The sequence below is a fragment of the Homo sapiens genome, chromosome 11 (genome assembly GCF_000001405.40).
Source record: "Homo sapiens chromosome 11, GRCh38.p14 Primary Assembly".
In the NCBI taxonomy this organism is placed as follows: domain Eukaryota; kingdom Metazoa; phylum Chordata; class Mammalia; order Primates; family Hominidae; genus Homo; species Homo sapiens.
Genome location: NC_000011.10, coordinates 95,035,228 through 95,323,585, shown reverse-complemented (window position 1 = coordinate 95,323,585; position 288,358 = coordinate 95,035,228). Strand labels below are relative to the sequence as shown.

At 40.5% G+C, this 288,358-nt stretch overlaps 4 protein-coding genes, 3 long non-coding RNA genes and 3 pseudogenes across 13 annotated transcripts, besides 28 other annotated features; 1 reads left to right on the top strand and 9 right to left on the bottom strand.

Moving 5' to 3' along the window:
* Positions 42,767-43,061: a silencer, noted in NCBI's record as "tiled region #282; K562 Repressive non-DNase unmatched - State 24:Quies". NCBI's record gives its function as "represses a minimal TATA promoter and a strong SV40 promoter by Sharpr-MPRA in K562 cells {active_cell/tissue: K562}" and the evidence as "EXISTENCE:reporter gene assay evidence [ECO:0000049][PMID:27701403]".
* Positions 69,098-69,487: an enhancer, noted in NCBI's record as "active region_5416". NCBI's record gives its function as "activates an Ori minimal core promoter by ATAC-STARR-seq in GM12878 lymphoblastoid cells {active_cell/tissue: GM12878}" and the evidence as "EXISTENCE:reporter gene assay evidence [ECO:0000049][PMID:35858748]".
* Positions 74,456-74,956: an enhancer, noted in NCBI's record as "H3K27ac hESC enhancer chr11:94981794-94982294 (GRCh37/hg19 assembly coordinates)". NCBI's record gives its function as "activates a minimal SCP1, AML or CMV promoter by ChIP-STARR-seq in primed H9 embryonic stem cells {active_cell/tissue: H9 hESC(primed)}" and the evidence as "EXISTENCE:reporter gene assay evidence [ECO:0000049][PMID:30033119]".
* Positions 89,182-93,400, bottom strand: LOC100129203 (uncharacterized). Its single transcript, NR_110295.2, has 6 exons — positions 93,091-93,400; positions 92,013-92,461; positions 91,410-91,534; positions 90,912-90,996; positions 90,667-90,706; positions 89,182-90,132 (listed from the first exon to the last, which is right to left on the bottom strand). It is a non-coding gene; the product is annotated as an uncharacterized LOC100129203 (long non-coding RNA).
* Positions 90,726-91,365: an enhancer, noted in NCBI's record as "H3K27ac-H3K4me1 hESC enhancer chr11:94965385-94966024 (GRCh37/hg19 assembly coordinates)". NCBI's record gives its function as "activates a minimal SCP1, AML or CMV promoter by ChIP-STARR-seq in naive H9 embryonic stem cells {active_cell/tissue: H9 hESC(naive)}" and the evidence as "EXISTENCE:reporter gene assay evidence [ECO:0000049][PMID:30033119]".
* SESN3 (sestrin 3) lies at positions 91,111-158,073 on the top strand. Of its 5 annotated transcripts, XM_011542614.2 has the most exons (11): positions 91,111-91,429; positions 99,102-99,134; positions 130,064-130,129; positions 131,985-132,182; positions 133,625-133,807; positions 138,094-138,330; positions 138,992-139,166; positions 144,758-144,876; positions 145,677-145,867; positions 147,944-148,088; positions 150,245-158,073. In XM_011542614.2, the coding sequence occupies exons 2-11, from the start codon at positions 99,126-99,128 to the stop codon at positions 150,329-150,331; spliced, it is 1,410 nt and encodes a 469-aa protein (XP_011540916.1). In that variant the 5' UTR covers positions 91,111-91,429; positions 99,102-99,125; the 3' UTR covers positions 150,332-158,073. The 5 variants fall into 5 exon arrangements, with proteins under 5 accessions (XP_011540916.1, NP_001258523.1, XP_024304123.1 ...); XM_024448355.2 differs by lacking the exon at positions 99,102-99,134 and having other exon boundaries at positions 91,249-91,429; NM_144665.4 differs by lacking the exons at positions 91,111-91,429; positions 99,102-99,134 and adding an exon at positions 92,384-92,803.
* Positions 91,366-92,005: an enhancer, noted in NCBI's record as "NANOG-H3K27ac-H3K4me1 hESC enhancer chr11:94964745-94965384 (GRCh37/hg19 assembly coordinates)". NCBI's record gives its function as "activates a minimal SCP1, AML or CMV promoter by ChIP-STARR-seq in naive H9 embryonic stem cells {active_cell/tissue: H9 hESC(naive)}" and the evidence as "EXISTENCE:reporter gene assay evidence [ECO:0000049][PMID:30033119]".
* Positions 92,361-92,510: a silencer, noted in NCBI's record as "silent region_3849". NCBI's record gives its function as "represses an Ori minimal core promoter by ATAC-STARR-seq in GM12878 lymphoblastoid cells {active_cell/tissue: GM12878}" and the evidence as "EXISTENCE:reporter gene assay evidence [ECO:0000049][PMID:35858748]".
* Positions 92,521-92,830: a silencer, noted in NCBI's record as "silent region_3848". NCBI's record gives its function as "represses an Ori minimal core promoter by ATAC-STARR-seq in GM12878 lymphoblastoid cells {active_cell/tissue: GM12878}" and the evidence as "EXISTENCE:reporter gene assay evidence [ECO:0000049][PMID:35858748]".
* Positions 158,074-164,437: 6,364 nt separating the features above from the next.
* LNCRNA-IUR (lncRNA imatinib upregulated) lies at positions 164,438-173,047 on the bottom strand. The gene is made up of 3 exons (NR_110303.1): positions 171,838-173,047; positions 165,783-165,958; positions 164,438-164,977 (listed from the first exon to the last, which is right to left on the bottom strand). It is a non-coding gene; the product is annotated as a lncRNA imatinib upregulated (long non-coding RNA).
* Positions 171,818-171,927: a silencer, noted in NCBI's record as "silent region_3847". NCBI's record gives its function as "represses an Ori minimal core promoter by ATAC-STARR-seq in GM12878 lymphoblastoid cells {active_cell/tissue: GM12878}" and the evidence as "EXISTENCE:reporter gene assay evidence [ECO:0000049][PMID:35858748]".
* Positions 172,178-172,719: an enhancer, noted in NCBI's record as "H3K4me1 hESC enhancer chr11:94884031-94884572 (GRCh37/hg19 assembly coordinates)". NCBI's record gives its function as "activates a minimal SCP1, AML or CMV promoter by ChIP-STARR-seq in naive H9 embryonic stem cells {active_cell/tissue: H9 hESC(naive)}" and the evidence as "EXISTENCE:reporter gene assay evidence [ECO:0000049][PMID:30033119]".
* Positions 172,448-172,577: an enhancer, noted in NCBI's record as "active region_5415". NCBI's record gives its function as "activates an Ori minimal core promoter by ATAC-STARR-seq in GM12878 lymphoblastoid cells {active_cell/tissue: GM12878}" and the evidence as "EXISTENCE:reporter gene assay evidence [ECO:0000049][PMID:35858748]".
* Positions 172,720-173,261: an enhancer, noted in NCBI's record as "H3K4me1 hESC enhancer chr11:94883489-94884030 (GRCh37/hg19 assembly coordinates)". NCBI's record gives its function as "activates a minimal SCP1, AML or CMV promoter by ChIP-STARR-seq in naive H9 embryonic stem cells {active_cell/tissue: H9 hESC(naive)}" and the evidence as "EXISTENCE:reporter gene assay evidence [ECO:0000049][PMID:30033119]".
* Positions 175,647-176,277: a transcriptional cis regulatory region, noted in NCBI's record as "candidate enhancer chr11.4868 targeted for multiplex CRISPR interference". NCBI's record gives its function as "positively regulates ENDOD1 gene expression in K562 cells {active_cell/tissue: K562}" and the evidence as "EXISTENCE:mutant phenotype evidence [ECO:0000015][PMID:30612741]".
* Positions 178,489-179,600, bottom strand: BUD13P1 (BUD13 homolog pseudogene 1; annotated as a pseudogene).
* ENDOD1 (endonuclease domain containing 1) lies at positions 190,941-233,740 on the bottom strand. The gene is made up of 2 exons (NM_015036.3): positions 233,359-233,740; positions 190,941-195,209 (listed from the first exon to the last, which is right to left on the bottom strand). Exons 1-2 carry the CDS (start codon positions 233,656-233,658, stop codon positions 194,007-194,009), a joined length of 1,503 nt encoding a protein of 500 aa, NP_055851.1. The 5' UTR covers positions 233,659-233,740; the 3' UTR covers positions 190,941-194,006.
* Positions 214,271-215,470: an enhancer, noted in NCBI's record as "CDK7 strongly-dependent group 2 enhancer chr11:94841280-94842479 (GRCh37/hg19 assembly coordinates)". NCBI's record gives its function as "activates an origin of replication core promoter dependent on BRD2, BRD4, P300/CBP, MED14 and CDK7 cofactors, with strong dependence on CDK7, by STARR-seq in HCT116 cells {active_cell/tissue: HCT116}" and the evidence as "EXISTENCE:reporter gene assay evidence [ECO:0000049][PMID:35650434]".
* Positions 227,033-227,082: an enhancer, noted in NCBI's record as "active region_5414". NCBI's record gives its function as "activates an Ori minimal core promoter by ATAC-STARR-seq in GM12878 lymphoblastoid cells {active_cell/tissue: GM12878}" and the evidence as "EXISTENCE:reporter gene assay evidence [ECO:0000049][PMID:35858748]".
* Positions 230,367-230,661: an enhancer, noted in NCBI's record as "tiled region #7470; HepG2 Activating DNase unmatched - State 8:EnhW". NCBI's record gives its function as "activates a minimal TATA promoter and a strong SV40 promoter by Sharpr-MPRA in HepG2 cells {active_cell/tissue: HepG2}" and the evidence as "EXISTENCE:reporter gene assay evidence [ECO:0000049][PMID:27701403]".
* Positions 230,367-230,661: a silencer, noted in NCBI's record as "tiled region #7470; K562 Repressive DNase unmatched - State 8:EnhW". NCBI's record gives its function as "represses a minimal TATA promoter and a strong SV40 promoter by Sharpr-MPRA in K562 cells {active_cell/tissue: K562}" and the evidence as "EXISTENCE:reporter gene assay evidence [ECO:0000049][PMID:27701403]".
* Positions 233,489-233,918: a silencer, noted in NCBI's record as "silent region_3846". NCBI's record gives its function as "represses an Ori minimal core promoter by ATAC-STARR-seq in GM12878 lymphoblastoid cells {active_cell/tissue: GM12878}" and the evidence as "EXISTENCE:reporter gene assay evidence [ECO:0000049][PMID:35858748]".
* Positions 233,929-233,988: an enhancer, noted in NCBI's record as "active region_5413". NCBI's record gives its function as "activates an Ori minimal core promoter by ATAC-STARR-seq in GM12878 lymphoblastoid cells {active_cell/tissue: GM12878}" and the evidence as "EXISTENCE:reporter gene assay evidence [ECO:0000049][PMID:35858748]".
* Positions 234,059-234,338: an enhancer, noted in NCBI's record as "active region_5412". NCBI's record gives its function as "activates an Ori minimal core promoter by ATAC-STARR-seq in GM12878 lymphoblastoid cells {active_cell/tissue: GM12878}" and the evidence as "EXISTENCE:reporter gene assay evidence [ECO:0000049][PMID:35858748]".
* Positions 242,255-242,455: a silencer, noted in NCBI's record as "peak1405 fragment used in MPRA reporter construct". NCBI's record gives its function as "represses an SCP1 promoter by STARR-seq MPRAs in K562 erythroleukemia cells {active_cell/tissue: K562}" and the evidence as "EXISTENCE:reporter gene assay evidence [ECO:0000049][PMID:32103011]".
* SRSF8 (serine and arginine rich splicing factor 8) lies at positions 252,361-256,709 on the bottom strand. 3 transcript variants are annotated; one of them, NR_169861.1, is made up of 2 exons: positions 255,028-256,667; positions 252,361-254,931 (listed from the first exon to the last, which is right to left on the bottom strand). NR_169861.1 is itself a non-coding variant. In NM_032102.4 (1 exon), exon 1 carries the CDS (start codon positions 256,357-256,359, stop codon positions 255,511-255,513), a length of 849 nt encoding a protein of 282 aa, NP_115285.1. In that variant the 5' UTR covers positions 256,360-256,667; the 3' UTR covers positions 252,361-255,510.
* Positions 253,693-253,752: a silencer, noted in NCBI's record as "silent region_3845". NCBI's record gives its function as "represses an Ori minimal core promoter by ATAC-STARR-seq in GM12878 lymphoblastoid cells {active_cell/tissue: GM12878}" and the evidence as "EXISTENCE:reporter gene assay evidence [ECO:0000049][PMID:35858748]".
* Positions 254,925-254,984: an enhancer, noted in NCBI's record as "active region_5411". NCBI's record gives its function as "activates an Ori minimal core promoter by ATAC-STARR-seq in GM12878 lymphoblastoid cells {active_cell/tissue: GM12878}" and the evidence as "EXISTENCE:reporter gene assay evidence [ECO:0000049][PMID:35858748]".
* Positions 254,995-255,174: an enhancer, noted in NCBI's record as "active region_5410". NCBI's record gives its function as "activates an Ori minimal core promoter by ATAC-STARR-seq in GM12878 lymphoblastoid cells {active_cell/tissue: GM12878}" and the evidence as "EXISTENCE:reporter gene assay evidence [ECO:0000049][PMID:35858748]".
* Positions 255,482-255,591: an enhancer, noted in NCBI's record as "active region_5409". NCBI's record gives its function as "activates an Ori minimal core promoter by ATAC-STARR-seq in GM12878 lymphoblastoid cells {active_cell/tissue: GM12878}" and the evidence as "EXISTENCE:reporter gene assay evidence [ECO:0000049][PMID:35858748]".
* Positions 256,086-256,843: an enhancer, noted in NCBI's record as "NANOG-H3K27ac-H3K4me1 hESC enhancer chr11:94799907-94800664 (GRCh37/hg19 assembly coordinates)". NCBI's record gives its function as "activates a minimal SCP1, AML or CMV promoter by ChIP-STARR-seq in primed H9 embryonic stem cells {active_cell/tissue: H9 hESC(primed)}" and the evidence as "EXISTENCE:reporter gene assay evidence [ECO:0000049][PMID:30033119]".
* Positions 256,172-256,361: an enhancer, noted in NCBI's record as "active region_5408". NCBI's record gives its function as "activates an Ori minimal core promoter by ATAC-STARR-seq in GM12878 lymphoblastoid cells {active_cell/tissue: GM12878}" and the evidence as "EXISTENCE:reporter gene assay evidence [ECO:0000049][PMID:35858748]".
* Positions 256,612-256,691: a silencer, noted in NCBI's record as "silent region_3844". NCBI's record gives its function as "represses an Ori minimal core promoter by ATAC-STARR-seq in GM12878 lymphoblastoid cells {active_cell/tissue: GM12878}" and the evidence as "EXISTENCE:reporter gene assay evidence [ECO:0000049][PMID:35858748]".
* LOC100420803 (lysine demethylase 4D pseudogene) lies at positions 265,600-266,313 on the bottom strand (annotated as a pseudogene).
* KDM4F (lysine demethylase 4F) lies at positions 272,248-274,164 on the bottom strand. Its single transcript, NM_001413755.1, has one exon. It carries the CDS (start codon positions 274,162-274,164, stop codon positions 272,248-272,250), a length of 1,917 nt encoding a protein of 638 aa, NP_001400684.1.
* Positions 272,712-272,876: a silencer, noted in NCBI's record as "fragment chr11:94783874-94784038 (GRCh37/hg19 assembly coordinates)". NCBI's record gives its function as "represses an EF-1alpha promoter that drives an FKBP-Casp9 reporter gene in an ReSE screen in HepG2 liver carcinoma cells {active_cell/tissue: HepG2}" and the evidence as "EXISTENCE:reporter gene assay evidence [ECO:0000049][PMID:32094911]".
* Positions 274,165-283,622: 9,458 nt separating the features above from the next.
* LOC107984375 (uncharacterized) lies at positions 283,623-284,620 on the bottom strand. The gene is made up of 2 exons (XR_001748334.1): positions 284,579-284,620; positions 283,623-284,241 (listed from the first exon to the last, which is right to left on the bottom strand). It is a non-coding gene; the product is annotated as an uncharacterized LOC107984375 (long non-coding RNA).
* SRSF8BP (serine and arginine rich splicing factor 8B, pseudogene) lies at positions 285,580-286,157 on the bottom strand (annotated as a pseudogene).

The window sequence follows — 288,358 nt, the reverse complement described above, 5'->3', positions numbered from 1 at the left end:
TTAATTCAGTGCATAATGAACAAGCTTTGAAGATCTTTGATGGATTGGAGGAGAAAATAACCAGAAGCAGGAAAATCAGTAAGGAATCTTTAATTGTCTCAGTAAGAACCAGTGAGCCTGAGGTGATGGGAAGAATGGAAAGAAGTGACAAACTTAAGAGCGTTTTTTTTCCTCAAGAACAATATGGAAAATAGACTCCATTGGACATGATAGATAATGGGATATAATGGAGAGGTTGGAATGAGGTAAGCAAAATGCCAAAGATAATATGGGAGTTTTCAGTGTGAATACTGAGAAAAGAGCATTCTTATTATTAAGGGAAATAGAAATGCAATGAAGAGGGTATGTCTGGGCTTGGGGGTGTTATACCTAAAGCGCTTTCATTTGAAGCCCCACTTACATTAACTTAAGTAGAACGGAATAATTTATTATAAAAATATAGGATTATTTCCCAAAACTTAAGTGCAGAAAGTATAGCTGAACCTCACAAGGGACCAGAATCAGGAATTGGCAGAACCAGGAAGGAACCACATCCCTCCTTGGTGATGCTGTTATCCCAAGTTTCACAGTCTCACATCCTGACCTCTATTTGCTGCATTCATGCTTCTTTTCATGAACAAGCTTTCTCTGCATCGCCATGCCCATGATTGAAGATGGCCATCCCACAGTGGCAGCTTCACCTCTGAGTTTGTATCACTTCCCAGTTAAACCACAATGAACTAGTGCTTGCTACTATTCCATACCCTTAGGAGATCATATCTAGCCAGCTACAGCCAAGGGTGCAGGATTATGTAGTTCACACCCACTCTGGGGTGGAGAAAGTTCTCAGAGGAGGTCCATGTGCTGAGGGGAAATGCCTAAGAGGTGAGGAAAAGATGAGCTCAGTTTTGGACATTGTGAGTGGGAGGTGCATGTGAAATATCTTAGTTGGATATCTATCAAGCTACAATTTCAATCCAAAATGAGAGAGCAAATTGGCAGGAGGGGAATCAAGGCTAGAGAAACAGAGGTGACAATTAAAGGCAAATCTTGAAAGAGGGGGTGTACAATGAAAGAAAGGGGCCAAGGACTGAACCTTGGTGAATGCTTCTATTTCCAGGACAAAATAAGGGGTATTAGTAAAGGATGCCAGTAAAGAATACAGAAAAAGATTTGTCTAAGGATATTAGAAAAGAAAGAGGAGAATACAGAGTCAGGGCATCAGGAAGAGAGGGGAAGAGCTGATCCACATGACCACCTGATTATTTTATCCTCCAATCCATGGAAGACCTTCAAATCCTGTTCTTTGACTACAGAGACTGTGATCTCCTGGAGGACAGGGATTGAGTCTGTCTTTCTGTGGGCTTGGTGCCCAGAGGGGAGCAAGGAGCTCAATATATGTCTGTTGAATTGAATAAAGATGGTGAAGAAAGAGAAGGTTGTAAGATTTAGCTAGAATGAGATCCTTAGTAACTTTAAAGAAAGCAATTACAGCCCTCTCCCTCTCCCTCTCCCTCTCCCTCTCCCTCTCCCTCTCCCTCTCCCTCTCCCCACGGTCTCCCTCTCATGCGGAGCCGAAGCTGGACTGTACTGCTGCCATCTCGGCTCACTGCAACCTCCCTGCCTGATTCTCCTGCCTCAGTCTGCCGAATGCCTGCGATTGCAGGCACGCGCCGCCACGCCTGACTGGTTTTGGTGGAGACGGGGTTTCGCTGTGTTGGCCGGGCCGGTCTCCAGCCCCTAACCGCGAGTGATCCGCCAACCTCGGCCTCCCGAGGTGCCGGGATTGCAGACGGAGTCTCGTTCACTCAGTGCTCAATGGTGCCCAGGCTGGAGTGCAGTGGCGTGATCTCAGCTCACTACAACCTACACCTCCCAGCCGCCTGCCTTGGCCTCCCAAAGTGCCGAGATTACAGCCTCTGCCCGGCCGCCACCCCGTCTGGGAAGTGAGGAGTTTCTCTGCCTGGCCGCCCATCGTTTGGGATGTGAGGAGCCCCTCTGCCTGGCTGCCCAGTCTGGAAAGTGAGGAGCGTCTCCGCCCGGCCGCCATCCCATCTAGGAAGTGAGGAGCGCCTCTTCCCAGCCGCCATCACATCTAGGAAGTGAGGAGCGTCTCTGCCCGGCCAGCCCATCGTCTGAGATGTGGGGAGCGCCTCTGCCCCGCCAGCCCCATCTGGGATGTGAGGAGCGCCTCTGCCCGGCCGAGACCCCGTCTGGGAGGTGAGGAGCGTCTCTGCCCGGCCGCCCCGTCTGAGAAGTGAGGAGACCCTCTGCTGGCAACCACCCCGTCTGAGAAGTGAGGAGCCCCTCCGCCCGGCAGCCACCCCATCTGGGAAGTGAGGAGCGTCTCCGCCCAGCAGCCACCCCGTCCGGGAGGGAGGTGGGGGGGGGTCAGCCCCCCGCCCGGCCAGCCGCCCCATCCGGGAGGGAGGTGGGGGGTCAGACCCCCGCCCGGCCAGCCGTGCCGTCCGGGAGGTGAGGGGCGCCTCTGCCCGGCCGCCCCTACTGGGAAGTGAGGAGCCCCTCAGCCCGGCCAGCCGCCCCGTCCGGGAGGGAGGTGGGGGTGTCAGCCCCCTGCCCGGCCAGCCGCCCCGTCCGGGAGGGAGGTGGGGGGGGTCAGCCCCCCCGTCCGGCCAGCCGCCCCGTCCGGGAGGTGAGGGGTGCCTCTGCCCGGCCGCCCCTACTGGGAAGTGAGGAGCCCCTCTGCCCGGCCAGCCGCCCCGTCCGGGAGGGAGGTGGGGGGGTCAGCCCCCCGCCCGGCCAGCCGCCCCGTCCGGGAGGTGAGGGGCGCCTCTGCCTGGCCGCCCCTACTGGGAAGTGAGGAGCCCCTCTGCCCGGCCACCACCCCGTCTGGGAGGTGTGCCCAACAGCTTATTGAGAACGGGCCAGGATGACAATGGCGGCTTTGTGGAATAGAAAGGCGGGAAAGGTGGGGAAAAGATTGAGAAATCGGATGGTTGCCGTGTCTGTGTAGAAAGAAGTAGACATGGGAGACTTTTCATTTTGTTCTGCACTAAGAAAAATTCCTCTGCCTTGGGATCCTGTTGATCTGTGACCTTACCCCCAACCCTGTGCTCTCTGAAACATGTGCTGTGTCCACTCAGGGTTAAATGGATTAAGGGCGGTGCAAGATGTGCTTTGTTAAACAGATGCTTGAAGGCAGCATGCTCGTTAAGAGTCATCACCAATCCCTAATCTCAAGTAATCAGGGACACAAACACTGCGGAAGGCCGCAGGGTCCTCTGCCTAGGAAAACCAGAGACCTTTGTTCACTTGTTTATCTGCTGACCTTCCCTCCACTATTGTCCCATGACCCTGCCAAATCCCCCTCTGTGAGAAACACCCAAGAATTATCAATAAAAAAATAAATTAAAAAAAAAAAAAAAAAAGAAAGCAATTACATTGGCGTGTAAAGGAAAAAGCCAGGATAAAAGGAAGGCATGGGCGTGACCTAGTCATTCAGCCATTATGGCGATAGAAGGAAGAGAGAAATGACTTGAGGAGTAAGCAGAGTTACATGAATAGTTTGTTATATTATTATTATTGCTTCTGTATTTTGTTTTTAGAATGAGAGAGACTTGAACACATGGGAAAAAATAGTCAAGATATATGCATTAAACATATACTCAAGAGATGAGCAATTAATAGGACAACTTTAATGGAGAAGGTAAGAGATGAGAGGAACTTTAGAAATCAGATAGAACTCTTCTCAGAGAATAAAGGAAGGCTCAAGATACAAAGAAAATTTGAGATAGAAAAAAGCAAAGATAAGGAAGCAGCCCCACCTGCCTTCACTTCCCAGAGAAGGAAGAATCCTCTTGTTGGCCTGCCCGGGGCAGGCTGAAGATAATGAAGCAGTTTTGGAACTGTGGCCTGAGCAAAATGCTACATGCAGTTATCAAGACATAGGCTATGGTATTACCCAACGGTAAGAGCCCAGCTACAGTTAGTGTGAATGTGTTAGCAGCCTCAGTTCACACAACTGCAAGACTTGCTTCAGTAAAGCTTAGCAATTTGGGAGCTGAAGCAGAGTCCAGTGGAGATCTCCAGGAGTAGAGGGATAAAAGATCCCAACGTGGTGGCAAGTACAGTGTTGAAAGAGCTTAGTCAAGGGTCAGACTGTGTAGGCAGCAAACGAGCAAGAGGCTGATCATTAGAGAATCTGGGGCATTGATGATGAGAGTGAGATAAAAGCACAAACGGAGGAAAAATGGAAAGCTGTCTCAGAGGAGGAAGTGTCTGCTCTCAAACTCTAAGAGGACAAAGTCATGGTGAAGGTCAAGATACCAATGTGCCAAAGGGTGGCTCCCGCTCTGAAAAAGCAGTTCAAGGTCACTCACAAATGAAGAAGCATTTAGCAAGCTCCTACTCACCATGCAGGCAAGGCCCACGGCTCCCAAAGGGCCATTGCCACCTAGGCTTCTAATTGCTAGGGCAGTTTGTTCCCACAAAACCCAGTAGTAGGAAAGTAGACATTAAAGTTCATCCTAGCATGAGACGAAAAGTGGAAAGGAAATTCTTAAACAAGTTATATATACAGTGTGATCACAACTATCAGGAAAATACTTCATAGAAAGAAAGAATGAAATGGGGGAATGGGAAAAATCACTACATAACTAATGATTTTGGTTTTCAGGGGAATGCAACAATGGATGAATGGATGATTTGATGGTTTTTCTTCCTTTCTTTTCTTTTTCTTTTTTTCTTTTTACATTTCTGCAGCAAGGGTATTGTCATTTCAAGGAGAGCTCAAAGCTTTTGGAGTCAGGCAGACCATTTATAATCACTACCAGTTATGGACCACCCACCAAGAGCCAGGCATTGAGCTCAGTGCTTTACATATATTACTTCTAATCTTTACAACAATCCTTGTAGTAACTATTATTCTCATTTTGGATGTGAAAGTGAAACTCAAAAATAATAAGGAACTTTGCCAAGTCCAAAACCCATCTGTATTCTGTCCACTTTAGCTGACAGCTACTTTGATTGTATCTCTGACTCTTACTTATTAAATGTTGGGCCTTGAGTGAAATAACCTCCCTGAGGCTCAGTTTCTCCAACTGTAAACTGGAGATTTTAAAAACAAAAATAAATAAATAAACCATAGGAAAATGAATTTGCCATCATCTCCAAATTTGTATCAGAATCACCAAGGTAAGAGGGAATTAAATCAGCTCCTAGGAGTGAACTGCAGAGAAAGGGGCTTTTCAGAGCCCTAGAAAATGAGGCTTGTTCTATAGCCTTGGTTATGCTGTTCGGCTCACAAACCAAGTGAGTCCAATGTTTGTAAACATTCTCTTTCCTAGAAATACAAGGTTAGTTTAGGCCGGGTGCGGTGGCTCACACCTATAATCCCAGCACTTTGGGAGGTGGGCAGATCACGAGGTCAGGAGATGGAGACCACGGTGAAACCCCGTCTCTACTAAAAATACAAAAAATTAGCTGGGCGCGGTGTGGACGCCCGTAGTCCCAGCTACTCGGGAGGCTGAGGCAGGAGAATGGCGTGAACCCAGAAGACGGAGCTTGCAGTGAGCCAAGATCGCGCCACTGCACTCCAGCCTGGGCAACAGAGCGAGACTCCATCTCAAAAAAAAAAAGAAAAAAAAGATTTGTTTAGGTTTTCTACGATGGTGTTGTAATCATAAGCCCAGTTATAAAAGGGCAATGGTGAGGCAAGAATTGAGATGTTTTCCCAACTCTAACAGGATAGGACACCTGACCCATGCGAGGAGCATCACTGGCAGCTGAGCGGCCCACAAGGAAATTTGGGACAAAGGAAAAGCCCACCAAAGTGGGCTGCATCTTTCAAGCGTGTCCGTGTGAAGGGACCACCAAACAGGCTTTGTGTGAGCAACATGGCTGTTTATTTCACCTGGGTGCAGGCGGGCTGAGTCCGAAAAGAGAGTCAGCGAAGGGAGATGGGGTGGGGCCGTTTTATAGGATTTGGGAAGGTAATGGAAAATTACAGTCAAAGGGGGTTGTTCTCTGGTGGGCAGGGGTGGATCTCACAAAGTACATTCTCAAGGGTGGGGAGAATTACAAAGAACCTTCTTAAGGGTGGGGGAGACTACAAAGTACCTTCTTAAGGGTGGGGGAGATTACAAAGTACATTGACCAGTTAGGGTGGGGCAGGAACAAATCACAATGGTGGAATGTCATCAGTTAAGGCTGTTTTTACTTCTTTTGTGGATCTTCAGTTACTTCAGGCCATCTGGATATATACGTGGAAGTCACAGGGGATGTGATGGCCTGGCCTGGGCTCAGAGGCCTGACATTCCTGCCTTCTTATATTAATAAGACAAATAAAACAAAATAAGTGTTGAAGTGTTGGAGTGGCGAAAATTTTTGGGGGGTGGTATGGAGAGAGAATGGGCGATGTTTCTCAGGGCTGCTTCAAGCAGGATTAGGGGCAGCGTGGGAATCTAGAGTGGGAGAGATTAAGCTGAAGGGAGGTCTTGTGGTAAGGGGTGATATTGTGGGGATGTTAGAAGAAACATTTGTCGTATAGAATGATTGGTGATGGCCTGGATACAGTTTTGGATGAATTGAGAAGCTAAACGGAAGATACAAGGTCCGAATAAAAGGAGGAGAAAAATGGGTATTAAAGGACTAAGAATTGGGAGGACCCAGGACATCCAATTAGAGTGCCCAAGGGGGTTCAGTGTAATTACTTGCTTGGTTGTCAAGTTTTTGGGCTCTATCCTTGAGTTTTTTATGTTGTCATACACCAGGCCAGATTGATTTAGGTAAAAACAACACTCTTCATTTAAGAATATGCAGAGTCCTCCTTTTTCAGCAGTAAGTAAGTCAAGGCCTCGGCGGTTTTGGAGGACAACTGCAGCTAAAGAGTCAACTTGGGCCTGGCGGACTGATAAAGTTTGTGATATGTCTGTGATGCTAGCAGAGAAGTCATTAGAGAGGCTACAGAAGGTCGTGACAGAGGTTGAAATGCCTGCTATTCCAGTACCGAGAGCAATAGTGGAGGCAGAAAGTCCTAAACCGACCAGCAAGGGAATTAGTGGAATAACTCTTTTTTGTCATGTCGGTGTCATGAGGGGAACAGGGAGCTCTTCGGTCCCATTTGCAAATTGAATTTTGGGGGTAAGGAAGACTAGTGTGCATGTGCCTGTCCAATTAGCAGGTAGACACATGTAGGTAGAGGATCCACAGAGGAAGAACAGACCTTGTGCAAGGCAAAACTGGAGATGTAAAGTAAAAAGATGAGAAGGAGTGCTGAAAGGGGTGTCTTTTACCCAGACTCCTAGGGATCCAGCTAAGGCAGCAGCTGTCAGAGATTGTAATGGGGAATGATGGGGTAACTGCGTAGAGGGTGAGGTTCGATTTTCATGGTGTATGAGAAAACGTTGAGTATCTACAAGCAACCTTTCACTGTTATTTTCGGGGCTGAGTATAAGTAAACAAGAAGAGGGCCTGGGAGGAGAGTCTGATGAGCAAGGGGAAGGTAGCCAAGGATGGAGCGAAATACAGGGCAAGTGTCTTCCTAAGCAATAATTACTGTTAATGTTTTTAAGTTTGTCAGTATTGATAGAGGGCTTGTCTGTAATATGGAGCTGGAAGGCTCCAATTATTTCAGTGATGTGTGTAGTTGGACTTCAGAGATGAAGAGTAAAGGAACATCCAGAAGGTGAAAGATTACCTAGGGGAATTCCAGTGGGTCTTTGCTGAGAGACACATAAAGGAGTGGCCACAGGAATAGTAGTTTGTGTTGTGAGAGGTCCAAATATGGGGTGAGTAGAGTTAATATAAGGAGAAAGGTTTTTTAAATAAGTGCGAAGAGGGCAGCAGCTTGCTGATGTGAAATGTCTGGGGAAGTCTTGCTGGACCTGTCTAGAAAGTAAGTGAGTTCTTCAGGAGGGTAAAGGTGAGGGCTGTTAAAGGAAGTTCGGAGGTGTAGGGAGATGGGAGATGTTGCCCAGTCTGTCTGTAAGGCGGGGACAGCTGTGTAGGCACTGGAAGAAAGAGAAATGCAAAGCCAGCAGTTGTTCGCTAAGGAGGGATTAGAAGCGGCTAGGAGAGAATGGGTAAGGTTGATAGTGTGGTGGAGATAGCTGGGGAGAGGTAGAGGGTGGCATAAGAATGGGAATGAGAATAAGAGTGAGTATAAAAGTAAAGAATAGAACTTCATCAGGGTGGAAGTATTGGAGGGTGCCTTGCCAGCAAAGATCATCTACCCACTCTAAGAGGGAGTTAAGAGTGGCAGTTTGGGGATAGCACCAAGAGATATCAGCTGTGATGGCTTGAAGAAACAGTGTAAACCGGCGGTGTAAACAGGAGTAGGGCATTTATAAGTAGTTGAGAATGGAGAATAGGAGTATGACCGGACAGAAGACAGTAGGGATGACTAGTTTTTTGGGGCTCGGCCTAAGTGGTGGGGGTGGCTTCGTAAAGCCCTGTTGCAAAAAGTAGGGTAAGGATGAAAAGACCTAATAGAATGAAGTGATGTATTAGGCTCATAAGGGTTATTACTGTTCTTCAGAAATACGAGTGAGTTTAAGGGAAGTAGGGGAGAGTATTTGCGACTTCCAGGAGGAAGAGGAGGGATTAGGCTGGCTGTCCGATGGACACAGCTTTATTCTGGAATGGTGAACCCAGTGGGGAGGATCCTGCAGGCGGACGGCAGTCGGGGTACTATAGATGACTAAGTAGGGTCCTGTCCATCGAGGTTGTAGAGTTTGAGGGGTCAGATTCTTAACAAGAACTGATCATCCAGCTAGGGTGTCTTCATATGGCTGGGGATCTGGAGTAGGCAAGAGAAGATTAGCAGCCTGGCGAATTTCCTGTCTAGCCTGCTGGAGGACTGGAAGATAGTCACCTAGAGGGCTGGTGTCTGGGATGAGGTTGGGGCCAAGCAAGAAAATGCATCCATATAAAAGTTCAAATGGACTGTACCCTGTAGCATCTCGAGGACAGGCTCTGATTCTGAGAAGAGCAAGAGGTAAAAGTACTGTCCAATCCTTTTTAAGTTGGAGGCTGAGCTTGGTGAGGTGTGCCTTTAAAAGACCATTAGTCCGTTCCACCTTTCCTGAAGATTGAGGATGGTAAGGGATATGAAGTTTCCACTGAATACCAAGAGCCTGAGAAACTGCTTGGGTGATTTGGCTAGTAAAGGCTGGTCCGTTATCAGACTGTATAGAGGTGGGAAGGCCAAACCAAGGAATTATATCTGACAGAAGGGAAGAAATGACCAAGGTGGCCTTCTCAGACCCTGTGGGGAAGGCCTCTACCCATCCAGTGAAAGTGTCTACCCAGACTAAGAGATATTTTAGTTTTCTGACTCGAGGCATGTGAGTAAAGTCAATTTGCCAGTCTTGGGCAGGGGCAAATCCTCGAGCTTGATGTGCAGGGAAGGGAGGAGGCCTGAACACTCCCTGAGGAGTAGTAGAATAGCAGATGGAACACTGAGAAGTGATCTCCTTGAGGATAGATTTCCATGATGGAAAGGAAATGAGAGGTTCTAAGAGATGGGCTAGTGGCTTGTAACCTACATGGAAGAGGTTATGAAATGACAACAGAATAGAATGGGCCTGTAAGGCTGGAAGGAGATATTTTCCTTGGTCTAAGAACCATTTGCCTTGTGTGGGAAGAGATTGATAGGTGGAAGTTTCAGTGGGGGAGTAGGTGGGAGTGACTAAAGTGGAGAAAAACTGGCCGTGAGGGACAGAAGTTGGAGAGCTAGCTGCTTGTCTAGCTACTTTATCAGCATAAGCGTTGCCTAGAGCAATGGGATCTGACGCCTTTTGATGCCCCTTGCAGTGAATGACCCCAGCTTCTTTTGGAAGTAAAGCAGCCTTGAGCAGAGTTTTTATTAAAGAGGCATTAATGATGGAGGACCCTTGTGTAGTGAGGAAACCTCTTTCAGCCCATATGACTGCATGGTGGTGCAGAATATGAAAGGCATATTTAGAATCAGTATAGATATTGACACGTAGTCCTTTTGCAAGAGTGAGGGCTTGAGTTAAGGCAACTAGTTCGGCTTGCTGAGAGGTAGTGGAGGGAGGCAGAGAGGTAGCCTCAATGATAGATGTGGAAGATACTATAGCATAGCCTGCCTTTGCTGGTGAATGGCGATTAGGCCTGGTGGAACTACCATCAATAAACCAAGTGTGATCAGGGTGAGAAACAGGGAAGAAGGAAATGTGGGGAAATGGGGTGAACGTCAGGTGGATCAGAGAGATGCAGTCATGAGGGTCAGGTGTGGTATCCGGAATAATGTGGGAGGCCAGATTGAAGTCCGGGCCAGGAACAATGGTAATTGTGGGACTTAAAGAGTTAGTACAGCTGAAGGAGCTGGGGAACAGAAAGTATATGCATCAGGTATGAGGAAGAAAATAGATTTTGGAAGTTATGAGAAATGTAGAGAGTGAGTTGAGCATAGGTTGTGATTTTTAGGGCCTCTAACAGTATTAAAGCAGCGGCAGCCGCTGCACGCAGACATGAGGGCTAGGCTAAAACAGTAAGGTCAAGTTGTTTGGACAGAAAGACTACACGGTGTGGTCCTGGCTCTTGTGTAAGAATTCTGACCACACTAACCATGCCTAGGAAGGAAAGGAGTTGTTCTTTTGTAAGGGATTGAGGTTTGGGAGATTAATTGGACACGATCAGCAGGGAGAGCACGTGTGTTTTTATGAGAATTATGCCGAGATAGGTAACAGATGGGGATGAAATATGGGCTTGACTGAAGTAATGGGGGCTGTCTGTGAAGCCTTGCGGCAGTACAGCCCAGGTAATTTGCTGAGCCTAATGGGTGTCAGGGTCAGTCTAAATGAAGGCAAAGAGAGGCTGGGATGAAGGGTGCAAAGGAATAGTAAAGAAAGCATGTTTGAGATGCAGAACAGAATAATGGGTAGTAGAGGGAGGTATTGAGGATAGGAGAGTATATGGGTTTGGCACCATGGGGTGGATAGGCAAAACAATTTGGTTGATAAGGCACAGATCCTGAACTAACCTGTAAGCCTTGTCTGGTTTTAGGACAGGTAAAATGGGGGAATGGTAAGGAGAGTTTATAGGCTTTAAAAGGCCATGCTGTAGCAGGCGAGTGATAACAGGCTTTAATCCTTTTAAAGTGTGCTGTGGGATGGGATCTTGACATTGAGCAGGGTAAGGGTGATTAGGTTTTAATGAGATGGTAAGGGGTGCATGATCGGTCACCAAGGAGGGAGTAGAGGTATCTTATACTTGTGGGTTAAGGTGGAGGGATATAAGAGGAGGACGCAAAGGAGGCTTTGGATTAGGAAGAAGGGCGGCAATGAGATGTAGCTGTAGTCCAGGAATAGTCAGGGAAGCAGATAATTTAGTTAAAGTGTCTCAGCCTAATAAGGGAACTGGGCAGGTGGGGATAACTAAAAAGGAGTGCTTAAAAGAGTATTGTCTAAGTTGGCACCAGAGTTGGGGAGTTTTAAGAGGTTTAGAAGCTTGGCCGTCAATATCCACAACAGTTATGGAGGCAAGGGAAGCAGGCCCTTGAAAAGAAGGTAATGTGGAGTGGGTAGCCTCCATATTGATTAAGAAGGGGACGGACTTACCTTCCACTGTGAGAGTTACCCAAAGCTCGGCGTCTGTGATGGTCTACCGGGCCTCCGAGGCGATCGAGCAGCATCAGTCTTCAGCCGCTAAGCCGAGAAGGAGTCTGTCAGAGAGCCTTGGGCCAGAGTTCCACAGGCTCTGGGAGTGGCTGCCAGGTGAGTTGAACAGTCCAATTTCCAGTGGGGTCCCGCACAGATGGGACACAGCTTAGGAGGAATCCTGGGCTGCAGGCATTCCTTGGCCTGGTGGTCAGATTTCTGGCACTTGTAGAGAGCTCCTGGGGGAGGAGGTTCTGGAGGAACGCCTGGCCGCTGCAGTTCAGGCGTTTGGAAGTTCTTGTGTGCTGGAGATGTGGCTGGGGACAGTGGAGGCAAGGAATTGCAACTTTTTTCTATTATTATACACCTTGAAGGCGAGGTTAATTAAATCCTGTTGTGGGGTTTGAGGGCCGGAATTTAATTTTTGGAGTTTTATTTAATGTCGGGAGCAGATTGGGTAATAAAATGTATATTGAGAATAGGACGGCCTTTTGACCTTTTAGGGTCCAGGGCTGTAAAGCGTCTCAGGGTTGCTGCCGAACGAGCCATGAACTGGGCTGGGTTTTTATATTTGATGAAAAAGCCTAAACGCTGTCTGATTTGGGATAAAAAAAAAAGGAGCATTAACCTTGACTATGCCTTTAGCTCCAGCCACCTTTTTAAGAATAAATTGCTGGGCAGGTGGGGGAGGGCTAGTCACAGAACCAAACTGTAAGCCAGACCAGGTGTGAGGAGGGGAGGTGATAGAAGGATTATAGGGTGGAGGAGTGGAGGCTGAGGAAGTATTGGGACCTAGCTTGGGCTGGCGAGGAGGGGAGAGGTCAGATGGGTCTGTAGAAAAGGAGGATTAGAAAGACTCAGTGACGCTTGGGGTTGGGACTGAGGGGACAGGCGGGAGGGAAAGAAGGAAGATTTAGGACGAGTTGCACTGGGCACAGAGACTAGGAAGGGACTGATGTGTAAAAGAATGCCTGGACGTCAGGCACCTCAGACCATTTGCCCATTTTACGACAAGAATTATTTAGATCTTGTAGGATGGAAAAATTGAAAGTGCCATTTTCCGGCTATTTGGAACTCCTGTCGAGTTTGTATTGGGGTCAAGCAAAATTGTAGAAGAAAATAAGGCATTTAGTTTTAGGTCCAGGTGTGAGTTGAAGAGGTTTTAAGTTTTTGAGAACACAGGCTAAGGGAGAAGAAGGAGGAATGGAAGGTGGAAGCTTACCCATAGTGAAGCAGGCAAGCCCAGAGAAAAGAGTAGAGACACGGAGAAGGGGTGGGGGGTTCTTGCCCTCCAGAAAAGCAGAGAAGGGTTTGGGGCACGGAAATAAGAGGTCAGGGTGCAGAAATAAGGGATTGGGGCTCAGAGATAAGAGGTTGGGGTGTGGAAATAAGCAACTGGGGGGTTCTTGCCCCCTAGGAAAGTGGGACTTGCCACTAAGGGTGAAGGAGAAGGGGTTGAGGGGTACTTGCCCCTGCCCCAGGAAAGTGGGACTTGCCACTGAGGGTGAAGGAGAAGGGGTTGAGGGGTACTTGCCCCTGCCCCAGGAAAGCAGAGAAGGGGTAGAGACAAGGAGAGAAGGGGTTGGGGTACTTGCCCCTTCCCCAGAAAAGCAGAGAAGGGGTAGAGACAAGGAGAAAAGGGGTTGGGGTACTTGCCCCTTCCCCAGAAAAGTGGGACTTGCCGCTAAGGGTGAAGGACCAAGGCAGGCATCCCTGCGTGGTCTGACACCCTTGAAACGTGGGCGTATAATCAGAGAGGCGTCCCTGCAATGATTAAACACCAAGGGAAGGCTGCCTTCTCAGTCCGTGACCAGCGCCAGAGTTTTGGGTCCACGGATAAAACGTGTCTCTTTCGTCTCTACCAGAAAATGAAAGGAATTGAAATTAAGAGAAGGGAGAGATTCAAGTGTAGCACCAAGATTGAAAGGAGAAGGAGGTTGAGGGATAGTGAGGGAAGTTGGAGAAGAGAGTAAAAAGAGGCCGCTTACCGGATTTGAAATTGGTGAGATGTTTCTTGGGCTGGTCGGTCTGAAGACCTGAGGTTGTAGGTTGATCTTTCTCACGGAGCAAAGAGCAGGAGGACGGGGGATTGATCTCCCAAGGGAGGTCCCCCGATCTGAGTCACGGCACCAAATTTCACGCGCGTCCATGTGAAGAGACCACCAAACAGGCTTTGTGTGAGCAACATGGCTGTTTATTTCACCTGGGTGCAGGCGGGCTGAGTCCGAAAACAGAGTCAGTGAAGGGAGATAGGGGTGGGGCCGTTTTATAGGATTTGGGAAGGTAATGGAAAATTACAGTCAAAGGGGGTTGTTCTCTGGTGGGCAGGGGTGGATCTCACAAAGTACATTCTCAAGGGTGGGGAGAATTACAAAGAACCTTCTTAAGGGTGGGGGAGACTACAAAGTACCTTCTTAAGGGTGGGGGAGATTACAAAGTACATTGATCAGTTAGCGTGGGGCAGGAACAAATCACAATGGTGGAATGTCATCAGTTAAGGCTGTTTTTACTTCTTTTGTGGATCTTCAGTTACTTCAGGCCATCTGGATGTATACGTGCAAGTCACAGGGGATGCGATGGCCTGGCCTGGGCTCAGAGGCCTGACAGCACTTGCTCTGTCCTGCTTCACTGTGGGCGTGCAGTTTCCTATTCATGGAGAATAAATGAGAAGCTATGGTAGAAGTGTGCACAGTGATGGTGTTGGGAAGGAGATGTCCTCTCACCAATCTACAATTTACTTGAAATATTACCAATGCCTCCTTCAAAGAGTCATGTAGATTAAAAAGAGTATCTTTAAAATGCCTAGTAGAGGGCCCTGCACAAAATATGACCTAATTAAAAGGTAGTTTTTATTGCTGTTTTTCAAATTTTTTATACTGAGCTTACGTTACCTTTTATGAGTAAGCCAATGAATTTTCAAATTCTACATTTCAGCTGGAGTCATTATGGCTACAGAGTAGACATGAGATGGAGTAGTTACATTAAAGGAAAAATGTTCACTTTTTACTTTATACATATAGCACATATGAATTGTTTGGTGTCATTTTTTTCTAAATAAATTTTTTCTTGGAAAAGTTCACTAGCAAGATCATCCTTAGGAGGATGAGGTGTCTCTCAGGCATTCTCTTCCAGGATGTTCCCTACAGCAACCTGGTTAAACTGAAACACAGGCAGCAGAATTAGAAACCCAAACATAAACCACAACAGTAGGTAAAAGTGGTGCCAAGACACAATAGCCAAGAGGCAGAAGGATGGATGAATGGACAAACAAAATGTGGTACATACGCACATGGGATATGAGTGAGCCCTAAAAAGAAAGGAAATCCTGTCACATGTTCTACTGAGGATATTATGCTCAGTGAAAGACACCAGTCACAAAAAGGCAAATACTGTATAATTATACTTACATAAGATACCTAAAGCCATTAAATCCATAGAAACAAAAAGCAGATCGTGGTTACCAGGGGCTGGGGTGGGGAGGGGGAAAAGAAGAGTTGTTGTTTAATAGGTATAAACTTTCAATTTTGGAAGATGTATTAGTCAGGGTTCTCCAGAGAAGCAGAACCAACAGAATATACATATATATATATACACACATATTATGCACAACTGGCTCATGCCATTATGGAGGCTGAGGAGTCCCATTATCTGGCATCTACAAGCTGGAGACCCAGGAAAGCCAGGGATGTATTTCTAGTCTAAGTCCAAAGGCTTGAGAAACAGGGGAGCTGATGATGGAAATCCCAGGCTAATGTCAGGAGAAGACTGATGTGCCAGCTCAAGCAAGCAGGCAGGAGGGGGACAAATCCTCTCTTCCTCCACCTTTTGCCCTATTCAGACTCTCAATGGATTGGATGATGGCCATCCACATTGGTGAAGAAAATCCACTTTACTAAATCCACAGATTTAACATCTAATCTCATCTGGAAACACCCTCAAAGACACTCCCAGAATTAGGGTTTAATCTGGGCACCTCATGGCACATCATGGCCTAATCAAGTTGACACATAAAATTAACCATGACATAAGATGAAAATGCTCTGGAGATCTGTTTTGCAACAATGTGAATATACTTAATGCTGCTGAACTATACTCTTGAAAGGGGCTAAGATGGTTTAAGAAAAATTAATGGACACAATTACTAATAAATCATGTCAACAGGCCTGTACATAAAAAAGGGATATTTCATTGAATATGTATAAATATAAATTTGAACCATTAAAAATAAAATGATGTCAAGGGAAAGAAGCCACAAAACACTTAAAGGGACATTTCTGAAGCCGAAGGGAGGGGAAGTGGGGAGAGAGCTGTTGAAGCAGCAAAAGTTCTGGGGGAGGGGGACTGGGTACATGAAAACTTTGTAGGGGAGTTCAGGCCTTTGCCAGAATAGTTGGCCTAACAATCGCTTCTCCTCTTCCTGTGCCCTGCCTGACTCCTGAGTTCCAGCTGCCTGGCTGGTGTCTTCAGCAGGCCCATGTTCAGCCCTTCAAGCACTGCATTAACCAGCCCCACTAGAACATCAGTCCACAGCCATCCTCATTTGCCTAAACCAATGAGTCTTGGAGATGCTTTTGTGCTTCACTAATGTACCACCTGCTGCCTCAGACACTTGAGTCCAGGACAACTTTACCTCCACTCTGAAAATCTAAGTTATGTGCCTTCATCAAGGAAATGACTAAATATGTCAGTGGGATAACCATGTGAGAAGATTAAAATAGGAAATTTTATTAGCCAGGATACTTCTAACTCCAAATAACAGAAAAGTCTGCTTAGAAATAGTTAAAATATAAGGAAATGTATTATTACATAACAAGAAGTCAAAGTTAAGTCAATAGCTAGGACAGCCTCTAGATGTGATTAATCAGAAGCTCAATGTTGTCATCAAAGATCTGGGTAGCTTCAGTCTCTACTCTGCCATCTAGGTATTGGTTTTATCCTCAAGTTTTTGGCCAGATGGCTCTACAGTTCCAGTCATCACATTTAGAGAGAATATCTAGAGGAATAAGAGAAGCTACCTCTTCCTTTTTTTTTTTCTTAGAGCATGAAACTTTCCCCTAAGTCCTTAGCATATTTCCTCTTTCATCCCACTGAAAATGGAGCCTCATGGCCACAGCTAACCCATTCACTGCAAGAAGAATATTTCTCCTACAAATGACTGACTGAGTCTAATTATTACGGGAGACCATGGTGTCCACTACAGAATGTAAATAGGCTCATAAAACAAACACAGCTATTATTTGAAAAGCTAGCCCCTATATTTTTAGAGCAGAACTGTGATGCTTCCTCTGACCTACTATTGCCCCTACCCTCAATCTCAACTCAGTTACAGTGCTGTAAGTTCTCAGCGTTAAAATCACTCATCTGGGAAAGATGGAGGGAAAAAGATTTTGTAGTCAAGTATGATGGGGCAAACATCCACTTCACATCTCTCTCAGAAGTTTATGGTTACCACTAGTACAGTTATCAAAAGCTCTGCAAAATCCTAGACTGCTTACCCCACCATTCCCCAAATTTATCTGACCATCTATGCTTTCTTTTTAAAAAAAAAAAAAAAGATTTAAATTAACATTCTGTAAAATTAATGCTCCTCAAACTTTGAGAAACTGCAGGTAAGACATGCCTTGCTTGGAAATAGACAATATTTCACTCCTCCCTGTCCCTTCAATCTCAGCTTTAACAGCAGGTCTTCCTGGAAGCCCTGCACCCAGCAGAGGGGGATCAAAGCACTTATTCCACTGCATTGTAATTGCCTATTTTTTGAGTTTTCTCCCCAACAATCTGTGAGCTCTTTGAGGTTAGGAACTGTATCTTGTTCCGGACTATATGTCCAATGCCCAGCACGATGGCCAGCATAGGGAAGGGACCGAATATTTCTTGAAAGAATCCCTTTGATTTTCCCCCAAAGGCAAGGGAATGAACTAGAATGAGCCAAGGTAGACAAATACTGATTTCAGCCTTTCTAATCCACTCTGCTTCTATGTAATCACCGAGCACTTCTCCAAGATTGTTGGAGAGCTAACTTTTTCCAGAAACTCCAGTCAGCACAAAGGAAGCCTTTGTTAACAGACCACACCTCTGCACCCAGAGCCATTCTCATGGATGGAGTCTTAGTCCTTCCAGCCTGTCACTCCTTTTAGAAAACCCAGAGCAGGATGTGTTCTCCTTCCAGACTGGGCCTTTGGGGCTGCCTCGTGACCCTCACACCACCTCCATAAATGGAAGATAATAATTCTCAGGGCAGAGGTCATCGAGTCTATAAAAGTGCCTGGAGCTTGTTGGAAGAAAGGCCTTTCCCAAGTACAAAGTAAGATTATAACTATCATTAAAAACAGAACAAAATAAAAAAACACACACACAAGCCTCCAGCTGGCACAATCCAAATGCATCAGATGTGGGGGCCTCAGGGTAGGGCTGAGTGAGGGAAGACACAAAGGTAAGTTGCTTTCCCTCTCTGGAGGCACTGAACCAGTGAGAGCCACATGTCTAGCTGTTGAGGCAAACACTCCTGGTTGCCTATCCAAGATCTGTTGCCCACTTCTCTTCTTTCACCTGGATAGAAATGTGATTTGGTTCAGGTATCCACCTCCTTCACATAGCCATGGGCTTCAGGGGAAGCTGATGTCAATTCCACCTCCAGATTGTGATTCTGGTTTGCCTACAAAGTCAGCCATAGTAGCCCCATTCCTTTTGGCAAGGCTTTGTTTAGGAATGGGCGTGTGGTCTAATTCTGACTGATCCAACGTGAGGGTGAAATCTGCTAGGAGGCTTCTGGGACAGTTTCCTTGTATCTAAAATAGAAAAAGAAAATCTTTCTTCTTCCTCTGGCCATGACTGGCCCAGCAGTGATAGCTGGGAGTACAGCAGCTGTTTTATCAGGCTGAGGATGAAGCCAACATCATGATGGCTGGATGGAAAGTAGGAAGCAACCTAGGTCTTTCAGGATGGTGTTAAGCCTCGGTCATACCAGAACCATAGTCCACTCCAGACTGCTTACTGTATGAGCAAACACTTGTATCATTGTTTCAGTTGTGGTTTTACATGTACTGTGGCCAAAAGCTTCCTAATTTAAATGTACAGAGCTCCAAGGCCAGGCCTCATGCATTCTGTGTACAATCAGTCTGGCTTTTCCTCCCCAGTGTTGGGCAGTGGACACCACTGACTAGTGTGAACTTCCATGGCTCTAGAAGAAGCTAGTTGGACTGTTTCATGTCACAGATGAAACCCTCAGACCACAGACCCCTGAGGCCTGCATAGTGCAAAGCAGTCATTCCTCTTGCCCAGGAGGAAAGCAAGATAAAATGCTTTTGTATCCCTGTTCTTCTTAAGAAAAAACAAAGGTTCCACCCAAATGTGCAAAAAAAGGTCTGTCCTTTCTCATCTGATGTAGGGGAGGGATGTGGTCAGGGGTAGCCATGAGGCCACTGCCCCTGGTGAATGTGAAGCACTGGCAACCCTAAATAGGTAAGCAAGGACAGCCTATAGAGTCCAGACTAGAGTCGAGGATGGGCAAGAAGGATGGCCTTAATTATAGCTGCGGTTATTTTGATTTGCTCTCAAGGCAGCTAACAAATAGTGCAAAATATCTAAACTAAGTAAGGTTAAAGGTGGATCAACATAGCTCTTCATTAACCCCCTTATTTCTTATGGACTCTTAACTGAAATTTGGTGTCTTGGCAATTAATCAGGAAGGAGACACATGACTGATTAGACTTGCATAGAGCTGTGAGCACGCTGCCGATATATCTCTGCTTATAGAAGCACCCAGAAAAACACATGAACTCCAGATAATTCAATAATTCTGTCAATCAGGAAGCCAGACTATCTGTCCTCACTTCTAGCCTCTGGGGTTTTAGAGTTCTTATGTGCCAACACTGGACAACCTTTCCTCTTTTGTGGCTGCCTTGCAAGGGAGTTTCCCATTTGTGTCCACGTGTGAGCTCGAGTGGGCCTGACCACAGCTGACCACAACAGGTACATTGCTGCCCTCATCTTGCCCAGCACACACTAGCTGGGGGTATGTGCAGGTACCACATCTCACTAAGTCCTAGTTTCCTTATTTTAGTTTCCCCACTAAAAGGTAAGCTCCACAATGGCAGGGACTTATTCCCCCTGTTTTATTCACTGATATATCCTGGATGCCCAAAACAGTGCCTGGCACATATAGTAGTCACTTAATAAATATTTGATGAATGAAATCATCTCCAAGGTGGGCACAAAAGTAGTACACCTCATGGGACTGCTTGAATATTGAATGAGATAGTGTGTAAAATATTGGCTCAGTGCCTAACACATAGTAAGTGCTAAAAAGTGGTAGCTATTATTATTACTATTATTATTATGCAAACCTTTGTCTTTGCCCTACTAAACAGGTGACTTGCTCCACCTGAACCAGTAACTGGTAATTCAAGATCCATAAAAAGGATTTGTTGAGTGACTTCTGCATACTCACCTGGAGGTGTGGACAAAATGGGCTTTAAGAAACCATTTTGAATGCCAGATCCGCCCCTCCTCCTCTTCACCTCTCCCTATATAAGTCAAAGACATCATCTTCCCTCTCACTCATCTAATTTCTCTCTTGCCTTCGCCCACCACATATTGGTTGTCACCGAGTCTCAAATCTCCTTGAGTGATGTCTCTCATGCCCACCCTCTCCTCTCCATCCTCACTAAGTTTAGCTCAATTTACCCCTCATCTGGACAGGTAGGGGCAGCCTCCTGTCTTCTGTGCTCACTGTCTTGCTTTTCCATTCAGATCTCCAATACTCCTGCCAGCTTCTTCTGTCACTCTCCTCCCGAACCTCTTGCTCTCTAAATTATCTGCAAAATCAAGACCAATTTATTAGCAAGGTATTCAACACAGCCCTAAACTGCCTTTCCAGACACTTCTCGTCCTATGTCCCTCTACTAACTACATCCTGTGGCCACCATTCTCCAACATACCCAGGCAGAGTCACATCACCGAATCTTTGTTCAAAGGGGTCCCTTTGCCTGAAGCACTTTCCTCTTACCTCCAGCTATGCTGTTGAAAGTCAAAGGGGATATTTGGCATGTCTTGATTTTCACAAGTTGGGTAGAGTGTGCCACTGCATGTAGTGGATAGGGATGCTGCTACACATCCTCCAACGCATAGGACAGTCCCCTACAACAAAGAACTCCCTGACCCCAAATGTCAACAGTGTCAAAGTTGAGAAGCCCTTGTCATGCAAATGCTCCTTACCCTCATGACCTACCTGAATGCCACACCATTTCTCTGCAAAGGTCTAAAGCGGGAACATGGAGGCCTCCCCTCTAACATTGTTCCAGCTTTGGCAACCCCATCAGTCCTCTCTTGGCTTTCCAAAATTAAGGGCCCATTCTCTGGCTTTCAGTTTTTCTCTTCTTGCCTAGCGGAAAGATCCCAAATTTACTCACATCAAATCACAACCAGACAAAACAGTCTTTATTGTAATGGGTCAGAATTCATTATAACCCCAATTTCCCTCTCCAAATCCATTATTTCCATTTATTTGATTCTGCTTCATGCTAGCAGTTAACAAGTTTGTCTCTACACAAGGAAAGGACTGTCGATCCCTCACCCCACGCACCAAGTACAGTGCCTGCCCAAAGAGAGGCGTTTGATCGATGTGTAGTGGATGTTAATTGTCATTGAAAAAATCTTGACTGTGTGGTCTGATTGCAGCTTCTGCAGAAGATGTTCTGATTGAGTAGCTTTTGTTCATATCTTTTCTTTTGTCTAAATCAACCTGTCAGTTATATTTTAACATGGAAAGGATTGAATAATTTTTGGGTGCCCTTTTTTTATTTCAAAGAAAAGAATGTAGGATAATCCAGCTAGTTTCACTCCTATTTCAGGTGAGTCCTACTTCAGAGTTAACACACCCATTTCGCTGACTTCCTACTTTTGCTGGACCAGATGGACAGGATATCAAGTCTTAAAGAGCAGAATGTTTCTAACAGAGCCACTTACCTTTAAACTGATCAAAGTCATAACCTCTAGTTTTCTGTAAAGTCCAGCTAGCAAATATGAAGTTAAAACCTGACATCTCAATAATTTCCCCTAGATGACACTGGACAAGATTACCCTTAACAAGGCAACTTTGGACTCCGGGGACCAAATTGCTGATCAGGCCATGAGCCTCAACTCCCCTTCTGACTGCGGGTACAATCTGCTTCTGTCTTTGGAGGTGCTGTGTTGGGGTTGTAGCTTGGCACCCTCCCCTCCCTGCTCCTCATTCTTCTGTGAATGTGTGGGCAGAATGCACTCAGGAAGCCATTAAGAGAAAATCTACTTGACCTCAACATGCCACGTTTCAGAGTACATGATGTTTACTGATAAGTAAATTATAAATATTTTCCCCAGGTTAGTCACCGATTCCCACCTGGCACAGTTCCACTCAGCAGACTAGCTCCTGGCCCAGCCAGCTTCACCCCCGGCTGGCTGGTTACTTGATGGATGCCATATGCCTTGGCTTAGCTGCTTGGCTTGGCTTTTTGAGCTTCAGGTTCTTTCTGACAGGGTTCCAAATGCAAATCTCCTTTTTAGACCCAAACTACAGAATCCATAACAGTTCCTTGCTTTCCTGGATTCCATTCCACCTTTCCCCTAACAAGTCCCAATTCCGATGCCTCACTGACAGACTGAGCTTAATAAATAATTGCTTAAGTCTCCTTTTGTCTTACCTCTTGGAAAAGGGCACTATTCCACGGCTTCAGGTTAGGAAAACAGTGGTGTGGGCACGCGAAGTTATTTAGATAGATAGGCCTTGATTTCGTTAGATTCTCAAAACCTCTTTCTGCTTTAGATCTCCCCTTCTGGGAGGAGATCTATCCACTCCTGTGCTTTTTACCAAGTAACGTGTCTCCAGTCTTTGCTTTTAGTCAGGCTTCTCACCAAACCTTTTTTTTTTTTTAAACCGAATGAGACTTTTGAGTGCAGCACACCCCTTCCCACCTTGCCTTACCCTGCCTTGTCCTTATCCATTTATTGTCTGATCCTGACAACCCACTTCAAGTTCATTATAAAATCATCACCCCCCAACCACATTTGCATAGCACATCCATAAAGCTACCTTTGTCTTCAGTAGGAAGGGACTTAATTGTGCTGCACATAATTAGGGCAAAAGACTCTTCATTACAATCCTATATTTCTACGGAAAAGTAGATGAAATTTTCATTAGTTTCCTACTACAGACAATGGATCCAGATAATTCAGGATAGCAAAGGGCTGATGTTCTTTATTTCCAGATTGACTTTCCAATATCCAACAAGGTGACTTAGAAAGAATGCTGCATTTAGGATCAGAAGACTTAGGTTCAAATCCAAGCTCTGCCACTTACTAGCTGTGTGACATTGGGAAGGAGGTTTAAATGCTCCAGAGTTCAGTTTACCCATCTGTAAAATGGAGACAATAACATCTACTTCGCTCAGTTACAGTGAGGATTGGATGACCTGCAAGTACCAGCTCCGTGCTTATTCAGTGATGGGTTTAACCTTAGCCTGGTTAGTTTCTGTGAGCAGACTGGAGTATGACAGAAACACTGGCTTTGAAGATTTCCTTTTGCCCCTTAGTATTAATAGCTGTGTAATTGTGGGCAATTAATTACTGCAGTCTCTCAGAGATTTGATTTCCTCATCTACAAAATGAAGATAATGTCTCCTTCTTGGCTTATATTATACAGAACATTTTAATCTGAATTTGCTTTGTAAACTAAAGCACGTTGTATAGTGTTATGATGGTGCAGCTCCTTCCCAGGGAAGACTGAACTAGGAATTTTAACCAAAGTCTCCTCCTTCCCTATCTCCCAGACCCTCAACACTCCCCACTACCTGCACCCCCAGGTCTCCCCTGACTCGCTACCTTTCTGTGGCTAGTGTACTTCCCAGAAGATCAAACAAGGAGATCTTTACTGGCTCCTCTCTGGGAAAGTAGGGCAGATTCTATTAGCCTGGAGGGAGTTGGGCCTGAAATTAAACCCTGAGGCACTCCTAGGACTTGGAGATGCTAAATCGTCAACCTTCCATTGGTTGGCCTGAGTGACAACTAAGCTCCTTAAAGTCCCCTAGAGAAATTCAGCAAGAATAAAGATTATTCATACTAGTATTTTCATCCAGTACTTGTGAAAAACTGATGTGCTTAACAATACGGTTTTTATTCAATGGTGTGTTTAACCCTAGCTTATCCATGCAAATATTTTCCATTAGTGTATGTGTTCCTGGTTTATCACACCCCCTTAGATCCTGGAGCCTCTAAGGAACCATGTTTCACCCGAAAAGCTGAGGATGATCACAATGGATGTCAGCTCTGTTCCCCGGAGACAACCAGCTGGGGTTAAATAACAAGGCATAATAATTGCCTTCAGGAATGCTTTCTTCCGAGGGGAAAAAAAAAAAATCACAAAACCTGTAGCTCTCCAGGACTCCTCCCAGGCCCTAGACTCTGACCCGGCTCTGCAAATGTCCACTCTCAAAAGGTTCTGGAACGGTCTACCGGCATGTTCTTTGAGGCAAACAGCCTGACTTCCGCCCTCCCTTTATGGGGCCCAAATTATCAAAGGCTTAGATGTCACAGAAAAGTGCAGGAAGAGGTGGGAGGAGAAAGGGATCATGTTTTGTTTTCTGATAACCATGAATTTTCGTTGTTTCATCTGGCTTTCAGCTTTCATCAAAACAAGTTGTTTACCGAGATTAATGTTGGGTATAATAAAGGCCCCAGACAGTTCTACCTGTGGGTACTGAGACTCAATAATGCCGTTCTCAAATTACACTCTTCGCTTCCATGGGGCAGCTTCAGTGTGTTATTGTGAGCTGCTTTCTGCTGATTTAAAGTGAGATGACATGGAAACAGATTAGTGAAAACCACAGACATTATAAATTGCAATTTGGCCTCAAAAGATGAATGAAGAAGAAATGCTTTGATGTGTGATTCAGAGCTGAGCTGCAGTATTTACAGAAAAACATGTCTGCAGGGAAAGAGAGAGAGAAAAAGAGAGAAGCACAGAAAGGAGCCTTTGGGTATGGAAAAGGATATTTTCTCAAATTATAGATGACCTAAATAAATCTGAGGGCTCAAGTAGAGAGTGCAGGGGTTTTCTTGCAACTTCATTAAGCCCGTAAGGGTTGATATTGAGGGGATTTACACGATAGGACATCTGGTCTGAGAAAACATTGCAGTATCTAATCTAATTCTTACCTGGCAATCCTGTAAATTCAGGGCTGCAGAGAGACAAATGGCTGCAGGGACCCCCTGCAATATTTCTTTATACTTGCCCTGCTCCCCAGTAGATGTTTCATGGCCACTGCCCGACCAGAACAGAGGCCCGCTGGGACATTCATCCCTCTGCCCTTCTCCCAGTGCAGGATATACAGCCATTCTGAGTACTCTCTGGAACTCTGAGACTGAAGACCGCAACCATGGCAGCTCCCTGACCTTACAAGCAACTAGGATGTCCCCAGCCAGTGCCCACCTCTCCCCCGACTCCCAGCTCAGGCCTTGACTGATTTAGACTTAGTGGCATCATGAAATGTTAGATAAGAAAGTCCATTAGGGAATCAGAAAAACAATCCTCCTAAACTTACAAATGGGTGATCTAAGGCTCAGAGAGGTCACTTCACTTTCCCAGGGATACACAATTGGCTCTTGTGCACCCCACTGGGGAACACAAAACTTCATAACAGAATGAACATAGTGAAGCCCTAATAAAAACAATGCCTAAGAAGTGTGTAATGCTCTTCCCTCCAGCTTCCTATATCTGCTACCTATAGAAATAAGGGGTGCTCAGAGGCCCTTTGGGCTTTCCCCTTTCTTGGGGTAAAGGGCACAGAAAAACATGGAATCTGTGAGTCAGATGTCAAATTAGATTTTACATGTAACTATTACTGCTGATATTTATTGAGCAGTTACTCTGTACCAGGCACTGCTTATATATATTAACTCATTGATTTCTCACAACTACACTAAGAGGTAGATACATTTATTCCCATTATACATATAAGGAGACTGAGATTTAGAGATATGATGCAACTTCCCCAAGGTCACACATAAGGAATGGCAATGCAGACCTCTACCCTAGGCAGTTCTATGTGAGCCCAGAGTCTGAGTTCTTTAACCACTGCCAGCAGATTTCAAACCCTGGCACATCTCTGAACCACTTGGGTGCTTGTGAGCAACACAGTCAGCTGGGTCTCTCCCTTGGACTCCTCCCAGCACCTCCTGGTTCAGTGCCGCCAACTCCCAGTTCTCTCCCCTCTCCTTCTTTCATCCTGAAAACATTCCCTTACCATTTGCATAGCTTATCTGACAGCTGATCACTCTCCCCTGAAACCTAACTGTGCCCTCTTGACTCCTCATTTCTTGTGTGATCTCTATTTTAAGGCTGCTCTGGCTCTCTTTTCATCTTTTTACTATACAGACAGTAATGCTTTGTAAACACCAGTTTACATTGACACCTGTGCTAGCAGTATGCTTACTCTATTTGGAGGCGAGGAGCTGGGATAAGGGGAATTTGTGCCAAAGCCTATCTCCTTTTGATGTCTCCTGTTCACCTAGCAAATATTCATGGAACAATTTCTGTCTGCTGAGCACCTTGCTGCTGCCCATATAGAATTGAGTAAAATATAGCTCCTAGCCTCAAGAGCTTATAGTCTAGCTCTTCTACCTGAAAAATAAGAATACCACCTCCTTCTTCACAGAACTATCCTTCATTCATTTACTCACTTAGCAGATGAGTATTAAGCATCTTCCTTTGTGCCAAGCAACTTTTAGGAACTAGTAAGAGGAGCTTTGGTCCCTAGGACCTTATAGGGGGAGAGGTTCTGTAGAGGATTATACCTCAGTGTAACTGTGGGAACCAGAGGGATACTTATCACCTGCCAAAATGAGCCAGAAATATGCTCCCTGAGGTACCCTGGAGCTAAATCTTGAAGGACTAAATGGCTAAATGAGGAAAGGAGAAGGGAAGGACATGCAGGGAATGACAAGGGCAAAGGCAGAGAGAGACATTAGAAGCAGATTGTGTTAAAAGAATGCATATTGACTTCTGGGGCTCTAGGTGGGGCAGCAGAAGGGGAGAATAGGAAGTGAAAGTGTGAGGGTTGTCTGGGGCCGAAAATAGGAAGACCTTCCCTTTCTGTTCAGCCTGCTTCTTGACCTTCCTTCACTAATCTAGGATGCTAACGTTGCGTCTCATAGGTTTGCGGGAGTGTGAGGATTTCTCTCTACTTACCACTTGCCCTGTGTATCACTTACCCATCGCTTTGACCACCTCTATGGGCATCCCTCAAGGATCCTTCTGTTTAGACAGTGACCTTGGCATCACTCTGCCCAGCACCTCTGTATGAGTCATTAGCTCACCACACAGACCGCCAACCATTTAGAGGTCAAAGCTAGTTTATTACAGCAGAAAGAAGTCTCAGAGCCCAAATGCTATACAAGTATTTAATTATGGGTGCACAGTTTAATTACTTAGTCCAGCTTTATATGACTTAATTTATAAATATAATTTACAGTTCCCTTGTTTCTTTCTCAAGCCATTTAGTTCATTAATAGTGCTGACTATAAGAGCTCTTCAGTCCTTTCCTGCTGGGCTACAGGCCAGTGGTTACCAAGGTAAGGGGAAGGGGGGCAGGGATGTTGGGAGAAGTCTGCTCCTGCAAGAAACACTTTATCACTGGTGTTGCTAGGAATTTCCAGTGCATGGTGATAACAAAAAGCAGACTGACTTTTATTTGGTTTTATTATTGCTTTCAAAGCCTGTAAATGCTAACACCCCCCTCCACCCCATTGCCTGCACCCAGAATAGAACACTTGCCCCTCTGCCAACCCCATGCCTCTTCTCTAGGCACAAGCTTTAGTTCCTCATTGAAGCCATTTCTCAGCAACAACCTTCTAGGGCTTCCTCTTAGGTCTCCCTAAGTAGCATTTGTTCATTCAACCAGTGTTTATTCAGTACCTACTCTGTGCAAGACATTATTAGCAATGGACTGAAAAACCAGGGTAAAATATAATACAACAATTAACAGTTACTGCACACTCACTATGCACCAGGAACTGGGCCAAGCTTTTGCAAACATTGCATTTAATATTTAGAAAAACCCTGGAAACAAAGCTCAGATTGTTTAAAACAGTGGCTGTTGACCCTGACTGCATAGCGGAGTCACCTGGGGAGGTTTGACGCTGGAGCCGACCCTCTAGAGTTTTTTATTTAATTGGTCTGGGGTATTTCCTGGTCATCCAGATATTAAAGAACAAAATAAAACACCTTTTCAGGCAATTCTAATGTGCAGCCATGTTTAAGAGCCACTGATATAAGTAATTTTCCTAAGATTCCACGAATAGAGCAGGAAAGACAGGCGGGCTGGCCAGCTGGCCACCTGAGCCCTACTGCATGCCGGACTCAGCAGCACTAGGTCCTTTTACTACTAAGGATATAACAGAGGACATGTGCCATAAAAAAGATAAGACAGTATTAAAGTTCAAGGGACAATGAACTTGGACAATTCTTCATGAAAGACCTAACTTATTGGTTATCGTTGTAAAGCATTTGCAGGCTATGCAGAAGTAGTCAAATGGTAGGGCAGGACTTCTAGACAGAGACAACCACATAAGCAAAGGTGTGGAGGTTGAAAAACATGGACAACGTATAAGGATCAGTGAGCAGACACCATGTGCGCTGCGACAGCTGAGGGCAATTAGGCAGGAAAGGTAAGTCAGGGACAGGTCGTAAAAAACAGTTCTTCCCAAACTTCAGATTAAGGCACGTGTAGAATAATGATCATATGTGTAGCGTACATCAGGGGAAAAGGACAAGGCTCTGTGGTGGATCAGCCTCTCAGCGTATCTGGCACACCCACTGGGAAGTTTTGGTTTAAAGCCTTGAATAGAATCCAAGAAGTGTGAGCTTCATTCTGTGGGTAACAGGGAGCTGATGAAGATTTTATATTGAAGTAGGAGATTGTGATAGGATCCAAGCTGGATATTTTTAATACAAATCTAGGCATTGTCACAATGGCCTTCAAAAGACAAAGACTTGACTTGTTAAGTTTCTGCCAAGCATGACTGATAGAATGCTTTCATAATATGTTATGATTTGCTATACAGGTAGTGTCTTTCCTGCTAGACTCTGAACTCTTTAACAAGAGAGACTGTTTTATCTCTTCAAAAAAAATTCCAGTGCGTAGCACAGGGCTTGGCACACAGGAGGTATACAATTAGTATACCACTCATTAAATTCCATTCAGCAGGCAGCCATCTATTTCAGAGTCAGGGAGCAAAAGATGATGCAAATGCATGTATATTAAAAAGAGAATAGAGACTAGAAGGCCCTGGGCAGACAGAACTGGTTTTCGGGGGTAGTTTCCTTCCTCAAGCCTCTGCTCTTCTTCTGTAACAGCGACAATAGAAACTACCCAGCAGGAATGTGGTGAAATAACACACAAGGGGTGCATGGCAAAGGCTTGGCACCCAGCTGTCCCCCATAAAGGGGCATTTAATATTTAATTTTCAAATGCTTTAAGTCAAATAATGAGGATCATATTAATAGTTCCGATTTGTATGAGTTACATTTTCCTTTGTAAATGTACGTTTTGTTAGATGTGTGTGTGGCAGGGTTGCTGAGTTTATAAGCCTGAAGTTCTGGTTGTTGCCCTTAGTTAGCGTTCCACACAATCACCAGGTGTGAATAATCACATTGACTGCTTGTTGAGAATTCACTATGTTTTAGGTCCAATGTAATGGACCAATACATAACATATATAGATAAAACATTAGGTCCAATGTTATATATTTTATCTCACTTACTCATCTAATCCTGCACAGGGGACGCCAAGTATGGCCCTGGGACTGCTTTGCATAGCCCTCAAGATAATTGTATATTTTTGAAGGTTTAAGAAACAAAAAGAATTTGATACGAAGACTATCTGTATTGTAAAGCCTAAAATATTTACCCTCTGGCCCTTTTCAGAAAAAAATTTGCCAATCCCTACCCTATAAGATAGGTACTAAAAGTGTGTCCACTTTGCAAATGAGTAAACTGAGTTTTCGAAAGGTAAAGTAATTACCCAAGGCCAGACAGATAAATGGCAAGTCTTGGTTCTAAATCTAATCTCATACCCATGGCCTTAAACACTAGCTTTATTGCCTTAAATTACAGTAAAATGTTTCCTTTCCCTTTAATGTAAGCCCAAACTTGACCCATCCATAGCTTGATCCTAAAGAGTTTGTGACATGACTTCTCTGTTGCCAACATCCCTGAACATGCTGCATCTCACCTCTCCTTATGTTAAAAACAAAGAACAGGCCAGGCATGGTGGCTCACGCCTGTAATCCCAGCACTTTAAGAGGTCAAGGCGGGCAGATCACCTGAGGTCGGGAGTTCGAGACCAACCTGACCAACATGGAGAACCCCATCACTACTAAAATTACAAAATTAGCCAGGCGTGGTGGCGCATACCTGTAATCCAAGGTACCAGGGAGGCTGAGGCGAGAGAATTGCTTGAACCCGGGAGGCGGAGGTTGCCGTGAGTTGAGATGGCACCATTGCACTCCAGCCTAGGCAACAAGAGCAAAACTCTCTCTCAAAAAAAAAAAAAAAAACCAAAAAACTGGCCCCAACTGTCTATCAGTTTCCTCTCCCATACTCCTCACAGAGTTTCCAAAGCGGCAGAGGGTCAAGGGCTTCCAGGAGAGTTACAATCCACAGGAGAGCCTGCTGAGAAGGAAACAAAGTTCATTGTCTTCAGGCAGTCTGGATTCTAGCTGTGGGGGAAGGAAGAGAACTAAGGGTTTCCTTCCAAAGGAAAGCATGGCCAGGGTCTTTCAGTAAGCACAAATCCGAGCCACCTCCTTGTCACTCTGTCTGGGTTTTGGGGGAAAAAGACACCTGAAAACCACACTGGTTCAAGCTCCAGCAGCTCACCAGCTGAGAAAAGCAGCTGCGCCCCTTTCATCTGTTCCATATTCAGCAGGGTGATTAGCTTCATGTTCTGACCCCAAAAGAATGATAGAATGATGCCTACAGTAAGCGCTGTGCTATCCTGTCCAGCTGGGAAGTGAGGTGCCCTGTTTTATCAAATACACTGTTTCATGGGAAGCTGCCACATATACCATCAGTGGGCAACCAGGATGCAAGGACACAGAATTCATAAAATACACTTTGTACCTAAACTATGCAGAAGGTAATTCCTTTTCTTTTTTTTTTTAAGATGTTTCAGCAGTCATGGTGCCTCAGAGCACTGTCTTGGAAGGAAGAAGGTGCATAAAATGGAAATCACATTTATCAAGTTCTATGCTGCTGCTAGTGCTGAACAGGATACCTTAAATAAATATGCCTTTTAACACTGACAATCCCCAGTGCTTGTTATATCTACTTTATAGAAGAAAAAAACTGAGGTTCGAGGTGGGTTCCTTCATTCATATATTTAAGTGCCTCCTAGGGACCTCAGTACTGGGGACACTAAAATGTACAATAAAGACCCTGTCCCTGCCTCACAAAGCTTGCATCCTTGTAGGGGAGTGTCAATTCAACAACCACACAAGTAATTAATTAATTATGGTAGGGAAAGTGAAAATGCTGTGAGAACAAGTAGCAGAGGGAGCCAACCCAATCTGGAGATCCAAGAAGACCTCCCGGAGGAAGCGAGATTGAAGTTGAGACCCGAGGAATTACTCAGGAGGGGGGCAAATGAGCACTCCCCACACCAGCACCACGGAGCCCCAACAGCAGAAGGAAGCATGGCCTTTCAAAGAAGGGAAAACATGCCAGGACAGGTAGAGCAGAGGCCAGAGGTGGAACTATCATAAGGTGAAGCTGGTGAGATTAGTACAGCCTCAGCCACCAGCGCCAGCCTTGCAGACCAAGCAAGGATGTTGGACTTTATTCCAGGAAGTGGCGGAGAAACACAGCAGTCCTTCAGGAGGTCAGACTTTCTAGTAAGAAGCAAGTGATCAAATCGAGGTTGGAGTCTAAAGTCCATGCTTTTTCCACTGTACCCAGCACATTTATGTGATGGAAAAAAAAAAAAAAAAGTCTGCAGGTGTGATTGATTGATAGGATCTTCTAGCTCACAGAAAGAGTCTGGAGTAGAAGGAAAGCCCTGGAGTAAGAGTCAGAAATCTTGAGTTCTAGTTCTGCCTCTGGCCATTCCTAATTGGGCAGCTTGGCTACGTCTTTTTACCTCCACAGACCTCAATTTCCTTACTTCTAACAGAAAGGGTTGGACTAAAGCCATGCATACCCCATAGTAAATACTCAGTAAATCTTAGCGGCTACTTCTATCAGCCTCTTTGCTCTCTAATATTCTCTGTCAGTATAAATTCCGTGACTATGATTGTACTTTTTCAGATTCTCACTTACCAGGCATGGTCATCAACCTTAGTTATCTCTAGAGTAAGGTGGTATAATTATTCTTTTGACATAATCCTGGAATTCTCAAATAACATTTAGGAACTCTCATCTCCAGAAGGAATCCTGGATTTTATGGCTCACTTAAATGTTCACATAATTGATTTTCCCCTCTTACAGTATTTATCCATATAACCCACGGGCAGAAATTGAATTATGGTTCTGAAGGGACTTACTGTTATAATATTGGCAGAGTTTTCATAGGTTAAGTGATAATTAAAGTTTAAATTTCACAGAGGTCACACAGCTTTTAAGTGTGATTCCCCCCACCACTATATTATAACAAAGACAATTTGGTTTTTGAAATGCAAGATAATCTTAAACAAGAAATTATTTTCTACATTATATGTAAAGTTGTGCTTGCTTTTATTCGGTTTCTTGATTTAGCAATAATAAATTTTCATGTGTGTGTGTGTGTATTTGTGTGCTACAACATATTGATGTGATTTGGGAAGAGCTAGGAGGGCTATATTTTATTATTATAGCAAATATTTAGCCCTAGACCCCTTCCTTTATGACTACCCCTATCCCATCACTCACCAAGTTTTTGGACCCTCTCTTTTCTTTCCCCAGCTGGTGTGTGCTTTCTCTGGGAATGCAAACTCATTTTAATATTAGCTTAAGCAAGGCATAATTAGGAACACAAATCTGCTGCTGCAAGAAAACAATGCAATTCATTCAAAAGCCAAGATTCAGTGACTTTTGGATTGTCTGTCGTTAGGCTTTCTTTCCTTTTTTTTTTTTTTTTTTTTACATTCTCATCTCTCTCCATTCCAGTAATTGAAAGCTGTCTGCATATTTAAGTATGGAGCTGTAATTGGCCCATTAATATACTCTTCCCAGGCAAGCTCTGTTATTTTGCAAGAAGAAATAGGATAGCTCATCTCCTTTTTGCAATCTTAGTAGAAGACGAGGATGAGGTCCTATCTAGATTCCTCCTGTGACAGACACAAGAATAGAACTCACTATATGCTGGAGCTGAGTCACACATCAAGGGTAATTTTTATACTGAGTACTATTTCTTATCTTCCATAATAATCTTTTCTTGAGCTTTGTCTTCATACTTAACCATTTTCCCTCTCCTTCAACAGATTCATTTTGTCTTAAGACCTTGTGGCTTTACTCTTTTGTCGACATTACAAAGTAATCATTCACCCCTGAATTGTCAATTTTTGTCATTGGAGGACTTCATAGTCTGCACAAAAGGGATCATGTCAAGCGCTCTTTCATAAAACTTTGCATGTGTATTTGCGTGGATGTCTGTAAATGTGTATGTTAGCAAAACCTAAAATCAAAAATGAATTTATAACAACACGTCAAAGTCATAGAGAGTGTCACACCATGATTGGGCATTATGCAGGCAGAGGACCTCTATTATATAACATCAGCAGGGTAACAAAATCCTACATGATTTCACTTCCGTGTTTCCAGCTTCATCTCCTGACACTCCCATACTGTCTTCTCTATGCTCCTGCCATACTGACAGAATAGAGCCCTTGAAATCCCTGCTCTCTGCCTCCTCTAGGCCTCCACACATGTTCTTGGTCTATCTGGAATCCTCTTGTGCCCCATCACAATCTATTTACTCCTTATTCTTTAGGCCTCAAGTTCATTAACGCTTCCTGTGAAACTTGGCTGTGGACCTGGATCCACATACAGTTGCATAGGCTTTCAACCACAGCAAACATTTTAAAACTCTTTCATTAGGCAAGTATGCATGCTAGGCACTGGAGGTAGAGGGAGCAGGGGAAAAGGGCTTCAGGGGATCATCCAAAGGCCTCTGGTATGCCCATCTATCGTACTTCCAGACAAACTGATCCTAAGACTCTCTGAACTGCTAATGTCCTTGTATTATGAACCATCTGATTTGATGACTCTTTATGCCATTTTGTACAGGACTCTACTAATTTTTACATTCTAAATTCTTTACAGAAAGGATCTACCTACAAAGCTTAGCACTGATATGAACACATAAGAAATACCTGACAAACACCATTGACTAATTATCTATTGACATGCCACTGGGTTGACTTCCACATGAGTCACTTGGCAACCTGGTGAAATGCCCAGGGGATTGTAAACTACATAAAGACAGAGACCTCTTCTACCATATTTAGCATTTTCCTTAGGACTGAAGCAATGTCTGGCACACCATAGGCACTCCCTAAATATATATTCAGTAAATGGATGAATGAACAAATAATACAAAGCCAATGGTGAACACAAGTTCTGCCCTAAGGGAAATTCTGGCAAGAGACATAGTCTCCTCTCTCCTCCGTAACTCTTACCTTCATTGAAGATTATTTACATTTTCTCTCTCATTTATTCTTAAAGATCTTTCAAAATGGAGTCTTTACTCTTTTTATAGCAAGTCCTTGTAAGGAGAAATAATAATCTCCGCAGAAACACAAAAGCAGGAACCTTCTCCTGCACAATTTTAGAAAACACCAGGAATGGTGGTTGGAATGACTGCTCTCCCCTAGAAGGCTTCATAGAGGTAAGGTTAAAGACAAGCCATTCAGTTTATGGCCTTGCTTTGCTTATGTACAGTCAGAGACAACCATTAATAATAATAAGAGAAAAATCTGCAATTCAATATAAGCCAACAAGTATTAATTCTGCATTGGGTATTTGAAATTTAAAAAGTGAAAAGATAAGTAAGAATAGAGTGCAGTGAATGAGAGAGAATGTAAACAACAATCATATAATGTGGTAATTGCTATGCTAGAGGGATGGACAGAGTGCTCAGAGAATAATGAAGATAGTGCAATTAATTCTGTATCACAGCATGGGGAGAAACTTTACAAAGAAATTGATCATTGAGCTAGACCTTCAAAACAGTAGGATTTTGCAAGTAGAAGAGGTTAGATGGGCATTTGAAATGAAGAAGGCATCATGAAGGCATCAAGCATGCATCATATTCCAGGAGTCACCCCCAGATGGTTGACAGTGTAACTAAGAGGTTCCTTGTTGAGAAATTTTAACACCAAAGAGTATTTTTAACCTCTACGTGAAAACAGTTGTAGCTTTAGCGTCCACCAATTGAGAATGCACATAACAGCAAAATTTACTACATGTTTAGTAAGGTTTTTGAACAAATGTGTGTTTTATTAATCACTCTAACACCTACATACAGTAAAAGAAAAATGTGGTATATAATGTAAGACTTAATGTTCACATCTATTTCCATCCTTTAAATGTTTCACTGAAACAAAAATGAATAATGGTTGTCTAAGGAAAGTATTTCTAAGGAAATGGTTGTCTAAGGAAAATATATATAATATATATTATATATATTTATATATATTATATTATATATAATATATAATATTATATAATATATATTATATATAAATATATAAATAGATAATTTATATAAATTTAATAAATTTATGTAAATATAAATTTATATATAAATATAATATATAAATATATATTATAAATAATGTATTTATTTACAAGGTATATTTTACATATAAATATATAATTAGATATAATATATAATATATAAATTTATATGAATATAAATAAATATAAATATAAATAAATATGTCTAAGGAAATGGTTGTCTAAGGAAAATCTTCCTGGAAAATTCACCTTGTGAGAGTATCAGAAAAGAAAACTAGGGCTTTAGGTAGTTCTTGAACCTCCCACACAGACATACAATAGTGTGTTTAGGGGGAAGAGGAGGAGCAAGTTGAGAAATTACAACGAAAGGCAACTCTGCCCTTAAGTGAAATACTGTCTTCCTAAGTTCTCTGCCACCAAAAAAAAAAGCCATCCTCCTTTGCAAGTGTAGGTAGGAACCCCCAAACTGCCTTCTGGAGGAAAACCTACTTATAAAGAGCCTAGAAGTAGCTCTTTAATCCAAGGATCTATACAGTTGCAGAAAAAGTATAGCTGATGGCATAACCCTTGCTCATAAAGATAAACTGAAAATTATCAATAGATATTGGAAGAAAACAAACAGCATATAAAGAAAAGGACTAAAATCACAAAGGAAACAGAGATAATCCAGGGAACAGAAAGAACCTTTTCAAAACATTTTAATTAAAATCCTCAGATATTCAAGATGTTGCATCAATTAAATAAGAACAGAATACTATGTAAAAAGGAGCAACCAGGCCGGGCGCGGTGGCTCACGCCTGTAATCCCAGCACTTTGGGAGGCCGAGGCGGGCGGATCACGAGGTCAGGAGATCGAGACCATCCTGGCTAACACGGTGAAACCCCGTCTCTACTAAAAATACAAAAAAAAAAAATTAGCCGGGCGTGGTGGCGGGCGCCTGTAATCCCAGCTACTCGGGAGGCTGAGGCAGGAGAATGGCATGAACCCAAGAGGCGGAGCTTGCAGTGAGCCGGGATAGCGCCACTGCAGTCCAGCTTGGGCGAAAGAGTGAGACTCCGTCTCAAAAAAAAAAAAAAAAAAAAAAAAAGGAGCAACCAGTCCAAAACAGGAAATTAAAAGTTCTAAGAAGTTTAAAAAGTGGACAGGAATATGCTGAATACAGCGGACCCCAAAAAATACCTCAAAATAATTTAGATACTCAAAAAAATAAAGTCAAAAAAAGCTCCCAAAATGTGGATCAAAAAAGTGTTTTAAAAAGTAAAATATGAAAGAAAAAACAGTAGACAAGCAGGAAGAGAGTGGGCAATGATGTAGTGTTACTTTCTGATCTTTCATAGTCAATAATTCTCTCCAGCTGATGATAACAAGAAACAGAAGGGCGAGTATATTTTCTAAAGTTGAGTGGTTACCAGTAAAATTAAAAACACAGCCTGTCAATAGTGACTGCTTTCAGGACATGAAACTGGGAAGCTGTCTTTGGGATGAAAGAGTTCATTCTATGGACTCACGTTTTCGTTGGGGAAAAAAATACCACATTACATTTATTTTAATGTTTTTCATAAAGTTATCATTAGAAATTATAAACCATTGAAAGAATTGAGACACCATTTCCACATTCTCCAAATCCTCACCACCCATGAGAATTACCTAAGGAAGGCAAAAATCAATCTATTCTCTGCCAAACAAGGGGTCTTTTGTAACAAAAGAAATCCCGGAAAGAAGAGCATATCCTGCTGTGTGTCAGGGGCTTTTCCAGGTGCTCTGGATAAAACAGTTAATAAACAACAAAAATCCTGCCCTCATAGAGCTTACCTTCTTCCCTTAGCATATAAAGCCATAGTTATTACTTTGCAATTAATAGGCTCAGTGTCGTTTTAACTGAGGAGTATTTCTCAGGTGAGAATAGACCATATGATATTCAGAAGAAAAAAATTAACTATTTCACAATTGTGAAATTATAATTTAATATTAGGTAAATTCAGGTGGAACCCATCATCTCCCAACCCCGTTCCCTACAACACTCCATGCCAAGAAGAGACCTTCCCAAGATATTTTCCTTTTCCCAAGGAGAGTTTGGGGTAGACCACCCGTGTGAAGGATTTTAAAGAGGAAGTTTCAGGAAAGAGACGACATAGGGGAGATCAAGGCAGAGAATGAGAGAGCTGCCATGAGGGACTAGAAATAGGGGCACCTTTGTTTGGTGTAGGGGAACAGGTTAGGAAAACACCACCATCACCACCACCACCACCACAACCACCACCACCATCACCACCACAACTCCCAATTATCAGGCTCTGTGCCCTTTAAGGCTGATTAACTGAACCCTTGAGTAAAAGAACTGCCTGCTCCTCCTGAAGAGTTTGCATGGTCCTGGGGCAGGTTGACATGGAGACACTCAAGAGCAGGCAGGCTCTCTTATCACAGGGCATCTTGCAGGTTCACACATCAGGGATAGTTTGAAGGATGCTTGTTTGGAGAAGGTGAGAAATGAGGCCAGAGAGGTATATTGGACAGATTTTGAAAACTACCTCTTGGGTTACACCAGAACTTCAAAAGGAAGTCGAGAAACATACAAAGGCACAAAATATACAAATAAGAAAGGAGTAAGGGAGGAGAAGCTTTTTAAGAAAGAAAGAATATAATCAGATCTGAATTTTAGAAACACAATTCTGGTAGAATATTTACAGTGGGCTTGAAAGAAAAGAGATTCACAGGGAGCTCAGTTAGGAGGTTACTGTAATTATCCAGGCAAGAAATGCCCTAAACTAGGGTAGTGACAGTTGGGAAAAAGTTATATACCTCTTTTGTGCTATTTCAAATTCTTCCTGCCCTACCCTTTACTCTGACCACTGTGGCCATCACCATTTCTGCACAGACTTCAACTAGCTCTGGGCAGGTGCAAACAGAGCATGGAGCCAAGACCATGTACTCCATGCTTGACCTGATGTTACTGCATGGAATGCCCCAGGAACCCGCTCTGCAGTCTCACGTGCACAAGCCAGAAATATGATGGTTCTAATCCCCATGGGGCCATGGTTGAGTTATGGTATGGAGGAGTTCTCTGCATGGACAATGGTGATGCATTTCACAAGACTCTTTAAAAGATCCCACAGGATCAAAGATTTGCAGCGGTGGCCAACTCAGTAATACAAACTTGATTCGGCTGTTTGCTCCGTGTCTGTTGATTCTGCTATACCTTTCACTGCTCCCTGGGTCCACTCTCATATTAAACCACTGTATACAAGACTTGTCTCAGGCTTTGTTTTGGTGTAACCTAGGCTAAGGCAGATAATCACAGAATCTGGTAAATTATACCATGTTGGGGAAAGGAAAGAAGAAACTTCTAAGATGGCTGAATTTCCATTGCAGGTGATGGAACTGGCATGTGCTGAAGCTATCTGATATGACTGTGTCTGTCTCTGACATATGCATACACACACACACACACACACACACACACACGTACACATACCCACAATCCCCTTTTTATTTGTAGATGGCTAGAATCTGGCTTCTGGCTTGTGAGTAGCCAACTTCATTGTAGTTCTGACTTCCTTAAGGCTGTTTGCTTTCTGATTTAAATTATGTTGTTCTTACCCCACTCCTTCTTCTCCTCGTCCTCACTCTGTTCTCTTTTCTCCTTTCAAGTTTTTCTTTTTTACTCATATCAAAACCTAGTTTTGTGATATGAAGCTAGTGGTAAAATCCTAACTAAGCCAAATTTACATAGTGAGAGAGAAAGCAAATAATTACATTTTTATTAAAGACAGGAAGGCAAGAGTAAAGGTAATCCATCACTTTTCAGGGTAATTTGTTATCATCTTCTGGTTATTTGGGATCTACTGGGGACTGACCACCTAGGTTTTTGTGTCATGCAGTCATCATTTCATTTGTTTTACCACTCACCGGATGTGAAGGTGGCCCCTGTACAGGTAGGGTTTGCAAGCAGCCTGAACTCCCTCATCAGAGGCTTTGTCAGTGTGCAATATTGTGTTGAGGTGGGTGGTGCAGCAGTGTATAATTTTGTTTGTCAGTGAGTCATGTTACAATGAGACTCACATTACGCAGCCACAGTGACAAAAATGTGAGGCTGGAAATGTGAGCATTTATCTCAGTCCAATTTGTGTTACAATAACAAAATACCACAGACTAGGTCATTTATAAAGAAAAGAAATGTATTTCTTACAGTTCTGGAGGCTGGGAAGTCCAAGATCAAGGGGCTGCCATCTTGTGAGGGCCTCTGTGTTGTATCATCCTATAGTAGAACATGAGAGGCTAGAAAGCACATGGGAGAGAGGGCAAGAGGGCTGAGCTCATTCTTTTATCAGGAATCCATTCCCAAGATAACTAACCCACTCCTGCTTTAATCCATTCATGACGGCAGAGCCTCATGACCACATCACTGCTTAAAGGTTCCACCTTTCAACACTGTTGCATTCGGGATTAAGTTTCCAACACATGAACTTTGAGGGACTCATTCAAACCATTGCAACATTCAATTCAACAAATTTTTATTGAGCAATACTTTCTTACTCTGCGTAATCAGACTCACTGGTGCAAAATCTTAGGCATTTTTAATTACACAGAGAACCCATTTCTTTATAACTCATACCCCAGAACTTGAAGTAAAGCAAATCAAAGTGGAGGCCAGTATCCTCCATGTGTAAGCCTCCATTCCCTTGCAAATGGTCACAAAATTCCACCACTGCTTCTTTCCAGCCCCTCTGCCACATGCTCTTCCCTTTAGTTTCTCTTGTCCAGGTTACAGAAATCCAGTTCCTTTCTTATCATCTATAGAGTAGAGTAGTTCCCCCTTATCTGTGGTTTCAGTTACCTGCAGTCAACTTCATTCAGAAAATATTAAACAAAAAATTTCAGAAATGAAACGATTTACAAGTTTTAAATTGCATGCCCTTCTGAACAGCACAGTGAAATCTCACACCTTCCCATCCTGGACACGATCATCCTTTTGTCCAGCGTATCCATACTGTGCACACTACTCACCTTCTGGTTACTTAGTAGCTATCTCAGTTATCAGAGTGACTGACACAGTATATATATAGGATTCAGTACCATCTGCAGTTTGAAGCATCCACACATTTATCCCCCACAGATAAGTGGGGGCCCACTGTACACACCAGAGGCAAGTATTATAAGCACCTTACTTAAAACAAAAATTCTGTCTTTGTAGCAAGCTCTCATTTTTCATTTCCTTCGAAGTCAGACCCCATCTCTGAGATCTGCCCCTTTTCATTGATGTCAGCAGGAGCCAACCTCTTGTCCAACTGTCCTGAATCCCTTACTGTCAGTCAACCTTTGACTAGAAATATTTGTATAACCAGAGAGAGAATGAGCACATTTATTCTCTTAAAAAATTCCATGTTCTATATTCAAGGCCAGTTTCCCAAAGATCCACTCCGGGGGTCGGGGGGTTGGTATTGAGGTAGCTTGCCAATGGAGCTGGGTAGAAAGTGGTCTGATGAGATGCCATTTTTTCACATGCAAACAGTGGCAAAGAGATTTGTTTATGCCTTGTCATGACTAGACAACCCAAATACCACCACGCCTGCATCAGCAGTTGAGTCTGGGTTTTGTCATTGTCAGTCCCTCTGGCATTCAGAAGAGATGCTGGCTCAGGAGGACCAGCAGAGTTTAATTTCTGAATGCATCTGAAATACTTTAAGCTCTTTGTTGGAGCCATTGCAAAATCGTAGTGGGTATAAGCCTTCTTTTCCCTTCAGTGGTTGCATCACAGTCACTAAGACAAGCACAACTGGCTGTTTCTCCAGAGAAACGTAGGCATCCGTGGTCCAAAGGTTAAGTATGCTGGGGCCTGGCTTGTTCAATTGCATTTCATTAGAGAGCCCAAGTGAGTGCAGGCTGAGCTCAGCAGCCTTGCTGGGGATGGGGAAGCAATTGCTGGCTGTTCTTTCTCCAGGGAAGGGGAGCAGCATATGGTGCTCCGCCTGTGACACAAACGGTTAATTTCTACTAGCTTTTCTGTAGTTTCAGCAACTCTGGGATTAGAAAGGACAGTTTCTTTACAATTCTCTGCAATATCTCTCAAAGTTACTTTCCAAGTCTCTGCTTTTGTTCTGCTGATTCTCTTTCAGCAGCTTTGTTTTGCTAAGGAGTAAACACTTGGTTTGGGATTGAGGGGGGATTTAGCTGCTTTGATTTTTCACTGCTTTTGCCCAGGGTCTCTGGAACAGTTATTTTGAATCTTGAAATAGCCTTAGATGTTTCTCCCTTATATGCATACACAAACACTTCTCTCTTTCTGTCTCTCTCTCCACCTGCCCTGTATTGTTTATTAATCACTGTGGAACCATACTGGTCCATATGGAATAAAAATCAGCTGAAGCAAAGACAAGGTATTTGATAGATTTAGTGGTAGTGGTGTGTGGATATGAGAGAGAAAGAGAGAGACTACTATTAATAATAACTGTTTATTGAGAACTTTCTATGGACCAGGCACCACGCTGCTAAGTACTATACAGGCATTCTTTAGTTAAATTCTCTCCAAGCTTATAAAGGCAGGTGTTGTTACTATCCCCATTTTACAGAGAAGAAAATTGAGGCCTAACTTGCTAGAGACACAATTTTGAAACAAAATTTGCTCTTAATTATGATGTTATAATGCCTAGCCCACTCCCATCTTTCTCAGAATTTTGTTTTATAAGAAAATTATATCACTGTTTTTTTTTAATGGCACAAAATCCTGAGACCAACAAGGATAATGACAAGAACTATAAATATTGAAACTCTTACCTATTAGACACTGTGCTTGATCTCACACAAACTTGCCTGTACATAAATAATAATACATATTATGCCCACTTTAAAAATGAGAAAACAGAATCTAAGATGTTTTAAGTAACTTGACCCAGCTCTTTCCAACTGACCAGTAAATGGCAAGTTGGAGTTCAAATACAAAGCTGCTGATTTCAATGTCCAAAATCTTCTCAGAGCCTCTTTCATTTTTTTCCTCATTGTTTTCTTAGGGAAAGAGCCCAAGCAGAGAATCATTGTTTGATCATTTTCTAATTTATCCATGTGTGAGCACCAGCACTTCATTCCTAATGTATGTACAGATTCATGTATTTAACATACAGTATAAGTACATTGGGAGAGATACAGTCCTCAGAAAAAAACAGAAGCCAGCATTTATTGAGGTTCTATTACATGCCAGGCACTATGTTAGGTGCTAAGATGTGGTCCCTGCCTTTAAAGAACCCTCAATCTTACAGGGAGATAAATTCTTAAGACATGAACTTTCAACAGAAGGTAGTGAGTCTAGTGAGGGGCTGTCATATACACTCCCAGATCAGGGGCATCTAACGTAATTGCGCCTCTGAGAGACCTTGGTGCCATCTACTCATTGTTTTCAGATGTTCACATTTGCACAGTTAACACAATTCTAGAGGGAACCAATGTTGCTAGCGGTTCATAAAACTGAGAAACAAAGCAAAAATAGCAAAAAGTAATACTACGAATAATAAGTGAACTGGAAACTCCTACTCAGAAAGTTTCCTAGGCTCTCCACTTCCCTGGAGCTACTCAGCCAGGCCATCTGCATGACAAGTCCCCAGTCCTGCCTGCCCTGCCAGAATTCCCCTCCAAAGGCACCAAGCCCAGAATCTGCTGAGTGGGCAGCAAGTTCCCGATGCCTGCCTTCCAGTGCCAGGTGACTTGGCTCAGGTATCTCCCAGAAACTTTGTACCACAAGACCTGGAAATTATTGCCTTTGCTCATCGCCAGACATTAGAAACGAGTATCTGTATCAGAAAAATAAGTAAATACAGGAAACCAGTAAGGGAAAGAGAAGGGTGAAACAGACAAATAAGGAGAAGTGAAGACAAGAACTAGAGACAAAACATCTCACAGGAGACACAGAGAGCTTTTGAAACTTCCTAATTTCCTACAAGGTTCAATGAGCCTAGTTGTACTTTCCCCATCTTGAATTTTGTGCAATCTCTCTATTTTATTTTACTAAATCCTTTTAAATGTGTTAACTCAAGTGGGTTTCTGTTTCTTCCTACCAAAAAAAAAAAAAAAATCTTTGACTAGAACACGTTCAAATTCTTCTCTTTTGAGTCATACATTTATCTTTTTAACCCACTATTTTGCCTCAGGAGTGAGACCCAGCCAGAGCTATTCATTATCTTGCAAATGCATTTAGCCTTTTGTTGCCTCTATTTCTTGGTTATAGGTTCTCTCTGCTCCAAAGGCCTGTTACCTTCATGTCCAAGTATCTATATGTCAGCCAGGCTTTGAGCCCCAGGGGAAATCTCCTCCATATGGCTTCTCTGAACCTTGCTGGCCACAAGTAATCTCTCACTATTCCATAGGGCTTCATATGTAGGTCTCTTGATTCCAGTGTTTTCTTCCTTATAGTAGAGCTATTAGTATACCCAACTTACGTTTCCTAGTATATCATAAGCTCCTAAGGGCAGAGATTTTTGTCTTACCCTTTACAAACTTTATCGGTGTTTTGCATATAGTAGACACTAAATTCTCTTTACAAAATGAGTGAATAAATGAATGAATTCAAAATGCCAGAAAGCATAATGAATTGAAAAGTGTCAAAACTCCAATTTTGGAGGAAATAAAAAGAAATCGAAAAATTAGACCCCATCAAACCTATAGGCAAAAAACAAATTAAAGAATATATTGAGATCAGTGCAAATTCAAGCAAACCTTGAACTTAATCTCTAAGATTTCTTCCACTACAAAATAAAATAAAATAAAAATCCATGCCTATGTTATTCTATACGACAAACATCTACAGCACTCCACAGGGAGACCAGAGTTTAGGAATCAAGTCTTGAGATGGTGCACATTTTTAGTGATGAAAAGACAATCCTTTTATCCATTTACCATAGTACTTATCATTACATAGTATGATATGTAATTATTTATATACCTATTTGCTTATGATTTCTCTCCTACTGAACCTACTGAAATGTGAGTTCCATGTGGAAGTGATCTTTGTTTCATCCAGTGATGTAGCCCGTGTGCCTAAAGAATGACTGGAATAGAGGTGGCACACAATAAATAATTGCTGAATGAATGATTGAATGACGAATGAATAGGAAATATAAAAACACATGAGCTATAGCCTCTGTCCTCATTAAGCATCCAGCTGTCTTTAGTATAGAAGACACTGCCCTGCCCATATCCTTCACCAGACCAATGCCCTCAGCCCCCAGCTGCTATAAGGGTTGTCTGCTAACAGCTCAGAGCTGCCCACTACTCCGGAGAATTGCTCTCAGTGGCTGGAAACATCTTTCCCAGAAAGGCATGGGAGGTTGCACATTATCTCCAGAGGTGGCCAGTAGCCAATGACTGGTTGATAAAGGGCTCCAAAATGTTGCCTCCACACCACTCGCCCACAGTACCTCTCAGTGTGGGAAAGTTTTGCAATGTCATTTGCCATCTAGAGTTCCTCAAGGGATCAAAGGGAGTGCACATCTTTATTTGGTCCCTCCTCATTCTGCTTCTCTCATTCCCTCCCTGACAAGTTTTTCTGAGAGCACTCTCTCAATAAATCACTCACATAAAAATCCCTGTCTCAGGCTCTGTGTCTTAAGAACCCAACCTAAGACATTTGGAGTTATCTATTATCTATTATGTGCCATGCACCATTTTTAAGACTTTATATTCAGTTGGAAATTTAATTACTCTAACTTTCATAACCAATTTGCATGACAATTATCACCCTGGATTTACTCAAGCTCACAGAGGCTAAATCAATTGCTTAATACCTTCTACATGATCAAGGTAGGATCTAAACATCAATCTTCATAAATCCAGAATCTCAATTGCTCACATTATTCTTCATTAGTACAAAACTCCATTTATATATCTCAGAAACATTTTGAATGACAATAAGAGAAGTAAAAGAGGTTTTATGGCTGATCCTCAGTTAACCAGAATATGCAATTAATCCCAACTGCCCCATCCCTAAAATTCAAGGTAATCAAGTAGTCTCACCTTTCCCAAACTGGCTCTCTCCCTTCACATTCTGATGAAAGTCTGACTTAGGAGTTCATGTATTAGGGAGTCTTTCAGTACTTTTCACTGCCATCAGAACTTTAAGTAAATTCTCAGCACTGTGGGGAAGCAGGTATCTGTTGACCTTTTCTGTTGATTGATGAAGACATCCAGACGTTGAGTGATATTCCCCAAGGCCACATAGCACATCTTCATCAGACACAAGCATTTCAAATTCCTTCCCCATGCTTCAGACTTTGGAATTGTTATCTTGTTCAAATCCACAGCTTTCACTCTCACTGAGAGCAATGAGCCACTGATGGAAACCTGTTTTGACTCCTGTCTCTTACTAGCTTTGTCTGAATCCGCTAGTCAAGAATATGGTGGAATCATGTATATGTGAAGAGGGGTCAGCTTTCCCGGGTAGCCTTTGCAGCCTCATAGACAAGATTAAAATGGAATTTGGAATAAATAATATGTTGAATTAAAATCTAAAAGAATTTAATATCAAGCGAAATGGACAATTCGGATACTAATTTTCTACTTGGGATACTTGGACTGCTTTGCTTCCATGGCCTGTGTCTTTTGGAAATATATTGTATTTTCATAAAGGAGATTTTGAACATGTAAATACTTTTAAAATTTCTTGCCTAGCCTGAGTAAGCAAGGATAAATAGTAGGTAGATGTATCAGAGACCAAATGTGGGTTAGAATGATAAAAAAAAACATAATGCTTATAGAATGGGAAATTACAGTGAGATTTTGGCTCATAGATGCCTCTGGTTCTTTCAATGGAATTAATAGAAAGAAACATATGTTAGATTATGAATTTCTATATTTTTTCTATCACTGGTATTATTTGTTTTTATCGAAGCAATGCTCCATATTGTCAGGCCCTATCTAGATTTGATTTGCATTTCGCAACAATAGACTTTGCATCACAAAATAAAATACAAAAAAAGGAGATTTCAGATAGGTCTCTAATATAAAAAGGAGAATTGCAATGTGATCTCCAATATATAAAAGATAAAATTTATAACTACATTCTACAGAGGGATATACTTTTTTCTTTTTTTTTTTTAACATGGCAAAACCATTCATTATTATTTTATGTACTCAATCATTCATTCAATGAATATTTTCTAAGCTTAATATATAAATGACAATAGGGTGAATGCTGTAGAATATTTCAGGTATTGGTGTTGTATACAACTCACTTAAAACATTATTAGTAAGATATACTTTTTTCTCATTTTGAACAACTCCATGCTCTAAAGCTAAATCTCCCAAACCAAAGATTTCCAAACACATATTTGCACTGTAAAAAATGAACACTTGGATATCAACATCTTGAGTAATGATGATAATGTGAAACCCAAAGACAACATCATGAAATGGACACACCAGTGCCCTGGGCCTAGGGGCCTGGATTCTAGCACAATACAAGTTAACTTTGTAATATTGGACATTTGGCTTATTATTTTTTGGCTTCAGTTTCCTCAAAATTGTACATTGAGAGAATAAAGCTAGACAATCCCTAGGGTTTCTTCCAGCTCTGTATTTATGTGAATTCACATTTATGAAATTAAAGTTCTGTGGTGAAGAACCTCAGAACCTCTGTAATAGCTTTTTGAAATTAAGTAAATTATATTTCTCAGAATATTTCGGTCTGGGGTATGGTGATATAATGGAACATAGTGTTCTCTCCAGAAACGTATGTCATGTTGAGACCTGCATATATAAAATATACTGGTATTATTATTGAAAGCATGTTGAGGACACATACGCGCTCAAGGAAAATAGAATGAATGAAGTGAAATGAAATTATATAGAAGAAAAAGTCTGAGTAGTGACTCTGGAGAAGTATTCAAGACTAAAAAGGTTGGACAGACACATAAATCTACAATAGTCAGAAGTCAGGTCCGAATGAATCAGCCAGTGCAGGAAGGGTGGAGCAAGTACTGTAAGTTGAAGCAAATAGATAATAATAGTACTGAAGGACAGAAAACATCACGGAGAGGCCAGATTTTAGGGCATAGCTTATTTTCCTCTCTATGCTGCTAATATTTCCCTCTTGGTATAGGTAGCTGTGTCCATAAGGCTCATTTTAATCCAAATACTATGAGAATATGGATGAAGTAAGATACTGCCTCAATTATCAAGTAAGATACTGACAAAGATTTTGGAGGATTGCTTTCGATCACAAAGCGTTGGAAGATTCAGATAATTTTTTAGTTACTAGAGGCAGGAGATTAGATAAGAAAGAAGAAAGCAATATGTGCTTGTGTTTCTTCATCACTTATTTTGCCCTTGCCCTGTATGGAGGGAAAACAAGCCACTCCTTACTTCCCTTATATTCTCCTACCAAGCTGAACTAGTAGAGCTAGCACAGGGAATGTGGTCTGGGTAATGAAGGCATGGCCACAATCCTCACTCGTACGAAGGACTCCACACAATAGCTGACACACCTTCGCTTCTCTCACAGCAACCCCTCATGTGCTCTCCACAAAAGAACAGTGTAGAAGGCCACCCTCTATAAGGATTCCCTCTTTTCTACTTCCATCTGGTTCTGTGTGAAGATGCTCTGACCCATTCCTCATTCAAAAAGAAAGATTTAAGAAAATAGGCATCATAGGAATACATGGCAACACAGAAGATACTGTGGACACAATAGAAGTTTCCCTCCGCAAAGGAGAATTTTTATGTATCAAGTGACTAGATGGAGAGAGATGTTTTGATTTATATTTTCAATAAATTTTCTAGTTGCCCTATGGAGAATGTACTTCAGGGAGGCCAGAGTAGAAGCAGAAAAACTAGTTAAGATGTTTTAGAAATCCAGGTGAGAGATGGTAGTGAATTGGAAATGTAACATTCACCTAGGTCTGTTTTCCTCACCTTCCAGGCCCATCAAAGGATTCTTTTTTATTCCCTTTACAGTTAAGTGGTGCTCTGTAACTGGTTCTGGCCAATGGTTTGGGGGCAGAAATGATGCGTATCACTTCCAGATTAAAGGACCTGATTGCTAGGTGAGATTTTCCTGTGCTTGCTTACTCCTGCAACTGTCACTGGGGACATTCCAGATCATGGAGCCTTTCCAGTGAGGGGCCTAGAGTGAGAAAGAAGTGGAGAAGAGCTTCCTCTTGATATGCAATGGACATGAGTGATAAGGAAACATTTATCATTTAAACTGCAGAGATATGGGGATTTGTTCCCACAGAATAACCTAGCATATCCTAACAGATATAGAAATTGTGAAAATTAATCAGAGTCGGGAGATAGTTCAGAAATTTAACTGATTGGACTTTGAGACAGATTGGAGATAAATAGCAAAAGGAAGAAGAATCAAGGATGACCACAGAACAGTAATGAGCTCTGTGATTAGCAATGGCTGGCATGGTTAATCAATTATAGCACTTGCTCCCACTGAGCTCAACACAGCCTCACAATCCTTGTTAACGCAATGCTATAGAAATGAGCTAGAGTGAGAAGGAGAGATAAACAATATGACCTGCCATACCTGTGATTGTGTGGTTGTATTTGTCCATTTTCATACTGCTATAAAGAATTGACCGACACTGGGTAATTTATAAAGGAAAAAGGTTTAATTGACTCACACTTCAGCATGGCTGGGGAGGCCTCAGGAAACTTAGAATCATGGCAGGAGAAGAAGGAAGGCACCTTCTTCACAAGGCAGCGGGAAGGAGAAGTGCCAAGCAAAGGAGGAAGAGCCCCTTATAAAACTATCAGAGCTCATGAGAACTCATTCACTATCACTAGAATAGCATGCGGGAAACTGCCACCATCATTCAGTTATCTCCACCTGGTCTCTCCCTTGACACACGAAAATTATAGGGATTACGATTCAAGACGACATTTGGGTGGGGACAGAAATCCTAACCATATCAATGGTCTCTTGCATCTTCTAGCTTTAACAGTCTGATTCCATAACGGGCCCAGTGAGGACCAAATGGATGGAGATTTTTTTTAATCATTAAATTAACGGATTTGGATGAAGTGAACATAACTAAATTCCCAAAAAGTAAAATTAAGAACATTTCTACATCATCACTAACTATGGAGAAAGTCAGGAAATAAGCATTAGAAGAAGTCCACTTCTTTTTTTTTCCTTTTTTTTTTTTTAATTATACTTTAAGTTCTAGGGTACATGTGCACAACATGCAGGTTTGTTACATATGTATACATGTGCCATGTTGGTGTGCTGCACATATTAACGTGTCATTTACATTAGGTATATCTCCTAATACTATCCTTCCCTGCTCCCTCCACCCCACGACAGGCCCTGGTGTGTGATGTTCCCCACCCTGTGTCCAAGTGTTCTCATTGTTCAATTCCCACCTATGAGTGAGAATATGCGGTGTTTGGTTTTCTGTCCTTGTGATAGTTTGCTCAGAATGATGGTTTCCAGCTTCATCCATGTCCCTACAAAGGACACGAAATCATCCTTTTTTATGGCTGCATAGTATTCCACAGTGTATATGTGCCACATTTTCTTAATCCAGTGTACCACTGATGGACATTTGAGTTGCTTCCAAGTCTTTGCTGTTGTGAATAGTGCCGCAATAAACATATGTGTGCATGTGTCTTTATAGCAGCGTGATTTATAATCCTTTGGGTATATACCCAGGAATGGGATGGCTGGGTCAAATGGTATTTCTAGTTCTAGATCCCTGAGGAATTGCCACACTGACTTCCACAATGGTTGAACTAGTTTACAGTCCCACCAACAGGGTAAAAGTGTTCCTATTTCTCCACATCCTCTCCAGCACCTGTTGTTTCCTGACTTTTTAATGATCGCCATTCTAGCTAGTGTGAGATGGTAACTCACTGTGATTTTGATTCGCATTTCTCTGATGGCCAGTGATGATGAGCATTTAAGAAGTCCACTTCAATAAATGTTTTGCAATAACTAGAAATAAGAAAGAAATAATTATTCTTGGATAATAGCTGTTGATAGAATTAGGTGTTCAAAATACATTACCCTAAAGCTAGCATTTCACTGAACTAGATTAAATGGAAATTTTAAAAGCCTTTTGTTGAATAATCCCTGTCTTTCAAACAGTATGTTGGCTCTGACACTAATTGTGTGACTTTGGACAAGCCACTCTATCCTCTCTGAGTCTTTGTTTAGTCATTTGTAAATTGGGAGTGATTATGAGGGTTGTTTTGAGAATTAAATATAGTACAAAACTCTTGGTAACCCACGTAGTGCTAGTCTAATATGTGGAATTATTTATATTTTTAAAGAGTGAAATGGCCAGGTGTGGTGGCTCATGTCTATAATCTCAGCACTTTGGGAGGCCAAGGCAGGCAGATCATGAGGTCAGGAGATTGAGACCATCCTGGCTAACACAGTGAAACCCTGTCTCTACTAAAAATACAAAAAGTTAACCAGGCATGGTGGTGGGTGCCTATAGTCCCAGCTATTCAGGAGGCTGAGGCAGGAGAATGGCATGAACCTGGGAGGTGGAGGTTGCAGTGAGTTGAAGTTGTGCCACTGCACTTCAGCCTGGGTGACAGAGCAAGACTCCGTCAAAAAAAAAAAAAAAGAGTGAACTACAACTATAGGGGCTTCTCTTTTATTTTTGAGCTCATATATAATCCTGATGAGGCTGCAGAGGAAAGATGAGAAGTCTAAATTATTATAAATTCAAATCACGACACAATGGCATTTTCAATATATCACTGGCCGTCTGATCCTACATATCAACTCATGAGGGAGAAAATTAAATCACTATTCACTATGAGCATTATTAGAACTTATGAAATCAGCAGAGCATGCTCTCATTAATTCAAGTATTTGTTAAGCAGTTTATGGTAATAATTACATAGACTAAGCTGAATTCTCCCCACCCCAAACAAACCCAACCTCTAAGAAGCTGATAGAAAAAAATGTCTCTGAACCTAGCTCCTAAGATGAATTTCTTAATTCCCTAGATTTTAACAATGGAATAAGAGCATGACAGCTGAGCATCAAAAATACAAAGATAGTGAAGGAAGTAGGGGAGACCACCAAAAAGAATCTCTGAGTGACCTTTCAGCTTAATGCTACAGCAAATACACAGTAGCATTTTACTTATAAGGTTAGACAGACATACTACAACTCTATTACAGACCTGCCATAGAAAACAAAATAAACTAGTCTTGGCAACAATTTGAGAGTGTAATTAAATCCAGTAATGGGTGTGATACAATTTTAAAGAGTTTCTTTAATGAGGTTTTCAACAAATCTGACCATATCCTGATTATTTTCCTTTGGGATATTCAGTAACTTGGATAAGACGTGTCATGTCTATTCTCTAAGTCATTAGTTTTAGTTAACAGCTAATTGAGTCCTGACTTTTGATATCAAGTTTCCTCTTTGTATCTATATCCAGGTCTACACAGCACAAGGCAATTAAGCAGAACAATTATACAGTAAATCTGGGGATGCTAACCGATAGGGCACATCAGACTATAGTTCCTCCTGGAGTAAGCTAATTCAAAATTATCTGAAGGCCTGTTTGTGGAGTATGAATTCACAGGATGATTTCTGGTTCTCCACTATGACAATGGTTTTAGGAAACACTTATTGAGTACTTATAATATGCTGGACACTTATGTTCAGCACTAGGAGCACAGAAATTGTTTAAATTTCTCAGCCCTTAAGATGCTTACAGTCTAACGAGAAAGACAGGAAAACAAACCGCATTGACACAATATGGTAAATGTTTAAAGAGATTCACAGATAATATGGAACTTTTAGCACATCTTGGCTTCCTTAAAAAGGTGATAGCTGAGATGAATTTTAAAGACACATGAGGGTTAGCCAGGTGAATAAAGGCATAGAAGGGCATTTTAGATGCAGGTAACAGCCTGGTCAAAGAAATATAGGTACTGTGTATTTGGAGACAAGGATGAGCTCAGTTCGAGATGTGTTGTGGGAAAATTAAATAAATCTAGCAGGCATTTTGATATTATGAAAAAAAAAAAACAAAGCTCAAGGAAGAGTTAAGGGATGGGGATATAGATTTAGGAGTCATCAACTGATGAAGAAAAGATGAAGCCAGGGAAACAGATCAAGGGAAAAGATCAGAGGGTAAGACTGAGACCCTGGGGAGAACCCAGGTTTAAGGAACAGCAAAAAGATAAAGAATTCATGAAGGAGCAGCAGAGAAATGATCAGAGTGGTAGAAGAAGAACCAGGAAAGCAATCCAAAATGTTGAAAATTTCAAGCAGATGGCCAACAATGACAAGGAAACACAAAAATACAACTAATATAGGCCTAAAATAATACGGATTCCATTAAGCAATGTGAAGAGCATTTGTAACCTCTTAAGAAGCAATTTTAATGGCATGGAGGTCACAGGAGGAAGGAAGAAAAGCTATTATTTAGATTGCACTTTTTGACTAAGAACAGGAGTTGAAGAAAATCTAAGTTGAGAGAGGACAGTTTTAAGCAGAAAGAAATTAGAGAGCATTATAAGATGAATGAAAAGACTCACTAGAAAGTAATACATCAAATACGTAAAGAAGATAGATGATAATCAAAGAGAATTCTGTTGAAACGTGATAGGTGGGGAGAATGACCTTAAGTAGAATGGTGCTCTTAATAATTTCGGCTGTATCCCACTGTAAGGAAAATATCTCACTAAATACCCAGTATATTCACAAAGATATACACGTCTTCATATACATAAAGACAAGTTTACAAACATAATATTTGCCCTTACTACATATTTTGTACCCTGATATTTCCTTTTCTGTTCTATTTTATTTCATTAAAGCATGCTAGTCACGACCCACTAAGTTGATTTCATGCTCCACTAACCAATTAAGGCTTACAATTTTAAAGAACACTGGAATGAGAGAAAGACTATTCAATCTCTAAAACAGAGCAGAAGAAATAAAGCTGGGTAGAGATGAGGCTAAATATACACTTATAGGGAGAAAATTGAGGCATTTCAGGCCTGATGACCTCACATTTCTTGAAGTAGGACTTGAGGTCATGTGTTAAATATGAGTAGAATGGAGTCAAGGTAGAGGGTCAAATGAAAATGATGATGAATTGGAAAGGTCACTGAGGAAATTGAAGAGGACACTGAGCAAAAACAAGGAAAAGGCTACACTGCACTGAAGCTAGCAGCACTGAGGACCCATTGAAGCCAGAAATCAATTACTTATTATAGCACCAGCCCAGATTGTTCTGCAGATCAGACTCCCAGTTCCATCAGGTTTGTCAGTCTTCTTTGATACTCTTCTACAGAGAATCTAGTAAACTCTCAATACTTAGTTACTGAATGAATGTTGAATCCAAGATATTCCATCCCTGTGAGCTGGTTCACTGCCTGAATTTGAAACTATACCACTGTCATTTCAATTCCTCTCTATCTCTCTCTTGTGTGGGAAAGGCATAGGGCACTCGTTAGACTGTCTTCCCCAACCCCTACACCATTAAGGCTTTCCTTTGGAGAATTTGAACTCAGAGAACTGTTCAACTGTCAAGTTGACAGCACCAAGCATGGCACTTGGCATTCTATAGGTACAAGTCATTGATTGATTGACATCTAGTTTGCAATGTATTGTAGAAGTATGCTATGTAACCAGCCTTTGTGTTTATACAGTTTGTCCAACAGATTAAGCAATTGTCCAACAATATTATGCAATGAAACTGTGACTGTTTGAAACAATCTGGCTCCATTCATTCATTCAACAAATATCGATTGAGCACTGACTACATGCCAGGTACTATTCTAGGTATGGGGACAGAGTGTGAACAAGAACAACATGGTGCCTGCACTCAACATTGCTAACATCCTTTTTTCAGGGAGGAATGGAGATGATTTTGTTTTGTTTTGTTTTGTTTTTTGGTGGGGTGAGGAGAGGAGGACAATAAACATGCAGGAAGAGAGAAAAGCTTGTGCAAACTTGAGGATGGGTACAGCATGAAGCATGATGCTGGCATGTCCCAGAAGCTGAGAGAAAGCCAATGTGGCTTCAGCCCAGTGATGGAGAGGACAGGGTCCAGATTGTGCAGGGCCTTGTGTCGCGTTAAAGATATTCACTTCTCTTCTAAGAGCAAAGGGAAGCCATTTAGACAGGAGTATGATGAACAGATTGCCATTCCTGGATGTACCTCGGAGTCTGAATACTTAGCCAATTGTTTATCCTACTGAGGCATCTCTCAGCTGGCAGATTACTCAAAGATCTGGTTTCCGTTTGGCTTTGCTTTTGCCCCAAACACAAATATTGCTGAGCAGGGTCTGCATTTTGAGCCACTTCCCTTCCACCTTCACAATTCACTTTAATTGTCCAGGGCCATTTCTGCTTCTACCCCACTCCAAACTTCAAGCCAAATGGTAACAGAAATCTAAAATCCATACTATAAGAGCCTGGGGTTGACAGAACTAAAGCCACTAGCACTCAGAACAGTTTAAGAGAGTTTAAATTTCAATATCAACACATAAAACAGTACGAAAACATTTCTCTTTGTTAGAGTAGAGGGTTTTGCCTCTATTCTACTCCACTCTGCTTACTTAATTACAAATTGGAAATCTTACAACTGCTAACTCTATTTTGCCTTCTCAGTTTCCTTCTTGATTGCCTGTTGCCTGGAAGCCTCAAGATCCACATGACCACCTCCCTTCTTTTCCCTGCATTCCAGAGGTGGCTGTAGATCTGGGCTGGTAGACAGAGCTGATTCCAGGAAGTGCACCACACTGGGTGTGACAGGAGAAGCGTAAGCTCCTTATGTCATGCAAGTGTCTGGCAACTTGGTGTGTTAGGCCATTCTTGCATTGCTGTAAAGAAATACTTGAGACTGGGTAATTTATAAAGAAAAGAAGTTTAATTGGCTCACAGTTCTGCAGGCTTTACTGAAAGCATTGTGCTGTCATCTGCTAAGTGTCTGGTGAAGGCTCAGGGAACTTTCAATCACAGTGGAAGGTGAAGTTGGGAGCAAGTGCATCACATGGTGAAAGCAAGAGCAGGAGACAGAGAGAAAGAGAGAAAGAGGGTGGGAGGTGGTGGTGTGCCACATATTTTTAAATGACCAGATCTCACGAGAACTCATCATCACAAAGACAGTACCAAGCCATGAGGGATCCACCCCCATGATTCAAACATCTCCCACCAGGACCCATCTCCAGTATTGGGGATTACAATTCAACATGAGATTTGAGCAGAGACAAATATCCAAACTATATCACTTGGCTTGTGTCTGGGAAGTGTGAATCCCCAGGCTGAATGATTAATTAGAATGACAATAGAGGCCTGCTCAAGGTGGATCCCCAGGATTCAAGTACGGCTGCATCACAGGCATAGGGAGGCCTTGTAGACTTGTCCTTGTGGCATGGGCCATGGAGCCAATGCACCATGTGGATTTTATTGAAAATATCTGCCCTTTACTAGAGAGACTATAAACCCCATCTGAAATATGCCACCCACTCCTATCTGACAATGAGGGTGGGAAGCTATTTTTGCCTTACAAGAAAAAGCAGGAACTTGTTATTTTGTAATTTTCTCTACTTCATTTGCTGCCCTTTGACTTCTACCCTTCATGCATACTGAGCCTCCCTTTTCCACCCCATTAAATCAGCCCCAATTTAAGGAAGTTTTCCATTGTCCCTCAGTTCTTTGTACCTAACACATACAATCTTATTTAATTTTTTCAAATCTCTGTGATTGCAATGCAACGCAATTAACTCATCAAATAAACCTGGTTTTGAGTATAAGCTGTGTTTTACTTCTTAAGCAGTCTAATCTCACAGAACCTTATTTTCTCAATTATACAATAGTGGGAAGTCACCTCATTGGTGTTGGGAAAGTTAAATGAGATAATGCACAGTGTCTGGCACATTGTTTGTGTTCAGTAAAAGTTAGCTGTTATTATTGTTCCCACTAACCCAGGCAGGAGGAAACCATGTGGGGGTTGATCTTGTCACATAGAAATCTTAGACACTTGAAGACGATCCAAAGTTTCTCCACTGCAGCTCAGTTGAGTATTCTTTGCAAGATTTAGACTGTATTTTGTTCTATGCTCTAACTACCAAGATTAAGAGGCTGAATGTCACCTGTTAGACACAGCTCTGCGTTATACAGATGTTCTTTAGAACTGCATGCTCTTATAAACAAATGAATTTTGTAATAGAAGCACCAGTACTTTTTATTTAGAGTCAAAATGCAGAGACAGGCGGGTCTCAAGCCAATAAACCCAGGGTTCCAAAGTCCTAATTTCCTAGAATGTGGTGAAATCCTCCCAGACGCTACTGGTGGGTGGGTTTGGAAGCAACATGATAATCAGTCCCATGCTTCTTCTTTTGTTTGTAGCGATCCCCATGCCGGAGACCTTTCTTTTCTGTGGCTAAGCAATCTTCTCCCTGGGCTTCTGGATGCTCATTTCAAGAGCACTCCATTTCAGTGACTCATAGCTAATTTACTGAACCTTGGATGAGGTTCTGGGCTCTGTACAAAGTGTTCTGGAAACACAGTCCTTGTCCTTAAGTTCCCTTCAGTATTCTATTTATTAGTAAAATTGTACTTCTCCTTGTCTCCAAACATACCTGGCTCCTTCCTGCTTCTGTACTTTTGCTCATAATGTTTACTTCCAGGAATACCATCTCCATTCCCTACCCTCCCTCCCTACTCACATCATCTCTACTTCTCAATATTCTTCTTATCTGTTTTAGCTCAATTCAAATACCTCCTTGCAGCTTTTCTCCTGCTTTCCCATATCCCTCTTTCTCCTCCAAAGTCTCATCTTAGAGTCCTTATCTTATTCAAATTGTCATTTTGGAGTGTCATTTTCTATTTACACATTTGTCTTCCCTAATTCAGGATAATATACCAAAGAGAGAAATCTGTTATTCCCTTTTGGGTCTCCCACAACATTTATAGAACTTCGCAGTGGATATGAAAGTTTGAGTGACTGATTGAATGAATTCATTCATTCAACGTACATATTGACTACCTGCCCATTGTGGACCAAGCACATTTGTAGGAGCAGGAGACATACAGATGATTAGATAAAGTTCCTGTCCCTGGAGAGCTCACATTCTATGTGAGTTAATTACAAAATGGTTCTAATAGTAGACATGCAGGATGTTAAAAAGAAAAAAACTGATGTTACCACGAAACAAGAAAGTATTGCAAATATTTAACATCTTTGTTATTCCTATGCTGATTTTTCCCATCAACTAATACTTATCTTTTTTTGTTTGTTTTTTGAGACAGGGTCTCACTCTGTCACCCAGGCTGGAGTGCAGTGGCACAACCTTGGCTCACTGCCATCTTCACTTCCCAGGCTCCAGTGATCCTGCCACCTCAGCCTTCTGAGTAGCTGGAACTACAGGTGCACGCTGCCACGCTTGGCTAATTTTTTTTGTATTTTTTTTTTAAAGATGAGGTTTCACCGTGTTACCCAGGCTGGTCTCAAACCACTGGGCTTAGGCCATCCACCCTCCTCAGCTTCTGGGGATTACAGTGCTGGGATTACAGGCATGAACCACTGCACCTGGCTCTATATGTTGTTTACTATTTGCTGAGAGCTAGCCACTTTAACAGATATCATTTCATTTGATCCTTACAACCAAGAGAAGAAGTAGGAGCTATTATTACAGTTGAGGAGACAACAGCTCTTGCAGGCTAAATAACATATCCGAGCATGAGAGTGTAAGTGAATGAGAAGGCTGAGATTTGAATCCCACTCCACCTAACTCCAAAGACGCTAGTGATCAACAACTGTGTCATACCACCATAGACTTTGGGACAAGAGCCTCAGTGCCAACAGAGGAAACAGCCTGACCCACAGCATGCATTCGTTTTCCCCTCAGCATAGTTTCCCTGTATCAGCCTTCATTGCCACAACTTTACACACCACTTTTGATGTATGTTATTAGCTGAAAACATTTTCTTCATAAATTTTAACAAATTCAATTTCTACATTTAGAAAACTGTGTTGCCAGCAGTTCCTTCATCCAGAGAGTGTAGGTTAGGAGAGCAGTCATCATTAATTTGGGTTTTGCCATGTCACATGCAGTGACAGCCTGACTTCTTGAAGGGATTGCCACACCCCACACACCTAATAGATCCAACCGCTGACAACGTTTCTGTATTCCACATACCCAACCAATAACTAACTGTAAATCATCTTCTAAAAACTCACAATTTCAACGTATGATGGCTCTGGTGACAGCTGTGATTTCGTTCAAGGTCACCCCTGGGGAAACCAGATTTGAATAGAATCAGTTGAACTTCGAGGCAAAGTCACACCGTCCTTAAAATAGGGAAGGCACTGCAGAGTGAGCTTCGTGAGAGGAAAAACTGTCTTGGAACTCTATCTCTACTATCTCTGGGACACGCTCCTCATTCAATAGGTGTTTGTTAAATGAAATGAATACATAAATGATTTATTTTTTAACATCACTCTGGAAATAATTTGTTATTATTATTATTATCATACCACCACACTCCAGCCTGGGTGACAGAGCAAGACCCTGTCTCGGTTAATAATGTAATTATTAATTATTAATGGCTCACTGCAGCCTGGACCTCTCGTGCTCAAGTGATCCTCCCACCTCAGCCTCCCAGATAGCTGGCACCACAGATGACTTCCATCATCCCAGCTGTTTTTTTGTTTTTTCGTTTTTGTGTTTTTTTTTTTTTTTTTTTGGAGAGACAGGGTTTTGCCGTGTTGCTCAGGCTGGTCTGGAACTCCTGGGCTCTAGTAATCCACCATCTCAGGCTCCCAAAGTACCAGGATTACAGGCATGACCCATCTCACCCGGCTGAAAATAATTTAAAATGAGATGTATAGTGTGGCCAAAAGAATATTGACCTTGCAGTTAAAAAAAAAAAAAAGTTTGATTCCTAGCTTCAGTACTTGATATTTATGCGTGGCATGATGCAAATAAGTAAACTGCGTTAACATTTTTTCATCTGTAAAATGAGCATAATGTTGTTACACCTGACTGTTGTGAAGAAAAAACAGGATAACAATGGAGTGCCCAACAGTGTCAGCACACAGTAGGTCCTCACAAATGTTTCTTTCCTCTGGAAAGCAAATTTGCTCAATTGGTTTGCACTTTTTCATAAAACATAGATCAAAAGAGTCAGATTAGGTCTGGAGTGCACCTTTCTTATCCTCATTTGAAAAGTCTTATTATTTGGACACACCAGTTGTCCATAATTTTAAAAAAACCATTGATAGGCCAGTGGCAGGTCCTGAGTTACTGTCCTTGCCAGGAGTTGGCAGTGGTACAGTAGCACACAAGGGACATTAAAGTGCCACTTGAAGTATCTCCCGCAATATTCACAGGAAGGCTGTAAGTCCATTTAGCCCTTTAGTCTGAGAGCTTCATAATAAAAGGAGTTTCAAGGCACCAGAAGTTCCAATTATCCCAAACAGGTGAATGTTCCTCTAATTTCCCAGAGGTTTTCTGTCCAGTGAGCTGATCTGCTATCTCCAGATATCTTGGTTGTTGAGTTCTGAATGAAAGGGAGTAAAGTGAGCAAGAGCTTCAGAAAGCACTCAAGAATACTGAAGCATGAGAAGGTTATGTCAGCACATTTGATTTTTTTCACCTATTTCCATAGGCTATGCCAACAAGAGTAGCTTCAAAAGCTACAGGTAAAGCTGTTGGCATACAGCAAACCATTAACAAATGCCACTTCCTCTCCTCCTAGAAGAAATCCTCATATCACAGCCACAGTACTTAGGCAAAACCTCAAACCGGATCCCAGACAAACTAAGAAAGTATAGTGCAGTGGCTTTAGCAGCCACCAGGCAATGTGGCCTTGAACAAGGTTTTTCACTAGTGTCATCAAGTGACAACCACTTGAGTCAATTATCTCTTTCTACCCTATTATCAGTTCTGTGAGACAGATATTTTTATCCTCATTCTTAAAAATAAAGACAATGTCAAAAATGTTAGAAAGCTTCCCAAGGTCTCACAGCCTGTGAGTGGTTAAAACCTTAGATCCCTTTGACTGCAAATTACAGTTTTCACTGTACTTCTAGATCTTCACCTCTGAAATGTCATCTAGAAAAATCTTCCCCAGTTCTAAATATCTACATTTTTATTACGCAATTTAATAAAAAATTGAAGTTCTACTACTCAGGTTTTCCTATGCTAGGTGTAGTTAGGAGATATCAGGAAGAATAAAATGTGAAATCTATATTGACACACACACACAATAATCATAATACAAGACTGAAGTGGGAACAGTCATCAAGAAGCACTAGAAAAAGGGCTGAGGGACTTCAGAAAAGTGAGGAATTGGGTCTTGCAATTGAGCGGGCCAAAGGAGACTTCCGGGAGGAGGAGGAAGAATATGCTCTAGACCTCTCAAATGTCCACTCAGTGTTCAAAGAAAGATACTTCTATTTCATAGGCACCAAGACTTCTGTGCTTTTTCTGCTTCTCCATTTAAGTTGAGAGAACCCCTCTGTGAACTGAGAGCATGATATTATTTTGGACAATTTAAAGACAAGAGAATTCCTAGTGCCCATAATAAGGCGTATTTCAAAATGCTTGCTTTAAAAGACTATGCTATTTAAGGTTCAGTTCATCTAAATCCTTTCACTTCATCATTATTGTCATTTCTTCTATAAATCATGCACACATGGACATCTAAATAATTCAGAAGGCTTACTGTCAAGCATCTCCTCTTGGTTCAAGGTGGGTGGGTAGAGGGTTTGGATTTCAAACCTTGGACGGTAAACAGAGCTCTGCTTGTTTAGAAATCATACAAGACAAGGGAAGACACAGGTTGCACTCACCATGTGCCGGGCATGGTTCTAAGTGCTTCACATGTACTATTCTCATTTAATATGCGCAATTATCCTATGAGATAGATACTATTAATATTCCCATTTTACAGATGAAAAAGCTGAGACACCAAGAGGTTAAATAATTTGCCAAGGATCACTCAGAAAGTAATTGTCAGAGCCCAGGTTTAAATTAACAAAACCTTGTTCTTGAAAATGTGTTATTCACCACTGTTCCACATGGCCTCCCCCTATGTGTACACAAATGGACTCATCTGGTTTAAAAATCAATAAAAGGAGAAAAACTATCATGATTCTAACATTTGAGGAAAACCAAAAGTGTGTGTGTGTGTGTGTGTGTGTGTGTGTGTGTGTGTGTGTGTGTTTTACTGTAAACTTCTGGCTCAATGTATGATTCATAGTTTTAATGGTCTGAATTTTATAGGCTTAGATTTTTTAAATTATTGTTAAAATGTATATATTGCTATTTTTGTAATATTGAATGTAAATCAAGATCATTGTAGAAAAATGTTATACACAGCATAGTATAAAGAAGACAACAAAATCACTTAAGTGACTGCTACTTACATTTTTGGAGGATTTCCTTGCAAAAAATTTTTTTATATGTATAGCTATGTATTTGCCTTCTCTATGCACATATTGGGGACCATGATATACCCAGTTTAATATATTGATCTTTGTCCATGTTGTCACGTCTTATTGAAAAATTTTTGGCCGGGCTCAGTGGCTCACACCCATAATCCCAGCACTTTGGGAGGCCGAGGTGGGTGGATCATGAGGTCAGGAGATCGAGACCATCCTGGCTAACACGGTGAAACCCGTCTCTACAAAAAATTAGCTGAACATGGTAGCGGGCACCTGTAGTCCCAGCTACTCGGGAGGCTGAGGCAGGAGAATGGCGTGAAACTGGGAGGTGGAGCTTGCAGTGAGCGGAGATCGCACCACTGCACTCCAGCCTGGGCAACAGAGTGAGACTCCGTCTCAAAAAAAAAAAAAAAAAAAAAAAACACTTTTTTTTAGTCCTCATTTTAAGGGCAGAAAAATATTCCATCAAATGAACATTCTATAATATATTTAATAAAATCTCTATTTTAGGCATTCTGGTTTCCACTTTTCTTGTTAAAATAAATGTTTCAATAAATGACCCTGAACACTTTTATAACTGAATATTACTTTCTTAAGCTTTGTTAGGTTTATATCTGATTTAATTAATTCCATAAATATATACTAAATATCTACAAAGTACCAGCTGCAGTTGAGGGGCTAAGGACACTGTGGTGTCACTGGGTCAAAAGGGATGAATATGGTTAAGAATCTTGACACATATGACTAACTACTTCACTTGAAAGCTTGTTCCAGTAATTTATGCTACTTGAGCTGCCTAAGATTTTGCATCTCACTAAATCCTATATGCATTAAGCATTACAGTCCCCAATTTGAAAGTGAAAAATTGTATCTCATCCTTGCCTTTACATTTCTTTTACTTCTTGTGAGGTTATACCTTTTTTTGTATATTCATTATTCATAAATGTTTAATTTTTAAACTCTTGTTCAGGGCCCAGCCTAACTGAAAAAAATCCCATTCCATATTTCTTTATAGCTTGAGAAAATGCATATCAAAAATACCTTCAGAAAACCTTAATGTTGCCTTTTAATACCCATAAAAGTCAAGGTCAGTCTTTTAATACTTCCAGCTCTCAGAAATCTGGGTTATTGGAGAACATCAAAATGGGCTCACTGTCTGCATTGAGAGCTTAGAATGACCTGGGCAGGGACATTAAACCAAATTGGGTAGAAGACAGAAAATCTGTTGGCCTCAGCTCAAGGAAGTTTAGCAGGCATATCAAGAGTTAGAAAAGTTCTTTCTACAAAATATTTTAAAAGACTCAGGTTTGTCTCGAAGGCAAATTGTTATTTAACGTAACGTAAAATAATGTAATAATGTTACTGAATGTCACATGTGCATCTCACTGAATCCTATATGCAAAAAGCGTTTCAAAATACAAAAATCTCTTTGTAACCTGTTCTTAGAAATAGCATCCTTTCATCTTTGCCATATTCTATTCATTTGAAATCAGTCACTAAGTCCATACACATCAAGTCATTATAAAAGGGCATGAATACAAGAAGGCAAAGATTGTTGGGGACCATTTCAGAAACTGCCAATTACACTTTCTATCCTTTACCATATTTTATGTTCTTCATAGCACTTAGTATTCACTAAAATTATTTGTTTGCTTATATTTTTATCATCTATTTCCCTTCTCTAGAACGTAAGCTCCATGAGAACACGGACTTTATCTGTCTTGTTTGCCACATTATCCCCAGAACCTTAACTGTATCTGGCATATAGCAGGTATTAAATAAATATTGTTTAGTTGATTAATCAATTGATGAATCTGATAGAATACAATGGACTTGGAAAGCATGTTTATTGGTCAAGAAGATCTGTTGAGTCAAACAGACTTGAGTTACGTTCCTGTATTTGCCACTCACCAGCTGCGTGACCTTGGGCACATGACCTAACAATTTTCTATCTCAATTCCCATGTTGCAGTTAGTTGACTTGCAGATTTAACTTGACCTTGACATAAGTCAGAGACAGAGAGAGAGAGAACTTGGCGCATAGCAAGTGTCCAATACATAGTCATTATCCTTATAATTCAAATGATGGTTCTGATCTGTGTGTAAGACTAAGCCCAGCAGGTCAGCCTCGCACTGGCACCAATTTGCATTGAAGATCTGCTGGGGAGAAGTGTGTGCATCATTCCCCAGGAGGCTTCACGTCTTCCCCACCCACCTGGGGCCTTGTTTGGCCAAACTTACCCATGGAGGAAGAGAAAGAGTGGTTACCAAAGCAGAGAGCCAAATTGCGAGGAGCCCATTTCCAGTCACCACCCAGCTCCTGGCCACTGCCCTCAGGCTGAGCTGCTGACCACCCTGCTGAGTTTGTGCTGAACCCTCTGCACTCTTTCACTCCATCCCCATTCAAATGGAAAGGGAGGCCTTGCCCTTCAGAGTTTCCCAGTACCATCTAGTTAGTTCCCAGCTAATTAACCCCAAATAAGAGCAGAACTGAGGAAACCAACCTTCTGCACACACTCTGACCAACTGAACAAAACCACTATGGCCAAAATCTGATTGAACAAGTCAACTTGGTTGAGTAGGGGTTAAACTTTTTCGCTTACCTCAGATGAGTTGAAGATTTTCACAGTAAACAACAGTACACACAAACATTTATAATAGTTAGAACTTGTTTATTATTTATTTGTCCATCCACACCACATTTATTTAGTTTAGTTTAGGGCACATTTATTTAGTTCATGCATTGATCTGGCAAGATTCACAGATGGGAGTACTGATTTAAGAAAATTGTGACAGAGTGCAGTGGGATCTGGGAGGGAACACCTAACTCGGGTATTCATATTTTTTAAAGAATCCTTGAAACGGATCTTGAAGAATAAATGATTCCTTTCTTCAACTCCTACTTACCAAGTTTTTACTATATGCTAAGGAAAGTACTAGGTAATAGAGAAAAAACAGTGAATTGAGGTCAGGTGCAGTAGTAGCTCATGCCTGTAATCCCAGCTCTTTGAGAGGCTGAGGTGGGAGGATCATTTGAGCCCAGGAGTTCAAGACCAACCTGGACACCATGGTGAGACACCATTTCTACAAAAAACAGAAACCAAAAAATTAGCCGGGTGTGGTGGCCCATACCTGTAATCCCAGCTACATGGGAGGCTGAGGCGAGAGGATCACTGGAGCCCAGGAAGTTGAGGCTGCAACGAGCCATGTTGATGCCACTGCACTCCATCCTGGACAACAGGGCAAGACTGTCTCAAAAAACCAAAAACAGGCCAAGCACAGTGGCTCATGCCTGTAATACCAGCACATTGGGAGACCAAGGTGAGTAGATCATTTGAGCCCAGTTCGAGACTAACCTGGGCAACATGGCAAAACCCAGTCTCTACAAAAAATACAAAAATTAGCTGGGCATGGTGGTGTACGTGGTGGTGTATGCTCAAGTCCCAGCTACTTGGGAAGCTGAAGTGGGAGGATCGCCTGAGCCTGGAAAATCGAGGCTGCAGTGAGTTGTGACTGCGTCACTGCATTCCAGCCCGGGCGACAGAAGAGACCCTGTTTCAAAACAAAAACAAAAACAGTGAAAGAAACACAGTTTCTTTCCTCAAATTGCTCCTTGTTTTGTGGAGAATAAAAGGGCAGGTGGGAAGTCCCTAGAGAGCAAGTGGGTGCAGGATTTAAGCAAAGAGAAGTTCATAGGCCAGGTGTGGTGGCTCATGCCTGTAATCCCAGCACTTTGGGAGGCTGAGATGGGAGGATCATGAGGTCAGGAGATCGAGACCATCCTGGCTAACACGGAGAAACCCTGTCTCTACTAAAAATACAAAAAATAAAAAAATTAGCTGGGCGCCGTGGCAGGCGCCTGTAGTCCCAGCTGTAGGCTGAGACAGGAGAATGGAGTGAAACCGGGAGGTGGAGCTTGCAGTGAGCAGAGACTGCGCCACTGCACTCCAGCCTGGGCGACAGAAAGAGACTCCATCTCAAAAAAAAAAAAAAGAAAAGAGAAGATCATGACTTAATATTTTAGTATGGCTAGAACGCATCAGATGTGGACATGAGAGGAACTGGGAGGGAGTTCGCGGGAGACAAACCTGAAGAGACATGTTGGTCCAGATGTGAAGAGCCAGGTGTCAAGCTAAAGAGTTTCAACAGGATTCTGCAAGCAGCATCAGCTGTACAGGGGGTGTGTAGGGGAATTATATTATCAGATCTCTGTCTACAAAGATTCCACAGGCACTTATGTTGTACAGTGAGAGAGTGAAAGCAAGAAAAGTTTTACAGTTTTCCAGGCAATAAATAACTGGGCCCTGAACTAAGATACAGGCAAGTAGAAACAGAGAGATAGATAGGAGTCAAGAGGTGGATCAAAACACTGGGAGATACTACATACTCCCAAAGGAGTTTAGAGTCCTTTTAAGTCACCTACTCCACTCCTATTTCACCAGTAAGAAAACTTTCTTCCAGAGGGGTCAAGTTATTTACTCAAAAATCACACATAGCTGGAAGCTTTTCCCAGTTCGGTCATTTTGATTATTGCCATATATATTAGTTTGCTAGGGCTGCTGTAACAAAGTTCTACAAATTGGGTGGCTTAAAATTATAGAAATTTATTGTCTCCTACTTCTGGAGAACTCCAAAATCAAGGTATCAGCAGGGCCAAGCTCCCTCTGAAACCTCTAGGGAACCCTGCCTTGCCTCTTCCTGGCTTCTGGTGGTTTGCCAACAATCTTCGGTGTTTCTTGGCTTGTAGATGTACCAGTCCAATCCTCTGTGTCACGCAGCTTTCTTCCTATGTGCACCTGCCTTCACACTGTCGTCTTCTTATAAGGACACCTGTCATGTTGGATAAGGAGCCCACCCTACTCCTGTATACCTCATCTTAACTAATTATATCTGCAGTGAACCTATTCCCAAATAATGTGATCCTTCCAAGTAAGAAATGTATTTAATCCATGATACCATATCAAATTGATCTGTCAAAAAAGAAAAAGGACTCTCTTGGAATGAATTGGCTTCCCTTTGCCTAAATATAGGTAAAGATCTCTTAGAGCCCATATCCAGAGATCCAATTACTCAAAACTAGGCAGGTCTTACACTCTTGGTTAAAGGTACTCATTTTAAACTTCTCCATTTGGACTTGAAGTGATTGGAATAATGGAGGTACTGTCTGAAGATCTCAACTTCCGGTTTCATTGTTTCCGCATTCAGTATCTCCATCCTGATGTCCTAACGTGATCTTTCGCAAGTCTCTGAGCTTACCCACAGGCTGTCAGTTTATCTTTCTGCACACCGGGAAGAAAGAGACCTTCTCTGTGTTGCAATAAACTAAGCCGTGAGTGGACAGCGAATCTACGAAGTTATGTCTTAGTCAGCAAATGCATTCCTCAGGAGAAAGGACCAGTAGCAACAGCAGAATGTTGCCATTTCTGTAGTCTTCTTGATTTCTGACTAATGAGGAACCAAAGAATCCAAAATAGCTGATTTGCCCTCACCCAGGAAATACATCCCCTACCCGACTTCCTCCAGAAGTCTCTGGGTTCTACAGCTGCTATAACCTCATACCTTCCCAGGGCTTTCACCTCTGTACAGACTCCTAGTCTGCTCTGCTCTGTCAAAAGCTTTTCTAAACTTCTCTGGGCACCAGAAGCACCCCTTGAGGGATGTTAAGCTAAGGAAAGGGAATGGTGATAACAGCATTGCTTCAGATACTTCATATTTACGTCTTTCTCGTAAAGAGTGCCAGGGCCTTATAGAATCACTCGAAGGCCCATTGCATTAATCTCAAGGATCCCAAACAAGTGAAAGTTAGATCACACTAAAGCCACCTTCATTTAGAGTTTGTGGTCAATCAAACAGAGCCTAAACTGAAATTTAATTTTGCCCTAGCAGTGAGAATTTGCTAAGCAAATTAATGCTAGAGGGCAAACAAGGCTTCTTGAGTCTGCCTAAGAGCCTTTAAAGGACAACATGCTTTCAAGGGCTGGAAGCAGTCTTTTTACATGCTAATTACAAATCCTACAGTATTTGTGAAAGCAGGTCCCTCTGGGATTTCTATCAGCCAACAAGTTGTTTATTTCCAGTTTAAAGGGGGTGGAGGGTCTATGAATTATTGAGTAGCTACTATGTGTTTTGCCTGTGCTTGGTGGTGAGAGATTGTTTATCTTCACAACCGTCCTTGGAGCTAAGCATTACCCCAGTTTGCACCTGTGGAATGGAGAGGTGGCTGGAAGCACAGAGCTGGGATTCAAAAGCTGGGAAGCCTAAACTCTGGAAGCTGTGCTCTCTCCTCCAGCATATTACCAACCTTTGAATGTAATGTCGGCTTTTCTTTAAGGAATATTCTCAAATCCAGCCTTCTTCATATTTCAGAATAGCCCGTCCCTAATTAGCTCAAATTAGCTAGCTTTGTAAACCCTTTTTCATTTCAGTAATGAGGAAAACGAGGCATTCAGCCAAGAAGCAAACTGTAGAAGGATAGGTTGCAGCAGGTCTGGGCTAATAAATTGCAGTACATGGTGCTTCCTGAGACCTACCAAGGACTCTGAAAGAAGACAAGATGAAAAATCACTCCCTCTCTGAGATATATATTTTCTTTTGGAAAGATGTGTTTTCACCACTCACAGGAAAAACTGCTTTCTGGCCTTAGATAGCACAGAAATTGTCCTCAGATAATGCCAGTGAGGAACCTGCCTGGGAGGTCTAATCGACCTGGGATATGTCATAGGTAATGCCGGGTAGGTAGGTTTAACCCTTCGATTGCACCCTTTTCCAATACTGCTGTCACTGCCCACTAAGATCAGAAAAACTGACAAAATTTTGGGAAATAACTTCATGTTTTCAGAAATGCTACAAAGCCCTCTCCACTCCCACCCATGAGACAATGTCTACAAGTCACATCATATCCTTCCAGCTTAGACTTATTTTTAAAGCACACACAAAACACACTTTAGTGTAATTGGAGAATTAGCACTTTTGCCCCAGAAATGAAACAGCTGTTGATTTCCAGGCTGCTTGTCATTAGAGAGAAGACTTGAAACATCAGAGGCAAGTTCAAACTCCCTAAGAGGCAGTATTGAACTTTACTTGTAGCTCATGTGCCAAGAGCTGCCCAGCATCACTATGCATGAAACAAAACAGGTTTCAAGCAATTATAAGACACAACATATAAATCAAGACTTTAGAATCTTTATTAATGCTGAATTTTTTATTCCAAAAAAATACTTTCAGGAAAACAAATATGACTCATGACTTATGAGACTGGCTGCTTGGATGCAAATCATCTTAACTGCTTGCACACTCCTTGGTACCTTTTCAGCTAAAGAGCCATTCAGCCTCAGCTTCAAGTGCAGAGGAAGTGCAAATAACCCCTGCACTTCAGAGCACAGCTTGCTTTGCTAAGAGACAGTTGAGCAAAATCCCAGCACGCTCTGATTCATTCTGCCTGCTGATTGGTCGTTCTCCCTGGCTGCTGACATCATCCTGTTGCTGGGTGGAAAACTTATGCAGCACAGCCCTGATGCTGACTTCTGATTCTTGTGAAGGGGACGTTGTACTCAACAGCGAAATCAGATTGTAGCTCAAATGGAATTGGAAGATATCTTTTTTGTGTGATCACTTCAGTCATCTTATGCCTCTTAAATTATAGCGCCCTCCCAACCCCCATGCCGTAATCTAGCAAATGCTATTGTGTGGCACTTTCTCTTCCAAGCCACCCAACCCCCAACAGCCTCTAGAATACAAGAGAATAAGAAAAAAACCTTATCGTTTGCCTTCGACTGTAGGTGGAAGATGTCTTACACATCTCCTAGATGGGGCTGGCCTTCTGATTAGTTCATTTGCCTTTACCATCAGTATTAAACTATGTCTTCACTTGCTGCAAAGAATTGTGAAGTAATTTTTAGGACTTTCTATAAAAAATGCCTTATTACCTCTCATTTATTTTCCCAGCATTCTGTAAGCCTTAGGTAAACTGGGGAAGTAGTGACAAAGGCCAACTTGTCTGTTGCCCTTTACAGTGCGCAAAGAACTTTTTTATATACAATGTCTCATATGTTCTTTGCAGCTGTCCCATGCATGAGGTACTATTACTTCCCCCACTCTATAGATAAGAAAACAAACCCCTAAATATTAAATCCATTGCCAGCCATATAGCTTGCACATGATGAAGCTGGGCCTCAAACCCATGGTTTTTAATCCTAGTTTCTGAACTCTTTTCACTCAGACATAGACTCTTTCAACCTTGGGAGGCTAAGTGATTTGCAAGAACCAGTGCAAATTAAGTAGCTAAACCAGTGCCAGAACCCAGCAATTCTTGTTCTCCACACAAGGCCTTTTCTTCTAAACCTCTTGGTAGCTCTCAAGACAATGTTAGAGATGCTCTTAGATACACATTTATTTTAGAAATCTTTAGGCTTTCACAAGCTTTTACTGATTAAGTGCAGCTTTGAGGGAAAAAAATAGAAGCCTAATAATTCAGATGCACATTTGCATTTATTACATAAGGCTTCTGTAAGGGATAAGCTTATCCAGTTGCAGGCTTATTTTAAGTTTTAATGGAATGATTTTGACAGATCAGAAATAGCAGGCTTAGTAACCAGCTCGGTAACTTAGATGTCAGAGACATTTCCATGGTGGATAGCGGGGCTCCTTAGCTCTCAGGACACACTAGATTTCTCTTGTTTGTCTCTGACTGGGATGATTAACCACCCTTTGCTTGGCTTTCATCTTTCCTGGCACAGCTTTGTCTTTCATCTCATTCATTGCTCCAAACCCTTCTTCCCTTTAACTTTTAATACACATACAAAATATTTCAGCTTCCCTCAGTTATTTTTACATAAGCAGAGCAGGAAAACATGGATATACTTCACGGAGCCTGCCACATCTGGTTTGCTCAGGTACTCCCTTACCCATCTTTATTTTTAAATGAGACAAAGAATCCTTCAAAAAAGGCTTAGGAGACTAAAATGTTGGAGGAAAGGAATGAAAGAATGGGGGGGGCAAAGATTACTCAGACATGGAGGTGAATATTTGCATTTTCTATCTTGATCTTTGTGACAGCAGCAACACATAGTGTGGTGACTTGTATTTCACAACGTACATAGCTGCTTCTGTATACTTTGCATTCTTCTCTCATTTTCCCAGTAATTGCCTTTTTTCACTGTGGGGCTTTTTGTCCCCTTGACCCCCAGGTCTCCTACTTCCTGTGTATGACTTAGGCACATGTAGCTCACTCTAAATTTCAGCAAAATGTTCTCTCTGAAAGTGACTTCTTTTCACACCACTCAGATCTTCACATTTTCACTGCCTGTGGAAATATAAACTTACTGATTTTTGTCTTTCTGTGTTATTTGAAGGTAACAAACAATTTGTTGTGCTGAAAAACAGAATTGTTGTCTCATAGACTCCCCAGAGTGATGGGCAGTTCCTACATCCAGCTCTCTGGCTCCCTGTTCAGTGGACCTACCACACCTTTGTTCCTGCTGTCTGTTTTGCCTGAAATGTGTGTCTTAAAATATGGCACAGTAGATGCTGAGCAAAAACAACAACAAAATCCTATGGTCACATAGTTAGCGGCAGTTGAAACTGAAATTAGACCCCAACCTCACATGATTATTAAACGAACATTTTAATGATAAAGAAAGACATTAATGCAGGCTAAAAAAAAATGTGTGCACCATCCAATTCCAAAACCCCAGACAGGCACAATGACTCACACCTGGAATCCTAGCACTTTGGGAGGCCAAGGCAGGTGGATCACTTGAGGTCAGGAATTCGAGACCAGCCTGGTCAACATCATGAAACCCTGTCTCTATTAAAAATATAAAGAAATTAGCCAGGCGTGGTGGCAGGAGCCTGTAATCCCAGCTACTCAGGAGACTGAGGCTTGAGAATTGCTTGAACTCGGGAGGCGGAGGTTGCGGTGAGCTGAGACGGCACCACTGCACTGCAGCCTGGGTGACAGAGCAAGACTCTGACTCAAAAACAAACAAACAAACAAACAAAAAGCAAAAAACAAAATTCCAGACATGAAAGTCCCTGCTGGGAGTCTGGGACTTGGAATCAACCCACCCAGCCCTCTCCCACCTCATCCATTTCCCCTACCTATTTTTCACTCTGGGAGATTCATTTTGCCCAGAAAGTAGGAGCAAATCAGGTCCACAGCTAGATATTATGTTCTAAGCTAGATGATCTCTAAGGATGCTTCCAGTATGACATTCTGTGACTTTGAGCCCTTTGCAAAATTGTGTGTGGGATTAAGAGTTCAGGCTCTGGAATCAGGTCCTATTCAAACCTCAGCTCTGCAACACACCAGCAGACTACAGGGAGAGACGGAAACCAAGATAAGAGTGGGGATGATTTAACCTCCCTCTATTTCTTTCTTTTTTTTTTAAATAAATCAAGCACAGTAACATACCTGCCTCTTATAGAAGAGGATTAAATAGGATAATACCTGTGAAATCCCTAACACAGAACTGCATGTGGGATGTTCAAAAATCCCAGTAAATGTTGCCAAGTATTTTTGCCAAACTGATAGAAACTCAGATACATAAAGAAAAAAAAAAAAAAGATGGAGAAGAATTAATGAAAGCAAATTTCAAAAATGAGAATCTGTGGTCCTTATAGTTTAGATAATCAAAGATAAAGGCAAAACACGTGGGGACAGAACAAAAAACTATAAATATCTCAAGATGGTTTACATCAAAAAGAAGAATTTTTATTTCTCTTTCAATGAGCTTTCTCAAATTAAGCTGTAGTTTTTATTATATTTATTATGTTTAGTATACCTGTTCACCAGAGTTCTATTGTCAAATTCCAGGCTCTTTCTACATGTCCTGCCCATGAAATTGGAGATCAGTGATAAAGGGGTTACACGTCTCTTTTCTCCTGATTTCACTGCATCATTTGTAAAATCTCTGAGATAATCTGAAGACACTAAAAACTCCTATGACATATCAGGAAGTGCTCCAGAGACCAAAGTGTATGATTCTGTGGAGCCAACACCAAGGCATGAACGTGGGACCCAGTTCCTAACCACATAGAGCTAAACTGGGAAATGCCAGAAGGGCTAAATTTTATATTTCAACCCTCAAAATTTATCAAATAGCCTGGATGTTTTGAAAGTCCATAAAAAGCTGGGCTTGGTGGCTCACACCTGTAATCCCAGCACTTTGGGAAGCCAAGGCGGGCGGATCATGAGGTCAGGAGATTGAAACCATCCTGGCTAACATGGTGAAACCCCGTCTCTATTAAAAATACAAAAAATTAGCCGGGCGTGGTGGCAGGCACCTGTAATCCCAGCTACTCAGGAGGCTGAGGCAGGAATCGCTTGAACCCAGAAGGTGGAGGTTGCAGTGAGCCAAGATCACGCCACTGCACTCCAGCCTGACAACAGAGTGATACTCTGTCTCAAAAAATAAGTAAATACCTAAATAAATAAATAAAATAAAGTCCATAAAAACTCATGCAGGTTAGGTCACCAAACAATGTTTATTGAGTGTCCATCACATGTAATACAAATACACTGTGCTCAATTTTGAGACTATGGTGATGAATAAAACGACAAACCCATACTGATAGATGCATAACAAAATTAAAATGTAATGTCACAAGTAGTGTGGCATAGGTATTCACAGGTGCTGTGGGTGCCCATAAATAGGGCACTTATTTCTGGCTATAAAATAGGGAGAGGCTTCCCAGGAAAAAACACTGTATGGTACCCTACGTGTACTGACCAATCAATTAAGAACCACCTGGAAAGAAATCTCTACTTGTGCCATGCTAAAGGGCTTAAGGACCCTCTGAGATCTGTCACCAATTTTTTTTTTTTTTTTTGAGACAGTCTCACTTTATGGCCCAGGCTGGAGTGCAGTGGCACAATCTTGGCTCACTGCAACCTCTGCCTTCTGGGTTCAAGCGATTCTCCTGCCTCTGCCTCCCAAGTAGCTGGGATTAAAGGCATGCACCACCACACCTGGCTAATTTTTGTGTTTTTAGTAGAGACAGGGGTTTCACCATGTTGGGCAGGCTGGTCTCGAACTCCTGACCTCAAGTGATCTGCCGGCTTCGGCCTCCCAAAGTGCTGGACCAATTTTTTAAGTAAGATCTTGAGTTAACAAAAAGAAGACATGTTCATCAGATCTGCATGTAGCATAAAGTTGGAAGAGAGAGCTAGTAGCAAGATTCAAAAAGATATAGCAGGCAGGGAGGATGGCCTGAAACCAAGAAAAATGTAAAAATTTGTATTAAAAAAAAATCAAATGTATAAGAACAGGAGGTGAAAAAACTGGTTCAGAAGCACTCCGTGTGAGAAGACACGGAATGATTAGCTGGAAGTTCTTGGTTTGACTATTAGCTTCTTTAATGAAACAAAATGTCATTACTAAACTGACATATCCTTAAGGGCAGGAGTCACATCTTAAATATTTTAATCTCTCTCCCTTGTCTAGTATAGGGCCTAAAACAGAGTATGTGCTCAATATATCTTTCTGAAATGGAGTCAAAACTAAGAATGCCCAAAGGAATAGGCTCCACTAATGAATGGGCTGTGGTCAGAACCACCAAAGAAGCCTGTTTCAGTTCTCCCCTCATGTACAGTCTTTCTGACACTGCTCTAGGCTTTCTCCTCCCATTTTCTTCTTAAGATAAAAGTCAAAATCTTTTGCATGATTTAGAAGGCGGGACCTCTTCCCCATTTGACCTAAAGCCCCACTTCCCACTGCTCTCTTCCTGGCTCACATACTGCTCCCACTCTTTCAGTTCCTTCCAGTCTGAACAAGTGCCAGTCTCTTTTCATGGAACACTCCTCCCCAGCCTCTCACACTCACACACATGCACATGCACACATACTTTCCACCTGTTTAATCTGCTTCACCGCAGCTTGTCTTTTTAACCTCCCCCACTCTCTCTTTCTCTTTCTCTCCCTCTCCCAACTTTCCCTGTGAAGCTTCAGTGTAGGGGCCCAACAGGTCCAGCACATTTCTCCCCTAAAAACACAAAGCAAAGAAAGGACAGCTGGGAGTATGGATGAACAAAGCCTCATGACCGCAGGGAGGGCTGTTCCCTGGAGGAACAGAGAATCACATACCAATGCTAGACCCACTGCATGTTGGGGGAGGAGACTCCTAGAACAAGGACAGGGCTGAATGCAAAGGAGGGGGCAATTTCGCAGACCCAAGCTGGCCAAGAGTTACCCAAAGGATGACAAAAGTAGCAATTACTCACTGCAGCCTGAACACTAATTCCTATCCTGAAACTTACAACAATATTCAATATTACATTTACACATGATACATGATATAAATTCAGTTTACAACCACTGGTTATTAAAAACTCTTGAGTAATGCAATTTATATTTTATTAACCTGATAAGAATTCACTATTCTTGTAACATAGATCAGACGACTTTTCTGCATGGACTTTCTTTATTTATTTTCTTATAAAAGATTATTGTATTGACGATATAATGATGAGAAAAAGCGTCCTCATGAAGCATAAAATCTCGTGGAGAAGGCAGCCAAGCCAAAAAAAAAAAAAATTGCTGTATCAAGATGTAATATGATAAAGTGAAACAGTTTAATCAAGCTCCTTCATGACTAAATATCAGTTTTCTGTGTTAACTTGATGAAGATGGCAGAAAGGTTATTTTTGCTAAAGTAATTTAAGTTTTTCCCTGGCATGTTTGAAGAAAAGGCATCTACTTGCTTGGAGTATCCAGTTTCAAACTCAGCAAAGGCACTACTGTAACACAGCAGAACTGAAACTGGCACCTTTGGAGGCACGGAAAACATAACAGATTAGTTCAGGTCAAACAAGTGGCTTCTATCAGTGGTTGGGTTGTAAAGAATAAAAAGGGGGAAAAGTGAGGAGATTAGCAATGTCTCGAATCCCATAACCCTCAATCCCTTATGTCATCCATAGTTCTGACGTGGGTCTTGAGTTTCACTTATTTTTCTCAGATTGATGCTTTCAGCTTTTCTAACAGGCTGTATGACCTCTCAGGTGTCACCTTTGCTGTGGATGTTCTTTTTTCCATCTGCAGTGACATGGCATATGACTCAACCTTCAGAATTTGAAGTTAATGAAAAGGTTTGGATGATCCCAACTTTTCTCTTGGGCAGATAATAGCAAAGTTTTATCTTACTTGCCTCTCCAGCTTCCATCGTATATTTCAGGTTATTTTGCTTCTGAATAATGGCAGTGGTAGCTGAATTAGAAGTTCACTGGAATTCTGATCTCAGCTTTTCACTTGTTTTTAAAAATGCTTCCTGTTGCTTGTTAAATCTTAGTTGCTATTGTTAAGTAGCACACTGTATTTACAGTGAGTTAAGGAACATCAAGAAAACTGCTCTGGATTACTTTGTCAACCCTTTCACAGAAAGCACAGATATACTACCCTCAGGTGACCTAGGAGACAATGGGTTCCACTGTCATTGCTGGCCCACATTGTGTACCCAGATGGACTGACATTTTAATTTCTGCCTCTTTTGTGCCTTCCATTATCCTGGGGACCAAGGTATAAACGTGTCTGGAATCACAATTTGTGGAAGGTTAGTAAAATTTTGAAACAGGGCCAGGACCATTCAGTGCTTGAGATGGATGTTTTGGAGTCTCTCCAAATGTATGGGTTGTCCATTTGTGCCATGTGTCCAGACTGGAGTCTAGAATAGACAGTTAAGACAAAATTATGCTTACTGCAGGCTAGTTTTACAATGGAAAAAAACTGAAGGGAGCAGTCTGGAGAGGGTTGCCTCTGTGCTTTAGAAGGCTTGTTCCATAGAGGAATGCTGCTTGAATGTAATAAGACTTTAGGATCCTTAGGAGGCCATTACTATATAAAGGATGATTTAAATGGAAAATGATGGCTAAGACTGAAAAGGCTCTGGTTGTTGGCAAATGTTCTGTCTACTCAAAAGGAAGATAATTCTATGTAATAAAAAGGCAGGGCGTTTTTATTCAGCCTGAGTTGGTATCCCAGCACCACCATGTATCAGCTGTATGAATTTGAGAACGTTAACTTGCTTCTCAGAAAAGCAGTGGTATTATGAAGTTAGGGTTAAGTGAGTTAATATGTATAAATGTTTAGCATGATGCCTGACACATTGAAAGTGTTCTGCCAAATCCTATGAAGAGACAACCTAAAATATAATACTCTAGTGGTTTATAAGGTTTTTGGGGTTCACTTTGGGAATTTGATGAAAACTGTAGATTCTTCCTCCTCAGGAAAATATATATATATATACACATTTTTTGCACAGTTTTAGGAAATTCAAAGATCCAAAGCAGTACAGTGATAGGTTTTAGGTTAAGATCCTTTGTTCTAGGCCAAGACCCATTCTCAAAAGAAAGAATAAGGTCCTCAGTTTAATTTATATTTTATATATTTTTGATCATTTGTAATCATAATCTCCTTTTTAAATTTGGAAGGGATCTTATCTAGTCTAAATTCCATATTTTATTTATTTTATTTTATTTAGCGGTAATGGTACTAAGGTCCTGAGAAAATACTTGGTATTTCAATTAAGCTGAGAACTCTTTATCAATTTTGCATTTCTATAATCAAAATTAAGTGCATTTTCTTTATCCACTACCCTTCATATTTGAGATCTTCCTTAAATTTTACTTATTTCTACTTTGTTCCTAATCCTGTTCTCTAAGATACATTTACAGCCCTCAGAAATTCATGTTTATTCCAAGGTCCATGATGGATACAACAATCTTTTCATTTCTGTGTATTTAAATTAGCACATTAAACTCTGCCCTGCCATATCCAGTTGATATTGTGGTATTTAATGGAAAAGAACCTTGTGCTGTGCTAGAGTAATAACTTCATCAGGTAGGAATTTAAATTAACAAAGACTTATTGAACACCTACAATGGGAGAAGCTTCATTCTATGTCACCTGGAATACATAAATGAACAGAATCCAGACACAGTGTGTGCCCTCATGGAGCTTAGAGTCTAGCAATGAAAATGGTCTTTCTTTCAGAAGAACATTCTGAGGTTAGAATTCAGTTCATGGATGGGGCCAGAGATGAGCTGCAAATTTTCAGCCATGTGAATGCCACCAATGTCTCCATTACCACTCCACAAGGACACTTGCTTTCATTTGCTTAAACAATCCCTGATTCATCATGGGCAGCGCAAAACACAGAATGACCAAAGTATGTCTAGGCAAAATCCCATAACTTCCCCCTGGCAGGAGCATGAACTACAGGTAGCAAATAGGACATATTTAGGTAAGTCATCTCTAGGCTTTTCACTGCAAAAAATATTTTTAAGCTCTTCTACTTTGCTACCAGGATAATTTGGGTGACTTTTGAGGAGAATTTTAACAATAGAGGAAAGGTTCTAGGGTTTAGCAGTTTGCTATAGTTAGAAGGTCGCAGGAAGTAGGGCAGATGATGTGAAAAGAAGCAGATTAATAAAAGGGATGGGAGACTGGGACATGAAAAATTGGAAGTATATCAGATATACGTGACAGGGCCAAAAGCAAGAGACATGAAAAGGCCTTGAAATCATGTAACATTGTTGAAACTGGTTATTCCTCAGAGCCCGTGGATCCCAGTGACATGTTAGCTCTTCTGACTTTGCATCACCAGTGGTGATTCATAGGCTCTAAGGAATTCACCTAATCTCACTCCTGAATGGGGTTAAATGATGTTGCTGGAGCCCTGAAGACAAAAGGCAAAAAGAACAAAAAGCTGAGCTGGCTGAGAGCTGGTAGGGTGTGGCTCCAGCCTCTACTCACCCTGAGTTGTTGCCTCATCTAGGGGAACGGACTGCTGGTCTTCATTTCAAAGCTACTATGGGAAGCACCAGGGCTATGGAAACTATGATACCAACACATAAAGGCATCTACCTTCTCTTTACTTTTTCCACGCAGAAAAATATTACCCTATTTGGTTACCCTCCATATCTAGAAACTTATTCTTGTTTGGCTAAATATACCCTCTGGTTCTTTGAAAAAGGGGAGAAATTCTTCCCAATGTTCTTAGGAGGAATGAACTCAGACTTTGCTTCAGCCCTTCTTACCTGTGATGCCACTGCACAATGAGCTAAGCACTATAGGTGAAAGACGGAAATTAGATTTATGATATCTGAGGAAGGTGAAATCAACCTAAATGAGTTGCATCATTAGCTCAAGGGAACAAAATCATTTACTTATGACCTGGTAAAGCAGGGACCTTTTCATGAGCATTCATAATCCATAGGCCGCAATATTTTTTAGCAGAGGAATTGCTTATCTCTTCTCCCGGTGACTGCTTTGATAGACAACATTATAAATATCCTATAGTATGGGTCTTTGGTTTTGTAAACAACCAGAAATAAATAAGGCATTTTGCCTGATGACTAAACCAGAATTACAAAGAAAGAGGCTTCTACAGACAGAAGGCAATCATAAAAGGCAAAGAAGACCTTTTAGAAGAACTGCGGTGCTTGGTACACACTTAAATACTTTTACCCATCTACCACCAAGGGGACCCTCTCAGCCCAGCCCCACATTTATAAAAACCAGACCTATTTATGTTTGGGTTCTTCCTTGAGTCATACAGAATATATTGGACATATTATCTTCTATATTTTGTTCATATCACAACAGGTAGTTGCTTCCTGCAGAGTGAAAGTAGGAATCATTACCTATGGCTAGTAGACAAAGCTCTAGAAGTATTCCAAAGCACTCGATCTCAGAGTTCCAGCTCTTAAATGGGAACAATATTTCCTTTTCATTAACTGGCAAACTGTAATTTTTCAGTTAAAAACTTAAAGAATGATCTTTAGCTTAGAAAAAAGAGAATTTGTTGGGAGCAGGACACATAAGGGTATATATACGTGTGTGTGTTTTTGTGTGTATACACATACACTCATCTTCATACACATGTAAAGCCAAATTTTAGAAATCATCTTTCTTCATCTAGAGAGAGGTTAGAATGAAGAATACATTCGTGTCATTTAATTTCTCCATGACCTTAGCTTCTTCATTATTCAACAGTATCACTGACACTGAGTTCTCTCAGAATCTGACTGGATAGACTAGCTAACAGAAGACAAAAATGTACTTTGCAAACACAAGTGCAATAAAGATGTTTAATGATAAACCCTGAGTGTTATCAAGCACTTGAGGCCCTTTTAAATCAAAACAAACTGTCTTGGTAAATGGTACTAGGGAACCCAAAACATTAAAATTCAAGTAAATTTCGATTGCTGTTTAAAAATACATTTTTGTATGAAATCTTTTAAAAATAACACAAATAGCTAACATTTACTGAGTACTAATGATAGGGGAGACACTGTTCTCAGTGCTTTACATATGTCTTTTAATTTAATCCTCACAAAAAAACCCTATGAAGTAATGAAAAATGAAGTTTGAGGAGTTTTTGAACAGTGACTAGATTATACAATATTGAGGTTAAAAAAAATGGAAAATTTTCAATTTCACCCTTATAGAAGTCTTAGGCAATACATTTTAGGTCACAGCTAAAGTTACACTTGCATAATGAGAATGTTTCCATTTGCTTCCATTCCTGGACACTCTAGTTCCCCATAGACATGTGGAATGTCTAGATGTTCATGTCTTCACTGAGAAATAGAAAATGCAAAGTGACAGGTCTGGTATATACAGAAATAACAGTAGTGCTATCTCATCAAGAGCAAGGCCAGCACAACCACAACCCATCTAGTACTGCCCAGGGAGGCCATTTTATTTTCTTCACCATACCTGAAAAGTGGCAGAGCGAAGTACCTCGTTTATTTTCCAAATGTTTAATGAAACCTAAGAACTATTTCACATGTCAGATAGAAAATGAGTTCAAGGGTTGCTGAGCTCAGCATGAGTCCAGGATAAACTAGGGGAGGAGAGAGCGAGAGAGAGAGAGAGAGAGAGAGAGACAGAGAGAGATTTAGAAAGGAAAGGAAGGAGCAGTGCCTTCCGCAGAGACTGAGGAATACGATGCAAAGGAATGGAAAACCACAACAGTCCAGCTCTACTGTGATTAGCTGAGGCTCTTCTAAAGCCAGCGATTGGCCCTAAAGAAATGTATCAGTTAGTTGTCCAGGGACATTCTACCTCTGGCAAGTTGAGTAAAATTAAAACATTTACACATATTTACATTTCTAAAACTAAATGACTTCCTAGTATACACCTGGTCCCCTTTATAACCACCCCACAGAGGCCACCACAGTGATCTTTAATTTGTATCCTGAGACAAAGTGCCCTCATTCCCTTTGTTTTTGTCCTGACTACTTCCTTCTTGAAAACTTTTGAGGAAATTTAACTTTGATTTTTGTTTTTATTGCTTTGTTTTTCTTTTTCGTTCATAAACTCTGGGAAATCATTAAACCGGACCTGCAGGCATTAAGTCTGAATGAAGGATAATGTGTGGAAAAGGAGAAAGCCTTTGTCTCTCAGTTTTCTGTGTAGGCAGTTGATAGCACACACATATTAGAATCACTCTAACATGAAACCTGGAAAGGAGAAGCACTTTGGGTAATAGATTACTGATTGCCGTTCTCTAACTTGGAACAAAAAAAACGTTCTAAAAAGTTTGAGGGTTTTGCACAGCAGACATTCTTAGTGAAACATAGACTGTAAGAATTTTTCTGTGTAAAAACTGAAATGGGGGTTTTCTGGCCGAGTGAGTTCTAGTTCTTTCTTTTGGAATGTCCTGACTTTCACATCCATTTACTAATGAGAACTAAGGGTAATATTTCATATGTATAAGTGCTTGACGTGGAAATGAAGGAAGATTATTTCCGTCAGTCTCTTTTGGATGAAAGAAACAGAATTAAGTTACTTCACAAAATCAGCAGTGGGAGGAGATTAGATCGGTGAAGGAAATTATTACAGAGATACACAAGGACTGGAAGTGGAAACACACCAGGATTTAAGGAACTCTAAATACCAGTGTCTTAGCTTCTTTGCTTTCTTTCTGTGCCTTGCCCCCTCCTCCTACCCCTCCCAGCTTCCTCACCCTTTACTTCCTATCCGTTCTGTTCCTTCTTCGTTTTAGTTTGCATATGGTTCATGACATCCTCTTACAATCTGACTTTGCTGCCAACTGGCTTAGTATCATAGTTTCCTGATGCCAAATCTCCAAGAAAGGAATCTGATTGGCTCAGATTATCATTTTGAGCTAGTCCATACAGATGGATGGCTAGGTTACGGAATGACTGTCTTTGAGTCAAGCGTCTATTCCTCGGTTGACTCACATAGTACAGAGCATAATTATTTAGAATAAGGCCACCAGCAGAAAGATTTACTTAGAGGAGGCTGTGGATAAGACAGGTTGATATGAACATCTTGAATTTGCTGGCAGGTTATGTGGAAACCAGTTTATTCATCTTATTTCTAGAGAATCTAATCCCAGCTTATTGCAATAGACCTGTACTTGTCTTGATATAGCATGTGAAAGTACCAACAGCACCTCCTTCCTCTACCCTTAATTGTTAATTTTATCAACTTTATCTTCATCATGTCCATCACTTTATCTCCGTGACTAGCCAAGTGCCTAGGAATCTTCAGACTTATATCTCAGAACATTTGGAATTTTGACTTGGGTGCCAACAAAGGTAGTTTTCTTATCCAAAGATCACCCAAATATTTTTCACGTAATATGCCAGTGGGTAATAAAATACTAGAATAGAGAATAATGGGTATGTGTTTGCCTATTCTCATAGCATTTATTTCAATAGGTGTCCAGTGAGCTATATTTGGTAAATGTATGAGAGATTTAATCTAGTGGACCTTATTGTTTGGTAACCTAACACAGATAATTAGTTCAAAGAATATTTATAAAAATGACTAACTGAATAATGCCAAAGCATGATTTTATAACACTGTAAATCCTGGTGGCATCAAGCAGATCTGGGTTCAAATCAGAGCTCTACCTTGTGTGACCTTGACCAAATTTTCAGTCCCTATAAATCACATTTAAATAGAGATAATAATAGCTACTTCATAGACGTTTTATAAGTATTAGGCAAAATAATTTATGTAGGTTATTGAATAATTATTGGCACATACTAAGTACTCAGAAAATGATAGTGGTTGCTTCTATTACCATATCTATGATGATTATCATCACTACCATGAAGGTTACGGGGATTACAGAATATGGATTAGAAATATGATGGTTATCTTCAAGTACTTTACTGTCTTAAGACAGATAATATCGATGTACTTGTTAGAAATTGTGCACACATATCACTTGCACATATACAAATGGAAATCAACAGGGTGGGGGCTAAGTGTGAAATGCTAAATGTTAGATAATAAAGTGATATTATTTAATTCGGAAAAATAGATTAAAATTTTGGTGAATTTTTAATAGGGATAGTGCCCCTCAGAAAAGAAAGGAAGATTTGCACCCCTCATGGAAGTTTGCCTACTGCAATGTAAAAAGCCAGGATACATAGGAGTTTTGCAATTGGAGCATGAACTATATTAAAATGGGGAACTGAAACACTGGGAAAGGACCTACTAAGGGGAGTCTCTGGGAGTTGCTGTTGGAAACCAGGAGGCAGACCACTTCTTGGGTTAACATTTCACTTCCTCGGGGAAGGCCTAGACCAGGGGAGACATAGACCAGGTTTGATCACCCTGCTTTGTGTTCCCTTCCTGTGTTTTTCCCTACTATAACACTCATTACACACTGGGATTATTTGTTTAAAGTCCATCTTCTCTGCTAGGTTATAAATTCTAACTCTTATGTTCATCACTCTATCTCCACGACTAGTCAAGTGGCTGGCACATAGTAAGCACTCCACAAACATGGAGTGCTTGAACGCATGAATGAGTGAATTAATGAACATGGAATTAGGAGGTGATTTCATCATACACTGTTTTGTATTGTTCTCTGGTATTTATAGGGGTTAATCCTGTCTTCCTGTTGACATTGTACATTGCATCGAAACACAGCAAGAGTTCTGTATCATATGTCTTCAACACTACCACTGAGATGTATCCAGTTATAGGCATAAATGCTCAAAAGATCTTTCTGGACTCTGCTGATAACCCTTTTTACATTCTATTCTCCATTTTCTATTCATCTTCTGTAACAATGCAGAGATTATACTTCAGTCTCACTATTAGATTATAAGCCTGTCCTTTGTTACTTTTATCACCAGGACTTACTACTTGGTAAGGGTTCAATAAATAAATGACTAAATAAAGGATTATCTGGACAGCATATATTTCAAAGCATAATTTTCCAATTTTGCAGCCTTCCAGAATCTCAAAAGTTGCTGCTGTGATTCCAAGTTTGCAATTCATGTGAGAATGCATCATCTCAAGACATTTCATCTTTGAAATTGCTGTCTTTGTTGCTATCATTCACATACACTTTGTGAATGTGTCTTCTGGCTCATAAGGCAAATTTTACCTTTGTATAAAAATATATTTACAATTTTAAGACATTGGGAATTTTTTGATTAAAATAATCTGTTCACTTGATTTCTAGCTAACAAACTCTAATATATCTAATCATGTCATCCAATGAGTTTTTTTGAGCACCTCTTAGATTCCAAGTACTAGAAATATTCAGATGAATCAGTCTTGTCCCTAAAGATGCTCAAAGTCTAGATATGCCATAGTCACATCCAGAAGATCTGAAAGTAGAAGTATAAATTATTCTATTCAGAGGTCCCTTTCAATCTCACCTCAGTCCTGTGTTGATTTCCTGTAAACTCCCTACAATAGAATACTACATTATCTAAGACTTCTAAGTCAACAAATTATAACTCCTCTTTACTCCCATTAACTATATCCTACTCCCAACCTGCCTTATGCTTGTGTGACTTTTTCTATTTTATTAATCTATTCTCATTTTTAACACCCAGACAGCCAGTATATTTTACAGTAGTATTATATATATATATATATATAATATTTCAGTCTTAATTTCCTCATTTCTGAAAGAAGGGTTGAATATTTGGGACAGTGGATTTGGAATATCAAGAAGACTGTGACTAACAACAACAAAAAATCCCTTAGAGAACAAACAAAAACCAACACAACTCTAGTGATATTTGAGAATAGAGCTTCTTTTACTTTCTCCCCACCTACTTGAAGAAATTCTCCTACTTCTCCTATACGCTGTTTCCACTAGATTCTCATTGAAATATACTGAGACAAAACAAATCACAAAATTATAGAGTTTAAAGAGGGCTTTGAAATTCTCTACTCAGACGTGGATTAAGCGTGAATTTAATAAAGTTTAAACTTTAGGGTCCATCACTAGCATTGGCCCCTTCTGAGGTCCTGAGAGAGGTCCAAGCAATTTACCCACATGGTCATACTTTTAAATACATTTCAAAAGTAAGCTATTATAACCACCACTGGTAAAGATCACAGTTTCTTTGTATTCCGATTTCCATCCTTCACAATCTCCCTCATGCTGGAGGCATTGGAGAAGCTGTGGGTATCTTTGTTGATCTGGCTAAGGGGAAGTTGAGATGGACATACCTTTAGCTTGGGTTTATGAGTTAAATTTATGGGGATCACAGTCATTTCAGTGTACGGTTATTATTTCCAGTAGTCTCAATAAAAGAATAGGTTCTACGAATATTCCCACTGCCCACTGGGCCAATTCACCAGCCATAATATCACAAAGATGTAAGGTCACAGGCTATTTCATGACACACATGTGTCCTAGGACACTCAGAACTGGGAATGTGTGCTAGGGGAAAGACTGAATTCTCTTTCCATTCCCTCTAAAAAAGATAGTATTACAAAAATCATTAATAGGACAGGCATGGTGGCTCATGCCTGTAATCCAGCACTTTGGGAGGCCAAGGTGGGTGGATCACGTGAGTTCAGGAGTTCAAGACCAGCCTGGCCAACATGGCGAAATCCTGTCTCTACTAGAAAAATACAAAAATTAGCCAGGTGTGGTGGCATGCACCTGTAGTGTTAGCTACTCTGGAGGCTGAGGCAGGAGAATTGCTTGATCCTAGGAGGCAGAGGTTGCAGTGAGCCAAGGTCGCACCACTGCACTCCAGCCTGAGTGACAGAGCAAGACCTTGTCTCAAAAAAAAAAAAAACCAAAAAAGTCATTAACATATGAAGAGGAAAGTGGAATATACAGCCCCAGAAATGTAGGGAAAAAGTAATACAGGGTTGTGTCAGGCAGTTAATAAAAATTTGTTTTTTTTTCTGGCTTCTGTGATTTTATAGTATTTTTCATCTTTTAAAAATTTATTGTGATTTTATTGCTGAGTTTAAATACGTATTCATTTTCATAACTATTAATAATTTTGCATCCACAATTTTACATTCCTTTTTTCAAAGAAGCTTCCTATAGCATACAAGTTTTGGCCCCCACAAAAACTGGATCTGCTTGGACACAATTTAATCACCCTGCCACATTTAATAGAAAAGGAAGTGATTCCAAGTGATAGATAAGCTGTGATTCCAAGCTTGCATATATCATATAGTTCATATATAGTTCACTGAACTAAACCCTAGGTCTCTTGACTTTCTGTCCAGTGCTATTTTTATTACCCTATATTAACTTACTTCTGAGACAAGTATCTCAAAATCAAAGATCTTCACTGGAAAAAAAAAGACAAATAAAAAAAAATCTCCTAACAACAGTATATAATAATAGAACTTACATAGCATTTCTTATAAGCTAGGCATTGTTTTAAAGTGTTTTATGTAGAATTCATTTAATCTTTAAAAAAACTCTATGACAAAACTAATCTTAATATCTTCATTTCTGCAGATGACGAACATTGAGATACAGGAAAGTTAAGTCACTAGACCCAGGTCACACAGTATGTAGAGAGTATAACATCCTTTATATTGTGTCAGTTCACAGTAAGCATTTATTTAGGGCTTACAATGTATCAGTCACTTTGCTGAGCACTATAATGCATTATTTCAGTCCATCTTTACAATTGCCGTTCGAGTTAGGTAGCATTATTACTCCATCTTACAGATGAGGAGATTGAAAGCATAGAGAAATTTAGTAATTTGCCCAAGGTCATACATTTAGTAAGAGGCAAAGTCAATACTCAAATTTATGTCTAACTCCAGAACCAGGGCTTCTAGCCTCTATGTGATAATGCCTATCAAATAAAACACTTTCAATGCATCAGGCCTGGCTTCCTTGCTCTTCCAATATTGCCACATTACCTGTGGCTCCTTTATCCTAAAGCAACAATTAGAATAGGGATTTGAGCAGAATGAGGATAAGAAGCGGAGTTAGCAGCATAAAGGACATAGTAGTCTCTTCTTAGTTAGATAATTGTTCAGCCCATTGTGAGATATATATACATACTATATACAGTGTATATATGTATATATATATAATATATATATTAGGTCATTTTCACACTGCTGATAAAGACATTCCCGAAACTGGGAATAAAAAGGTTTAATTAGACTTACAGTTCCACATGGCTGGGGAGGCCTCAGAATCATGGTGGGAGGCAAAAGGCACTTCTTACATGGTGATGGCAAGAGAAAGATGGGGAAAAAGCAAAAGTGGAAACCCCTGATAAACCCATCAGATCTCATGAGACTTACTCACTATCACGAGAATAGCATGGGGAAAACCAGCCCCCATGATTCAATTACCTCCCCCTGGGTCCCTACCACAACACGTGGGAATTCTGGGAGATAAAATTCAAGTTGAGATTTGGGTGGGGACACAGCCAAACCATATCAATATACATATATTTTTTTTTCAGGGTACCTGACATCATCATACATCATACATCACAATATTGCTTGCATGTGACCCCTTTCCTTTTGTTATAGTAAAGAGGTGACAAATTTATTTTTAATTAGTGTTCTCTGATAAAGTTAACAGTGATAACTAACAGATCAATAATTTAGATGCTGGAGAAGGTTTATGGAGGTTGCAAATTCAAATCCCTACAAAGGGCAAGAAGATAATGTAAATAAAATGGCAAAATTATAACCCCTAGGGAGTGGCAGGGACCTTAGTAAACAGAAGAGTGCATGTCCAAACCAAATAGCCAGTAGTGAGCTTGACAGATGGTTGCCCTGTGGGAATATAAGCCCAGTGTAACCAGATCTGACAATTTTTCTAAAGAAAATGGAAATCTAGATTTTTGGTTTAAAAAAAAAATCCTGAATTGGGAATATTTGAAAGCAATTCAAAAATTTTTTAAAAAGCATCATGCTGGCTGACTTTGTGCAAGCCAAACAAATAAACCACACCCTTCACATCTGTAGGCCTTTTGTAGTCTGCTTTATAGTGGGGTTAAATACAGAAAACTCTGATCTGAAATGTTAGAAGAGCAAGCTGACAGGAATTTGGGTCCTGGTGGAATATTTGTTTTTTGAAAAATGAGCTTCGATAAGAATAATCTTAGTGGAGGTGGGTGATTGAAGAGGTGGAATGGGGTGGGAACTAAAGTAGTGGCCTTTTGAGAACAGATCCTCTTATTTCTCCTTTGGAGTAGTATTGGTCTTGGGCCTTAGAAAAAAATAGCAGGAATCTAATTAACAGCTCTGAGGGAGCAATCAATTTACAATTGTGTGAAGTGTAAATTCCTTTGTGCAAGAAACAAATTACAGTATTTGCAAATGTGTAAATAATGCAGCACTTTCCCAGCAATCCAAATGCTTTGGGTGTCCCCTTGAGAAAGAAAAAGAGGCCTGAAGAGGCAAAATGTTAGAAAGTGACCTATTGTCTCAAGAAATGGAGTTTTAAAAATATCTTTAGTAACTGATTTTTCTCAATTAACTCCTTATTTTGAAACTATAGAGGAACTCAGTTCTTTGGTCAATAGAATGAGAATATTTAAAGAAGTAAACAATTTCAAGTCCAAAGTCACAGCATATTATTAACAGGGTAACTTCAATCAAACATGCTAAACACAAAAATTTTCCTTCAACCCTTCCTACACCTCTGGTTTGTGGTAACAACTTTCATTTGATAAAAGAGAGAATGATGCCCAACCCATAATAGTTAATACATTCAATGTCAGAGAAGGATTGGTGACAGGTAAGAACATGAGCCTAATCTCTCTGCTTCAAAGCAGTGGATTTTTCTGAACAATTCAATTCACATTTATTGGGGTGCTTTTATAAAGAGTGAAACTCATTACTTTCTCCAAAATTTTTTTGAGCACTTCCCTATCAGTTGAGCTAGGAGCCAAGGATACAAAGTAAATGTTACTCTATCCCTGCCTTCAAGGGGTTTGAAGTCTAATGAGAAAACAGGAGTTAAACCTACCATTTCCCTAGTGAGCTTTTTGGTAAAGAAGAGGTATAGAGGGGCACTATGGATGCTTGGACAAGTGCTTGATTCAGGAAGTGTTTCAACAGAAGATATTCACCAGGCAGAAGGAAGAAGGGAAAGGGATTAAGGTAGAGGTAGGTGGAATACTGATGGGCCTTATGCAGAATGATAGCTTTCAAATGATTGCTCTCACCTGTGTTCTTATTCAAATCTTTCCACAAAATATTATAGCAAGTTGCACCATGAGCCTTAAGACATATGTATACCCTTTTACTCAGAAATTCCAGGCCTAGGAATCAGAGATTCTGCCAGAAACTTAAGTATAAGGAAGTTTATTTTGTTATTTACAATCATGAAAAATCTGAAACAACCCACATATTAAACAATAGCATAAGGATTAAGTAAGTTATGGTACATCCAAGCCATGTAATTTTATGGATTCTTTGCTTAAAAAAATTACACTTTAAAAGAATAATTCAAAACAAGCAACATGATTATGAGATAACAGTTTTGAAATGATGTACAATGTTTAATGAAGTATCATCCTAATTTTGTAATAAAAAATTAAAAAGTAGTTCTCAACATTGGTTGTAATTTTCACTCATATCCTACTTTTCTAAAGTTCTTTCTTGTTTTAAACATACCAGACAACAAAAGGGGTGGAGTTTCTCCTTGTTCTATGTGCAATAAAAAGAACTGGCTTTTGTTTCTTTTCCTCTTAAGTGCGATCCTGGGTTTGAAATAAAATTCCCTTTATAATATTCAGGCTGGCCAAGAAAGGAAGGAAGGTCAGGTGAAGAATGGAAGAGAAAGGAGATGTCCAGAAACTGAACATTTCCATGAGAGAGGAGAATAACTATGATGGGAATGAGGGTGTGAGGACAGACCAGAAAGGGTGGTTGCTGTGTTAAGAATAAGGTACTGGCATTGAGTAGTTGAGGGCAGAACATAAACACATACATAATGGTTCACTGTAAGAAATGTCACAATGTAATACATGATTAACTGCCAAATAAATAGCACTACAGACAATACATATTATAATAGTTTGGAGGAATTTGGTGCAGAGAGCCATCATATGGTCAGATACATGTATGTGACCATGTATTATTGAAGATATTCATCTACTAAAATCTTCCTTTAGCGATCTTTGTTAGAGGGTGTTATTGTATAGGACTAGATTCTCTCGGCTTTCCTTTCTGGAGGATTTAGTTACTGAAGAACTTAAAGGAACTCATTTCGAAAGGATTTTAGCTGTCAAGTGAAAAAAGAAAAGAAAAGGTTATAAGAAGAATGTGCTAGAAAACAATATGAATTTAAAATTCTATTTGAGAAAATTCAATCTGCACAAAAATTCACTTCATCCTTCAATTTCTCCTTTCCTTTAAAATGTACTCACATAAAATCTGCTTTAAAAGCCAGAACCAGCCAGGAATATAGCCCAAGAAATTTACCACTAAATGGGGACACATATGTGTTTCTTAGAAAAACTGTGCCTTGCTGACTTTCTCCCTGCATTTCTTGGTTCTCTGCATCGAAGGGCATGTGGTAATTCCCTCCTTTTCTGAATTTACTTGCTTTTACAGTTTCTTCTAACTGAATCTTAAGCACCTTCCCCACACCATTCATTGCTCTTTAGTTATGTATGTCTACACAGCATCAAGCGACCTTTAGCTAACACTGGCTAAATAGATCAACACCTTTACCCAACTACATAACTTAGACCCTTTTGGGGTTTTCTACTCTATTTTGATCTATTTAAACCTGATACTAGCAGATTTCCATTACCTTTGTTTCTTGTGTAGACTTGGTTTATATGTGTTGGTCTCTAAAAAGGGACAGAGAGGAGACAGCTGTTGAGAAATGAGAATGGCAGTTTTAACCGCACAAATTGGTCTAATAGCTTTGATATGCTAAACTTGCTAGCTCCTCCAAGTGTACCTTTCCGATTTTGCATAACACCACCCTGAATCCCTAAGGAAACCAGGGTTGTTGTTTTTTTTTAATTAAAAAGAAAAGAAAGAAATGCAAACCAGTGAAACCGTTCTTTTAAATCATCTCCACATAGATTTCATTCTACGAACTTCAGGCCTTCACAAATCCTGGTACGCTGGAGACCTTTAAAAAGGGAGAAGCCGAGAATACTGATTAGGTTCTAAAAATCGAAAACAGGTGATGTCATAATGCACAGTCCTGTGGCCACGGCCATGGCCGGGTGGGGAGCTGGGCTCCAGTGAGCACAGAGCTCCTTGCCAGTAGGCGATGCAAGTTATCTCTGGGGCCCGGAGGACACGAGTGAGGACCGGGCACCAATCAGGTTCTCGCTCTGCGCCGGCCTTTGTTCTCACTCGGGAGCAGGTTGCGGGCGTCTAGCATCGGGAACCCGCATTCGACTCGGACGCGCATTGCTAGCCCCTTCGGGAGACCTGGCTCCCCTACCCGTCTGTCCCGCCACACTCGGTCAGCCTGCGCTTTCCCCAGTCAAGTCTGCCTTCTCTCCGCAGAACGTGGACGCTAAAACCCTGACTTACCATTTTAAGCTTTAGAAGAGGTAGGTTTGTCCCAATAGTTTTAAACGACAATTTGTTCTCTGAACCTTCCTTTCTGAGCAGGGCGCTGTGCTCTGCATGTATCCGAACAGCTGCCTCAGGAAGGTCTTTTGGGTGAGAAAACAAGCCCCTTTGGCCTTTTAGTGCTGGACAAGTAAATGAACTTACATCTCTAAGATAACTGCTAGAAGGTGCTTCACAAACAAGAGGAAACCGCTAAACCAGAGGTTTTGTGTCTCTCCCCTCAAACTCGATTACTTGCGTAAATATATATATAACTCAGACATTTATCCCCTATCCGCCTCCCAAGCCTCAAGTAACTGAAATCTTTGCAAAACAAGGTTCACAATAAATGATGCGTAAAGTTCTTTGAGATCCCTGGATACAAAGTACTACATAACTGCAGTCTTCTTTACAGCTAAAGTTAGATTTTGGTGGAGAGAAAGCCTAACCACTGCCCTGAAGGAAGGAACATTTAATCCTCCCACTCCCCTCCCCCTTTCTCGAGAGATCAGGAAATATTTAGCTCAATCTTAGACTCTCTAGCGAGCTCTAGCTCCCAACTATTTATCTCATTCTCCTCACCACTTCTGCAGGGACCTAGAGAAGGGGGCGTAGCTTATCTTGGGGGTGGGGCTTGGAGGGCAGTATATTTGCATATGACACACCCTCGTCCTCTTATTGGCAGAGGAGAGCAAACTGTTCCCTGCTACCCTACTACTTAGCTAACCGCCACCTCCCTTCAGTTCCGAGCCTCGGAGATAAACTTAACTTGCCCGGAGATTCAAGGCTTCCTCGGCCCCTGCGATTGGCCGGCGCGACTCCCAGTCGGGCTCTCGTTGCTCATTGGCTGCGGGCTAGCGCCCTGGGGGCGTAGCCGGAGCTGTCCGATTGGCGGGAGGGGCGGTACCGGAGCGTGGAGGTGGTGAAGGTGGTGGGGCGGCGGAGGCGGGGCCGCACTGAGGCGCTGCGGCGGCGGTGGTGGCGGTGGCAGCGGTGGCGGCTGCTCGTCCTAGCCTGGCGGGGGCGGGGGTCTGGAAGATGGGGGCGGGTGGAACAACGGGCCGGTGAGGAGCAGCCGCCGCCGTCTCCGCCGTCGCTGGGGCAGCTGCCGCGGTGGTCGCCTCTGGCAGTGCCGCTAGCTTTCAGGCAGTCGCCTCTCCTCCCGACATCCCGCCTTGAGGAGGCTGAGGCGGAATCGCGGCTGGCGGCGGGGGGACGGACCGGCCCTGCAGTGGCCGCAGTGACAGCCCGGACCCGGCCCTCCGCCCGCTCTCGCCTCGGCGCCCGCAGCCACGATGAACCGGGGCGGCGGCAGCCCGTCGGCCGCCGCCAACTACCTGCTCTGTACCAACTGCCGGAAAGTGCTGCGGAAGGTACGGGTTCGGCCCGGGGTCCTGCCGGCGAGGGTCGCTTCCTGCCGGCCGGGGCTCGGGCGGCTCGTCCCCGGGCGCGCACTGGGGGAGGCTGAGAGGGATCCCCGGGCACCGTCCCTCCGCAGGGACTGAGAAAGGGGGCGTGGGTTGAGGGCAGGAGGGTTTGGACTACTGCGGCTTTTTATTTCCGCCGGGACAGACCCAAGTCTGGAGGGGTTGGGATATTTTTTCTTCCCTTGTTCCTTTTATTTGGTGCCTTTGCTCTCCTTTACGGCTCATTTCCCTACCTTGCTACCCCGGGTCGGCTCCTTGGGCGGAGGGCGGGAGGGATCCGTTCGATCCTCCTCCCTGTGCAGTTTAGCTGTTGATGGAGGTCGGTGTGAAATCAGAGCAGCTGGGTCGGATCCCGAGGAACCTGGCCCCTCTTTGCTGTGGCTAACTCTTGCGAGTGTTGTTTTTGTTTATTCGGTTGCTTCTGCCTTGCGCGCCTTGCTCAACAACCCCCGTTTTCAAATTGTTTGGATGGTAGTCCTGTGTCTGTAGTTCAGTCTCGAAAGGAACCAGTAAAGCATCTTGAACTTTATGCCCATGGGAAATGCAATTCGACCTGGCCAGTTCCTGAGGCTGGGGTTGGGGGAGGAGAAGACTGAGGTGGATGTGGGTTATTCCTCCTTAGCACCCCCCTGCCCCCGTGTTGATCCAGAAAAATGAGGCGCACCATCAGTTTATTGCTGCTTCCTAGAGTGACTGATAGAAAGTTTACTCCAGTATTGTTTAGCTTACTTGGCTTAATCGCCCCGCGGGGAAGGGCGAGAGGGATGGGGAAGGGAATGAAAAAAAGGTCTCTAGACTTTTTGATCAGATTTTAACAGCTGCCCCAAAGTAATATTATAATCAGTTTATTCGTATTCAAACTCTATTTTTACATTTTATTAAGTGGAAACGTTAGGTGAGATGCTTCTGTTTGTTCACTACAAATGAATTAAAATTGCTGAGCTGTGCAAATGCATCGGGACTGAAAGCGGAGATGAATATGGTACCGTTTTTAGTCAACATCTCTAAATACGGTTCACTTTGGGATTGTTCTTTCTACATTTTTTTTTAAAAAAGGAAGAAAGAAAAAAGCACATAAGTAAGCAAGCTCAAATATTTGCGCTCTTTGTCCAAAAACTGTTTTTCTTCCTCTGTGGGTCAGGCCAAGTGCCAATCAAAGTTGTTTTTCAAGCCTCTTTTCCCTGCAGTAGGGCTGCTGCTTTTTTTTTTCTTCCTATTTTATTTGAGAGCGTGAGAGCAAAGGGATTGCAGATTTGAGGTTAATTGAACAGTTAAATATGCCTTAAATTGTGTTTATTGGATATGTTTCTCTTGAAACAGATTTTTATTAAATGTGCATGTTGAGTATGTGCAGTTATTTTTTTCCATAAACTCTAGGATCAAATTACAGTTGATACTTGCTCAGCTCATTGTAGGGTAGCTTGTGAGAAATGTAATGGATCAGAAGTGCAGATCAGCTTAGTTGGATGTTAACTCTTTCACTGCAGGGCCAGATGTCATCTGAACTTAGCTTTCAAAAAAATTTATTTCTTAATTTTTAAATTTATGTTATGTCTTTGACATGAAAAAATGTGTCATTTAAGACATGTTTGATTAAAGTGCAGCCTGGTTAAAATGACAGCAAGTTATGCTTTTTAATTGAATAAGGAAAAAGAGCACTGTATTGACTTTGATAAAAAAATTTTTTAATGGCTCTGGCAATTTGTTAGGCTAATAAAATGTTTGGAGGTAATATTAGGCTTCAAAATGTATTTCATTTTTCTTTTGAGAGAGCTATGGCTATGGATCCATGACACTTTGCTAGCATTTAAGATATTACATCTTTCCTTTAGCTTTTAGGAAACTATTTCTGTTTACCTAGAAAGAACATCCTCATTTCTAGCCATTATTAAAAGAAACGTGGAAAAAGAGTATTCACATTTTCGTATTTTATAATTGCTGAGCACATCTCTGCCAGTATTCCAGTTTTTAGTAACTCCAAGGTATTTAATATTGATTCATGCAGTGGCATGAAATAACTTAATGGAAATAGGATTCTTTGAGCCAGTTATAACATGACTTGGCAACATTTGCAGCTTTTTAAAGAGTGCCACTTTGAAGTGCTCTTAAGAGAATCAGTATGTAGCATTTTAAATGTTTCATCATTCTTAAAATAACAATGAAAAGTTTATTTCTAATAAAGACATGTTTTTCTTGTTGATATAACTCTAAGTTAAAAGTCATCTATAACTCTCAAAATGTGATTCTTAGAGTTTATCTTGTTTTCCATTTAATAAAGTGTTCAGTAATGTAGCCAAGTGAGTCATAGTATTTTGAATGTTTGTTCAGTCTAATTCATAATGGAAGAATGAAACTCATGCTCATCCAGTGTGAATTACTTTTGCTTTTATATTTCTATATAATGATGGAAGAAGGGTCACCTTTATATGGGACAGAAAGTGTTATTCTCTCAGTAGGTGGCTTAATTTGTTGCAGTGTGTTGAATTTTAGGGGAACTTCACAAGGAATGGAATTCACCTTCAAATGAAATAATATGGTTTAACCCAATGCCTGAATATTGAATTATATATTGTATGAGAATTACATTTATTCTTAGAAGTCCGTTTACGGTTTTGATTTAGTATCCTCCAAAATAAAGAGACTTATTAAAATATTGAATGTACCTAATTTGGTAACCTTAGGACAGTAAAAAGAATGGAGAGGTAAACCATATCCATAAATAAATTAACCATCAAAACTATCCTGAAATCCCTAACTCTTAAGTCTAACTTGCTCTATTGTCAATGAGGTAGTTCAGTAAAGTTTTTAATAAAAGAGGAAATGCTTCTATTTATTTTGTAAAGTTAACGAGTTTTTAAGTTTAATCTTTTACTTGAAGAAATTCTAGTGATAACTAGAAGAACATAATCCTTTAATTTGAAAAGTCATGTGTCAAACTGCATTGAGGAAGGTAGGTAATTATCAGTCCACTCATCTTCCAGTAAATAAAAAAGTGGCATATTCCAATGTACTTTGGGTATTGAGCAGTTAGTGCTACTTAAATGAATAGTTTTGTGCTCTTTAGAGGATCTAACATTTAAACTTTTTTAATGTTAAGATAGTTATAGTGATATATCTTTGTATTGTTATTGCACTTTTCACTTTGTTATATGATCATATATTTTGACATCTTTTTGATGGTTTTATAAACAAAGATACTGTCAAAATGAAAAATACTAGATTGAGGACCGGGCATGGTGGCTTACGCCTGTAATCCCAGCACTTTGGGAGGCCAAGGTGGGCAGATCACGAGGTCAAAAGATCGAGACCATCCTGGCCAACATGGTGAAACCCCATATCTACTAAAAATACAAAAATTAGCTGGGCGTGGAATCGTGTGCCTGTAGTCCCAGTTACTCAGGAGGCTGAGGCAGGAGAATCACTTGAACCTGGGAGGCGGAGGTTGTGGTGAGCCAAGGTTGTGGTGAGCCAAGGTCACGCCACTGCACTGCAGCCTGAGCAACAAGAGCAAAACTCTGTCTCAAAAAAAAAGACAAAAAAAAAAAAGAAAAATACTAGATTGAACTATATGAGCCTCATTTTTATAGTCAAAATTGTTAAGTAATAGCAACTTTATATGGTTTAGCCAATAAAATGTATTTGCTCTATCTGTGGACCACTAGTTACATTATGCCTTGGTTAATCAGTTTTCTTGTGTTACATATTTTTGATTGTCAAAGGCAGTTTTTAACTTGATTATCTTAAATATCCTAAGCAGAGATCAAGTAGTTAATTAGTGATGGCAAACCTTTATGCAATGGTTTTCAAACTGCTTCGTATGGACCCTTAAGATTCTTTGGGGTTTTAAAATGCTTGAGTTGCATTAAATTTTTAAGTATGTTTTAACTTATTTTAAAACTGTAATTTAAAAATATGGGTACCCCCAAATATGTACACATAATTTTAATAACTGGAGTCTAACACCATTATCTTTCATTACAAAATTATTCTTGTGCAGGTCTTGAATTACAATTTGTTCTGCTATCTTTGTACAGATATTTGAATTTTTTTTTGTTACTGTGTCATGTATGAGAAAGATTGTCATTGATTGTGAAGGAACTGGCTTTTTAAAAAGAATTCCTTCCATATTTACTTAAGTTAAATGTTTACTTGTGAGAACACAAATTTATTGTTATCAGTAGTTGTAACTTTATTACTAAAATACTTGAAAGTTGCTTGGTATATTTATATGCTTTATAGTTCAGGTTCAATAGAAGATTTAATTTGTAAAAAGTGTTCTGCTGCTTCCCCCAACTCCCCACCCTAAATAAATAGAAAACATAACTACTAATGTAGTGATACTGGAAGCCACAGATGTGGTTGCAGTTAGGTCTTTAACAGATCTTTTGATTTCAAAGCAGAGTTTTCTCTGTAAAATGTTGATAATTTTTACTTGCCTTACAGATTGCTGTATAGTTGGAGAGAGATAGATGTGTGTTAATGAACTTTATAAACCGTGTAAGAAAGAAAAGGACAAGTCCATATATTTTTCCATTTTCCCAGACTATGTTAGTTCTTTCCGTCTTATGGGAATATATTTCAATACATACTGAGTAATTTGGTTAATACTCACTTTTCTGTCCTGTTTAATTATTGCCTGTAAATGAGAGGTAAAGATTATGCTTTTAGTCAGAATGACTTTTTTTTTTTTTTTTACTTATTTTTGATTTCCATATTTCTGTCTGTATTCCCTGCCCCTTTCCCACCCCTGCACTTAAATAGCAAGGCATTGACTTTTGATTCTCGAATAATTAAATTGCCTCCTTGACACTTCAGCAAATAAGGGGAATTGGTATTTAGTTTGAAAAGACTAAGAGTTAAGGAAAATTGTGCTTAATAAAAGGGGGGGTGGTAAATCTAGGGTAAAGCAAAAATTTTTAATTAGTTTAGGAGAAGAGATGGAAGTAAAAGTCTTTTAACCTTTTCTCCCCATCTCTTCAGCCTTTTCATTTTCTTCCTTTGAAATATTTGGATTATAATAACTTAAGTGTGTATTGACCTTCACAGTTTTTAGGGTGCTTTCACATTATTTCAGTTGATTCTCACAAACTGAGAAGATTTAAGTGGCCTGGTCTCAGTCATACAACTAATAACAAAGAAATCCATTTAATTCTTAATACTGCCTTTGTAATAAGCTGTTTCTAATTGTCCTCTGCAATATTGAGGCTGCTAGGGAATATCCCTACTCCCAGCTTCACCATCTGTGGAATGCCCAAAGATACCGAAGATTCTCCAGGTAATATTGGTTGGAAACATGAAAGTTAGCCATACTTTAAATACTATTGTAGATTAACTGAAGGAGTAGGAGAAGAGTAAGCTGGTCACTTTTATCTCTCTAACAGTTGTTTGGCTAATTCCTTAATAAGATAAAGCAGCAGTTCTCAAAGTATGGTCCTTGGATCCCTGTGGGTCCAAAACCCTTTCAAAAGGCCTGAGAGGTCAAAACTGTGTTCATAATTATACAAAGACTTTATTTGCCTTCTTCACTGAGAGCAAAAGCAGTGGGGGTAAAACTATGCTAGCCCCTTAGTATTAATCAGGTTAGTGGCACCAAACCGTTATCACTGTGTTCTTTACCACTGCACATTGAACAATGGGGAAAAAATTTCAATATCACTGAATGTCCTTGAAGAAGCAGTGAAAATTTAAATTTTGTTAAAGCTTGACCTTTTTGTGTGCATCTTTTTAATACCCCGTATGACAAAATGGAATGCGTATAAAGTGCATCCATTGCATAGCAAACTGGTTGGCTCAAGGAGAAAACTTGTGCAGTTGTTTTAGTTGCAAGCTGAACTAGCCACTTTTTTCATGTAACCCCATTTTTACTTGAAATAACACCTGTCAGACAAACTTTGGTTACTCAGACCTGGGCATTTGATAAACATTATCTTATAAATGAGTAGTATGACCCTGAAAATTCAAGGAAACTAATTGACACTATTTGCTGCCAGTGATAAAATTCAAGCTTTCAGGGAAAAATTAGAATTTTTGAAAATATGTATCTGTCACCAGTAGCCTTAAAGCTTCCTGGTTCTTAAAGGCTGTCCCCTTGAGATCAAGTATGATATTAGTGGATGTAACTTTTTGATAATCTGCAATAAAATTTGTCAGTATTTGAAAGATTTACATAACTCATTGAGCCAATATTTTTCAATTGACCAACAGAGAAAGACATTATTAATTGGGGTCTTTCTTTCCTTTTCAGCCAAGAGCAGCCAATTAGAGCATAATGGACAAGGTAATCTTTGGATCTGACCATTCTTTTTATCACTGACAATGATTGTTGTCAGTTGTTTTCCTCTAGTTTTCAGGATCATTTTGCTTATTTTTGAGGAAATGTTTATCAGAATCATATATGGGTAAAATCCATTTAAACCGCAAAATGTACAAGTGGATTTTAATATGATATAAACTGTTGAGGTCATGGATATGATTTCAGATACATTGCAATTAACCTTTAAGAAGAATACTTGTTGAGTTTTAGTGTGGTATCAAAGAAAAATATTCACACTTATCTTCTTTTTCCAACTATGTAGCTATGTCAGGTTCGATTTTTCACGCATAGTTCAATCAAAACACATCACAACAGATTGGGGAAAATTCAGCTGTCTTGTATTAAATAGACATTAAAGAGATTTGCAAAATGTAAATGTCACTCTTCTCACTTTTTATGTTTTGGAAAATACAATTATTCCAAAAAATATGTGATTTATATTATTTTGTAATAGATTTTATTACTATTTTAAATGAATTAAACATTTCAGAGTTTTCTCGGGTTTAATTTCTAATACAGTAAATATGGGCAGTTATAACCCACACATAAACAAAGGCTCTTTGGGGTCCCCAATAATTTTTAAGAGTGCGAAGGGGTTCCAGGACCAAGACATTTATGAAGGGGTTCCAGGACCAAGACATTTACGAACTACTGAGCCAGAGTTACTACTGATGCCAGTATATGGTGTAATTCTATGGGGAAAATAAAAAGCTTAATACCACTGACAGAAAATATTGATAAAGTCAACTCAGTTACCTCTGTTTGGTGTGTGTATCACTTGCAGATGCTGTCTACCACCTTTTCAGTGACATCCTAGAAGCTTCTCTATTACCACAGTAACTGGCTAACTAGAAATGATCTTTCCCTAATTTTCATGAGCATCTTTTTTCTGATATAAACCAGGGAGGGAAAAAAACAAAGTTCCTTCACTTTGAAGGAATATTCTCCTTTAGTACTGTGCAACAGCTGAAGAAAGGTCAAATCCAAAAATTATGTCCATTATACCAAATTGATTGGTTCTTGGCTACAAGGGAAAGAAGGACCCTGAGTAGCAAGGTTAGTCTGTTTGGCTTGAAAGCTGAGAAGTGTGGGGGAAGCAGCAGCAGAAGGAACAAGAAAAGAGAGAGAAGAGACAGAACTATTAATGCAGGGTACTGATAACAAGCATTGTTTGAATGTGGGAGTTCCTAAATAAATCCTCAAAGGTATAGTGGACTTTCTATTGTGTGTGTGTGGTGGGTTTGCGGGGGTGGGGTTGGGGGGATTGTGGTACACTATACACAAAAGCTATGACAGCCAGCAACTACCTGCATTCAGTGTGGTCTTGAAGGCATAAGCATAAGGGCCTATTTACTCTGTCTGATTAGATCTGCTGAGACCTATAAGTGACTAGCTGTATCTAACTTGTCCCTTAGACATCACTGTGGTAGGAGTACAGATGGCGGGGAGGAAGTGGAATTCACTATATAAAGTAAATACACTACCAAGTCAAAACGTTTAGTCATGTGTCCCCATAACAGTTTCCTTAAACCTGTGTGATTTAAACAATTTAAAATATATATCCTATATAACCTAAACCTGTAGTTACCATATAGAATTCCTATTTGTCTTTCAAAAATCTGAAGAAAGACTGTTCTTCAAAAGTCTGACGACATTTCCAAAAAGCCTTTTCTAATCTTCCAACTCTTCCTTCTCCTTCTATCCTCTGGACTGCCATGATATTCAATTGCACTGCATTTATTGCACTTAGCATACTGAATTATAATTAACAATTACATAAACCTTTCTCCTACTAGGTTGCCTCTTATTTGGGATCTAGTTAATGGAGAGTTTATTGTTAGCAAAATAGGATTTTGATTTAAAGACATTTATTTTAAAAATATCAGTAGTATATTTATATTAGATACAATATAGCCAATAATATGAAAACTTTTCTCATTTTCCAAAATATGTCTGTTCTTCTATGGCTTTATTTTGTTCTCTTTATAAGAAACACTTTCAGAAGTGCAATAGCAAAGATTATTTGAGAAAATAATCTTATAATGCATTTGTGCCTGGACTTCTTTGTTTCTTTGTTTTTGCTTTCGAGCATTTCATTATCCTTGTGGCCATGAAAATATTTCAATTAAATATCATCACTTTTGAAGGAAATTCTAATAGGGAGCAAGAATGTCCCACCAAGAGACAGGGTCAAGACACCAGCCTTAGCTGCTGGCCTTTCTCAGAAATGTAAAGTGGCCATTGCTTTTAAATGGACACATGCTCCACTTCTTGGAATCTGTTAGTGTTTTATAAGGGATGGCTGTTTTTGAGTAGTTAAGGGTATACCTTCAAACTTCCAAGATTCTAGGTGAGCCTAGGGTTCCAGTTTTGACTCTAGAATTCTGGCTTAGCCTTTCAGTCTTCCACTTCCTCACAAGCCCTTTACTTTGAAAGTCTCCCAAACCAGCTATGAACCCCTTGGCCAGCAGGCACTCCCTTGGTAAATTTGAAATAGAATTGTTCATAGGCCCAGACTACCCCATAACTAGCCTTTACTTTTTAGATCCACGCAGAAGTGAGTCATTTATTGGTCTATGGGCCAGTATATTGACTGCCCCTTGAGGGACACATGAATATTATGAGATATTTTATTCCTATTTAGGCTGGTTGAAATATCTTGCATTATGCTGCCCAACACTTCTAATAAGGTATGACAGGCATTTAACCTTATGTTTTACAAAGAATGTATTGAAAATATCATATGTGAATAAATATGACCAAAAATTAAAATGGCTGATTTAAGGCCGTATTATTTCTTGTACCATCAGAGACTTCTTAACAAGTATAAAATATGTATTTTAGTAAGACTTATTTTCTTTTTATTCTCTGCTAATTAATAGCTACTTGTAGTGGAAGGATATGTTCTTCTTTCTAGATACATATTTTATTTTTACATCTTCCTATACTGAGAAGATGGAACTAGTCAGTTGAAGAAATGAAATTTGTCTTTTCAGTTATCAATATATATGCTAAATATTAGAAAGATCACATTTACCTCATGGGTAACTAAAGCTGGGTTTTGTGGAAGATCATTGTAATTATCTGAAACTGTGACTCTTACTTCCTTTTTTTTTTGGAGTCTCACTCTGTCACCCAGGCTGGAGTGCAGTGGCGCCATCTTGGCTCAGTGAAACCACCGCCTCCCGGGTTCAAGCGATTCTCCTGCCTCAGCCTCCTAAGTAGCTGGGATTACAAGCACCCACCACCATACCCAGCTAATTTTTTATATTTTTTGTAGAGACGGGGTTTCACCATGTTGGCCACGCTGGCTTCGAACTCCTGACCTCAAGTGATCTGCCTGCCTTGGCCTCCCAAAGTGCTAGGATTAAAGGCACGAGCCACCCAGCCCGGCTGTGACTCTTACTTTCAAAACACATTTTATAATATCTATAATGACAATAGCTTCTACTGAATACTACTTATGTGCTAAGCATTTAAACTCTACATATGTTATCACATTCAAGCATCACAATTAACCTGCGATGAATTATTACTCACAGTTTATGGATAAAGAAACTAGGGCTCACAGGGCATTCTTCACTTCTTAAAGGTTATATTACCAGTAAGTGACAGACTTAGGATTTGCAACCAGGTTGAACTCCAAAGCCTGGCTCATTATGCAGGTATAAACACTGCCTTGTCTTATATTTCATGTTTTTCTTTGTGTGAAAGGCTGTTATAAAGTGTAAATAAAACTAATGAAACTTAATAGGATGTGATTATTCAAGAGTTTATAGGAGTGATTTCAAATTCATTTGTATTGTATCTTATTTTTACATTAGAAATGCAAAAAATCATTTTATAAGATTAAATCTATTGAGAAACACATTAAAGTTCTTATTGAACAGTTTTATCCTATATAGTTATCTCTTTTATCTGTGTAAATCCTAATTATGTGACCATTCTTTCTTAACCTCAGGATTTTTTTTTCCTAACTTACCAGCATACTTTGCCCTCCCCCTCCTGCCAACCAGTCATTAATTAGTTCAATAACATTGAATCATTTAATACTGCTCTAGTGTCTGTGACAAAAGATATTATCTGGAAACATTTTAAGTATGTGTCTCGCGAATTGGACCTCTAAGAAATATTCTTACTTTTTGGTAAATTTTTTTCAGTAAAACTATTATTTATGAAGATAAATAATAACATGAATGCTCATTTCCACCACTCATTTGGCTTTCATTATATGTTGAGACAAAAATTTTGATTAAAGGAAGCAAAGAAACCCTTGGACTGTTATCATTCCCCTACCTACATCCCCTATAGTCTACAGAATCTACATCTCTGGAAGAGTTTCCAGTCTTAACAAAGGGTTTGTGCTGGGGAGAGGGATTTATGGCGAGATGTGGTTCTGCTATTTATTTTAAGTTAGAACTCTTATTCTGAGAGTTTTCCATAGAAACACAGTAAGATATGTGGTTAAGTTCCAGAGTACTGTTAATATTACAGGTATGTTCAGGCATTTGTTAATTAGCCTAGAAACCTAACCACTGGGTATAACGTTTCCAGAGGAACATATATCCTGAAATTCAAGTAACCGCTTCACTAGAGACTGTCTTTCCTAACTTGTTTACTCAGCATTAAAAAGGTAATGATTTTGGCAAAAAAAAAAATATTTTTCAATATGTTTACTCCAAGGATGTGCTTGTCGGTTGTGCTGTGTCTAATAGGAAAACTGTGTTAATGAAGTTCCATCCAATATTTAGGTAGGAGTTGAATGAAGAAAGAGATAAAGTTGGGTAATAATAAGCAGGGTGTTGGGACAACTGATGGCCAATATCAAACTGGCTTATCCTTGTTCACTTTGTATTGACCAAGGTTTGGGCTCAGCATGGTGAATTTTAAGTGGGGTGGCATATTTGTTATTATTTATTTTTGTCTTTAAGGTAACACAGATGAAAAAGAAATCATGTTTTACCTACCCAGAAAGTTCCTCTTTGATATAAAATTAGACATTTAATATGTATATCTTAATTTTTTGGTGTAAATTAGTAAAGTAAAACAAGTCAGTCCAGCAAATGTGCTCCAGTAAAGAAAAAAAAACTTAAAACTAATAAAAATAAAAGGCATTTAAGCTAAAGTAAGATACCTTAGCACTAAATTCCATGTAATGTTCAAATTATTTTATCAAAACTGTTTTGTACGTTACTTGAAATTAATGAATTCTCAGTTGGGGTGTGGAATACCTATTTGTGTTGTAGTTTTATTGTTTTAATAGAGTATGACCTATATAATTAACCTCCTGAGATTAATTTTTATATTGTGTAGCTATTAAAAATAACTAAAGCTCTAGTTTGTAATATTCTTTAGGCAAAGTGCATTATTGAACACTCAAAATGTGCATAAACTAGTAAGTATTCTTTTGATTATACAAGAAACCTATTTAGTATTTGGTGCTCTTAAAAATAAGGGTAAATATGGCCGGGTGCGGCGGCTCACGCCTGTAATCCCAGCACTTTGGGAGGCCGAGGCGGGCGGATCACGAGGTCAGGAGAACGAGACCATCCTGGCTAACACGGTAAAACCCCATCTCCACTAAACAAAATGCAAAAAATTAGCGGGCTTGGTGGTGGGCGCCTGTAGTCCCAGCTACGCTGGAGGCCGAGTCAGGAGAATGCCGTGAACCCGGGAGGCGGAGCTTGCAGTAAGCTGAGATCGCGCCATTGCACTCCAGCCTGGGCGACAGAGCGAGATGCTGTCTCAAAAAAAAAAAAAAAAAAAAAGAGGGTAAATCTATGTTTAGGTAGATGGGAATGTAGAAACAGTTTTTTTTGTAAAATTATACAGATTGCTATTTTATGCTTATCAGAATTCTATGTCAGATGCTATTACCTTTTCCTGGCCTTCAGATTCTTAGGCAAGAAATGTTAAGGCTATAAACATTTATAAATCACTGAATACTATATGAATATCTTTAATTAGTTTGTGTATTTTGGAAACATTAAGTGCTCTCACCTGTTAGGCACTGAACAGACTTAGAATGAGAACATCAGAGTTTTTACCTACGTAGCGTGATGACTTGCAACTTATGCCTGGGTCTCTTAGAGATCTTCAAGGTTATGCCTCCCAGTTGACACTACAGTCAAGAGTAGGATTTGGTAAACTTTCTGTAAAGGGCTGGGTAATAATATTTTGGGCTTACAGGCCATACACATAAGCACAGTAGTTCTTCTATAGTAAGTAATTGTAAAGCTTTGAACTAATTGTCTTATTGTCTTAAAATCCTAATTCTCTACCTACCTTCCCCAACCAACATTAGCATAGTGGTGCTCAAGAAATGTGTCATGTAATAAATGAACCTACACTTACTCCAGAGGGGACAAAGGTGGTACCTGATGCAGGAATATGTGAGTGTTGGTGTTGGAGAGTGTTGTGAGAGGAAGATTATTCAGCAGAAACAAACCCTTCCTCTGATGAGCAGAAGTGGTGGATGTCAGTAATTTAAAAATGGAAAATCAAGTCATTCAGAATACTTTTTATAGGGATAATCTTTTAAAATTGCACACTGAGCATTTAATCAATGTAAGTAATATGGCACCATTATCTAGGTTGCACATTTGTGAAAGCATCAGTATATGATGCGTTCCATGGTTGGGATCTAATGATACCCAGATCAAGCCATGACATAACTAGTGCAGTGTGCAAGATTCAAGCCCTATTCAGTCAGAATTCTTCCTTTGAAATGAGGATTGACAATTAAGCTTTTTTTTTTTTTTTTTAAACGGAGTCTGGCTCTTGTCGCCCAGGCTGGAGTGCAGCAACACCATCTCAGCTCACTGCAACCTCCACCTCCCGGGTTCAAGCAATTCTCCTGCCTCAGCCTCCCAAGTAGCTGGGATTACAGGTGCCCACCACCGTGCCCGGCTAATTTTTGTATTTTTAGTAGAGACGGGGATTTCACCATGTTGGCGAGGCTGGTCTTGAACTCCTGACCTCAAGTGATCCACCCACCTTGGCCTCCCAAAGTGCTGGGATTACTGGCATGAGCTACAGTGGCTGACAGTTAAGTAGTTTAATAATGTATGCTTCAAATTATATTTGACAGGGAGTCCCCTGACTAACTCTTGTTATAGTTGTGCAGTTTTATGATTACATATGGGAGAATTAAATGCACAAAAAGCATACATTGATATGGGTGACCTTTCTTATCTGTCTTTTATCTTGTGAAGTATCACTAGTCTAAACACATGTGGTTTTAAAAAACAAATTCACATGATGTATAAGCATATAGTAGTGGAAAATATTTTACTTTTTTTTTTTTTTTTGAGACAGAGTCTTGCTCTGTTGTCCAGGCTGGAGTGCAGTGACATGATCGTGGCTCACTGCAACCCCCACCTCCAGGGTTCAAGCGATTCTCCTGCCTCAGCCTCCTGAGAAGCTGGGAGTACAGGCATGCACCACCACACCCAGCTAGTTTTTGTATTTTTAGTAGAGACAGGGTTTCACCATATTAGTCAGGCTGGTCTCGAACTCCTGACCTCATAATCCACCTGCCTCAGCCTCCCAAAGTGCTGGGATTACAGGTGTGAGCCACTATGCCTGGCCAGTATTTTACTCTTAATTGATGTTAAACTTTTAAACTACAAGACATCTGTGTGGTTTTTTTTTTTTATCTTGCCTCCTTTACTAATTATTGCTAATATCTATGTGATTTTATCTTACTTCCTTTACTAATTATTAGATTTTTATTAGAGCTGTTGTGGAAAACATATTTGTCACAGTGGAAAATGGAATGAATTGATAATAAGCACCTCAATGATATAACTCCATTTGTAGTTAGATATAGATTATTTATAGAAACAATTGGATTTTTAAAAACACTGAATAAGAAATTACCTAGAATGTTGCCATCAATGTGCTGAAGCATTTCATTTTTCATTTTAGAGTGCTACTAAAATTTGAACTCATTGTGACAGTGTATATTTAGTAAATTTTGCATTTAATAAACTACTGTGTTATCATTCATAAAAAGTGCCATGATATCACAAAAATGAAGTAATATGTCCTCTAGCAGTCCTAACCTGTCCATTTCCTTTTCAGTGATAGGTATACATTACATGACTGTCAAAGAGGAGTCCATTGTTACTATAAAAGGCCATTTCTTTTTGTTCTACCTTTATAGTCATCTTAACACATTTTATTGTTTATGGATCATCAACTATTTGACAGAAGGTGTAGAGCACTTAGAAACTAAAATGCAGTGTGCTGTCTATTGTATATCAATCAATTTAAGATAAAGGATTTCTTTTTTTTTTTTTTTCTTTTTTTTTTTTGAGATGGAGTCTCTCTCTGTTGCCCAGGCTGGAGTGCAGTGGCGGGATCTCGGCTCACTGCAAGCTCCGCCTCCCGAGTTCACGCCATTCTCCTGCCTCAGCCTCCCAAGTAGCTGGGACTACAGGCGCCCACCACCATGCCCGGCTAATTTTTTGTATTTTTAGTAGAGACGGGGTTTCACCGTTTTAGCCAGGATGGTCTCGATCTCCTGACCTCGTGATCCGCCCGCCTCGGCCTCCCAAAGTGCTGGGACTACAGGCGTGAGCCACCGCGCCCGGCCAAGGATTTCTAAAATGAAGACATAAATCAGTGGAAAAGCTAGATTGGATTCACAGAAACTTGATACATACCTTTTCTAGAGCATGTGTGACACATAATTGGTTTACAGTTATTTCTAGGAAAAATTCACATTCAAATACTAAGTTCCTCTTCATTATTTTATGATAGATATTTGTTTGTCAAGGTCAGTTGAATTCATAGGGGACACAGACCGTTTACTACATGTCAGGTATTTACTTTCCTGAATGTCATTGTAATTCAGCAGTACACCAAACTAGATAACAATTTTTAGGAATCAACTCGGTCTTCATTGAATTAATATCTTTCCCAAATTGCTATGATTGACTGTTCCTACTTCCCCTCCCCCAGACCGTAGCTATCGTTTTATTTAAAATGTTTCATTTTGAGAAAGGTTGAAGTATTAACCAGCAAAGAATAACAATTCCGTAGGCAAATCAGTTTGTTTCATGTCTAGGACGATGGTTCTGCAGTGTGGTTCTAGAACCAGCAGCATCAGTATCAACTGGGAGTTTGTTAGATTATTACCCCACCCCCCACCCCTAGACCTGCTGAATCTTTTGAAATTCTGGGGATGGGACCCAACCATCTGTAGTGTAACAGGCCTTCCAGGTGATTCTAATACTCTAAGAATTTAGTACCACCAGTCTAGTAGTATTAACCAAATGCTTCCACAAATGAAAATTGTTTACATCCACTTCAGTTTCAACATGCATTATCAGTTGTTTGAGATGATATTGGCAGCGCCAGTGCTAGAATCAGGAAGATTCCTTTTGCCTATTTTACAAAATGCAGATTTGAGACCTTCAGATATAATATGCTCTCACTGTAAGAAAAATATGTCTTATTTTATTGTTGCTACATTCTGAACTTTAGCTTGGGGAAAAAGGAATTGGGTTTTGAAAGCTTGTTTACGACAAATCAAGTGAAAATATCTCTTGGACGTGCTTGCTTACATAAAAATAAGCGTTTTGGCACTAACATTGGTAGACTCTGGTAGGTCTTTCCATCTTAGATTATTTTTATTTCAAGGAAGATTGATATTTTAAGCTTTCATAAAGAAAACTTTTTTTAATCAAAGAAGAAATGATAACATTTGTCCTGATGACAGATTTGGGATTGATATGTTGTTTTTTAAAAATTCTTTTGAATCTCTTGGACAATATTAAATACATATATATATATAAATTATGGATGTTCTCTTTCACCTATAGTAGCTTACTCTTCAATTAAAAATGGAGTGTCAGAAAGTCTCCATTTGGAGACAGGAGGCCTACAAATTGAAACAGAAGAAACCCAAGCCATGTGTATTATATATGGACCATAGGTAAATAGAAGATTGCTCTTTGAAAAGCAAAGATTGTTTCAGTTAGTTGCAGTTCTATCTAGGACAGTAACTATAAGTCATTTTATTTTGTTCTTTGGTTGTATCTAATTTTGAGGTAATGGGTGTTTTCCTCATATTACCTCTAAGTTAATACTACAATTTAACCTGTATTGATGTTACTTATGTGAATAACAGGCTGTATTAAATTACCCCACTTTAATTCCAAAGTTCCTTACGCATGGGCTGCCCCAGAAGCATATGTAATTACTTAATTCTAAACCATGGTAGGTGATGCTTTTCTAGTGACCATTTTTCTATCCTTCTGTGAGGAAAGGGCTAATATAGTACCTTAAATAGAACTGTCTCCATGGCAATGGACAGTCAGCTTTTGACTTTGAATCTCATGAAAAAAGAAAATTTAAAAAGCATTTTCATGGTCTAAAATAGCAGTATGGCAAAAGTAAGGTATGAGAATATTTCCTGTCAGTTATTGCATGACTGGTTAAGGTAGCAGAACTTTTATCTTTTTTTCTTTTTTCTTTTTTACATAGGACTTTTTATTTGAGTATTTTGAAATGTTACCGAATTCCTTCTCTGAATTAATGAATGATAATTATTATCTTCAGATTGATAGAGAACTAGAGAAGCTTAGATATAGGATTGGGTCCATGCCTGAGAAAAAAAGAGTTGCCTAGCTCTGGTTGTAATTTTACTCTCATAAAGAATAAAAATACTGACTAAATTATGGGTCATTCATAATTACATTTAAACAGAGCTATCTCATGGAACACTGGAAGCAATAACGATTAAAAATAAAAGCTTAACAAATTATGCCAGTTTTTTTTCAGCCAACTCCTACGATTTGGGGTCTACAGATCACCTATCCTATTTAAAAGACTCCACTGGCAGCCTGCCTCCCTTGTTCTCTTTTGCATCCACACTTACTTAAAGGCAGAGCCCTTTGATTCTAGCTGCTTGTTCACCTAGCTTTCAGTAAAGGTCAATGACAGTGCTGTATATTAGAAGCTAGAGAATAAGACCACATTGTCATCGGTAATCTTACTTTGTCTTTTTCCTTTGTAAAGTTGTTTGCCCCTTGACTAAATCTTATCTCAGTATAGGGGTCATTTTCAATTGAATCAGCTCTCATCTTTAAAATATCATCAGTAAATGCTTAATACTCTGAGGTTACTGTTAATGAGGGAATTGGTTAAACAAATTATGTGACATAAATACAGTGGAATACTGGGCAACTGATCTATGTATAGAAGTGGACAGACATCCACAATATGTTATTGATTGGAAAAGACCAAGGTTTTTTTTTATTTTTTAGGACTATGAAGATTTTTGTTTTCATTTAAAAAAAGATAAATAAGGAATCCAAAATTAACAGTATTAATTTCTGGGTGGTGGGGTTACAGGAGATTATTTTTACCATCTACTTCATTGTCCTTTGTTTTTAGCAATAAACACATATTTTATAAAAGTTTAAAAAGCTATTACTGATTTGAAATAATAGAGAAGAAGAGATAATTTAAGTGATGGATAGTACAGAGAGCAGATTCAAATGAGATGGCAAATTAAAGATGCATTGAGATAAAGACAAATGTTCACAGGTTTAATAGATATCCAAAGTAGCTATGGGTAAATCACCAAGGGAATAATAATGTGTGTGTAGGAGGCTAATGAGGGCTCAGATGCGTAGACATAGATCAATACAATCTGGAAATGAATGAAGGTACTGTGCCTATCTATAGCATATTTTTTTATGTTGTCATATCAATCATTCTCTTTAGGAATCTGATGTGCTTATTAATATTTCATCAGAATATTAGTTTGTTTCCTTAATTATGAATTCAAGAGATAGCTGCAATTGTATTGCTCTACTTTTATACCATATGGTAGATAATAAAACTTACTGTATAAATTTCAGGAATTTAAATATATAATCTGAGCACTGTGTGTTAATCTAGAGATATTATCTATTAGGAACTGAAATAGAAAAAGATGGCTACTTTATAATATAATGTAATTTTAGAATTATTTAATTAATATGTATGCTAGGATTTTTGAAGACTTAAAAAAGGTGTATGGAGTCTGTCCTAGGTTTTAGAGAGCTTACTCTGTGGTTAGAGAGAAAGATGTTTTCTAAATAATTATAAAGATAGCTAAAAATGGAAAACTATACCTTTTGACTTTTTGTAGAGGTTAATAGATTATTATGTATCTTCACTTGTGAAAGCATGGATAATGTTTCAGTTAATTTAATACATTACTGTATGGAAAAGAAGGGTAGTTAAATATTAAATACTTGTTCTTATGTTTAAGGCTTAGGTATGTGGTTTCAGTGGACTATTTTTAATGATTTTTAAAAATATATATTTGAATTCTCAAAAATGCAAAATGTGTTATAGATAACATTATAGAGTATCTATAACCAGTTATTTTATAAATGGGTGTTTTTTACTTAAGTGGCTTTACTTTCCAATTTTATTTTCCATTTCTAATAGGATGGGTCATTTGTTGAACAAAATATCGAATTAATGACCTACTTTGAGCCAATTGATAGTTTTCTAAACCCAGCCTATTCTGTAAATCTTTTCTTTAGCTTGTAAGACAATTTCTAAACATGTTGTCTAGTTGTGTTATACTAAGGAACTCAGTATTGCATAATTCTAATAACAGCAGTTACTTTTTTTTTTTGAGACGGAGTTTTGCTCTGTCACCCAGGCTGGAGTGCAGTGGTGTGATCTCGACTCACTGCAACCTCCGCCTCCCGGGTTCAAGTGATTCTCCTGCCTCAGCCTCCTGAGTAGCTGGGACTACAGGCGTGCGCCACCATGCCCAGCCAATTTTTGTATTTTTTTTTGGTAGAGATGGGGTTTCACCATATTGGCCAGGCTGGTCTCAAACTCCTGACCTCGTGGCCCACTCGCCTTGGCCTCCCAAAGTGCTGGGATTATAGGCATGAGCCTTTTATAGTTGTATAGATGATGTCACACTCTTAAGAGCTTTACAGATATTTATTCATATAATATTCTCACTGCCTATTTTAATAGCCTTCTATTCACCCACTGCTGTGGGAGGGACTGCCACTCTTGGGTCATGGGGGTGGCTGAACGTATAATACCTAACACTGGACAGATGAGATCAACAGTGGTTTATTAGTCACATATACTCACAGTCCAGGGGAAGAGGACACTGCACACCATGCAGTGCACTTGGAAGTTGTATTCTGGAACAGAATGAACAACGAGGGGCAGTGAGAGACAGGCTTTCTAGAATAAAGAGGGTGAGATGCCCCAAGTTTCTACATGAAGCTATGATTGGCTTGTTTACATGATTGCATGAACTGGAATACTTTTCTATGCACCAGGAAGTAATTAATGATTATCTGGGATATTTATTATTCTTTTCCACTATAATTGTGTCAGAGCATCTTATCATTTCTCTTGATAAAACTGGGTATCTTTTTCTCTGAATTTTTCACATAATGCAAGTGTAATTGTAAACTAGCTGCTTTTGTTTTTTCCTTTTTTTTAGTCTGGCCAAACCTTTGATATAAAGAAGAATGTTTATAGAGTATTATTTATACTGAACTCTATGTCCTAATTAAAAGCAGATTTACCAAGTTTGGGTTTTTCTCATTCCCTTTATCTTGCCTGTGAACTTTGTCAAATTAACTTTTTAAAAATACAAACTGTTTATTAAAGAGTCTTGAATCTAGTATATTGGAATAATAAGTTTCTTTAGTCTTCCTTTCTGTTTTAATAAGAGCTATGCTTAAGTGATGTAGTGGTAGAATGCAAAATGCTCACAGTTCTGCTGTAACACTTAATGAAAATTTGTTTTAATTGATGTATTAGGGAATGATTTGAGCATATCAGTGAATTTTGTGTATTAGGATACATACTTCAAACATCTACCCTCCACCTTAGTTCACCAGTGTATTATGAGCTCCATCCATTCATATCTGGTGTTACATTGTTACGTCTTATTTCAGATCATCCTTCTGCTGCTTCATAACTTACAGGCTGTAGGCCTTGCAGTAACCACTTCCATAAGCAATTTTCTTTTTCAAGGTAGAGTGCCATATACATATATATTTTAATTGTACTTTAAGTTCTGGGATACATGTGCAAGAAGAACGTGCAGGTTTGTTACATAGGTATACATGTGCCATGGTGGTTTGCTGCATCCATCAACCTGTCATCTACCTGAGGTATTTCTCCTAATGCTATCCCTCCCCTAACCCCCTACAGGCTCCGGTGTATGATATTCCCCTCCCTGTGTCCATGTGTTCTCATTGTTCACCTCCCACTTATGAGCAAGAACATGCGGTGTTTGGTTTTCTGTTTCTGTGTTAGTTTGCTGAGAATGATGGTTTCCAGCTTCATCCATGTCCCTGCAAAGGGCATGAACTCATCCTTCTTTTTTTTTTTTTTTTTTTTTTTTGAGATGGAGTTTCACTCTTGTTGCCCAGGTTGGAGTGCAATGGCGTGTTCTTGGCTCACTGCAACCTTCGCCTCCTGGAATCAAGCGATTCTTCTGCCTCAGCCTCCAGAGTAGCTGGGACTACAGGTGCACACCACCACACCCGGCTGATTTTTGTATTTTTAGTAGAGACGGGGTTTCGCCATGTTAGCCAGGCTGGTCTCAAACTTCTAACCTCAGGAGATCCACCCGCCTCAGCCTCCCAAAGTGCTGAGATTACAGGTGTGAGCCACCACGCCTGGCCAAACATCCTTTTTTATGGCTGCATAGTATTCCATAGTGTATATGTGCCACATTTTCTTTATCCAGTCTATCATTGATAGGCATTTGGGTTGGTTCCAAGTCTTTGCTATTGTGAATAGTGCTGCAGTAAACATACATGTGCATATGTCTTTAGAGTAGAATGATTTATAATCCTTTGAGTATATACCCACTAATGGGATTGCTGGGTCAAATGGTATTTCTGGTTCTAGATCCTTGAGGAATCGCCACACGGTCTTCCACAATAGATGAACTAATTTACACTCCCACCAACAGTGTAAAAGCATTCCTATTTTCTCCACATCCTTTCCAGCATCTGTTGTTTCCTGACTTTTTAATGATCATGATTTAATCATGTGTTTTTGATTTGCATTTCTATAATGACCAGTGATGATGAGCTTTTTTTTCATATGTTTGTTGACCACATAAATGTCTTCTTTTGAGAAGTGTCTGTTCATATCCTTTGCCCACTTTTTGTTGAGGTTGTTTTTTTCTTGTACATTTGTTTAAGTTCCTTGTAGATTCTGGATATTAGCCCTTTGTCAGATGGATAGATTGCAAAAATTTTCTCCCATTCTGTAGATTGCCTGTTCACTCTGATGATAGTTTCTTTTGCTGTGCAGAAGCTCTTTAGTTTAATTAGATCCCATTTGTCTATTTTGGCTTTTGTTGCCATTGCTTTTGGTGTTTTAGTCATGAAGTCTTTGCCCATGCCTGTGTCCTGAATGGTATTGCCTAGCTTTTCTTCTAGGGTTTTTATGGTTTTAGGTCTTATGTTTAAGTCCTTAATCTACCTTGAATTAATTTTTGTTTAAGGTATCAGGAAGGGGTCCAGTTTCAGTTTTCTGCATATGGCTAGCCAGTTTTCCCAACGCCATTTATTAAATAGGGAATCCTTTCCTCATTGCTTGTTTTTGTCAGGTTTGTCAAAGATCAGATGGTTGTAGATGTGTGGCGTTATTTCTGAGGCCTCTGTTCTGTTCCATTGGTCTATATATCTGTTTTAGTACCAGTGCCATGCTGTTTTTGTTACTGTAGCCTTGTAGTATAGTTTGAAGCCAGGTAGCATGATGCCTCCAGCTTTGCTCTTTTTGCTTAGGATCATCTTGGCTATATGGGCTTTTTTTGGTTCCATATGAAATTTAAAGTAGTTTCTTTCAATTCTGTGAAGAAAGTCAATGGTAGCCATTTAAGTGAGGAATTACTACCTACCAGCCAACCCATATGCTCTGATAGTTATAAACACATTTCGCACACTGATGATCATGCAGCTCTTCTTTTAGAAAAAAATGTATTTTTTGGAGATTACATTCTTGGGAAGGAACAGCTGTATTTGAAGTCCTGTCATGATTATATGAACTCTCTACAAAACAGTTACATAAAGTTAAACCTCACTAATATATACAGGACCAGTAATACTTCGTGCTGGAGCTAAAATTATTTAATATATTTCTAAAATAAAAATATGTGAGGACAAGTCCATACATTATTTTGGAGGACTTTCAAAAGTTATTCATACTACTAGATTATAAAGGTTATTCATATAAAGATTATTTAAAAGACTACTCTCACCATTTACATAAAATACCTTAAAATAATCCCTTGATTCATTTTTTTTAAAAAACTAAGGAAAGAAGAAAATCATTGAATACCATAATCCTGACAATAAATAGATTATTATTATTTCTTTTTTTTAGAGTATGGTATGCTTTGTTCACTGGATCATTTATGAAGAACATAAATTAGCTGGGTGTGGTGGCTCACGCCTATAATCCCAGCACTGTGGGAGGCCCAGGCAGGTGGATCACTTGAACTCTTGAGTTCGAGACCAGCCTGGGCAACATGATGAAACCCAGTCTCTACAAAAAAAACAAAACAAAACAAAACAAAAAAAACATATAGTATAGAACATTGAAGAGAATTTTAGACATATTTAAAATTACAGTTCTTCTGCTATTAAATTATGTAAATTATATGATATTATATGATATATATCTACAATAGACCTTTTTCTAATCTTGGTTTTATAACATTTTACCAAAAATCCAGAACGTATCAGTTTATTAATAGGTTAAGTAAAATTATTTTTAAAATAAAACATTTTTTAAACTAGCAAAATAATGGGAAAGTAATTTTAAAGCATTTAGCTTATTTTCTTTCTGAAAACTTTCTACCAGCATTTAGAATCTTTCACAGCATTCTGTATAACCATAGAATGTTAATGCAAAAAGGCCCCACGGAATGTCTCTCATTTTTTAAATGTGAAAATTAATTCCTTGAAAAATGATCAAAGCTCTGATCCTTTCAGTGCTAAGAAGGGAAAATAACTCAGGTTTTAGTACCTTTTTCATCGTATCACCTTACCTCTAGCATTCAGGTATATATTACTTTGTTTATTACTCTTTGGGTGTCTATATCTAATTTTACCAAGTAGTTTGTAAACCCCTTTAGGCAGTTTTTGTACTTTCTGTTCTTAAAAGAGCTATTACATAAGCTGCTTAACAATGAATTTAATTGGTACATACTGATTGGTTGGTTGATTTCTTTGATTTGGAAGTAAGTGTTTTAAACTTAGAATGCCTAGTGCAGGCCTCTGGTGTTCACAGATGTCCTTTCAGTACTTAAAAAGTAGTAATGTTGGCCGCGCGTGGTGGTTCATGCCTGTAATCCCAACACTTTGGGAGGCTGAGGCGGGTGGATCACGAGGTCAGGAGTTCAAGACTAGCCTGGCCAAGATGGTGAAACCCCGTCTCTACTAGAAATACAAAAAAAAATGCCTCTGTAGTCCCAGCTACTCGGGAGGCTGAGGCAGAAGAAATGCTTGAACCCGGGAGGTGGAGGTTACAGTGAGCTGAGATCATGCCACTGTACTTCAGCCTGGGCAACAGAGCAAGATTCCGTCTAAAAAAAAAAAATAGTAATGTTTAGGTGATATGAATGACTGTTTATTTTGAGTTAACTGAAAAACTATTGATTTAGTACACTAACACTGAAACCTTAAGTACAGGCTAAGGATAACAAATCCTGTTATCCTTAGTTAAGTTACTTAAAAAAGAAAGATAAAGAACAGAAAAGGGCCTGAATAGCATCTGTATGCAAACTAATCTGGAAAATGGGAGGAGATATCAAGAGAATGACAAATTAAAGGAAGTCTTTGTGATCATTAGAAGATAATTACTTTCACAGATCTTAATTATAGCATAATTATAGCTTTTTCTTTCTATCAAAAACTGCACTCTGAGAATTTTCTTGCCAAAACAGGAATTGAGAAACTTTGGATGTTATGAAGTAACTCTATTAAATTATAAGAGTGTGTGTGTGTGTGTGTGTGTGTGTGTGTGTGTGTGTGTGTATTTTAGGACTGGCATAAATCCAGGATGCCAAAAAACATTTTAAGGTGGTTATGGTTCAAAAATAGTTCATAATATCATTAAATGTATAATAGGCTGAGTAATATATAGAAATAGTATGTTATCAATCAACATTTATTGGGCACCTGATTTGAATTAGTCATTAAGATAGAACACTTCTTTTATAATTAAATTAGTGAAAGAGAAGATAAACCACTTTTATGAGGTTTATCTTCTCTTTCACAAAATGATACCAGGCATCATATAAATGGGAATCTGGAAGACGGGAAAACTCGCTGTGGGTTTGAATGAGTCAATATACAGAATTTAGGAACTGTGTTGAGGCTTATGTGAAGTGTTCATATAAGGGAACACTTGGAAAACAAAAGTTGAAAAGTTAGGTTAGGGGCCAGAATGTTGGAGATCTTGCCTTTCTTCCTCTACTGTCCTTCCCCCAACTCCACCCCCTCAATAAACTAAGGATAAAATGATAGGCTAAACTGAGGTAGTAGTAGTAGAAATGGAAAGCAAATTAGACTCACTGAGAAGTTTGTGAACAGGTGGTGAGATAACCTAGTATAAAGTTGTTATTAAATATTAGAGTGTAATGTATAATAAAAGTTTGGGTCTTTAAATGCAAATTAAAATAATGAAACACTTGATTCTTGACAGTGCTTTCATCTCCTTGAAACCCATATCCTTCCACATTACTGTCTTATAAGCATAATCCCTGGATTGCTAGTATCAACCTAAATTTCAGCTGCCTTATTGTGTGAATTGCTTTTATATCAGTTGGTGTCACCATTATTCATCCATACAGTCATCTAATTCAGAATTCTGTGAGGAACCCTAGACTTTCCTCACTATTTTACCCTGATATTCCATTAGTCACTCAATTCTGTTTAGTCTGCTAACTAGCTGTCAATATAATTCCTTTTCTTTAATCCATACTGCTTAATTAACCCAAATCTTCTCTTTCCTACATAATATAGTAGCCTACTAATAGCTCATATTTCCCCAGCCTCCCCCACCCCACTCTACTTTCTAATGGATGTCAGAAATATTTTCTTAAAAGACAAATATAATTATTTTACTATTGCCCATTGTTTATATAATATCAAAGCTCTTTACTCTGACATTCATGATGTGACTCTTGCCTATGTCTCTAGCCTTATTCCCTGAGAAAGTTTCAGGAATCATGTAGAACAACATAGTTCCCTCGATGTGTCATGTCTTTGTATTTTATATTTCTTTTTACTGGTATTGTTGTATCCACATAGACTTAACTATCCTTTTCTACGTATCCTGACAAATTTCTGCTCCTTCCCAAGATTTATCTCATCTGGAAGGCTGTTTTAGTCCATACTCTTGCAGGCAGAGTGAGGCTTTCCTGTTTTGGTTACTCCCGTTATAGCTCCTAACATACATTGTAATTGTGCATCCATACTTATTTACCTGGCATTTCCTTGAAGTCAGCACTTGTGCTTCATTTATCTTTGTATTTTCAAGTACTTAGTTCAAGACTTTCCAGAAAATGAGCTTGTCTTAGTCCATGCAGGCTGCTATAACAAAAACCAAAGACTGGGTGGCAGAAACAATGAATATTTATTTCTCACAGTTCCGCAAGCTGAGAAGTCCTAGATCAGGGTGCCAGCAAATTGTGTCTAATGAATGTCTGCTTCCTAGTTCATAAACAGCTATCTTTGCACTGTGTCCTCAACAGGGCAGAAGAGGGCCAGGGAGCTCTTGGGGTCTCTTTTATAAAGGGCACTAATCCCATTCATGAAGATTCTACTCTTATGACCTAATTACCTTCCAAAGGCCCCACCTCCTAATACCATCACATTGGGGGTTAGGATTTCAACATACGAATTTTGAGGGGGGGGACAGGAACATTCAGTACATAACAGAGGTTTAAAAAAATAATCAAATGAATTAATAATTCTTCTTTTTAAAAGTTACAGTGTTTAATTTCAATCTTAGGTTTATTAATAACATTTATTTTTCATTAACTTGTATTATAAATTACAAAAACTTTGTTGTAATAATTGTCATTTATTTAAATGCCTATTTATCTCAGGTACCTTGCTAGTCACTTAAAAAATTATAAAAATTTCAAGTAACGCAAAAGCAGAAAAAATAGTGTAATGAAGCTTCATAAACCCATGACCAAATTTAATATTGGGAAGGTTTTATCACTCTTAACTTCATCAATCCTGTGTTGCTATTATTGCTGCTGAAATAATTAAATCTCAAAACTCATTTTCTTCTACCTGCTGTATACTTTAGTATACATTTCTAAAATATAAGGACATATTCTTATATAACTGCAGTGCCTCCTAACTTTTTGAATTTGCAGCAAGGGGGTCAGCTATCAGCAGGATCCAGTCGTACTGGATGAGGATGTCTTTGATCTGCTTCTTAGAAGCCTCATTTACGTATTTCTGGCAATAGGCTACCAGGGATTTGGAGACATACTGCTGGATAGCACAAATCTGAGCCACATGACCACTACTTTTCACATAGACACAGATGTCCACACCAGCAAACCACTCCTTGCCCAGAAGCAGAGGGGTCAATAATTTTTAAGACTATAAAGAGGTCCTGACATCAAGACGTTTGTGAACTGTTTACTTAAATGAGCATAAGAATGGTTTTAATTCTGATTACAGTAGGTTTTAAGTTTACCTGTGTACATTAAAGCACAATCTTGTAGTTTTCTGCTTATAGACTTGAGGATTGACAAAATAAAGCAGAAATGATGTCTTCATGCATTTACTATACAGATCAGATCTGTTCATTCTATTCCAGGTAAAAATGAAAATGTGACTGCTCCTTTCAAAACTAGGAATAAAGACTTCTGTTCTTTTAAGTTTTATTACAACTGAAGTTTAATGTAATTCAAAATAAAATCAAATATACTTGAATTTACACAGTTGTGATCCTGGGGGGCTGTGTGAAAGGTACTTTCTCAATTTAAATGAGAACATGAGTTCTTATTTCTGACTCAGTGCGTAAAGAAGTACTGGTTTCCATATGGCTAAATGCTTATAATTTGTTTTGTAAATCTCTAGAAATCAAATGCATTTAATATATTTCCCTGATTCCTCTAAGCTGAGTAAGTGACTTGTATTTTATCATTGTGTTTTGAAAAATCTGAAAACCATCCTGTCATTCTGTTCCATTGGAATAACCTAAAGCCTTTTGATTTTATAATACTATAGTCAAGCTGGTAGATGCTGAATATGGAAGCTTGATTTAAAACTCCACTTGTCCCTCATACACCAAGATAACTACATTCACAGCATATTTTTGTTTCTCCAAAAGTACTAGTAACTATCAACCATCGACTGAGTAATATTAGAATGTTATATAATTGTCTCTAATGGGAATTTTACTTTCTAAAACTTCCAATTTTAGTTTCTTTTCATCTAATTGAGACATTATTTTAATAGGTAAAGCTTTCTAAAATTCAAGGTGAAGTTTTATTGTTACACAATACAGAAACTTTTAAACAATTATTCATATAGAAGTAAAGACCTTCTTAATACTTTTTTGGGACCAGATCTTATAATTAGTGGTAGAAAAGCATATTGTCTTTATGTTACTAAGGAAGCAATAGTTAAGTGCTTATTATGGACTTGCATTATCTCAGCTACTAAGATTTATAGTTCTCTCCTCATTTTCTTGTGCTATAGCTCAAAATTTTACTAGCATATTCAACAGCTATATTTTGTATCTCTATAGCTCTATAAAAAGTGTTCAACACTTAAAAGCTTATACAGGAGGCTTTGTTGCCCAAGATTAGTGTCACAGCATGGAATATTACTGATTTTTAAGAAAGTGGTACAAATTATGGGAAATTATAGATACTGTTTGTTTTAATAACTAAGAAAATAAACAAATAGGCATCCAGAGGGCACATGGAAGACAGTAAGTAGATTGATGTTTAGGACTGTGTTTTATATATTGGTTTAACTTATTGGTATTTCTAATAAGAATACAGAGAACATTAATTTCCTTAAATCCACAGGATGTTCTTGTTCTGTTCAAGGAGGAGAAATGGATGAAAGAGCCTACAGCCAGACTCCTATCTCCTTAATTCAATTCAAAAAATATATGAGAATCTATTATTTTCACTTTGCTGAGCTGTAATGCTACAGATATTGTGTTAGAAATTGATTCTACTCTTTAAGGAGCTTATAGTCTGAAAGGAGCAATAAGATAATGATATATGTTAATAGCTATAAGAGAGAGAAACAATATAACTGAACCTTAAGAAATATAAATTTAAAGCTTTCATAGGAAACCTTGGGAGTTGGCAGGAGAGAAGGAAGACCAAAGGAGTTGGTATTTGAGACAGGGCTTAAGGGAAGTATGGATAGCATTTCAATAGAGAGAAAAAGGGAAGGCAGATCCTCAGGAATACACTGGTTCAAATATATCTAATTTCCACAGAGCACAGAAAAGACAAGTCATTTTAAAACTACCAATTACCTTTTAACTTTACAGGTGACTGTAGCTTTGATTTACATCACTCTGTGGCATTACATGGAAAGTGGAAAAAGTGTGTTCTTTGTCACTTGCCTCTGGGTGACACTGGACATGAATGTGATTTTAGATTTATTTCCAGTTTAAAGGACTAACTAGTAGTATAGTGCTAATGGTGTAGCTTAAAGACTGTCCTATAGCATTTGTTCTTAATTATTTCCACCTTTGTAGATTTGTATAATTCTGGGGTCATACAGGGTTCTAGAGCTACCTTGAAGTGGTCCTTTTGTTTTTAGAAGCTTGTCACTCCATAGTCAATGTATAAATATAACAACTTGTTTGCACTTAGAACAAGTTCACTATGTGTTCTAATGAGTAAAAATTAAGGGATTTTGTTACTGGCCAAGCAAAAGCTTATTTGGAAGCTCAGTTATACTGCACTGCAAATTAAACTCATTAGCTGCCCTTTGCTATGTGGATATACGTTTTTAATTCTTCATTCATTCTTCCAATTCTTTCAGTGCTGGAATGAATCCATTCATCTTTAAATACTTAACTGCTTCTACTACAATGAGTACTACTGCCAGTTTCCACTAATAATAGCAGTACTCATGGCTGCCATTTCCAGAGTACTCACTAGGTGAGCTTGTGTAGCTTTGGGCTCACAGTTAGTAAAACAAGTAAAATTTATGTAATGGTTCTTACCAAATGGCACACCAAGATTTTTTTTTTATGAAAGTTACTTAATCATAATATCTCATATTATTTCTTAGAACTCATTCTTTTGGAAAAGTGAAATAGAAAAACATACTACTATGCAAATGACCACTATTACATAAAGCTGTAAAAACTAGACCAGAAGTTTACCTCACATGTACACCATTCTAAGGTTGAAGTAGTCAAAGATGAACAAGGTACTGACCGACCGCCCTACAAAGAACTGATGATTCAGTAGAGAGAGAGGAGGTAAAGAAATTGCTATAATACAGTTGATAACTCTAGTACTTTTGAGTGGAAATGTTTTGAGAATTCAAGTTAAAAATCGAATTTCATATGTATTGTTGAAGAAGGCTAGATTTCACACTATTAGTAACAAGATCTTTCCTATGTTCCTCAAATGACTCTATCCAGAGGTAAAACTGTTGCAGGAAGGACTTGATAGCCTTGGTTTTAATAGCTCAGTTAAAAGGAGTTCACTCTTAAAGTCTCAGGCCCTTAGGATTAGATGAGATTCCCCATTATGAAGGAGAATTTTGAGTGCTCTTTGGAGTGTCAGTGAATTTCTGACACCCCTGTAATATCTGCTGGGCTTCTGATCCTCAGTGGTTCCTTGAACCACTCTAGCTTCAAGTAAGAGAAGAGATGCTGGTGTAATTTAAAACATTCTCACCCCTGGTGCCATTGCCATTTTCTGCTTTTAGATCTTTTCTTATGGAATAATCTTGGATCTCAGTTATTATAATCTGGTGAACATCAATACATATTTTAATATGGTATAGAAGTCACATTTTTAAAAATTATCTCTTGGATTTTTCTTTTAGAGATAGTGGGAACTGAATTTATGTTCCAGTTAGTGACTGGCCTTTAAAGTTAAGTTTACTGTAAAAGTACCAATCCGTTATAATTCATTTAAAACCTGTTGTTTTCTCATCTAGGGTTACATCAGCATTATTTCATAGCATAGAGCTGCCTGTTTATACCTACTTTTTTGTCGTTGTTGTTGTTGCAGTGTTTCTGCCAAAATGGAACATCTATAACAATAAAAGGAGGGTCAAAAACTGAATTTACTATTTGTATAGACCATTTCAATTGGCTTTCTTACATTCGTACCTAAAAATTTTGTTTGGGGCATGTGTTTTGTATTTAAGACATTTTGTCATTGTAGTGTATTTAAAAAAGAATGTTGGCACCATTAAATTATCTTCTAAGGATATCTTTAAAAATTGTGGGGTTAGTGTTCTCTGTGGAGTTAAATTTTACTTTACCAGAATGTTTTATATGTTGAACAGATTTTCCTTAAAAAAAAGATCCTTAAGTATTTCTATGTAAATTAATTACACATTTTGCTCCCCTACAGAGATAAATTATAAGCAACATTTACATTTTAGTGGATAGAAATGTATGATTTTGCTTTTCCACTTTTAATAAAATACACTGAAAAATAAGTGAAAATTAATTTTAATAATTTATTTTAAAGCATTTAATAGCTTAAAGTGCTGCAATTAATTTTCTTTGGAAGTCAGTCTTTTTAGGGGCAAGTAATTTGCTGATTACTCCTAAAGACTCACAATTTTAAGAGTTTCTAACTTCCAAATACAAGTATCTTAATTTTCTGTTGGGATCAATTTATATCCTTTAAAGGGATCTAATAAGTTGCTTAGCTGTTAAGTGTCAAAATAAGTGATTTTCTAAATATAATTCATCCTCATCCTTTCAGTGTTTTGTTTTCCAGCAGATAATTACTTAATAGGCATAATCTCAACTGATGAATTTCAAGCGTAACTTTTTTCAGCTATAATGAGGTATCTGTAAAAATAAATTTTCCTAATGGTAACATTCTTGAGATTATAAACCTTACAAAATAATCTCTTAGAGCACATACAAGTGACACATAGAAAGTGTGAGTTCCTATTTTATAACTAGTTTTTTTCTTGATTAAAATTATAGGATTTCATGAAAAATAGCTAATTCTGAAAACAAATCACGATAAAGTTATTACTATTTAAAATTTCTTAAGTACTTTTACATTCCTTTTTTTAAACTCAAGTCAACATTTTAGATAATTTCTTTCATTCTTTTTAGTTAGTGATTTCAAAGTTGTCATCAAATTAAGACTCTGAAGAATGGTATCTCTCAACTTTTCTGTTATTAAGATTAATTGGTTGGTTTTATTGGGTTTTTCAGTTTTAACATTCAAATCAATCTTTTATTTCTATGAAAGTACTTTAGTACATGTTTATTATGCTATGTTTATTCCTGATTTTGTAGCCATTTTATATCTTTGCATTATCCTAGCAGCTGAACAATATTACAAAGCAACACTATACCATAGAACTTTTGGCAATGGTAGAAATAGCCTAGATTCGCATTGTCCTGAATGGTATCCACTAGCCACATGTGGCTGTTAAACACTTGACATGTGGCTAGTACAATTGAACTCTAAATTCTTAACTTTATTTAATGTTAATCAGCTTAAATTTAAATAGGCACATGTGGCTAGTGACAGCGAAAGAAACTCAAGGACTTGTTTTGGTTTTTCACAGAAATAAATAAGATTTATTATTTAAAAGCCATTGTATAAGATTCACTAGATCTTTGACTAAATGATCAAACTCATTTATTCCCAAAAGTAAGATAGTAGCTTTAGCTGAAATGCTTAGAGAAAAACATAGCAATATTATTCCTCAAAATTAGTGCAGCCACTGCATATTTTCACTTATAGCATAGAGCAATCCTTGAATTTTTCTAATCAAGTAGCATCTGTTGAGAAAATATAGCTGTTTTCGTTTTGGGTTCTTTTTTTTTTTTTTTGACATTGAGGAAAATAAGCAGAAGAAAAATAAAAATATTTTATATTATGCTTTGTGTGTTTTACATTTTTATGCGGTATCTTCTCAAAGCTTCCCAACAATGGGGTAAGCTACAGTCTAGAATTGATATTATTCTCACTTGTGAGGGGAAAGGTTTCTTGGCATGAGAGAAATCTTACAACTGAGTAGGGGGTGTGGAAAGGATGACTTAAAGATTTAGTTGGTAAAAGACAGTTACAGGATTTAGCAACCATTTGAATGCAGGCCCCTAGGATAAAGAGTCCAAGATAACTGTGAATCTGAGCCAGGGTTGCTGGTATGTATGGTGATTTTATAACCTACAGAGGAAAGTGAGGAGGAACAGCTGGTTTGAGATAGAAGATTCATTTTAAACATGTTGATTTTAAGGTGCTAATGTTGCATCCAGGTTATGTCACAAAATACCCAAAGCCAGACTGGAGGGCGGAGAAGAGCTAGCGAGTTCTCTAGATAAAAAAGATTCAGGAGGCAGTTGCATGGGTTGCTCATTTTCGTATCCTGTGCCCTTATTTTTTCCTTCATCTGCTCCATCGTCTTCCCTACAATATAGTCACCATAACAAATTTGAGTAGAATTTTGTTTTGTGTAAAGAATATGGTAGCCATAGAAGAGAACATTGACTTGAAAGAATAATATTTATAAGGAAGGAGTTGCAAGGAACATCTAGGAAACATAAAAGTAAATGATCAAAGAAGTTAATGGGTTGGGTGGTAAAGTGTTATGGAAGCTCAGCAACTCGGGAGGCTGAGGCAGGAGAATCGCTTGAGCCCGGGAGGCAGAGGTTGCAGTGAGCTGAGATTGTGCCATTGCACTGCAGCCTGGGCAACAAGAGTGAAACTCTGTCTCAAAAAAAAAAAAAAAAGAAAAGAAAAGGAAGCCCAAAAAGAAGAGAGTTGCCCAGAAGGAGGTAGATTTGACTTGTGCAAAGAGGTAAGAAAGCAGGGGATTACATAGGGAGAATCTCAGCTGTGATCTAAAGACTGTGTTTACATAAAAAGCAAAAGGTAGAATGGTGGTTCCTAGACCTAGGGGTAGGGAGAAATGGGAGTTGCTGTTCAATGGCAATAAAATTTCAGTTATGTGAGAAGAAAAAGTCCTAGACCTCCTCTGTACAACATCATGCATATAGTTAACAATACTGGGGTTGTACACTTAATTTAAAAGGGTAAACCTTGGGTGTTATTTATTTATTACCACAAGAAAGAAAGAAGGAAGGAAAGTGAGCGTGCCCTTGATACTTTTCTGGGGACTGTAATGTAAGCAGAAATTGAGACAAGGGTCCTTGGAACTGGCTGATAGTTTTTTTTCTTCCTAATTTGCCCAAATAGGACAAATAGGTTGATTGGTTCAGAGCATTTCTGCAATTACACTAAAATGCTTGGTTCTGGGATTGAGTAGGTGTGACCATCAAATGAATAACTCTGTGGAGCAGTCATTTAACATTTCAAAAAGTTATAAAAATGTCTGAAAATGCAATTTTAAAAAAGCAAAACCAAATGAGTCCAGAGCAGCACTGTCCGGTAGAACTGTCTGCAGTGGAAGATGGAAATGTCTGCGCTGTCCTGTAGAGTACACGTGGTCCTATGTGGCTGCCGAGCATCTGAAATGTGGTTAATGTGGCTAAGAAACTGTGTTTTTAACTTTATTTAATTTTAATTCATTTAAATTTAGCCATATGTGGCTGATGCTTACCATGTTGGGGAACGTAGGTCTAGAGACTTTAGAAAAGTTAGTATGAGTGAAGTAGGAACTTGGTCCTTGGACATTTGGGATTTGAAAGAAAGGCGGAGGAAAGGCATTATAATTTGACCAGAACTCTAGCTTATGGTCTTATCTTAAAAAAAAAAAAATCAATCTTTTGGATATAGTACTATCCTATTTCTTTTGTATTTGATCTTACTGACTTTAAAAGCATGCAGAGATAGAAAAGTGGGTGGAAACAAATTTTCAGAATGAAATGTGTTTAGAGTAGAATTTATGAACTGTGATCATTTTTAAAATTGTATTTCACCTTCCTATGAATAGACAGAGCAGCCAACTGAGACAATACAGTAGTAGAGTCCTTGCCAGAAAAGATTCTCCTTATGCAGAAGCAGAAACTAGACTGATCATTTCAAAAATGGCAACATTAAAAAATATAATTGAAGAAGAATACATGATGTTAAAACTTAAAAATTGTGTTAGTTTTCTTTTATGTTCGGTATATAAACAAATATTTTAGGTCGGGCCATATTTTATCTCTCCTGGACTATCACCAGAGCTTCCCAGCTGGGATTTTTCCCTCTCAGGCCCAGGGTCTACATCACCCTCAACACTATTAAAAACACAGATCTGATCCACATCTCTGCTTAAGAACTTTTTACTACAAAGAAGCATACAATAAAACGCTTCAAACACGTTTTTGAATGCTGCTTTTTACTTTTGAAATTAGTGAGTTAAGTGGACATTTTCTCAGCCGATGAAAATAAAATTGGTAAGACATTTTTGTTAGCACATTGGCAGTAAGCAACAAGAAGTTTGAAGATATTTATAACCCAAACCATAGTAAGTCCACTTCTGGGAATCTTCCTAAAGAAACTATCGTAAACACAACAAAATATGTCCCAAGTCTCTTTATATGAAGGTGTTCATCACAGGATTACTTATAATAGTGAAAACTGTATATAACTAAAATGTTCAACAGTAGGAAAATGACTTAAGTAAATGATAATTGCTAAAATGATGTCTTCTTTCATCACTTTTTGTATGCATCTGCGATGGTATATGTCATACGCCGTAGCTGGTTATATGCATTCTGCCAATCTAATTCTTATTTGTGTCCTCACTGCCTAGCACATTGTAGATGCTCAATTAATGTTTGCTAAATAAATGAAGAAATCAGTGTTGACACAAATGAAATTGAGTTTAAGTTGCTTCTTTTCAATTGCTAAACACTAAGGGATGTTATATTCATTTAAATGCAGTACCTTTCAGTTCCATTTATAATGAAAATATTTTTTTCAGATTTAAATCTCACCTGTTCCAGAAAATATTTAAAGTAATAATATGAAACATTTAAAGGTAAATTTAGTTGCTAACTGTATCAAATTGTGATTTTTATCAACAAATTTAATAAATCATTTTTTGTTTCCAAAATCCCATTGTCCATCTTAACGTGAGTTTATATTTTGCTCCCCCTACATGTTCTCTAAATTTTATGTATTTTTTATTATTTAAAGATTTCGATTTATCTCCCTGTTGAAATTTTTTTCCTCAAACCTCATAATCATAATTTTTCCTCATAATCAGTTTTTCCAGCTGCTTTGTTCATTTGAAATGAATAGTTGTCCAGAAAATTGCTTTTCATATACTACTTCGTTAAGTTTGTTGTTGTGGTGGTTTTGTGAGATGAGGTCTCACTCTGTCACCTGGGCTGGAGTGCAGTGGTGCGATCATAGCTTACTTTAACCTTGTAGTTCATTGAGTTATACAGAGAGTGTTCGAAATTTTTTTTTCTATATCTTATGGAGACTAGCAAAAGGAAGAAACCTGTTATTTTCCTTTAAATTATCTTTCTGGGTAAGTCTAGATTTGGTTGACATAGACAAGAAATACCAATATTGGAATCCTGACTTCATCCTCTTAACATGCAGTCCTCCAGTGTACTTGACCAGGAGATTGAGGCCTTTGTCATAATTTTGTAAATATAACCTAGAAATATAAAGTTATTTCTGAAACTTTACCAGGTTAAGAGTATTATTGTTTAATATATTTATTTCAATAGAACTCCCAAAATTGATGAAGATTGTGTGTACAGCTCATGAGGGCAGAGAGCATATCTGTTTTCCTCACCCTGTATCCTCAAAGTCTATCACAGTATCTGATTAGGCTCTCAAAAAAATCGTGTTAAATGCCTGACTGCCTACTTTCACCAATTTGTTTTGTAACTGGTTCCTAATGAAGTAAAGGATTTAAGAGATATAAATAACTATTTTGTGTTTGATAGGCTGTTTGATTGTAAGGACCAAAAAAGACTCAGGTTACCTAGTAATGGGGGGAGAAAGGGAGGGTGAGAAGAAGGACCCTATTCTCTGATTCGAATTTTTATGGCTTGTATCGCACTTAATGAGGATACTAAAATATTTTTCAATCTAAAAAAGTTAACAAATTTTTAAAAACTTAAAAAAAAATCAGCATTCAGACATACCATTGGCAATCTGTCAGTTGTTAATACCACCAATAGAATAGCAAGTGGAACAATAAGAATTACTATGTTCCCCATTCTTTATATTGAACTAACCTCTCCTTCTCTAATTTTTACATTTTTCTTAAAGTTTCAAAACTTCATATTAGATATGCTTATTGCTATTTTAGGGGAAAAAAAGCAGACTGGGTAATTGCTTTGAAGGGTTGTTATGTAATCTTCTTCGAATTTAACCTTTTATTTAGTTTTCAAATTGATGTCTAACAGTATACTACTATAAAACACTATTTTATTATGGAGGTTAATGGTTTTCAGGCATGTCAGATGTGGGCTTAAAGTTTATGGTGTAGACTGTGACTAAGGGATATGACATTTTGAGGAGGCTGTGCTGCACTTAGCACTATGGTAGGTGTTTGCCCCATTATCTCATCCATACAGTGGCCCTATGGGTTTTCTTTGATCTGAAACCCAACACTTACTCTGGTCTCACATAATTTAATTATTTATTCTCTTTATTTTAGTACCTTAGCAATAAATGTGTACAAATTTAACATTTCTTAGAAAGTCATCATTGATACATAAAACTTTTCTTTTAAAAATAGGATAAAAGAATCAGAGTGTCTCAACCCTTGACAAGAGGACCAAGTGCCTTTATTCCAGAGAAGGAAGTAAGTTTATCTGTCTTAAAATATAAAAAGTAAGATTTAAAAATAACTTAACTGTATCAAAGAATATCTCCTGTTAATATGAAAGTAGGAATGAATTTTGCTTTTGAGTTTCTTGTTCACATGTCAGAAAACCATGGAGATATTTTCTTTTCAGCTTCACAAATATTTACAGAGTGCCAATTATTGTCTTAAAAGAAGGGACTAGTAGAAATAGAATAATACCTGATCATTGCCAGAGTCAACAGTTCTTTCATCATCAGATCACCTTTTTAGTGACCTTCCCACCTAAGTGCAGATCCAAAGTGACAGTAACATTTCGGGAGCTCAGTGACAATAGCTGATCTCGGTGAGGACGATGCACCATGCACTGGAGAAGCTATCCTGCTTATGCCTATTTTCCTCAGATAGCCTGGGGCTGCTCTAAGTTGCCTACTACATATAAAGACTTCCTGAAGCATAGTCATTTTTCACAGTATATATTTGAGGATAATCTGGTTTTTAGGATCTATTGCATCATATGAATCTATTAATGTATCTTAAGCATCCAGTTAGAACAAACTTATGCTGGGAAAGCAAAACAAAAATAACAAATATTCTACTTCTAATTATATGTGGTTCATCTGGATCCCATTATATTTTTAACTGTCTTGGTCCCTGTAGTTGACAAAATGGTGGGGAAGTGAGCAAATCAAAGTATACTTGGCTCCATAATGAGTTACGCCATTGTAGTTAACATTTCCTCACAATTTATACTTTTCAAACATTATGTTTCCTTTGGGATTAAATTTCCCTAAGTTAGTAGTGCCTTTGTATAATGTGTACTTATTTTTCAGACTGCGAAGCCAGCTCTGAAGAGTAAACAGTTTCTTAATAGCAGTGTGGATGTTTGGAAAGACCATTAGTCTGGGCTTTAGGGGATCTGGATTCTAGACCAGACTCTGCTATTAATAAAGTGCATGAGCTTGAATTTAATCTTAAATCTGTTTCCTTATCTCTAAAATAAGTCTAGAATTCCAATTCTGAAATACAAATAAACAATGAACCACTCTTAGAATTATGCATCTCATGTCCATTAACTCCCACAGGGTTGAGTCTTTCTACAAGGTGCTAATAAACTCTTAACACCTTCAGAACCAGTTCTTGGTGTGATGCCCAAACTGTCATTGTGTGTGAAGCTATATATAAATAATCTATTTTTGAGAAAACTCTTTTGATTTCCTAGGATGGAGAATGTCCATTTCAATAACTTGCCTTGTTTTTAGTAATTATTATTGTTAGGCTCAAAATAGGAATGACAGTATTCTGGTGTCCTCATTAATTTTTCAATTAACACTTCTAAAATTTATTATATATGCCTTTGTTCCTGAAAAGACTTCAGAAAGTTTTTTTTATGTTAAATCACAAAAGCAAGCAAAGGATTAGACTGAAAATATTAGTCTAAAAATGATGTGCTTATCTTCATAGGCTGATGAGATGAAATTGTAAATGTATGTAATCAGATGCTACTGCCTGTGCTTTACCACACATTGGTGTGACAATGGCCAGGCAAATGGACCCTGAAGAATCTACCTAATATGCCTAGCAAAACAGATGGAAGCTTCTTTTCTTCATTCATAGCTGTGTGTATAATGTTTGATAATTTAACATTTGTTGTTTAATAAATTGTGGTACCAGAGCCAAAAATGAATGGTGCTTTCTTTTTTTATTTCTGTTTCCAGTATGAGCAACTGCATAATTTCAGTGTCTGTTAATATCAAATGAATATTCATTTGCTTCAATAGTGGCATAATTTATTTAAACCAAGGGTGTGTTTATGTCTCAATAGTCATTTTGTTTTGTTTTTTTTGGTTATAAGGTTGTCCAAGCAAACACAGTGGATGAACGTACTAACTTTCTTGTGGAAGAATACTCTACATCCGGTCGTCTGGACAACATCACACAGGTCATGAGTTTACACACTCAGTACCTGGAGTCTTTCTTGCGGAGCCAGTTTTACATGTTGCGCATGGATGGTCCCCTTCCTCTACCATACAGGCACTATATTGCAATAATGGTGGGTGCTTATTTTCCTATGTTCACATAACACCTTCCTCACTTATTCTTTCTCCCTTCCAAAATAGGCATGTGTCCTTGTGTGTGTATAGAGCTAAGTATAATTTATGGACATAAGAACTGAAGAAGCCTATGGCCTTTTGGATACCAAGTGTCTTGGGTATATTTGGAATATGTTAAGCCACTTAATGCACTGAATGTTTCTCATTTAATTTTCAGTAAAATCATTTTTCATATTTAATCTCTTACAAATAAAGATGCTTATAGCATGCAAAATAATACCCCACAAGTTTTGTCTTTGCTCTTGATATCTTGTTTTTATACAAACACAAGTTGTTTGTGACATTTTTCTTAGTAATTTTATACATAAAGAATGTCACTAATTTGGCCAAGTAAGAGGAAAGTATCAGTCAGCATTAATGGAGAATCTGAATGAGAGAAGAATTCTTGAGTGAATTATAACACTTCTAAGTATAGTTCTGATTACAAACTGGTTAACTAGTTATTCACAGGCAATAGAGGTCAGAGAGGAGAATTATAAAGTTTTGTGTGTGTCGGACTTTAATGGAGAAAAAGAAGAACAAGAACATAATGAAAGTGCTATATATTTGGAGAAGTTGGGGAAGAAACTGGGCTGACAGGGCTGTCATAACTAGCCAGGAGTTAGGAGATTAAGTTTGACCACGTTTGATTTGATTGTCTTTTTTATAGTCTCACTGAACTTTTACACAACAACAAAAAGCAACATTCCATGTTTTATTGAATGATGAACTTCACTGAGGCTGTAATTTTAGCTTAAGGTTTTGATGACACTAAGTCTGAAAGCAGACTTAGAATGCTTGTAAAATGTGGAGAAATAAGATGTAGAGAATAGAAAGAATAAAATAATACTGTTTTACTGAGAAGCAGCCCTGAGGAAAAAAGAGGTCAATTGAGGGCTGATTCTGACTGCATAGGAAGAAAAGGGTCAGTGAGCTTCCATGTCATCTGAGTAGGAAGATGTGTACAAATATGACTGCAGTCACATTTATCTTAAAGAGGATAAGAGAAGTAATCAAATTAGGATGAATCCTGAGTTGTTAGAATGTAAGTTAATGAGATTTTATTATGTTTTAAGTAGAATGTAATAGGTATATTTGTCATATTGAAATGGACCTGTATTTCCTATTCATAGCTAGAAAGTGGGCTATGGCTTAAGCTATACCAACTTCCAGACAAGGAAATAATTGGCTTCATGTGGCAATTATTTGCTTATACAAGTATCAGCTTCATGTATTGAATCTATTACATCATTATGATGGATGTTTTAGAAAAAGGATTCTGTAAGAAAAGAGGTACTGGCTATAAAAATCATTAGCTCCATCTGAATTATTTGTTTAGAAATAGTGGAAAGAAACTCTACTGTGATTCTTTTATCAATGAATTTTTTTCTTTGTGCTTTAGGCTGCAGCTAGACATCAGTGTTCTTACTTAATAAACATGCATGTGGATGAATTTTTAAAGACTGGAGGTATTGCTGAGTGGTTGAATGGTTTGGAATATGTGCCACAAAGACTGAAAAATCTTAATGAAATTAATAAGCTGCTAGCACATCGACCTTGGCTGATCACAAAAGAGCACATTCAGGTACTGAATGTTTCTTTGAAATAAAAAGGAATTTGCTTAGGACTTAATTTTAAATATGTGTATATTAGGAACTTGGAACATAAATAATAGTGTCTTAGTATGTGTAGAAAAGATGAGTTTAGAAAGTCAGTTTAATTTAAGCACAAATGAATACTTCTCCTCTTTAAGTGATCATTATCTTCTACAACTAGTTTGGTGAATGGCTATGAGAAAATTTGGTTTCTATTTTTAAGTAGTAGATAGACTAAAGAAAATACACTAGCATGATAGGATGCCTGGGATCTAGTCTGTACTCTGTTACAAGTTTGTGTCCTTTTAGTAAATTAACTTCTATGGGCTTCTGTTCTCCCTTCTACGGAATGAGGGAGCTAGATTAAATGAGTTTTAAACTTTTTTATAGTTCTAACATTTCATAAGTTTTAGATTCTCAAAAAATGATTTTGCAAATAAAAAAGTGATTTGCCAGCTGGTGTGTGAATGCTTAAATGCCTTTTAAAACTAGAGCTTAGACGAGAAATAGAGTTGTCGTGATTGACTAAGAGCACTTGTATTTCTGAAGGCGCTTCCATCAAAGGCCTACAGGGTGAGGTCATTATTCAATATGCTTAGCACTATTCTTGGCACGTGGTAACTATTCAATAGATGGGACCTATCATCTAAATTATCAGTGGAAACCTTTGTTATTTAAAATATCTGTTCCTAATGCATAGAAATGTCCTTGGTTTTTGGATCCTCTTGTTAGACTACATTTTTGTTATTTGCCCTTTCAACCAAACATAGCATTTATCAATCTGCATACTCTCAGATTTTGATGCTGAATCTGGGAAACTGTGAAGCATGATGCTGTCTTAAGATTTATGTTCTGATTTGATGATATGTTAGCTAGATAGGGGAATTAATCATTGTTTTTAATGTCATGTCTTAATTACTTTGTGCCAGATACTTTGGTGGGTAAAGATAAAGACCCTGCCCATAGATTTGCTTGGAGTCTAGGGGAGAAGAAGAACAGGGTAATGACAATAATCACAGTACAACAGTGTATGAATGTATGAATAAAGAGAATGGGACCAGAAAGTTTATTTTCTGAAAGAGGTAACATTTGAGCTAGGTCTTGAAGAATAAATGGGAGTTTTCAAGTAGAGCAGGGCATTTCAAAGAAAGAATAGAGTATTTAATATTATGGTATATTGGAAGAATAGCCAACAGTTTCAGATTATTGAAGTGCAGCGATGTTTATGTAAGGTGGGAACTGGGAAGAATTGAGATCATATTGTATGACCCAGTGAATACTGTATTAAATAATTTGTATTTTATTCTCAGAAAGTTGTGGTCTTCAGGGTTATGTTATGGTACTCAGGAGGTACACAGGAAAATTTTCCAAAATATTAACAGAATATTTGTGTATGTGTGTATATTCTCATCTCATTCTTCTAAATTTTTGTATTTGTGTATTTTATGTTTTTATTACGGTACACATATATAAATATTCTATATAAAATATATTTTATGTGTATAAATTTACAAATAAATATACGTAATATCTGGGGTTGGACCTTTCCCAATTGTTACATTTGGAAGTACATTTGATCACAAGAGCTTGGAGATCAATATGATAGAGAATCGAGAATCATTAAAGGTTTTTGTGCCATGTTGTAATATAAATATATTAGGTGATTTAGAAGATAAATTACAGATTGTACAGACTGGAAGCAGTAGACCAGTCATAGTACTACACCTGAGAGGTGATTTTTTTTTTTTTTTTAAGCCATGGGAGATACATAGGAAGGATAAGATTCTAGTAATGATTCTGCATGAGAGTAAGTAGGACTTTGGTGACTGGCAGGATGTGAGGATGGAGAAAGTGGGTGGGACAAGAGAGTGACTAAGGTGTCCTTCTTCATGACATGAGCATATACAGGCTGACAACAACTAAAAATGACATCCACAAAGTGATGTCCACTTACTAAAGGAAATACAGGTCTGTAACTCAAGATAAAGTGTGAGTTAAAAGTAAAATTGGATAGTTGTTTACAGATAAGCAAAGGTCAGGTTGAAGGAATGAATGGCCCATCCAAGGAGATACTGTACAAGGAAGGAAGATTGTGGATGGAATACAGCAATAGAGAAAGATCTTTCTCAGGGTAGCAAGAGTACTTCCCTCCCCAAAATGTGGAATTGTTGAAGTCAAGAGAGATTAATGTCAGGAAGGGAGAAGGTAAACAATGTAAATTCTGCAGAGATCAAATAAAATAAGGACTAAAAAGAAATAGTCAAATTTGGCCATTTGGAAGGTCATGTGTAATATTAGTAAATGTAGCTTCTGGAGTTTGCTTGAAAAAGAAACCAGATTGTAATGAATTTTTAAAAGTAGAAATGAATGTGAGGCAAGAAATTAGAGATGGTGAGTGTTGGCTGTCCTTTCAGGTTTAATGATAATCCTGCAGAGATTGGTGAGGGCATTGTAAATTCTAACAGTCCTTTTGGAAAGCTCTTTGGCAGTATTATCAAAAGTCATAAAAATATTAATACACTTTGTTCTAAAAATCCTATTAGGAAATGTTTCTAAAATAAGAATAAAACTATAGTATGAAGATGCTGTTTATAGAAGCAAATAAACAAAACAAATTTAGAATATGAATAATGGTATAGGAAAGGAGAAGTAGTTATATACATCTGTTGATATACAGGAGAGGCCTTGCTTAAAAATTAATATGGCACTGTGGCCTAATGAAAAATGAACATGTCAAAATGTCAAATTTGAAAATCAGAAAAATATAGATATGTGTGGTTGTAACTATATAATTGCTTATAAAAAATAAAATATGTAAAAGTTAGAGTGGTAGAATTTTTTTCAGTCAATATTGCAACCATTTAGTATATTTTGTGGCTACAAGGTTAGGTACATACAGATGTAAAGCAAGTATATTTTTCTGGTGTATATTCTTTTATTATTCAATAATGACCCTCTTTATTTACATTATTACAGATTATAATAATGATATTTTTGTCTTAAGATCACTTTTTAAATTTTATTTTTTAATTAACACATAATTGTACATATCCATGGGGTACATAGTGATATTTTGATAATATATAATGTACAATGACCAGATTAATTAGGATACCCATCATCTCAAACATTTATTATTTCTTTGTGTTGGGAATGTTCAATATCTTCCTTCTAACTATTTGAAACTGTATGTTATTGTTAACTATAGTCATCCTACAGTGGTATGGAACACTAGAATTTATTCCTTCTATCTAGCTATAATTTTGTTCTTTAACAGATCTTTTCCTATCTCCCCTGGCCATAGGATGATAGAATTTGACTGATTTTCTTTTCTTTTCCCTGAGCTTTTGGTAATACATTAAATTATATATGGTGTGTAGTTAAATAGTGGGTAGTAAAGCAAAAGAAAGCAGTTTTATTTTTATTTTGTTTTGTTTTGTTTTGTTTTAGCCATTAAGTAAGCCAAATGAAAGTTTTAGATTTGGAAGGAGGGAAAGAGAGGGATGAGATTCCCCCTTACATACACCACACACACACACACACACACACACACACACACACACACACACACACAGTGAGAGATAGAGAGAGAGAAAGGGAGAGAAAATGAACACCGATGGGAAAGAATCCCTGATGGATTAATTGGTGGAATTCACTCTTGGACAAAGTGGAGGAATTACTGTTTTTAATGACTTCATTTGTGATCCATCATTCAGCTGGAGGGTCAAGTGAAATACAGAATATGAAAAAGTGCTTGGAAATTTTTAAAATTCTTATTCAGATGTGAGGTAGTATTCTACAATTTCTGTCATCTGCTGCAGGTTCTTTCTCCATTAGAAGGTATCTAAAGGATAACTGAAACTTGACTTGCTGAATTGGGGTTTTTCGTGATTTTGTGAGATGAAGTTTCCAATATACCTTAAAATGAATGGTTTTGTTCGATAATCTTTAAAGTCCTATCTAGCTCCAGTGTTCTTTGATTCTCTAAAAGTATTTCATTAAAATAGCATACTATATAAAAAATGATTTGGAAGCAGAAGATTTATTGTATAATAAGGGATTTAGAAGACACTACAATGTAATTATATTGTTAGGTATGATAGTTTTAATGGCGCATTGGCCAAAATCATATCTTTAACATGTGAAACATTTTTAAAAGAGAGTTTTAAGTTTTATTACTCTAAGTGGATATATGAAAATTGGTAGATTTTCATTGAAATTTCTTTGTAGCATTCTAGAATTTTTATATTTGCTCTGATTTGCTTTCTTATTTCAGAAACTTGTCAAAACTGGAGAAAATAATTGGTCTCTGCCTGAACTGGTACATGCTGTGGTCCTCCTGGCACATTATCATGCTTTGGCAAGCTTTGTTTTTGGTAGTGGTATCAATCCAGAGAGAGATCCAGAAATCTCCAATGGATTCAGGCTAATATCAGTCAACAATTTCTGCGTTTGTGATCTTGCTAATGACAACAACATAGAGAATGCATCTCTTTCAGGCAGCAACTTTGGGGTTAGTTTTCTTAGCTATTTTTCTTTACTATTTTTGCTTTAAACTTCTAATATTAAAAATATCTAGAGAGAATTTTTCTCCAATTAGATAGGATATTATATACTTAAAATATTTTTGCATAATTTTTATTACTGTAAAAATTTGGTACCTGAAGTTCTGATTTATTTTAAAGAGGCTTTTAAAGCAAATACATATTACTGCAAATCATAAAGACTAAACAGTGATGCATTCTAGTGATCATAGGCTTTTAATGTTAGACCCTTTGGACAGTAGATCCCAAAACAATATACTTGTATGTATAAGATGCTGGAACAACCAATGGAAAACATACCTTATGACAGCAAAAAGTAAAACAATTGTGCTGCCTCATTTTTTTAAACTAAACTATAATATTTAATATATACCAAATGCTAGAATTGTAGATTTTATGCACACACATATATACTTATAAACTTCTATATTTATAACTAAAAAAAAAATCATACTTCTGAAAATGTTGGAATCTGTCATGATTTCCTTTGAAATTGGTGAAAAACCGACTTAAGAACTTCATAACTGTGCCTGTTCCGCTGTACATAGTAAGGTGACATTTGGAGATGGAGATATTTACTGGAACACTTTTAGTATGAATAGCACCCAACATTATCTTATCTGTTTCCAGATTGTGGATTCTCTAAGTGAGCTAGAGGCCTTAATGGAAAGGATGAAAAGACTTCAAGAAGAAAGGGAAGATGAAGAGGCGTCTCAAGAAGAAATGAGCACTCGTTTTGAAAAGGAGAAGAAAGAAAGTCTTTTTGTGGTCTCTGGAGATACTTTTCATTCATTTCCTCATTCAGGTGCTTTTTTGCACTTTTTTGCCTTTTAGTTGTTCTTAGAACCCTGACAGGGCAACTTCAGTGTTTTCCATGTGGATATGTAAAAATGATTCTGCTACCATCTTTCTCTTATTTAGTTCTCCTCTTCTATCTTACCCTCATGCTATTGCTTTCCCTCAGGCTGGTTCATCCTTGAATGTATTTCAGATTGAGTTGAGAGAAACTTTCAGCTTTGTAGTTCATACTCTATCCTGGATAAAATGTTATTTAAAGCAGATCAGTTACTTATAAAGTTAGATAGACATATTTAATTTATCCTACTTTTGTGATTTTTTAAAAATGATAAGTGAAATATTGTTTCAATAGATAAAATTTTAAAAAAAACTGCCTTTTTTGTAGGTGGGGGGTGTGTGGGAAGATTATTCTCACACTGCTGCTTTTCCAGATTAGTTCTAAAATTACACTGCATTTGCATTTACATTTCTTTGGAATTCTATAAAAATGTATTATTTAGGTCATTTTCTTAGACTGAATTTGGAGGAATTCATCCTGTGTTAAAAGCTGAGATTCTTTGCTGTAGTCTTGAAAACAGTTTTTCTAATACTCGAAGGACTGAAATAGGAAATAAACTTTTCAATTACAACTAAAAAGATATTGAACACCACATAGTAAATGATATTAAAATAGCATAGACTCAATACAAAGTTTAAACTCTTTAAAAGTAATCTATGTGCATAACTTTTTTTTTTTTTTTTTTTTGAGACAGAGTCTTGCTCTGTCACCCAGGGTGGAGTTCAGTGACGTGATCTTGGCTCACTGCAACCTCCGTCTCCTAGGTTCAAGCGGTTCTCTTGTCTCAGCCTCCTGAGTAGCTGGGATCACACATAATATATTTTTTAAAAATAGAGTTCTGTTGATCTAAAAGAGGGCTTCAAAACTACTGCCTGTCTTAAAACTCATCAATCTCATAAATTTTGAGAATTGTTTCAGCCGTAACTTGTTAATGTTAAACATAAAACATTGATCAGTAGTTCTCAGTTTTACCAGGAAGAACAAGAACCCTTTTTATCATTTCTCCTGATGATCTTTTTTATGAAAAATTTTATCTACCAAATTGAGTAACCATTTTAATCCTTTCAATTAATTTAATCCATTGAAGATTACTGTCACTAAAATCAGAGCCTCTAGTCAGCAGGAAATTCCAAACAAAGAAACCTAGTATTTGGATTATTGGTTTAATATTCACTCTGCAAACACTTACTGAGTACCTGATAGAGTTTCAGCATGGTGTTAGGTACTAAGGTTTTAAGGTTAAATAAGGCATGATTCCTGCTCTCAGGGCACTCTCATTCTAGTAGCAAAAAAATAATTGTAACTCATAGCAGAATGTGAAAGATAGGAGCCTAGAAGAGGGCACTGAACCCAGTCTTGATAGGCAAAGGGTGTAGGCAGAAGAGGAACCTAGAGGAAGAATGCCTGCAGCCCTTGGCTCTAAGATAAATCTTAACCCAGTTGAGTGTGAGGAAGTCAGGTAATGACTGAGGGGCACAGGAGGACATGGTAAACAGCATCCAGGCCCAAGCAAAGGCACGATGGTAAGGAAACAGGATGCTGGGTCCAAGAACAAGTGGTTCTGTGTTGTTAGGACGTACATCATGAAACAGGTAGTGTAAAGAGAAATCTGGTTAGGTAGGTAGAGTCCCTACTGTAAGGATCTTGCTAACCTTAAGAAATATGTAACCTACCGTATTTTGGACATTTTGAGTAGAGATGTCTATAAAACAACCAGTCTGGAAATGTCTTGCACAGCACTTCTCAAACTTCAGTGTTCATGAGTCACTTGGGGAATCTTGTTGAGATGCAGAAGTTGAATCAGTCAGTTTAGGGTAGGGCCTGAGAGGCCACATTTCTATCAAGCCTCCAAGTAATGCCAGTGCTGCTAGTATGCAAGCCACTCTTGGAATACAAAGGGTAGAAGAGATGGGAAATCAGGAGAGGGCTTTAAGGTCAAGGCAAAATTTTAGAAGTTATCAGCATATAACTGGGAACAGACATTAAAAGTTGATTATAAAATTCATCCAGAGAGAAGAGGTGAGGTTGAAGGAAAATAATGACTCTATGATGAACCTTCTAGGTAAACTAATGTCTAAAAATGTAAACATTTATATTAAAGTTAGTAATATCTGTGTGTTTTCAGAAATTAATTTTTAAGAGCTTCATTAAGATCACTAAAGCTTGAAAAATATCAATGTTTTATTTCTCTTAGGTCTTTTGAAATATTAAAAATATACTTTGGATTTCAGTCTCTACCTTCTTGGAACTTTAAGCTGGGACTACAGCCTTCAAAAGTGAATTTTGACTAGAAAGTCTTGGACCTTAGCCAAAAATTATGTTCTAATTTTAATAGAAGAGGCTATTTCAAGGAAATAATGTCAGTATACATACATATACCCCTCCGCATACATATATATTCACATATATACACACATATATATAAAAATACATATTTCACTCTTAATCATTGCCAGTACCAACTTTGCTGGCTGCACAAATAAAATATAGAAAAAAGACTCAGTACAATAGCTAATTGAGTCATTTGTGTAGACTTACCATGTTTTAAAATAGAAATAAAAAGGGTTTTTTTTGGTATTAAAAAAGTCTTGGTTTGACCAGCGTTATAAAGTATTCCAGATTCTATGTAAGGATTCTAAGAATAGTTTTTCAAGTCTTTTGAAGAAAATAAATGTTTAAAGTATTCTACAGGGGTCATATTCTGTAGCTTGGTAACAGGGTTAACTAGCTTTTACTGTTTTTTGTATTTTCAGTTACGCATTCCATTACTGCAACAGAATGTTTCCCGTATTATGTCAGTAACTACTTCTTAGGGGCAGAATAATGCAGATAATGAACAAAATACTATTTCTTTTGAGTACAGACTTTGAAATATTTGTTTAGATAGAATTAAAGCTAGAGTTTTAGATTTAATAATCAGAATGCTAATTTTAACTTCTTAAGATAAATTTAGGAAAAAAGTATTTGTGGATTGAGGGACCTTTGTACATTTCTTTCTGTGAATAAAAATTGTCTAGGAAACAGGTGTTAATTGACTCCTAAGTTAAAAATTAATGCATAGAGATTTTTCCTAGGATCACTTCTCTTATTTGGCTGACTACTTACTTTTTACTGTTTATTTTAAAATGTCTAAAAGTCATACAACTTGAAAATGTATATGAGCAAAACAAAAACTAAAGAACCAACTATGTAATAGTCAACTCCAGTATCAGTATTTGCCAAATGAAACCATTTGGTTGTGCAGTGTCAAAGGAAAAATCACATCTAGAGAGAGACTGTTTTATAGAGTTTAGTTATTACTTACCGTTTTTGGCTTTATTTTACTTTGCAAACCATAAACTTTGCAACCTATAAAACTACCTTTCATAGCAGCCTCAGTGATTGCTACTACATTTTATAATTTTTGCTTCATTTATATTATTATGTAATGAACTGAATTAAGGAAAGTATAAGCTGGTTTGTAAATGTTAAGAGATAATGCATTGAAAATGCCATTTTAAAAGTGTTTCTGTTGACCTGAATAGAGTGCTGGAGGACAAGGAGAAAATAAAGTGGTTATGGGATTGGGCTGGGGATAAGCCTGAAAATTCTCTTCACAGGACTGAAAAATCACTTAAAAACTTCAGATCAATTTAAGCATTTAATGTTTAGAAGTTTTTCACATCATCTTATACTTAAACATCTACACATTGTATTTCTTCCTGACACAGTACTGACAGTGGTGTTAGTAAGATACAGTTAATTTATTTCTTAAATGGATATTTCTTCCTGTATTAATGAAACAAAAAATAGATAGTAAGTGTGTAGTATAGTACTTGGTATATGGTAAGTACTCAGTAAACACCGTCTCTTTTCTTTATATGTAATGAAGTTTGTTAAGAATTTTAATAAGATTTATCTGAAATTGGGTAACCGGAGCACTTAATCTTTCCTGCCATTATCAAGCACCCAGTTAGTCCACAGCAGTGACCTAAAGACAGCTGAAAACTTGTGAGAAAAGAATACTTAATGTTAGGATGTTCATGCAATAGCAAAGATTAAAGATAATGAAGTATTACTACCAGGTCTTTCTTTTGGAAGAATTAACATAATTACACTTGTTTTTTAAGTCTCTCAAAAATTTTCAGTTAAGAATTATAGTTTGTCTTTTATTATGCCATAATACTGTTCTACTATTTATTATTTATGAAATATGACATTTAATACTAAAATACTTATAATGAAAATATTGTTCCTTTCAGGGAAATAGCTAGTTTGTTCTTTTATTTTGAGAAATATATGTTCATTTTCTAGACTAGAAGCTAGTAAATGAAGCTTGTTCATTCCCTTTTAATGGTTAAAATCAGAAAAAATAGTAAAGACAGACCAACCTAAAATAAAAAGTGAGATAGAATTATTTTCCATAAATTAATATGCATTGGATATTTAAACTTTTTCAGTGGTAAATTGTTAATGTCATCAAGTATGCAGAAATCAGTTTTCTTAAAATATTATTATTGCCTTGCTATCTTCCTGAATGCCACTTTGGTAATATTCTAGTCACAGTCTCATTAGGACATTGTTTACTCCATATGTTGTGTTCTTTTTGTTTTCATATGCATAGAAAAGTGCACATATCTTAGGCATAAAGCTCAGTGAATGTTCACAAACTGAGCCCCCCTACTTAGCTCTCAAGTGTATTAAAATAATGATAACGACATCAAAAACTCTGCTCTCCTCCCCACTGAGTGTCCTTTCTGATCTTTCTCCCTATATGCTTTTTTGCAAGCTAAAAATAAACTATATTGAACTAATTTTTACTGTGAATACATCCAGATGAAACACCATGTAATTTTAACAAAGTTTATCTTGACCTCAGAGTGGTCTTTCACCTTCATCTCTTCTCCTTCCTCTCATCCCACTTCATCCCCTGGAGAGATAAAAACAAAACCAAAAAAATGGTTAAGCTGCACTTCGGGAGGCCAAGGTGGGTGGATCACGAGGTCAGGAGTTCGAGACCAGCCTGGCCAATATGGCAAAACCCTGTCTCTACTAAAAATACAAAAAATTAGCTGAGCATGGTGGCACACACCTGTAGTCCCAGCTACTCGGGAGGCTGAGGCAGAAGAATCGCTTGAACCCAGGAGGCAGAGGTTGCAGTGAGCTAAGATCGCGCCACTGCACTCCAGCCAGGGCGACAGAGCAAGACTCTGTCTCAAAAAAAAAAAAACTGGTTAAGCTTTATACTTATAGGCCTATGCTATCTTCCATTCCTAAATTAGTAAAACTAGCATATTGATCCTTTGCTACTACTGTTTAGATATTTCAGTTAGTCAAACTAACAGTTAGGAAAACTAGTTAAATGGTAAGATTGCCAGTATTTGGTAATGAAATTATATTTAAAACTTTAGCAGTAGATATTTTATATAAAGTCACGGAGTCCATGTTTTCACTTTAGAAATCCATGGAAAAGCTAAAAAGTGGAAGAAAATGGAGTTCCGTTTTATTGTCATAACCACGTACAGTATCCTTAACACTAGATTGTTCATTATTGTCCTTAGATTTTGAGGATGACATGATTATAACATCTGATGTCTCTCGATATATTGAAGACCCTGGTTTTGGGTATGAAGACTTTGCCAGACGAGGAGAAGAGCATTTGCCAACATTCCGAGCTCAGGTATAATATGTCTTTAATTCAGAGAAACTAGAACATACTGTCATTTTAACTGTTAAGTGTTTAAATTTTAAAAATTGGCACTAAACAATTTTTGATAGAATCTATAAATCTTTGTATTTAACCTAGTTTCAGCCTAATCTAATTGGAGTTCCCAATAGATGGATAATTATTTCAACATTTTTCTCCCTAAGAAGACAAAAGGAAACAGTCTGCTTTATTCACTTACTTCTATTATTACGTGGTATTTGCATAATGTTTATACCATTTTTTTGAGGGGGAACAGAGAGGAAAACAAGTGACATCACTTTTTCTTGGAATAAAATCATATACCAGTAGTCATGGGCTTAAGGGCTACTCTAATATTCACCCCTAGGAAATAGCCACAGCAGTGATATGACTCCTAAAGAGGGTATAAGATTGAATTATGACAAACTCATTCATGGTTATTTTAGATGATCTGCTAACTGTCCATGTCACTGGGTAGGTTTGTTCACATGGGAATATTCCAAGATCTCCTGGGGCCCTTCCAGATAAAAGGATAGTGTGCGTAGTACCTGAGTGTAGGAGATGACCAGAGTTCATCACTAACATGGCAAATCCCATACCCCATGAAGAAACATCCAGACACTCTGATCTACTAACTGATGTGAAGGGTTATTGGTAAAGCCTTAGTAAAGCTGAAAACCTAGAGCTAAATTAGAAATAGCCTCGCTTACTTGCTTCATTAGTTATATTTAATAATACATAGAATTTAGATGGAAAATGCCCACTTTGTAATTAAATACATTTTATTCTTTTAGGACTATACCTGGGAAAATCATGGGTTCTCCCTGGTGAACAGACTTTATTCTGACATTGGACATCTTCTTGATGAAAAGTTTCGGATGGTCTACAATCTCACATATAACACTATGGCCACCCATGAGGATGTTGACACAACCATGCTGCGCAGAGCTTTATTTAACTATGTTCACTGTATGTTTGGAATCAGGTATGTTCATTGTAGAGACAGTTTTTTACATTTCTAAGTGAAAATTCAAGCATGAGTCTTATTTTTGTCCTGTTTGGGAGTATATGACTCTGGGAAGAAAATATTACATGTAGACTTCTGATTTTAAAAATTAATTTCATTTTATGGAGAAGCATTTTTCTTTAAGTGTTATGAATCTTAACATTGATGCACATGTAAATATAGTGGTAAAAATTTACTGAGGGAAAAAAGCATCAGTAATGATTGGGGATAGGATAGAATTAGACCAAATTTGAGAATCCTTCCTGGAAGAACAGGTGAGTTTTAAAAAAACAGGTGTAGTGTCCCTTTAGATCACTATAATAAATTCTGGTTTGTTTAGTTAGTTTGGTCTTTTTAAAACTTATTTTTTAAGGAATGGTAATTACGGTATAAACAAAACTGTACTAGGTTGTGCCTTCATAAGCTTACATAAGGTCACATAACACTGAAATTAAATATATCAGCCAATATAAATTAATGACCTCTAAATTTAGAAAATTAGCATTGAGAGGACAGTAAGTACATGAGATTGAATAGTCTAATCAAGAAAGCACTTTTTGGAGAATGTGCCTTTTTGAGTTGTGGTTTTGAGGCTTTTATGGAAATAGATTAGCAGACAGAAAAACTTTCCAGTTACAAATTATTCAACTTGACTATATAGATATATATCAGACAGACTTTATGATAATTAGAATTTAATCGGTTAAGCAAAGTATTTTCTATAATTTTAGCTGAAGAACCCCAAAATTTACTGATAAATCGCCTAATAACACGATATTCCATGTAATAGATTATGGTTGTATGTAATAACTGAGCTATTTGTCCATTTACCATGCTAGACAATGTTATCAAAGAATCAATACATTTTAAAACACATATATATCATATCTACCTACTTAAGAAAAATAAACACCGATAAAACTCAATTTAAATGCAATAAATATGTATTGGATACAAGGCAACAAATGTGGTGAATATATCTGTTGGATGCTACAAAATAAAGCTTACATAAATGCATCAAGATACTCTTTTTATTAAACTAAGCATTATATGGGTTAAAAATTAACTGAAAATGTAACAGAGAAATTCCACAAGTTCCCAATACTACATTTACCTACCTGTCTACATCTGTGCCCATTTACTCTGCTGTCATTACTGTCTATGTTCCTATACACTTATGCACAAAATCCCATTTCTCATTTTCTAAAGATCTCAGTTCTAGCAATGCTCCCTTCTCTCTCCAGCATAATCAGCTTTACTCCCATTTTGGATCTTTCCCATCAGCATTGAAACACACTTAATTTCTCCCATCTTTAAAGAAAATTTCAGTTTCACCTTTCATTTCCATCTGGCTACTGCCTCATTTTCTGCTTTCGTGCGAAGCAAATCTCTGACAAAATTGTGTATATTTACTGTCACTATTTTCTTATCTCCCATTCTCTCTTGAACCTATTCACAGTATCAGGCTTTTGTCCCTATCAACCAACAAAACTGCTCTTACCGAGGTTGCTAGTGACCTCCATATAGCTACTTCCAGTGGTCAGTTCCCAGTTATCTTATTTGACTATTTGGCAGCATGGGACTCAGTGATTACTTGCTCTTCCCTGAAACACTTGACTCCTACCTCAAGTCCTTTACACTTGCTTCTTTACCACCATCTGGTATTTGTTCAAATATCAAGGCTTTCAGAGAAGCCTTCCTGCCCACCCTATTTAAAATAACAACTCCTCTCCTCCCAGACCAAGTTCCATTTCCTCTCCATGGCAGTTATCACCATCTGACTACAATGTGTTTATCTTTTTAATTTTTCTTCGTTTTTTCTTCAACAAAATTTAAGCTCCATGAGACCAAGGATTTTTGTCTGTTTTGTTCACTAGTATATCACTACTACTGAGTACTCATGGCACATAATGGGTACTCAGTAAACATTTGTTGATTCAATTAATTAACGAGCTTTTAGTATTTAATTACTAGACAATAAATGTCCTTAGTATAACTTTGGAAACTAAATATTTTGATTTTGTCATTATAAAGCTATTGTTGTATTGCTCGTAGGTATGATGACTATGATTATGGAGAAGTTAATCAATTACTTGAAAGAAGCCTGAAGGTTTACATTAAGACAGTGACCTGCTATCCTGAGAGAACTACAAAACGCATGTATGATAGTTACTGGCGGCAGTTCAAACACTCAGAAAAAGTACGTGTTTCAGTATTAAGCATTATACCATAGACAGTTCTTCAGTACAAGAAGTAATAGTTATGAAAAATGACACATGAAAGTATTAATAAATTATAGCCATTGACATGGAAGTGGCATCATCTAGCTATCTGGGGTTTTTTTGCTTGTTTGTTTGCCAGGCTGGAATGCAGTGGCACGATCTCAGCTCACTGCAACCTCCACTTCCCGGGTTCAAGTGATTCTTCTGCCTCACCCTCCCGAGTAGCTGAGATTACAGGTGCCTGCCACCACGCCTGGCTAATTTTTGTATTTTTAGTAGAGGTGGGGTTTCACCATGTTAGTCAGACTGGTCTCAAACTCCTGACCTCAGGTGATCTGCCCACCTCGGCTTCCCAAAGTGCTGGGATTACAGGCAGGAGCCACTGTGCCCAGCAGAAACCGTTGTCTTAATAGGTTAACTTTAGTGGTTAAAGAATCTCGAAATGGATGTGCCTTCTGGGCCAAAATACAATTATACCTAATACAACATTTCAGTATGTCTGATTTTTATTAATAGTTAGAACTGTAGACAGTTTTCCAAATGTGCTTTGAAGATATCAGTACTCAGATCTAGTATTTCTAAGGCTTACGATAAACTTTTATATGCTATATTGAACAAAGCATATAACCAAAATTGGGTTACTAGTCAATAAATCTGAATTAAAAAAATATTTTAAAAACCCAGATAGTGGCTGGGTGCAGTGGCTCCCGCCTGTAATCCTAGCACTTTGGGAGGCCGAGGTGGGGGGATCACCTGAGGTCAGGAGTTCAAAACTAGCCAGGCCAACATGTAGTGAAACCCCATTTCTACTAAAAAATACAAAAATTAGCTGGGCATGGTTGTGCATGCCTGTTGTCCCAGCTACTTGGGAATCTGAGGCAGGAGAATCGCTTGAACCCAGGAGGCAGAGGTTGCAGTGAGCCGAGATCACTCCACTGCACTCCAGCCTGGGCAACAGAGCAAGACTTCATCTCTCGAAAAAAAGACAATAGATTTTTACCCAAACTTGGTAATTTAGTGTTTTGACAGTATAATTCAGGACCTTTGAGCCAAATATACTGTTACATAAAAATATTTATTTGAAAGAAATATATAGGCAACATGAAGTTAGAAAACCTAATAAATGTTAAGGATCTTTATCAACATCATAGTATAAGAGCTGGCCTTAAGTCCTAGGACTTTTAACCTTTAAGTTCAAGAATCTCCTTTATACAACAGTTTCGAAGCTTGAAAGTAAGAAAATCTTTTTAGGAAACATTCGCTAATAAACTGTATGATCTTAGCAGAGAATGTTATGGCTTCAGTACCTAACAGATTTTTTGAAGTCTTAGAGCCACTCACATCAGGTAAATACCCATTTTACATCCAGCATTTCCCCTTGATGGGTCTTTATCCCATATTTATATGTTTGCTCTAGATTTTCTTCCTTTTCTAGATTGTATCTAGAAATTCTCTTTACTCTTCAGGAGAATATATCCAACCACATATCCAACTGGTATAAATATATCAAAAGAATATAATATTAAAACATATTTTTATAGTAAATTTTGAAAACTTGTGGATACCCATTTTAACTTATCAGCCGAGATGTAACCCCGAAAGAAATGTTCTGCAGAATTTTATCTGAAAGACTCTAGGGAAGCTATGTATGTCTAACAAGTATCAAACACTAATCAGAAACTTTAAACATCAGATTTTCACTTTAGTATCTTTTAAGTAAATACTAGGAAAAATTTTTTAAAGCTTTTCACAGGATAAGCATAAACTGTTAAAAAAAAAAATGAGGGCTGATTTTTAGCCATGTAAAATTTTATAACTAGAAAGAAATGTAATTTGTAGGAAAATTATAATTTATAAAAATTAGTTTTATTTTATAACCCAACAGATTGACTTTACAAAAATAACAACTTTAATAAAGTTATCAGAATTTTTTAGATTTTATGGGTTATTTTTACTGCTTGCAGAGCCATTAGACACAGGTTTGAGTGTTGCATCATGAACATGGATAAATATGCCTAGGTGTGTGTGTGTGTGTATATTGCTTATATACACATAAAAAAACCTTTGTGAATGTCTAATAAGATTTTCCAGGTGTTTATAATGGTTACTAAACTGATAACATTTTCACTTCTAGGTTCATGTCAATCTACTTTTAATGGAAGCACGAATGCAAGCTGAACTTCTTTATGCTCTTCGTGCCATAACTCGGCATTTGACCTGAAGTATCACCCAAGGAAAATGTCATACATGTGTAAAGACCTTTCACATAAGATAAACATTGAAGCTATTTGTGATATAGCATCAAAAATTATTCAGTTCTCTAGTGTCAAAGTTTAGCCGTTTGTTTTTTTTTTTTTGTTTTTTGCGGCTGTAATGTGCAATGATGTGTTTTATTTTCCTTGATGCTTAACATTACTAACAATTGCAAAAATAATACTGAGGAGCACTACTTTGCATTGTTTGTAGTTGGAGTTTTGGATACTGATCATAAATCATGAATCTGGCGTATTAATGCTTAACTTCAGCGCCTTTGGGTTGTGTGTATGTGTATTTTTTCTCCCCCCACCCCGCCCTTTTTTTTTTAAGAATAAGGACAAGTGCTTACAATCTGCTCAAGCAATTGTTTTTCAGATATTGGAATTCAGCAAAGAGTGACCTCTCTGGCCATTCTAAAACTTTAATGTTGTGTCCTAAATCTGGTGGAGGAAAAGCATGCGCTGTTGAACCAAGCTGCTCACTGGACACATATTTGTGTCCCCAGGAGATTATTTGTCAGGCACTGTTTTTTATTTGTTTGTTTGTTCATTTATTGTTGTTTTACTGCTATTGGCGATAACATGAAATGTGATACAGCTATTGCCCATAATTTAATGTGAAATTAATCATGATGAATTCTATAGCATGCTACTGAAATGCCAAATTCAGCTATTTTCTTTCTCTTCTAAAATGGAAGTTTCAGTTTTCCATATCAGATGTATATAAGTGGAATTATAACACAATCCTATCACTGACAGTAATCCTCAGTCACCTTAAATAATCAGTGCTCACAGTGCTGCTTACAGTTCATTTAGTTGGCACATATAAACCTGTACCCACACAAGACTGACCAAAAATTTTCTTTGCACATTTTTCCTTTCTCATAGTTTTTTTCTATATTTCGTTAAGCAAAGGAAGGTTAATATGCCTATTTTTCCTGTTAGGCTTTTAGAAATTATTTTCCATGACTTTTGTTCTTATAATAGGTTAGACAGTTTATTTTTCAAAGGTAAAAATTGTGTTTCTATGCATTAATGTGATTGAACTACAAAAACAGAGTGCAATATGTTCAAAAAATACTCAACTAAACTTTCCCCCTGTCATATCACTGCAAAAGTGTCCTTTTAAACAGAGCCATAAAGAAATTTTTTTCAAATTTCTTTATTGCACAGGCTTTTTTCAGTTTTACCTTTCTGGGATTGAACAATGTTCCTTTCATAATGCCAAAGCATTCCCTTCCCCAGAAAAATCTCCTTGGACAACTGGTTTAAAAACGTTATTAAGTCATAGGGGAGGAATAAGCGGCCAAAAAGTCACATTTTTGCATTGGTTTACGTTGCTTGATTAGACTATCTTCAGAGAGCACATTATGTGTTTATAGCTTTAATTTGTATTATGTCAATGAACCAGTGAAGTGCCTAAAGAGATGCTTACAACTATCCAGTAGGACACAACTGCACTGCTTTTTAAACACTTTTTGGTTAGTTAAGGGTGACTTGAATTGTACACATACATGCTAATTTTTGAAAACTTATCCATTTTTCATAGTAAATAATATAGATAAAATTTTCTGTTAGAGTTCCCGCAAATATTTCATTTTAGACTTACTTGTGATATAAGATTTAACTTTTCTTTTGTGAAAGAATCGTGAACTAGTGTTTCATGAAATCATTTTCCTCTTCCATTTATCATCCTCCTCTGGTACAATATATTGGGTTGCTTTCTTTTAGATTTTGTTCCAGATAGGAAAACAAATATGACTGTATACTTATTAACATAAGGTAGTTCTGCATTTTTGGATTCCAGGATCCTGTTTGAAATCTTCCATGTGAGGAAAAAATTACTAATATTTTTAAAGACAGGGTGGTTTATTTAAAGAGATTATTCAGAGAACTTGTGCCATATCTCGTCTGTTTTATTGCATATGCCATATGTTAACTTTTATTCAATATTACATTATGTAGATATGTAATACAAAGAAAATATTTAGGAGAATGGCAAAACACAAATGGCAACATAAATGTCCATTTGACTTACCTAACTTCACAACTTTCAAGTTGAGGATGTCATTTATTCTTGAATTTGTTTTTTTACTAGATGCTTTCAATTAATAGCCCTATATTTTTGTGCAGGCGAACTGTATAACAGGATAAAAAATGATTTGTATGTATTGAAAAGGAGGAGAAATTCTCACAGAACACCATATGAGCTTTAGACCAAAAGGGGAAACAAGGTTTAAGTAACTAAAATGGCCACTTAGTTTGTGTTTATTTTTTTCCCTGGAAATGTAAGTAGTTGGAGTTTAGGCTATGGAAATATTAGTGCCTTTAATAGATCTCTTTCCTTGCAAAGTTTCTTTTTAGCTCAGCATTGATCTATCTTATCAATAGGAAAATAAGTTGACTTGGAACTATAAACAAAAACAACACCATATATTTATGAACCTCAGTGAACCAGCCTAGAAAAATTGACTTCTGCAGGTGCTAAAGCACCTACTAATACGCAGCATGCACAGCATTTCAGGTTGTGAATACCATTTTACAACGAGTTTGCTGTTAACTCTCTTTATCCAATGCAAACTTGAAATTCTGATGCGGTTTTCCAGGGTGGTATTTTTTCAGAGTATTGAATTTACTATTTAGTAATTTATAGTATAGCTTTTTATATTAAAATGTGATATTTTTAAAAGAGATATCTGGTTCAATTGGTATAATGACGTGATTATGCAATATGCTGATCTACACCTTGCGCTCACATTGTGCCAAACTTAAATGTGCAAGTGTACGTGAGAAAAGCACATGTGAATGTGAATTCTTTAATTCTTTGCTTATTATGTTAAAATTAGTCTTCATAGTCCACTGATGTGTATGCTTGAATAATGTCTATTTACTTTGGAATTTCAAGATTTCCAGCTTCAATGGTAATTTATAATTTCTCAGATCACCTTAAGAAATATTGAGATACTCTCCCACCTGAAAATAATCTGTTCTTTAACCCACCTGACTATGGGAGTAGCCAGGCAGGTGCCTCACTGGCTTCTTCAGACGAGGCTTCCTCAGGTGGATATATGACTATTAGGGGAAAAGAGGCTTTTGAGACAGCTTATTACCTCCTTCCCCTTTTTGAACTAAGTACATTGTCTCAGTCCCAGTATGAATTTGTCCCATTTGGGGTATTTTTAAAATAAAAGATGGCTAACATGGAATCTGGGGCATAGCCTTGGCCTTTAATTATGGTTGTAAGCCCAAATAATGGCAGAGAAACACAGGGCTGTTTTTACAACAGAAAACTCAATATAAGTTTTATATAAGAATCCTATAAAATTTGAACCAGAGCTCCTATTTAGTTGTTATAATGTCTCCTAAAGATCTTAAATGCTTCTAAAAGCTAATTATTATTCCAGAGCAACTTTTTCCTTTTCCCCCTTATAAAGTTTTTTTTTAAATCCAAAATCTTAGATTTCTGTGCCACAGCAAAATAAAATGATCAACAATTAAAGATCTGTACTTAAAATAGTACACCATTTTTAGTGGAGGGAGGGTGCATGCCTATATGATGGTAAGATTCTTTTGAACTCTAAGGACAATTCCTCATGGAAAAAATAAATTTCAGTGCATATTATAAAAATGATTTGCACTGTGTTAGCAAAATAAGGTGTTTTAGGTTGTATTTTAAAGACAATTCTAAATCATTTCTCTGGAAAGCAAGACCTTAAATTCTTCTCTTTAATAGAACTGCTTTTATGCAAAGAGATGGTCTTAACATGGACTAAACAGTACATAACAATAATGTTTGTTATGTAAATAGTATATCACATTTGCTTAGTAGCACAATTCAACAGCAGGCTGAAAGTCGTGGCTCCTCTGCTCAGATTGAGTTTTAAGTTACCTAATTTATGTAATCAGAATCTATTCTAGGTGGCCGTCAACGTAAACTGTGTTTCCCTATTATATCCCTCTGGAGACTGAGAATCAAATTAAATAGTCTTTCTTCAAAGCAGTACTGTAACATGAATGTATTTATCTCAGTCAACAGAACTTATATGCCCACTGTATGTGGAGCTTATTTCAATGCTAATTTGGCTTAGTTAGCAGACCTAGAATCTGCCCAGGTGAGACCTAGAACAAAAATAGCTGGGGTGAAATGGATAAGAGAGGTAGAGGTATATGTCAAGGCAGAGCCCTATGAGGAAGGAAGAGTTTTCAAAGAATATGAGGAACATAGTGCTGAGAGTGTGGCTGCCTTCAGCACCGTACACCTAATCTAGAGAAAATATTTCCCATGTGGGAGGTCCTGTCTGCATTCAGTCCACCCTTTTCTGCCTGCTTCTTCCTCCAAGTGCCTCAACCTCTACATGCTCACTCTCCTCCCCTTCCCTCAGCCCATCTTGGTCTAAGCAGCTTTCACAATCCAAACCAAACATCACCAGCCACCCGCTGATAAGTCACCAGCATTTACTTTCCTGAGTTACTTTTTCTCCATTCATTGAGACTATGGATTCATCCCAACTCCTTCTAAATCCCTCAACCATCCAGCTATATTTTGGCTAACCTTTGCCCTAGACACTCTACCAGATGTTAATGCAGTATCAAGTGTAAATTGTGTCACCCTATTCTGTTCTACCCTTTTCCCTGCTGCCGAAATATCTTGCTCTCCTCTACCTCATCCCCAAAGAGCCTATAAATTCAGAGTATCCAACCTTTTCATGGATTCACTCACTGTTGTTCAGTAATACAACTTCCATATTTTAAATAAATCATAAAAGATTTTTGCCTTCTATCAAAGTAGGAAACTTTATATTTATACATGATACAGAAATTGAACTATTTCTATCGTTCAGAATTTAGCATATAACAGGATTTTAAAGTGATTGAATTGCCATCCTAACTTGGATTTGTATTAGGTTATGAATGAATACTGTTGTTAGTCCAAGCTATTTGAATGTAAAGTTAAAATTCTCCAGCAATCCAGAATGACTTGTAACCCTTCAGTGGAATGGGAAATTTCTGGTATGCAAATAGGGTGGTGTTCCAGACATTTGTTTTATTGGTGGTGTTTGGGCCTTGAAACACATTTCTAATAGAATGACATATGGCAAAGGGTATTTAGATGGTCCTATGGGATCACAGAAGCCCATATGATTTAAAATATAGATAAAATAACACAAAATTGGGTACATAAGGGTTTAACCAGGCTTTCCTGGGTTAGACTAAGCCTCTAACCTCTGTTCCTATCCTGTTCTTATGGGAGGAAAAAAAATGTTCCATGGGATGAAAAGAAAATGCATTGACTTTGTAGTCTTTATTCTCCTAGCCGCACTTCGGGTATATCCAGAAGGAAGAGGAAATGCAAAGAGGAAGAAGATGTAATAGTTCTTCTCTCCAGCTAGGTGCACTTGAGGTTGTTCATAAATGTAAAATTATGTCAGGTTTCTAACATGGGACACTGCACACAGTTGTCTGACCTGATGAACCATCCCATTTGAAAGTATAGATTATTATTATTTCTTGTAGTATTTGGTTGTTTTCCATCTCATTCATGAACAACTCAACCTGATAGTAGTATCCAATAAATGCCTTTCAGGGCTCAGGAATGAATTGACATCCTAGTTAAGAAATGAGACTTAATAATGGAGACTGAATGAGGCGGTTTGTATTAAATTATATGCCATGAAGTGTTCATTTTAGCTTTAACCTAATTATGACTGTACCACCATGAAGTACAGAATGAAAAATTATATATATGGGGGGGAAACAGAATGAATATCTGATTCTTTTGAATGCTTGTGGAAATCTTTGAGATCGTGCAGGGCATACCACAAAATAGCCTTTAGAACAGATACCCAATTTTACAGTTCATAGGACAACATCAAACATTAGTAAGTCTAAATAAGATGAATAGAATTTTTGTTATGTAAATTTTGCTAGAACAGTCTATTTTCTTGCACCCCTCAAGTTAACCTCTTAAAAAAATGAATGTATAATTTCTACCGAAAGAATATCAGAGAGAATCTCTCTGGCCTATAGTGTTAAAATATTGTTCACAAATCCTGATTAGTTAAGTGCATACATTATGAAACTTACAGAATAAAACTTATTATACATCTCTTTCTTAAATTAATATCTTTACACATTTTCAACTGGCTCCCCAAGTCTGATAAGGAAGGATTAAAAGAAAAAAGAAATGTATTAGTTGGGTGGCCAAGGAGTTTCCTTTGTAATGTTGAGAGACTTCCGCTTTCTGAATTTCGCTGGTTCTCTAAGGTAAAAGAGTTAAATAGTACCCTTGTTCACCAAGGAAAGTGATCCAAACTATATATCTAGTGCAGATATTTCCTTTGCATTATTTAGTCTTCTCTGGAGAGAAAATACAGTTTCCCCTTCCTCTTTCTCTTCACATTTACTCTTTTCAACCCAAAATAAGAGACATAGAAAGCAAACCACAGCCAGTTTGGCATCTTCTCAGTGCTACTAGTATAGGCACATACACATACACAGTCTCAGCAAGGTTATAAAGAACCCTGTCAGGTCCACTTGCAACATGGCCTTGCTACTTGGATTAGCTCCTTTAAGCCTGAAAATAACTTTCCTGGTCATGGAAGAACTGGACGCATCTTTTAACTTATGAAATAGAAGTTGAACTTGAAAACTCTTTTTAAAAAATCCTGGTTTTGCAGGACAGCTACATAATGAATGTATATATTAAGACTGTAGCTGAATTGCACATGAAATCAGATTGCCAACTTCTTGACTTTCAATGTTAGACATTTATCCTTAAGTTGTGAGCGATATATGTAGCATGCTGTGAAATGTCTGTTATAGCTCTTTAATTCATCAGTATTAATACAGAATTATCATTTGCGTTTCTTGGTACTTTTTATTCAATGTAATCAGAAGCTGTGATGTTTTGCCTTTGTAGTCCTGTGCTTTGTTACTGTAATTTTTTTTTTTTTTTTACGAAGCACGTGACTGGACTAATGTAAGGCAGATGACGTGATCTTTAAGACTGCTATATATATCAGTCTCTTACTCTATAAGGTTTTAAATTAGAATAAGCTTTTATCAAATAGATAATTGATGCAATTTAGGATTCACGCAAGTTTCAGTGTCAAATGGCGGTCTTATAGTTTCAATTCTGAAAATAGCAAACTTAATAAACAGCCACTTTAAACTTGTTCTGGCAAACCAGACCCTGCTGTAGATATAGTCTAAGGTAGTTAACCATATAAGCCTTTTCAACTCTTAATGCCCTCCACATGAATCAGCAGTTAAGAAGGTTCTAGAACCCATGAAAGCTTTTGTATGTATTACTAGGTTTTGTTTTTCTTATGTTTGCTGATTTTACAGTTCTGACTAAAGCTGACCTAAATGGATCAGTTTATGTGTAATATTCTAGTGCTTTAATGACTCTTTTTTTCTTTGGAGGGAGGGTAACATTATTTGGACAGATGCAGAAGGAACTGTTAGTGAGTCAAGACAAACACATCTGAAATAAAGGAACTGTGTATTAACATGTTAACAATTCATAACTGCACTTTTTATGACATTTTGAAAATCTATTTATAGGTACAGAACAATGGGTTTTGTTAAACTGTATCACATTTATACTTGCAGAAATTTATTTCATTGTTATTAGTAGGAATTTTATTGGTTCAATAAAATTGGCAAAACTGAACACCAATCATTTGCCTACTTTGTTTATACTGGAGTAGCATTCTCGCTTGGTTTATTTCTGCTTGATTATTGAGACATGCATTCTTAAAGATATCAGAATTATAGGAGTCATTATTTTCACTATTTTTTTCCTGACCCAGTTTCCTGGTGATATTTCTTATCACTCACTCAATATTCTATTGGTGGAATATTGCAAAAGTGTAAGTTGTGCAAAATATATAGTTATTGTTACCTTTTAAAATATCAATTGTGATCTTAGCAAGAGGCAAATTAACTTTATTATTGTCTCTTGTTAACCAAAGCAGTAATTAGAATGAGGAAAGAGGCATCGAACATAAGGTTGGATTAAAGGCCTGGATTAAAAAACCTAGTTTTTTTCATATTCTACTAGCTTTGCGACCTTGAAAGTAAATTAATCTCTATGATCTTTGATTTCTGCACTACATTCTATCAGGAGTAATACCTTCTTGAGATGGTTAAGAATTAGGTGATGTGTACTCATGTATTTGAAATATACAGCACAATAATGAGCTTGAATGGATAAACAAGCCCAGAGAATAGTGTTACTATTTGATATAAAGTAGAAAAAAAGTAATGGAGAGAGGAAGATGATATATGTGTAATGTGAAGTGGTGATAAGACTTCTAAGTAGGAATGTAAAATAGGCTTTTGGAAAGCTATAAGGGATGTGCAGTCTTTTGTGCAAGTTTTCTAAGGAAGGACCTGACTTTTCATTTATCTTAAATTCACATATTACGTAAAAATTTATACCAAAGGCAAGATTTCTTCCTTTGTGCCATGTGTCTAGCTGTAATGGGAGATCAGTGGAAACCAGCTTCTTGCCGATTAGAGTCTATCTTTTGGCTGGGTTTGGTGGCTCATGCTTGTAATCCTAGCACTTTGAGAGGCCGAGGCAGGAGGACCTGCACTTAGGAGTTCGAGACCAGCCTGGGCAACATAGTGAGACCCTGTCTCTCAAAAAAAAAAAAAAATCTTTTTTTCAATAATATGTAACGCCAGGGGAGACAAAGAACAGGGTACATTGGGCCAAACTCAGCTAACAACCCAGTCCTTCTACAAGTTCTCCCCCAATTCAAAATCAGGCTTTTGACACTAGTTTCCCCATGAATTTATTAACAACTTTGAGCCATTTTTTAAAGTAAAATAATACTTCATGTTTATGTGTGTACTTTGTCCTTTCACGTATACAATTTCATGTAATCCTCACAACTTTGTGAAGAACAAATCCTCACAATAATTTTACAATGACGATATCTTCATTTTATAGATGAGGAAATTAAGTCATAGAAAGCTTTACTAGTGTAAGAAAGTTGGTACAGTTTTTAGAATTGGCACAGTGGAGATTCAAATTCTGGTCTTTCTGACATTTTTTCTACTGAACTTCCCTACCTTAATTCAGCTTAAGTTTCTTGTTGAATGATATAAATGACCATCTGAAGACCTGAGAACAAACCCCAACCTTGAGATGCTGATGTAATTGGACTGAGGTGAATCCAGTGCATTCAGTCTTGAAAAGCGTTCCTGGTGATTTCAATGCCTGATACATTTTGAGAACCACTGGACAAAATTGTATTATTAACTCCACCCAATAGATATCTTCCTAACAGCAAAAATAATTGCAGCTCTGATTTACCAAACTGGCCTGCAGGTGGAATGGAAAGTCAACAGCTGAATTAGGCAGAAATGAGAAAAAAAAAAAAAAAATCCAGCTTTTTCTAAGACCACATCTTTAGGGTTGGGGCCTAAGAAGTGCTAGAAAGGTGAAATAGAAACAGGCACCCATTTGTCACATGACACCTAGGAAAGAAATGAAGTGCCTGTGCTTGCTAGTGAGCAGAATACTTTGCATACCGAAATCATTCTAGATTTTTCTGTGTCTATATGCATTTTGTGCACTTGAAAGTATGGCATATGGGTTATGTAATATTTTTTGAAATTACACTCCTCCCTATAATTTGCCAGTGAGAATGCTTGTCTAGTATTTCAGATATTTCTTGAATGCATGGATCCCATGTGACATACAATATTCCATCAAAATAAGATCTAGTAGCATTTCTTAAAAATGAAATAGACTATGGTAGATTACATTCTAAGCTGTGATTATCAGACCTCTATCTGAGCATCAAAATCTACAGGAAATCTTGTTAAAAATAGACATTCCTGGAAACCACCGTGACTTGCTGAATCAGAATGGGAGGTGAGGGGCTCATAAAATTTCCCGTTTTACAAGATCCCCACACAATGTTTATTCACTCAGCACCACACCAGTCTGCTTTTGGAAGCCATATGTCTTTTGGGAGCAGCCTCTCTCTTCGACAACACTATTCACAGAGTTACACAGCCTTAAATCCACCTTGACTGCCTACACTCTCTTTCTGTGTTCCATATATAGCTGGGAAACTGACAGAGTTTCATGACGTTATTAAAGGAGCAAATCAAATAGAATTCAGAAGACGCGACATCAAAGATGGATTTCCCAAGGTGAAAACAAACGCCCCATGACAAACCTGTTAGAAACTGCTTTTGAAATGGAAGTTACTGAAATGGAATTTCTCAAACGGCAAAAAACACCCTTAATACTCTTGATACACATTTCTGAATTGCTTTTCAGAAAGGTTGTGCCAATTTACACCAATGTGCATGAAATGCCCCTCCCCTTGGTCATAAGCACTTCAGACAAATTGCATCTCCTTCATGAATTTGTACAGTGCTGGCCGTGGTGAGATGAGAGAGAAATACTCTGTGAATGGACTAACGACTCAGGGAGGGGCAAGGCCCAGACAGCCACGGGACTCCTGGGCAAGAGAGAAGGACCCTTCTTACCACTTGATTGAAGTGGAGATTCTGGGTAGTGTTCAAGAGAAGTGCGGCTGTCCAACCTGGCCAGAGTGCAGCAGCACTTAGGTCTCCAGCTGTGGCCCAGAGTTGGGGGATGCCTATTTTTTTTTTTTTTTTTTGAGACGGAGTCTCGCTCTGTCGCCCAGGCTGGAGTGCAGTGGCGCGATGTCCGTTCACTGCAAGCTCCGCCCCCCGGGTTCACGCCATTCTCCTGCCTCAGCCTCCTGAGTAGCTGGGACTACAGGCCCCCGCCACCACGCTCGGCTAATTTTTTTGTATTTTTAGTAGAGACAGGGTTTCACCGTGTTAGCCAGGATGGTCTTGATCTCCTGACCTCGTGATCCGCCCGCCTCGGCCTCCCAAAGTGCTGGGATTACAGGCGTGAGCCACCGCGCCCGGGCGGGGATGCCTCTTATAATCTCTGACAGAAGCAGCTTCTCTAGGCTGAGGCCAGGAGCTATCCCTGGGGAGGGCCCCCAGATGGGGTACAGGGAATGACCGGGAGGGTAAGAGGTAAAAAGGAGTTGGGCCAAGTTAGGAGTTTCAAAAGACCTTCACTCTAACTTCAGGCAACAGGCATATCAGCGAAGAAGTCAAGTTAGCTCTTATGCCCTCACATTCAGCTTCCTGGTGCTGTTATGATGCCTCTAACTGCTCAGGACTGTGCCCACCCAGCTTTTCCAAAAGGAACATGCCCCTTCTTGTCTGAAAATGGTAGATTCTAACTGACTCCTTCCATCAAGTGAGCATCTTCTCTCTCTAAAACAGGATTCTGTAAATAGAACTACTCAGTGCTGGCCGTGGCCCCAAAAGGATTCATTCAAGAGGTGGCAATGTGTTCCCACATTGCAAAGTGAAATGATGGTACGTTAAGGATTTGCAAAAGTGGTGATCCCAAACCCGTTTTGTGAGCCTTACTTCAACCCCACTCCTGGCTATGAAAGAGTGGAGGTTGAAGAGGCAAAAAGAGAGGGTTTGTTTAGAAAGTGCTATGCTTCGAGTTCCGGCTCCCTTCAAGGAGTTCATTCTGAGGCATTTGTACAAATCTTGTGGAGTTTAAGGAACAATATAGACTGGCATTCAATTCCAATCTAAAAGAAAGCATTCAGGCAGCTTGCTGCCCATATAGGCATGCAAACCCAAGAGAGAGGACAGCCACAAGAAAAATTGCCCCTCCAGTATTTGGCAGGGCAAGGATATGTGAGCTCTCTGTAGGTCAAGAGAAGACCTTGGAAGGTAACCAGGCTGGAGCTGTCTCAAAGGAACACTGTCCAAGAGACTGGCTTGCCAGAGTGAGGTGCCTCCCAACACAAAGGCCAGAGACTGGGGGATCATAAGAGATCAGCCAGAGAGTGCATTGCCGAAGTCAGCCTACTGTATGGTCTGGGCTACAAAGCCTTTAAAGCCCACACAAACAAAGGATGTTGGCTTTTTTTTTTTTAGATGGAGTCTTGTTCTGTCACCATGTTGACACCATGTTAACCATGTTGATTCAAGCTGGAGTGCAGTGGTGCAATCTCAGCTCACTGCAACCTCCCCCTCCTGCATTCAAGCAATTCTCCTGCCTCAGCCTCCCGAGTAGCTGGGACTACAGGTGCACACCACCACGCCAGGCTAATTTTTGTATTTTTAGCAGAGACGGGGTTTCACCATGTTGGCCATACTGGACTCAAACTCCTGACCTCAAGTGATCTGCTGGTCTCGGCCTCCCAAATTGCTGGGATTACAGGCATGAGCCACCACACCTAGCTGGATGTTGGCTTTTATTGTAAGAGCAATGGAGGCTGTCAAAGAATTGTGTGTGTGTGTGTGTGTGTGTGTGTGTGTGTGTGTGTGTGTGTGTGTGTGTTGGGGGCGGGGGATGGGTAATGATAGTGAAATGATCAGATTTGCATTTCAAGGATGCTCTGACTGGAGCATAACAAATGGAGGGGGACCAGAACAGAAGTAGGAAGGCTCATTAATAAGCTAGTCAGGTGAAAAGAGCAGGCAGTGAAGGCTACAGTACGAACAGCAGAGATGAGGAGCGGTAGGTGGATTTGAACAATAGGTAAAAATCAACAAGTCTAAGTGATTGGCTTGCAGGGAGGGTAAACAATAAGGAGGCGTCAGGATGACTCCTTCGTTCCTGTCTTGCCCATATTGCTGCCTGATGCAGCCATTTACTCACAGAACACTGGGAAGGAGCCAAGTTCTAGGGAAAAGATCATGTGTATTGCCTTGATAACTTGGGAATCTGAGATGCCTTTAAGATCTGCAAAGATGTCAGGTAGACTAATTGAAGCTTTATACCTGGGTGAGGGTTTAGGAAAAAGCGAGAGATAAAGGTAACCAAAGAGCCAGTCTTGAGGGATCCCAACGCTTAAAGGCCAGGAAGAGGAGAATGCACTAGTGGGGATGAAGGAGAGAGAAAAGGAACTGCCAGAGTTGCAGGAAAAAAGACCATCTGCCACCCCGGTCCTCAATGCTGGCTACAACAGGAAATAAAATGGATGTGGCCCCTGCCATATGGAGCTCACAGTCAGGGGAGTGAGAAGGTGGATAGTAAGCAAGAAAACCACGAAATTATAAAACTACAAATTGTAGTCAGCATTATAAAGGGAAAGACAGAGAATAAGAATGAATTGTGGGCTGGGCACAGTGGCTCATGCCTGTAATCCCAGCACTTTGGGAGGCCGAGGTGGGTGGATCACCTGAGGTCAGGAGTTTGAGACCAGCCTGACCAACATGGTGAAACCCTGTCTCTACTAAAAATACAAAAATTAGCCAGGCGTGGTGGTGCATACCTGTAATCCAAGCTACACAGGAGGCTGAGGCAGGAGAATCTCTGGAACCTGGGAGGTGGAGGTTGCAATGAGCCAAGATTGCACCACTGTACTCCAGCCTGGGTGACAGAACAAGACTGTCTAAAAAAAAAAAAAATGAATTGTGGGGCAGGGAAGAGTTCTTTGTGGATCTGCATTAGGATGCTTATGAGTGGCAGCTGTCCCCAGGGAAGTGTTTGGAGAAAGGAAATTGCCTGGCACCTGTGGTCTGCTTTCCCACTGTAGCCCTGTTCTTCTCTCCCCAGTTACTTCCCAGGAGGTGCCTGGAACCTAAAGAATAAGTGTCCTTGAGCAGTGAGTGTCTCTGAAAAGAAGGGAGTGAGGAACTTCAGAATGGACACACAACAAAAAAGCCCAGCTGACCATTAATGGGTTGGAAAGATGCTATCACAGGGCCTGGTCCCATTGGAAGATGTTTGGGCTTTTCGCCAAGGCCTGATGACCTCCACCACCTGATCTGAGACTGCCCCTATAACAGCAAAGCCCTTGATCAAAGCAAAATGACCCAGAGAGTTTCAGGTATCCCACAGCTCTGCCAAGCAGATTTCAAAGAAATGCGAACTGAGGTTATCATGAGGATTTTGTGCTAAAGGAACCAGGGTATCAGGTGGCCATGCCTTCTCAGGGCCTGAGCCTTGGGGATACCACGCAAGTTCCCTAACCAAGCTATCTGAAATACACTCCAGCCTAAGGGTATATTTATTCACCCAAGGTCCGTGTCAGATTCCTTTATTAGATTCTTTTATTTCTCTAGAAATAAACAGTGAAGTATAATTCATATACAATCCCATTTAACAAGGCAAATGGAAAGTGCTGTTTTAAAGCAGCAGCCATAGGCATTGTGAGAAAGCACAAAGTCAAGGTTCGGGGCGTAGGCTGTGGAGTCAGACACACCTAGGCTCAACTTCCAGCTCTGCCCCCTACTGGTTCAGTGATGTTGAGACGGAGTCTTGCTTTGTCGCCCAGGGAGGAGTGCAGTGGCGCCATCTCTGCTCACTGCAACATCTGCCTCCCGAGTTCAAGCGATTCTCATGCCTCAGCCTCCCAAGTAGCTGGGATTACAGGCGCCCACCACCACATCTGGCTAATTTTTGTATTTTTAGTAAAGACAGGTTTTTGCCATGTTGTCCAGGCTGGTCTCGAACTCCTGACCTCAAGTGATCCGCCAGCCTCTGCCTCCCAAAGTGCTGGGATTACAGGCGTCAGCCACCACACCCAGCAAATTACATAATCTTTAATGCCTTCCTTCTTCATCTTTATGGGGATAATAGAGTTATATGAATGAATTAATGACACGGAGTTTAAAGCCTTTCTCAGTCTAGCCTGAACTCACCTTTCCAGACTCAGCCTGTGATTTTACTCCCTTCCCCCAAGCCACATGAGAGTCCCAGGCTGCAGCCACACTGGCCTTTCTGCTACTGCTTCCAGCCATCACCTTCTCTCTGCCCCGACCACGCTTCCCACTGCCTGGGTTCCCTCACACCACCCTCGTCTACTGAACTCCCACTCATCTTTCAGAGTGCAAAGCAAATGTCACCTCCTCTTTGAAGCATCCCCTGCCTCACCTAAGCAGTCAGCTGCACCTTGCTCTCTATGCCCATATACTTCCTCTACATCTTCTCAACGATAGTAATAAACACTCAAAGTGCTAAGCACTGAGCTTAAGTACTTTAACTATTTTAACTCACTAAATCCCCACAGGAACCATATAACACAGATTTTATCACTAACCCCATTTTTAGGATGCAAAACATAATGCACAGAGAAGCTAAGTAACTTGCCCAATGCCACACAGCCCACAGCAGAGCCAGGAAACAAGCCAAGCCCTGTGATGACAGAGCTGGTGCTTCTAACCACAGTGCTACACTGTGTACTCCTTATCCACAGGGTGCGAAGTCCACTTCCCCCAACAGGTGGGAGGGCCAGGGATTGCATTTTCTTCATTTCTGCATCCTCAGATCCTAGCACAGTACCTGGCACATAAGCACTTGCAACTTTCTTCCTCTCACACACCAAAACTAGACTATTTAAGGAAAACCAATAATTCAGTAACACTCACCCATGTGTTCTGGTCTCTTCTTTTTGGCTATAATTTCTGATTAAAAAATACTGCTCTGTAGTCCTGGCCAAGGGGCCTCATATAGTCTCTTTGAAGTTGATGAATAACAATGAACTTCTTCTAGTTCATTCAATTAAAAAAGAGAAGCCATCTTTTCCCATGAAGAAGTTTGAGGCCTAAGGGTAAAATAGAGACATGGATCTGTCACGACACCTTTTCCCACTGAAATGAAGAGAATCTGTTTATAAAGAAAAAAAAGAGTAAAAACAGAATTCAAAAGGCAACCAGGCTTCCAGAAGGGCCCTCCCTGGCCCAGCAGCTCCTGGAGGCAGTTGTGGAATCTAGAGTTGGAGGAAGTCTTGAAGAGAGAGCTCTTTGAAGGCACAGCTGGCTACAAACCAGTCCCGGAGCCGGCAGCCCAGCCCGGCTCAGCACATCTCAGCCAGAACATAGCTAGGCAGGCCAAGGAATCCTAAGAAGGGGATGATATTTTTAAAATCTTTGGCGTTAGCAAAACTGAAGGTTGCCTGGCCAGTGCTTGTCTCTTTCTTTTTCCCAGCTCAGTGTCTAATTTGTGTATTTCCAGGATTCCGAACCTTTCCCCAGCAGATCAGGTCTAAGTGCAAACGGTCCCTAAGTCACCCATGTTCCTTAGGCTTTTTCCCTCCTTAGAAACAAAAGGTGGACCTTTGCCAAGATTAAATGGCATTCCATTCAAAGCTCCAAGTCTGGCTCAGTTCAACATGCTCATGAGGAGGACTTTGAAAGTGCTATGGATAATTTTCTAACAAGGCACAACTACCCAGCAGGACTGAGACCAAAAAAAGAACCATCTTTTAAATGTAAGTTCTTATCAGCTCTGGAAAAAAAAAAAATAGACGTTATTTAAGCCAAAGCTTAAATTTGGGCTAAAGCCTCAGACTTGAAAAATGCTTGAAGCCAGAATTGGGAGGTGACAGGGGTGTACCAAGGAAGGGTGGGGGTGGGGGAAGCACTGGTTTGTGATTTTACTTCCAGTCTGCGGTCATTGAGTTCATGAGTTTGTACACTCTTGGACCTGTCAGTAAGAAAGTATATATTGAGCATGGATGTTATAGCAAAGCTCAATATACCATTTGGAATCGTATGAGACAGGGTTGTTACCCTTGAGTACTTCACCATCTCACTAAGGAGAGAGGGAACAAAAATAAGCAAAGATCTTTTTAGGGGACTTGGCATATGGTAAGGGCCTCTCAAAGTCACTTCCTGTATTCCCTTTCGGGTGTTGGAGAGAAAAATGATGTGACCGCTAAACGTGTCCCTGGGACAGAGAGGAGCCAAAATTGACCATGGAAAGGGAAAGATCACTGTGGACTTGAGTGGCCTGTGAGACTGGCATGGTAAGAAGACGGCTATGGGTTAGGGAGGCCATCCATGATGAGCTGGTGGAGGAGAGATGGGAGGGCCCATGGTGGAGAGTGGTGAGAGTGAAGGGCAGAAAGGCCAATCAGGGGCCTCCAATTCCAGGCCAAGTGGTTTGGTTTAGCCCAGGTTTCAGATTAGAAGCCAGACTCACTGATGGCTATGGATGTGTGAGTGTGAGTGTGTGTGTGTGTGTGTGTGTGTGTGTTTCTTTTTTGCTTTTATTGGAGTTGATTATATATGTTTAAAGTCTGAACTGGAATGTCTGGGGTCAGGGAACATTTGCTCCTCAATTTTGAATTTAGCTTCAGGCTCCACTTACCCAGTCACTTAATTTGTATGTTTATGTTACCTACCTGTAAAAATTCGAGATTGAGGCCCCTGTCCTTCAGGTAACAGGGAACTAATGGATATTTTTGGAATGATGGAAATGGTATTTCATGATTATCAGGGTTGCCATATAAAATACAGAATGCACAGTTAAATTTGAATTTCAGATAAACAACAAATAATTTTTAATATATGTCCCATATAATAAAAATTATTCATTTTTAAAATTCAAATGTAACAATGTAACTGAGTATCTTGGCGTTTTGTTTTTGCTTTTTGCTAAATCTGGTAATCCGGCTCATGTGGCATATATAAAATTAATGGGAGGAAAGAGAAATGAGATTAAATGAGGAGGTTGTACAATAGTCTCAGAAAGACATGGATAATCCACTCCTTTAACAGGATGGATGGCTGCATTGGAGGTGAGAGACATTCACAAAAAAAGAACGAGCGGAGCATGCAGCTTGGTTAGAGATGGGGAACAAAAGAAGAGAAGTAACCCCAGGGTTACAGAGACACAATTCACACTACAGCTCTGCTGCTTAATTACACAAGATACTCCCAGCCTTGGTTTCCCCATTACCACTTCTAATGTGTCATAAGGAGTAATGAAAATGCCTCATAAATGCTGCACAAATGTCGGTTGTTGTAATAAATGTCCCAGCCCCATTCTTTTCAACACACACTATTACTAAAGCCGTGTCTCTTCCATGCTGTCCTTGTCTAATTATTTTGAACACAAAGGTAAAATGTCCCTTTGTTCCATTTCCCTATTGGCCCACACAGCTCGAACTTGTACAATTCCCTGTTCTCCACATGGGCACTCGCGAACACTCAGAGCTTCCTCTCCTTGGCAAATTCACGGGCCTTTCCTCTGTTTTTCCAGCAAGCCATTGGTAAAAATGTGTATTAGGACAGAGTTGGAGACACAATAAGCCAGAAGCTCTGACCCTCGAGGTGGCCATCAGTCCACGCATAAACACCCTCTGGGTCCTGTCTAATGCACTATACCTGGACTTTGTTTCTCTGTGCCCAAACATCAGACAGAGACCCCCTGTGCAGATAACATGAGGCGATGGGCCCTGATACTGACTACCCCTGCTACTTTCTAGCTCGGTGTCTTGGGGCACATGGTGTAGCTTTTCCTGTAAGATAGTTTGTTATTTACTGTCCTTTTATTTCAATTGCTTTTTCCTTTCTTCAGTGTCAATTTTATGACTAATGGTTACACTAAAATTGTCTAAACCTTTTCTTTCTGGATTACAAATGATGGATGCATAAAATGCTCCCTCTGGCCTGGCTTTCTTCAAGTCACCTTGCCCCTGCCCTCAGGGAGCTCAGCTTCTCATCTGTCTCCAGAACTTCTGCCAGAATGCTTCACCTTTCCTTGGCCTCTGTTGCCACCTGCAGGAGCATTTGGAGGAGGGTTCCAGGACCCTAGATGCCAGAGAGGGAAGCAATAGGCATGTGAAATCTTGAGTTTCACCAGACAAAATCTCCTCACCTCTCTTGAGTTCATGCTGCAATATTTATGTTATTTATTTATGTTTATTTATTTGAGGCAGAGTCTCACTATGCTAGCCAGACTGGCTTCAAACTGTTGAGCTCAAGCGGTCATTGCCACCCACCCCCTCTGCCCCCACCTTAGCTTCCTGAGTAGCTGGGATTATAGGCACGCATAATCATACCCAGCAAAGCTCCAGTATTTAATCAGTTGAGTGACTTTAGGCAAATCACTCCTTTTAGCCTATTTCCTCATCTCTAGAAGAATATTTGATATCCATAAATTTGCTTTGATAGTGATTGTAAATGGGTCATTCATTTATGTATTCACGAAGCAAACAGCATGTTGGATAAAAAGACATGAAAATATAAGAACCTGAGAGAAAAATCACAATATTACAGGGGCATCAGTCAAACCCACAGGAAATTGTCAGTTTGTTTTGATAGACCTATAAACAAAGTGTCACATGATCTAAGTCATGCCTCTTGTCTGGTGCAAGCAGGGAAAGCTTCACAACAGAGGTGACATATTAATTGGACTTGGAAAACCACATAGGAGTTCACCAGGGTTTGGAAGAACACATAGGAGTTCATAAGGCAGAGAGGAAGGGAAAGGACTTTCCAGAAAGGGGAAGCAATAAGCCAAAATGTTTTGACCTGCAGGTTGTTCCCAAGGAGTGACTGAACTCTTGTATCCTGCAGCAAGCAGGCTTGGTAGGAGAGAAACGTTAAGGAGAGAGGAATGTTGCCAATGTCAAGGGAAGGAGTGGTGAGGCTTGGCCCTGGCAGGAGTCTAGTAGGGGGATGAAGAAGAGGAGCTATCAGGCTGCAAAAAGAACATTGAATCAGGATGGGCAGGTCTGCTTCATGGCCCAGACTCTTCCAACCACTCACTATGGGACCTTGGCTAAGTTAACCACCCTCTCTATGCTTCAGTTTCCTCATGTGCAAGTGAAGATAATAACCCCCACCTCGCTGTGTTGTTGCCAGATAACACATGCAAAATCATTAACACAGTGCCTGCCGCAGATGTGCTCAAACAGGTCAGCCACTGGTGTTACCATTAGATATGCAGCTTCAGGGACTTATTTTGTCTCACCAATCCTACTTTCCTCGTCAATAAAGTGAGAACGAGAGTGTCTGCCTTGCATGCATCAGAAACTGTGAAGATACAATCAAGTAATACAAGCTGTACAGAATGAGATAATGAAGCCTACATTTTAAAATATAGCAGGCATCTACCAATCATAACGCAGTTTCACTTTCATTACGACGTTTAACTTTTTCTGACAACAACCTTATGAGGTAGGATTATAATGATGTTTATTTTACATGTGATGAAAGTTGGGTTCCTTCATTTAATAGATGCTCCTTGAGCAGGTTCTGTGAACAAGACAAGACCATGGGAATTGTAGTTGAGAAGAGGAAACAGACTGCAGGTACATGCTGGGGGAACCGGGGCTCAGGGCTTCGCCCTGCTATGTCTCTACTCACTCTCTGATGATCTCTCCAAGGGACTGATGGGGCTTTCAGTCCCATGCCTGTATCATGGCAACCCATATTTCTATCTCCAGCCCAGCCCTCTCCAGACCTGTGTGTCTGCCCAATCAATCTCTCCACTTGTTTTTCTAATGAACACCTCAAACCTAAAATATATAACATTAAGCTGTCTTATCCCTCTACCCCAGCATCTTCCAATCTCAGCCAGCAGCATCTCCGTTTTTCCAGCTGCTTGGAGTCATCCCTGATTCCTGTCTTTTTCTCATACCCAAAAAAACAATCAGACAGAAAATCTTATATATATGTAAATCTTCGCCCCGGTTGGAGTGCAATGGCGCAATCTCGGCTCACTGAAACCTCTGCCTCCTGGGTTCACGCTATTCTCTTGCCTCAGCCTCCCGAGTAGGTGGGATTAAGGGTGCACACCATCACACCCAGCTAATGTTTTGTATTTTTATTGATTGATTGATTGACTGAGACAGAGTCTCGCTCTGTCGCCCAGGCTGGAGTGCCGTGGCGCCATCTCGGCTCACTGCAAGCTCTGCCTCCCAGGTTCACACCATTCTCCTGCCACAGCCTCCCGAGTAGCTGGGACTACGGGCACCTGCCACCACTCCCTGCTAATTTTTTTTTTTTTTTTTTTTTAGTAGAGACGGGGTTTCACCGTGTTAGCCAGGATGGTCTCGATCTCCTGACCTCTTGATCCGCTCACCTTGGCCTCCCAAAGTGCTGGGATTACAGGCGTGAGCCACCGCGCCCGGCCTTTTATCCTACTTTCAAAAAACATACCCAGAGTCTGAGTGTTTCTCCTTACCTCCAGCGCCACTCCATGGCCCGAGCTCTGTTTCACCTGGTTCTCACCTGGATCGCGGCCTCCAATTTGCGCAGTGACCCCTACAGTCTATTCTCCAAACAGCAGCTGGCGTGGTCATTATGAAAAGCAATGTCCACCTGCTGCTCAAAAACCCACGAATGGCTCCCCATTTCTTTCCCATTAAAGCCAAAGTCTAAAACATTTACAAAGCGTTATATGATCAGTTCCTACCTGCTTTCCTTATGTTGGAGGCTGTGAAGCTCCTTAATATATAAACAGTTCTCAGGAGAAGGAATAAAAGCACAGCCACCTCCTCAGCAGAGCCAGTTTACACTCTGCTAGAGACAAGAGGAGCTGGGACCTTCTCCCCTAACCCTTACTGCATATGTGAGAGAAGCCAGACCTGCTGGATCGACTGGAAATGCCCAGTGCCTGAGACGGGGAGGAAAGAGAAGCCGTGGGGAGGAAAAGACTGTAAACCTAAAAGGCATTGAAGTCCCACCTCACCAGTTAGGCAGGGAGGAGAAAGAGGCCTAGGGCGCTCGGGAACTTGGAATAAGGTTGCCCTCTGCGGGTGAAACTGTGAAATATCTCACAGTGGAGGAGGGCGGAGACTGTTCGCAGAGGGGCCCGGCGAAAACGTCACCCTACTGGAGGTACGAACGCATCGCAGACTGGGGGCGCCCGAGCGCATCCCAGACGCGAGGGCAAAGGCCCAGGAGGACTGTGGGGCTCTCGGAAGTATCCGATCACCTTGCGAGGAGTCCGCCGGCTGTCCGAGCCTGATGTCACTGCAACTTCGATTCCTCCGACGCCCCTACTCTTACTTCCCAGTCTTCAGGCAACTTCTCCGCTTCGGCCTCCCCTAGGCCTTGGCCCCAGAGAGGGGACGCACTCCACAGGTGGATTCGCACGTGTGGGCCCTCGGCAGCACTTTCTCGTGCAAATTAACAGGTGGCCCTCATTGTGGAAGCACCGCCCAGCCTTTCCCGGGGAGGTCACCAGGGCGAGGCCGCTCAAGGTCTGCAGGCGCCCGGCGTTAGCGGGATCCTCCCCGCGCACTGGTCCGAGGAGGCCAGGAGAGGGCGAACCAGTCCCCGACCAGCGGCCCTTCCGGGGGTGGGCTCTGACCCCACCGAGCGGTTAGAGGGTCCAGGAGCTCCAAAGGGTAGGGCAGAATTGGGTAGATGAGGGTGCATTTTTCTGGGAGGAGTCTAAGGCGTCGCTGACTCTCAAAGGCCCGCATCCGGAGAAAGGGAAAGAGCCCCGTCCCGGGAGGAAGGACGAGAGGCTGGCCCGCGGGAAGGAGCCCTGGCAGTCCCTCCTGGCCTAGGTCTACCTCTTTGATCTCACCGTCCCCGTGGCGGCGAGTGCCACCAAAGATGAGAGAGGCCAGCAGGTATCGGGAGAGAGCTGAGGGGTCGGCGCCGGCGGGACCCCAGATTGGAGCCGCCGTCGTCGGACGGGCAGACCCTGCTGTAATAGCTCCCGGCCGGCCACGGTAGGCAGGTGGGGCCCACCGCGAGTCCTAGTGAAAAACACCTTCCTCTTGATTCTCTCAAAGGAACCCGAGCCCTGGGAAGGGACATCAAGGCGCTCCCGAGACTCCGGAGACGGCCAACAGCCCCAAAAGAGAGTACTCGGCTATCCAGCCGCCCTTATCCAAGCGGAGAATCTCTCTCCACCTCCGCCCTCCCGGGACTCAAAGTTGTTTGTGGAGCCTCCAGGTTTCCTTGTAGATGGGCACGATATGCACTGTGTGCGCGCGCGCGCACACACACACACACACACACACACACACACACACACACGTATATGTATTTTTCCAGTGGCCACTGCAGGATTGCCAGCTTTCGGAAATGAGCATCCGCTCTCTCTCTCGGGACTGGGCGTGGGGTTCACCGAAAGGAGAGGAAGAGACCTTGCGTTTGCGCTGGGCCTGCTCGATGCCAGGCCATTCTAGGCTTCTGTCTATCCTGGTTTCTGGTCTGTGCGTTGTGGGTAGCAGCATTGGCGTATTACGCCGGAGGGAGCAGGCTGAGCGAGGCTCCAGAAGGTGCGCAATAGCCGGAGAGGAAAGGGCGATGCTGTCACCTAGCCCCCTCCCTGAGACTCCATTCAGCCCAGAAAAAGGAGCTGCTTTCTCCCCCATCTACCCTAGGAGAAAATAAACGGTCGCTGGCATTTTCCTGCGTCTTTTAATTTTGCCAGAACTGTTTTGGGTTGGCTATTGTGGGCCAGGATGGAGGCCTTCTCCTCCCGGGAGCAAACCTGCCCACGCCCAGGCCGGCAGTGGAGTCAGCCTTGCCCCAGCCTGCCCTCCAGGGAAACAATGCCCCTTTGTCCCTCGCCCTCCCGGGGCTGATACAGCCCCTCCCCTTAGCTTAGGGCTCCCTCCCGTTAGAGCATTCCAATGATTGCCACAAGTCACACTTTTCTTTGAGGTCTCTGCCTGGGAAGAAAACAAAGCAGCCCTCCTAATCACACGGAGGGAGTGGAACTTTTCCTGCCCTCTGACTATGTGCCAGCCTTGGCTCCTCCCTGAAGCCCTGTCTAGAGGGCTTATTAGGTCACTTATGTTTTGTACCTCGTGTGAAGTCCCACAATCAGTAGATTATAGAGGGGAGCACAAACCCAGCAGTGTCTGACATAGAGAAATTACACATACATACATACACACATACATACATACATACACACACACACATACACACATACATATACATACATACATACATACATACACACACATACATACACACATACATACACACATACACATACATACATACATACATATATACATACATATATATAGTCTTTCCACCACCCAGGATTGAAAATTAATGCTGTTTTTGACATTGTCCGTTATCCACCCAAACCCTCCAAAAAGGCTGGCTGGCATTTGCTTGGCTCTAGTTCTACCTGCCCACCTTCTCCTTTGCCTAATCCTGAGTTTTCCCCTTCCCCACGTGTGTTCCCCTTGAGCACTTTTTTGCTAACTTCCTGCATGCTACTGTCATCTCAGAGACTGATTCCTGGGGAGCCCAACCTGTAACATGGAGCTCAGTGGAAAGCACATGGAATGTGGACTGAGACATGACTGTGTTCAAACCCTGGCTCTGTCGCTAAGTGGTTACTTGGTTTGGGGCAAGGCATTTAATCCCTCTAAAGTTCACTTTCATCTGGGGGGAAAAGATAACTGTGAGGATTAAGTGAGTTTATATATAGTGTATGAGTGCCTGGACCACTGAAGCAGTGCAGCAGATGTTAGCTCCTCCTTCAGTAATATTTATTGAACATGGCATCCCAAGTGTTACTAGAATTTATATTTCTACTTTATAAATTTTACTAGAATTTATGTTTTCATATTCTTGATACTAATACTGCATTTTTGAAAGGGGTGACTCCTTCCTTATTAAAGTTTTAGAACACTATCCTAAGTGAAGTACAATGGTTACTAAATTAGATGACATCTGGATCTGGCTGATCTTGAACAAGCAGGTTAATCATATAACTTAGCTAGGTCATTGTGAAATTTTCTCCTGTGTAGAAAGAGATATTAATAGTAACTACTGTGGCAGATGGCATTTTCCATAAATGCCTACAAAATACTTTCCATCTCAGCTGCTCTTCAGAAATGACCTTGCCATTCCTCCATCAACAGATGAAATCTAATTCCCCTTCTTTTGCATCTGGGCTGGCCTCAGGGACTTACTTGGGCATTGGAATGTGGCAAAAGTGATGGTCTGGGACTTCCAAGGCTAGTTCATACAAGCTAAGTCATTCTGTGTGAGTCTTTTGGGATGTTCCCTCTTCCAACCCAGCCACCATACTGTGAGAAGCCTGAACACTTGGAAAGCCATGTGTAGGTGCTCTGGCTAACAGTCCCAGCCAACAGCAAGCATCAACTGCCCACCGAGTGAGCTCTCCTGACATCCAGCACCTTTGGGCCTTCTGAAGACTGCAGCACCAGCCCACATCTGGGACCCCAAAAAGAATGGGAATAAACTGAGCCCAGTTAGTATACAAACCAAGACAGATAATAATAAATGGTTGTTTTAAGCCATTAAGTTATGGAGTGGTTTGTTATGCAGCAATAGAAACTAAATCACTAGCTCCTAGGGTTATGTGAAATCAAGGAAGACAATGCATGCAAACTGATTACTAATGTGCTTCGTAAATAATTAATACGGTTGCAGAAAAAAGTAAGCTGATTATATGGGGAGATAAAACATGGGCACAAATAACTGCAAAACTAAGCAGGCATCATCTGAATCAATATTTAGTGGGCACCTATCCCATGCCAGACTGTCTACATAATCATAGAATCTCCAAGTAGAACAGAATTTGGGAGCTATTCTAGTTCAACCTCCCACTTAGTGAGGACATTTCTTCTTGAATGCTTGTTTAATACAACTATTATTTATTAAGCCTCGCTCCGCACCAGAAAGTGTGGTAGATGGTAATGTCAGGAAGTGGGATAGAAAGATAACTAAGACACAGCCCAGGGCCAGAGGCAAACACATGAAGAGTTTCTGCTCAGTGTCATATGTGCAGGGAGAGAGGATACGAAGAAGACAGATGCATTTCCCCTGCATGGAATGGGGTGAGTCATCTCACTATCGGCCAGCTCTGCTGATTCAGCTTCCTGGTGCTCTGGATTCTGCTGATATATTTTCTGTGCATCAACTTGTATTCTGAGTGGCAGTTCTCCAGCTCTTTGCCTTCTTGCTCCATATACCTAAGTTGGCTGTTTACACATCCACTTACCCATCTTTGCTCAAAGCTGACCCTTGTCAAGGAAGGAGGGGTTTGCCTGGATCTTGAACACCAGCCTGTGGGCTCTTTAAGGCCAATGCCTGGATCTTGTTCATCATTGAGGCCCCAGCTCCTAGAGGCACCAAAATAAAACAAAACAAAAGAGAGAGAGAGAAGAAGAAGAAAACAGCCACCAAAAAAATGCATTTCTTTTTGTGTGGGTTCAGAAAAATGCCAGAGATTCATTTAATTCAAATTTATTTCACACAACTACATCAGGGAAAATTAGCAGTGTAATCTGCTTTCTCAAGTTTCATGAGCAACGCTAAGTTTTTAATAGGCTGAGTGTTTAATAGGCAAGTAAAATCAGCCAACAAACAAACAAACAAAAAAACGCTGGAGTTCGAGTCCTTTACAGCCAAGTAGTTGGCAGCTGCTACGGTTATTAGCTATCATAGTTTCCCACATGCAGCCATGTTTTATGGCTTCTTAAAATTGTTTTTAAAAATGTTTCACAAACCATGGGTTTCACACAAATATAAGGGTTAGAATTTCAATTTTAAAAAATAAACATAAGTTTGGTGTCACATCAGAGAAAGCTCTAGTTTTCTCCTTTTAAGAAACAGAGGAGGTAACTCACCAGAGCAGAGGAGTCATCTGAATTGGGCCCTTTATTCTCAGCCTAACCTGCTGAGGAGCGTCATCTACAACTCACAAGGTACTGGGAGCAGGAGAATTTGCATGGATAGACAAAAGTTTGCTTCATTGCTCAGTTTCCCTTTAATCATTTCTCCTCTTTATTCTCCTCTTTCTTATTTGAAACTTATTCCTTGTTTGTATTAATGTTTCTCTGCAGGGCTGTAACTGTAGTTTATTACAAAACAGTAGAGTACAGGGCTCTTTCATTTAGCAGCTTAGTATAGTTTTTGTTGCAACAGTGTATTCATATCATGGGGTGGGGGGTAGAATCTATTTAATCAACTCTGGGGACAGTACAGGCCCCTATACAAAATCACCAAAACTTCCCTATGGAGAAAAAGATGGGAAATTAGAAGAAAAAATAAAGCTTGAGGGGGAAAAGGGTAGAGCTTTTCATTTGGAAAAAGAGGAGGAATGGGGAGTTGAGAATCAGTGTGTACTCTTGGGTCACTGGGTGCAACCTAAGAGGCTGGGGTGAATCCAGAAGCTGCTGGACCCCTGGGACCTGGGGGCAAATTGCAATGGTTGGTGGGTGAACTTCTGGGCCTGGATATGAAAATCAGCAATGAAAGGCAAACACTAGAAATTGGTAGTAGACCCCGGAAGTTGGTGGTGGATTCCTGGTGCCAGGATTAGAACCAGAGAGCTGCAGACACAACAGAGTAAGAGTAGCTCAGGGCTCTGAGGGTGTAGGACCACATGTGAGGGTGGCGGCAAAAATGTAAGGCAGTGATGGCCAAGGAGGAAAACTATTTCTCAGTAGGAGTGGAGCCTCTTCATGCCAGGAGGTCTGGTGGTGGTGCCACCCTCTTGAAGTGGAAGTGGAGAGAAACTGTTCCAGTGTGTTTGAAACTTGCCTGGTCAGCTTCTCTGCTCAACACCCTGAAGGTGATGGTCTTGTGAGACTCATTGCATGTCAACGGTACTTTTGGCACCTGTCCAGGAACTTTTAATACTGTCTCTAAGCAGAAATGAAGCAATGGCAGGGCATGATGCCCCTGTCAACCTCTAAACAGTCAATCTGGAAGAGGAGGAGGCTCTGCCATTCGCCTCCAAATTTCTCTGCTTAGTCATTTTATAGCCCAAAGAGATTCTTCTTCATCTCCATCTTGTCCGGCATTGGCTGGGATGTATTCCTTTTGGCTTATCTTTGACCAATTTTGTTTGCTTTTTTCCTTGAGTATGTGTTACGTAACTCACCTTCTTGCTATAAACTTGCATTTTTTGAACCCAAGTTATTGCTCATAAAATGTGGGATCTTGTTGATGTCAGTGGTCTTTACAGCCAACTGCCAGAGATGCTGTCTGAGCTGCTGATTGCTGTCTAAGGAAGAGAACACTCCCCAGTTCTGGTCTTGCCTCTACCCGCTTATTAATGCTAGAAGTACAAATTAAGGGGCTTTGCACTTTTTCTAATAAATATGGATATGTTCAGCTACAGAAAGAAAAGTAAAATAGAGAAAAACTCTAAGCAGAATAAACTCTAGATGTCCTCAGGGTACTGAAAAACCAGTGTTTCCTCTATATTAGAATAGCTGAGAAGTTCATGGTGCCCCTAATTAGAATTTCCAGCCCCAAATCCTCCTAGGACCAAAGTTGGTGCCCAACAAGTTGCTGCTGATCTGGGTAAGCCCTGATTGTTAGTCAAGATAGATGTAGCAGCTGAAGGTCCATCCCCCATGCTCATACGTTCAGTCACAACAGTGACTGTCTTCTTGCTTGCACGCCTGCAAATTGCCTTGGGTCAAACACACTGGATCTGTTCTCTCCATCCTTGCGGTGTCCCAGCCAGATATTGAATCCGTTGGAAGGAGGTGCCAGACCACTGCAGTGAGTCCTCACTTTCTTATCTCTGATCTCCTTAGGCTAATTCTTCTCAATCAATTTGGCCATGGGATTCCTCTCTCCTGTCCTCTGAGCATTCAGTGCAAGTGTTCATCCACACAGCCATCCAGGGGCTTCGGCACCTCCATACTCTATTGTTCTGGCTGGCTCTGTGCCAGCCCCTTTCCCCACTGGGGGGACTCCTCATCTTCTCTGCATTTCTCCTTTGGTCTAAATAATCCAGTTTAAAGTTACTAAAATATGGCTTTGGCATTTGGAATTCAACTTCAAACTCTGTGGTTTCTTTGGCTCACCTAAGCTCCTAAGGTTTTCACTGCATGTCAGTTTGGGCCCAGGAAAGCAAGTACTTAGCCTTATCTGCAGGAACTTGACCCATCTGGAGCAGGGTCAGATTGGAATCAGAAGAGCTGCTCCCCCGTCTCCAGAATCAGAGCTCCTTGGCCAAGGTCTATTCCACAGAGAGACGGATCTGAGTCAGAGGACTTCCTGTACCCACTCTGGTGGTAAGGAGATCCAGAGTGTGACTTCTAGACAAAGAGCTTATCTGAAGTTTGCTATGGCTGGGGAAAGAGGCTTGGAAGGCATGCTACTTCTTACTTTCAGAATGGGATTTTGTTTGCTTTTTTTTCATGGTGGAGAGAGGTCTGAATTGTATTTCTATTTGCTGCTTTTTGGAACAAATGAGAGGTTCCTGGCTCTTCCAATGTGGAAAAGACTTGCTGGAGGCTCTTTTTCATATCTTGCTCATTTTTATTCTGGGTAGAAAGTGATAGATATTGGAAGCCAACCTGGAAAATCATGGAAGGTCCTGCTGGATGGAGATGTCTCTGCTGGAGAGTTAAGATAGGTCTTCCTGAGGGAGGGAGGGGGGAATAGATCTGGGAAGTCATGATTATTTCTCCAGCAAGAGATGCACCTGGAGAGTGCCGATGTGCTCTCCTACTTTGCACTGCTTCTAAGGAGTCAATAGCCCTCCTAGACTGATGGGTCTGGAGGTTCATAGTGGATGCTCTTCAGGGCAGACAGGTCTGAGTAGTTTTGCTGATCACTCCTAGGATGCGAAGGATCTTGGAAATCATGACAGCATTCCTAGGGAGAGATGAATCCATGGAGTCATGGCAAGAATGCCTGTGGAAGGACAGGCCTTCCTTCTTGCTTCCATGTCCTTGGTCCAAAAGGGCTCCGTCTGTGTCCCCACCCATCTCATATCCACAGGAAAATTTCCATCATCATCTTCTTCATTTTCCAGTTTAGTGGTGAAGACAGATCATACCATGGTCCACGCACATGATGGTCCACAACCTCCATCCTCCTGCCACTGGCCCTGCCATGCTTGCTACTGAATCTGAAGCACTCATCAGTACCAGTGACAAGTGACATGTCAGAAGTGTGATGACTGAGAGTGGCAGAGTAGCTACTAGAGCAACAGCATGTCAGGCTCTGTGACTTAGTGGGGCAGGGAGGAGAAACCACATTAACAGGTGCACCCTGTTTCTCAGGTCCCAGATCAGCGCTCTGAGGAAAACATAGCAGGGAGAGGTCCACTCAGGGCCTCACAACTTTGGGAAACTCCTTATTCAGGTCCTAAGGGGATTCGTCTATTTTTTGCAAGCAATTCATGTAATGGAATTAAGCTTAGTCATGTCCACAGTGTTTATGCCCATCCAGCTAAGCCTGACTCGATCTGGGGAAATGCCCAAGCAGTTGATGATGCTACTCACTCAAGGGAAAGGGTATTCGTGTGATGAAGATTAAAAATAAAATAGTTTTCAGGGGTAAGGCCTGCTAAAACACAATCTAGACAGAGCCCGAGAGCTTCTTCACTGATCAGTTCCATTTTCATTATATTCAAAACGCCATCTCCCTCAGTGGTGATGGACGTAGTTTCCCACTATTTAATAGTTGATTTTTTCTGTGCTCTTCTCACATGATCAACCTGAGCCAAGCAAGGAAAATTGCTTTTCCTCTTCCTTGTGAAGAAAGCAATGTCATGTCCTTACATAATGTTAGCATTTGGAGACAACATCTACACAGCATCTAATTTCTCAAAGTGAGTAACTTTACGAGTCTTCTATAAATGTACTGCAGAGAGATGTGTGTTGGTGATTAGATCACCTCCCCTGTCTTCTTTGTCCAACCCACGGCTTGGAGTTGGAGCCCTGAGTGGAGCTGTGTGGAACTCTTCTCCAAGGAATAATACAGCTCAAGGGGCTGTGGGATGTGAGCACTTTTGACAGTATCAGAAATCTGCAGCTGGACATCACAGCCTGCCTCCACAGCCTGCCAGTAGAGTTAGGAAGGAGGGTGGTGACTGCCAACAACACCAATGGCATCATAGCAGCTATTACAGAAGCATTTTTCCTATATCCTCTCCCTTCTCACCACACAATGCAGTAGCTGGTACTAAATGAATCATTCTCCAGGGCCACATTGCTCTGGGAATGTAGAAGAAAAGAAGCTAGAAGGCAAGGACACTTGAAAGACTGATCAAACAGAGGGACAACTTGATCACGAGTTCCTCAAGGATGGGTTCCTCATCTGACTCAATCTCATCTCCACTGACCAACGTACTGGAAGATCAATGGATGGTTTCTGGGAAGTTGGTTAAACAGACCGAGGATGACGGGAGCAAAGAGAGCTGCAGGAGGCAGTTCAGGCTGCCAGTAGACCCAGAGTCCTTGATCCTTCTCAAAGGAACATTGGACATTAACCAGGATCAGCCTGAGCAAGAGAGAGTGCAGGTTTCCTGTCTGTACCATTTTGCTGTCAAACTGGCAGGGCTATGAGACTCCCTGGGCATGCCCCTTAGAGGGGATCCAGCTCCAGCAGCTTGTGATCAGCATTGCTCGATCTTTGTTTTCCTGAAAGAGACTCTCCACAGTCCTATGAAATCAAACCTCTCAAATGGGGGCTGGAATTACTCAGGGAAGCCAGGAGTTGAGCACTGAAATGGTATTTCAGGCCAGGGAGTGCAACAGATAAGACACCCCCATTCTACAACCTCACCTCTAGTCAGAGTGGCTGAATGCATTTATAAATCTGAATTCTTTCTTAAAGATAAGTTTTTTTGTAGCAACTTCGCATTTTCCCTTCTCAAAATGAGAACTCATATTTTGAAACCCTTTGCCCATGAAATTATTTTTCTGACAATAAAAATACATATAAAGAAAGGATGTCACATGGGAAAGATTGCATTCCTAATCTGCCTTTCTATAAACTCATTCTCTTCAAAAAGATAAACTGTGACTTTATATAACAACAACACAATGGTGAAAGCATTCTTCTTAGGCATTTTTGTGAGCTCTATGTATATATTAAGGACATTAGTTCTTTGTCTACCATATTATTTGCTTATCAGTCTTCTAACCTCCCCAGCCACAGTATGTAGGCATTTGGTACAAGCACTGTAGTAGCAGGTACATGACTATGTTTTTGGTCTACTCTTTGTGCCTAATATACAGGCTGGTGGGCATGAAGGTTCAACAAATGAATATTAACCACAAACTCTACAAGGCAGATCACCCTAGGTTCTGCAACCTACCTGATAACCCTACTCTTATTTCACTAGGTTTGTTTTTAGAAGCTAAGGAAAAACATCTGCATGGAAAACTCAATCATAAACACCCTCTGTCATATTCAGATAGCACAGAAAATTCTAGAACAAAGCACCTGTCTCCTAGCAGAGCTTTGCCTGCTTTGAGATTGAGAATACCTGCAAAAAGCACCTAAGTCATTTATTAAAATACTGAGCTGAGAGTCATTCCCTTGTAGGAGAAGGCTCATTTGGTTATTGCTGTGGGTTCTGGAGCAGGACTTTGGTATGTCAAGACCCAAGTCCAGTTACTGGCTGTGTGACTCTGGACAAGGTAGTTAACCTCTCTAAGCCTCAGTGCCCTCCTCTGTAAGCTCAGAAAAAAATAGATGTACAATTTATTACAGTGTCTAGACCTAAGTGTACAATTCTTTGTAGATATCCTTATCATCATGATTATGATATTACTCAAGTCATGGAAACAGCAAGTCCAGTTTCTGGAGACTGCAATGATGTCATTCCTCACACCCACTCAGACTCCAGGAGGCTCATCCAGTTTCCCACCAAGTGAGTCTATGCCTTTACTGCTCCCTTCTATAAAACACTAGGATAATCATGGTACATAATAATGCCTTTGTGTTTATAGGGCATGATCACATTCATTTTCTCATTTGATCCCCACAATAACCCTGTTATGGTAAACAAGGAAGATTATGTTATCTCTATTTTAGAAGTGAGGAAATAAAGGGAAAACGAGCTTAAGTGACTAGCTTAACTTACTAAGAAGTGGAGTAGAATTTGTAACAAGATCTTTCTCGCTGTGTCTCAGGGTGGAGTAGAAAGACCATTTACCAAAAGGGGCAGCCCCCTATTGGTCAAGTTTTGCTGCCATCACTGGGACCACCAGAGTGGGGAGCATTTCTCCTCCACATTTCAGGATTCGGGATCTGCAGTTTGCTGCCTTTAAGCAGCTGATGTCAGTGTCTTATCCTGCCCAAGGTATACCGACAGGTGTTATTAGGAGATGTCTGCCTGGAGCAAGTCACACTATTTCTACACATACACACTGACATCTTTATATAGTTTACATATCATTGACATGCTCACCAGAGGAAGCTTTGAAGGGAAAATGGAGTCTCAAGAGGGCATTAAGCCAGCTGGAGTAGATGGATAGATGGCAGGGATGGAGGGGGCTCATGCTCTGTGAAAGGCCAAGTAGCTCCATCTTCTAGAGGCCAGGTCTGAGCCTTGAACACTGAGGTGATTGACTGGAGCACTTTGCATGCATGAGCAGCAGCTCTTGTGTGGGTGATCCCCTTTTGCTCTAGTTAAAAAGTGCGGGAGGTTTCTCCCAAACTACCTGGCCCAGGGCAGTTATAATGATCTAAAATCACAGAACCAACCCTGGCTGTACAATAGAATCATAGGTGATGTTTTTAATATTTACAGATGCCAAGGCCCCACCTAAACCAATTAAATCAGAATCTTTGTGACTGAGAGCTAGGCATCAGTATTGTTGTTTACAGTTGTATTGAGGTATAATTGATATACAATAAACTGCACATATTTAACAATCAATTTGATGCACAGTGACATAAATATACATCCTGACTCTTCACTATAATCAAGATAATGAACATATACAATATCTCATAAAGTTTCCTCATGCCCTTTGTAATCTTTCCCCTACTTCCCCATCCCATCACCAAGAAAACAGATCTGCTTTTTGTCACTATAGATTAATTTACATTTCTAGAATTTTTTACAAATGGAATCATATCATATGTTGTCTTTCGTCTGGCTTCTTTAACTCAGCATAATTTTTTTGAGATTTACCCATGTGGTTATATATGTCAGTTCCTTTTTATTGGTAAATAGCATTCATTTATGGTTATACCATAGTTTATTCAACTGATGCTGGACATTTGGTTTTTTTTTTCCCGGTTGTGGACTGTTACAAATAAAGTTGCTCCGAACATGCACATTGCATGGTATGTCTTTGTATTGATGTATGTTGTCTTTTCTCTTGGATCAATACCTAGGAGTGGAAAGCCTGAATCATATGGTGGACGTAAGTTTATCATTTTAAGATACTTCTAAACAGCTTTCCAAAGTGGTTGTGCCACTTTACATTTCCACTAATATTAAATGAGAGCTCCGTTGCTGCACATCCTCGCCATCCTTGCATGGGTCTACTTTATACTATATAGTGAGTACAGTTGATCTCATTGTGATTTTAAGTTGAATTTCTGTAATGACTAATGGGGTTGAGCATCTTTTCATGTACTTTTTGCTATTTGTATATCTTCTTTATTGAAGCTTATTTTAAAACCACTAGAGATGGGACCCTAACATTAGTTAAAAAAATCAATAAAACCTCCCCGGCAATTCTAACGTGCAATCAGGATTAAGCATCATTGTCTCACTAGAAAACTGAGTGCAAACCTCTCATTTTAATCACACGGAAACTGGGAGATTAAGGTTATTTGTATAGCAAGAAAAATTTCAAGACAGTAAAATCACTCCTAAAATAGTTGTGGACATTACAGAGCGAGTTCTCCACTGCAGACCTAACTATATTATTTGCATAAGTCAGACAAGTTTTACTATTGTCTCTGGTAAGACTTAGTGATATAATTAACTGAATTATTTGTTCCAATCTGATCATTTATCATTTTACTTAGTCACGAGTACTTGTTCTACAATAAATTTTGAAGGAAGTGCATTATTTCAACTAACTTTGTGACAGTATTATGACTATGGTGAAATGGAAGGGAAAATAGCCTCAGGGCTTCCACATATAGTATTGACTACACAACCCTAGAGGGCTCCCTTCACATAGCAGATATGAAACCTCTGCATAACTTACAACCGTGTGCAGGGGACTGAACAGCCTTCATCTCTAAAATCTAGGTTCTGGGTCTCACCTTCTAATTGTGTGACCATAGGAAAGTCAGTTGAATCTCTGAATCTTGGTTTAAAATAAAATGGGAATAATCAGTGTTCACAGAATAGATGTGAATGACGTGAGATCACATCGGGGATCAGCAAACCCAAAAGGCTACAGGAGCCAGGTAAGTAAGTTAAATGAGCAAAGTGGATCAGGTCAGAGAGGCAATAGAGACACCATGGAGACTATGACAAACTGTAGGATGCTGGCCCTGTCTACTCAGCTGTAGCTTGTTATGGCCTTGAGGAAATGCTGGCCATAGCTTCTGTTTTTAAGAGAAACCAAACACATCTGTGGTTCTGATGCAGTCCACTGATAAACATGAAAGAGCTTTGCAAGTTAAAAGCCACCTAATAAATTGAAAGGGCATCATTATACGTCTTAAATAAAGCTGTAAGTCAGTCTATGAGGGACTACTGCGGATGTCTATCTTGCTTCCTCTCCTCTGTCCTTCCTATGAGAACTACCAACACCATCATATGGATCCATAATCCAGTCTGGGTCAATCATCTTATTGCACTCACTCAGCCACAGTGATTGACTCAAGGATTGCATGTACCCAACTAGGAAAAAGAAACCTTCCTGGGGATTCTCCCAGCCAGAACTAACACAGGAGCTTTCCTCCTCCAGATATGAGACCATCAGGGTGAATATTCAGAGCTCCCTGTGCTTCACAGTGTATGAAGAAATATCATTTACTCTAGGTGAGAATGAAGACAACAAAGAGTTGTTGATAGTGGATAGAGTTCTGTCATTTTGTGAGTCCCTGATTCAAGAGGCCCCTTCTAAATTCTTGTTATATGATCCAGTAAATTTGGGACAAGGCTAGTTTGAGAGGGGTTTCTATTGCATGCAGGCAAAGGTATCCTAACTAATGCATTCTGCCATCCAATGGCAGAGGATGAGTTTTTATTGATTTTCAACACATCCTGTGACATTTGATTCACAGACAGAGGTTGCAGAGCTCAGAGGTGAGTCTGAGACAGGAGATGGAAATGTGGCAGTGGTATTTCAGGGAAAGCTAACCAAGGCTGTGCAGAATTCTCTCTGCTGGTCTGAATACCACAACCTGAAATATTTTCCAGATTTGAAAGCTCAGATGTGGGCTCTGCTGAGCTTCTGGAAGCAATAAGACTCTAAGAAAGGGATTCATGCTAGGACACACAAGAGATTAAGGACAATACTACAATGAAATTTTATTAATTTACATTAAAAATAGAGCTGATATATAGACTAGAGCACTCCCATTATCATCTTATGTACATTATGTACTTAAGCTACACAGGAAGCCAAAACATAATCAAAAACCACTTGTTCAAGTTGCTTTAGTATAGCATTGCCAAGAGAGTTTGAAATCTGTATGTTCAGCGTACTTGGACCATAGAGGCAAACCAACATAGAAAGCCAGGTCATGAGCACTAGTCACAATAGCAAAGACTTGGAACCAACCCAAATGTCCAACAATGATAGACTGGATTAAGAAAATGTGGCACATATACACCATGGAATACTATGCAGCCATAAAAAAGGATGAGTTTGCATCCTTTGCAGGGGCATGGATGAAGCTGGAAACCATCATTCTCAGCAAACTATCACAAGGACAGAAAACCAAACATCGCATGTTCTCACTCATAAGTGGGAACTGAACAATGAGAACACTTGGATACAGGGCGGGGAACATCACACCCTGGGGCCTGTTGTGGGGGTGGGGGCTGGCGGAGGGATAGCATTAGGAGAAATACCTAATGTAAATGATGAGTTGATGGGTGCAGCAAACCAACATGACACATGTACACCTATGTATCAAACCTGCACATTGTGCACATGTACCCTAGAACTTAAAGTATAATAAAAAAAAAAAAAAAAAAAAGAAAGCCAGGCCATGAGCAGAAGCTTGTTTGACTGGAAAAGGATGGAAAATAAGGCATTAGATAAGTTATTGTTTAATGGCACTGAGCTAAAATAACCTTATGAATTTATTTTACAGGGCTGGGGATGTAGTCTTTGGATTTCGAAATATTTAAAGTTCAGATTGTCAAGCCTTCCTCTCTCCTGAATAGTACTCAAAAGGGCATGGTCAGTATTTGTTTCAGTGATTTTCCTCCCTCTGCCATACTATAGCTGTTCAATTCTTTTCTGCTGGAAATGTTCCTTCTGTGTATCTTATGCACTCAATTGGATGATGAAGTTAGTGGTATGGGGGAGCCAGTTCCCAGTGACTTGCACTAGCTCAGGAGCCCAGGCTGTGTACATCTCTTCCCAATGCTGCTTTCAGTGATGTCACATTGGCAGCTTGACATCAGCTGTGATGGAAATATTGACACCACAGAAATTGGCAAACATTACAAATCAGGGTGCTCTCCCCGCAAACACAGAAAGCTGGTGGTTCAACATTTACCAGCATACCACTGGTTATGAGTGCAATAGGCCCAACACGCTTGTTATTTCTTTCAGGTGTGCATTTCTACTTTGATCCATTATGGACTGATCTAATATTAGACATTTAGAGAAAAATTCTGTGGCCTGATTTCTAAGATCTTACAGGGTCTTTCACTTTGTCTCCAGCCCTTACAATAAAGGGCTCACTTGGGGTAAGGCTCCAGTTCCACAGGATGCTGGTCTAAGACAGGCACCTCCTGACTCTCAATATGGTATTCCCACCATACCTCTTACCAATCAAAACAATTACTTGTGGTCGGGCACGGTGGCTCACACCTGTAATCCCAGCACTGTGGGAGGCCGAGGCGGGCGGATCACGAGGTCAGGAGATCAAGACCATCCTGGCTAACACGGTGAAACCCCATCTCTACTAAAAATACAAAAAATTAGCCGGGCGTGGTTGCCGGTGCCTGTAGTCCCAGCTACTCGGGAGGCTGAGGCAGGAGAATGGCGTGAACCTGGGAGGCGGAGCTTGGGCGACAGAGCGAGACTCCGTCTCAAAAAAAAAATTACTTGCATGTAGAATTGTTCCCAGCTAGTAGGAAGGATTTCATAAAATCATTTACCCTAAGTTGCTAGCATTGACACAATGTGTTAACTTCTTTCAGATTATTTGTATTTTCCTAGTCTACAGGAAGCGTGCCAAGTGGTGAGATTTCTGGCAACCCTTCAGGCTACTGAGGGAGTTAAATAGAAGCCAGGGGCATTACTAACATTTCTTACTCTTAGGTTGGCCACCACCTAATGGCAACCCTGCTAATTAATTCTCTAAGTCTGGGGAGAAGAAATGCTGATGATAATAATAAAAATAACGATGTTTTCAGGATGTATCATTCCCTGTCCTTCCTGATAACATCGCAGGGAATTTCTCTGACTTTTGGTAACCTTCAGATAGGAGAGATAAGTTGAGAGAATGCAATCAGAATCTCTGTGACCCAAATATATGAAAGTACTTGTTGAAAAGCAAGGATTTATTGCCTGCAATTTGAGAAGACCCTAGAGATGGTCCCTCTCTTGTTTTGCAAATATACCAGTGATTACAACCAGAAAATGTACAGTAACTCAGAGGAGGGAAACTCAGGGCTCCTGTGTTCCAGGTGCACTCTCCCCTTTACATAAGCCTGCCACTTCCTCACTTGAGACTTCTATTCCCCTGGAAGTTTCCTTCCAGACGCAGTAAACAGAATACATCTGGATATGCCAAATCAGCAAGAATGCTGGAGAAACACACACTTGGTGCAGCCTAAACAAAGCCCAGAAGCTGCTGTCTGATGTTCTCAGGGACAGATGTCAGTGGCAGGCCTGGGCTGGCCTTGAGTGTGCAGGCTGCCAGGGGCGGTCTAGGCAGCTTCTGCCAGTTCTCAGACTCACCAGGACTGTTCACTGTCTCGCACTTGTTTCTTTTCAGGTTTTACAAGATTCATATGGTGTCTTTCATTTCAGTGCCTATTACTCATTTCAATGATTCAGCCGAGCCAGACAGCAAATGGACATGAGGTGTGTGGAGGAATCTACTGAAAACGGGATTGATTGGGTTTTAAGAAAGTAGGACTCAAGGCTGGATGAGGCAGCATTCTGAGAATCTTAAGTTCCCAAGGCATAATGTTCAACATTTACTGTCAAACCCAATTTCTGGCTAAGCCATTTATGCTTTCTGAATAAGCACTTTAATTTTCATTCACATCTACTCACCTTTAAAAAAATGGAAGTATGCACCAATTTTTAAAGAAATAGGACCAACCTTGGAAACTTATAATTATGAATCTTTATATTTTTATGATAGTTGATAGTTTACAAAGCTAGTTTCACTTGATCTTTACAAAAAACCCTATGGGGTGATATTTTTATTACCCACATTTTATTGATAAGGAATTAAATCTCACAAAGGTTTGAAGACTTTCCCAAAAGTGTCACAGGACAACTAAAACTAGTTAACCCCAAGGCCCTGTATCAGAATGATCACCTGCCTTTCCCCCACCAACCCACACTCACCAGGCACAGTGTCCAAGAGGCTCTGCCTCTTTCTCAATGCCATCTTTGGGTTGCCTCATCCTACCTGCAATGCTTACCTTCAAAGCAGATGCTGACAATGTGTTTGGATTTTGGAGGCTTGATTATGAGATAAAACTGAATAGTGCTGGACACATGTTGAGTTTCAGTTTTCTGACCCTTCTCTTTTGAGACTCCAGGTCCAACCCTCATCTGTACCTTCAGATTCATGGACACCACTGATGAGGTTCTGGCTTGCTTCATTTTCATTCATGACTTTGACTCCCAGACCACACTTTGATCCTGGTTCTTCCAGCGTTGATCTAGAAACATCCTAACCTCTAAGGCACCATCAAACCAATTTTGTCCAAGAAGTGTAAATATCATTGCCCACAATAGATCTAGCAACAATTAACATTTGCTGAGCACTTACCATGTGCCAAGCATGGTAAGTGATGAATGCTTTATGTTCATTAACTCATTTAATGCTCATAGCAACCCTTTGAGATAGGTACTCATAATTGTATAGATGAGAAAGCCGAGGTGAGTAACTTGCTGAAGATCACACAATAAGTGGGGAAGCCAGGATTTGTGCCTACATCATTTTGACTCTAGAGCGTGGGCTCTTAATCATTAGGAAGTACTGGCCTCCAGAAGTCATCTTACATCCACCTCCTCACAATGGATAATTGAGGATGACAAGTGGTTATAAGCACTTTCTTTGTTGAAATTTAAGCTTAAAAATTGATTTGGAGTTAGACATCAATCCATGACCTGGGGGAAAATACCTACAAAGAGAGACAATGGGAAGACTGAGAACCCATTAATGAAAAGCAAGCAGTCCACACTATATGGCTTGTAGTGTAACATTTGGACAAACACGTATTCTGTGGTGAGCTTAGGCAAGATGCTGCCCACACTGGGAAGGCAGCCAAGAATTACTGCCACCTCCACCCAAGAGGATCACCCTACTAAAGGCCACAGAGAGGACCAGCCCCCGTCAGAGACTGCTTGTAATTTCTCTCACTGTGGGAGCTTCCTAATGAATAAACAAACTAATAAAAGTATTTCTATAATTTTCTATGTGATTCAGATTCAGTGAAGCAGTAAGTCTTTGGTGCTTAATTATGCAAGATATCAAAAACACTTATTGTCCCAAATACTTTGCAGAGCAATAACATTAAAAAATAGTTCTAAGTCCTGTTTCACTGATCCAGACCTCTCTGTTTTTTCATGTATGATGCAAACTTTTAAAGAAATGAACAAAAGCCAGTCACTGGAAGCTGCTTGAATTAATGCGGATCAAGAAGAAAATGGCAACAATTCACAGTCCCCAAGCCTCATTTCAACTATTAGGATTCTCCCCTTTTAGATATTTTACAGAACTGCTAACGAGTTGTCAGTAATTACTTTATTGAGCATCTGCAAGGTGCACATCATTGTACATAGCTTGAAAATGTCAAATTGAGTTTTGTCACACCCTCTGTAAAGGCTTCCCTAATTTCCATGGTTTCGTGGTTTTTCTTCCTCTGTTCCAAGGAACATGTTATTAGTACCTTTACTGCAGCACTTACTTGTCCTTCATGTGTTACGATTGTACCATGTGTTCTCTCCACTAGGTTTTGAACTCCTCAAAGATGAAATCCATGCATTGTTCATCTCTGCAACCTTGATGTCCAAATACGTGTTTGACAGATGAACGAATGACTGAATAAATGAAGGATGGTTCACTTTGGTTCCTCCTCCCAACTACCTAGTCTGCATTTAGATCGAAGTGCTGATGCTGAGTGAGAAGACAACATTCAAAAGGCACAATGGAAAAGAGAAGTGTCCAAAGGCATAGCTGATCCACAGACTAGAAAATCAGCTCCATAATGAGGAAGAGGCTAATCCCAAGGCCTCAGAACATAACAGAGCCACAGCAAGATCTTTAAGCCAGAGTTGGGGTTCATAAACCCCAACCTCTACCTCAAAGCCCAGCGTAGCTCATTAGGAACAGGCCAGCAGTCCAGCCACCTGCTGTGGCTTCACGTCCAATGCAGATGGTTCTAGAGACCCACAGGCACAGCCACACTAGTAGCTCAGGGCAGTGGGTCTCAGCCACCTATCCTTACTGATACTTTTTGCTTTATTGTCCCTTTTTAGGTTTCAAAACTGGCCACCCAAGAATAAATAGACACTAAACAATTGGATGTGAAAAAGAAAGACATTCCCCAATGGTTCTCAAGAAGCCGTTTGGATGCTGTGCTCCTTACATGGTGCTAAGGGGCTCAAGCTGCCGTGGATGCCCTTTTCGGACCTTTCAGTATGCAAATATGTGCTAGGAGGGAATTAAGTTTCCATGGGATGCAGTAAGCATAATGTTGTACATGGATGGCTAATTGTTTTCATCACACATGCCAAATCCAACTGCTTTGTCAGGGCCTGGAGTCTGTTTGATGAATGAGGAAATCTTGCCATGGTCCAGAGAGGCAACTGAATAATAGCACGAACTTCCCATGTCTGACATCTCAGGTGTGATGGGACATGTGCAAACAACGTTGGCTCCTAATCTGCTCTCAGCTAGCCATGAAACTAAGGGCTAGCCTGTTGCCTCCCAGGGCCTTGGGTTCCTTATCAAATAATAGTTTGGCTGGACTGTCCCTCTGGTCACTTCTAAAATTCCTTTTCTTTATCCAGCAGGATTCTTGACCAATCAGTACCAAGTCAAACCCTCACCCTTCCATTTACCTTCACACTGCTGAAATAAAGGGACATCCAAACTTTATGCTCCCTAAGACAAGAGTTGGTAAAATACTGCTTTAAGTTTCTTAGCTAAGCCTGGTGCACATCTCCCTAGCATGGACCCATGCGGTGCTCATACTCCCTAACCTTGCATCACAAATTGATCAGGATGGCAGCTTGCTGGCTGCTGTTCTACTCTGGGTGTGCCTCCGCTATTTTTCTGCAAAATGTAACTCTTGCTACGCTCATGTTTCTCATCCATCGACCCCATGCAAATGGTTGACATATTGTTCTCTCCTTGTTGGGACCCCGAATTTTTGCATATAACTTTCTGATTGATCCTGGGCGGTAGCCCCAAGATCAGTATTTCATACTTGGCTGTTTCTACCTCTCAGCAATTCTTTAAAACATTCAGAAAAATCCAGGTGATTCCATCCCAATTGTGGGAAGCAAAGTTTGGTCCCTCTTGTTACCATTTTTTAGTGCAAGATTTAAAATGACAAGTGCTTGATCAAAAAAATTTTGAGAATGAGCTCTCACATTTAATTTGTATTAATGGGGGAGTTATGTTTGTAGCCTCAAACACACTGTAAAAATAATTTCCTAAGATATAATTATTCTTAAATATTTTATATATTTTTTTCAGAGATGGCCACAATAACTTTTATCTTTATTTTGTGGCTCTTTTCTATATAGTTGTATCAAAACAACCATTTAGGGACATAAGTCAGAGTATTTTTACTGTGCTGGGTACTTATTTCATGCATTAGAAAAATCTACTATGTTGCAGAATATGAATTTTCATGTTAGCTTAACATATAGATCTTTCAGTTCAACCTTGTCAGGCAGGGATACACGTCAAGTTAATCCAAGCTGGACAAAAGATGTCCTTGGATCTGCAGCACCTACTAAGAGCAGGGCTGTCCACCTTCTCTTCTCTTCTTTCCACCGGAGAGGACTGTATTATACCATTCAAGGGGCCCAAAAAAAAAAGAAAAGAAAACTTTGCCCTTCAATTCAAACTCTGTTATGCCACATTTGGCATAAAATGCTTACCATTACCTAAAAATGATTTTTTAAAAAATGCTTATCATTACCTAAAAGAAAAATGTAGCAAAATTCAACTTTGGAGGAAAATGAAAACTGTACATATCCTTGAGAACCACGGAAAGCTAAGAGATATAGAAAATTGTACATTCCCACAAAGTTATTTCAACAAAGAGGCATTATCTGCATTCCACCAAGGTCAGTCGAGTTGAGGAGAAAGAGAAGCAAATGCCAAGAAATTGGCTGCAGATTTTTTTTTTAATCTGTTTTGCCTTAAATCACAAAGAGCAATGGGAAGAACAAGCTCCCTTTCTCCTTTTCTCAGACACCTTTGGTCTAAAGTTGTTCTTTTTCTAGTTCTTCCCTCCCCTGTAATTTTTAATTATCAGAAATAAATACCAGTGCATTTCAGGTGGTCGTCTGTGTTAGAGTGCATAACTGAAGTTATTAGTGGCTTGGGAGTTTGCACATATAACTGGAGGTAAACAGCAGATTACTACACCTAATCTCACCCTGAGCATTTCTCCTCTGTCAAGTCTAAATTCTGCCATCTTCTTTTGCAAAAACAAGCAGACATCCCCACCAAAGGCCAAAATATAATGATAACTGACAGTGAACAGAAACCCATTGTAAAGACAAACTATTCCAGCTTTCAAATTCACTGTGACTGGATACTATTAGTTTTTTGAGTTTATAACTCCCCAGAATTGTCAAAAGTAACCTTGTAGCCAATCCGCTTGCAGACACTAAAAACCACCTGAAATAGGCCACCCAGGGTACCAAAAGCAGTGTCAAAGAGCAGTGAGACAGTGCCACCAAGGCCCAGTGCAATGTCCTTGCAAACAATTGGAATAGCGCCCATGGTGTACACAGGGAAAGTGGCCACATCCACAAGGACACGGACAGGGATGCTCAGAACTCGGCAAATGGCCTTCAGCAGACAACAAAGGATCCGGAGGAGAGCCCTGATGACTTTGGCCACGACCTTGAGCACCTTCCAGGGAATGCTCACCAACTCTTCCCCAATGGCCATGAAGTATGAGATGGTGGCTGAGCCCAGGCGGTAAAGGCAACTTTCTATGCCATTAATCACCTGCTTGGTAACACACCACAGGAAATAGACAATGTTCTTCAGGATTGCTACCACAAGGTAATAAATTAATTGAAAAAGCTTGATGAATGGGGTAGCAATGAAGCCCATGAGTTTTCCCAAAAAGCTACTACTTCCCTCAGATGCCTCTGGAGGCAACAGAGTAGACCTCTTGCTCCTGGTGCTAGAAAGGGGACTAGAACTCTTTTGAGATTGTACCATTCGTTCTTCATCCTGGATTTGGTTAACCACTTCCAGGATTTTTTTCATTTTCTCTGTGTCTTGCTCAGTTTCACCACAGTTGTTCTGAAACAGCTGAGGGTTAAATGGAAGCAGTTTCTGAAGATCTTTTACCATCACATCTTCTATGATGTCACTGTCCCGGGTGTGCTTGACAAAGCCCATGGCCCAGCCTCCTCCAGGGACAGCACAACAGGCTGCCAGCCAAACAAACTCAGGGACTGCCACTTTGTCTTTAACTCTGTAGTCTGAGGGCACTGTGCCTGTGAGGATATATAGGTCTTCCCCACTGCCACACTGTGGGGTCAAAGCCCGGTCCATTAGGCTGTGGAGATTCACATACCACCGTTCCTGGAAGGACTGAGTCATTGGGGCTGAATTTGTGAGAGTAAATGTGGCCACCTGGACATCACTGCTAAGGGAGAATGGGTAAAGCTGTCCTCTTTGGTAATCAGAATCAAGGTAATCTGTATTCAAGGCTTGCTTGCTTCCCAGGCTGTTCACAGAGGTGATGGCCTCTGCCTCATTAATCGCCTCCTCAAGGTTGCTGTTGGGGTCATCGATCTGCAAGAAGAAAACAAGTGGTGAGATGCATCCCTGCTTACAGCACAGAGGCAGCACTAGAATCATCCTGCCCAGACTCTGGAGAAGTCCCCACTGGTCTATTACTTCAAACGCTTGAGTTTGGAAGGACTTGGTTCTCTGGCACATGGACACTTCATTCTGATATACCAAAATCCTGGTGTTTCAAAGCATCTTTCAGATAGGCTGTTTCCTAGTCTATTACCTGTGTTTATCCCACCCTGCTCTACAGTAACACCCCTTCACTCACACTCACACCCACCATCGTGATGTTCTTTTTAAAATCTGTTGTAGTCTGGGGCCAGGTGCGGTGGCTCACGCCTATAATCCTAGCACTTTGGGAGGCTGAGGCGGGTGGATCATCTGAGGTCAGGAGTTCAAGACCAGCCTGGCCAACATGCTGAAATCCTATCTCTACTAAAAATACAAAAATTAGCTAGATGTGGTGATGGGTGCCTGTAATCCCAGCTACATGGGAGGCTGAGGCAGGAGAATCACTTGAACCGGGGAGGCAGAGGTTGCAGTGAGCTGAGATTGCACCATTTTACTCCAGCCGGGGCAACAGAGCAAGACTCTGTCTCAAAAAAAAAAAAATCTGTTGTAGTTTCATGAACTTCATAATTCTTTTTTGGAATACTTTTGCATGAGCTTCAAAGTAATTCTAAAAAAGAAAACAAGGGGAGAGTAGATCTCAACAGGCCCATAAAGCCAGAACTGCAACTCAGTTAATCAGCCACCAATGTTGGTTGCAATTTAATGCACATGTTCCTAATGAATGTTTACACATTTTCGGATTTATGAAAAATAACCAACTCTAATCAGCGCATTTAAATTACATGGGGGAAAATGTACAGTCTGGTGTCAGTTATTAGGTATTTATCAGGCAAAACTAAAATTCAAATTAGACCAGTTGCTGTTTGAACTTAATCTCCCCAATATTTGCTATGACTAACAATTCATTTTGTGTCTTGGTCAATCTAGACATGTGCTATATATCAATTGCCATCAATATATACATCCTTTCTTGGTTCTGCTTTCTTTATAAAAAAATTCAATATTATTTATGATTATTTTCATCTTATCTGAAAGGACAAAAGGAAAGTGCTTAGGATTAATTTAGGATTATGTCATTATCCCCCAAACTAACTTGTAAATTCTTGACACCAGAAACCATGTATATTCCCCCAGAACCCAGCCCAAGGCCTGACACATACTAGAATCTCAAGGCATTCTTGTTGATCTTTATGCCCTGGGGCGGCAGTATTTATAATAGCAGCAAGTGGAACCATCCCACATTTTAAAAAACAGGGAAAGGTTTCGTAAATAATGTTATGTTATATCTATCAAAGAAATAACTCATTAAAAACCATTATGGCCAGGCATGGTGGTTCATGCCTGTAATCCCAGCACTTTGAGAGGCCGAGGCAGGTGGATCACCTAAACTCAGGCATTTGAGACCAGCCTGGGCAACATGGCGAAACCCCATTTCTATAAAAAAAAAATTCAAAAAATTAGCTGGGCATGGTGGTACACACCTGTGGTCCCAGCTACTCAGGAGGCTAAGGTGGCAGAATCGCTTGAGCCTGGGAAGTAGAGGATGCAGTGAGCAGAGACTGTGCAACTGCACTCCGACCTGAGTAACACAGTGACACCCCCATCTCAAAAACAAAATCATTAAAAAGCACTTGGAATTATAAAGGGGTTCGTAATGATAAGAAAATATATGCTATAATGTTGAAAAGAAAGGGCAGGATATAAAATTAAATAATCACTTTTTTAAAAGCCTTCGAGTATGTAAGGAAAACTTTTGAAATAAGCATATGACATGTCAACATGGTTGTTTGATTCCTGGGGATGCAAGTCATATTTTTTCCTCTATCTTCTTGTTTCTCTCCTTGTACCTCCCTACCCACATCAACCCATAATATGTGTTACTTTCAAAAGGAAATAAAAAAATACAAACCTAATTAAAATGAGTAAATTCTTGTTAACTGATTCCCTAAAATCGGTGCTACTCACTAAACATATAAAATAACCACCCAGGGAGTCAAGGCCATAGGAATTGTGTTGCACCTCTAGTCTGAGGGCAGTCCAACTGCACATCTCTCTGGCTCTGCAATGGCAAATGAAGACACTCTCTTGTAGGTATGCATAGGGGTATTGAGGGCAATGGATGAGCAACTTGGTATAAAGGCAAGAATATTTGCTGAAGTCTAATGGAGTAATCTATCGGTTGACCCTACTCATTCACTCCATGCCTTCCCCCATTCTTAGAAGGAGCAATGATCCTGGGTACTCTTCACCTGCTACCACATCCCTTGTAGGATAGAGGAAGTTGGTGTGGAGATTCCTCAGGGATCTAGAACTAGAAATACCATTTGACCCAGCCATCCCATTACTAGGTATATACCCAAAGGATTATAAATCATGCTGCTATAAAGACACATGCACACGTATGTTTACTGTGGCACTATTCACAATAGCAAAGACTTGGAACCAACCCAAATGTCCAACAGTGATAGACTGGATTAAGAAACTGTGGCACATATACACCATGGAATACTATGCAGCCACAAAAAATGATGAGTTCATGTCCTTTGTAGGGACACGGATGAAGCTGGAAACCATCATTCTCAGCAAACTATCACAAGGACAAAAAACCAAATACCACATGTTCTCACTCATAGGTGGGAATTGAACAATGAGAACACATGGACACAGGAAGGGGAACATCACGCACCGGGGATGGTTGTGGGGTTGGGGGAGGGGGGAGGGATAGCATTAGGAGATATACCTAATGCTAAATGATGAGTTAATGGGTGCAGCACACCAACATGGCACATGTATACATATGTAACAAACCTGCACGTTGTGCACATGTACCCTAAAACTTAAAGTATAATAATAATAATAATAATAAAGAAGCTCATTCATTTGGTTAAGCTGCTGTCTCTGCTCTCTTATATCTGAAAGATACATCCCAAGGAAACATCAGCCTCATTTTTGAATCATAAGATCAGGATATAGCAGAGCCAAGATCTATGGAGACTTGGGTGTAAGGTCGGGATTTTAAGATGCACATTTCTCCATGGTTACTGGAGCATTTTGTATGCACTTAACCTGGTGCAGTGCCTTCATTCCTTCTAGGGGAATCTAAAGATTGTTTTTGAATTGATAACCCTGTGGCAGAGCATAGGGGGAGCATGCTGGAGTGTCTCTAGCCCAAGAGCCACCCAAGGGTGAAACGTGCCTACAGGGGTTGATGGAAGGCCTAAAAAAATGAGCAGAGAAGAGGGACTTGGATGAGGAAGGGGAGGAAGCAATAGAAAGAGGCAGAAGGAGAACAGGGGAGGATAAAAAAGGGAAGCAAATGAGAGAGAAGTAAATGAGAGAGAACGTGCATGGCATGTGTAAGAGACCAAGTGTCCTGTTGTTAAGCAGAAACCAGGACTTACAATGGACTTATAAAGGACTGTGGGGGTTGATACACTCCCAAACTGCTATGCGTGGTCTTCCAGTGCTGCAATCAGAGGAGACTAAGCTGGGTGTTTCTGCATCCTCTTAGATCACTTAAGTTCATGGGGCTTCAGATTTCAGCCATGGCCTTGCACCTGACAACCAGGTAAGGCCTTTTCTGCCCAACTCCACAGGGAAATTTCCCATACACTTACATGGCAAATAAGCCAGGATCGAACCAAGGTGGCTGGGAAGGCCGTGGCCCAATTCTACACTGGGTCCTGTGCACCCCCCTGCCCTGGGCCTTCCAAGGCAAAGCAGTAACTAAACCATATGCTTCAGAAATACAGGCAGCTTGGGGCACATCTTCCCTCCCCTTCCCCTGCTTTCTTCAGAACCTCATATCCATGTTTACTATATTCTTATGAACTCCAAACCTGGTTCTATGGTTTGATGACAAGATAGAACATAGTGTTTAAAATTGAGACAGAATATCTGGCTACTATACCTGTATAGTGATGGGGAGATGGATTGGAGACTAATATTTTTTGAACTACCAATTTAATGCTTTCAATACAACATTATGTGGAAGGCATTTTTACTTTATTTTACAGATAGGGAAACCAAGACACAGAATGATGAAGAAAATTTTCCAGTATTCCAATAATTAGTAGCAGGAATGGAACTTTTTCCATTTCAATGATTTTTTTTTCTAGCATCTCTATTTTGTTTTATTTCAAATTCTCCTTTTTTTCTCTCTCTTGGGAAATCCTTTTTTATCTTTTAATAGTTTAGACATTGATTTTTAAAGTTCCTTTAAGATTTCTCTGTTTGGTTTTTCAGTTTATTTTGTTGCTTCTACTGGTTGACTTCAAGGAGTGTGTATAGTTAAGTACTTTGCAATTTCTGCTGATGAGTTTATCATCATGAGAGGTCCATGGTATTTTGTCAGAAAACAAAAAAAAACCCAACAGGATTGCTTTCAAAGTTGCCCCTGCCAGACCCCTACAGCATTCAATGAATTGGGACCAGCTTCTGAGTTATTTTCTCAGTTCAGGGTTTTCACATGGAGAAAGAAGAGCAAATATGGAACCACCACGCCCAGCCGGAAAAATGCTACATTTTATCCAATATTCTATGTGTTTGCAGTGTGAGGAAAGGAATTCCACATCTGCTCAGTTGACCAGATGTTTTCTCCATTGTCTCAGGCTTAAAACGTTTCTCCTAAAGCAAGCCTTGTTTCCTTTCATAACTCATTATAGATTTATCATCCCAAAATGTATCTGCTTTGCTTAAATTTTTTTTTTTTTTTTTGGTATTTATACTACCTCCTGAATCAATGTTTGGTATGAGTAGGGCAGTATGTTTCAACACTTTTACTGATGGTAACAAGAACTATATAGGCTGAAGCCTCTTACTAACAATGGGCTACAGGGACTCTCAGCCCTTTCCTAAATCACATTGGCCACGTTGTAAACAATCTGATTCTGTTTTCTTACTAATTCCTTTGTATTAACTATTACCCACAACTCTTTTGTCTGTTCATGCAGGTATTTCTATCTCCCTGAAATTCATTTCTGTCAATTTTATCTTTTGCAACTTGGAGTTGTCAAAAAAAAAAAACCGGACATTACATTATGAAGTCACTTTAACACATCATTTATAAAAATATATTAAATCCTAGGACCTTTTATTTTTACTTTTTTTTTTTTTTGAGACGGAGTCTTGCTCTGTTGCTCAGGCTGCAGTGCAGTGGCCTGATATTGGCTCACTGCAACCTCCGCCTACCGGGTTCAAGCGATTCTCCTGCCTCAGCCTCTGGAGTAGCTGGGAATACAGGCACGTGCCACCACACCTGGCTAATTTTTGTATTTTTAGTAGAGATGGGGTTTCACCATGTTGGCCAGGCTGGTCTCGAACTCCTGACCTCAAGTGATCTGCCCGCCTCGGCCTCCCAAAGTGCTGGGATTACAGGCGTGAGCCATGGCGCCCGGCCCCTAGGACCTTTTAATACCATACTAACTGATTTCCACTGAGGAAAATGCCCATTTGCTCACTATGCTATCTCCCTGTTTAAGACCAGTTTTTTAACCTATGACAAAACTTTCTTTTGATCCCAAGATGACTCATGTTTTAATAGCTTTTGTTGAAGAATCATCTGAAAAATCTAAATAAAATCAGTATACCAGCCCCCATCATTACCATGCTCACCTAACTCTACAAAACAACTAAGTATGTCTTGGTAGGCTCTCATTTTCTGAAGGGATGCTAAAGTGTCTGTGTGTGTGTGTGTGTGTGTGTGTGTGTGTGTGTAACTTAAATGCCCACTTCATCTATAGGAAACTGTATTAAAAATAGTAATAGGCCAGGCATGGTGGCTCACGCACATATAAACCCAGCACTTTGGGAGGCTGAGTGGTTGGAACTTGATCACCTGAGGTCAAGAGTTCAAGACCAGCCTGCCAACATGGTGAAACCCTGTTTCTACTAAAAATACAAAAAAAAAAAAAAGAAAAGCCAGGCATGGTGGCATGTGCCTGTAGTCCCAGGTACTTGGGAGGCTGAGGCATGAGAATGGCTTGAACTCAGGGAGGTGGAGGTTGCAGTAGCCAAGATCATGCCATTGTACTCCAGCCTGGGTGACAGAGCAAGACTCTGTCTCAAAAACTGAAAAAAATATATAGAAAAATAACAATAGTAATACTATTTGATTAAAATAGTCTTAGTATATTCTTTGATACATTGTCACTTAAAGAGTAGATGTATTTTTCCATGCTCTCTACAGACATGGTTTAATGATCTGGTTATTGCAATTATAGTAAATTACTGACAACATTGCTCCCTAAAGACAAAAATAAACCTATGATGTAAAAGGTTATTTCAGATGGCAATTTCTGGATTATACCTGCTCATTTGCACACACCACTGATCTTCCTCTTTAGTATCCCAGTGGAATCTCTAAATATAGGGGAACACACAAAGCTCTGTCTTATCTACCTCCCAGCTGACCTAATCCCCCTGGACTGTCAATGTAATTTGATACAGTTCCTGTATTCAATGGAAAAATTTCTTTCTAATCTCAACATGTTAAGTAGGTTTTAGAAAAATGAGCTGTCTTCGCTCTACTAGCCTCCTGCCCCATAAATAATCTTACAATAAATTCATTTTGAAATTTAGTACCAAGAAAAAAATTTATCTCAAAGGGCTGATCTGTTTCCTTATATCAGACAGTAAAACCTATTTAAATCCATAGGTAGTTTTTTTGTTTGTTTCAGAATTAAATGAGGGGAAACTAAATTTTTATGATAATATGCATGTAAGGAAAACAATGAAAAATTGAAAAGAGTATTGGAGGGGAAACATTCACCCATTCCACAATATTGTTAAGCCTATATTATGGATGACTAGCACTGCAAGAGGAGGCATTGAAACTGAAAATAATAACAACAATCATCATTTCTTAAGCACTGTATGCCAAACACTCTTCTATGAGCTCCACATGTATTATTAATAAATCAGGAAGGGGCTGAGCTAACTATACTCTCATTTAAACTTGCAACAACTATGTATTATTACTACCACATACAAGACAGGTGAGGAAACTGAGGCACATTGAGATTCAGTCACTGAAGAAGAAAATGAAGAGGGAGCACAGCAAGATGGCAGAATAGAAGGCTCCACTGATCATTTCCCCATAAGGACACCAATTTAATAACTATCTACACAAAAAACTACCTTCATAAGAACCAAAAATCAGGTAAGCACTCACAGTACCTGGTCTTAACTTCATATCACTAAAAGAGGTACTAAAAACATAGGAAAACCAATCTTGAATGAGCAACACCACCCCTCCACCATCCCACAGCAGCACTGGCATTCTATGCAGAGGGTAATTCTATGTACTGGGGAGAGGGGAGTACAGCAACTGCGAGGCATTGAACTCAGTGCTGCCCTTGCTACATAGCAGGAAGCAAAACTGGACCAAACTCAGCTAATGCCTGCCCACGGAGGGAGAGCATTAAACCAGCCCTAGCCAGAGAAAAGCTGCCAATCCCAGTGGTTGGAACTTGATTTTCCACAAGCCTCGCCACTGTAGGCTAAAGTGCTATGGACCTTAAATAAACATGAAAGGCAGTCTAGGCCACAGGGACTGCAACTCCTAGGTGAGTCCTAGTGCTGAACTGGGTCCAGAACCAGTGATCTAGAGGGCATGTGACCTACCGAGACACCAGCCAAGGTGGCTAAGGGAGTGCTGGCATCACCCCTCCCCTAACCCCAGGTTGCACAGCTTACAGCTCCAAAAGAAACCTCTTCCTTCTGCTTGAGAAGAAGAGAGAGAAGAGTGGAAAGAACTTTGTCTTGCATTTTGGATACCAGCTCAGCCACAGCAGGATAAGGCACTGGTCAGAGTTGTGAGGCCCCGTTTCTAGGCCCTAGCCCCTGGATGACATTTCTAGTCACACTGGGCCAGAAGAAAACGTGTTGTCTTGAAGGGAAGGACCTAGTCCTGGGAGGATTCATCATCTGCTAACTGAAGACCTTTTGGGCCCTTAATAATCAGCAGCAATACCTAGGTAAGCATGTCATGGGCCTTAGATGCGACTCTGAGACTTCCTGGCTTCAGGTGAGATTCAGCACAATACCAGCTGTGGTGGCTACAGGGACAGACTTCTTCTGCCCAAGAAAAGTGGAGGAAAAAGTAAAGAGGACTCTATCATGCACCTCAGGTACCAGCTCAGCCACAGAGAGCATCAAGTGGGCTCTTGGGGCCCCCGATTCTAGGACTTGGCTCTTGGATGGCATTTCTGGACCTGCCCTGGGTCAGAGGGGAGCCCACTGCCCTCAAAGGTAAGTCCCAGGCCAAGCAACATTTGCCACAAGCTGACTAAAGAGACTTTGAGGGAACACTGACGGGGTGTTCTGGCAGTACTCCCTGAAAGACTGTGGTGGCAGTGTCAGAGCCCACAGGGTGAGGCTCCTCTGCCTTTGGAAAGGGGAGGGAAGAGTGAGAAGGACTGCATTTTTGTGGCTTGAATGCCAGCTCAGCTGCAATGGACTAGAACACCAGGTAGACTTCTAAGGCTTTTGACTCTAGTCCCTGGCTCCCAGATGGCATCTCTGGACATGCCCAGGGCCTGGGGGAACTCACTGCCCTGAATGAAATAACACAAGCCTGGCTGGATTTGCCACCTGCTGATTGTGGAGCCCAATGTCCTTGAGCAAACATAGGCAGTAGCCAGGGAGTGGTTACAGCAGGCTGTGGATGAACCAAGTACTGTGCTGGCTTCAGGTCTGACCCACCACAGTCCTAGCGGTGGTGGCCACAGGGGTGCTTGTGTCACTCCATCCTCAGCTCCAGGTGACTCAGACCAGAGAGAGAGACTCTGTCTGTTTGAGAGAAAGTAAGAGAAGAGAACAAAAGACTCTGCCTGGTAACCCAGAGAATTCTTTCTGATCTCATCCCAAGACTATCAAAGTGGTACCACTATGAGTCTGCAAGAACCACAGTGTTACTGGGCTTGGGATGCCCCCTAAAGCAGATACAGCATAGATCACAACACCCAAGTCCTTTCATATCTCTGGAAAGCCTTCCAAGAAGGATGGGTAGAAGCAAGCCCAGACTGAGAAGACTACAATAAATACCTCACTCTTCAATGCCCAGACACAGACAAACATCTACAAGTATCAAGACCATCCAGGAAAACATGACCTCATCAAATAAACTAAATAAAGCACCAGGGACCAATCCTGGAGAAACAGAGATATGTGACTTTTCAGACAAAATTCAAAATAGATGTGCTGAGGAAACTCAAAGAAATTCATGATAACACAGGGAAGGAATTCAGAATTTTATCAGATAAATTTAAAAAAGAGATTGAAATCATTAAAAAGAATCAAGCAGGAATTCTGGAGCTGAAAAATGCAATTGACATACTGAAGAATGCATCAGAGTCTTTTTAATAGCAGAACTGATCAAACAGAAGAAAGAATTAGTGAGCTTAAAGACAGACTATTTGAAAATACATAGTAACAAGAGACAAAAGAAAAAGAATAAAAAACAATGAAGCACACCTACAAGATCTAGAAAATAGCCTCAAAGGGGCAAATCTAAGAATTACTGGCCTTAAAGAGGATGTAGAGAAAGAGATAGAAGTAGAAAGTTTACTCAAAGGGATAATAACAGAGAACTTCCCAAACCTAGAGAAAGACATCAATATCCAGGTACAAGAAGGTTATAGAACACCAAGCAGATTTAACCCAAAGAAGACTAAGAGATTTAATCCAAACTTCCAAAGGTCAATGATAAAGAAAGAATCCTAAAAGCAGCAACAGAAAAGAAACATATAAAATACAATGGAGCTCCAATATGCCTGTCAGCAGACTTTTCATCAGCGGAAACCTTACAGGCCAGGGGAGAGTGGCATTCCATATTTAGAGTGCTGAACGAAAAAAACTATTACCCTAAGAGTAGTACATTGGTGAAAATACCTTCATACATGAATAAGAAATAACCACTTTCCCAGACAAACAAAAGCTGAGAGATTTTAGCAACACCAGGCCAGTCCTGAAAGAAATGCTAAAGGGAGTACTTCAATCAGAAAGAAAAGGATGTTAATGAGCAATAAGTAATCATCTGAAGGTGCAAAACTCACTGGTAATAGTAACTGCACAGAATATTATTATATTGTAACTGTGGTGTGTAAACTACTCTTAATCTTAAGTAGAAAAACTAAATGATGAACCCGTCAAAAACCGTAACTACAACAACTTTCCAGGACACAGACAGTACAATAAGATATAAATAGAAACAATAAAAAGTGAAAAAGTGGGGGAATCAAGTTAAGGTGTAGAGTTTTTATTAGTTGTCTTTTTGCTTGTTTATCTGTTTGCTTATGCAAACAGCATTAAATTGTTATCAGCTTAAAATAATGATAGTATTTGCAAGCCTCATGGTAACCTCAAATCAAAAAATATACAGCAGATACACCAAAAATAAAAAGCAAGAAACTAAATCATATCCCCAGAGAAAATCACTTTCACTAAAAGGAAGACAGGAAGAAAGGAAAGAAGAAAGAGATGACCACAAGACAACCAGAAAACAACAAAATGGCAGGGGTAAGTCCTTACTTATCAATAACACTGAATGTAAATGGACTAAACTCTCCAATCAAAAGACACAAATGGGCAGAATGGAGGTAAAAACAAAACCCATTGATCAGCTGCCTACTAGAAACATGCTTCACCCATAAAGACACACATAGACTGAAAATAAAGGATAGAAAAAGATATTCTATGTAAATGGAAATCAAAAAAGAGCAGGAGTCACTATGCTTATATCAGACAACACAGATTTCAGGACAAATACTATAAGAGACAAAGAAGGTTATTATATAATGATAAAGGGGTCAATTCAGCAAGAGGATATAAAAATTTTAAATATATAGGTAACCAACATGGGAGCACCCAGATATATAATGCAAAGTTTTTGTTTTTGAGACAGAGTCTTACTCTGTTGCCCAGGCTGGAGTGCAGTGGCTCAATCTCAGCTCGTGGCAACCTCTGCCTCCCAGGTTCAAGCAATTCTCCTGCCTCACCCTCCCAGGTAGCTGGGATTACAGGCACATGCCACCACACCTGGCTAATTTTTGTATTTTTGGTAGAGACAAGGTTTGCCATGTTGGCCAGGCTGGTCTGGAACTCCTGACCTGAGGTGATCTGCCTGACTCAGCCTCCCAAAGTGCTGGGATTACAGGCATGAGCCACCGTGCCCAACCTATAATGCAAATATTATTAGAGCTAAAGAGAGAGATACACCTCAATACAACAATAGCTAAAGATTTCTACACACCACTTTCAGCATTGGACAGATCTTCCAGACAGAAAATCAAAGACAAAGAAACATCATACTTAATCTGCACTATAATCAAATGGATCTAATAGATATTTAATCCCATTCTTGTCCTCAGCACATGAATCATTCTTAAGGATACACCATGTGATAGGTCGCAAAACATATCTGAAAACATTCAAAAAAACTGAAATAATGCCAAGCATCTTTTCTGAACACAAAGAAACAGAAATCAATAACAAGAGGAATTTTGGAAACTATACAAATACATGGAAATTAAACAGTATGCTCCTGAATGACCAGTGGGTCAATGACAAAATTAAGAAGGAAGTTGAAAGATTTCTTGAAACAAATAATAATGGAAACATATTCCAACATAACAAAACCTATGGGATACAGCAAAAGCAATACTAAGAGGGAAGTCTATAGGCATAAGCACCTACAACGAAAAAGTAGAAAAATGTCGAATAAACAGCCTAATGTTGCATCTTAAAGTACTAGACAAGCAAGAGTAAGCCAAGCCAAAATTAGTAGAAGAAAAAATAAAGATCAGAGCAGAAATAAATGAAACTGAAATGTAGAAAACAATACAAAAGATCAATGAAACAAAAAGTTGATTTTTTGAAAAGTTGAACAAAACTGACTTAGTAGCCAGAGCAACTAAAAGAAAAAGAGAGAAGACCCAAATAAATAAAATCAGAGATGAAAAAGGAGACATTAGAACTGTACCACAGAAATTCAAAATATCTACTATGAGTGGCTACTATGAGCAACTGTATGCCAATAAATTGGAAAATCTGGAAGAAATGGACAAATTCCTAGGCATATACAACCAACCAAAATTGAACAAGGAAGAAATCCAAAACCTGAACAGACCAATAACAAGTAATGAGATCGAAGCTATAATAAAAAAGTCTCCCGGTGAAGAAAATCCTGGGACTTAATGACTTCACTGCTGAATTCTACCAGGCACTTAAAGAAGAACTAATACCAATCCTACTCAAACTATTCCAAAAAACAGAGAAGAAGAGAATACATCCAAACACATTCTATGAGGTCAGTATTACTCTGATACCAAAACCAGATAAAGACACATCAAAAAAGAAAACCAGAGGCCAGCATCTCTGATGAATATTGATGCAAAAATCCTCAACAAAATATTAGCAAGCCAAATTCAATAATACATTAAAAAGATCATTCATCATGACCAGGTGGGATTTATTCCCGGGATGCAAGGATGGTTGAACATACATAAATCAATCAATGTGACACATCATATCAACAGAATGAAGGACAAATACCTTATTATCATCTCAACTGATGATGAAAAAGCATTTGATAGAATTCAACATCTCTTCACAATAAAAGACCTCAAAAAAGCAGGGATAGAAGGAACATACCTCAACATATATATAATAGACCCACAACTAGTATCATACTGAATGGGGAAAAACTGAAAGTCTTTCCTGTAAGATATGAAACATGACAAGGATGCCCACTTTCACCATCATTATGCAACATAGCTAGGAAGTTTTAGCTAGAGCAATCAGAGAAGAGAAAGAAATAAAGGGCATCCAAATTGGAAAGGAAGAAGTCAAATTATCCTTGTTTGTGGATGATATAACCTTATATTAAAAACCTAAAGACGCCACACACACACAAAAAAAAAAACCTAGTAGAACGGATAAACAAATTCAGTTAAGTTGTAGGACACAAAATAAACTACAAAAAATCAGTCACATTTCTATATATCAACAGCGAATAATCAGAAAAAGGAACAGAAAAGTAATCCCACTTAAAATAGCCAAAAATCAAAGTAAATACCTAGGATTTAACAGAACCAAAGAAGTAAAAGATCTGTATAATGAAAACTATAACACACTACTGAAAGAAATCAAAGAGGACACACAAAAAGAGGAAAAATATTCCGTGTTCATAGAAGAATCGATATTGTTCAAATGTCCATACTACCCAAAGCAATCTACAGATTCAATGCAATCCCTATCAAAATATCAATGGCATTCTTCACAGAAACAGAAGAAACAATCCTAAAATCTATATGGAACCATAGAAGACCCAGAATAGCCAAAGCTATCCTAAGTAAAATGAACAAAACAGGAGGAATCATACTACCTGACTTCAAATTATACTACAGAGCTATAGTAACCTAAACAGCATGTTACTGGTATAAAAACAGACACATAGACCAATGGAACAGAATAAATAACCCAGAAACAAATCCACACGCCTACAGTGAACTCATTTTTGACTAAGGTGCCAAGAACATACACTGGGGAAAAGACAGTCTTTTCAATAAATGGGGCCAGGAAAACTAAATATCCATATGCAGAAGAATGAAAGCAGACCCCAATCTGTTATTATATACAAAAGTCAAATCAAAATGGATGAAAACTTAAATCTAATACCTCAAACTATGAAACTACAGAAAACACTGGGGAAACTTTATAGGACACTGCTCTGGGCAAAAATTTCTTGAGTAATATCCCGTAAGTACAGGCAACCATAACAAAAATGGACAAATGGATCACAAGTTAAAAAAGCTTCTACACAGGAAAAGAAACAATTAATAAAGTGAAGAGACAACCCACAGTATGGGATAAAATATTTGCAAACTACCCATATGACAAGGGATTAATAACCAGCATATATAAGAAGTTCAAACAACTCCATAGGAAAAAAATCTAATAATCCAATTTAAAAATGGGCAATCAGCCTGGGCGACATAGTGAAACCCCGTCTCTACAAAAAATTAGCTAGGCATGGTGGTGTGCACTTGTAGTCCCAGCTACTCAGGAAGCTGAGGTGAGAAGATCACTTGAGCCCAGGAGGTAGAGGCTGCAGTGAGCCAAGATTGTGCCTGGGCATCAGAGTGAGAGCCTGTCTCAAAATCAATCAATCAGTTAATTGATCAATCAATGAAACATAAAAAATGAGCAAAAGATTTGAATAGACATTTCTCAAAAGAAGACATACGAATAGCAAACAGGTATATGAAAAAGTGCCCAACATCATCAACCATCAGAGAAATGCAAATCACAACTACAATGAGATATCATGTCACCCTGGTTAAAATGGCTTATATCCAAAAGATAGGCAATAACAAATGCTGGTAAAGATGCAGAAAAAAAGTAACCCTCTTACACTGTTGGTGGGAAAGTAAATTAGTACAACCACTATGGAGAACACTTTGGTTCTCCATAACTAAAAACTAAAATAGAACAAAAAAACTAAAAATAGAGTGACAATATGACGCAGCAATTCCACTTCTGAGTATATACCCCAAAGAAAGAAAATCAGTATATCGAAGAGATACCTGCACTTCCGTGTTTGTTGCAGCACTGTTCACAATAGCTAAGATTTTGAAACAACCTAAGTGTCCTTCAACAGATGAATAAAGAAAATGTGGTACATACATATGCACAATGAAGTACTATTCAGCCATAAAAAAGAATGAATTCCTGTCATTTGCAACAACATAGATGGAACTGGTGGTCATTACATTAAGTGAAATAAGCCAGCCACAGAAATACAAACATTGCATTTTCTCACTTATTTGTGGGATCTAAAAATCAAAATAATTGAACTCATGGAGTTAGAGAGCAGAAGAATGATTACCAGAGACTGGGAAAGATAGTGGGGAGTGTTGGGGAGGTGGAGACGGTTAATGGGTACAAAAAAATAGAAAGAAAGAATAATAAATAAGACCCAGTATTTGATAGCACAATAGGGTGAATATAGTCAATAACGCTTTAACTGTATAATTTAAAATAACTATAATAATATAATTGGATTGTTGGTAACATAAAGAATAAATGCTTTAGAGTAAGGATACCCCATTTTCCATGATGTGATTATTAGACATTGCATGCCTGTATCAAAATATCTCATGTTACCCATAAATATATATACCTACTATGTACCATTCCATGCCTGTATCAAAATATCTTATATACCCAATAAATATATACACCTACTATGTACCCACAAAAAAATTTAAATTAAAAAAAAAAAAGCTTCAGTAATTTGCCCAGGGTCACATGGTTAGTATGTGACGGGACCACGTGCCAACTTAGGAAGTCCAGCCCCATAGCTAATGTTCCTAATCACTGTTTCATATGCCTCAAAATGGGCCTTCGCATCAATAAAGTCACCATCTATTTACGGAAACAAGGCAGATACATACAAACTTAAACAGAAAATCAAAAGAAAAGCAACAGCATAATCCAGTTTATATCAACTGCTAAATAAATGTTAGAAAGAAAAGCAACGGAATTTCAGAGGAAGGAAGGGCACAATGAGTGCAGTCAGGGAAGACACTGGAGGAAACAATCCTGAAGTGGAACTTGAAGGATATGCAAGATGTTGACAGATTTGGTGAAACAGATAGGTCAGTAAAGCTTTAGCAAGATTTCTACACAAAGGCTTTAAGGCAGAAACAGGCAGCCTGTGAAAATAGGACACTAGGTAAGGAAAAGTGACAGGTTACTTGGAAAGGGCAGCAGGGGATCAGACGAAAATTTCAAAAACATTGTTGCATCCCATTTACCCTTCACATAACCCTACAAGATAGGTATCATTATCATCTCCATGTCAGACATGGGAAAACTGAAACTCAGATGAATGGCAGGTACAAAGTCATCAAACAAGCATGTGGAAGAACCAGGGCTTAAGCCCAGCTTCTCTGATTTCAAAGCTCCTAAGTACATGCCAGTAGCATCCCAAGTATCTGAATGAGGAGGGGAATGCTGACAGCCACAGAGCAGACACTGTGAGAGAACAGGAGGATAAAGGAACAAATGAGAGACAAAAATGGTGCTATAAGGAGAATCAGTTGTCTAGGGTCATGCCAAAAGTCAAGGGAGGAGAAAGCTTTGGCTAGGGGATGATCAACAGTGTGTGCCACCTGCTGCAGAGAGGAAAGAGAAAGATGAAGTTAAGGCCTAGGCCTTTGGTGATTAGAGACCAGTAGCGACAGAGGGCTCAGGAAAGAAGACAGCTGGTGGAAGTGACTGGGTATGAGCAACAGGAGACTGCAGCAAGAGGCCTCTTGTTTAAGAAGTCTTTAGGTAGAGGCAGGAGAGAAAGAGGACCTCGGCCTTGAGAGATAAGCAGGTTACAAGGATAAACAAACATCGTCTTCCATGCAAGGTAAAGGGAACACTGGGAGGCTGGGGCTACTTGAGTCTCTGCATGACATAGCATCTTAGGGCAGGTTACCTGAAGCTCTAAAGCAGGGGTCTCCAACCCCAGGGCCATGGACCAGTACTGGTCCACACAGCAGGAGGTGAACAGTGGGTGAGCAAGCGAAGTTTCATCTATATTTACAGCCATTCCCTAACACTTGCATCACCGTCTAAGCTCTGCCTCCTATGAGATCAGCTGTGGCATTAGATTCTCATAGGAGTGCAAACCTTATTGTGAACTGCACATGTGAGGGATCTAGGTTGTGTGCTCGTTATGAGAATCTAATGCCTGATGATCTGTCACTGTCTCCCATCACCCCCAGATGGGACCATCTAGTTGCAGGAAAACAAGCTCAGAGATTCCACTGATTCTACATTATGGTGAGTTGTATAATTATTTCATTATAGATTACAAAGTAACAATGATAGAAATCAAGTGCACAATAAAAGTAATGCTCTTGAATCATCCCGAAACCATCCCCCTGCTCCCCGGTCCATGGAAAAATTCTCTTCCATGAAACCTGTCCCTGGTGCCTAAAAGGTTGGGGACTTCTACTCTAGAGCATCCCAAGGGGAATGCTCAGAAGGCAATGGGTTGGAGGAGCAGGAAGGCACTGAACGGACTCCCATCCCTGAGGACTTCTGGGCTGCAAAATCTATGCAAATGTCAGGGGCCAGAGTCACCAGTGCAGATTTGCCATAGGGAGTTTGTCACTGAGGAGGGAGGAGGAGCTGTTTGTGGGAAGTGGCCTTCAGGGACATAAGCATGAAGATTTGGAGCCTGCCAGTACCAACACTGCTCGCTGGCCTCCTCCACTCCTTTTCTGTCCTTCTTTGGCCCAAGCACTCTTTTCTCAACTTCTCTAGAGCTAGAATCATGTCATCTTCACAAGCCGTTTCTCTGAAATAGCTCAGAGACATGACAGGGACAAGGGAGTTCCTTTAACTCCCTTCCCAGCATCAACCTTGTGCAAGTGTTTTGATGTGACAGAGGATCCCACAGGGCCAGAAGACTAAGAAAGAGATCAGGTGTCCCAGCTGAGACCAGTCAGGGGACTACACCATGGGACAATGGAGTGAGAGTAGCCCTGAGAGCAGAAAGGAAGTGACAGAATGTCTTAGAATGTACAGGAGGATAAGGAGTCTCTGCAGAGGGCTAGAATGACTGACTGGGAAGAATGGAAAAGGGGAGAGAGGCTTGTAATGTGTTACTAATGTTGGTCATTGGCTTTAAAAAGCACACACACACACACACACACACACACATACATACACGGACTTGAAAGTCAGCAAAAAAGAGTTGTCAGAGAGAAGGGAACCCAGTGTACCAGGGAGGGGGATCCTGTGCATTTGCCTCTGGTATTTTTTACAGACTGTAGGCTCCTCAAAAGTTGGGATCATCTCTTGTACTCCTTGTCTGCCTAAGTCATAATAGAGACTCTGTATATGGTAGGTTCTTGGTAGGTATCTGCTAATCAGTACACTGGTGACCATGATGGGATCAATGGAAGAAGAAGATGGGCAGAGCAAGGGGATGATATTGGGATCCCATGGAGAAGAGTCAGCGTCTTCTGAGAACCTCTTCTGAGAATGCAGGGGAGGATGAAAGGAGGGCAGATGAGGGCTGGTGTTGGCAATTACTCAGGGAAGTGGTGATCTGCTTCTCTGCCATGGTGGCCAGGGGCCAAGAGCATAGGGAAAATTCGGAATGTCTTTAGCCTCCGAAGGCCACCATGCCAGGGAATTTACAGAAGAGGGAAAAAGACCACTGAAAAGAAAGGCCCCATGGATGTCAGCCAGGACAAGTGGGGCAGGGCAGCTCTGCTGAGGCCAAGGTTTGAGTTTTTGTACTTACACCCCCAGCAATGATCTGCAGTCCAGAGACAAGAACAGAAAAAGAACTGGCCTAGGTGTGGTGGATATGAACCCTGGCAGCCTTGTCCCTGCAAACAGATTGAAGTACCTGACCTCCAAATCCAGGTGGGCATGGGCCCAAGGTTGCAGGTGCTAATGGCACCGCTGATGTGAAGAGACTGAGCAGTGCAGGTGCAGGTAAAGAGCAAGACAGGCTCAGTGGTGATGGGGAGGAGAAGGGTGGATTCTCGAAGGAGCAGCATGGCAGCAGGTAGCAGGCCAGGTGTGGCCCTGCTGCTGATGGGCAACTGGTGTGAGTGGAGACAGCGCCTCAGAGTGTGGGACACAAGTGGGCAGCCGAGTTTGGCAGGCTGACCTCCAAAGACAAAGCAGAGGAGTCTGCCACTGCACTGAGACGGTATGTTTATCCATCAGTCTGAACCACTGAATTGAAGGGCCAGGGCCAGTGCCCAATTATCTCTGTGTTCCCAGACCTAGCATGATGGTCCTGCACACCAGGGAGTGACTGGCATTTGTTGAAAGAATGATCTCATTTGAGCTCCACAACAATCTTCTGATGCACATAAGATTTCCTCCAATTTGCAGATGAGTCTCCAGAGAGAACTGGCTCTCCTCTAATTCTGCTCCTTGATCTGCTGCAAGGAAAAGGTGGTCCTGACAACAGACCATCAAAGTGGTTATTAAACTCTCAATGACTCTGACTCATGGAGGGTGGAGTTTCCTTCCCCTGGAGAATTTTAAGCTGAGGCTAGATAAGCACATGTAGGGGATGATTCCGACAAGATCCTGTGGTCAGGAGATGACCTAGGGAGCTATCCAACTCCGTGGGGACAAAGACGCTATTTCCTTAGGGGTTTGTTTTATTTTTCAACAAGAGTTAAAATAATAGAATGAGCTGAACAGTGGGTGTTCCCATTTTATTTCTGCTGTGTGAACTACAATATAGGCACACACCCACACACACTGGGATGTAAAAGGAATGCCAACACCCCTGCTGCCATCATCAGGTGGGTCAAAGAGCCCCTCCTTAGAAAAGATCGTGGGTGCAGCTGATAATGAGAACATCAGATAATCTTATCAGAGCTGCCTACAGGGGCCTAAAGGTCCTCTGCACAGTCACACACAGTAGGATGAACTCAATCTGAGGCTCGGGTGAGTCCTAGGAGAACCTACTTACCATGGGAAATACCCAGCGAGGGAAGGAGCTGCTGCCTTTCAACAATGGAGGGGGAGGATGGTGGGGCCACAGCAGATTAAGGACATTTGAGGAGGAATAAAGCATGAGGCCTTTTCAGCTCTCAGGAAAGAAAGTGCCAACCCACCCATTTCAGGAAAAAAAAATCTTCCGTGCTTGGCATCTAAAATACTCTTTATCCTCTTGGGAATAGAAACCGCTTTAGAAGAATTAGGGGAATGCTCATTTTTCTTTTTTCTTTTTTTGGGTGTCTGTGTGTGTGTGTGTGTGTGTGTGTGTGTGTGTTTAGAAAAGAGAAATGCAGAGCTTTTCATTTCCTGAAAGGCCTTTTAGCAGAGCATGTCCTTGTCCTCTCCGCCTTCCTCCAGTGAATCACCCTTCCTCTGGGCTCCCAGCACCACTCACACACCTTCCTGGCTGTGGGAAGAAGGACGCATTTCCAGCTCTGGCCTGTGCTGTGCACACCCGTAGGTGTTGGCAAACTGTGGGAAAACAAAGACAAATGGCTAAAGAGCTCTCTCCCGAGTCAGAAGACGGTGGAACGGAAGATAAAACGTTCGAAAGGGTGGGTGTTCTACTTGCATTTCAGACTTCCCTTTTTCTTGATTAGTTGAAAAAATAAAAATAAAAGGAGGAATTCTTTAAATTCACCAACTCCAAACTGGCAATAAATGCAGGCAAGAAAGCCCTGTGTGAAGGCCAATGGGTGGCCTGGGGGCAAACAGACTCTCCCGGGGACACCTCTGGCTGCTCATCACACACAGCGAGGAGTTTCAAGCTCCTCCAGGGAGCCTAAGAAAATGTGCGGACTCCGGCCGGGCGCGGTGGCTCACGCCTGTAATCCCAGAACTTTGTGAAGCCAAGGCGGGCGGATCACGAGGTCAGGAGATCGAGATCATCCTGGCTAACACGGTCTCTACTAAACCCCGTCTCTATGAAAAATACAAAAAAATTAGCCGGGCGGAGTGGCGCGCGCCTGTAATCCCAGCTACTCGGGTGGCTGAGGCAGGAGAATCGCTTGAACCCGGGAGGCAGAAGTTGCAGTGAGCCGAGATCGCGCCACTGCACTCCAGCCTGGGTGACAGAGCAAGACTCCGTCTCAAACAAACAAAAAAAAGTGTGCGGACTCCTTTAAGACCTTTCCAGACTGCAGTACCTTCTCAGGTTACATCAGCCCTGGTCTTCTTTGGTTTCCTTCCACGTTACTCACAGAAGCCTGTTTTCCACTCTGCTATCCTTTCCAGAGCAATTATTCTTAGCATTGACTGTGTGGTACAGAATTCAGAGGAGTCCCTTACATTGAGAAGGCTCCATTTCTAATTTTTTCCACCTTCTGAGTTCAGACAAGATCAAAGGTTCTTAGGCCTGGCTGCACATCAGAATCACCTGGGAGCTTTAAAAATATCCTCAGGCCTCACCCAGACCTTTTTTTTTTTTTTTCTTTTTGAGACTGAGTCTCGCTCTCTCGCCCAGGCTGGAGGGTAGTGTCCCGATCTCTGCTCACTGCAAGCTCCGCCTCCTAGGTTCACGCCATTCTCCTGCCTCAGCCTCCCGAGTAGCTGGGACTACAACCCAGACTTCTTAAACCAGTAAAAAAAAAGTTCCCCTCCACCCAACCCCAGCATCAGGGTGTTTTTAAATTTCCCCAGGTGATTCTAATACGATTGTAATAGGAACCATGGGGCTAGATCTCCATCAGGTTCTCATTGATCACTCTCTGAAGGAATTAAGCCCCTACCTTGACAGCCACTGCAGGAAATTAGTGATGTCTCCTTAAATCAATAGTTCTCAAATTCAACTGAATTAAGGAGACATCACTAATTTCCTGCAGTGGCTGTCAAAAATGCAGACTCCTGTTCTTCACCACAGAGATACATTCTATTCAGTATGTCTGGGGTGGGACCTCCATATGCATTTTCACCACCATCCCAGGTGATGCTGACGGGGGAAAGGGGGGGGTGTCTATGAACCTCACGCTGAAAAACAAATGTTTAAATCATTTTGGGGAGTGCCCTGGCTAAGCTTAATTTATTCCCGTGATATTGAGAGAGGAATTATCCACAAATCGCAAGAGCTGTCATAATGCCAAGGTAGAGAACAAAATACTGTGGGTCCTTTGGATCCTCCACCTATTAGATCAGCTAATATTCTGATCATGTAACATGTGTAAGCAAGGACTTCCTTCCTCAGTCCTAGGTGGAGTGAGAAGTCTACTTTTGCTATGCATATTCCTTTGAACATTTCACTACTCTAACACCTTCAATAACATCCTATTACTTCCTGATTAAATGACAAACTGGCATATTCATAGGCCTCCCCGCCAAATTTCTCCAACTTCTTCTCTCAAACCTTCCTTTATATTCAACCAGAATAGGTCAATCCCCCCACTCATCCATGTCAGTTACATGGCTGTAATGTAAATGCGCCCCACTTCTCTCTACAACTGCCCCTGTCACTACCAGCTGGGGATGCTTTCACCATTCCTCTATGCTACCTAAATCCTATCTGGGTGCCAAGCCTCAGCTCTGACCTCACAGCTCCTGTGCTGGGTGTCCATCCTTTGTCTTCCAGATCCATCTCCCCTCTTCTCTGCCCTACTCTGCATCTGGGGAGGCTGATTGATTTAGATGGGAGGCTGACTTTTATGGGAGGCTGACTTGTAGGAATCACATCAGCTGAGCCCCGTTGCCCTCTGGCTTCTGACTGGAGCCATCAATGGGAAGGCGGGAAGAGAGAGGGACCAGATCATACATTCATTCCCTTGCTTCCCTGCCTGGCTGCTGTGGCTCTGGCTCTGGCTGAATTTTTGTACAGACACGGCTCTCACCAGGCTCCTACCCTTACCCCACAGGCCTAGGATGGTCACAGCTTCCTGCTGTTGCTAGTCCCTAGGTGCATCCCCATAACTGGTTGGCTCTCTTAATTCTTGTGCCTTCTGCATCCATGGATTCCACAACTGTGGATCAAAAATATTCAGGGAAAAAATTTAATAATACAACAATAAAAATAATGCAAATTAAAAAGGAATGAGATCTTGTCCTTTGCAGGGACATGGATGAAGCTAGGAGCCATTATCTTCAGCAAACTAACGCAGGAACAGAAAACCAAACACCGCATGTTCTCACTTATAAGTAGGAGCTGAACAATGAGAACACATGGACACAGGGAGGGGAAAAATACTCACTGGGGAAGGGTGGGCTGAGGGGAGAACATTAAGGAAACAAGCTAATGCATGTGAGACTTAATACCTAGGTGATGGGCTGTTAGGCACCGCAAACCACATGGCACACATTTACCTATGTAACAAACACACATCCTGCACATGCACCCCGGAACTTAAAAAAAATAGAATAATTCAAAAAAATAAAACAAGACAGTATTACAACTATATACACAGCATTTACATTGTACCAGGTATTATAAGTAATCTACAGATGATTTCAAGTATACAAGTAGATGTGCCTAAGTTATGGCAAATACTATGCCATTTTACATAAGGGACTTGAGCATGAAGGATTTTGGTATCCACAGGGAGTCCTGGAACCAATCCCTCATGGATACCAAGAAACAACTGTAGTTTCCTCATTAAACCCTGTTGGTTAGACTATTTTGAGAGTGCCATCTGTTTCCAGCCAGGCCCCTGACTGATACGGCCCCAGTGAAATCTTTTCCAAGGCTCAACTCACCCGGTCCTGGGAGATATATCCACAACCAAGTATTTCTAACACTGTCTCTGATAGAGTAGCATTTCTTACACATGACCCTCTCCCACCCACCTCCATGCCAGTCACAACCAAGGGCCACCCAATCTGGCCAGCAACCAACCATATGGCTCTCTTGGGTTTTCAGTGTAAGAAACGTAGTGACTGACAACAGCCAGTGAAGGGTGTGAAGGCTCCTAGATGCACTTTGGGGTTGGCAGCCAGGCTGAGCCATGGGAAAGCCAAACTGTTTAAAAGAGAGAAGATACAGACAGGGTAGGAAAAAGACCCTGAAGACTCTGTGGGACCCTTTGGTTTCTAGAAGGTTCCCAAGTCTGGTTCCTTTGAGCTCAGTGTGTATCTCTTTTCCCGTGCCTGTGAATCTACCTGTGATATCTTTCAACAGCCCTGCCCTTCCCTTGAGTAAGCTTGGATAAGTTTTATGATTCATGCATCAATGAATTTGAAATATCAGAAATACCATCCTTATGAGAACCCAGTAAGGCCTTTGAGGGAATAGGGATATGAATCTTGCAAGCAATGGAACCTTCTAAACTCCAGGATTAAAACTGGGGAACAAATGAAGATGATGAGATAAGTTGTCCTTCTTTCTTTTTTTTTTTTTTTTTTTAAGACAGGGTCTCACTCCAGTTGCCCAGGCTGGAGTGCAGTGATGCGACCTCAGCTCACTGCAGCCTCGACCTCCCAGGATCAGGTGATCCTCCCACTCAGCCTCCCGAGGAGCTGGGATTACAGGCATGTGCCACCATGCCCAGCTAATGTTTTCTATTTTTAGTAGAGACGGGGTTTCCCCACATCCAGGCTGGTCTGAAACTCCTGGATTCAAGCAATCCACCAGCCTTGGTCTTTCAAAGTCCTGGGATTACATGTGTGAGGCACTGCACCCACCTGGGACAAGTTGTCTTGATCCCGTAAGTCTGGGAGCAGATCAGAGGGGGCAACCCAGGGGACAAAGAGAAGAAATTTCTACCAAATTATTCTAAAGAGAAGAGGGGTAACAATAACAGAGGATAGCACAGAGCCACTGAATCCAGACTAAAAGCTGTGGGCAGTCACGAGCAAGGTGGTGACAGAGCAGGTGTGAAACGAAGGGCACTGCAGCAATAACACCCCACAGACACAGGAGCATTACACTCATCCTAGCTGTCCACAAGGCAGACACGGTCTGGGAAGCAAAGGCTACTTATTCATTCAACATGCTTAACATATATGCGCCGAGTGTTTAGGCACAATGCAAACTGCTTTTTGCACACATTGTCTCCCTGAATCTTAACTCCTCTGTAGGAGAGGGACAATTTATTAGTCCCATGCCACAGATGGGGAACTGAGCTCTAAGAGATTTGGTAGCATTTCCAAGGTCACACAGCTGATAAATGGCAGAGGTGGGACTCCCACTACAAAACCCATTTTCTTAACCACTCTGCATGTTTAATCCTTGCCCCTTAGCGGCTAACAATCTAGTGAGAGAGAGTTAAGTAAACCAGTTCTTGGTCATGATCTGCCTTTCCGATTAAGTAATAAGACACCCAAGGGCAGGGACTGTGTCTTGTTCCAGGACGACATCTTGGATTCCTATTTCTTGATTTAGTCCTAAGATCTCAATAAACGGTTTTCATGCTGATGAAAATGACAACACTGATGAAATCAGTAGCAGCTGGATGTCTGAGGACTAATCCTTTGCAACACTATGAGTCTAGAGCTGCTGACCAGGAATGAATAAATAAATAAAAAGATAACCAAGCAAACAAATAAACAAGGTGAGTTTGTTTCCGTTACTGAAGCTCCTTGTAATTCCATGCCTACTTCTTAAACCCCAATTCACTGGTAGAGAAGGGAACAAAGTCATGATAAACTCTTGTCTTTGATTGGTTGTGACCACATTTATTGTAGAAATGAATGGTTAGACTCACTGAGAGGAAACACACACACACACACACACACACACACACACACACACCCACTCTGCCTAGTTCCTTAGCTTCCTCTTTAACTGTGGGAGAAATTGAAAAATAGAATGGTACCCAATATTGACAGCAGTGAAAGCAACAGCAGTAACAAGCCTGGCCAATAAGCTACCTGGGCATGGAATTGGAGTCTGAGAGACATCACTGTCAACTCAATTATGAGTCGCTCTCATCTGAAAACTGGGAAAGTCCACAGCCTGTCTCTATACAAGATTATAACCATAATAAATAGCCTTTCTCCAAAGCCAACTGGCAAAATTCACCCTTCATTTTAAAGATCTTAAAGAGCATTAGAGAAGGGGACTTAACAGCCCTTAACTCTTTTCCGTAACATAATAACTCTCATTTTTGTATCCAACCTAAATCCTCCTCAAGTTATTTAAGCTTAGCACTTCTTTGTTTGTTTGTTTGTTTTTGTTTTTGAGACAGAGTCTTGCTCTGTCAGCCAGGCTGGAGTGCAGTGGTGCGATCTCAGCTCACTGCAACCTCTGTCTCCCAGGCTCAAGGGATTCTCCTACCTCAGCCTCCCAAGTAGCTGGGATTACAGGCATGTGCCACCACGCCCAGCTAATTTTTGTAATTTTAGTAGAGACAGGGTTTCACCATGTTGGCCAGGCTGGTCTCGAATTCTTGACATCAGGTGATCCACCTGCCTCGGCCTCCCAAAGTGCTGGGATTACAGGCATGAGCCACCATGCCTGCCCACCTTTTTTTTTTTTTTTTTTAAGCAGGAAAGAGCCATCTGCTTCACGATGATATGTAATAAATATAATTTGAGGTTAATAAAATTTACCCTTAGGCAAAATAATTTCCCTTTTTTTCTCCTGGGTTTTCTCCTGGGCTTTAAGAAGGTAGCTCTTCTTCAAGGCCCTCTAAATGTGAGGCCAAATGGCAGTAGGCTTTAGTAACAGAACACCAGATTAGAAATGTGGAGATCTGTCAGCTCTGCTGCTTACTGGCCTTGTGACTTCGGGCAGACCAGTGACTCCCTGGGCCTCTGCCTCCTCTCCTTTAAGAGGAAAAGGATAATGCCCTTCTGTGCAGGAACAGGGAAGGAGAAGGAAGGTCAGATTTTTTCAAGCCACCTGTGAGTTATATATTCTTGAAAGAAATATGCAATGTAGCTGGACAACTGAAAATGTCTGTGGAAGAAAAAAAATTAAAGAAAAATTAAAAAGGAAAATATGAGGTAGACTTTATATTTGAAGTCCTGAGGTCTTCTATTTCTAAGTTAAAATGCTTAATAAAATAAATTGTTCACATTTATGTGCAAACTCACCTACTAAAGGGGTCCCTACACTCTTCTCCATTGGTATGGTGGTTGTTTGAGGGGCTTATTAGATGTGGCCTCATAGAGTTCAAAGAAATGCTGAACCTTGGGAACTAGAATAAAAGTTATGAAATAGTCCGTGTGTCTCTAGGTGTTATGGAAATTTCTAGAATGTTACATAAATACACACAAATTGTAAAGACTGAGTATCTTTCAGAAGTGGGAGCTTTTCTTTATACAGTTCTGAAATGCTAAAAAAAAATTTTCACCATAAGCATATGTTATTTTTATAATCTTAAAAAACTAAGTATTGTAAATAACAACCACTACCACCGAGACAATAAAAAGATTAGTTGAAAACTGTCTGTACGTGTACATCTAGGCTGCTGTGCCATAATAAGAACAGGATTGCACAGTTCGCACATTTTACTGCCACTGCTCAATCCATATTTGCCAAGTGCTCACTGTTCAACAACATTTTTTTGATCACAAACTAAGTGCTGGAATTACGCTACACCAGGGTTTGGCAAACTCTAGCTCATGAGCCAAATCCAGCCCACCACCTGTTTTCATAAATTAAGTTTTCTTGGAACATAGCCATACTCATTCATTTATGTATTGTCTGTGGCTGTTCTGTACTAAAATAGCATAGTTGAATAGTAGCAACAGAGACAATATGGCCCACAAAGCCCGAAATATTTACTATTTAGCCCTTCACAGAACAAGTTTGCTGTCTTTGTGTTAGACAACCAGGACTCAATGGTGAGCACCAATAGTCCTGGCCCCTGCCTTCAGGGAACTTAGAATCTAGTTGGGTGCCACTCAATTAGTCACACAAATGAATGTATAATTGCAACTTATTAGCAAAGAAAGGTGTGTTTGGTGCTACTAGAGAGTATCATGGGCAGTTGACCTACTTGGGAATATCACGGAAGGCAAAAAAAAAAAAAAAAAAAAACACCCAGCAGGTACAAAGATCTATGATAGGAGAGAACATGGACATTTTAAAAAGAAAAAAAAAAAAAGTAGGCTGGGCATGGTGGCTCACACCTGTAATCCAGCACTTTGGAAGGCCGATACAGGAGGATCACTTGAACTCAGAAATTTGAGACCAGCCTGGGCAACATGGCAAAACCCCATCTCTACAAAAAGCAAAAAAAAAAATACATAAAATTAGCCAGACGTGGTGGCACATGCCTGTGGTCTACTCAGGATGCTGAGGTGGGAGGATCGCTTGAGCCCAGGAGGCAGAGGCTGCAGTGAGCTGAGATCGCACCACTGCACCCAAGCCTGGGCAATAGAGCAAGACCCTGTCTCAAAAAATAATAATAATAAAAACCAGAAAGAAGCCAAAGTGGCCAGAGTTAAAGACCTGCAAGTTGAGTGAAACCAGATAAGGCTGGAAAGGGAAGGGACACAGATTATGCAGGATAAGGAGCTGTGTAGAGCACGATAAGGAGCTGTGTCCTTATCTGAAGAGCACTGGGGAGTCCTGAAGGGTTTCCAAAGAGGCCTTCAGAGTAGAGAAAGGATAGAGGAGAACCAGATGGAATGGGTTAACCAGTCAGGAAGCTGTCTTGCAGAGACTTAGATAGATGATGGGAACTTGGGCCCTAGAGTTCAGATAAGTCTGTGCAGGACTCGTATAGGAGGGAAGTCTGTCCACTAAGGAGCAGAAAGTAAGGTCATCAACCACCCCAAACACCTCATGTCTATGAAGGAGTTATATCTGGTTCTATGATGGATACTATGGCTCTAGATACAATGGAGATATCCAAGAATGAGAATAAAAGTTTTTTATGGTTCACAAACTTGGCTTTCTTTTCCCTGTGTTTCTGCGTGTCCCGAGAACATAGTGGATGCCCAATCTTTCAGAAACATCAACCGTAGATATTTCATTATGGGGTTCCTATTTAACCATGCATCCTGGTCCATTTAATCAACAAAGTTGACTTGGATCCCTTAGTTATAAACACTAAGATAACAGCAAGCAGATTTCCTGAAACCAGTGCTGCCATCTCACAAACATAGAGGGAAGGCACATTTACCAAGCTGTGATAAAGTCGGTATAGGGACAAATGCAAGAACCTGCAAAGATGAAGGACTTTAACTTACTAAACAGTCATAAAGGAAAAAGGAATTTTGGCACGTTCAAGGAGGTATACGTTCTGAGTTAGAGCAAAGTCCCTCCTCTTGTCCCAAAGTAGGACTTACTGCATTACTGGGTTATTAAGTTTAAGTGTTCTGCTGGTCTTCCTTCCTGGGAGCCAAGCTGGCTGCAGAGAAGGAGCTCCTGAACAGACTAGGGCTGGATGATGGATGTGTGGGTCTGCCACCTCTGCTCAAGGAGCGGAGCTCTGGAGGGTGTAGTCGGCCTGGGCACCTCCTTCCCACCCCTAGGGACAGCTGGCATTGAGACAGGAGATGGGCTCTCCTCAGGCTCATGCACCACATCCAATCCAACAGCCTGTCTGGCAGCAATGTCTCCATACGCCCAGAGATGCAAGACTCTATCCCCTACCCTCTTATCTCCGCTACTCACTGAGATGCAGGGGACAAAATCTGTTGCTCAACAGAGTTAACACAGTTTTTGGGTGATCCATTTTTCCCAGCTCTAACCTGGTGCCTTATGGAAAATGTCTGCTTGCATAAGGATAATAGGAAGAGCTCAAGATGGATCAGTATAGAACAAGACTGTACAAGGGGGCAGAGCACCCTCGGCCCAATGGAGTACTTGCAATAACCCCACCCTTCCTATAGCCACAAAGGTACACCTGGAGGTGGTGAGCCTCTGATATTCATGGGCGTGTGACTGCCAGAGCTAGAAACACACCCTCTATAAAATCCTGGTAAATGAACATGTGAACTTTTAAAAGATAAACTTCATTCAAGAGCATTCAATAGGAGCTCACCCAACACATCAACAGGTTTGCAACAGAAGCAGTCCATGTGTGCTCTGGTGTCAGACAGCTCAGGTTCAAACCCGAGCCCCACCTCTTCTTAGCTGTGTAAAAATGCAATAGTAGTTTAACCTCTCTGGGCCTGTTTCCTCCTCTAAGAAGGATAATAATAGTACCTATTTCTGACGATGCTGAGGATTACATGAAATTACATGTGAAAAAAAAAACACTAGAAAAGTGCCTCCTGCCATATGATAAGCATCCAATGAGCTCTAGACTGTACTTACTTGAAGGTCAATTGAATACCTGAAGGTATCTCGCACTCAGAGTGCCCAAAACGGAGTACCTTTTCCTCCTACAGCTGTATCAAAGTATAACTGATATACAAAGAATTGTACATATTTAATGTGATGAATTAAATGTGCAATAAATATGTAATAACCCATCACATAATTAATGTGCTGGGTTTGGATGTATGCAAATACCCATGATACAATCACAACAACCAAGGAGGGAGACATGTCCAACACCTCCCATACTTTCCTTGTGTCCTTTTGTTTGTTTTGTGTGCGTATTAAGAAAACTTAATATGAAATCTACTCTCTTAACAAATTTTGAAGTGCACAATACAATATCATCAACTATAGGCATTACATTGTACAGCAGATCTCTAGAACTGATTTATCCCATGTAACTGAAACTTTATACCCATTAAACAAGAGCTCCTCATCTTCCCCACCCCTCAGCCCCTGGTAGCCACTATAGGTTGAGCATCTCAGATCTGAAAATCCAAAATCCAATATGTTCCAAAATCCAAAGCTTTTTGAGTACTGACATGACATTCAAAGGAAATGCTCATTAAAGCATTTCAGATTTCAGATTTCCAGATTTGGGAGGTTCAGCCACTAATTCCAAAATCCAAAAAAAAATCTTCAAACTGAAACACTTCTGGTCCCAAGCATTTCAGATTAGGGATACTCAACCAGTATTATATTCTTGCTCTTATGAACAAAAGCGAGTTCTTGATATGGCCCCCAAACAGCCCCTCCTTTTGTATCCTTGTCTTATTCATGACAACTCCATTCTTCTGATTATTCAGGCCCAAACCCTTGGAGTCATCTCTTCCCTTTCTCTCACTCCAAAGACTATGAGCTCTTTCTTCACAATATATCCAGAATATACAGTGCTATCATCTTGATCCAAGATACTACTGTCTTGTCAGATCACTGAAACCTCCTAACTGGTTTCTTTGCTTCTGCCCTTAACACCACATGTCTATTCTCAATGCAGCAGCCAAAATGGTCCTATTTAAATGTAAGCCAGATCACATCGAAGCTCTCTGCTCAGAACCCTGCACAATTGCTTCCCACTTCACACACAGTAAAACCCCAATATTTTACAAATAGCTCAGAAGAATCTAAATGATCTGCCGTCTCCTTCCCCACTTCTCTGACCTCATCTCCTGCTACTCTCATTTACTCTTCTCTAGCCAAACCAGCCTCTTAGTTCTTCCTCAACACACTCATGCCTCCAGGCCTTTGCAATTACCATTCCCTTTACCCAGAACGTTTTCCCCCTCTATAGATGCCTGCATAATTGGCTTTCTTACTTCTTTCATGTCTATACCCAAAAGTCAACTCCTCAGTGATCTCTTCCCTGGATGGAAACCTTGTTTTAAACTTCACCTTTTCCTTGATATCTCATAGCCTCCTTCCTTGCTTTTTCTCCTTAACACTTATCACTGTCTAATATGCCTTTTTTTTTTTTTTGAAACAGGGTCTTACTCTGTCCCCCAGACTGGAGTGCAGTGGCATGATCTCAGCTCACCACAGCCTCTACCTCCCAGGCCCAAATGATCCTCCCACCTTAGCCTCCATGAGTAGTTGGGACTACAGGTGCATGCCAGCACTCCTCGCTAATTTTTGTAGAGATGGGTTTTTGCCATGTTGCCCAGGCTGGTCTCGAACTCTTAGGCTCAAATGATCAGACCGCCTTGGCCTCCCAAAGTAGTGGGATTACAGGCATGAGCCACCATGCTTGGCACCTTGTCTTTTATTTATTTATTTTATAATCTATATTCTCTATTAGATATAAACCCTATGAGAGTAGGTATTTTTGTCTGTAACCACTGCTCTCTTTCCAGGACTTAGAATAGTGCCTCACACATAGCAGATGCTCAATAAAGATTTGTTGACTAAAATGAATTGACAGAGGGCTCAGGGCTTTCTTAAAGCATTAGGTGTCCCTGCCAACTGGAAGTCAATAAAAACTGAAGACCAATCAGCCCTTAAAGTATAAGTCAACTGAAACATGTAATTACATTTATATTTTCAAATAATATTTCAGCCATCTGTTTATTCTACAAAGTAAAATGTACCCGTATTTTCAGCTTTGATTAAAAATATAAACTACCCTCTGTTTGACCTTTTGATTGAGCCACACTTCTGTTCAGCACTAGGTCAATGAAGCATGACTGGAATATTAAACGGTGCTTCTATTCTTGGTTCAGCCTATGAGTCAGTTTCTTTTTCATTTCTCCTTCCTTTCAGTGGCCAAATAGATATATCGACAGGCAATGAATTATTACTATGACAGATGTTAAGTTTCATGAAAATGAAAGGGTAAGTCACCATTCAGAAGATATAACATGCATCTTGAAGGAGGAAATTTGAAAAAAAAAAAAAAAAAAAAAAAAAGCTTTCTTGACTAACAGTAATTCTAGAAGATAGACCAGATAACTGAAAACAAATGCTACTGGCAAATAAGAGGATTTACTTTCTAAAATTTTCACTTTCAGAGATGAGAGTTTAAAAGGAAGAGAAATTTTATGCCCAAAGAATAAAATCTCAATTCCCTAAGGAAAGCTCCATTCAATCACCATGAATCACCAGTAACGGAGCTAAAAGAAATCTGAAGCTGGCATTTACATACAGAATGGTATGTTAGTAGTGAAACCATAAACCATCCAAAGAACTGGATTAAAAATAAAATAACAAGTCTAGTCAGCCAGTTTGGATTCTGGAGAGAAAAAACTAACATTTTAGTTAGAAAATAGTGTGATAGAGAATAAAGAGAGTTAAGAGCTTTGGATTTGGGCAGTCATAAACTCCTGTCCAGGTTTTGCCATCTAGAAGCTGTTTGACCTTGGATAAGTTACTTAACTACTCCGAACCTCAGTTTCCTAAACTATAAAACACAAGTCATAATACCTAGAGTTGTTATAGAGATGAGATGAGTTAGAATGTGAAGACCTTTGACATGGTAAGGGATCAATAAATGATAGTTCCTTGCCTAGATTGTCCAGATATAAGTCTAAACTGAAAGAATAGTATAGGGAATTGTCACCACTGGACTGCTTCAGGACAGATGTCCCTGAAATATTCTGCCAACGCAGGTAAATACCTTAACTTGATCCTGAGAATGGCCTGCAAAACAAAAGGAAACACTAAATCCAAAGATGAAGAAAAAGCCAGAAGGGAAAAATTCAACAAAGGTTGGAACCATCCCCTGGGTCAGGCACTTCCCAGTCTTATCCAGTCTCAGCACAATAGACTGGAATGCCATTGCTCACTGTTTTCTGACAACACACTTCTTGGTTTTCCAGGACAGAGAGGGTGGAGATGTCTTTGGTACCTGTTTGGTTTGTTTTTGCTTTTAATCACTCAAATCCACCCTCCATCCATTCATTCAATCTTCCACACATTTCATCTCTCATCATGCATTTATGAAGCAGCTACTGTATGAATGTGGGACATACACCAAGCATTTGAGAAGATACATGGATAGATATTTTACTTTTTAGGAGAGATTTGCAGAATTGTAGATGTCACCTATCTAATCCAACATTCCATTTGTGTGTGTGTGTGTGTGTGTGTGTGTGCGTGCACACGCCTAGCACCTACTGAAGTAACACCTTATATACATATTAATATTTACTAAGAGTTTACCATATTCCAGGTACCATGCCACATGCTCTCATGTGTTATCTTGTTTATTTGTCACAACCTCTCTATAAACACTTTTACAACCTTTAATGAACAGATCCAAAAAATGGGGCTGGAAGTCACATAGCTTGTAAATGGAAGAGCAGGGATCTGAATTAAGTCTCTTAATTAAGGAGTAAGAATCAGGATTGTCCTGTTCACTGCATTCCTTACACAGAGATTTAAGTGTATGATGCTCTATATATCTGTTCTCTGACACAATGAAAAGAAGGCTGAGGTTGGAACAAATTGAACAGTATTTCTGTTTCAGGTTGTATAAGCCATGGATGGAAATTAAAAATCAAGGACTTAATCAAGGTTCTAACTTGAAACAACCATTTGCATTTACTAAGATCTGAAGTAAGACCTCACTGTGCCCTCCAGGAAAATGTTTTTGCAGTTAACCAGAATATCCCCTTCATTCCAGAGTAAAGTGACACTTGAGCAACCTTTATGCAGCCAAGTAAGTGCTCCCACTTGTCCTATGACTGTCAGAAAATAGAAGTGGAGTAGAAATTAGAATTCTCACATAAAAGATGAAAATTAGAGTCCTAAGACCATTAGCGCAGTGGATCCATTGTGAGATCAAAGAATCTCCACAGTGTATCAGAAGAGTAATCAGTAATGAGTTCAAAAATAAGCTGTGTGACCCTAAAACACCTCAGTTAACCTCCCTTAGCCAGTTTCCTCCTTTCTACAATGAAGATAATATCTACCTCACAGTATTTTTTAAGATTGAACAAATATACACTATTGTTACTGAATATATAAATTATATATTATATAATTAATATGTATAATATATTAATTATATAATTTATATATTCAGTTCCTTCCATGTTTATAAAATGATAGAGCTTTATATGTTGGCTTCTGGCATAAATCAGCAATGCACTTTAGAAAGGTATCATTGGCATCTTATCTAAAAATTCTTCCATTAAGTGGAAAGGAGTCAACAAACTAAAAGGTTTGAGGCTTCCTGCACTAAACCAGAATCCAGTTCTCAGGTTTCTGGAGTCTTGACTAGAACTCCTCCAAACCATCTCCTGTAGGCAGAGCAGAGATCAAAATCATTTGGGATAGTTTCAAAGGCCAAAGCTAAGACTGATGGAGTGGCTGCAGAGCAGGGTTCCAGCTCTGCATAGGGAGCATGTTTGTAACAGTTGCTGCTGGCCAGCCCTGGTGCAAGCTTCTGAAACAGGAAGCGCCCCACTGAGAAAACTGAAGCAGAACATCTCACCTGCTCCTGCCTGATTGATCCTCCCAACATCAAATTATTTTATTCAACACTTATCGCGTGCTTTCTATAAGCTGGGCACTAGGAAAAGAATGAGTAAGATGCAATCATCATTCCTCAAGGGCTCAAGTTGGGGAGACAGATACATAAGCAGATAATTACAAAACAACATGGTAAGTATGAAAATAGAAAAACTATAAGAGCACTGAAGGGGTGAACCTAACTTGGGAGGTGGATACAGTTCAGGTGGGGAATTCTTTCTGGAGGAGGTGACACCTCAGCAGAGTCTTAAAGGATGGAGTAAGGGCAGGAAGTGAAGGATAAGATGGGGTCTGTGTAGAAAGGGAATTTGGGCAAAGGGAATCAGCATGAGCTAAGAAACAGACATCACAAACAGTCTGGTTTATGAGAGGAACTCCAGGCAGCTGGATAATGCTAGAACATAAAATATGAGGGTGGAGCATGGTGAGAAACTAGATTGGAGCTGGAGACAGGAGCTAGGCTATGGAGAGCCTGTAAACTGCATTCTGCAGTGTGAACTTTGTCCTGTAGGGGCTGGGCAGGCAACACTTTACAGATTTTCAGCACAAGAGTGACTAAGTTTCTGTGATCTTTGACTTAGGAGATTCTTTTCAAAGGGAAACTGCAGTGTGGACTCAAAAGCTGCCGAACTGGGCTTTGGGAATTCAGTGTCACTGCTGCCCTGCCTGACTCATCACTGGAGGCAAGCACTGAGTTCCTTTGGTCTCCTGCCTCTTCCTCCCCTGTGTGCGGGTCCTCTTGGTAACACTGACCTCATAAAAAGGTGATGTGGGTACAAGGAGACTCAGCATTATAAAATGCTTGGAAGCCGCCAAGGGTACACATTGAGCCCTGAGCATCTTTCTGCAGTGGGGATCTTGGCTGGGAGGCAGGGCCTCAGGGAGCAGGCAACAGTGGGGGCAGGTTTGCTGCAGTGCACTCCAGGCCCAGCTGCACCTCACACCTCCTCCTCCCTCCCTCTCTCCCAATACTCTCTGGATCCTGGCTGACTTGACTTGAGGTCGAGCGGGTGGATGTGGGAGGCCAGCCACCTTGCAGGGAAAAGCATCCTGCAGTGCTCAGCCACAGTGACCATTCTGACCTCTCAGCACAGCAGGAACTCAGGCCCCTTGTACTCTTCAGAACCGCTGTACATCTTACCTCTCAAGCTGCCATTTGTAACTATTTCCACCCTCCCTTCCCATCTTCTTTAATCTCCACAGTCCCCTTCCTCATTATCTCACCCAGGGTCTCCATGTTACCTGGTTCCCTGTACTTCTTTCTGTCAAACTATGCTCCTTTACGACTCACTCCTTCCCTAGCTGCATAAATGGCTCTGCCTCCCTAAGCCTTCCTTGGTGGCTCCTCCCCACCTGATCCCTCCCTTCCATGATTCCTTTTTATTCTGAGCAATTGAGTGCATTCATCTATTTGTATTAGTTTACCTGTTCCAACTTCTTCACGCACAAATCCCTGAATCTGCCATGCCTTTCTCACTCATGATGTTTGTTCCCTCTGCTTGAAATGTCCTCCTCCTTGCCTCCCTTCTAAACTCTGCCTTATCTTTCCACACACAGCAGAAATGTCATCCTGACCCTAAGGCTTGCTTCCATCACCTCAAAGACAGATTAAATCTAATAGGACTTTGTTCACCTTTATTAAATTATGGTTTTTTGCTTAGGTCATAGCAACAGCTAGTACTTAGTACTCATGTGTCACACACCTGAGAACTTTATATATGGTAACTCATTAAATCTTCACACCACCCTATGCTATTATCTCCAATTTAACCTGCCCAAGTTCATAGCTAGTCAGTGGAGCAACTAGGATATGAACCCACATAGCATGGCTCTAATCAGATACTACACCACCTCTCCACCCAGCAAACTCCACCTGCAGATCAGGTAGCCTTTGTTCCAGAACTGCACTCAGATCTCTTGGTCCCAAATATCTGGCACACAGCAGGAGTCACTAAATGTGTTCTGAATTTAACTGAAATTTGTTTAGCATCCATTCCCATGATTTCCTCAGACGTATGTTCTGTCTCCCCAAGCTGTCCATGAGATCAAGGGGAAAGAACTAGCTCATTTGTTTTCTTCGCAGGCACACAATCACAATGCAAGATGAGAGGTGGGGAACACCCTGTGAGCTCTAGGGGTGCAGCTGGTGGAAAACTAATTTTGGATTTAAATGTGTCTTGTGTGTGCAACTGACAACGTCTTTTTCACATGCCTGATCTCGACAAGTGTTATCAACAGTTGAGGTAGGTGGAAGGATGTGAGGAAGATAAGAAAACTAGGTGCAGATTGTTTGAGACCTGGCCAAGACCTCAGAGCTAGAAATATCTGAATGAGATTACAACCCACAGGCTCTGAATAAAGCACCTGAAAGCCAGCCTCCTGTCCACTGGTGTGGTCCTGGGCAGCTGTGGCCGTCAGGAAAGGGAGAGCGTTGGGTCAGTTCTTCCCCCAGCAGCCTGGGCAGGGGTGGGAGGCTGGTGAGAGGGCAAAGGGGAGTCTGGCAGGGTGTTCTAGAGAGGAGGCCAACTGAGGAGAGGTATTAAGAGCAGGCCAGCAGGTTCGGAAGACTCTGAGGGCTTCTCAAGTGTTTGGTCACCTTTACCAGACGGGACAGAACACCATGAGAGGTGACACGATTTCCTAGTGGTATGATAATATAGATATGAGGAGTCAGGAAAAACTGGCTTATCTTTCCATCAGTTGGAGGTAGTCAATGTTTCCCTATCATTTTTAACTACCCCATTGCGTTTCTAAAAATCTGTATCTTTATTTCATTGTTCTAATTCAACACAACCGCAGATCGAATTTACTCAACGCCGTGGTAGAGGAAGGATTTTCAGGCTAGGATGAGCTCTGCAGAAGAGAAGCTTTACTTAGTAGAAAAGGCAGTGAATTTCTAGACAGAGACCTGCCCCATCTTACTAACTGGGTAGTCTTCCATATGTCTCTTCACCCCCTGGGTTTATCTCCTCTTCTGTAAAATGGGGATGAAAATGCCCACCTACCCACCTCCAAATGAGTGCTATGGCAATAAGTTGCACGAAGGCCTGTGAGCGCCCAGCCTAGGCTTTCTGCGGATCTGAACGGTCTCCAGGGTCTCTGTATCAAGCTCTTCACCATTCAGGAATGAAACACTGCGGATGTCTGCTCAGAAATGCAGGGAGAACCTCCTCCCACAGGGGACCTCCCGCCCTGCAGCTCATGAAGTGAAGGCTCGCAGATCGCCAGGCTCTTATTGTAGCTCGACAGGGGCGAGGCAGGCTAACTCCGGGGACGCAACAGGGTGGACCTGGAACCCGGGTTTCTTGGCCCAAGGCACCGAAGGCGTAGGGATTGCTGTTCCCGGCCCGCCCCTCGCGGTAGCTGCAACTGGGGGCATGTCCAGCGGCACGGTCTCCGGCGCCCGCAGCCCGGCTCGGGAACCACTTCGCTTACCTGCGGCTCCACCAGCCATCGCTGCTCGGCGCCGCCGGGCGCAGGGCGCGGGGCGCGGAACGCGGAGTACACGGGGATGCGGTCCCGGGTGCTGTAGAGGGTGGCGAAGCGCTCAGCACCCTCCGCGCGCTGACAGATCTTCACGTGGGAATCGGCCGCCAGCCCCGCAGGCGGGGTCCCGGCGTAGAAGAACTTGTCACATTCGCCAAAGCCGGCTTCCTCCTCGCCCACGAGCCGGCCTTCCAGCAGCCCAGCCAGGGCGAAGAGGCTGCCCAGCGCGAGCCAGCGCGCGGTGCCCATGGCGGCCTCTGCGAGCGCGGCGGGGCCGAGCGGCTGGGCTGCCGCGGCGCGAGCTCTGCAGGCTGGGCGGGGAGCGCACTACGCAGCCGAGCAGGGTAGGGAAGGGAAGTCGCAACCTAGGCGCGGCGCTCTGCGGAGCCGGGCGGGGCGGCCCGGGCGGCGGGGGCGGGTCCGCGTCGGGAGGCCGCGCCTCCCTCCCTGAAGATGGCTGCAGAGGCCCAGGGCCGCGCTCCGCGATGCTGACAACGTACCCTGGGCTGCGCCCGGGACTGGAGACGCGGGTCACCTGCCTCCGCGCCGCCTGGTCTCAGCAGTCCGGGGGACGCGCGCTACCAAGAGTGGAGAATCCGAGTGGGGCGGGCCTAGTCCCGGGGCTGGGAAGAGATAGTCGCATGGACTGGGCGCCAAGAAGCCTGCTGATCGCGCGCGCCCCACGGCCGCCCTGGTGATGCAGAGGGGTGGCGTGAGATGCTCGTGGAGCTGCGGCTGGTTCGGAGTGGATGGGCAGAGTTCCCCTCTGAAATTTCATGAAGATGCGTCTCCCACTCTCCACCGAAGTACTCAACGACCAGCACACGCATACAATTTTGATGGAGTTTTTTGTTTTTTGTTATGTTTTTTTAGCTCACCAGAAACTCAGAGAGTAAAGAAATACTGTTAAAGGAAGTTCCTAAACTAGGCAGACAGTATAACCCTGTGTGGTTTTCTTGGTGCAAGTGTTAGAAACAAAACCGATACCAAGCAAGGAAGGAGGCCAGCCAACGTCATTGGTCAACAGGTTGGCCAATTCTTTCCTTCATTTATCCCTCTGAATGCCTAGGTGCCAGCCTGAGATAGGCACTGGATTACCACAGGGGTAAACAAGAGCAGGGCTCCTGCGGTCACAAAGACAGCCTAGTGGGAAAGTTTGTCATTAACCGAGGAAACATGCTATTAAAGGGATAACTAAAAACTGAACACAGATCTGTGAGACCCTGACAGCTACAGGGGTTCAGGATGTAATCCGGGAAGGTTTGCCTGAAGAAGTGGCATCTGAGCTGAGACCTGGAGGATGACATTAACTAGGCAAGGAGGAAAACCATGTGCTAAGTGGTCTCCCACAGAAGGGAACATGATGTATTGGAGGAATTTAAGGAAGGCTAGTGTGGGTAAAGCGCGGAGAACCGCGTGGGGGATGATGGGAAGTGGGGCTAAAGGAGGAGGCAGGGGTCATATTACTCAGGTTATTATAGGCCAGAGGCCTTCAAACACTTTTTGAGAAGGCCCATAATGAGAAAAGTTTGATGAAATAATTCTTATGCTTATGATTGGCATTGCAATTTCATATTTCTGTTCTACTTCACTTTTTTAAAAAAGTGCTGGTGTTGACCCACTAAATTGTTTCTATGAGCCACTAATGGCTCATGACCTGCAGTTTGGAAAAAATATTGTAAATCATGTTGAGGATTTTCATCTTTTAAAGGTGGTGACTCGATTCTTTTTGCTATCAGGGAAGAGACTGGTAGATTGAAGTGGCACAGAATAAATGGGTGGCTCACACCTGTAACCCCAGCACTTTGGGAGGCTGAGGCAGGCGGATCACCTGAGGTCGGGAGTTTGAGACCAGCCTGGCCAACTTGGTGAAACCCGTCTCTACTAAAAACACAAAAAAATTAGCTGGGTGTGGTGGCGGGCACCTGTAATCCCAGCTGCTTGGGAGGCTGAGGCAGGAGAATCGCTTGAACCCAGGAGGCGGAGGTTGCAGTGAGCCAAAATTGTGCCACTGCATTCCAGCCTGGGCAACAGAGCCAGACTTTGTCTCAAAAAAGAAAAGGAAAAGAAAAGAAAAACACCCCATAATTGCCACAATCCAGATAAGAGATGGTAGCTTGGACCAGGATGGTAGGATGGTGGCAGCAGAGATAGGGTCAAGGCAGCTACCCAGGGCCAGGGCCTGTGCTCATCTTACGATGTCATCTGTTTCCCCAGTGTGCCACTACAGGGACTGAGACCAGAGCCTGTTGATTCTGGCCTAAGCTGGCACAGCCAGTGAGTCCTAAGACAGATTTGAAACAGGTCTCTCTGCTTCCCAAGCCTGGCCTTTTCTTTTAACTCACAGCGCATCTGTAAGGTGAGCCCATAAAGAAGGAAGCTCTTCAAGAGATTATACATTGGAACTTAAGAACAAATTTCTTACAGGTTTTAATTCCGGAAAATGTTGACTATGTTTGGTCCCAGAAATGAAACCAAAGTTTGTATCTTAGTTTTTTTAAAAAAAGGAGGGGACACATTTAGTGTGATGTCACAGAAGAGGCTAGACTTGAAGTCCCCTTTGATCTGGATGATGACCCTGATCATCTGGTACTAGTATCTCAGTCATCTCATCCTTGTAGGCTTCAATCAAGTCCTCCCACAGGGACAATGCTGCTCCTGGGATGCTGGGAGGATTATAGGTTTTACAGGATTTTAAAAATATTTACATTATTTTATAAGGTTGAATATAGGGTTCCCCAATGTTGACTTATGATGTCTACCATAAAGATATATAAACACAGTTGAACAACTAGAAATCCATCCCTCTCTTCTCTGAGTTCTTTAAACATTTATCTGTTATGATACTTATCATGGTAGAGTGTTAATAGTCCCTGTATCTGTCTTCTTTATTAAATCATGTGCTCCTAGGGACAAAGGTGGTTGGTGGATCCCAGTGGCTACCACAAAATCTGGAGTGATTAGATGCCAAATATGATTATGTTGTATTTTAACAAATGCAGAAAGTATAATACAATCATCATTGGCCTTTATGACTAAAGTATTTATAAGACTTTAATTCACTTTCTCAAAATTTCTTGATGCCTGCCCGCCACCTCTGATAAGCATAAATATCTCTGCCACTCAGTCCCTGTGGCAGACTTTAGTTTTTTCCCCAGCCCTCTATCAGTGACTGACACACATATAACACTGAACATTTGTACATCCCACAGCCAGGATGATTTTGTTTATTTTCTTTAGTTTATAGTACAAGACAATAGATTTTTCTTCCATGTGCTTGCCTTCCACAGATAAAATATTACTTTTGCAAATTACAAATGTTCTCACCCCAAGATTCTGGAACAACCTACAAGGTAGGAATGCCTTGATCTAATTAAAACATTTGCTAACTGCTGATTTTAGGGGAAAACTGTCTTTAGCAGCATCTGTATGTGTAAAACATGTAGGTCCATCAATAATTCACTGCTGTCTCTACATTTGGTCACTGACTCTCTTCTCACAGGGAAAGAGGTTTCAAACCAGATCCTCTTAGGTCTCTGCACTCAGACCCAGCCAAAGCTGGGTTCCATAGCCTTCAGCAAAGGCTTGAGGATGAAAAGTAATGGTTGATGTGGAATAAAACATTTGACATGCACTTCTGTGGCTTGGTTGGTTCTGTCCAAAGTTATTTAAAAATATGAGCCCAACTAGACACTTCTTTCCCCTGCCTCACTGCTCTGATGATAATTGCATCTCTACCATCACACCTTTGACCAAGCCATCCTCATTTGTCATGCCCAGTTTTTATCCCGTCATCCCTTCTAATCCACTCTCCAGCTGGGATGACTTCCTAACATAAATCTGATGATGTCACCCTACCCTTACAGCACTTAATCACTCTCCATTTACCTTGGGATGCAGCCTGACATACTAGCTGACTTCCATGACCCCAGAGACCTGGCCTTTCCCTCTCAGGCCTCATCTCTCTCCACTCCCACCTTGCCCACACGCTCAGCTTCTTATATTTCCATGAATGCACAGTGTTCTCTCTTTTGTTTTGTTTTTGAGACAGGGTCTCTCTGTCACCCAGGCTGGAGTGCAATGGTGCAGTCACAACTCACTGCAGCCTCAATGTCATGGGTTCAATTGATCATCTCACCTCACCCTCCTTAGTAGCTGCAGCTACAAGCGTGTGCCACCACATCAGCTAATTTTTGTATTGTTTGTAAAGACAGGGTTTTGCTATATTGCCCAGGCTGGTCTGGAACTCCTGAGCTCAAGCGATCCATCTGCCTTGGCCTTCCAAAGTGCTGGGATTACAGATTTGAGCCACTGAACTCAGCCTGATGCTCTCTCTAGTCTTTGAAACTTTGCATCATAAACTACTTCCCTTGTCCTGGAATTCTCACCACCCATTCTCATCCCTTCACTCATTTCATCTAGCTTTTTTTTTTTTCCCAATAGTCTAGCTGACCATCACTTCCTCAATCACTCACCTTCCTGACAAGCATGTCCTCAACTTTACTCCCTCCTCCCCTCTATGAGGTTAAGAGCCCCTTCTAATTATGCCTATTAAGCCAGTAACCCCGTTTCGTAACTGCTACCTTTCCCCTTAGTCATGAACATAGTGCCTACTATAGAGTAAGCATCTAATACAGTGAGTGAGTAGATGAATGAAAGAAACTTTCTTTATGAAACTTCATTTGGGTCTTCATTGCTCTAATTCATTCATTCATCCTCAGAATGTTTTTTGAACATCTACCATGAGCCAGCAATGGCACTAGATGCTGGGTATTTAAGGGAAGCAAAGTTTAGCCTAGTTCCTGCTCTCCTGGCACTCAGGCCAGCACCTCTCAGTGTCATGTGGGCAACCAGAAGAGAAAACACAAGCTAGCTAATTATTTGCAAGTGGCTTTGCCCTAGACTAGGGCAGAGCAAAGCAGAGAAATCTTCATGCAGCTAGTGAGTTCTGTAACATTGAGTTCATGCTATACCCATCTTCATTACAGTGCAAGACTGACACAGACCTTGGCATCACAGAACTTGAAGTATGGTACGGAGGACAGACAGACAAGCAATTACAATACAGCATGAGAAATGCTCTGATAAGGGAAGTACTGTGTGTTGTGTTGCAGAGAAGTATAATTTAGGCGGAGAAGCTCTGGAAAGACAATGGGAATGGTGGAAAATCATACTTAATTATGAGATATGTTGAAACATCATTCACAAACTAGAATAACAATTAATTTCTAGACCCCTAGAGCTACTTCTTTGGCTCTCCTCTCTTGTCTCTCTAGCACATATAAGGAATTGCCAAATGATTAGGAAGCTAATACAGTTTGGATTACCAGGAGAGGTGAGGAAGCTGAGGAGTAGTTCCTATTGGGGTTAGAATGCCTGATTTTTTTTTCTAACAATGACCAAATCAAAGAGAGCCTGCCTGGCTGAACCCATGTGTGGGTGGCAGACAGTGTTTTACTGAGTCAAGAGAGTTGCTGATGCATAAGCAGCAGGAGGTTGAGTCATGTTTACCTGAAATGTGGGCAGAGCTGTCTTCTTTCTAGTAAAGCTAAATGTGGATGATGTTTAAAAATAATAGCAGTTGTTGTTTAATGGGTATAGAAATTGAAATTTGCAAGATGAAAAAGTTCTTGAGATCTTTTTCACAACAATGTGAATATACTTAACATTTAAAAAATGGTTAGGATGATTAGTTTGATGTTTTGGGTCTTTTACCACATTAAATAGAAAAAACTAATATCAGACTTCACATCAATATGGATGTGGATAGAGGAGAAACTTATTCCTTCATTCAGCAAATACCGAGTGGACCCCACAGGCCAGGCTCAGTGCAGATTGCTGGGGCCACAGAGGGTATAAAACATGGTCTCAGCCATCCTGGAACCCACAATCTCAGCTTACCACCAGGTCATCTCTATTTTCAACACAGAACTTTATACATTTATTTCAGAAATACACCTGCCTAAGTAACAATTTCATTGTAATTACTTATGAGTTAAAACAATTGCTATTTATTTTAATTGGTAGAAAAAAATAGGGAAAACATTTAGTCCCATCTCTAAGTCTGTATGTGTCTGTCTTAGTTGACATGTAACAGCATCAGGGAATTATAAAAGACTCCCAAACAAAAAGACAGACAAATGGAAAAACCACAGGTCTTGGCATCAGGAGGTTTTGGTTTAAATTTGAGCTCGGCCACTTACAAGCTATTTGAGCTCTCTGAGCCTCAAATTCCTCATCTGTAAAATGGGAATAGTAATACCTATTTTGTATTATTGACATGAGAATTAAATGAGATAACCAATATGAAGCATCTAACCTATAGCAAAACTCAATAAATGCTAGTCCTTTCTTTCATCTCTATAAGTAGATGGGCAGAGTTTCACTTAGAGAAAACAGAATTATGAAAATCTGGAACTTACAAGACAAGTATTTTAGGGCTCTGGTTTATAATTTCAGAAAGAGTAAATTCAGTTTATAAACTGGTTAGCTTCAGGATGCAACCTGACAATTCAATTCCAAATCAAGATAGGACCTCTGAAGCACAGAACCTTTCCAGTACAACTCCCTAAGACCAAAATACCCTTGATCCATTGACTTTGATTAAGTCTCAGGCAGTTTTCCAATGCAATAGCAGTGGGATCATTGTGGGCAGAGGAACACTCCTTAAGAAAATGCCTATGTGTAGGAGGCGACAAAGAGAGATAGACACATTCTCTTTCGTGGTTTGCAATGTTAACTTCCATAAGGTTCAGGCAACTAAGTAAAATTAGAAAAAAAAAGCACATTGGTAGATATTAAGAAACACCTTCCCTTGTAGAGGTGAGATGACAGTATTCTGAAGATGAAGCAGGAGGGGAGCAGAAAATCCTAGTGGTTCATGCTTAGTTAGACCCAGGAGGTTCTTGGTTTGTAACCATGGAGGTTTACGATTTGTCTAAAAAGGCTTTATTAAGAAAAATGAAAAGGAGCAGAAGGAACCGTCTATGTCCATTGACATATCTATTGAATTCTTAGGCTTGCTACCTGGTTCCCCTGGGTCCAAATTTTGGCCACCAGCAGTGACTAGATGACTTGTCATTTTCACCATAGACCTGAATATTATTGCTTGTGACCCCTTGAAGATGCCTCTTCCTGGTGCTTCCTTCCACCTCCCACCAACAGCTCCGCCTACGTTTCCAATGGCATCTAGATGGTGGACTCAGTTTCTGGGCCTTTTGCAGGCCCGTCCCCCTCACCTTGCCCAGTGCAGAGTGAGCCCTTGTCCCTTGCAGCAAGTTTTGTTATTAAAGTCACTGGGCATTTGAGGCCTTTGTCTTTGGATTATTAATCTGCTCTGCATGTACCCAGGACCCAACAATGAGGGCATCTGTTGCAAATCTAATATTAGCAACAAACTCACGTCACATCATCTTGTATAAAGAGAATATTGAGGGAGAAACATTTGATCACTAGCAGAGACATGGAAGCATTGAACAAGGAGCTCTGTCAAATGCTTGGCTCTCTATTATTCAGGGGAGGGAGGAGAGGAGGGGAGGGAGAAGACTGAAGAGTGTAAGCCTTTCTTTCTTCCCATGTGTTCAGCTCTCCCAGGGCAATATGACATACTCTGCACAACTCCTACAATATTTGACCCCAGGTCAGACATAGAGGTCCACTGCGACCCCAGGACACACAGAGGACTTGGATGGTGCCATTAGAAACAGCCACTTATGGGCCTGGGCATAGGAGGGCATTCCTTTGGCAGAGGATCTGCCTGACTAACAAGCCCAGAACAAGTCACCTGAATTAAAAACTTTGGACACATGACTCAGAAGACCCCAGGTGTTTTACCTTTTCTACCAGTGCCAGAAGTAGAGTGAGATTATTTAAGTTAGTCTCCATGGCTTGGGGCAACTTCCCAACCCAAATGGGTCATTTAGAAAGCAGGGAATGTTTCAGAGGTCAGTGGGCCAGCAGGTCAATTTGGCCAGTAGCGCTTGTAAGTTTTTTGAATTAGCTGCCAACATTGAAAAACCTAAAGATTTTAAAATAAAATTCCAAGTTCAAAGCTTCTCTTGAATATTCAAAAAATGGCAGCCACATGGCCCTCATCCCCACATAACAACAGTCACCCCCACTGTCCAAGTCCTTGGCCTTATGATGAGGCAGGAGCCATTGTCCTGACAGCAACACTCACTTAGATAACTTGCAAGAGCCTGCTGGGATTTTGGATTTCCCACCAGGCATCAAGAGTCTCACATGAGAGGTTGAGAGGAGATCTCTGGTCGAGTTTTCTCCAACCAAGCAACATCTGGGTGCTGTGAGCAGTGGGCAAAAACAGAAAAGCAAGAGAAGGACCTCATTTCAAGGAAGAACAAGCTTCTACCACAGAAAAGCCAAGCCCAGCTGGCACAGTGACTTGAGTGAGAGAGACACAGCCAGCCAGTACAGCTTGGATGCTGTGAAGTGCAACACAGAGAAACAGAAACGTTGGCCGACAAGCCTGTCCCAGCCTTGTCATGTGTCCTTTTAGCTGGAATGAAGACGGGGGAAGGGTGGGTGTGGGGAGAGAAGAATGTGCCCTCTTCATGTCCCTTTGTACTTCCACTTCCTTTGGGGCCTGAAAAGAAGCAAAACAAACCAGAACTCTCACTGGCAGTTGCTGAACAAACTAGACTCCCATCTGCGCCTGCAGCCAAACTCCCCATGGACCAAATGCTAGATGGGTGGTTCTCAACCCTCAGTGCATGTTAGTGTCACTCAGGGAGCTTTTAAACCCTTGTACTCCTGCCTATTAAAACAGAATTTCCGGCGGGGGGGCAAGGGGATGGGGGCCCAGGCATCAGTATGTTTCAAATATGATTCTAATGGGAAGCCGAGGCTGAGAACCAATGTGCCAGAGCAGTGCTTCTCAACCATAAACTTGTCCTTGATTTACCTGGGAGGATTAGTTAAAAATGCAGATCTGAGTCATAGGTCAGGGCCGAAGTCTGAGCTTCTGCACTTCTAACAAGCTTGCAAATGATGCCCATGCTGCAGGATCCCAGCCCATACTTTGGTGACAAGGAGCTGGAGCACTTGTGCTTTGTCATTCTCTCTTCTAGTACTTCCATAGAGAAGATAGCGGGCCTATCACCTCTAAGCCTGAAAGTAACAATAGCAATAGCAATAAAAGTAATGATATTACTATTAAAATAATAAAATCATATCAATAACAGCAAGACTTTGATGTGTGTTTCTTCCTGCCAAACACTGTGCTCAAGTTACACTTTTTAAAAATATTCAACAAGAAGATGTAAAATAATTGCTCATTCTTACCTTGAGTTCTTTACTACTCAAAGTGTCTTACTTATATTAGCTTTTTAGACTTCACAACAACCCTTATTGTCCTGGGTGCTGCTGTTATCATTCCATTTTGGGGAAGAAGGAGCTGAAATACATAGAGATGAAGTTGCTTGCCAAGGCCACCAAGTTTACAAGCACAGAGCTGGGTTTAGACACAGGATGTATGCTAGTAATGACCCTGCTACTCTGTCTCTCCAGGCACTTGGGCCTTGGAGTTGTGAGTTACTTGCCCACAGTCATGCTAATCAATAGTGGAGCTAGGGTTCAAAACTCCATTGGCTTTACTTTACAGACTGAGCTATTGGGAGAGGAAATGAATGAGGTATAGAAAGTGCTAGACACAGTTCTTGGCACATCATGGATACTCATAATTTATTTCTTTATTCCTTTTTCCCACTCCCCTAGAGCATTCCTTGGGGGCTGTCTTAGTCAACTCAGGCCTCAGTAACAAATTTCCTTAGACTAGGGGGCTTAAATAACAAACACTCCTTTCTCACAGTGCCAAAGCTGGGAAGTCTGAGATGTAGGTGTCGGCTCTTGATGAAGGCCCTCTTCTTGGTTTAGAGACAGCCACCTTTCTGGTATGTCCTCACATGACAGAGAGTGAAATCTCTCTTGTATCTCTCCTTTTAAGGGCATTAATCTCACTCATAAAGGCTTCACCCTCATGACCTAAAAACCTTCCAAAGACCCCACCTGCAAATACCATCACTTGGGGATTAGGGTTTCAACATATGAATTTTGGTGGGACACGTTCAGTATATGGCAGGGGGCTGGATAGTGGGAAGAGAGAATGGAACATATCAAATGGCATTTAAATGACCCTGCTCCCTAAAGGAGCCAAGTAATGTCAGTGGCATGGACAGAGGAAGGGAGAGGGTTGACAGTAAGTCACACCCACTTCCTAGAGTGAGGCAGCCAATGGGGTGATCAAAGCCAGCCCCCATATCTCTGCAGGCTCATCCTATGCCTGGCAGAACTGGCAGGAAAGGAATATAGGTACCCTAAGGCAGCCGTTGCTACCAAGAAAGGTGATCTGTGTCCATTTGTCAAGCATGATTGGGAGAAAGTGATCAAAAGGGCTGCAGTGAAACCAGGAATGGACTGAAGCAGCTCTGAGAGTCCATGTAGCTTTGGCACTGAACTTGAGGCTGACTCTCCCAACAGAAGACACATTTCCCCAGGGGTTCTAAGACGAGCAGCATGGAGGAGAGCCTGGATATTGCTATGGTTTCTTAGAAGAAGCTGTAGCATGGTGAGAGTGCCTAACTCCTTGTCTGTGTCTCCATCCAAGCTGACTATAATCTCCGTCTTATGTTCTATCCTTAGCATCTAGTACAGTGCCTAGCATGGAGAGAGTGCTTGATTAACAATATTTGTTGAAAGAATTAATGAACGAATGGATGGATGAATGAATGAAAATCTTTTATTGAAATATGAGAAAGGATTTATTCTCTGGCTCTTCAAGTTATTTCAACCCCTGCTTAGTACTAGTTACATTATTTTTAAAAATAATGTGAAAGTAATAATGCTATAAGAGAGAACTATTTATTTTAGCTGTTTCTTATTATGCTAGCCCTTTTTTTCACTTTTATTGAGGTTTTAGGTCATTTATCATTTAATCAACAACATTCATTGACTTCTCACTGCACAGAAAAAAAAAGAAAGACAACAACCAATTGTATTAATCTGATCTAATCAACAATGTGAAACTATAGATAAAGTACTTACAATTTTAGATGGCCAAGTGTAAGTACAGTTAAGGTAATATCATCATGAGAGGCAAGGTTAGGCCACTTGGTTCCTAAGGAGTTTCTCAGGTGGGAAAAACTTATTGAGTAGACACTTGATATTCACAAGGAATGGATCCTGAGATCTTTGCAAATTCCTAATCCTAGCACTTTTCTAAATATTATCCTTATCTGGAGCCAGGGTTTTCCAGTGCATAGCCTTAATACTCCAAATCTATTGCCTGTTTGACTCTCATACCTGATCTCCCACCTAGTAGCTGTTTTTCCAGGAAATTCCTACGCAGGCTCTGATTTGAGATTGCTCATAAGCAGCTGAAATGACTGTTGTTAACTTAGTGAATGCCAGGGATCTGCTGTGACTGCTAGAGTCCAATCCAATTAGACAGTAGTATGAAGTGCCTGGTAGGAGTCAGATACATGTCATGTTAGCTGACACAGCAGGGAACCAAAAAGTATAATTCCTTCTCTCATAAGATTTGCATCTGGTAGGAAAGAGAGCCATTCACAGGGTTGGTTGTGAATTATGAGTGCTTTCAAGGGCTCTGTGGTCCCCAAGTTCCTCCACCCCCTGCTTACCTGAAACATCAACCACTCCAACTGCTCAGGGGTTTCTGGAGGAGTATGCATTAAGTGAGTTAAGACATTTATGCTTGCTTCATCCCCACATTCAGATCCCTGCCTTGGCTCCTACTCCCTCACTCTTACATGCCAGCCCCTTTGCTAATCTGTGAGCACATGTTGCTATCTCAGGGCATTTGCACTTGCCCCTCTGCCCACAATGAAGCCCCATTCCCGCGGTCACAGGTTCAAGGACCACATCCCCCGGAGGTTTCTGTAGCTATCCTATCAGATAAAGCAGCCTCTGTTACTCTCTAACCCCTCACTCTGCTTTATTTTTCCTCATAGCCCTTACAATTACTTGACATGTTATTATATATCACTCTTGATAATGAGAATAGATCATCCAAGAGAGTTGAAACTTGTCTTTTTCACTGTTGTGTCCCCAATTCCAAGAACAGAGCCTGGAACAGTAGGTTCTCAGTAAACATTTATTGAATGAGTAAATGAATAAATGGGTCCTGAAATACATAGACAGATGCAATGTGAATCTTTTAAGAAGAGGCTCTGAGGGATGGGCCAAAAAAATAAAAGATTTTGGCTGGGCACAGTGGCTCACACCTGTACTCCCAGCACTTTGGGATACCAAGGGGGGCAGATCACGAGGTCAGGAGCTCCAGACCAGCCTAACCAACATGGTGAAACCCCCCTCTACTAAAAATACAAAAATTAGCCAGGTGTGGTGGCACGTGCCTGTAATCCCAGCTACTCAGGAGGCTGAGGCAGGAGAATCTCTTGAACCCAGGAGGCAGAGGTTGCAGTGAGCAGAGATTGTGCCATTGCACTCCAGCCTGTGTGACAGAGCAAGACTCCATTTCAAAATTAAATAAATAAATAAAAGATTGTGATGAGAACAGGAAAAGATGCTCTCAGAGATCCACAGGCCTGAGTGTGGTACTTTTTTGGGTGGAGGGCCCTGAACTATTAGGACACAAGGAAACTGAATGCCAGGATACCAGTAGTACAAATATTACATTTTTGTAAGGTGGCACCTCTAACAATGACACCCTTTCCCTACAGCACTCAGGTTTTCCCCTCCTTTGTCTACCCGAAACTGCTTATCTCCATAACATCCAGCACTTGCTGCGGATTAGTGAGAAGGGTCCCCAGGTGTTACCCTGACAGTTGCTACAGATCAGTGGCAATGAGGAGCAACTAGAGAATGTTAGAAATTTCATCTTGAGAGGCTGGTGAGCAGAGTGGGATCTGCAAGGCAGCTGGAGTGAGGGGCTGTTCATTACCCTGGTTCTATTCAACTTATATGGGTTTCCTTCCCACTTATCTCTGCAGCCAATTCCTAGCAACTGTTTGTGGTTTTCTACTTAAAGCAATGATAGGTAACTAAAACACTGAACAAAACCCCAACTTCTAATTTCTATATGGTCACAGCTCAGTGAAATACATATCAGGGTGAAGTTATTTCTAAATATCTGGAAAGGACTTCTCACACATACACAAAATAGTTAGTGTAATGGTTAATCTTTATGAATAATTTAGTGTGGCCCGGTAGTCAGTCAAAACCTATAGTTAAAATTTTAAAATAAATCTTAGAGTCAAGACCCAAACACCAACCTCTACAAGTGTGCATTCAAGTGTAGTTTCTAATGCACATCTTACAAATGTGGGCTTATAAGTAATAATAGCCAACATTTATTGAGCACAAATTGTGTTTGCTTTGGTCTGAACTTGTTGTGTGCCAACTCTAGCACAGGTGCAAATAGCTAAGAGCTCCCTTTGCCCAAATAAGGAAGTGGAGAGCCAGAGGAAAGAGATGATTTACTGAAAGATTGCTCAATAAGCTAGTGAAGGAGTTCTGAAGAAAGGTTGGCTCTTCTGGCTCCTGATTGTTTTTGAAATCTTGACCTTGCCCTGGCAGCATTGCAACAAGGCCAAGTACAACAAGGAGAGGAATTTGCAAATAAGTATATGTGAACTTTTGTACAAATACGTGGGTAGATCATGAGAAAAAAAGAAGTTTCCTACTAGTGAAAGTAATAGAAGACAGTTTGGCAGTTTCTTATAAAACTAAACATACTCTTACCATGTAATCCCACAAGCAAGCTCTTTGGTATTTACCCAAATGAGCTGAATATTTTCCTCCACACAAAAGCCTGCACATAAATGTTTACATCATTTTTATTCATAATTGCAAAACTTGGAAGCAACCAAGATGTCCTTCAATACATGAATGAATAAATGAACTGCGATACATTCAGACAATGGAATATTATTTGGCAATAAAAAGAAAGGAGCTTTCAAGCCACAAGACATGGAGGAAATTTAAATGTATATTACTAAGTGAAAAAAGCCAATCTGAAAGGCTACATACTCTGTGATTCCAACTATATGACATTGTAGAAAAGGCAAAACTATAGAGGCAGTAAAAACAGTAGTGGTTGCCAGAGGTTAAGGAGGGATGAATGGGTGGAACACAGAGGATGTTTTAGGGCAGTGAAACTACTCTGAATAATACTATAAGAGTGGATACTTATCATTATAAGTCATTTGTCCAGACTCAAAGAACGTGCAACACCAAGGCTGAATCCTAATATAAACTATGAGCTTTGGGTGATAATGGTGTGTTCATCAATTGGTTCATCAGCTGTAACAAATGCACCACTCTGGTGGAGGATGTTGCTGAGGGAGGCTATGCATATGTGGGGACAGGGTCTATAGAAGAACTCTAACTTCTGCTCAGTTTTGCCATAAACTATTCTAAAAAAATAAAACTCATTAATTAAAAAAGTAATGGGTAGGGCTGTGGGAGTGGTGGTGAGGACAGTGGTATAACTGAGCATCACAGAAATAAAGGATATGAGAGTAGGTCCTTGCCCTCGGACTTATCCTAGAGGTAGGGAGAATGCATAAATGCACAGAATTCTTGCTCAAATCTATCAAGCACCTCCTACTTGCCTGTCACATTTACATCACACAATATCTTCACAAAAATCCTGCACTGTAATTTTGGCTCAGAGAAAATCAACGATTTTTTTCTGAAAGTCACATGACCACAAAGTGGCAAGGCCAGATTCAATTGCTGTTCAGCTGGCTCTACATCCGGTTTTCCTCTGTAACTAACTGCTGGAAAGGTAAAAGTGGTGAGTAAGGGAAAGGTTTGCTTTACTAAACACATCACGCTTCAGAATCAACTTTGTATACATGATACACAGCATGCCAATGGATGGGCTGAGTTTGTGACAAGAGGGAAAACACAAAACCACATCATCATTTATTTATTTCACCATTAAAAGAAAAATAAGAGGCTGTGAGGGAGGAGGTGATGGAAGGAATAATTAACAGAGAATCATTATTACTATCCAGAGTAATTGCCTTCCTGGAATTTCTCGTAACAAGGATGCAAGGTCATTTGTAATGGACAAACAGAGGCACACGTTCCTGGGAGTCACCCTCTCTTTGATAGCGAGGAAGGAAACCCTCGGCAGCTCTGGAGCCATGCCAGGGAAGCTTGCTGCACAGCTGGGTGCCAATATAAGGAGTGGCTTGGGCCCAGGGAAATCTATCTTGGTTCATCACAGTCACCACTTTGGCACAGGCCTCTTGACCCTTCATGTACTGGTGGGAGGACTCAAGTGGCAGGAAGATGCAGAAATGCAGGGGAACAGAGGGGAAAGTAGTGGGAGAACTCGGAGTAGAAAGCTGCATGCTTTCAGGACTGGCCTTTAGCTTCATCTCAACACTTCTGTTTTGTGGCAGCCACTCTGAGAATCTAGTTCAGCAGTATGAACTGCTTTCATAGGGCCCTTCACTACAGTTACTGAAACCTTTTTAACTTTTTATCTCAGATGTTGTTACAACAGAGTTTTCTCCACCCTTTGAATACCACCTAAGGGACTGATTGTCTTCTTTGGCCAATGGCAAGGCTCCAGTCCCCAGAGACATTACCTAACCCACTAACCTGTGGCCCATCTTACATCAGGAGGCCTAATACGAGGTGGGCGGAGCTTCTCCCACACAGTACCCTAACAGTGGACATTTTCCCCGACATCCAGAACCTTAATCCATAGTTCTAGTTATACGGTGAAAAGAGAAATCCCTCTCTGAATGTCCTTTCCAGCACCCAGTGAGGAATAGCACAGAGCCTTTGTTGTAACTAAGTTCCCCAGGCCCCTCTAAACCCAAGCAGGCTTCCTCAAGTCTCCTTTCTTCTCTGTAGTATGCGGCTGGGACTCGGCCCATCTTCTTCACCTCTTTCTATGTTCACCCACCGTATTCTTTAATTTCCATCCTGGTGGAAGAGGGAGTTAAAATCTCCCTACCTGCCTACTTCCTTGCTACTCCAAAGGGAGAACAAAGGCTTCACTCCTTACTGCTGCAGGGAAGAAGTCAATACACACATATACTCACACGCTTACACAGACACCAAACAATTTTAGTACCTTACAAAGCTCTTGTCTGAATGTCATTAGACTAATTTTCCACTCCCGTCTCAGATGGTAATTATAGGTCCTTGTTACGGTTTAGAATATTTTCCCACAAAACTCATAGCTCACTGCAGCCTTAAACTCCTGGACTCCAGGGATCCTCTCACCTCAGCCTCCTGAGTAGCTAGGAGTACAGGCATGCGCTACCACGCCCAGCTTGGGAACTTAAAAATAGTGTTGATACCTATGTCCCACTTCCAGAGATACTGATTTAATTGGTTGAGAACCAGCAACCTATGGAGAACAGTGGTTTTCAAACTTTAGTGCATATTAGAATCACCTGGGGAGCTTGTTAAACCAGATTGCTGAGTCCTATCTTAGAGTTTCTAATTTGGTAGGTCTGGGAAGTGAGGCCCTAGAATTGGCCTCACCAATTCTGGAATTTTCTAACACGTTTCCAGGTGATACTGATTCTGCTGTTGCAAGGAGGGGAAGGACACTTTGAGAAACACTGATGTTTCATATCAAGTTCCCACAGGAGAATCACAATGGAGTTTTCTACATCCTTGCTACTTAAAGAATGGTCCATGACCAGCAGCCCTGACAATACCTGGGATTTTATTAAACATGCAGAATCTCAGGCCCCAGACCAAACTCACTGAATTGAAATCTGCATTTTAACATGATCCCCACAGGATTCAAATGTACATTTCTGTTTGAGAACCACTGTTCTGGGTTTCTGAAGCAAATCCATGCTGTATTTAGTAGATAACTCTCCTCTTGAGTAAATGACAGTTCTCCATTGGAAGCTCTTCACTTGCTCTTGGGCCCTGGCAGAGATAAAAAAAACTTGACCATAGGTGAGCATATGACCTGAGCCTCCCATCATGAGCTGGGTGATGACTGACCTAACAAGACACAAAGTGAGTCACACCTGCCAGCTCTCTGCCCTCAAGCAGAAATAAGACTGAAATGACCAAGATGGGACATGTTCTGAAGACACAAGTAAATCACATAAGCAGGTGACTTATAGTCCCCAGTATGCCTGCTCTTGCCACTCTGCTATCCTCTTCCAGTCTTCACATATAGCCTTGTAGGGAATTCTCTGGTAAGCAATTGATTGAGGAAGTAAAATTATCAAGCTCAGTTACAAATGGCTGTGCATAAGTGGCTACAACCATTAGCATGGGTCATGGTGGCATTATAACCTACACAGTATGTCCCTGAGCAATTCTGGAGAAGGGAAAAACCGTTCAAGGGGTAGAACTTTCAGTATCTCATCTTGTTATCCACTTCTCCTGGAAGAGGAACACCAAGAATAGCTAAGCCACTCTTGATGAAGACAAGATGAGAGAACTTGCTTTATTAGATATCAAGGTTTATTATAAAGCTGAAGTAATTAAGACAGTATTAGGTGCAGGCATGGAAAAAACATACTAATAGGGGCCAAGGCGGACAGATCACTTGAGCTCAGGAGTTCAAGACCAGTCTAGGCAACATGGCAAAACCTCATCTCCATAAAAAATACAAAAGTTAGCTGGATGTGGTGGTGTGTGCCTGTAGTCCCAGCTACTTGGGAGGCTGAAGTGAGATGATGACTTGGGCCCAAAAAGTCGAGGCTGCAGTTAGCCAAGATCACACCACTGCACTCCAGCCTGGGCAACAGAGCAAGATTCTGTCTCTCTCTGTCTCTGTCTCTGCCTGTCTCTCTCTCTATATATATAATACATAATTACATTATATATTTATATATTATATATAAGTATACATAATATATATGAAATATAAATAAAATATATTTTAGACTTTATATATATTCTATTTACATAAAATTATATATATGTTATATATTACAGACTATATATCTTTTATATCTTCTATATATATCTACATCTTTATATATGTATATGTATGTGTATACATGTATATATACACATACACAGTATGTATATGTATATGTATATATCTCAATAGAAATAAATAGTGAATCCAGAAGTAAACTTACCCAGTATGGATACTAATATATGGTAGAGGTGGCAGATTGGATAGGAAAGGAGTTTTCAATAAATAGTGCTTTAAAAATTGATATCCAAGTAGGAAAAAAATTATGTTAGATTTTTACCTCACCACATGCACAAAAATCAATTTCAGTTGTGTTAAAGTACTAAATGCTGAAAGACAATACTATACTGAGTATAGGAAATAATATATGAAACTATCTTTACTGCTTCAAATTAGAAAACAAGACATATAAAACACTAACCACAAAATGTTTGAAGAATTTAGCTACATTAGTGTAAAAATAACTCATCAAAAGACATCATAAAGTGAATTAAAAAACAAGCCACAGAATGGGAAAATATATTTATAGGGCATAAAGACAAATAAGATCCAGATACATAGAAAATACCTTTAAATTGTTAAGAAAAGACAGGTGACCCAATAGGAAGGTGGACAAATTATTGAAAAGGCACTTCACAAAGGAGGATATCCAAGTGGCTAAAAAACAAACAAATAAAAAGCTACAACCTTTTGGTAATCAGGGTAAAGAAAATTAAAACCAAATGAAATACCACTATATACCCATCAGATTTGCAAATATTAAAAGGTCTGACGTTAACAAGTGTTAATGAGGATGTGGAGCAAGTAGAATTCTCATCAATTGATGATAATAGTATATATTGGTAGAACTACTTTGGAAAATAGTTGAAAATTATCTAACAAAATTGAATATGTACTTGATCTATAACCCAGAAAATGCACTTTTGGGATTGATACCTGAAATATATATACACGTGTACATCAGGTTTTATGTATAAAAATATTCATTGCTTCCTTATTCAGAATAACTAAAATAGGAAACAACCCAGATGTCCATCAATAGAACAGTAAAAACTGAATTATGATTTATTAATTAGTAAAACACTACACAGCATCAAAAATAAACTCAGCCACATGCAACAATACAGAGAATCTTAAAGACATAGTATTGAGCAAAATAATCAGTACACACAAAATTCCACTTATACAAAGCTCAAAAACAAAATTAAGCAATATTTTTAGAAATGCACTTATAAATGATGACTGACCCACTATCAAGGAAAGTATTTAACATTGCTCTGAAAGTTCTGGAAATTCTTGATTTTCCTTTCTCAATTTCTACACCCATCACCACGCCCAGTCTTCCCCAACTCACTAAACAGCACCGTCATCCATTTAGCATTTCAAGCCAGTGAGAAGTCATCCTTAATTCTGCTTTTTCATTAATTTCCCTACTTCTAATCTATTACGTGTCTTATTAGATCTAAGATCAATATATTTCCTGAATATGTCTATTTATGTCCATTTCCAACACTACCACTGAAGTCTAAGCCATTGTCACCTTTCTTTCTGGATTACTGCAATAGCCTCACAGCTTCCACTCTTGACCACATACACTCCATTCTGCACTCAGCCCTCATAGTGATCATTATAAAGGATAAAATGGTGTGGCCAGTTAGCTCAGTTGGTTAGATCATGGTACTAATAAAATGCAAAACATGTCACATCACTCTTCTTCATGGGTTCATGTCCTCTGTGGGTCAGGTCTTCCACATGTAGAGTAGAGGTAGGGTATGTTCACACCTTCAATGACAACTACACATTTCTGCTCCAACAGGTCCAAAATTGTTCCTAGGTTTCAAAGTTGTTGTTTGTTTGTTTTTTTCCTTTTTCTTTTTTTTTTTTTTTTGAGATGAAGTTTTGCTCTTGTTGCCCCGGCTGGAGTGCAATGGCGTGATCTCGGCTCACCACAACCTCTGTCTCCCGGTTTCAAGCGATTATCCTGCCTCAGCCTCCGAGTAGCTGGGATTATAGGCATGCGCCACCATGCCCAGCTAATTTTTGTATTTTTAGTAGAGACGGGGTTTCACCATGTTGGTCAGGCTGGTCTTGAGCTCCTGACCTCAGGTGATCCACCTGCCTTGGCCTCCCAAAGTGCTGGGATTACAGGCGCGAGCCACCATGCCCGGCCACAGGTTTCAAAGTTTTTAACGTATAAAGAGTTGCTGATTTTAACATCATATTTTGGTCACGTTTAAGATGTTCTACAGATATTTTTGCTTCAAAGCTTCAAACTCCAGCTATGCCTGGGTCTCATTCTATCCCCAGAAATTGACAATGCTTCCCTACCCTTAGGGCTGCCCCGTCCCCGTCCCACTCGGTCCCATTTAATAAATATACCTCACCTCCCTTCGCCACCTGCTGGACGCGAGGGGCTACTACGATGCCATGGGTGTCCTGATTTTTTATTTCTCAGACAGGACTGCTCTGTGTGTGTCTTTGGATTCTACGTAGATTTATATTTGTAAAATATTACATTTGTCATGACCAGAAGAAATGTCATTATCGTAAAATTTAGATTCTGGAGTCTATATATGAAAGCAATACTAACTACTAACTGTTATAACAACAAAATGTGGGATGTATATCTACAGACCACAGCCACCTTGCCAGTTCATTCAAGAATCGAACCCTGGATTTAGCAGTTTCTGCACAAAGGGAATGAAATATTTTTAATTGATAATTCAGTCAAAAATATTAATGAAGATCCATATGATTGAAAGAATAAATTTATTCAATTGGCTCCAATGTAATCCTATTGTCACCAGATCATTGACACCAAATTGTTATTTTTCCCTTTGCTAGTAAAGGTATAAGCAGAAACAATTGCAAAAGAACACATAACATCTAGTAGGGATAATGATGAAAGCCAAAAATGGATTATTTGAAAATAATTTTGGAAGTAAAAAAACCATAGGTGTGAGGAAAAAAGAGAGAAACTACAAATAAACTGCATTGTGATAAAACAATAAAGCACATAGCTAAAAGCCTATTAAGGATTTTTTAAAAATTATATTTTGAGAAACACTTGGTGCTAATAATTTTCTCAAAAGTACAAATATCCAAAAGTCATACAGAAAATAAAACAACCTACTTTCCATCAAAAGTTTCTAATTTTATTCTGAGAAAAGATAACACCAAGAAAACAATTTTAACTACAGAAACAATGGTTAGCGTAAAAAATTAATAATCAAAAAGATAAACCATGTTATAAGTACTTAACAAACTTATAAACTATTTCTTCCATAACATTCTCCATATTTTAAGTTCATACATGTTGATATGATCAGATTTACAATTTTTCAGAAAAGACGGGGGAAAAGGTGTGATTATCGTCAGCTAGATGTGCTCACTGCATGCTCCATTATTTATCTGCAAGGCCTGGGTGACTGGAAGTGCAGTTGACAGGCATTTTAATAAACTGGACAGCCATTTGTTCTTCAGGACAAGGCGTGTTTTCCCCAGGAGCAATCAGAAGAAAACAGGAAGCAGCTCAGCACTCTGCACTGCAACAGGCCACCTTAATAGCTAACCAGCATCACTCAACTGCTACGCAGCCGGGCCTGGTGCACAAAAACACAAAAGAGATTAGACCTGTGTTTGCTAAAACCCCAGTCCTTTCACATGAAAAATCTTTATACAAATTTGGGTCACACTACCTTTTAGACCTGGAGGTAAATAAAATTATCCATATTAATTTACACCACCTTTTGTAGGTTTTTAAGGAATGAAGGCAATGTTGAAGCATGTCTTGACAGCGTTAGGCTGTGTGTAATGGCTGCACACGTTTCCTTAAAAGTCAGGAGGCCACAAATTAGGTTACCAATCTGTTCATTTCAAACCAAAACAGTCATCACTATAGAAATAAAAATAAATTTTTGCCTCAAATATCCAAACCCAATAACGTAATCTTAGGTCGTTCACCTCCTAAGTTACAATAAAATGTGAATAACAACAAAACGGCACATAGAATGAATTTTGCCACCTGATGCAAAGCTTCAAACTGGCAAAAAGGTAGAAAAGTGTGACACAACCTTTTCAATAGGCAGCCTCTTCTTCCAGGGACGTTGCTTCCATAGACTGAGTATGTGATCCTTTTCCCCCAAGTCCTCCATCACGTTGCTTCCTGATGCATCATTTTCTTAAGAGGACATCTGTCCTTCCTCTTCAGGAGACTTGGGGGGCCTCTTGGATCGCGACCTTGACTTGGATTTCCTCTTGGATACCCGGGGAGGACTCCTGGTCATAGATGAAGACCTGGACCGCGAGCGAGACCTGGAGACCGAGGAGGACTTGGATCGTCGCGCAGAGCTCGATTTGGAGGTTGATGCAGAGCGAGAGCTAGTGGAGGACCCAGACTTCGAGTGAGACCGGCTGCTGTGATATCGGCTGTAGCGAGAGTTACTGTAACCAGATGAGCTGTAGTGAGATCCGCCGTAGCGAGATTCCCTGTAGCGAGATCTGCTGTAGGGAGAGCGGCTGTAGCGCGACCGGCTGTAAGGAGATCGGCTGTAGGGAGACCGGCTATAGCGAGAACCCCTATAGCGAGATCGGCTGCGGGACCTGGAGCAGCTGGGACCCCGGGATCGGCTGCGGTGTCGCCGCCTGGGGCTGCGGCTCCGCCGCCCGTAGCTGCGGCTCCGCCGTCCGTAGCCGCCGCCTCTGGACCTGCCGCGTGGCTCTCCCTGGCGGCTGCGGGGCAGGTCCCGGCGGCCATAGCGCGCCACCTGCACCCGCAGCTCGCGTCCGTCCAGCTCCGCCCCGTCCATGGCGGCCTCGGCGTCTTGGGCGTCGCGCCGGTCGTGAAAGCGGACGAAAGCGAAGCCCCGGGGCGCCTTGGTGTGGGGCTCCCGCGGGATGTACACGTCGCCCACGCGCCCGTACTTCTCGAACACGCGCCTCAAGCTGTCGGGAGAGGTGCGGTAGGTCAGGTTGTCCACCTTGAGGGTGATCATGCCGTCCACGTCGGGAGGGGGGCGGCCGCAGCTCATGGCTCCGAGAGCAGCCCGGGCCCGGAAACTGGCGCTGCTCTGGGCGCTGACGGTGCGACCTGCGTTTCTTTCTCGCGGTTGCGCCCCGCGTGGGGACGCCGGGAAAGGCCGGGCGGAGAGGCGGGCGGCGGAGCTCCGCAGGGAGCGCCCTGGAGCAGCAACTTCCGAGTTCCCAATTTCAGGCCAAATACTCCAGGACCCAGAGGAAGGTTTCCTTTTGGTAGCTGAACTCCAAATGAAGCCAGGCCCCGAAGATCCTGGCCTTGTACCTGGGCAACATCCTAACCTAATCAGCGCCCAGCTAATGTAATCACTGGGCTGGATTTACATTAGACGTCCCACCCTCCCATGCTCCTCCCTATTATTCTACGTTTTAAACCAATCTTAAGAACAAAGCTAACTGATTAAAGGTCAATTTATGGGAACAGGCAATCCAGACAAATATTAAACAAAAGAAACCTAGGGCAACAATATTAATATCCAGTGTATTGATAGGATCAAAGGAGCACATTTCATAGTTATTGAAAAGAAAATTCACTAGGAAAACATTACAGTGATGAACTTAACGCACCTAAACACATAACAGTGACACATAGCCAAGACTGAGAGTTATAAGGTAAAACTGAAAAATCTGCACTCATGATGGAAGTTTGTTTTTTCCCCGTAACACCGTTTTCTCAGAAATCAATAGTGCAGAGAACAAAACTAGTAATGCTATAATAATTTGCACAACAAACAACAATTTTGATCATATAACCTGCAACAACCAAAAATATATAGAAAACAGAAGAATTTCCCAATACAAGACTACAAAATAAATGTCAATTAAAATTTAATAGGTCAATAAATTCAGCACATCTGGACCTCAGTGAAATAATATTGAAGGTTAAAAATAAAAAACCTGAATCCAATCATATTTACTTGAAAATTAATAACCACATTTCTAAAACTTTTTTTATGTTGAAGTCAAGCAATTAGTAAAACAAAACCAAAACAAAAAATAAAACATTAAAATAAAAATAGAATTACAAATAAAAGGGACAATATGTTTTTTTAAAAAGATGATTAATAAAACTGAAATCTAACACTTTTAAAGAAAAAAACAATCTAGCAATACTGATGAAGAAATACAGTTTCTAAATCTGGAAAGGAAATATACAGAAAGGGCCTAGAGCATCTTGGAGTGCTGGAAAATAAGGATGTGATAAATAGAAAACAAACAAAAGCATTGATGGGGTAATTTTAGAGGGGTACAAAAACCAATAAAACAGCTCCCAATGGCCAAATCTTGAACAATTTAAGGAACAAACTAAAATACTACTATATCATATTCCAAAATATAAAATAAATATTAATCTGTGCTGTTGTAAATAAATGATTAAATAAATTAACACATTGGAGAAAAGAGAGAAAACTCCTCTGCAGGAGAATTCTAAATTAATTAAATTAATTAAAACGTTGCTGATTTTGAAAATGTTATGTAACCTTATATACATAGAATTGTGCTTTTTATATTTTAATGTATTTTGTGTTTTATTTCCCTCATCTATGTGTTCCATGTAGCTGTACTTGATCCTGTTACCTTGCCGTAAGGCATTCAATGGTATAAATGTTTGTGCTGTTGATGGGCACTTGGGTTGTTTCCACTTTTGGCCTCTTACAGTGTTGCTCAGAACATGCTTGGACATGTATACTGGAGCTCATGTGTCCTCTTAGGTATGAATGGATCCCTTGTCACAGAATACAGGCAGCCCACTGTAACCTCTGGCTTCAGCATCAGTGAATTCAGCCAACTGTGGGTAGAAATTATTCAGAAAAAAAAAACAATAAAAATAAATAGAACATAATACAGTAAACAATTATTTACATAGCATTTTCATCATAATGTAAGTAATCTAGAGATGACTTAAAGTATGTTGGAAAATACGTATAGGTTACATGCTCATACCAAGCCATTTTATATATGGACTTGAAAATCCTCAGAATCCTCAGGGGTTACTAAGGACCAAACCCCATCCACCTGCAGAATATCAAGGGACAACTGTATGTGAATTCAAACTTTACCATGCCTGATTGTTTTTCAACAGTTTTTATCAATTTACACACAGGATAGCTGTGTATGAGGGTGCTCAGTGCTCTTCACTTTTGCAAACCTTTGGTGAATATCAGACTTTTTAGTTTTAGCCAGTTAGGTGAGGGCATTAAGATTTGTTTTACCTGTGATTTCGTCCCCACACAACAGCCTGGGGTGACACAGTGAGATTTTGTCACTTAAAACTTAAAAAAAAAAAATTCATTTCCCTAACTGCAAATGAGAGTGAGTAATTTTTTCACGTTCATTGGCCATTTGGGTATTCTTACTCATAAGCTGCCTATTATGTATTTTGTCCATTTTTCTATTGGGTTGGCGTTCTCTGCACTAGCTCTTTATATATAATGGATATCAGCTCTTTGCTGGATATGAGTAATACAATATCAGTTCACACTCCTTGGTTTGTCATTTCTCTCTTTTTTTCATATCTTTTGATGAACAGAAGTCCCTCTTTATTTCTAATAGTAAAATATTATTTAAAATAGCTAACATACCTGGTGACTATAACATGGCAAACACTGTTCGGTTTACTCTTGGTACAATAAATCATTTAATTCTTATGACCTATAAGAAGATTCATACCTCTAATTTTCAGATGACAGAACTGAGTCATTGAGACATTAAGTCACTTGTTCAAGGCGGTAGAGCTAGCACTGTTAGAGTCAAATATTTAAATGACAACCCCCAAAATGATGCCTTAAAACAAAAAAAAGACTTCTCCCTTATCAAACTGTAATATTTGAGCTGATATCAACAGTACCTCTAAGCACAGATACTGAGACCAGACACAGATACATGTACAGTTGACCCTGGAACAATGAGGGGATTCAGGGTGCTGAATCCCTGTGCAGTTGAAACTCCTCAAATACTTTTGACTCCTCCCAAAACTGAACTACTAAGAGCCTGCTGTTGACTGGAAGTCTTACAGATATCAACGGTTGATTAACACAGATTTTGTATGTGACATGTACTAAATACTGGATTCTTACAGTAAAGAAAACTAGAGAAAAGAAAATGTTTTTAAGAAAATCATAAGGAGGAGAAAATGTATTTACTATACTGTACTATATTTATGGATACCTTAACCATTTACAAGATGAATAGCCTGTCTGAAATGGCTGGCAACCTCACTGCAGACCTCAATGTACCCTACACATCAAGCAATTCAACATTTTCTTATACTGTCGTGACTTTTCTCTGCTTCTTGGGAACATTTCCAGCATCACTAGTGGCACTTCGTCTGGGCCCCATAGTATTATTCAAGCTTTAGGATATTGCCCTAAACATGATACTCAAGAGATCACTTTTTACTGTGATAGACAATTTACCAGAGAGAAAAAAATTGCTCAGGCAGAGATGATTAGCATCCTGCAGCATTTTAAGAGGATACTCACCACACGAGCTCACTGCAATGGCAAAAGGAAGAGGCTACAAAATTCTTATAATAATACAGTATTACTATAGTTAATTTTATGCAGTTATGATTTAATACTATATCTTTACATTTGTTTACATTTATCTCAACTTCAAATGGCATTATGTATGGTCTGTGTGTGTGTGTAAATTCTGATAAATTTTAACTTTTTGTAACAGGATTGTACATATTTTATGGTAGCAAATGTTAAAATACACTAATATCTATACATATTTTATGCATTCATGACACACCTAATTTTTTCTTATATTTTTCAATATTTCTAGAGTACAAGATACATCTGGGAGTTTTTTCAAATTGTTCTAAATCTCCAAAAAATTTACCAATACGGTTGTGGAAAAAAAAAATCCCTGTATAAGTGGACCCATGCACTTCATTTGTTCAAGGCTCAACTGTATATGTGGGAGTCTGTATATAATAAAGGTGGCTTACCAATCCCATGAAAAGCAATCAACAATTCAATAAGAGATATTGATCTTGGGGGGAAAAATAAAATAGAGCTCTACCGTGCACTACTTAGAAGAGTAAATTAGTGATGGATTAAAGACTGTATAAAAGAGAACTTTAGGGCTATTTGAGAATATACTGAAAAATGTGTTTATGAATTCAAGGTGGGAAAATTATCTTAAAGAAGAGCCAAAAGCACAAACCACAATGAAAATTTCTGACATATTTAACTCATTCCAGTATATGATGACATAAAAAATTGAGACAAGATACAGGCTGGAAGAACAGTTTTGTCATATGTAAAATAGACAATGAATAAGTATCCTGAAAACTTCCACAGATCAATAAAAACAATGAGTCAACCCAAAAGAAGGGATCGAAGCCTTAGAAAAGGCAACTCAAAAAAAAAGGAAATCCAAATGGCCAATAAATATGAGGAGATGTATAAGATCACTAGTAATTGAGAAAATGCATTGAGACACTTTTTCTCAATTTAAATTAGAAAAAGTGAAACGATCTGACAGTGTAAAAATGGGCCAAGATATGGGGAAACCAGAACTGTCCCACTGCTAATGGAGATAGAAATTGTAGACTGACCTAGCTATTCTTAGAATAATTGAAAACAAATATCAGTATAACCAAGGAACTCCAGTTCTATGCACACAGCTGTTCAAGAAAGTGTTGTTTGACATAACAAAGATGTGGAAATAATCTACATGTCCATCAGCAGGGGAATGAATAAAATAAAAAATTACACAGGTCTATTGACTCTGTTGGAGTCACTAGGATCTATATACGTAGCAATCTGTTCAGGCCTTGTAATATTGAGTTTTTAAATAGGTAGCAGGAGGAAGAGAAGTTGTTAAAACCAAACCTGACATATCATCTTGGCTCTGTAGACTTCCGACTATAAACAGGAAGAATATGCATCAAACTCATAATTGTTATTTCTCAGAAATGAAGAGAAGCCTTCAGAAATGAAGGAACAGAGGTCATGGGAGAGGACAAAGATGGCTCTACACTTGCTCTTAGATAATTTTCATTATCAATGTTCCTTGATTTTCCAAAACAAAACAGTACAGAATAGCAAAAGCTTATGATTGGACATGGGCAAACAGCTAGATATGGGCAAATTTTACAAAGAAGAGTGACCCAAATTGAGATTGTCAGATGAAGTAACATAGAATTCTAATTACAATTGCTTGAAGAAGCCCTCCACAGCCACCCCTAACTCCCTGAACTTTCCAGAAGACTAATTTAGAAACAAGTTTAGCTGTACTATTGCTTGCTCTTATTTGGCAAGAGAATGTAAAATATTTATGAAAGTAGCTGAATAGAAACAGGAGGACAATAGGAGTAATATTTTCTACAAATTATTTGTGTGTTTATGTTTCTTTTCTTTTACTATCCAAGATTTTTTTTAATGATAGCCATTCCAGGGCATCTATCTGGCTAGGATAAGATTGTGATGCTGCTGAAGATAACAAGCAGAAATTCAGTTCTCACATTCCAAGTTGGAACGTGAGCCAAGCTACCATCTCCAGAAATTGTCAGAATCCCTTTCTTTCCTGCACTTTTATGTCCACAATCCGACTTCATCACCTAAGTTTAGCAACCTCCAATTCTCACCTGGAATATAGGAGCAAGAAAGTCTCATTTTCCACTGAAAGATGAGTGGAAGTCGTTGGTGGAAGTAGTCATCCAGATGCTAACTTGATGGAGCTGACCCAAGGAACTAAAGAAACTTCTCCAACAGATTTTTATCAAAATCTCTGTGTTTAGCCTCACTTTTACATCCAACTCTAGAGGTACCTGGTGTCACAAAATCTTGATTCCTTTTGGTTCTGCATTGGGGATTCCATTGCCCTCCAGGTTTTCTCCCTGCCAGCCTAGCATTCAGCTTTCCAGTGTTTCTTAAGATGGTTCCCACTTTTCCAGCTGCTCCTGTCTTGTCTCCTGTTCAGTTTTCTCCAGTTTAAAATACATGCAATAAAAATGCATACACCATAGGTCTCCACATCAGTGACTTTTAACATTCATATACACCCATGTAATCATCACCCAAAAGGAGATGTAGAACATTCCCATGGCCCCATCACATTCTCTCATGCCAGGAGCTTTCCAGTCAATCCCTGCTTCCCACCAGAGGCAATCACGTTCTAAACTCGATGACCACAGCTTACTTTGGTCTATATTTGCAATGAGTATGAATGAAAATATACAATAGGTTTTCACTTTGGATCTGGCTTCTTTTCCAAATCTGATGTTTGTAAGATCCAGCTATTCCTGTTGCATGTACCAGCAATACATTCCTTTTTGTTGCTGAATAATATTCAATAAGCTACAAATTTTAATAAGCTATGAGTTTTTCTATTTATATATTCAGAGATATATGAATTATCCACAGTTCATGATTCTTATAAAATGTGTAGGTATTTAGGAGGAGAACTGCTATGGATTGATGAGTGCTTAAGCTTATAGAACATTGACAAACGGTTTTTCAAAGGGGCTGTATGATGGTACATTCACAGTAGCAATGCATGTGAGAGTCAGTTGCTCTGGAAATGGAACTGTTTCTTTCAGAGCCAGAGCGCATGGTTCTAGTAAATCCAGGTGTAAAACTGGGACTGATCCATCAGGCCAAAGATCAGATGTTTGCTTCTTGTCCTTGTGACTTCTGGTGTTCAAAGTGGCATGTTTTCAATGGGGGTCACAACAATAGTTCCATACATTGGAAGCTGAGATTCTATCTCATGGCCATTTCTATCTCCTCACATCCCTAAATAACCATGCAAAGAAGGATTATAATTTCTCAGCAGGGGGACCAATCTTTATTCTCTCAAGGAAATTATGCCTTTGAAACACAAAGAAACCTAAAGTACAATTGCAGGTCAGGTCCACTACAGAGCAGACTCTAAGACTTCAGCACCAAGATCTTTAGAGTGCCTTTGGGATCAATATCTGACTAAGGGAGGTATAGGAAGCAGGTTTGAGCACAGAGAAAAGTTGATCTGTGGTTTATGCCCAAAGATAGTCAGCCGATCCTGCAGGGACTCTGGAGCTCAAATGGCCTCAGGATTGTCCTGAGTTCAGCAGAGATGGCCAAGCTTTATGCTCCAGCACTGAGCAGTCATTGGATGTGGGCTACACTCGGAAGAGACATGGCCTTGGGTAAGGCAGCTCTCTGCAGCTGAAGGCTGTCTGCCTCCTGCATTCCAGGGCCAATGAGGCTTTTTCCTATCACATAAAAATTGATTCCTTGGTCACACAAGGTGTACTGTAGGTCCAGCAGTTCTCTAGGGCTTCTCCCTTCCAGTGAGTCCAGTATGCTTTCATCTTGTGGTTCCACCATCTCAGTATTAGCTTTAGCCCCTTTTCAGCCAGGCAACTCACTCCATCTTCCTGTGTGCCTGGAGACTCTGCGTTCAGCCTCCCAGCTTGAATTTTATAAAGAATAAACTTCCATCTCTTATTACATTAGAAATGACAAAGTTGTCTGAATGAGTGAGATAGGCAAGAAAATTTGTGTTTTTCTGTTCTTTATTGAGAAGTTCAGGCAAGCACCAATTGTTTTTTACTTTAGCCCTCAAATTGCCTGGTGCTTCAACTTTGGAGCCTTAATAACATTCTGTAAGGGCAGTTAAGCAAGAGTAGTACTAAGGGGAGGGGTGGCTTGCTTCTCTGAATGTTTCCTTCTACATCCAAAACTATCACCTTCAATTTCGAAAATAAGTTTTGAATTTGTCCACTTCTGTGCATTTGCAATATGAACAACTGAGTCTAAGCAACTGTCACTCTCACTTTTAGATGGTCTGTTTCTCCTTCTGGCACATTCTCCACAGAGCAACTAAACTGATTGTTTAAATGTATAAATCACATCTTCACTGCCGTTTTACACTTCCAGTGCCTTCTCAATTCAAGTTGATAGACTACCCAATAATGCAATTAACATGAGTCACAGGGCCTAAGTGGTCTGATCTCCGCGTCTTCTTCTTCTGTGTGCCCCAGATATAAATAAGCCTCTATCGTATCGCTGGAAAAACAAACTCACCAAGTTCTATATTAGGCCTATTGCACTTACAGTTCCCTGCAGGTGGAAAATCCCAGTATGGACCTTCTTATTTTTCTCAGCTGGGGCCCCAGAAGATCTCCTGTTCTCTGAAGCCTTCCTGGACCAGCGGCTTGGCCAGCCTCTGCCCATTCTGCCCTGTCGTCCAATCCTGCTTTAGTTCCTACACAAAACACATTCCTGACTGAAACTGTCTTATTCACTTATTTGGGGGTTTATTTATTAGGCTGAGTCAATGAATTACCAGTGTGAAATATGCACACAGCTTGGAGCCTGGGAGAGAAGAGAGTCAGATGATGACACTTTTATCCTAGGGCTGCTCATCTTTCTCAGCAACTTGGGTCCTGCTATTTGGCTGAGTGCCAGGCTGGTCCTACCAAGCTATCCTCAAAGCATAACTGCAACCCAGTGCTCCCACACAACCAGACAGCCAGAACCTCATAACCATACGCTGAGCTCACTCACCACCACAAAATGTAACCAGCCCATAAAATATTCATAAGTGTTGCCTGAAATGTTCTCAAATAACTGTGAAGAAAAATGCATGGAGAATAACCTCTTCCTGCAATGTTTTTGAAATTACAATATTAGAAAGAAAGTCAGATTTTACATGTTGGTGACCTTTAATATATTTGTGAACAAATACTGGCGATATCACATTGTAAATATCTCAATGACTTAGAAATATGATGCTTTTTTTTCTGACTCTATTGACCTAATTGGCCATAAAAGGCTAGTTTTGCAAGAAGGGGAGAGTTGAGGGAGGGAGGGAGGGAGAGATAAGGGAAGAAGATTGAAGGGGAACCACACTCCAAATTCTTCAGAAGTTCAGCAGCCTCTATAGTTGGTCCAGAGTTTGGGACACTGGGGTAGATGAGCTCTCGGCAAACCCAGGAAGACCTCGTTCTCAGAGATACTCATGTCCAGTGGATGAAATCTCAGCTGGTGACGCAGAAGTAGAAGTCTCAAGATATTACAGTGTCTGAGAGGATGAAGAAAGTATAGTGAATTTGGTAACCACCTTGGACTCAGCAGTGCCTGGGACCTCACCACAGGAGCTAAGCACTGGGAGGCACTGCAATTTTAGTGGCCGGAAAATTTGCGAAAATTCGCGAAAATTCTGAGTTGTAAATGTGACCAATCTCAAGAAGCCCCCACAGAGCAGAGCAGTGGGATATAAAAGCTGACCATGGGCACAGGGGCGGGGCTCCAGCAGCACCCAGAATCCTTGGCAGGATGCTGGATCCTGGGCTCAGTGGTACAGGCCTATCCATCAAAGCTGCATCTGTGGGCAGAGGCTTAGGTTCAGGGCCTGGAGGTGTGCAGTCTGTGACCACCAAAAGGCACCTCCTGGCCAGATGGAGCCTGGAGGATTGGCTTCTGAACCCCCAGTTACAAAGGATAAGGACCACAACCACATCTACCAGTTGAAAGGTTCAGACCAAGGTTGACAAAGCCAGGGTGGGCAGTGGGTCCAAGCTAAGGTCCTGGGCTAGGAAGCATCACTGCAGGCTAAATTGGCCACAGGAACACTGGGCACAGAAATGTGAGGCAACAGGCACCACAGCTGGAGGTCATAGGCTGAGTGGGTCATGGCCCTGGTGACACAGGTGGTGCCTCAGTCCAGAGAGCCCTCTCAGGCACTTGGATCTTCTACGAGGTGGGCATCTCCAGGCTGGCTTGTGCCCTGGATTCCATGGGGTCTGCAACTAATCCCTCTTGCCTGGGTTTCCACAGCTCATTGCACTTGGGTTACAGGATGCCCATGACAGCATCCAGGGAAGAGATCACAATGGCTTCCTCACCACTGCACTGAGGCCACTTTGCTTATCACATGGTGGCAAAATTCATGGCCTCCTTGAAATTGAAGCCATGGCTGAAGTCAGCATGGTGGCCATAGGGAAGCCATTTAGATATTTAGCCCCCTCCTTGAGTTTTCCCTGCATTCAGCCTTATCAACTACAACTACAACAAAATAAATTTTGTCTCTTCCCTTCCATTAATTATAGCTCTAAAAATTTTTGCAGTGGTTAACAGCACTAATTCCATAAATTATTGACTGAAATGCCTCAAATACCTCACATTAAGGAAAATGCTGGCTTGGGTCTAAAATAGCTAACTAGTAGATAGAGAATTTTTGAATTTTATTTTAAGGAAGGATTCATTGCTTCCTTGTGGGTGTGTGTAAAACAAGACTGTTGAATTATATCAAATGCCTATCAACATCTATAAACATGATCATATGACTTTTCTTCTGGTTGTATTTACAGGATAAATTATATTCCTAGATTTCCTTCTTTAACCCATCACTGCCTTCCTGCAATAAACCCCATGTAGTCATTGTATGTCATTCTTTTAATTTATTTAGATTCTCTTAGCTAATATTTAAGTTAAAATTTTTACGATGTTCATCAATAAGTTTTGTCCATCATTTTCTCTCATTCTGCAATTCATCAGGATTTTCTGTCAATGATGTGCTTATTTTAAAGCTTGAATTTTTTCTCATTTTAAAGGCCTATTTATACTTGAAATAAAATTTTCACACAATTCCTCTGTGAAATTGTCTAATCCTTGGCATTTTTGAAGAGTCAGATCTTCCGCCCTCTTTCTGTATTTCATACACAGAAATTTATGTCTTAAACTTTCTATGTAGTAAGTTAATTTTTCTAAAAACATACATATCATTGGAGCTTTATGTTGATTTATTATTTTAGTTATTCTGACTCATTTTCTATGTATATGCATATCAATTCCTTCTTGCTACTTTCATATAATTGATCTTTTCCTAACTTGTAAATCAGAAGCTTAATCCAGTTAATTTTATTATTTGAATGTGATGAAGAAAATAATTAAGGCTGCAAGTTTTCCCCTCAGCACTGTTCTAAATGAATTTCATATATTCCTTTTTGTATGTTATTAAGTTTTAAATTTAAAAACACTCCAGTAAATGCTTATTGTATTCCAGGCATTGGCATTAACAAATTACTATATTCACTCATAGAACTGTCAACTAAACACATGAGGTAGGTGCTATCTCCATTTTACATTGAGGAAACTGAGTCATTAAGTAATTTTCAAGGTCACACTAGCTGGTAAGAGAAGCTGGAATTCAAAATCAGACTATCTTGCTCTACAGTTCATATTCTTAATAGATATTTATTGTTTTGTGGAAATTTGGCTTTTATGATTTGTGCTTCCCTCAAATCTGAGATCCATTCAATAAAAAAATTTAACCTACCAGGAAAAGGACCTGTACATTTTCTGACTTTCAAAAATATTTCAAATTTTATTGCATGATAATTCAGAATGTTTGAATTTTTTTCATTTTGTTTAAAGAAGATATTGATATTTTCTATTCACACTGATATATTGTCAAATTTTGTGATTGATTCTTTGGCAGGATAGGTTGTCAAGGACCTGACATATACTTGGGATGCAGTGACCGTGGTGACCATAGAGCCAATACAATAAGCCTTAGCAGTCATATTGTAACCGAGCTCACTCAAGCAAAGCTATCTTTAGTAGGGACTTTCCCTTCCAGAGAGCATGCACATTTTGATTTTACCTGTCCTCAAACTGATCTTTTGCTCATTACAATAGTAAAAAACACACCCATGGGTGGAGATTTAAGATGCTAATGAGACATGGGATGTATGAATAAGCATGTACAGCTACTGTACATGTACAGAAGACCATCAGGACCTGCTTACTAGTAACACCTGTTACCACCTCCTTATGAATAACCATGTAAAACTCCCATAATGGGGGTTTCTCCAGCAATAATCAATGCTGTCTCACCCTAACAAGCAGCCCTCCCTGAATTCCTTCACTCTCAGTGTGTACAGTCTATTCTGCACTTAACTTTCAAAATATTATTTTTCTTTCACAATAAATTACTCTATGCTGTTCTTCTTTTGCTGTATGTCTCTTGTTTAATTTATTTTAAACTAAGAAGAACCAGAGGTATCACAACAGCTGTCAACAGCACCTGAAGAGAGGAAGTATTTTCTATCATCTGGTTTGTCAATTCTACCTTATTGTTAATGTTATCTAAGTTTTTCATATCCTTAGGTTTCTCTATTTTTTCTGGCTTGGATGAATAAGGTGTCTATATTAGTTCATTCTCACTTTGCTATAAAGAATATACCCAGGTAATTTATAAAGAAAAGAGGTTTAATTGGCTCACAGGTCTGTGGACTGTACAGGAAGCATAGCAGTGTCTGGTTTGGGGGAGGACTCAGGAAACCTACAATCATGATGGAAGGCAAAGGGGAAGTAGGCACATCTTTCATGGTGGGAGCAGGAGGAAGGCCGGCGGGAGGTGTTACACACTTTTAAACAACAAGATCTTGTGAGAACTCTATCACAAGAACAGCACTAGGGGGATGGTGCTGAACCATTCATGAGAAACCACCGCTACAAGCAAATCACCTCCCACCAGAGCCCACCTCCAAAACTGAGGATTTCAATTCTATGTGAGATTTGAGTGGGGACACAGACCCAAACCATATCAATCCTCCCCTGGCCCCCTCCTAAATCTCATGCCCTTCTCACATTGCAACATATAATCATGCCTTCTCAAATGTTCCCCAAAGTCTTAACTCATTTCAGCATTAACGGAAATGTCCAAAGTCCAAAGTCTCATCTGAGACAAGGCAAATCCCTTCTGACTATAAGCCTGTAAAATCAAAAACAAGTTAATTACTTCCAAGATAGAGTGGGGGTACAGGCATTGGGTAAAGACTCCTGTTCCAAAAGGGAGAAATCGGCCAAAAGAAAGAAGCTAGAGACCCCAAGCAAGTCTGAAACCTAGCAGGGCAGACATTAAATCTTATACTTCCAAAATAGGCTCCTTGGACTCCACGTCTCATATCCAGAGCACAATAGTGCATGGTGTGTACTCCCAAGGACTTGCATAGCTGTGCTCCTGTGTCTTTGCAGGGTTCAGCCCCTGCAGCTGCCCTCATGGGCTTGTGTTAAGTGCCTGCAGCTTTTCCAGAAGTAGGGTGGAAACTGCTGGTTGGTCTACCATTCAGGGATCTGGAGGAAAGTGATCCTTTTCTCACAACTCTGCTAGGCAGTACCCAGTGGGGACTCCGTGTGGGGGTTCCAACCTCACATTTCTGCTCTGTACCGCTATAGTGGAGGTTCTCTGTGAGACCCTTGCCCCTGCAGCAGACTCCTGCCTGCACATGCAGGCTTTTCCATACATCCTCTGAAATCTAAGCAGAAGCTCTCAACCCTCAATTCTAGCATTCTGTGCACCCTTGAACTTAACACCACGTGGAAGCCTCCAAGGCTTATGGCTTTCACACTCTGAAGAAATGGTCTGAGCTCTACCTGGGCCCCTTGAGCCACAGCTAGAGCTGGAGCAACTGGGATGCAGGCAGCAGTGTCCACAGGCTGTACAGGACAGCAGGGCTCTAAGCATGGTCCACAAAACCATTCTGTCCTCCTAGACATCCAGGCTTGTGATGGGAAGCATTGCCACGAAGGTCTCTGATATGCCTTCAAGATGTTTTTCTTAATATTTTGGCTACTAATACTTGTCTTCCTTTTAGTGATGTACATTTCTGCAGCCAGCTTGAATTCTTCCCCTAAAAATGTGCTTTTCTCTTCTGCTACATGGCCAGGCTGCAAATTCCTTGAACTTTTACATTTTGCTGCCCTTTTGTACTCTGCTTCACTGGAACTGGATATAAGTTCCACTTTCAGGTCATTTCTTTGTTCATGAATGTGAGCCTAGGCTGTTAGAAGCAGACAGGCCAGATCTTAAACTCTTTGCTGCTTAAAAATTCCTTCTGCCAGATACCCTAAATCATCACTCTCAAGTTCAAAGTTCCACAGATCCTTAGAAAGGGGCACAGTGCAGCCAACCTCTTGGCTAACACATAACAGAAGTAAACTTTGCTCCAGTTCTCAATAAATTCTTCTTCTCAATCTGAGACCTACTCACACTGGAATTCATTTTCCATATCACTATCATGATTTTGGTCACAACAATGTAACAAGTGTCTAGGAAGTTCCAAACTTTCCCTCAACCTCCTATAGTCTTCTGGGCCCTCCACACTCTTCCAACGTCTGCTGATTACCCAATTCCAAAGCCACTTCTACATTTTCAGAAATCTTTGTAACAATTACCTATTCCTGGTACCAATTTGCTGTATCAGTTCGTTCTCTCATTGCTGTAGGAAAAATACTTGAGACTGGGTAATTTATGTAGAACAGTTTTATTTGGGTCATGGTTCTGAAGGCTATACAGAAAGCATAGAAGCTTCTGCTTCTGGATAGGCCTCAGGAAATTTACAATCATGGCAGAAGATGAAGGAGAAGCAGGCACATCTCATATGTCTGGAGCAGAAAGAAGAAAGATGGGGGGGAGGTGCTACACACTTTTATTTATTTATTTATTTATTTATTTATAGGTGGAGTCTCACTCTGTCACCCAGGCTGGAGTGCAGTGGCATGATCTTGGCTCACTGCAACCTCCACCTTCCAGGTCCAAGTGATTCTCCCACCTCAGCATCCCAAGTAGCTGGGATTACAGGTGCCCACCACCATGCCCAGCTAATTTTTGTATTTTTAGTAGAGATGGGTTTTCACCATGTTGGCCAAGCCAGTATAAAACTCCTGACCTCAGGTGATCCGCCCGCCTCAGCCTCCCAAAGTGCTGGGATTATAGGCATGAGCCACCACACCCAGCCATGCTACAGACTTTTAAACAATGAGATCTTGTGAGAATTCTAATGGGAGAACAACACCAGGGTGATGGTGCAAAACCGTTCACGAGAAACTGCCCCCATGATCCAATCACCTCCCACCAGGCCCTAAATCCAACACTGGGGATTACAGTTCCACATGAGATTTAAACCATGTCAGTGACTTCAATGTGCCTGTGTTTAATGAGTCTCTTTCTGTTTTATATGAGTCACACTTTATCAAATTTACTTCAATATTCATGACTGCTGCAATTTCATTGCGAAATTTAGCCTTTTACATTGAAGAGAAGTCTTCTATGTACCTTTGGTCTTCATTCAGCTTAGACTGACATTAAGATCTGTGACTCTACTTTTATGTTTGTTCTTTCCTAGGTATACTTTTGCCATTCCTTTATCTCAATCACTTTTCTTCATCACTTTTTTTGATACATCTTTTATATAATTCTAATATTAAAAACATGTATTAAGAATTTTTTTTCTTTGCAGATACACACTAGAGATAGCAAATTTAATACATATCAAAAACATTACAAAATATCTCTGGGGCCATGAATGGCTAGCAAACTCAGTTGGTCTACAGGTCTAGTTTTGTGCATGTACAGTGGATCGTGGCCTGGGGTGGAGTGCATGTTGCAGTTGAAGGATTGTGAGAAGCCCCAAAACTCCCTGAGGCTGTAGCAATGTCCAGTGGAATCCAGGGCCAGAGAAACAGAGGACCAAATGGAAGGTAAAAATTAGGGATTCAGTGAGATTCTCAGCATCATCCAATGTGAGTCCAAATTACTGTGGGATCTGGACCCATAGCACTGTAAGGGAGGTATCCTGAGGGCACAAAAGCAACAAGTGCTGTCTGTGGCATCTGGCCATGGTGAAGGCCACAGGCACAATGATTAGGAGGAGACAGAGAGTCCCTGAGAGATATTACAACATCCTACGGCAACCTTTGGGGTGGGGAATTCAATGACCTCTGGGAGCCCTGGTTGTCACAATTGGAGACAGCATCTGGGGGCCTTGGAAATTCGTCAGTTATTGGAGGTAAAGAATCTTCACTGTGGAGAGGCCCAGGCCAGAATTGTGCTTGGCAGGAATCTTCTCTGATTCCTGGGGTTGGGATAAGAAGTAGATATCACTTGACATTTGACACCATATTCAATGGCCATGGGTCCAGAGGATTGATCATGCATTGGAGGAAAATATCTCCAAATTCAGTGGCGTATCTCTGTCTGGCTTTAGCCCCAGCAGATGAGTCAGGGGCCCAGGAGATCCTGGAAAACTTAGTTGGGACCGGAACCCTAGAGGCATAAGAATGGTCCATTGCTACAACCTTGGCCAGATTCACCGGGGATTTCCAGTCTCCACCAGTGTCCCTGGACAATGTAATCAAAGGCACAGTGACACTGGGAGGAGTCATAGGGACAACAAGAGGAAGACTACTAGCAGTGCTGTCGAGGGATAGCAGGCAGGGGCCAGGGTGCATGGGTTCATCAGGATCCAGTGGGGGCCCCAGGGGTTGAAGATCAGGGGCACAACAGCAGCCAGAAGCCTTTGCAAAATGCGGAAGGCCACCGCTCAAAGGTGCGGGTTTGTCTGTCAAAGCTTCATCGGCGAACTGGAGCTGAGGTTTGCGGCCTGGAGCTCTGCTCCCTGTCCCCACTGAGAGGCGCCTCTTAGCTGCAGACTGAACAGTTGTCTCCTCAGTCCCCAGTTCTCGAGGACGACGACCACGGCCTCGACCACGACCTCGACCACGACCACAGCCACGACAAGGACCCCACCTTCCAGTGGAAGGGGGAAGAACCCAGGCTGACGTCTCCAGGGCTTGGATTGCAGATCCAGGCACAGCATCGGTACCACCGCCCTTTGGGTTGTAACAGAGCCTTGGGGCCACAGTCCGTGTGGGACAGCTGGTTATGTGGTTCCGGAGATGCCTCAGGCCCAGAGCAGCTCTCCTAAGTGCTATGTCCTCCCTCCAGTTGCTCGGCTCTTGGCTTTCTGCAACCCTGGGCTCCATGTAATCCACAACAGTCAAGTCTTGCCTGTGTTTCCAGAGCTCATAGCTCTCGGGTTGCAGGATGCGCACGAAGGCATCCATGGAAAAGGTCACTCTCGCCTCGCCACAGCTACACTGTGAAGCCACTTTACCATAATCAATCCATCGTGGAGTGGCAAAGTTGATGGCCTCTGCGCAGTTGAAGCCGTGATTGAAGCCAGCATGGTAGCCATAGGGAAAAGTCACCATGAACTCCCCAGCCTCCTGAGTCATGCGATTGAAGGGGATCCCATTCTTTTTGAGAACTGTAGGCGAGATGAGGGCCACCTTGTGCCGCAGGAAGCCCTCACAGCCCCGGGAATTGCCTGGGAAGAGCTCCCTGGCCAGGCATTCCAGGCGCTGACCATGTTCTGGGGGCACCACGTACCAAGTTTTGGGCTCCCCAAAGTGCAGGTAGTTGATGCTGTAAAGGTCCATGTCCTCCGTGTGCCAAGCAAACGTGGTCTTCCACATGCCAAAGTACAGGTAGGGTGTGTTGACACCCTCGATGACAACCCCACATTCCTGCTCCAACAGGTCCAGAATTGTTCCCAGGTGTCCTAGGTTCCATTGTTTAGTGCTTTCTTCAAATAAGGAGCCGCTGATATCAGCACCATAAATTGGTGGATTACCGGGGTGGCTCTTCCAGTATCGTTGCTCCAAATCTGCAAAATTCTGGTGTGGCGGAGTCTGATATTTTTTACTGTTTGCCAAGTGGCGATACTGCCCCACCCTCATGGCTTTCTTCTTTTTATGGTATTGAGTAAACACACCTCCCTGCCCAGAGGTCACCTGCTGGAGGGGAGTGGCTATTAAGATGTCTTCAATATCATCATACATCTGTCTGGCTTTCCATTCCTTGGGTGGAATTACCTTGGCGAGGCCAGCTCGGTGTGCGCCTTGGGACTCCATGTAAGCAACATATGTGTTGAAATCTGCAAATTCTTCCATGGTTGGGTAAAACGTCATGATGGTATGACTCGTGTTCTGGGGACTGGAGTGCACAGACTTCATGGCTGCACACAAGAAGCAGCTGACTCCCAAGTTCTTCGGTGTCCTCCAAATGCCTGAGAGTGCTGGGGAGGAATTTCTTTTCTCTGCTTTGTTTTTTCAAAATACTTTGGTTTATCTGTGAGGGAGTAATTCACACTTGAACTTTTGAACAAGTGAGATCTTTCAGAGGCTTCTGACTTCCCAGGGGGACTCTGCTGTAGTCAGTATTTTTTTGTCCAAAGAAAATAGAATATGTCCCAGTGGGGCAGGCACCCCAGCTGGAGTCCCAGCTCCACCTGCAGCTCTGTGAGTTTCCTCAGTTGGGGGTGTCACTGTGAGGCTTCTCTTGATTCTCAGGCTTGGGTGCCCCAGTTGCTGGTAACTGCACTGTACCCGGGCGTCTCTTCTAGGAAATCAAATCAGTAAACCTAAATAACAACACAAAATACAGAATATTTGAAAATACATGTATAACCAGACAAAAGAAATACTCAGCTAGTATTAAGCTAAACTAAAGGGTATGCTGTGTTAACATCAGGATATAAGGTCAAATAATAAAACAGAAAAAGAGCAGCATCTAATCAAACTAAGAGTGAAAATGATCAAGTTTGCAAAGGAATGAATTAAGCAATCCACTCAAGAAACTGGATGCATTAACATCAAAGGAAACAATGAAAATAAAGACACAAGCAGAAACCATTGCAAAAGGAAACAGAACCTCCAATAGGAATGATGACAAAAAGCTAAAACTTGACTTTTTAAAAAGATGGTGAGAAGTAAAAAGCCATAGGCATGAAGAGAAAAGAAAATACAAATGAAACAATTGAGATAACTTAGGGGGCATAGCTAAAAATCTTGCTGAGATGTTTTAAAAATTTTAACTGAAACTTATGAGCAACTTGAGTGAGAATAATTTTCTCAGTAGGACAAATATCAAAAAGTGCTCCAACAGAGAAATAAAATGACCTAACTTCCACCAAAAACTCACAATTCCTGATGAAAATACTCCAGGACCCAGAGAGAAGGTTTCCTCTTGGTAGCTGAACTCCAAATGCAGCCCCACGTTGCAAAGACCCTGGCTTTATACCTGGGCGGCATCCTAACCCAATCAGTGCCCAGCTAATGTAATCACTGGGCTGGGTCCAGATTAGGCATCCCACCCGTTTGTGCCTCTCCCTTTTGTTTTACATTTAAATCCTATAACAATGCTAAGTGATTAAAAGTCAAGTTATGGGAACAGGGAATCTAAATAAATACTAAAAGAAACCGAGGGTAACAATATTAATATCCAGTGTATATATAAGATCCAAGAGGGACATTTTATAGTTAACGAAAAAAAATTCATAGAAAAATATTATAGGGATGAACTTTATGCACCTAACCACACAACAGTGACACACTGAAGCCAAGACTGAGAGTTGTTGTAAGGTCAAACAGTAAAATCTGCAATCGTGCTGGGAGTTGTGTGTGTGTGTGTGTGTTTAACATTATCCTTTCAGAAACCAATAAGGTAGAGCAGAAAATTAATGTTTAGTAATATGTACAAGCTTAAGAACTTTGAGGATAGAGATTGTAACAATTAAAAAGCAAATGTGAAATGCTTTTCGGTACATAGGTAACGTTTATAATAGATAAATTTACCAATATAGGACTACAAAGTAAATATCAAATAAAAATTATATTAAATGAATATACTGGCCAAAATGAAATGAAATTGAAAGTCAACAATACAAAACCTGAATCCAAATTTATTTGAATCCATATTTATTTGAAAATTAATATGCACATTTCTAAAATCCTATTGATCTTCACTTTGAACTCAAGCAGTGAGTAAAAACAAAATGGAACAAAATTCTGCAGAAGAAAATGAAAGATAGAAGTAATGATAGAAAGATAAAAGGGAAAATGTATACTAAAAGGTGATTAATAAAACTAAAATCTGATAGTTTTTTAAAGAAAAAATACATAAGTGGAAGTATTGATAAAGAACACTTTCTAGACCTGGGCAAGTAATATACAGAAAGAGCCCAAAGCATTTGTAGCCATGGAAAATAAAAACTCCGTAAATACACACAATAAAAAATGCGGTTACTTCCAGTGGGACAGAAGGAAAACAATTCCCAATGGCCAAATCTCCAACAAATTGAGCAAGAAAATATGTAAATTGAATTATAATCCTAAATATGAAATAAATATCTATGAGTTCATACTGATATAAATTAAAGATTAAGTAAACAAACAGCTGAGAAGTGACAAAGCTCTCTTTCCTAAGAATTCTAAACAAATTAAATTAATTAAAATATTGTCTATTTTGAAAATGTTATGACCCTATATAAATATAAATAGAATTGTGTTTTATGTATTTTCATGTATTTTTTGTGTGGCATTTCCCTCATCTATGTTCTTCTGTACAGCTGTACTTTGTCTTGTTTCCTTGCTGTAATTTATTCAATGGTATAAATGTTTGCGTTTTTAATGGGTATTTAGTTCCTTTCTACTTTTGACCTCTTACAAAAAATGTTGCTCTGAAAATGCTTGGACATGGATAGCGCTTGGGGCTCACATGTACTCCTGTCTATGAATAGATATCTTGGTCACAGAAGGCAGTCAGGCCTCCATATCCTCTGGGTTCAGCAGCAGTGGATTCAACCAACCGAGGATCAAATGCATTCATAAAAAGAAAGAAACGGTGAAAAATAATGGTACAATAAAAACAACAAAAAATAGAGTAAACAACTACTTGCCTGGCATGCTAACCCAAGATTGAGCTTTCTAGAATTTAGTAAGATGGTTCTTACTTTTCTAGCTGCCCTTGTCTTGTCTCCTATTTGCTTTTCTCCAGTTTAAGATACAGGCAGTAAAACACATAGATCTTAGGTCTCCACTTTAGTGAGTTTTAAAAATTATATACACCCATGTAATCAACACATAAAAGATGTAGAACATTAGCACAGCCCCATAGGATTCTCGCAGGACAGAAGCTTTCCAGCCAATCCCAACTTGCCACCAGAGGCAACCACTTTCTAAGTTCTATGATTGCAGGGGACTATGGCCTGATTTGGGAATGAATAGGAATGGAATCATACAGTATGTATTCACTTGGATTTTGCTACTTTTCCCATATGGGATGTTTGTGAGATCATCTATCCTGTTGCATGCACCAGCAGTTCACTCCTTTCAATTGATGAATAATATTTTAATACACTATAGTTTTTCTACTCATCTTTTCAGAGATATATGGATTGTTCACAGTTCTTCATTCTTACCAATTGAGCAGATACCTAGAAGGAGATTTGCCAGAGACAGATGAGTGTGCAAGTTTATAGAAGACTGACACAGTTTTTCAAAGGGGCTGTATGATGTCATATTCCCACTAGCAATGCATGTGAGAAACCATTGCTCTGGACATGAGACTGTTCCTCTCAGAGCCAGAGTGCATGGTTCCAGTAAATCCAGGCATAAAACAGGGACTCATTCATCATGCCAATGTAAGATGTTTGCTTTTTGTCCTCATGACTTCTGGTGTTCAAAGGAACATGTTTTCAATGGAGTCACAACAATAATGCCATACATAGGAAGCTGAGATTCCCAAATGGCCATTTCAATCTCCTCACATCACTGAATAACCATGCAAAGAAGGAATATAATTTCAGCAGGGTGGTGATTGATCTTTATTCTCTCAAGGAAATATGCCATTTAAACACAAACCTAAAGTACACTTGCAGGTCAGGTTTACTATAGAGCATACTCTAAGACGTCAGCACCAAGATCTTTCTTAAAGAGTGTCCTTTGGATCCGTATCTGAGAAAGGGAGGAGGGGGAAGCAGGTGTGAGCACAGGGAAATGTCGATCTGTGGGTTAGAGCCAAAGATAGGCAGCCGATCCTGCAGGGAGCTCTGGAGCTCAAATGGCTTTGCAGGTTGTCCTGGGTTGAGCAGAGATGGTGAAGCTTTATCTTCCACTACCGGGAAGTCATGGGATGTTAGCCGAATTGGGAAGAGGCATGGCCTTGGGTGAGGCAGCTCTCTGCAGCTGAAGGCTGTCTGCCGACTGCAGTCCAGAGGCAATGAGGCTTTTACCTATCACATAAAAGTTTATTCCTTGGTCATGCAAGATGTGCTGTGGGTCCAGCAGCTCTCTAGGGCTACTCCCTTCCTGTGAATGCAGCATGCTTTCATCTTGTGATTCCACCATGTCAGTGTTAGCTTTAACCTCATTTCCGCCAGGCATCTCACTCCATCCTCCTCTGTGCCTGGAGTCTCTGAGTTCATCTCTCAGGTTGAATTTTCCAAAGAATAAACTTCCTTCTCTTGTTACATTAGGAAAGACAAAGTTGCCTGAATGAATGGAAGAGGCAGGAAGGTATGGGTTTTTCTGCTGTTTATTGAAAACTTTAGAGAAGCACCAATTTCTGATTACTCTAACTTTAAAATTTCCTACTGAAATGCTGATAGGGGAAGAAAAGAAGGGTCCTATTACGGATAGTACTTAACGAGCAAGGTGGCTTTCTTCTCAGAATGTTTCTTTCTGTATGAAAACTATCATTTTCAATTTCCAAAATATGTTCCGTCCACTTTTGTGCACTTCCTTTTTGTTGCTGGTTTTAAAGACAGAGTCTGGCTCTGTCACCCAGGCTAGATTGCAGTGCTGCAATCATGGCTGACTGCAACTTTGACCTCCCAGGCTCAAGTGATCCTCCTCTCTCAGCCTCCTGAGTAGCTGGGAATACAGGCGTGTGCCACCACACCCAGGTAATTTTTTTTTTAACTTTCTTCTGCAGAAACTGAGTTTCACTATGTTGATGAGGCTGGCTATGCAATTTCAAAACTAACAATTAAGCCTAAGCAACTGTCACTCTCACTTGTATTATAAATGGTCAAACTGCTTCTCCTACTTGCAAACTCTCCATAGAGCCACTAAGCTGATTATTTAAATGTGTCAATCACATCTTGTCAACTGCTGTTTTAAGCTTCTGATGCCTTCTCACTTCAAGTTGAAGGAACACCAAATAATGCATTTAACTTGAAACATGAAGCTCTACATGTTCTGTCCCCAGACTCTCTCCCTTCCCCTCTCTGCCCGAGACACAAGTAAGCTTCTTTTGTATTCCTGGAAAAAGAAAATCACTAATTTCCATGGTAGGTCTATTGTACTTGCTGTTCCCTGTAAGTGGAAAATTCTGCTCTGGACTTTCCGTTTGGTCAACTAGGTCTCAAAAAAGGTCTCCTGCTCTGTGAATCCATCCGGAACCCACAGCTCAGGCAGCCCCTGCCCATTCTTCTCTGTCATCTAATCCTGTTTTAGTTTCTGCACAGCACACATTGCTGATAAAAACTGTCTTGCTTACTTAGTGAGGACTTGTTTATTGGACTGAGCCAATGAATTAACAATGTCAAATAACCCACAGCTTTGAAAAGCCAGTGGAATTTCGCTGTTTTGGCTTGTGTTTTCCTCTTATCTAAAGCTTGCCCAATAAAGAATATTCACCTTTCAGAAAAAAGCATCTCTACATTTTCTATTTTTAAAACTAATTTCTAGTTTTATTGCATGGTATTGATTTTTTCTTTTTCTTTTGATAAATTATTGATGTTTTGTTTTCATCCTAATATATTGTCTAATTTTGTGAATCATTCATTAGCACTTGAAAAAGGTGAGTATTCTCTATTACCAGGTGCATACATTGTACCTTGTTAAACTTGTTTGTTTTCTATATCTGTATATGTGTCCATTTCTTTTCTGTCCTCAACACAATAAGTGACTTAAATTCTCTGGTTTTTCAAACACTACTCCAACTTGTTTCTTACCAACTATAATTTTTCCTTAATCAAACTCACATGGGTTCTAGGCTAGATCTCAACCTTCTGGCCCTAAGCCTGCACCATGTCCTCGTGGAGCTTGTTCTGAGGAGGAAAAGAGGAGGGAAATGAGACTTTACCAGGACTTTCTTCTCCACCTCTGTGGTACAATCCTCTCTGGACCCTGCAGCCCATGCCCGCCCCTCCCGATTTCCTCCTAGAAACACAAGCCCAGCACGGAAAACTCCGTGGGTAACCTTCTCCCAAGTACTGCCTGAGCCCAGCACAGGGGCCTGGGACACCCACCCCTGGATTCTCTGGGCAAGTGCTCACCCTACGTGGATACAGTCAGGACTTTGGCAGCCTCTGAGACCAGAAAGCCAGGGAGAAGGAAGCCCACTAGAAGCAGTGCCCACTACCCACCCACGCTCACTCTGACAGAAGCACACAAACTTTGCACTGCCCGTCCTGTGCCAGGTAAAGGGATCTCGTGAGCTTCAGTGCATGTACAGTGCTGGCTGTGAGCTTGGCAAGAGCTTCCTGGCTCCACACAGCCACCTGGTCACCATGCCCAGCTTCCCACAGAGCCACATGGTACCCATAGTGAGTTACCACTAGCAGGAATAAAAAGATGTGGAGCACACCTTTCCCCAGGCTCTAACTGACTATTTGAAGAATGAAAATTCTGTTTCAAAGCCACAGAGACATCCATGATAAGGGGATATTGAAAGAAACTCTAGACTCCTAAACCTGGGACATAGGATAGAACTGAGAGATCCATGAATTCTCCCCCATAGTAATAAATGTTGGTGTGCATATAGTTGGTAGAGAAGTACAAGGTATGTTGCTGTCAGAAGTTTCCCCAAATTCATGAGAAGTGACACAATTAACTTTTAATCTAACATTTTAATTTCGTTTAAATTTAATTTAATTACAATTTTTGAAATTAAGATGATATTAAAAACTAATTTACTACAGATATATATCAGATCTCCAGTCAAGGCAGATGCAAAGGCATATTAATGATGTCCAAGGAAGAATATGGAACTTCTAAAAGATGATTAAAATGGTTTTACCAGGGACTCACACAGACACTTTTATACCAGTGTTCATAACAGCACCATGCACATAGCCAAAAGGAGGAAACAACCCAAGTGTCCATCCATGGATGATTGGAATAAGCAAAATGTGGTGTATACATATGATGCAATATTATTCAACCTTGAAAATGAAGGAAATTCTGACACATGCTGCAACATGGATGCACCTTGAGGACACCATGCTAAGTGAAACAACTAGAAATAAAAAGACAGATATTATATCATTGCGCTTATATGAAATACCTGAAATTTATTCATTTTATGTTAAGATCTACCACCCCTCTTTTCTTTTGCTTGCATTTTCCTTGATCTAGTTTTGCCCATTCTTTTGTTTTTCAATCATTCTGAATCACTTAGCTTTAGGTTTATCTCTTTTATAATAGTGATTTTAAAATATGTTTTCAGGATATTCCTTTCTTTACTTGGTAGATACACACTAGGAAAAATTAATTTAATAAACAGGAGACAGCCTCTGGTAGCCTTGGGTATATATTAGTTCTTCAAGGTAAAAGAGACTGAGACAATCCCAGGCTCAAATTGTGCTTGGGTGGAGCCTTCTTTGGCTAGTAGGGTTAGGTTATGGTCAGAGGGACAGCCACATTTGGCAATATATTCAGTAGCCATGGGTTCAAAGGATTAAGATAATGTATCAGAGGCACATAGCTCCAAATTCAGAGGTGCGGCACTGTCTTGCTTCAGCCCCAGGAGATGAGTCAGGGCCCAGCATATTCTGACAACATCAGTTGGGGCCAAGACCCCAGAGGTATAAGAATGGTCCATTGCTACAACCTCAGCCAGGTTCAAGGGGCTTTGCACTCTCCAGCAGCATCTCTGGAGAATCTTCTCAGCATCATAATGATGTTGGGAGGAATCAGTGGAACATAGTCAGGGTGGTTCAGTGTCATGCTGTCTGGGGATGTCGGATACGCACACATCAAAGCATCAGATCCAAAGTCTCTCCAAAGGTTGAAGATGGGGGCACTGCAGCTCCTGGAAGCCTTGATGGGATACTGAGATGCAGGCATGAGAGATACAGGCTTGTCTATCAAAGTTCCATCCCAAGTAGGGGCAAAGCCCCAGGATCAAGAGCTCTGTGTGCTGTGCCACTTGGTGGGAGACTAGAGGATCCCCTCCTGAGCTCCTAGTTCCTGAAGAAGACCACCATGACCACCTCTTCCAGTTGACAGGCAGAGAACCAGGGCAAACAGACCCAAGATAGATGGTGGGCCACGGTGTGTTCTTGGGAGCCTCTGGGGTCAATGACCTTTGGATGGGCATCAGTTTCCTGGGCTGCCACGGGGAACCAGGGAAACTGCAACTGTACATATGGGCTCAGTGGTAGGTCCCACCATCCAGGACCACAGGCCTAGAAGAAGTCAGGTCCAGGGGAGCTTCAGTCCGGGTACAATGTCCTCCTGCCAGGTAATGAGCTCCTGGCTGGCCAGCACCCTGGGCTCCCTTTGATCCACAATGGCCCCATCTTGCTAGCTTTTCCATAGGTCATAATGATCAGGTTTCATGATGTGCATGAAGGCGTCCATGGAAAAGGCCACCCTGTCCTCCCCACAGCTACACTGAGGGGCCATATTGCCATAATCTACCCATCCTGGGTGGTTAAATTGATGGCCTCTTTGCAGTTGAAGCCTGTGTTGTAGTCATAGGGAAATGTCACTGTGAACTCTCCAGCCTCCTGACTCATGCTATTGAAGGGAATCCCATTCTGCATGAGCACGGTGGGCACGATGAGGGCCATCTAGTGCCACAGGAAGGCCTCATAACCCTGAGAACTACCTGGAAAAGCTCCCTGACTGAGCATTCCAGGTGCCAACTATGGTTTTGGGGCACTGCGTACCAATATAGGGGCTCTCTGAAGTGATGGTAGTTGATGTAAAGGTCCATGTCCTCCATGAGCTATGGAAAGGTGGTCATCCACATTGCCAAAGTACAGGTAGGGTGTGTTGACACTCTCTTCGATGAAAACCTCATATTCCTGCTCCAGAAAGTCCTGAATTGTTCCTACGTGTCCAGGATTACATTATTTACTGTTTTCATCAAATAGGAGGCTGAGGTTCTTCCGGTATTTTCTTTCCAAATCTTCAAACGTCTGGTGTGGTCGAGTCCAGTATATTTCAGAATATTTGAAGACAAATGTGTGACAAACAAAATGCTGAGATTTAAGCTACCTTAGTAACTTAGTGACGCCACGCAGGCTTCAACCACAGCTTTAACTGTACAGAGGCCATCAGTTCCACCACCCAGGATGGATCGATTATGGCAGATTGGTATGGTGTGTTAATATCAGGATTCAAGGTCAAATCATAACATATATAAAGAGGAGTATCTAATTGAACTGAAAGAAAAAAATCAGCAAGTTCAAAAATGATTGAATTTAGCACTCAACTCAGTAAGCGGGATGAATTAAAATAAAGGAAAGAAAATAAAGGTATAAGCAGAAACAATTACAAAAGAAAATATTACACCCAGTATAGGTAATAACGAAAATCAAAATCTGATTCTTTGAAAAGACCTTTAGAAGTTAAAAATCACAGGGAGGAAGAGGAAAGAAAGAGTGTACAAAGAAACTACATTGTGATAAAATAATAAAGCACATAGCTAAACCTTGTAGAGTTTTTTTTAATTATAATTGAATCCTATGAGAAACTTGGTAACATAATTTTCCCAAAAGTACAAATAGCAGAAAGTATCCAACAGCAAAATAAAACCACCAACTTTCTACAAAATATTTCTAGTTTTATTTTGAGAAAAGGTAACACCAAGAAAACATTTTAATTCAATGATAGAAACACGGTTATAGTAAGAAATATTCATAATCAAAAACATACACCATGTTGTAAGTACCTACAGTTACAAACCATTTCTTCCATAACATTCCCCATATTTTAAGTTCATGTATGTTGACATGATCAGATTTGCCATTTAACAGAATAGGGAGGGGGAAGAGGTGTGATTATCATATCAGCTAGATGTGCTCACTGCATGCTCTATTATTTCTCTTCCAGGCCTGGGTGACTGGAAGGGCAGTTGACAGGCATTTTAATAAACTGAACAGCCATTTGTTCTTCAGGACAGGGCTTCTTTTTTCAGGAGCAATCAGAAGAAAACAGGAAACAGCTCAGCACTCTGCACTGCAACAGGCCACCTTAACAGCTAACCAGCATCACTCAACTGCTATGCAGCCGGGCCTGGTACACAAAAACACAGAAGAGATTAGAATTGTGTTTGCTCAAAACCCGGTCTTTTCACCTGAAAAATCTTTATACAAATTTGGGTCATATTACCAGTTAGATATAAAGGTAATAACATTACACATATACATTTATACCGCCTTTTGTAAGTTTTTAACTTTAAGGAATGAAGGCAGTTTTGAGGCAATGCCGTGACAGCGTTCGGCTGTGTGTAATGGCTGCACACATTTCTTAAGAGACAGGAGGCCACAAATTAGGTTACCAACCTGTTCATTTCAAACCAAAAATATCAGCACTATAGAATCAAATACACGCTGGGCGAAGAGGCTCACACCTGTAATCGCAGAACTTTAGGAGGCCAAGGTGAGCAGATCACTTGAGCCCAGGAGTTTGAGGGCAGGCTGGCCAACATGGCGAAACCCCGTCTCTACTAAAAATCCAAAAATCCAACAATTAGCCCTCCGTGGTGGCTGGCGTCTGTAATTCCAGCTACTCCAGAGGCTGAGGCCTGAGAATTGCTTGAACCCAGGAGGTGGAAGATGCAGATGGCGCCACTGCACTCCAGCGTGGGCAGCAGAGCTCGACTACATCTCAAAAATAAAAAACAAGCAAAAAAGACAAATATAAATTTTCCCCTCTAATACCCAAATCCAATCTAAAGTCATTCACCTCACTAAATTACAAGAAAATTTGAAAACAAAAAAATGGCACATAAAATGAATCTTGCCATCTGATGCAACGCTTCAAACTGGTAAAACAGGTAGACAAATATCACCCAACCGTTTCATTACGCAGTCGCTTCTTCCAGTGACTCTGCTTCCATGGACTGAGTATGGAGTCCTTTTCCCCAAGTCCTCCATCACGCGTTAGCTGATGATCATTTTCCTAGGAGGGCACTTGTCCTTTTTCCCCTTCAGGAGACTTGGGAGGACTCTTGGATCGCGACCTGGACTTGGATTCCCTCTTGGATGTCGGGGGAGGACTCCCGGACGTAGATCTAGACCTGGACCATGAGCAAGATCTGGAGATGGAGGAGGACTTGGATCTTCACGGAGAGCTGGATTTGGAGGTTGATGGAGATGCAGAGTGAGACCCAGACTTCGAGTGAGAGCGGCGGTAGGGAGACCTGCTGCGGGAAGACCGGATGTAGGGAGACCTCCTGTAGCGAGATTCCCTGTAGGGAGATCGGCTGTAGTGATGCCGGCTGTAAGATCGACTGTAGGGAGATCGGCCGTAGCGAGATCCCCTGTAATGAGATCGTCTGTAGGGAGATCGGCTGTAGCGAGATCTCCTGTAGATAGACAGGCTATAGCGAGACCCCCCATAGTGAGATCTGCTGCGGGACCTAGAGTAGCTGGGACCCCGGGATTGGCTGCGGTGTCGCCCCCTGGGGCTGCCGCTCCGCCGTCCGTAGCGGCCGCCCCAGGACCTGCCGCGTGGCTCTTCCTGGCTGCTGCGAGGCAGGTCCCGGCGGCCATAGCGCGCCATCCGCACACGCAGCTCGCGTTCGTCCAGCACCGCCCCGTCCATGGCGGCCTCGGCGTCTTGCGCGTCGCTCCGGTCGTGAAAGCGGACGAAGGCGAAGCCCCGGGGCGCCTTGGTGTGGGGCTCCAGCGGGATGTACACGTCGCCCACGCGCCCGTACTTCTCGAACACGCGCCTCAAGCTGTCGGGAGAGGTGCGGTAGGTCAGGTTGTCCACCTTGAGGGTGATCATGCCATCCACGTCGGGAGGGGGGCGGCCGCAGCTCATGGCTCCGAGAGCAGCCCGGGCCTGGAAACTGGCGCGGCACTGGGCGCTGGTGGGGCGACCTGCGTTCCTCTCTTGCGGTTGCGCCCCGCGTGGGGACGCCAGGAGAGACCTGGGGGAGAGGCGGGCGGCCGAGCTCCGCAGGGAGCGCTCTAGAGCAGCAATTCCCAAATTCCCAATTTCAGGCCGAATACTCCAGGACCCAGAGGAAGGTTTCCTCTTGGTAGCTGAACTCCAAATGAAGCCAGGTCCCGAAGATCCTGGCTTTATACCTGGGCAACATCCTAACCTAATCAGCGCCCAGCCAATGTAATCACTGGGCTGGGTTTACATTAGACGTCCCACCCTCCCATAACCTTCCCTTTTATTCTACATTTTAAATCAATCTTAAAACAACGCTAAGTGATTAAAAGTCAATTTATGGGAACAGGCAATCCAAACAAATATTAAACAAAAGAAACCTAGGGTAGCAATATTAATATCCAGTGTATTGATAGGATCAAAGAAGCACATTTTATAGTTAATGAAAAGAAATTTCATAGGAAAATATTACAATATTACAGTAATGAACTTTATGCACCTAACCACATGGCACTGACCATAGAGAGCCAAGACTCAGACTTAGATGGTAAAACTGAAAAGTCTGCCATCATCATAGGAGATGTTGGTTTTTTTTTAATGTAACAGCATTTTAATCGAAACCAATAGTGCAGAGAACAAAGTTAGGAATCCTATATAATTTGGCTGGGCGCGGTAGCTCACCCAGCACTTTGGGAGGCCAAGCACTTTGTAATCCCAGCACTTTGGGAGGCCAAGGTGGGTGGATCACCTGGGGTCGGGAGTTCGAGACCAGCCTGGCCAATATGGTGAAACCCCGTCTCTACTAAAAATACAGAAAATTAGCCGAGCGTGCTTGAGGGCACCTGTAATCCCAGCTACTGGGGAGGCTGAGACAGGAGAATCGCTTGAACCCTGGGGGTGGGGGTTGCAGTGAGCCAACATGGCGCCACTGCACTCCAGCCTGGTGGACAGCCAGACTTTGTCAAAAAAAAAAAGCTATAGAATTTGCCAAACAAACTTAACAACTGTGATCATTGTAACCTGCAACTACCAAAAACCAAATGGAAAATGCTTTTCAATATGTAGAACACATTTACAAAAATTTCCCAGTGCAGCTACAAATAAATATCAGTTACAATTCCATAAGTTAATAAATTGAGCATAATCTTGACCTTGTTGAAATAAAATTAAAGGTCAAAAATTTAAAAACTTAATCTGACTATATTTATTTGAAAATTAATATCCATATTTTCTAAAAACCTATAAATCTTTGTGTTGAAATCCAGCAATTAGTAAGTAAAAACAAATAACATAAAATATTAAAACAATGATAGAATTATAAACAAAAGGCAATCTAGACTAAAGATGATTAATAAAACTGCAATCTGATAATGTTAAAAAAAAAAGGTGTGGCAATACTTATGAAGAAATAAAGTTTCTAGACCTGTGCAGGAAATATAGAAAGAGCCTATAGCCATCTTGGAATGTTGGAAAATAAGAATGTGGTAAACACAAAACAAACAAAAGTATTGATGAGGTTATGTTAGAACATTTATGGGGTTATATTAGAAGAGCACAAGAACCAATGAAAACAGCTCCCAATGGCCAAATCTTAAACAAGTTAAGCAACAGAATAACTAAAATATTATTGAATTATAATCCAAAGAATAAAATAAATACCTGCGAGTTCATGCTGTTATGAATAAATGAGTAAATTTAACAAATTGGAGAGAAGAGACAAAACCCCTCTGCAGAAGAATTCTAAATAAATTTACTAAAATGTTGCTCATTTTGAAAATGTTATATAACCTTATATAAGTAGAATTTTGCTTTATGCAGTTTAATGGTTTTTTTGTTTGTTTTATTTCCCTCATCTATGTTGTTCTGTGTATCTGTACTTGGTCCTGTTGCCTGCTGTAAGGTGTCCAATAGTATAAATGTTTCTGCTGTTGATGGCATTTGGATTGTTTCCACTTTGGCCTCTTACAGTGTTGCTCAGAACACGCTTGGACATGTATACTGGAGCTCATGTGTCCTCTTATCTGTGAATGGATCCCTCGTCATAGAATACAGGCAGCCTTCTGTAACCTCTGGGCTCAGCATCAGTGAATTCAACCAACTATAGGTCAAAAATATTCAGAAAAAAAATAAAATGAGTTTGTAAGTAATTCCTCTTCCTCTGCTTTTCAGAATAGCTTGAGTAGGACTGGTATGAGTTCTTCTTTAAATGTTTGGTGGAATTTAGCAGTGAAGCCATCGGATCCTCAGCTTTAATTTACTGGGAGACTTTTTATTACAGCTTGGA

Coding starts and splice junctions, on each gene's coding strand:
- SESN3 (NM_144665.4), top strand. CDS start 92,726: ATGAACCGGGGCGGCGGCAGCCCGTCGGCCGCCGCCAACTACCTGCTC. Junction 92,804..130,063: donor GCCGGAAAGTGCTGCGGAAG/GTACGGGTTCGG, acceptor TTTTAAAAATAG/GATAAAAGAATCAGAGTGTC. Junction 132,183..133,624: donor GGCACTATATTGCAATAATG/GTGGGTGCTTAT, acceptor TTTGTGCTTTAG/GCTGCAGCTAGACATCAGTG.
- ENDOD1 (NM_015036.3), bottom strand. CDS start 233,658: ATGGGCACCGCGCGCTGGCTCGCGCTGGGCAGCCTCTTCGCCCTGGCT. Junction 195,210..233,358: donor GATGGCTGGTGGAGCCGCAG/GTAAGCGAAGTG, acceptor TTCTTCTTGCAG/ATCGATGACCCCAACAGCAA.
- SRSF8 (NM_032102.4), bottom strand. CDS start 256,359: ATGAGCTGCGGCCGCCCCCCTCCCGACGTGGACGGCATGATCACCCTC.
- KDM4F (NM_001413755.1), bottom strand. CDS start 274,164: ATGAAGTCTGTGCACTCCAGTCCCCAGAACACGAGTCATACCATCATG.